General features: G+C 32.3%; 3 protein-coding genes and 1 long non-coding RNA gene across 7 annotated transcripts; 1 reads left to right on the top strand and 3 right to left on the bottom strand.

Moving 5' to 3' along the window:
- Positions 1–39317: 39317 nt before the first annotated feature.
- LOC142321298 (uncharacterized) lies at positions 39318–53281 on the bottom strand. Of its 2 annotated transcripts, XR_012755589.1 has the most exons (4): positions 50066–53281; positions 42022–42266; positions 41392–41552; positions 39318–39585 (listed from the first exon to the last, which is right to left on the bottom strand). It is a non-coding gene; the product is annotated as an uncharacterized LOC142321298 (long non-coding RNA). The 2 variants fall into 2 exon arrangements; XR_012755588.1 differs by lacking the exon at positions 42022–42266.
- Positions 53282–66182: 12901 nt separating this feature from the next.
- Positions 66183–181813, bottom strand: fwd (phosphatidylinositol 4-kinase beta fwd). The gene is made up of 17 exons (XM_075359288.1): positions 181554–181813; positions 171469–171624; positions 167260–167400; positions 165896–166108; positions 156076–156287; positions 140428–140545; positions 130595–130729; positions 124025–124200; positions 119411–119550; positions 116010–116240; positions 114396–114587; positions 111725–111910; positions 109356–109549; positions 108195–108413; positions 99515–99768; positions 85973–86160; positions 66183–74687 (listed from the first exon to the last, which is right to left on the bottom strand). The coding sequence occupies exons 3-16, from the start codon at positions 167385–167387 to the stop codon at positions 85976–85978; spliced, it is 2583 nt and encodes an 860-aa protein (XP_075215403.1). The 5' UTR covers positions 167388–167400; positions 171469–171624; positions 181554–181813; the 3' UTR covers positions 66183–74687; positions 85973–85975.
- Positions 181814–182180: 367 nt separating this feature from the next.
- On the top strand, positions 182181–204557 carry EloB (transcription elongation factor elongin B). The gene is made up of 4 exons (XM_075354707.1): positions 182181–182341; positions 198110–198203; positions 201649–201793; positions 204100–204557. Exons 1-4 carry the CDS (start codon positions 182339–182341, stop codon positions 204209–204211), a joined length of 354 nt encoding a protein of 117 aa, XP_075210822.1. The 5' UTR covers positions 182181–182338; the 3' UTR covers positions 204212–204557.
- Positions 204558–246910: 42353 nt separating this feature from the next.
- On the bottom strand, positions 246911–266348 carry LOC142321272 (esterase OVCA2). 3 transcript variants are annotated; one of them, XM_075359271.1, is made up of 5 exons: positions 266113–266348; positions 259350–259512; positions 255306–255503; positions 250431–250568; positions 246911–247218 (listed from the first exon to the last, which is right to left on the bottom strand). In XM_075359271.1, exons 1-5 carry the CDS (start codon positions 266215–266217, stop codon positions 247076–247078), a joined length of 747 nt encoding a protein of 248 aa, XP_075215386.1. In that variant the 5' UTR covers positions 266218–266348; the 3' UTR covers positions 246911–247075. The 3 variants fall into 3 exon arrangements, with proteins under 3 accessions (XP_075215386.1, XP_075215391.1, XP_075215396.1); XM_075359276.1 differs by lacking the exon at positions 266113–266348 and adding an exon at positions 265320–265593; XM_075359281.1 differs by lacking the exon at positions 250431–250568.
- Positions 266349–269038: the final 2690 nt, after the last annotated feature.

Below are 269038 nucleotides of genomic sequence, written 5' to 3'. Positions count from 1 at the left end.
AACTGTCCATCAATTTTAAAAAATTTCTCAAGTGAAAGTATCAAATCATGATTGTCATAAAAGACTATGATAAGATAAGACAATTGGACTTTGTATATACTGATACCATCAACAATTTAAGATAAAGATACCCAATGTTCCAAAAGAGCATTACTAAACATGTTATCTTGTCAGATATCTCTTGACTATTTGATCCATTTGAAATTCTTTCACCAACAGAATCACTGCTAAAAATTCAAGAAATCTGACTCATAAAAGACTTAGTATGTGATCAACAAGATATTTTGCCACTGATATTAAATAACTGCAGACTATCATTACAAATACTGAATCAACTGACCATCAATAGACAAATCTATCAAGTAGAATCTCTAATCAGACATTTTAAATACATGGATTTTTCACAACACTTTGGAGAGAGCTTACAGACCCAGCCTATGTATGAGAACCATAAAAGAAGATTGTGTAGTCACAGTGAAATTACTGAGTTCTAAATCAGGTGTAGCTCTGCTAAATTGACATCATTACTTCTCCTGAACTCTATGATGCAGTAATATTATCTTAGTTTCTCTGTAAAACATTCAGAGCCCTGGATTTTCTCAGTACTGAAAGTATTATTAAGTGAACTGATGCTACAAGAGTACTTCATTGACTGAATTCTCTTGTTAAAACACAACAAACTTTTAAAAAAGGATATCTCACAAATTCAAGAGTAGATGCAAAATTTTAACTGGCAGTATGTGTGTTCACAGAGAATCCAGCTGATCTAACTTCTATATCTGTATTGTCTGATATTTTGTGAACTTTAAACTTTGCTAGAATAAACATCAGTGGTTATCAGAACATTTAGATGATTGTTCTTAGCTGATTCAAATTACTTGAATCAGAACTCAAAGAAAAATGAAAAGATAACATAGTTCAGCTATCTGCTTTAGTACATTTGAATTAATCAAAAAATTTTCTAGTTGAACTAAACTGCTGTGGAACACAGCTCTCTGATAGTTATTAAAATTTGTTAAAACCCTACCAATAAAATTGTTCTTATTGTTCAATATTTAACTTCTAAAGATTTGTCTAATTCTCAATCTTCTAAAGATTTGGTTGAAACTGCATGGATTAACAACACAGCAAACATTCAATGAAGATCTTGACAGACTTAAAAGCAATGAATATGTAAGCAATAGGCTCAAGTAATTTGCTCATTTCATAGATGAGAAAGGTGTTATTCTGAGTTGAAGGTAGGTAAAAATACCCACTTGTTTCACCTGATTACAAGCATTCTATATTACTCTCACCAGACCATTCCATTACCAGACTGATAGTGCTTCAAACTCACATTAATATGTTATATTCTAGTCCTCAAGCACTCCTTTCAAATATAAGGATTAAATTTTAGCTGATAAGCAGGAAAGTGTTAATCAAAAGTCATCACGTTCTGTTTTCAGAAATTATTTCAAATCTAGTAGAAATGCACCAAAAACATATAATGGGAGATTTACCTTTTCACAGACTACAACCTTTTGAAAACAATAGTAGATTTCTGTGCTCCCTTTATTTATAGGAGTCTATCAAAGAAAATTTTCACCTACAAGATGTACATACCTCTTTTTATTTGCATGACAAGCAAAGCCATACAATTGGAGCTGGTTCCAGATCTAACCACAAGGAAATTTATTGAAATCATTGAGAGAATGATATTTAGGTGAGAGGTAATGAAAAATCTTGTTACAGACTTGTTATTGGATAACTGAGCATTGCTATTCTTTCTCTTTGAGAATATTGATAATCTTGTTATGAATATTTTCAATCATTTTTATAGTTGTTCACCCCCATGCAGTAATTCCATAAGAGATGTTTAGCAATAGGTAAGTTACTAAGCCTGTATAAAATTTTAATTCATATATTTGGTTTTTTGCACAATACTAGCCATATGATAATTCCAATGCAAGTGTTGATCACTGATAATTCCTAAATACTTAGTTTGCTCAACTTTTTTTAATAACCTTCCCTTCAGTATACAAAATAAATTCATTAGGTAATAAGTCAATGTGATGTGAAAATGTCATGCAAACTGTTTTGTTAATATGAAATTAATTACATTTAGATAGTTTTTTATATACTTTAATAAATGTTCCTCCTCTATGAATCATGAGACCTTGCCGTTGGTGAGGGGGCTTGAGTGCTCAGGGATACAGAGTAGCTGGACCGAAGGTGCAACCATATCGGAGAGGTATCTGTTGAGAGCCAGACTAAGGAATGATTCCTGAAAGAGGGCAGCAGCTCTTTCAGTAGTTGTTAGGGGCGTGAGTCACAATGACTTAAACGGCCGTATCAACATCACTCAGTCCTCTGAGTACTGCGCAGCTGAAAGCAATGGAAAACTACAGCTGCTTTTTCTCCAAGAAAATGTGGCTCTCTACATTTTCACATAGCAATAATGGAGGCGCCTTCCTTGGTAAAATATTCCGGAGGTAAAATAGTCCCCCGTTCGGATCTCCGGGTGGGGACTACTAAGGAAGGGGTCACCAGAAAATTAAAAAATAACATTCTACGAGTCGGAGCGTGGAATGTTAGAAGCTTAAAAAAGGTTGGTAGGCTAGAAAATTTAAAAAGGGAAATGGATAGGGTGAATGTGGATATAGTAGGAATTAGTGAGGTTCGGTGGGAAGAGGAAGGCGACTTTTGGTCAGGTGATTCTAGAGTAATTAACTCGCGTCAAATAATGGGCAGGCAGGAGTAGGCCTCGTGATGAACAAGAAGATAGGGAGGAGAATGGAGTATTTCAAAACGCATAGCGATAGAATCATTGTAATAAGGATAAAATCTAAACCTAAACCGACAACGATTGTTAACGTTTATATGCCTACAAGCGCCCATGATGATGATGAGGTAGAGTGTGTATACGAAGAGATTGATGAAGCAATTAAACACGTAAAAGGAGATGAAAATTTAATAATAGTTGAAGATTGGAATGCAAGCATTGGAAAAGGCAAGGAAGGAAATATAGTGGGTGAATACGGGCTGGGCAGAAGGAATGAAAGAGGGGACCGACTTATAGAGTTTTGCACGAAGTATAATTTAGTAATTGCCAACACCCAATTTAAAAATCATAATAGAAGAATATACACTTGGAAAAAGCCAGGCGATACTGCAAGGTATCAGATAGATTATATCATGGTTAAGCAAAGATTTAGAAATCAACTCGTTGACTGCAAAATTTACCCTAGAGCAGACATTGATAGCGACCATAATTTGGTGATAATGAAATGTAGATTGGGGTTTAAAAACCTGAAGAAAAGTTGTCAGATGAATCGGTGGAATTTAGAGAAGCTTGAGGAAGAGGAGGTAAAGAAGATTTTTGAGGAGGACATCGCAAGAGGTCTGAGTAAAAAAGATAAGGTAGAAAATGTAGAAGAAGAATGGGAGAATGTTAAAAAGGAAATTCTTAAATCAGCAGAAGCAAACTTAGGCGGAATAAAGAGAACTGGTAGAAAATCTTGGGTTTCAGACGATATATTGCAGCTGATGGATGAACGTAGAAAATATAAGAATGCTAATGATGAAGAAAGTAAAAGGAACTATCGGCAATTAAGAAATGCTATAAATAGGAAGTGCAAACTGGCGAAAGAAGAGTGGATTAAAGAAAAGTGTTCAGAAGTGGAAAGAGAAATGAACATTGGTAAAATAGAGGGGAGCATACAGGAAAGTTAAGGAAAATTTTGGGGTACATAAATTAAAATCTAATAATGTGTTAAACAAAGATGGTACACCAATATATAATACGAACGGTAAAGTCAATAGATGGGTGGAATATATTGAAGAGTTATACGGAGGAAATGAATTAGAAAATGGTTTTATAGAGGAAGAAGAGGAAGTTGAGGAGGAAGAAATGGGAGAAACAATACTGAGATCTGAATTTAAGAGAGCATTAAAAGATTTAAATGGCAGAAAGGCTCCTGGAATAGACGGAATACCTGTAGAATTACTGCGCAGAGCAGGTGAGGAAGCGATTGATAGATTATACAAACTGGTGTGTAATATTTATGAAAAAGGGGAATTTCCGTCAGACTTCAAAAAAAGTGTTATAGTTATGATACCAAAGAAAGCAGGGGCAGATAAATGTGAAGAATATAGAACAATTAGTTTAACTAGTCATGCATCAAAAATCTTAACTAGAATTTTATACAGAAGAATTGAGAGGAGAGTGGAAGAAGTGTTAGGAGAAGACCAATTTGGTTTCAGGAAAAGTATAGAGACAAGGGAAGCAATTTTAGGCCTCAGATTAATAGTAGAAGGAAGATTAAAGAAAAACAAACCAACATACTTGGCGTTTATAGACCTAGAAAAGGCATTCGATAACGTAGATTGGAATAAAATGTTCAGCATTTAAAAAAAACTAGGGTTCAAATACAGAGATAGAAGAACAATTGCTAACACGTACAGGAACCAAACAGCAACAATAACAATTGAAGAACATAAGAAAGAAGCCCTAATAAGAAAGGGAGTCCGACAAGGATATTCCCTATCTCCGTTACTCTTTAATCTTTACATGGAACTAGCAGTTAATGATGTTAAAGAACAATTTAGATTCGGAGTAACAGTACAAGGTGAAAAGATAAAGATGCTACGATTTGCTGATGATATAGTAATTCTAGCCGAGAGTAAAAAGGATTTAGAAGAAACAATGAACGGCATAGATGAAGTCCTACGCAAGAACTATCGCATGAAAATAAACAAGAACAAAACAAAAGTAATGAAATGTAGTAGAAATAACAAAGATGGACCACTGAATATGAAAATAGGAGGAGAAAAGATTATGGAGGTAGAAGAATTTTGTTATTTGGGAAGTAAAATTACTAAAGATGGACGAAGCAGGAGCGATATAAAATGCCGAATAGCACATGCTAAACGAGCCTTCAGTAAGAAATATAATTTGTTTACATCAAAAATTAATTTAAATCTCAGGAAAAGATTTTTGAAAGTGTATGTTTGGAGTGTCGCTTTATATGGAAGTGAAACTTGGACAATCGGAGTATCTGAGAAGAAAAGATTAGAAGCTTTTGAAATGTGGTGCTATAGGAGAATGTTAAAAATCAGATGGGTGGATAAAGTGACAAATGAAGAGGTATTGCAGCAAATAGATGAAGAAAGAAGCATTTGGAAAAATATAGTTAAAAGAAGAGACAGACTTATAGGCCACATATTAAGGCATCCTGGAATAGTCGCTTTAATATTGGATGGACAGGTAGAAGGGAAAAATTGTGTAGGCAGGCCACGTTTGGAGTATGTAAAACAAATTGTTGGGGATGTAGGATGTAGAGGGTATACTGAAATGAAACGACTAGCACTAGATAGGGAATCTTGGAGAGCTGCATCAAACCAGTCAAATGACTGAAGACAAAAAAAAAAAAAAAAAAAAAAAAATGTTATGCCTTCCATTTAGTTTCATACCAGTTGGGTTGTCATTACAAATTTTTGAATTATATAATCTACTAACTACCAACAACACACTTTCACCTCTTCTACATTCCTCTCAATTTTTTCTAAATATCTGATAGTTAGACCAAATAATTCAGCAACACAAAAACTGTTATTCAAGCATGATTTAGTCAACCAATAATATTATAAGAGCTATCCAAAACAGAAGCTTATTCTTTCTAAGATCCCTGATATTTTGATAATACACTAAAACAGTCTCTTTAAATTTAGATATGAAGAAAATGTAAAAAAGAAATGAAAAAGTCAAATTAAAAACCGTATTGCATTGGCAAATAACTACAATGGAAACTTATTTAACTATTTGCTATGGCAAATTCATGATATACTCTTTATAAATACCCTATATATAACTAGTCAGACATCAGTGAATTAAAAAGCCATACGCACACACAAAAAAAAAATTATTTTTTGTCCATATCTTTGTCTGTACCAATTAACACCAAAAGCATAAACAAAATTCTGCCAAGCCACAAAAGTACAGAATCATTAAGAGTTCTTACCTTATCGATTATTTTTATTTATTTTTTTTTTATAAATCTTTAGCACTTTTCCTCTTCATCAGTTGACTAAAATTGAAATTTGATTACACATTAAAACATTAATAAAATATTTAACTAAGAGAGCATTAAAAGATTTGATTGGCAGAAAGGCTCCTGGAGTAGACGGAATACCTGTAGAATTACTGCGCAGTGCAGGTGAGGAAGTGATTGATATATTATACAAACTGGTGTGTAATATTTACGAAAAAGGGGAAGTTCCATCAGACTTTAAGAAGGGGTGTTGGAGTCATGATACCAAAGAAAGCAGGAGCAGATAAATGTGAAGAATACAGAACAATTAGCTTAACTAGTCATGCATCAAAACTCTTAGCTAGAATTCTGTACAGAAGAATTGAGAGGAGAGTGGAAGAAGTGTTAGGAGAAGACCAATTTGGTTTCAGGAAAAGTGTAGGAACAAGGGAAGCAACATACAACATACTTGGCATTTATAGACTTAGAAAAGGCATTTGATAACTTAGACTGGAATAAAATGTCCAGAATTTAAAAAAAATTAGGGTTCAAATACTGAGATAGAAGGATTGCTAACATTTACAGGAACCAAACAGCAACAGTAATAATGGAAGAACATAAGAAAGAAGCCGTAATAAGAAAAGGAGTTTGACAAGGATGTTCCCTATCCCTGTTACCTTTTAATCTTTACATAGAACTAGCAGTTAATGATGTTAAAGAACAATTTAGATCTGGAGTAACAGTACAAGGTGAAAAGATAAAGATGCTACGATATGCTGATGATATAGTAATTCTAGCTGAGAGTAAAAGAGATAAAAGATAAAGTAAAAAAGAGTAAAAAGTCCTACACAAGAACTACCGCATGAAAATAAACAAGAACAAAACGAAAGTAATGAAATGTAGAATAAAAAACAAAGATGAACCACTGAATGTAAACATAGGAAGAGAAAAGATTATGGATGTAGAAGAATTTTGTTATTTGGGAAGTAGAATTACTAAAGATGGACGAAGCAGGAGCTATATAAAATGCCGAATAGTACAGGCTGAATGAGCCTTCAGTTAGAAATATAATTTGTTTACATCAAAAATTAATTTAAACATCAGGAAAAGATTTTTGAAAGTATATGTGTGGAGCATATCTTTGTATGGAAGTGAAACTTGGACAATCAGAATTCCTGAGAAGAAAAGATTAGAAGCTTTTGAAATGTGGGGCTGTAGGAGAATGTTAAAAATCAGATGGGTGGATAAAACGATAAATGAAGAGGTATTGCGGTGAATCAATGAAGAAAGAAGCATTTGGAAAAAAATAGTTAAAAGAAGAGATATTAAGGCATCCTGGAATAGTTGCTTTAATATTGGAGGGACAGGTAGAAGGAAAATATTTTGCAGGCAGGCAACGTTTGGAATATGTAAAACAAATTGTTAGGGATGTAAGATGTAGGGGGTATACCGAATCAATAGGTTGCAATGTTTTGTAAATTAGAACCAAACAAAATTGTGGCCAGAAATAATATTTAGGAGCTATTAGCCATTAAATATGACTTGTTTAACTGGGACTTAAACTAACCCATACAGGATGGCAACCCATGACCATTGTTGGTGTTAAACAAGTTATTCAACTTTAAAATATTTGAAAAACACGTGTAGTAGATGTTAATGAAATCACATGTGACTCATTAAAGTTACTAATACTTTATTATAAAGCCATTGAGCTACCTTGTAAGGGAATTATTTATTCAAAAAATTATTTATTCAAAAACACTATTTTTCATATAGCAAAAAGTAACTGATATAAAATAATGATTAGAATAATAATCAAACAAAAAGAAGCGGAACTAAAAAACAATGAACAGTAAAGAAACCTATAAATGGGAGGAGTAGATTAACATTTATGGGAAAAGAAGTTTAACCAATCAAACAATATTTCAATAAGTATAATATAAAAATACCTGTAAGTACAAAAAATACACTTAAGAATATTTTTAATAACAACATAGAAGAGAAGGATATTTATAACAGTAATGTTATATATAGAATAAAATGTAAATGCAACACAATATACATTGGGCAAATGGGAAGAAAGTTAAAATTAAGATTTAACAAACATATGAAATCTTTTAAGCATGGAAGACAAGATTCTAACTATGCGACATATTTAATAAAAGCACATAACCCATTGAAAGTTGAGGACTCAAAACTGATTCAGAGTTGTGTAAAACAAAGAAGATTAATTTAATTTTCTAATCATTTGGCACCATTGGTATTAATATAATATTATTTTATACAAAGAAGATTGAATATTTTAGAAAATATAGAAATTTTTAAATTAAAAAAATAGTGGAAAAATAATCATAAATGAACGATTAATAATCAAGCAGATATTTTATTTAGGAATCTTAATTTGCTTAGGACAGGAAATAGATAACTATAAAATAAATAGACAAAGTTTAGATAGATAAAAGAACAGGATGAAAGACTAGCCAGATAATGTATATAATTTGAGTGGGGAAAGAGGTGTTACCTAACACTATATAAAGTCTTACAAAGTGAAAGAAGTGCCAGTACAGTGAGTTTTGAAAATGGAGTGTACTCAAAATGCATCAACGTATGATTTAACTGTGATGAAACTAAGAAAGATTGATAATTGTACCCAGTACAAAAATATGAATGATTCTAACTAAATATGAAAAAAAATTATTATTATGAAAGCATAGAGATTTATAAACAAACACATATTTTAACCCCATAAGAACTTGAATTCAGATTAAATTTCTCAACAATTTTAGCATTTTTTGAAATTATCATTAGTTTCAGATGGCAGGTTGGATTATGGATCAATTCATCCCTCACAAAGAGGAGACAGGTTGTGGAATTACCATGACCATGTCAATACATTATGCAATACTAAATCTGAACATCTTCCTTTGAGACTTGAAATCACACATATAAGCTTAATTAAATCTCTCTTCTTTACTTGTCATATTTAATTATTTTTCCCATTTCATTTCTTAGAACAACTTTCAATTTCTATTTCAATAAAACAAAACTGGCTTGCCAATTGGATTACTGTGCTACCAGCTGGTATAAGGCAGCCCACAGCAAGGAAAATATTGATTCATGGCAACCAGTCAGGGTGATCATTGTTCCGAGAATTCCATGTGTTAACAAGAATCTAATTCACTCCATGTGTCAACTCAACCTATTCAGGAATTTCCTATCACTGTAGAATGGCAGCTACAAAAAAGTGTACTTGCATGGCCTGACTAGAATGCTATCAAGAGAGACTTAGATGTTATTGTACAAAGAAGAAGAAGACAATGAAGACTCTGAAAACACAGCAGATCAACTGCTCAAAACATGTTATAAATTTTATCAACAAAGTTTAGTAAAGAAAAGTACAAAATTAATGTGGGTCTAGGAAAACTGGCAATGTTCTCTTTTGAGAAATACAAGTTAACAGTCTTCACTGACTGATGTGATATTTCTCATAAAAAATATGTTCTTTCTTTTAAGCTTGATGATAAATTACTAGCTTATTAATGTTATGTTCTAAGTTTTTTGAATAAAACACATTCTGTTTTATACATATATATACATACATACACACACAAACACACACACTAGCATTTCCTATTGTAGCTTCACTCGTGAAAATCAGGATTTGAACATGAATAAAAAAATTAATTCCTTAATACCAAGCTTATTTTATTTTGTTAATAAAAAATATGAGTAATTATTAAAAAATACAGTGTCCTAACAAAATTAATACAAATAGTAAGAAATATGCACAATTTGAAAAAAAGATAGAAAGATAGCTAGTCAGGGGGCTCTGCCCCCTGGACCCCCACCCTGTGTTCAATTTCATATTTGTGAGGACAATAATGATAAATAACAATTAAAGCCTGTTCAATTTATAAAAACTATCAGTGTATTGTAATTTCTTCAGAGCAACAGTTTGGTCAGTATAGGACCTAAAACTTTGAGTGATCTGAGGAAAGCAGATTTCAAAATACCGGTAGTCTACCTCCATCTTATTAGTAGTAATTTCAGCTGGTTACCTGTCATTTGTACAGATGAAAATGTATTTCACTCATTTCTTAGCATTACCCGACAAACATCACAAGTAGTTGACCTTACTTTGTCTCATTTTTTAATATTACTTCTATTTTATGTTTTTTAATCAAGTAAGTAACTGGAAGCTGGTGCAGCCAGTTGCGTTGCATATACGGTAACAGTGGCTGTGTTGTACACCATCGCACCCCTTAAAATATTGAAATTCAAAGATCCCAAAAATGATTAGATATTTATCTGAAGATTATTTTCAAACCCCAATATACTAATTATCTTGTTATATAATTGGAAATGGGGAAAATTTGCAGTCATTGATCAATCAAATTTTTTTTTACCTTACTTCACTCCTTTCAAGGTCAAATTGTGAAAGATATAAAAATTGGTTTTTAGATATTTACATGAAAATTACATACACCAAAATTCAAGTTGATATCTTCATTTGTTACCAAGAAATAAAATAAAAAATTGTAAATTTCATTGTTACTCCATTTTAACGTTTTAAACTCGGAATTTCAAAAAATCCTTTCATAGTGTGCACTTAAACCATAAGAACATTATACAAATTTTCATCAATTATTTTCTGTAGTTTTTTCTGGGCGTTGATGAATCAGTCAGTTAGGACAAGTTGCTTTATAGGTACATTTATTATATATATATACACACAAGGAAATGTTATAATCACCTTTTTTGGTAAATAAGTTATAATTACTTGGAGTTACAAAAATAATTTTGTAATTTTTAGAAACTACAATTTAATTATTAATTAATTATTAATCTTTTCATATTGTTATTATTCTTTTCCAATCCATTTTAAACTGTAAGGTTCTCCTTTTTATTTGAGTCTATTATTAGTCTTATATAAATAACAATTATTTAAATAATTTATATAATTTATTATTTACACATTAATACAAAATTGGTGATTAAATGTATCTTATAAATGTAATTTTATAAATTGACTCTTGCAGTCTGAAATCTGGCATTCTGTAAAAAAAAAGCCAAAAATTATCTTTAGAAAAATTAGTAAAAATAAACTTATGGTACAAGTGGTGTAGTTCATCCACTGGGTTGGTCTAGTGGTGAACATGTCATCACAAATCAGCTGATTTTGAAGTCGAGAGTTCCAGCATTCAAGTCATAGTAAAGGTAACTTTTATACGGATTTGAACACTAGATCATGGAAAAAACTGGTGTTCTTTGGTGATTGGATTTCAATTAACCACACATCTCATAAATGGTCGACTTGAGACTGTAAAAGACTACACTTCACTGACCCTCATACATATCATCCTCATTCATCCTCTGAAGTAATACCTAATGGTATTATTGGTGATTTCTGGAGGCTGAACAGGAAAAAAGGAAGGAAGTAGTGTAGTTCAAGTTAATCGACTGAGGATGTTAGTCCCTCACTGTTAACTCAAACTGAATTGCTGACTTATTCATCACAAGATTTGGTTATTATTTATATATTTGTCTAGATATTTGCCAGCTTATGAATTTTAGTATTACAAATAAAGCTCATACATAAAATCAGTAATTTATGTTAAATTAAATTTAAATTTTATTTCTTCACTTTCATTTCTCATATTTAGATGGGAAATGGCATTACATCATTAATGCTTTTTGAGCAGAAGCATACTGAACCTAATGTTTGAAAAGAAACTATTATTATTTTGACTGGGTACACCAGGTATGTTAAAAACAATTATTTTATTTTTAGGGAATTACAATTCATAATCTGACTTTTTTTATTTACAATAATGATATTAACTTCAGTTAAATTTTAATCGTGGAAGGTCAGTAAAGAAGTTAAAGGGGAAAAGTCTTCCTCAGGTTTTACAATGACAGGGTCTGCTCAGAATGGCTTTACCATAGGAATTTAGATCCAATATACAATCAATTGTTAGATTAGAGACATTCAGATCACTAATGAAACAGCAAGATGTTGCTCCAATATATTTCCTTTACAGTTTACTGTCTTCTGGGTTGTTTCAAAGTCCTGGGCGTCAAAGAGTGTTGAACCTGTAACGCAATGTCATGAAAACAACAGCCAGAACAGTTGATTAGCTCATTAATGGAAAATAATAAAGAAATCATAGAATACCAGAAATGAGATTAAATGAAAAACAAAAGAAAATAAAGAGCAAGATATTGAAAATGAAAAGGAGATCTACAGAAAACCAAATAATGAATTAGGAATAGGAACAGTAATATAAAAGTTAAAGTAGCATGGCTTGCAGAAAAATGTGTTGCTGTATTTATGGAACAAAGGATGGTATAAGTTATGTACAAAAATGGTAATGTAGGATGACTATATGGAAAAGTATAGATATTAAAGAAACTGCTAGTAGAGATGTTAAAGTGTTGTAGTGAAGGAATAGAAACTTAAAAGGTATGATAAAAAAAAGAAAGGGAAAAGAAAACTTAAAAGGATTAAATATAAAGGATTAAACTATAATAATCCAATAGACAATTAAATGATATTCCCATGGAAGATAATGAGATGTAGCAATCCTAAATTCAGTTAAACAAGCAGTTAATGATGGATGGAGAAGGATGGAAAATAGATGAGCTGCCAATTGAAGTGATTAATTTTTAAAGAAGATATATGACAAAAAATGATGAAATTAAGTAATGTAATCTATATCAGAAATTTACAACTGGAAGAATTTAAAACAATTATGATTTCAATCCCCAAAAACACGGTGTAGTAAGTATCAGAATCTTAGAATGATTAGTTTTATTTCACATTCAGAAAAACATTTTTATGTGAATGCTGAACCAAACATTAAGAAAAAAAAGGAGCAAGTGGTTGGAGAAAAATAATATATATTTAAGAAGGGAAATATGAAAAGAAGGTAATGTGTGATTAGGCTAATATGAACCAATATAAAGAGAAGAACCAATATATTTTTAAAGAAGAAGGAGGTGCCTATCCTCAATCTTATTTAATATATTTGTTGAAGACATCAAAAAATGCTGTAGAAGAAGATGAAGGTAACATTGTAGAAAAGGAATGCAGTAAATTGTAAAACATTTGTAGATGATATGATGTTGAAGGAGTTTAAGCATAAAATATTCAGAGATTACATAAAAATTAGAAGACACATTGGCAGAATATGATATTAAAAAGAATCATTAACAGAGTTAAAGTGATGAGAATAGGAGAGAAGTCAATGAATATAGAAACAAAATAAGCAAAAATTGAATATATAAAACAGTACAGATACTATGTTAACATAAGGTTGTGAAAGTAAAATCAAGATGAGCAATAGGACTCTTTAGAAAGCAACAGTTATTATTAAGAAAGATGGTATTATGTTGGAATAAGTTTTATGTTTGGAGTGTGCGTTTGTATCTTAGTAAAATGTGGACACTAGGAAAATAGGAAAAAGAAGTTATGGATGTATTTGAAATGTGGGCAAGGAAGAAATTGGGGAAGATAAAATGAACAGACAGAGAATAAAAAACTGAGGGTTAGGAGAGTAAAGAGAATAAAATCTTATTCAGAACAATGCAGAATATGAAAACTAACAGTCTGGACATATACTTGAGAAGAAGGATTGATTAAAATAGAGCTAGAAGGATCTGCAGAAGATGCAAAGAGGTAGGTGACAATATTACAAATGGTCGAAAAGAAAATGGGAACTATCAGCAAGTCAAATGTTTAGCTGAAGGCAGTGAAGTATGGAGATAGACATGGTAACAGGGACCTACCTCAGGGCAGGTAGTCATAACCATAAGATGATAATCACTTACATGGCTGTCCTCATGCTGAACACTTGATGCTTAGTAGCTCTCTACTTCAGCAGTAAAGAAGCTGTTGTCAAGGCATACTTCTCCTGAATTGAAACCAGAAAAGAGTAAACATAGGAGAGTCTAGTCACTTAAATTAGCTTGAGTTTGACAACCGATGGAGATTCCACACAAATGAACCTTAAATGTTGAACACTTCAGCAGAACCCCATTTGCACTGTTAATCACCACAGCTCTCTTATAAAAATATCAGTTGTTTAGAAGCAAGAGAATTGGTGCACAGTAGCAATGCACCCGACTGGCCATTTGGTAGGGCAGTGTTGGCTGATACAATGACTGAAAAGTAGTAGTGATTTTATGCTGCTTTGCGGGAGAAACTGCTTTATTGTAGATTTGAATGTTCTCTGGCCTTTGTGACTGGCAACTCTCTTGGTTATGGATTTGAATACTAGATTACAGATACTGGAGTTCTTTGGTGGTTCAATTAACCACACACTCAATTAACCACACACTGAGACTGTAGAAGACTACACTTCATTTACATTCATACATATCATCCTCATTCATCTTCTGAAGTAATACCTTATGATGATTCTGGAGGCTAAACAGAAAAAAAAGAAAAGGTGTATGACTAGCACTGAAGCCACTGCTGAAAAAAAAGCATGAGTTAATTGTTATACAATGGTGAATAACATTGATGCCTGCCTATTTCCTTATATCGAATTTCTCAACATAAAGATAAGTTTAATAGCACCAGAAACATAATTGTTATTCATTTGTAGGGCATCAATAAAGTGGTTATCTTTTCATCTGGAACAGAGAATATTGTATTGAAGCGAAAGCTGATAGTATGCTCACTGCTTTTTATTTCATTTTTTTATATTCTGTTACAGGAGTTGATAAAACCACAGCATTTATGGACATTAAGAGAAGAGTATAGTTTAATACTACGCGGATTCTTATCTGCTCTTTAGTTGGACCAGTGTTAAAATAACAACAGTGTTTTTTTTCTCCCATCACTAGTATAGAAAAGTCGGACAATTTTCTAATTGGTAGGAACTTAAAGATAAATACTTCATTTTTACAGACACTTCAAATGAAGATCAAATAAAATAAATTAATTGATGATCAATCATTTATTAATTAAAATTAGAATGAACAAGCAGAAAATAAGGTTTCTAACAGTGAAAAACCACGCTAAAAAATAAAAACGAAAACTTCTGAATAAAATTACAATCTTAGCTATAAACAAAAACAATACTAATAAATATAAACAAGAAAATAATAAAAACAAAAAACAAATTATCTTTGGATATGTTAGTATATATACATAACCTTTTTCTTTTGCTTATATATATATAAAAACCTGAAATGTATTATGCATTCGTTAATAAATTAAATAAATAAATTGCGCAAATTAATAAGTAAAATAAAAATTCAAAACGATTAATTAATGCAGAAATAAATTTACTGCTATAGGTAAGATTTTACAATCATTCTTGCATTAACGGAAATCAACATTACACGAACTACTGTAACTCAATCCGCACATAAGCGCATTTTTGTATTCGGATATGCAGTCTACTGACTGCTTTATCTATAATCTGAGCGCTGTTCTGTTATTGCTTGAGACGTCCCAAATCTAAGTATTGTCTGTATTTTGTAAATTTTAATGCTGTAACGTACGTTAAGCATTTGTAAGTAATTTCGATATGTTCGGGTGCACGTTTATGCAAACTGTTTTTACTGAATACGTATTGGCTAGTAGTATACAAACCATTTCAAGTTAGGATAAGTGGAATTAACCGCTACGGGACTAACAATTAATGCCCTTTATTTATTAAGTTTAAGGGACTGAAAAAGTTGACATCCCATACAAAACTTACAGTTTAATGAAGTTAAACCTGTAATTTAGTACGCCGAAGGAGGAGATGAAAATATTACTTTCATGTTTGGTTAGACCGTTTGTGCTGATAATGAAATATGTTACTATCTAAGGTAATATTCTGTGTTTTAATTAATGTGCAAATTGTATAAATGCATTTTATCAATATGTAAACCTAATAGTTTTAGCAATATACCAGCTGATGGGATTAAATAGTTTTATTTTTAATAATGCCACTGCAACACATTGAACCCTTTACTTTACAAGAAATAAATAAAATAATGTAATATTACTTTATACATTGAATATTTACAATATTTAATTGTTTTTTATATTATATTTTATTATATATACCCGCTCTCTTTTCTATTTAGCCTTCAGAACCACTGTAAGTATTACTTAAGAGGATGATATGTATGAATGTAAATGAAGTGCAGTCTTGTACAGCCTCAGGTTGATCATTTCTGAAATGTGTGGTTAATTGAAACTCAACCACCAAAGAACACCAGTATCCACGTTCTAGTATTCAAATTGTATAAAAGGAACTGCCTTTACTAGAATTTGAACCTTAGAATTCTTGACTTCAAAATCAGCTGATTTGTGATGATCAGTTGACCACTAGATCAACCTGGGTTTATTATACTCAAGTGAATGGCTAGTCACTTAAAAATTTCATTTCAGTTTCAATTGTATATGATGGCTTAACAACATTTTCAGGCATTTTCTTGCATAGTTTATTGTGAAGAATAGAAGTAAATGAAAATACTTGTTACCTTAATGTTAGTACATTACCTGGACCTGCACAAAAGGTTTTTTGTTAATTACTGTTTCCTAATGTTTAGTTTATTTTTGTTAAGTATTTCCTAATGCTATACAATTCTACATAAAATTTTTTGGTATTTAGGCATTTATTTCAAGTGAAAGCAATTATTAAACAAACAAAAAAAATTGTTTTGTCAAATAATTTATTAAATAAAAATATTTGACTAAATAATGCTAGTCAAATATTTTTATTAATTAGGTATAAATTCATTTTGAAGGTAACCTGTTAATAAATTCATATTCAAGTCAGTTTGTTCTTTAAATTGTTCATCTCTGGGGAATGTTTACTGAATTAATATTGAAATTACCATGCTTCATTTCATTTCAAATAGAGAGTTAAACAAAAAAATACAAAAATTTAGAAAGAGGGAGAGAGACTATATTGGTGTCTCAATCACAATCTAACTATTTTTCACTAAATTTATTTGATAATAAAGAACTAATTTTAATAGACTAAGAACATTTTAAAATGTTAATCAAGTGAATCAGATTTTTTGATTTTATATCATTTAAAATTTTATATATATGTATAAAATAGTTATTTTTATGCAGTTATGGATCTTGTATTTTTTAACCACTTTAAAATTAGTCTCTTTATATTATTTTATTTATTAAAAATGCATTACACAAAACCACCTTATGTTGATGACGGTTACCATGGAAACAGACAACTTTATTGTAGATCGTAAAGTAATTAATTTTTATAATTTATGTTTCCTTTTAGTTAATAAATTAAGGTAAGATATTACAAGTTTTGTATATTATTGGGAGGAATTGTCTTGTTTTGTTTGCTTACAATTATCTTGGAAGATACATAATTTGAAAAAGTTTGTTCACTACAGTAGAAAGGTAAACTAAATAAGTTTTTAAGCAAGTCATAGAAGGAAGTATCTGAAAATGCTTAAATCCATCAATTGTTTCATGGTACATATTTGTGACAGAAATAGAAAATGTTATAAAGGATTATAGTATCTAATTAGTTCCTAAGTTATAGTACTTAATTAGAACTAAAATGAATTTGGTTTTAGCTCTTATTCAGTCCTTTGCCATTCTATAATTTAGATGATCTAGCTTATTCAATAGATGTTATAGTTCAATTGTTATCCAATTAAACTGATCTTATAACACTTTCCATGTCTCCAAATAGGCTGTAAAATCTATAGCTATGGCAACATTTCTTCTTCCACCTTCTACATACAATGTTTCTAGTGCAACTTAATATCTCATTATCATTTCCATTAATGACTTATTCCAAGATTCTGTTGTATAACTTCACTGTTGGGGATTATTCGTTAAAGTACAGTTAGTAATTTCTAAGCTCAAATTGCATTCAGCTGTACCTTTTTCATTTCACTAAAGTTTTAAATAAATCTTGAAAAACCATTTAACAATATAAAAAAACTGACACATTAGAGAAGTGTATATCTTGGTAAATAGTACAAACATATCACATCATATCAACCTCCTGATATTGATGTAGACCAAACCACGTCAATGTTTGAAATCCTGCATTGAACAAGTACTTGATGGAATCTTCCAACACCATTTCTAAGCATCAGTGAATATTATTTACACCGAGCATTCCAAGAAACAAAAGTGAATTTTATTTTTATTTACTGGTGGAAAGATGTAGTAAAATTATCTTGCCATGTTTTAAAAAGGATCTTAAGTTGAAAATACAAAAATGGAAAGCAAACAGATTAGGGTATTTTCATTTGAAGAATTGAAGTGTTGACCAGTTGAATGGAATAATTAGAAAAAGAGGAAGAAAGTGAAATAGAGGTAGAATTATGTTAATTTATAAGGAAATATTAGAAAGTATACAGGACAAAGAAACAGGTATGTGATGGATGAAGCCAGCTGTATATTGTCGTAAGTTACATGACGCATGAAATTTATAAAAGAGTTCTTTATGATTATCATGCTATGATAAAGCAAATAAAAAATAAATGAAAGTTAGTATTAAATTATTAATACTTTTAAAAAATTTTTTGCACTTATCTGGTTTGATTGTGATCAGAATTTCACATCCAATAAGTACCCGGTGAGTATGTCGAATGTATAACAGAGATATTTTTTGATTGGAGATGAATGGAAAAAATTAACTTTTTGTCACTTAATGCTGTTGATTTGCAATACAGCAATATGATTATATACCTACTAATCATCACTTTTAATGCCTTATTTCTGTCATACCATCGACTGTTCGTTCTCGTTAAATCATATGTAACTACACTGAACACTAAACTGTTCGATTTTTACTATTTTAGAAATGTTAGATAGGAAAGTATTTTTAAACGATTTTAAATAATTATTGTAATATTTTAATAATTCATTAAATTTAAATAATTTTTTTTTTTCTGGGTTTACTTTTTATATTCGTTTTTTTATAATGTAAGGTACAAATGTATAGAATATTTACAGTGGAATTATATAACTGAAGAAAATTGTTTCTTCTGTTCAGGCCTAGCACCTAGTTAATATGTTTCCCAATGTTAAAAATAGTTGAAGATAATCGGTTAGTATTTGTTTAGTTGTACTCAGGATTTTTAGGACGGTCTTGCTTGGGACTACTCCTTGAAGTTCTAGTAAAAACATGGTGGTGAGCATTGACGTTTCCTAAGGGACGTAAGGCATACAATTGAGAATGAATTTAACACGTTTATAACTTATATTTTCATTTAATTTAAAAACCAAGGTGTGGTATTACTAGTTATATTTATTGTTGGGAAATAAAGGTTTGTTTTGTTTTTGGGTAAACAAGTGACAGTATGAAGAACACCGTTCCTTTTCACCCTCATTGAATAGTTAGTCGTTAGGCAGATGTTAGGTACTGCATAGCTGTTATGGCTGTGTAAAATGGTGATGAGCACTTGGTTCTTTAAGGGGTATTCAAGGAATATATTTGTGTATGCGCTAGTTATCCTATTTTTCAATGAATTATGTTGCTTTGCGTTGCGAACAATGCTAATAATAATAATAATCATCACATTTTGTGTTGAATTTCTGTGTTGACATTTGCTTTCCTTTCCCTATTGTATCCTTTACAACTAACCCCAGAACGGTTAAATATTTAAATCGTACTATTTTATAAATGTATGTAATAGCGTAGGATATTCTTCTGTTAATATTTAGGGGATTTTTTAGATGATTCCTGTCTAATGAACAATGAAATCAAACTCATAATAACATTTGAATGGTTTCTAGTAATAATTTGTAATTTACGAATTCTAATCGATGATGTATTTTGAAAAACATTTGCCTATGATATGTGTACTTTCCTTTTCAGTTAACAATAGACTGGCAATACCAAACAGTATTGTTTGGTATCAAGATGGAATCCAATGGTGAAATTCAGCATAAACCTGCTGCCATTGAAAAAGTGATGTTGGACCTAGTCAATTTTGAAAATCCTACACTGAACGAGTTGTTGATAATTCAATCTTCGAACACGTGTTTCTATGCATCAGTACAGCCTATTAATGCTGAGCATTCCATGAAACTGTAAGTGAATTTTTATTTTTTTTTCTGTTTGAAGATATAGTAAAATTATCATGCCGTGTTTATAAAAGGTCTTATGCTGAAAATAGAAAAATTGAAAGAAAACCGATTAGAAATTTTTGTTTGAAGAATTGATATGTCGATCAGTTGAATGGAACGGTTAGAAAAATATGAAGAAAGGGACATGCAGGAAGGATTATGCAAATTTATAAGTCGACAGCATGAAGATACATGTATGTGACGGGGATGAATAGAGACAGCTTCTTATTGTCATAAGTTACATGTCGCATGCAATTCATAAAAACTGGATGTTTATGGTCATCATGCTATGGTTATTCAGCAACGAAAGTAATAAATGAAAGTTAGTATTAAATAAATTCTTTCCACTTTTTTGAGAATTCTAGCACACATCTGATTTGATTGTTGAAAATTTCACATTAAATAAATATCCGGTGAGTATATAGATTGAACGAGGTGATGTTAGTCCTGCACAATACCTGAGTCTTGGAAAGTTAGAGAGATTATAAATTTTTTTAAGAAAGGCAGCAGAACAGAATATGAAAATTACAAAGGAATAAGCTTATTTAACTCTGTTTATAGAGTGTACACTAAGATCTTAAATGTGCGTCTTCAATAGATTTCAGAGGCTTTGTTGGGAGAGGAACAAGCGTTTGCGAGGGGGCTTAAGGTATATAATTGTGTTGCGTTTAAGACGCTTTTTCATCACTTAATGCTGTGGATTTGCAAATGTGATTATATATACCTTACTAATCATCACCTTTAATACCCGATTTTTGTCGACTTTCGGTTCGCCTTAAATCATATCCAACTACACTGAACACTAAATTGTTAGATATTTACATATGTTAGATGGAATAGTACTTTGTATATATAAATAAAATAAATAAATATTAAACCTTGACTGACAATTGGTTTGTGCTTATCGAAAAAAAAATTATTAATATTAAAATTCAGAAAATTTTTTTTATAAAGTTATAAAATATTTATTTTCGTTTCACTAAAATGTCTGATTGTAGAGGTAGGATTTTAAATAATTAATCATAATATTTTAATAATTCATTGAATTTAAATAGTTTTTTTAATGATGTGTTTACTTTTTATTTTCGTTTTAGGTTTTGTTTTTATAATGTAAGGTTAGCGGAGAATTATATAACCGAAGAAAATTGTTTTTTCTGTTCACGTCTTGCACGTAGTTTATATGTTCCCAAATGTTATAGATGATCGGTTAGTATGTGTTCAGTTGTAGTTGTAATTTTTAGGACGGTCTCTGTTGGCATAAACCCCTCAAGTTCTATTTAGAACAAGGTGATGAGCATTGGCGTTTGTGAAGGGGCTTAAGGTATATAATTGTGTATGCGTTCTATACCCCACTAATCATCACTTTTAATACCCAATTTCTTATGTTCTGTCGACCTTCGGTTCTCCATAAATCATATCTAACTATACTGAACACTAAACTGTTCGTTAGATAGGATGTTATAGATGATCGGTTAATATGTGTTCAGTTGTAGTTACCATTTTTAGGTTGGTCCCGCTTGGGACTACCCCCTCAAGTTCTATTTAGAACAAGGTGGTGAGCATTGGCGTTTGCGAGGGGGCTTAAGGTATACAATTGAGAATGAGTTTAACAGGCTTTTGGTCTTTGAATTGTTTTACATTCAATTTAATTGTATACTGTACCAATCACCACCTTTCACCTCTGATTTGTGTCATTCCTTTTTTTGTCGGTACTCTATTAATCACTTATGAGTTCTCTTTTCCCAGTAAACTATTAGATCGTACTATTTAATAATCTGTGATTGTAGCATTGAATATTTTTTTAAAACAGTTTTTTAAAATTTAGGTGAGTTTTATAGTGAAAGTTTCATGGTATCCACTGGTAATCGATTCTGTTTGAAAGTAGCATATGATTATTTTGTTGTTAGGTTTGTAACCTGGCTGATTTGCTAGAACGATTTAACCACTTCGCTGGCCGGGTGGGCGGTCTCTTTAGATTTTTTTTTTAATCGAAAATTTATTATTATGTATCATGTTATGTTGGTAACTATTACTGTAGAAACAAATTTTATTTTTATATACATTTGGTTAGGTATCTATATAAACATATATTATGTTAAAATATTAATTACATGTATTTAATTACATGGATTTTACTAGTTTTCTTTATTGCTGGTAGATAAAGGTATGATTTGTTTTATTAAAGTTATCTTTCAAGTTGAGAAAATTTGTTCACCACAGTGGAAATGTTAAACAATATATTACAATTTGTAAAGCTAGCCGGGTAACGACGCTTGTGGATGTTTCTAAGCCATCAGTTATCAGCTACATAAATGTTACGGAAGGATTGTGTTTTTTAAAGAATTGAATTGTTGAAATAGTATTATGTTGTGATATTTAATTAGAACTTAAACTCAGATGTTATACGGACACTAACGCGAAATGAATTTCGCCTTCTATTCCTATTGGAGGTAATGAAACACCAAAGAGCATAATAGTTGATGGCATTGTATAGATTAGGGATTCAAATTCATTAACAAGTAATAAAGCTTGAAATTAATACGAATTAGGATATTTGAATATTACAGTTCTGTTTAAAATTATATCAAATTAAGTAAACTTGTGACAGCATGAAGAACACCGTTTTTTTTCATCCTGATTGAATAGTTCGTCGTAAGGCAGATGTTAGGTACTGAATAGCTGTTACGGCTGTTTAACATGGTGATGAGCACTCATTAAGGGGTATTGAAGGAATATATTTGTGTATGCGCTAGTTATCCTATTTTTCAATGAATTATGTTGCTTTTCGTTGCGAACATTACTAATCATAATCATCATCACATTTTGTGTTGAATTTCTGTGTTGACATTTGCTTTCATTTCCCTGGTTAAATATTTGAATTGTACTATTTTATAAATGTATGTAATAGCGTAGGATATTATTCTGTTAATATTTAGGAGATTTATTAGATGATACCTGTCACATGAACAATGAAATCAAACTCATAATAACATTTCAATCATTTCTAGTAGTAATTTTAAATTGATGAATTCTAATCGGTGATGTATTTTGAAAAACATTTGCCTATGATATGTGTACTTTCATTTTCAGTTAACAATAGACTGTTAATAGATAGTTACCAAACAGTATTGTTTGGTATCAAGACTGAAACCAACGGTGGACTTTAGCATCAACTTGCTGCCATTGAAAAAGGTGATGATGGACCTAGTCAATGTTTGAAAATCCTTCACTGAACGAGCTGTTGATAATTCAATCTTCGAACACCTGTTTCTATGCATCAGTGCAGCCTATTAATGCTGAGCGTTCCATGAAACTGTAAGTGAATTTTTGTTTATTTTCTGATTGAAGATGTAGTAAACTTATCATGCCGTGTTTATAAAAGGTCTTATGCTGAAAATAGAAAAATGGAAAGAAAACTGATAATGAAATTTTGTTTGACGAATTGTTATGTCGACCAGTTGATGAAACGGTTAGAAAAATATGAAGAAAGGGACATGCAGGAAGGATCATGTAAATTTATAAGTGGACAGCATGATGATACAGGTATGTGACCGGGATGAATAGAGACAGCTTTTTATTGTCATAAGTTACATGTCGTATGCAATACATAAAAACTGGATGTTTATGGTCATCATAATATGGTTATTCAGCAAATAAAGTAATAAATGAAAGTTAGTATTAAATAAATTCTTTCCACTTTTTTGAGAATTCTAGCACACATCTGATTTGATTGTTGTAAATTTCACATGCAATAAATATCTCGTGAGTATATAGATTGTAAACCAGAGATATTTTTTGAATAGCGATAGGAGTGTTAGTCGAAATGTAGAATCATGTTTTATCTTGCACTATATTTTCGGTTTTCAGGACGGGCCCTCTTGGGTCTACCCCCTCAAGTTCTATTTAGAACGAGGTGATGAGCATTGGCGTTTGCGAGGGGGCTTAAGGTATATAATTGTGTTGCGTTTAAGACGCTTTTTCATCACTTAATGCTGTGGATTTGCAAATGTGATTATATATACCTTACTAATCATCACCTTTAATACCCGATTTTTGTCGACTTTCGGTTCGCCTTAAATCATATCCAACTACACTGAACACTAAATTGTTAGATATTTACATATGTTAGATGGAATAGTACTTTGTATATATAAATAAAATAAATAAATATTAAACCTTGACTGACAATTGGTTTGTGCTTATCGAAAAAAAAATTATTAATATTAAAATTCAGAAAATTTTTTTTATAAAGTTATAAAATATTTATTTTCGTTTCACTAAAATGTCTGATTGTAGAGGTAGGATTTTAAATAATTAATCATAATATTTTAATAATTCATTGAATTTAAATAGTTTTTTTAATGATGTGTTTACTTTTTATTTTCGTTTTAGGTTTTGTTTTTATAATGTAAGGTTAGCGGAGAATTATATAACCGAAGAAAATTGTTTTTTCTGTTCACGTCTTGCACGTAGTTTATATGTTCCCAAATGTTATAGATGATCGGTTAGTATGTGTTCAGTTGTAGTTGTAATTTTTAGGACGGTCTCTGTTGGCATAAACCCCTCAAGTTCTATTTAGAACAAGGTGATGAGCATTGGCGTTTGTGAAGGGGCTTAAGGTATATAATTGTGTATGCGTTCTATACCCCACTAATCATCACTTTTAATACCCAATTTCTTATGTTCTGTCGACCTTCGGTTCTCCATAAATCATATCTAACTATACTGAACACTAAACTGTTCGTTAGATAGGATGTTATAGATGATCGGTTAATATGTGTTCAGTTGTAGTTACCATTTTTAGGTTGGTCCCGCTTGGGACTACCCCCTCAAGTTCTATTTAGAACAAGGTGGTGAGCATTGGCGTTTGCGAGGGGGCTTAAGGTATACAATTGAGAATGATTTTAACAGGCTTTTGGTCTTTGAATTGTTTTACATTCAATTTAATTGTATACTGTACAAATCACCACCTTTCACCTCTGATTTGTGTCATTCCTTTTTTTGTCGGTAATCTATTAATCACTTATGAGTTCTCTTTTCCCAGTAAACTATTAGATCGTACTATTTAATAATCTGTGATTGTAGCATTGAATATTTTTTTAAAACAGTTTTTTAAAATTTAGGTGAGTTTTATTGTGAAAGTTGCATGTTATCCACTTTCTAGTAATCGATTCTGTTTGAAAGTAGCATTGATTGTTTTTTTGTTAGGTTTTTAACCTGGCTGATTTGCTAGAACGATTTAACCACTTCGCAGGCCGGGTGGGCGGTTTCTGTAGATTTTTTTTTTAATCAAAAATATATTATGTATCATGTTATGTTGGTAACTATTACCATAGAAACAAATTTTATTTTTATATACATTTGGTTAGGATTCTATATAAACATATATTATGTTAAAATATTAATTACATGTATTTTCCTTTAATTTAAAATACCAAGGTGGATTTTACTAGTTTTCTTTATTGCTGGTAGATAAAGGTATGATTTGTTTTTTTAAAGTTATCTTTCAAGTTGAGAAAATTTGTTCACCACAGTGGAAATGTTAAACAATATATTACAATTTGTAAAGCTAGCCGGGTAACGACGCTTGTGGATGTTTCTAAGCCATCAGTTATCAGCTACATAAATGTTACGGAAGGATTGTGTTTTTTAAAGAATTGAATTGTTGAAATAGTATTATGTTGTGATATTTAATTAGAACTTAAACTCAGATGTTATACGGACACTAACGCGAAATGAATTTCGCCTTCTATTCCTATTGGAGGTAATGAAACACCAAAGAGCATAATAGTTGATGGCATTGTATAGATTAGGGATTCAAATTCATTAACAAGTAATAAAGCTTGAAATTAATACGAATTAGGATATTTGAATATTACAGTTCTTTTTAAAATTATATCAAATTAAGTAAACATGTGACAGCATGAAGAACACCGTTTTTGTTTTCACCCTCATTGAATAGTTCGTCGTAAGGCAGATGTTAGGTACTGAATAGCTGTTACGGCTGTTTAAGATGGTGATGAGCACTCTTTAAGGGGTATTGAAGGAATACATTTGTGTATGCGCTAGTTATTATATTTTTCAATGAATTATGTTGCTTTTCGTTGCGAACATTACTAATCATAATCATCATCACATTTTGTGTTGAATTTCTGTGTTGACATTTGCTTTCATTTCCCTGGTTAAATATTTGAATTGTACTATTTTATAAATGTATGAAATAGCGTAGGATATTATTCTGTTAATATTTAGGAGAGTTATTAGATGATACCTGTCACATGAACAATGAAATCAAACTCATAATAACATTTGAATGATTTCTAGTAGTAATTTTAAATTTATGAATTCTAATCGGTGATGTATTTTGAAAAACATTTGCCTGTGATATGTGTACTTAAACGACTGTTAATAGATAGTTACCAAACAGTATTGTTTGGTATCAAGACTGAAACCAATGGTGGACTTTAGCATCAACTTGCTGCCATTGAAAAAGGTGATGATGGACCTAGTCAATGTTTGAAAATCCTTCACTGAACGAGCTGTTGATAATTCAATCTTCGAACACATGTTTCTATGCATCAGTGCAGTCTATTAATGCTGAGCGTTCCATGAAACTGTAAGTAAATTTTTGTTTATTTTCTGATTGAAGATGTAGTAAACTTTTCATGCCGTGTTTATAAAAGATCTTATGCTGAAAATAGAAAAATGGAAAGAAAACCGATTAGGAAATTTTGTTTGACGAATTGTTATGTCGACCAGTTGATGAAACGGTTAGAAAAATATGAAGAAAGGGACATACAGGAAGGATTATGTAAATTTATAAGTGGACAGCATGATGATACAGGTATGTGACCGGGATGAATAGACAGCTTTTTATATTCATAAGTTACATGTCGTATGCAATAGATAAAAACTGGATGTTTATGGTCATCATAATATGGTTATTCAGCAACTAAAGTAATAAATGAAAGTTAGTATTAAATAAATTCTTTCCACTTTTTTGAGAATTCTAGCACACATCTGATTTGATTGTTGAGAATTTCACATTAAATAAATATCCAATGAGTATATAGATTGTAAAACAGAGATATTTTTTGAATAGCGATGGGAGTATAAATAAGTGCAAAAAATATTTTTATTTACATAGTGGTTTGATGTAAAGGCCTAATCTCACGGTAGTAGATTAATAAGATAAGTATTGAAAGTTATCCTATTTAAGTGTTGTACAGGGTTGATTATGTTTTAATGTAAAAAATATTATAGATGATCTGTTAGAATGTGTAGAGTGTTAGTCGAAATGTAGAATCATGTTTTATCATGCACTATATTTTCGGTTTTCAGGACGGGCCCTCTTGGGTCTACCCCCTCAAGTTCTATTTAGAACGAGGTGATGAGCATTGGCGTTTGCGAGGGGGCTTAAGGTATATAATTGTGTTGCGTTTAAGACGCTTTTTCATCACTTAATGCTGTGGATTTGCAAATGTGATTATATATACCTTACTAATCATCACCTTTAATACCCGAATTTTGTCGACTTTCGGTTCTCCTTAAATCATATCTAACTACACTGAACACTAAATTGTTAGATATTTAGGTATGTTAGATAGAATAGTACTTTGTATATATAAATAAAATAAATAAATATTAAACCTTCACCGACAATTGGTTTGTGTTTATCGAGAAAAAAAAATATTAATATTAAAATTCAGAAAATTTGTTTTATAAAGTTATAAAATATTTCTTTTCGTTTCACTAAAATGTCTGATTGTAGAGGTAGGATTTTAAATAATTAATCATAATATTTTAATAATTCATTGAATTTAAATAGTTTTTTTAATGATGTGTTTACTTTTTATTTTCGTTTTAGGTTTTGTTTTTATAATGTAAGGCTAGCGGAGAGTTATATAACTGAAGAAAATTGTTTTTTCTGTTCACGTCTTGCACGTAGTTTATATGTTCCCAAATGTTATAGATGATCGGTTAGTATGTGTTCAGTTGTAGTTGTAATTTTTAGGACGGTCTCTGTTGGCATAAACCCCTCAAGTTCTATTTAGAACAAGGTGATGAGCATTGGCGTTTGTGAGGGGGTTTAAGGTATATAATTGTGTATGCGTTATATACCCTACTAATCATCACTTTTAATATCCAATTTCTGATGTTCTGTCGACCTTTGGTTCTCCATAAATCATATCTAACTATACTGAACACTAAACTGTTCAACTTTTACTATTTTACGAATTTTAGATAGGATGTTTTAGATGATCGGTTAATATGTGTTCAGTTGTAGTTACCATTTTTACGTTGGTCCCGCTTGGGACTACCCCCTCAAGTTCTATTTAGAACATGGTGGTGAGCATTGGCGTTCACGAGGGGGCTTAAGGTATACAATTGAGAATGAGTTTAACAGGCTTTTGGTCTTTGAATTGTTTTACATTCAATTTAATTGTATACCGTACTAATCACCACCTTTCACCTCTGATTTGTGTCATTCCTTTTTTTGTCGGTACTCTATTTATCACTTATGAGTTTTCTTTTCCCAGTAAACTATTAGATCGTACTGTTTAATAATGTGTGATATAGCGTTGAATATTTTTTTAAAACAGTTTTTCAAAATTTAGGTGAGTTTTATAGTGAAAGTTGCATGGTATCCACTTTCTAGTAATCAATTCTGTTTGAAAGTAGGATTTGATTGTTTTGTAACCTGGCTGATTTGCTAGAACGATTTAACCACTTTGCAGGCCGGGTGGGCGGTCTCTTTAGATTTATTTTTTAATCGAAAATTTATTATTATGTATCATGTTATGTTGGTAACTATTACCATAGAAACAAATTTTATTTTTATATACATTTGGTTAGGATTCTATATAAACATATATTATGTTAAAATATTAATTACATGTATTTTCCTTTAATTTAAAATACCAAGGTGGATTTTACTAGTTTTCTTTATTGCTGGTAGATAAAGGTATGATTTGTTTTTTTATAGTTATTTTTCAAGTTGAGAAAATTTGTTCACCACAGTGGAAATGTTAAACAATATATTACAATTTGTAAAGCTAGCTGGGTAACGACGCTTGTGGATGTTTCTAAGCCATCAGTTATCAGCTACATAAATGTGATGGAATGATTGTGTTTCTTAAAGAATTTAATTGTGAAATAGTATTATGTTGTGATATTTAATTAGAACTTAAAAACAGATGTTAGACGGACACTAATGCGAAATGAATTTGGCAGTCTTCTGCCTTCCATTCCTATTGGTGGTAATGAAACACCAAAGAGCATAATAGTTGTTTGCATTGTATAGATTAATGATTTAGTTTTAAGCAGCAATATTTAATCAACAATAAAAATGCTATGCCTTTACAAGTGAAGGTTAATCATATTTATTTTCCTAACTACCCAGCAGCATAGTATCTTTATTTTCATATTCATTCAGAATTGTATTAAATGTCTAATATTGTAATATTAGTCTTTTGTTTTAATGCACGTAATTTTTACAATGAGAATTGTACAAGATGAATTAGCTAATCAACAACCTAAATAATAATGAGGTTAGGAACATTACGAGCTTAATACAGTTTAGTTTTATTTCCAATGAATTAAATATTATGAATAAATTCAACTTTTAATAAAATAAATAATTTAATTTATTTTCAAGAAATTATTAACACATGGCCGAGGTTGCAAATACCATTTCATTATTCTGTTTACAGATCATAAAATATGGCTCTATAAATAAGGTACAATGTACTCTTCCTGCAGTAGTAATAAGGTATTCCAACACATCATCTGAAATGATGAATGACCATACCTAATATTTATCAGGTCCTCAGAGTGTAAAGTGTTTTATGTTTTAATATGCACAAAATGTTTTTCAACTCTCCCTTCCCCAAGCAGAATTAATTAAAATAATTTGTTCTTTAAAAAGGTAATAAATATTAATAATTATGCAGGAAACATTTTTATATAAAATGAAGTTTTCAATGAAATACAGTATTATACATGCTCAATACATTCCATACACAACTTATTAATTTACCATTTCACAATTCTAATATTTTTTATTTGCTTGTTAGATGGTTTTTTAATATTGTTTTTAAGTTTATTAACCATTAATATTTTATTATGCACAAGTATAGTATAATATTAATGAATCTAATGAATAGTCTATATTTATGTCTGCAATCTGCTGAGTAAAACTGTCATAATTCAGTGAGTGATAGGGGCTAATGTTTTCAAATAAAAATAAATATTTATCAAAATGTAAACTTTCAGCCCACTTATGTTAAAGTAAAAATTATAATCTTAAAGTCCTAATTTTCAGGACTAAGGAGAAGTAAATCATAAAATCAATTGATTTTTAAAAATCACATATCACTATGAATAATGATCCTTCCAGTTTAAAATCATGTACTGTAGCATCTATGTACACAACTCTGTTGAGAATGAACAATGATCTGTATTTAAAGTAATGATAACTGCTGCTACATTGCATCAGTGGTCTTTGCATTTGCATCAAGGTTTCATGTCAATAGCTAACAGTCATAAAAAAGCTATTTATATTCATTTTCCAGTTAACAAAGTAAGTTGGTCAGAATGTAAGTAATCAGTTTTGAAGGGTAGATATCATTTTGTGTATATTTTGTAATAAATATTGCTGCTTTTTTAAATTAGATAAGTATATTTATTTTCAATATATTTCAGACTGGTCAGGTTTTTTCTTAAAACAAATCATTAAATAAAAGTTCAGAACATATTTTTTAAAATGAACAGAGTAACACCTACAGTTGGGTTTAGGAATTTAAATTTACAAAGATACGTTTCATACAATCAAATATAACTAAAAGCTCTACTGAAAAAGTTGTTGTATACTTTTTTAAATGTAATATTTATTAAAAAATAATATACAAGGAAATTTTTTCTTATTTGTATGAATTAAAAGATATTGTCACGTGTTCACGGCTTGATCAGGATATTGAGAGACTGACAATTGAAAATGTTTATATAAATTAGTTTAAGTACTCAGTAAAATAGGAGAAATCAATAACAATGACAATAAGAATAATTAACAATAAATAACTCACAATAATAATAATAAAATAATAATGACCACAGCAAACAATAATAATAATAGTCAGTAATAAATAATAATCGTCGTATCACAACCATAACAATGATGATGACAATAATAATAATAATAATAATAAACAGTGATTACATACAAAACAGAATTTAGAGTAATTGTCAGGATTTATTTACAGGTGGTTAAATATTGAAAAGCAGAATTCTGTCCCATTGACAAAAGACCACTAGCATGACCACTAGACTTAACACTTTTAACCACTAGTCTTGTATTATTATAAAACTAATAATAGTACAATAGATAGTATAAAGTAGTATAAAGTTCTTTCACTGCAAAAACCTTTGCTATTCACAAATAGAACTACCCTAAAATTTATGAATGAAATTTAGTACATTCTCTTTCACTTATAATCTAACAGTAACTCACCGAACCACTTCTTGTTTTCATGTACTAGAATTACTTGTGCAATCACATTAATCGCATCGAACTTAATTTACTAGAAATTCACTCCTTCAGTGACCTCCTCTTTAGAATACTCTCTTGTAGAATCTCCTCACAGACCAACCTCTCGCAGACTTACATCTCGCAAAACTCTCTCACAGAACTCATCATAGCACTCTCTCACAGAACTCATCATAGCACTCTCTCACAGACTGATATCTCACAGAACTGATTTCAACTGGTCCTCCCCAGAGGACCAGAGTATTTATACTCCAGGGCGGAGTATTTATACTCCAGAGTGGAGTATTTATACTCCGCTCCTCTGCAGTATCAGACTCCAGTTAAGCATGAGAACGATCAACCGAGCCTTTTTATTGCCATGCATTTCTAACAAGGGTCCAGTAACTCCTCTTGCAGAACATCTATTTAGGATCACCTAAACAGTGGACAATATTACAAAGGATCATTGCTAAACAGACCTGTTACCTTTACTAAAAGGGTTTCTTTTAGCCCCTTTCTGGATTCCTCCCATCATTGTATTTTCTACTACTTTCTTCTTAACTGACAGGAATCTGCTACTCAGGTCCGTTATACCGGTCTTGTTATATTTCTTAAAAAAGAATAAAACTTTTCACAAAAATTACACATGAATTTTTTCTCACTGCCACGAATGGAAAGACATTGTTTAAAGTTATTTAGCCTGATTAAAAGATTTTTGACTGTTGACAAAAAATACACGAATTTCTCTCACAAATATGAAATATTGCTTTTGTCGACAAGTGAAAATTATCCTTATAATTTTGTGTGTTCCCTTATGACTCACTATTACTAGTCTTATTACTGCTACAAAATTATAATTCAAACAGTGATTCATTATTGAATCTTTGATAACTTACAATATTATTTTTCTTATCTAAGTGACAACATTGCACATCTTCACTAAATGATGCCATATTGACTGAATTGGTGATTGTTTCTTCTCCAAAATCTTGTTAAGTAAAATCAATTATAAAATTGTACATAATGGCTTTAGATAAAAAATTTATAATTATACTATTAATGACTATTATAAAATGTAATGATTCAAAATCATTTATGAAAACATGTCGAGGTGAGCAAGTCAGCTGGGTGAGCAGAGCATAGGACTGTATACAACAAAAGTCAGAAGATTGTAGGTAGAAAAATGTAACATATAAACTTAGCATAAGTTATCACTTATTTCAGATGTAGAGAATCTGTTTCATAATTTCATATGCCTAAAATCTAAGTCACATAATTTGTGTGAATCTAGGTTTCATTTGTGTAGGAAAGTTTCATATGATTACGTTATCAGTAAAAATTTGCAAACAATTTTACATGCAATACAAAATCACAATGTGATGTGTAATAATCAATGGTTACATTTAAAGTATGTTGTAGCAAAGAATACTTACACAAGATGTGTACACGTAACATAGGATGCTATAACCACAAGTTAGTTTTTTTACATCACTTGCTACTTCTCACAAGAAACGTTTAATTATTTCTCTCTTTTTAAATACCTTTCCTATATTTTCTGTCTAATATTAACAAATTTTATCTGTTAACTCCTATCTTCTCGAAGTTGTTACATTCTAATTTCTATTGTGATTTCTTGACCTTATTCTATCAGATTCTACTTTCCATCCGATTTTTTTCTTACCCCTCTCTCTCTCTCTCTCTCATCCATTTTACCCATGGTTCTTTCTACATTATGTATACAAATTTATTTTGTATATGTCTCAAAATTATTCATTCTCTTTTTCATATTCACGCAACTAAAATTTTCTATAAATTTCAGGAGGTGGTAACTGACTGCACATAGGCTACAAGTTTTCCCAAACCAGACCATTTAAATATCCAATGGTATCACTGGTGACAAAAAAAGAATCTCATATGTCAATCCTGAGATGAAACAACAATCCATGCAGCCAAAACCAAAAAATTCAAACAAGCCCAGCCTCAAAGAAAAATCATGGCAACTGTATTCTGTAAACAAAAGGGTGTGTTTTTGACTGATTTCATGGAACCTGGAACATTACAAGTATTTTCTAAACTGATGACAGAGAATGCTGAAATCAGGACTTATTCTTCATGGTAACACATGTCGACATGGCTGCATGTACAACAGAAACAATTAAAAAATTCAGATGGGAGATTTTTGATCATCCATCTTACAGTCATGATCTCGCACACAGTGAATAACATCTCTTCCTACACTTTAAAAACTGGCTTGTGTCTCAATGAAGGAAAGTGAAGAGTTGAAAATCTTGGTGTAAAAGTTAGCTACAGTCCCAGATGGTAGAATTTTATGTAGTGGGTTTGAAGAAGCTTGATTCAACATATCAAAAGTGTTTGAAAGGGAATGGTGATTACGTAGAAAAATAAAGTAAATATGTACGTATTTGAAACCATTAATACAATTTTCATTTTTTCAACTGTTCTAATTTTACTACTGATTGGCTCTTACTTTTGAACTGTGCTTTGTAATAAAAGTATCTTTCAATTTAAATCAAACATTTGATTGAATTCTTCTTTGAGGCAATAATATTCTGAATTTTTCAAATTGAAAATAAAATGACAATAAATGCAGGAAACAGATTAGAATGAACAAATATCTTACCAATTCATGTTTAACATAAACTTGCTCCAATTTATCCACAGATCTTTCAGCATTAGCAGCATCCGATTTAATGTTACATTCTCCTATTCTGAGTGGATCTTTTTCTAGCTGTAATGAATGCAATATATCATCAGCCTGCATACAAAAAAAAAATTCCATTCACCCTAAGCTGATTCAATAAAATGATTAGAATAGATATTTTTTTTTTTTTTGTTTTTTTTTGGAGGACAAAAAATCACTTTGTATAATCATTGCCCGAAATAAAATAAAAGTACAATTAAAATTAATATCACAGCCATAAACAGATAATTAAAATAAGCATAAACATAAAAAAATGTAAAATTTAACCAAAAATAAATAAAATTTAACAATATCTGAGAGAGGTGTAAAGGGCCCTTTCCCAGATAACAGAATGACTAAAACTAAAAGATATAACTAAAAGAGAAAAGACTAAATCTAAAAGATAAAAGTTAGAATTAGGTTAAAAATGAAAATATTAAAAAGGAAATAAAACTTAAAACTAATATCACTAGCACAGTTGGTATCTTAACAATACGATAAATTTATTTTTTTAAAAACATAAAAATAAAAACAAAAACTACATAAAATTCAAATAAACATAAAGTTTAACAAATTCCAAGAGGGGTATAAAGGGCCTCTTCTCAAATAACAGAAAAACCATAAAAATGAAAAGAAAAACAACCAGATTAAAAAATCTTCCCAGTACAAAACATATATGCAATATCAAATTTTATGCATAAAACCAAGATGACACAAAAATAGAATGTAGTCTAAAACTTCATTATCATTGCTAAAGATTCAACAAATGTTTCTGGGCATTTTAAATTTAGGCCACGTAACATATGAAGTCCACAAGGATGTGGCACACAGTTAAGTGTCAGTTGTATCTTACATATAATGTGATTTCTGCTGGCATGAGGTACCCATGAGTGACTCTGGTATGTCCTAACCGCAATCAGCAGAGAACCATTAACTCTCAACAAATTTTTCTACATGAGGAGTTCCATAGCAACAACTATCTTTGATGTGCCGGAGTTTATTGTCCACTATAGCAGTCCAGTCAACTTGCCACTTTGCCTGAAGAGTGAGTATTGCACAATTAATAAAATCATACGTTTTAACATGAGTGGTAAAGGACAGTTGGCTATATGCATCTTTAGCAGCAGAATCTGCACATTCATTTCCTGGATTCCCACGTGGCTAGGGATCCAGCAGAAACTCACTTGTGTGTTGCAACTACTGAAGCTTAGAGTGCACTACATGAGTCGCTACAAATAAGGATAAGATGGTACTTTGGAATGATATTATTCAAAGCCTTATTGATAGCATATAGTTTAGCAGAAAAGACACTTGTAATACTGGTAGGTCAAACCCCGTAGAAGGTTCATTCATTAACAACAAATCTGCATCCAACAGTATCATTCTGTTTTGATCTATCTGTGTATACTACTGCGTCTGGGTTTATCTGGAGAGAATATGGTGAAACATTTGCTAAAAAACGATAGTGTTGATTGTTTGTTATATACGGTAAGGCCAAAAATAAAATTTATAAGGTTGATTCTCGAAGGAGAATATGAACAGGGATACATTGGAAAAATAGGTGTCAACATTTATAAGATGTAGTAAACACTAGGTATGAATACTCCTAGGTGCTGTATAACGAGGATGGTCCTCATACCTATGTAAATAAGTATTAGCAAGGACAGCAATAAAATGGATATTCTTTAAGACAAGCAATGTAAAATGCTAGAAGCTGGTCCCATCTAAAAGTGGTGGCTCACTGCAGTCAACGTGTTTACAACAGGGCTTCCAAATCCATCTGTACCAAGACTGAATGCATGATGTACAGCATCCTGCATTTTAAGCATGGTGTGATGTGCTGAAGAGCAGGTAACACAACCATAATCTAAACAGGAACGAACTAAGGAATAATATAAACACAACATACATGACCAATCAGCTCCCCAATTGGTACTGCTAAGGACTTGTAGCACATGTAAAAGTTTGGAACATTTTGTTTTTAATTGTTTGATGTGTGTAACCACATAAGGCAGCTATCAAAAAATAAAACTTAAAAACTTTGCCTCAGGAGAGATAGCAATTAGCTCTCCATTGAGACTTGCAGAATAAAACAGTCTTGGCAAGAAAACACTTGGAAATATAGTGTTCTGTAGTAGTCTCTTTGAAGCAAGCATATTGCCCTTGGCTCCCCATTCTTTGAGGGTGTTTAGAATACCACTTCACCAAACCGTGTCATATACCTTCCTGATATCAAAGAAGATAGCAACGAGGTGCTGGAGGAGTAGGAAGGCGTTTTGAATAGGTGCTTCCAATGACACTAAATGGTCAATGGAAGATGGTTCTTGGTAGAAACCACACTGTTCTGGAGATGAAAGGCCATGTTTCTCTAAGTACCATGTAAGCCTGTGGTTCACATTCTCTCCATTATTTTGCAAAAAACACTTGTCAAGAAGATAGGGCGGTAGCTTGAGGGGCGTGCTTTGCCTTATCCAGGTTTAGGTACTGGTACAAAAATGGCTTCTGCCCAGGTGGGTCGTAAAACTTGTGTGGAGAATAAACCACTATAAATACTAAATAGGTGTTGTAGTATCGATTTAGGAGGGTGTGACAGCATACTGAGATGAATGTTGTCAGGTCCAGGGAAGGTGTTGAGTTTTTAAGCGCGTCTAACAATTTGTTGAATGTAGATGCCATGATAATATTTCCATCTGAATCTTGTATCTCTGAAATTCATTAGTGTATGATGAAATGAGAGACACTAAGCAAAAAGAATCTGCTAAGATATCTGCCACTGCAGAAGATGATGAAAGGAGTGTTCTCCTTCATGAATGAGTCTGAGAATTGACTGTTTCGGTGATCTGCAAATTCCACAAAGCTTCTTCCACACAGTAGATGTAGGAGTAGTATGTGAGATGGTGTCCACACATAAATTCAAAATAAAAAAATTAACATTATTTTAAAGAAATTCAATAAATACATTTTCCTTACATTATAATAGCTATTATTATCAAGTATTAATATTTTTGTTAGAAGTAGACCATTGTAATATTTTAATAAATGTTTGTACATCTAAGAATTTAACACATGTCAAGTAAGTTAAAGTGTTGCCTATGGATATTATGAAAAAGCCTGAGATCAGCAATTTATTAACCAGGAGTCTATAAAATATCTTAATAAATTGTAATTATAACCAATGGGTTTTATTATTTAAAATAAGTATTTATTAATTTTGTAATGGTGTTTTTATTCATGTGTGATAAGTGAAGCCATATGATGGCAAAAAAGAAGTCAGCTTACTTCAAGAAGCTGTGAATCAATTTCTATTTTGCAGAAATGGAAATTGAAATGAAAAACTAACTATCCTTGGCTTCAAAAATTATCTAATTATCTAAACGAAGGCTGTACCATCAACTGTACTTTAATGGTACGAAAATTTTTGAATCGTGGTGGTTCATCCTACTAGTACTTGGACGTAAACATTTTTTAGTCATGAGTAGCATTTTTTCCTATATTAATAATACTGTTACAATTTTATTTTGTTGAGAGGGGAAGTTGAAATGTAATGCACACTAGATGTAACAGAACAAAATATTGCACAAACCATGAGATGCTGCTACCTTATAGTTTCATTTCCCTACTGCTAAACTCTAAATCTCATTAACCTTTACACATTCATTTTCAGTCAGTGATCAATATTATGGAGTCAAGAAAGCCTACAAGATGACTGTATTTTTAACAGCAAAAAAAGTGAATGCTGTTCACTTTTGAATGAAAATCATTTAACCAACTTCTGTTCGTTAAATGAATATTAAGTATATACTCATAGGGGTTTATCAGTTTCTATGACTGATGAAAAACACCAAAAGGAGGCAGACCAATTGATTCAAAATGACTACTGCTTCACACAACACATCGCCACCCCAATAGCATATCAAAAGAATGACTAAGACACATTACTGCAGAAGTGGGTTAGTGTAAAATTTGTTCACAGTGGGTACCATCTAAACTCACAGAAAAGAATACACAAAACAAAAGTACAATGTGAACAGCTTCTAAATTATGATCAGGGAGATGACTTCCTTTTTAGTACTGTGACAAAAGACAAAAAAACTGGGTGCACCATCAAGAAAACTGGCTGCGCATGGAATATTATATAGCATAATAAAAATATATAGCTAAATTATTTTAAATTATCTTAAATTTTAACTTAATTTTAAATTATCTTCTATTTTTAACAAAATATAAGTATATATATATATATATAGTATAATTTTTATTTTATGGATAACACACTAAACATATAAATCAACTTACATGTTGACTCTGTTTTCAACTTATAAAAACCCGCGGTAAAATCGGATGAACCTTTGCGCAGCGCCTCTAGTATGGCCTTCAATCACGCAGCGTCACTTCGTTTAGTTCTGAACACGCAGCTAGCACGTAAACATGTCTACAACAATAGCATTTCCCGCCAAGTGAGAAGTGCGTGCAGTAATTCAATTTCTTCAGGCTGAGGGGTGTAATGCAGCTGAAATTCATCGACGAATAAGTAATGTGTACGGTGAAACTTCAATGAGTGACAGCAAAGTGCGAAAATGGTGCAGGATGTACAGATGTTCATGATGCAGGCGGTCAGGGAAGGAAGCGAGTGTCAACCGATGAGCGAGTGGATGAGGCAATTCGAGAAAATCGTCGGTCAATTTTGAAACTGAAGAAACAAAAGAACAATCCAAACAGTGATGCATTCTCATTTTCCCAGTAAACCAAAGAAGGTCAAGGGACCTGCAACATCAAGCTGCAGACCAGCGTAGAAACATGGCTGAAAACACAGGCGGCTCTGTTCTATGACGAGGGTATTGGAAAGTTGGTACCACGCTAGGACAAATGTCTAAATAGGAGTGGCGACTATGTGGAGAAATAGCATAACTATGTAAGTATTTGTTACAAATAAAATATTTTTTATTTTTACTGTGGTTTTAATTTCGTAACCAATTGGACCTTGAAAAAAATAACCTTCGTATATTGGATTCTAAAACCTCTATTTATAGACTGAAATTTACAATATACAGTTGTGATATCATTTAATTTTAAAAAAAAGCAACGTCTTTGTCATTTAACATATAAATATTTATAAAAATGTAATGTATTCACACATCACATTATCATTTTCTATCTTAAAAACTGGCAGAAACAAACATTCTGTTTCCTCAATTTTACTATGCTTAATTTCAGCTTTGTCTTCTACACACGTAGGATATTTTTCAGCTAATGGCTTATGAATTTGATTACCCATAATCTGTAAATAAAAAAAAAATAAAACATTGAATTATTATACAATATTAACAACTATGATAACCAAACAGTAAACATATTAAATCAACATTTATCATAAAAACTTAACTTTTATTATCCCATTATAAGTTAAAAATGCAGAATACTGCACACACAGGAGACTCATCTGTATCAGTATATATATATATGTGTACACTTACATGATCTCACATTCAAACATGCTTGGTGCATGCACCAAAAAGAAAAATATATTTAAGAAATATTATTTTTTTTTTTATGAACGACATAGATTATCACCAGAAAAACATTAGAAACAAAATTTCTGAACTACTGCTAATTTTCCAAGTATGACAAACAGCAAACTGAAAACACAGTAAGTACTATTAGAATGAACTATTAACACGTTGACTACAAACATCATGTTGTGTGGTGGCAATGTTATATAATGATGTTGAGTATCCAAATGTTGTTTAATACATAATAAGTGTTTTAGTACCACTTGTAACAACTGTCTATTCAGCTTAACAGCATACCGCAGTTTACAACACCTAACAGAAGAATTTCTGAATGTTTTTGACCTTTATATCACCTCAAGGGATCTTTAGTCCTTTTCTAATGACAGAAAGGAAAATAAGTTTAGGGTTGGTTTCTCTTTGAAACAAGCAAACTGTTGAGTTGCTTCCTTTCATATTTGGATCTTTCTACTCTCTAAGATACTTTAGTCCCTTCTTAAAGACAAACATAATAGAAATTGGTACTTACATATTAACACCACCGCAGCTACAGCTTTATTTAAAAACAAGTAGTTAATCGGATTTCGGTGGAAAATGGGCCGATATAGAGTTAAAATAAATAAATATAAATAACCATTTATTAAAATTAATAAAGAGACTGTTAATTTTCCACTGAAACTCGATTGACTACTTTGTTTTTAAATAAAGCTGTAGCTGCGGTGGCGTTAATACGTAAGTACCTAGAAATCTAATAAGCATATTTAAAATATATATATTATTTAAAATATAATAAAGCCAACTACTTTATATGGTATTTTATTCATTAATACATAAAAATAACATATATACATGAATATGACAGCTATTAATGAATAGCTGTCATATTTTGCAATTGATAATTTGATTTACTTCAATCATTACGGACAAATGATTCAAGGCTTACCCATGGAGTAAGTACTTGTTTCCTTCTGCTACAGCTGCATCACTGTGATTTCCGCTCTAAGCATGCACACCACATTCATAACTGTTGGCTTTAAATGGATGTCTACCAAGCAGAACAACATTTATTTACAGTTGATTAACCATCAATTAAAATTTTCAATTAACCCACGATTGTGAAATTTGGGCATTTTCCTATTTTTAAGTACAAGAAATGTCAAACCAGCTGATATTCATCTGAAAATTAATGAAGTTTATGGTGAAAAATTTATGACTGATGGCATGGTTAGAAAGTGGACATAGCAGTTCAATAAAGGATGCAGTAATGTGCATAATGGAACAGAGTATAACTGCTCAAAGTTAAGAAAGCGTAGACACAAGGATATGCAGATAGTTTGTTATAGATAGATAGTTGAACTCAATTGGGAGTGGCATGTGAAGTGGTGTAGGTAATGCTAGTTTGGTAAGGGGGATAGTTAGATGCGTTCAAGTACTGAGTAGATGCAGGAATTCATTTGCCTTCTTGCATTCGTGTAGTTGACCAGTATGTTGTTACCAGCATTTATAATACTATTTTTTTATAAACAGTTTTTTGTGAACAAATTTTGTTTCAATAACGGAATTTTTTAATACTTAACCTTCCTAATGCCTCATCCAAGATCCAATCGTAGACTGGGAATTCCTTTTTTTTAACCTCTGGTTTGCAGTCAAGCAATTCTTTCCACAGAGGATGAGATGAGTGTTTTGTAGCGTGTATGAAAAATGCTATGCCTGACCAGGATTCGAACCCAGGATATACCTATAAAAACCGAAACCAACTCACTGTTCAATTAACTTTTAATAATGCTTCTTAATAGAATATTTACTGTACACCTGGGTAAACTGCAAGGTAAAAGTGGAACATTAATTTGTAAAATTGTAAGGTAAAGTACATAAACTATAAATATGACATTCCTTTTACCACATTTACAGAATGTGAAAGTTTTGGACAAATGCTCTAAATGCTTGGTCTGTACTTTAATAATTGGAGTTACAAACCCATCTATTCAAATGCAGTGGTAAGCTGCTTCCATTTGAATATTGAGCATTATTTCCACTATTAAGAAAAGACTAGTTTCATAATTATACAATGAAATCTGATGTAATGTTACATGAAGACTGACATACAAACAGCATTTAACAAACACTACTGCTAAAATAAAAATGCACACAATAGTGTGCAATAGAACCATACTCCAAAGCAGACAAAAATGTGTTTTACACTTCACCTGTTACCAGTTTACCTAATCTGTAGGCACATCAATAAAATGGATTGTAGAGTTAAACGACAGTAGTTGGTATATTTCTTCCAGAATTCCTTTCACTTTGTACTACTCTCGCAATTCAAATAAAGAATAAGCAATTCACTAAAAGAAAAACACATTTCCAGTGGGTAGTAGTTACCAAACATTGTGTTCTCGGTTTTAACGTATTAACAGTTATTTGGTGCAAGTGAAAAACTAGCCATGGAAATCTATAACAGAACAGAAAAATAACAATTTCATTCACCATAACAAGGGATTAATCTCGTATTTAGTCTGGGTTAATTAGATGCTTTTTGAATTTATAAGACCTAAAAGAATAAAAACTTAACTCAACAAAGAAAGATACCTACACCAAATAAATATAAAACCGTGAGTGAAACAATATATATATGACTTACAAGTTCAAAATGGATTAAAAAAATGACTTATTAGAAATTCAGATACAATAAATAACAGGATGATCATCAGCTCAATCTTACAATGACTGGGAGGTTATAAAGTAAAATAATCTTAACGGAGTTATCAATAACAAATTAGCAATAGATTTGCACAATTCAAAACTAATAAAAGGAAGACATGATAATTGATGATCCGAATGCAACTAAAACAATATTAATTATAAGCAAACTCACAACAAAACATGGATGAGATGCAATCAATAACAACAATAAATTAGCTGTAAATAAACAAATTCACAACGAAAACAAGGCATAACTACAAAGATTTAAATATCCTTTTGTGATAGCCGTTATCATGAAAGAAGTCTTGGAGCGGAGAGACCAAGTTGCAGAGTCTGTGAAGTCGCGGAATAGTACTACACAGCTCGTATCCAGTTGAACTGGTGAAATTTTGAAGTTCATTAAGATTGGTACGAACACAATTGACATTCTGGAAGTACATTTGTAGATTGTAGTATCCAACAGTCAATCATTTTTTGAACTCATCTTGACAATTTTAGGCACACCATTCACGAATTTGATGGAGAGATCACTCTCTGCATTATCAGATCTCAACTTCAATGAAGATCGTAAATCATTCAGGCACTTCCTCTTAGTAGGTGTACTATCTCTTGAAAATTTAACATTGCTGAGCTTCAGAATAGTTGGATCATAATTCATAGAAAATTTCATGACAACACTTGGATTTTGAAAGACAACTTTAAGAGGTCTATGTTTATTGGCCGAGGATACCAATGCAGAGACATCTGAGAGTAGTGTCTAAACCAGAAATTCAGAAGGACTGACCAGCAAGGAGACTAGATTGTTGTCATGATAAAAGTCTAGTAGCAAGTGTTCTGCTGTTGCAATCAGGTAAGTTATAAATAATAACGTTATGGGAGCAACGCTGATGACTTCAACAATGGACTCAACACTAGCAGTATCATCCTTACGTCCTTTCAAGACCTTCTCATCTTCCAAGGAACTTACATACCCTTGTGATTTGGGGTTCAAGATTAGATAACTTGCCATTTGCAGAGATTAACCCAGTTTTTATGTTAGCTACATTGGAAGAACTACACATCCTGCGCTCTTAATTTATTAATAAATGAACACTTCCTGAAAATTATACTTTATATCGAATACTACTTTAATAAAAATAAACTACTTTAATAAAATATACTTTATAAAAATAATACTGTATTTTTTATAATCAAAAACCAACTTGAATAACCCAAGTACAGAATTACAAAGTAAATGAAATGATACTTACCTTATTTTTTTTTTTTTTTATTACAATAGCACTTTCGCGGGATGCCGCATCATCAGTTTTATATAAAATTATCTATTAAAACTTTTTTTTTAATAGAAAACATATAGTCAATTAAAATAATTCCATATATTTAAATATGATGTCAATTAACAATTAAAAATTAAAATTAATTTTAAAAATAAAATAATTAGAAGATTTATACCATGTAACCAGGCTAGCTAATGTTACATTGCTGAGTGGATTTGAAATTTTTATACATTATGCTGCCATCTGTTGCTGTTTTTATGATAGTGTTATCTTCATATTCTGTCTGAAAGTTGATTAAGTTGGAAATTTTTTTGTACTATTATTTAAATTAAATTTCTTGATTTCCACTATTAATTACACGCAATATATTAAAAATTAAAGTAAATTAAACAAAGAAATAGATATTATAAAACAAATTCCTCAACATAATGGTTATAATATTTCTTTAATTTATAATATATACAAAAACAAATCTCAAAAATTAATACCACAATTCTCATACCTATAAATAATGCACAAAAAATTGACAATGTATATTTAAAATATTTATTACACTGATAATGTAGTTGAAAATATAACTAATATTGATGATAAAAGTAAATTTGAACTGGCTTACAAGACAAAAATATCATATAATAAAATATTTAAAAAATAACAATCAAACTGACATACAATTCATGCGGAATTTATAAAATAAAATGCAGTGATTGTGACTATGGTCACAATATATATATATATATATATATATATATATATATATAGGTAAACTTAATAGGTCTTTTAAAACTACATTTTTACAACACATTAGAAATTATAAAAATGGTAAACTGGGTTTTTATCATGTTGCTGACCACCTTACTAATAACAAACAATCTGTGTCTGATATTCGAACAAATTTGGAAATAGTGGAAATCAAGAAATTTAATTTAAATAATAACTGTAAAAGTTTGGACATTTTGAAGAGATTTTATGTATATATAAGTACAAGAGAATTTCCAATTTGATCAGCTTTCAGACAGTATATGAAAATTACACTTATAAAAGATAGATAAAAATAGATATCAGAATGTATGTAAATAATTTGTTACGTTTTCATCCCCTCTTACCATTGGGTGCTGAAACCTAGCGGTGGCTAGGGTGCCCACAGCAAACTATGGTTGTCAGACCATCACGCCACAAGCTGCTCCCTCAAGCACTGTACGTAGTGTCATATACCAGTCTGCACTCACACCTGACTCAAGGCGGTCATGTCCGGATGGACTAAGTTTATGCCGAGGCGGCATACAATTAAACATCCTTCAGTAAAAAACAAGGTGCTGTCTTCATTCATCACCTATGAACACATACAGTCCACCCTCGCTCTAAAATCTACTGCAATGCTGTTGACCAAGGGCGTCCCAACGACGTCACAATAATTTAAAATCCATTTTGTAATGTAACATTGGCTGGCCAGGTACGTGGTATAAATCTTAAATTATTTTATTTTTAAAGTTAATTTTAATTCTTAATTGATGTCATATTTAAATATATGTAATTATTTTATTTAATTGACTTAATGTTTTCTATATATGACTTTAATTTTAATATTTTTATTTTTTTCTAAAAAAAAGAAAAACCAAAAATTGTAATGTTTTGATACATAATTTTATATAATATATACAATTGACGATGTGGGATCCCACAAAAGTGCTATTGGAATAAAGAAAAGAAAAATAAGGTAAGTGTCATTTCATTTACTTTGTAATTCTGTACTTGAGTTGTTCAACATTGTTTTTAATTATAAATAATGCAATATGGGTATTATAAGTACTGACTTTAGAAAAAAATAATATTATGTTTACAAATAATGTTTTTAATTAATTAATATGTATTTTGACTGCACAGTACAACATCAAAAAATATAATAGTTAAATTAACATCAGATGTCAGCTGGCCAACATATCACAGAGCAGATTACAGCTATGATTGTGGATACCGGTGTTCTTTGGTGGTTGGGTTTCAATAAACTACACATCCCAGGACAGATCAACCTGAGATTGTACAAGGCTACACTTCATTTACATTCATATATACCATCCTGTTATGGAACAGAAAATAAAATATTAGAGCTATGATGGTCACAAGTTAGATTTGTCATGCAATTCCTATATTTACATGTATTCATCTATTTATGTGTGTGTTCTTTGACAAGACAAAAATTGTGATACATGTGATAGTGTTCTTGCCTAAACACGATAGGACTTACTTCAAAAGGTCTCATATAGTTGAAAAATTTAACTATATTTATCAATATAGAATAAATAAATTCTATAAAAGCAAGAAGCACCCTTATGGGCTTCTTTAATCTAATGAAATCAAGCTTTAAATTTGTTAAATACATTAATTATATCTTCACATTTATTGCTAGTATAATGTTCTAACTTTTAGAGATTTATAAATTTCATTTTTAAAAAAGATTAAATACAAAAAACAATTTGTACTTTAAGCTGATGGAAATCAGTGATTTCTTCAATCTGGGCATAGTAGCCCAGCAAAGCATGATATGGTAAATCCCAGCAAGGTCAGGTATGAATTACTTTTCTTCTGGATGAAACACGATAGGACTTACTTCAAAAGGTCTCATATAGTTGAAAAATTTAACTATATTTATCAATATAGAATAAATAAATTCTATAAAAGCAAGAAGCACCCTTATGGGCTTCTGACAAGATGACAGTGTCATCCAGAAGAAAAGTAATTCATACCTGACCTTGCTGGGATTTACCATATCATGCTTTGCTGGGCTACTATGCCCAGATTGAAGAAATCACTGATTTCCATCAGCTTAAAGTACAAATTGTTTTTTGTATTTAATCTTTTTTAAAAATGAAATTTATAAATCTCTAAAAGTTAGTTAACATTATACTAGCAATAAATGTGAAGATATAATTAATGTATTTAAACAAATTTAAAGCTTGATTTCATTAGATTAAAATGATTTTCTATAAAATTTAAAGCACCTGTTATGAGTTCCCCAGCACAATACATAGTATTGTGAGCAATATGCCTATTTTGTTAAGATTTACCAACTTGTTTGAGTATGATAACTAAGCTCCAATTACAATACAGCAATCAATCCTATATCCTGGGTTACAAACCTGTCATATTCAGTGTCAGCAGAAACTTTCGTAGACCACAAGTTATCTTTCTGTTAATCATGTTGCTATAATAACAAGACTTATCTTTGTCAACCAATTGCGCAATTGAAAATAAAAATTCACTACACATTCAGTATGTCTCTACCTGAAAGATGAGCAAATTTCACCTTTCCTGTTTTCAATATAGCTTTGCCAAAAGTAGAGGATTTTTATCTGAGATAAAATTGTTTGGGCACACCATAAGTTTTGGAAATGACTAACTAACCTTACCATGATACAGTTACCTGACTCACCGCACAAGAAAATACTGCTTTGCTAATAACAAACTATTGAGATCTGGCCCATCCTGAAGTCACCTGTCACTTAGGGTAGCATTTCAGATCTGTTTTAATGGTGGTATACAGCCACTTTCAAAAAGTCAGCTTGATACATGAGACAACTAGGTGTAGTTGTCGCTAGTAGTGGTGCTCATTCCAGATTTAAACCACCAATTTCCTGACTGTCTTATATGGTAGTAGGTATTACTACGATGAAAGTGTGACCTTTAGTTAGCTGACAGAGAAGATGAATTTGATGGTACCACCATGTCACTAGGGGCTAACACCTTGCTGAAGTACCAGAATCCCGGGTAAATTTTCCAATTTGGGTCAATAGCTGGTCATGTACAAGCTACGTGGATTATGAATTAAGGCCCCTTCTTCCTGCACTTCTACAAGTTTGTTTTTATATGGTAGCAAGATACAACTTAAAAAAAACATGTAATGGTTACAGGACTCTAAACTTTCACACCAGCACCCCTATAACACCACCAGAAAACATCAACCCTCCCAAACATGGGTGAGATGAAGAATTACAACGCGGTGGGAGATCAGACCTTTGTAGAGATTTGACAACATGCAGAAGACCAGCAAAATCTCCCTTCATCAACATCTGGATCAAAGAACTACCAGAACACTACATGATAGCCCTCATCCACCTACTACACAAAAAAGTGGATAAAACCAGGTCCTAACAACTACAGGGGAATCTCACTCCTAGACACAACATACAAAATTCTTTTTAGTATCATCCTCAACAGGATTAGTTCAAAACTCGAGAAAAGACTTAGGAGCATACCAGGGAGGTTTCAGACCCTGGAGCACCAGACCAGATAATGAGTCTCAAGCTAATAATAGATACAACAGAAAAAAAGCAGAGACATGGTGGTAATGTTTGTAGACTTCAAGAAAGTATATGATTGCATCCACAGAGAATCCCTACTAAAAATTAAAAAGTCACCTTAGACTATATCCCAAATTAATAAACATGATAAAACTGACCCTCACAAACAAGTCAAAAGTGAAATTCAGAAGTGAACTATTAGAACCATTTGAGATCAAAACAGGATTCCACCAAGGCAATGGACTCTCACCACTACTATTCAACTGCGCTCTGTTAATGGTAATGAGGGAATGGTTCAAGAAATGCCCCAAAAATAAAAATTGGCCAAAAAATCAAAACAAATTGCCTTGGTTTTGCCAATGACTTGGCAATGCTAGCAAATGACATCGATGAAGCTAAAACAGAGACATTAGAACTTCAAACAATGCAAATAAAATTGGTCTCAAAATATCATAATAAAAACCCAGAAATTATGCCCCAAAAACCAACACAATTAAAAGAAATAAAGATAAATAGTAATAAAGTCATAATAGTAACCCAATTTAAATACCTCGGATAAATAACAACCTAAACGAAAAAACCTCAATCAATATAAGAAAAACTTGCTAAAGCATAAAAATTAACTTGATTCACCTACAATAAAAAATGTTTATCCATAAATGCAAAAGTAAAACACTACAACAGAGTTATAAAACCAAAAGCCACATAAGCAGCAGAAACACTCTTCTACCTGAATGAACAACTTAAGACAAACTCTAGAAAATCAAAAGAAGAATTGAAAGAACCTACATCAACAAATAGTACCAAAAAGATAGGTAGTGGTGGATTGTGCCCAGTCATGTAAAAAGAGCTAGAACCCATCACTGATACCATGCGTAAGAGGAAACTAGGAATCTTTGGACACGGCATGACGTTGCAAGATTTGATACTTCTGAAACAGTTGGTACAATACAATGTCGACTCGAAAAACACCAATACAGGATGCAGATGGATCAGAGAAATAAAAGAGGATCTGAAGGAAATTGGCCCTATACCACAAACATGATACAATTAAATTGAAAAATCAAGGACAAAAATACTTGCTTCACATTCACAAGAAAGAAATTCACAACATGAACATTTTCAACACTACAAAGGACACAGAAATCGGAATGTATGAAAAAGTACTGGGAGGACCACAAGGCCGAAACAGTTCCTTCAAAGATACTTGTATAATTGACTAAAGTGATCCTATGCGGTCATAAAAGATGAAAAAAAAAGTGCTTACAATAATACTTTTATAAATAGTGCATGATTTGTCAACTTTTTGATATAGTATGCTGCAATCATCTGAAAATTTTTAATTTTATTTTATTTTTATATAGAGATTCTGATAAAAATGGTTTTTTGTGATTACCATAAAATCAATTTTTGACAATCATTAAGAACGAAAAGTCATCCTTTTATTATGTCGCCTGGTGTGCCAGCATATTGTTGGAGATTAATATATGGTGACAAATTACTTATATTTTACCAAGTTATATGAGTATAATATAATAACAAATTTATTTAATTTGTCTAAATAAATGTTCAAAAAGGAATTAAAAAATAAGTAAATAAATGTAATTTAGTTATAGGTAATTCTCAGTATGTTTATTGGAGAAAAAATTAAAACATATTTTTAAAATTTTTTATTTATTCATTTAATACATAATTAATTAATGATAAAGAAATAAAAGTAGTGTTGAAAGATAAATTTTTTTTTTAACAAAAACATGCATCTGTAACTAGATATATTATACAATTTATTAATAGTATACAAATGACAAATCATGGCCCATATAACATCAGTCTTAAAAATGCATGTTTTTTTATACAATAATAATAATTAATATTATTATTAATACTAAACTTTACTGTACAAGATGAAAAAGACGGATTATTTATTTTTTGAATAATAATAATAAAATAAAAATAATAATTTATACACTTACTATTACATTATTACCATATTGTACTGACAATATAAAGTAAAAAATATTAACATATTACAGGTGACAAATAGAAAATGTTAAAAACTGCAAAGCATACACTAATATTTATTTCACTAATACATAATGATTTTAACACAACTGTTTTTTATTTATATAAGCAAAAAAGGCTTTTAAGAACAGCAGCAATATGATGAGCAATTTAAAAAGACACAATGCACATATAAATTGAGCTATAGACATTAATTTAATTATTCTACTTTATATTAAAATAGAGGGCACAAATGAGCGCTTACACTATAATAATAACATTATTGATGATACTTTCTGATTAAAAAAATATCATTTTGAATTTCTTTTTACTTAAAAAAATCAAATACTTCTGTATCTTCATACCTTTCAATGCACATTTTTATTTTGTTATATTTCCTAACTGAATTATCTGTTGATAATAATAGACGACACTTTTTTGACTATAGATTATATTCAGAATTGATCAAGGCAATTATTTTTTTAAGAATAACAGTCAATTCAAATTTTGACTTCAACTACAATTATTAATTAAAAAAATTCCTTTTAGCAGTGATATAAGACTAAATCCAATTCCAATAATATTCTTTTAAAAAGTCATTTTGACTGTAATAATATATTTTTGACTGTAATAACAAAAATTTCAAAATATTCTAATAAACTGATATGATTCTGGAGTCACACCCAATTCAAAAAAATAACTGAAATACATAAAACTAGACTGATTACCAACAATGAAAAAGGTTGTATTATGAATATGGGTATTTTCTCTGAAGCCCACACTTCTTAAAAAAAACAAAAAACAGTAAAACAAGTTTTTAGTTGTTATAAAATTACACATACTACTTAATTTCTAATTATATTTTGGAGTTAATTTGAATAGTGTTACAATACAATAATAGTGTTACATTGTCTAGATATCATGCAATTAACATTTGTCACATATTAAGTTGACCAATGTTTCCTATCTATAGATAGTAAAACCATTTATAGTTACACACAAGTAGTGTTACTTATAATTGTAATATGACTTGTATGTAATATTACTTGTATGTAATATGACTCAAAAGTGAAGGATTTTTCTTTAGAATTCGTATAAAAAAAGGAAAGTGTAGTCTTGTACAGTCTCAGGTCGACCATTTCTGAGATGTGTGATTAGTTGAAACCCAACCACCAAATAACACCAGTATCCATGATCTAGTATTCACATCTGTACCTGACAGTGATTCCTGAAGGCTAAACAGTAAAAAAAAGTAAAAAGACTGCAAGATAGTAATAAGTGTGAATAAAGATTGTAAATTGTCTTTAGAGATAATAATTTTGGTTATGCATTCTAAGTAAAGGAGTTCTTGAATACAAAATGTTCAGATCAAAAAATCTATGTAAGTCATTAAATGCTATAATCAATTTGAAAGTTATTTAGTAGTCTAGGAGATCCTGTGATGGTAGGTAATATGAGTAGTCATAAAAATAGATGAATCTTGTTTTAAGAGAGAAAAATATGGGTTGGATATATCCATAATAGATGGTGTATCCTAAAATACATCATTTGTATTCATAAATGATGATGTATTCTATGGATAAGAGTTTTATATATGGAGTATCAAATTGGACAGCTACAGTTTTAATTTAAATGAATATAAAATAACATTCAGCCTGTGACCATAGCTATATAAGAATTATCATATACAGACATTCCTGATGTGTATAACACTATACTGCCAATCACTGTAAATTTTCTGGACCAACTGACAGGAACACATAGGTGCAGAATTTTTATGCGTGTCTGCATAGTAAAGTAATAAACATGAATGCAGGAAACAAAGTGTAATATTTGATTTCTACCTGTGTTAGTTTGTGAGATACTATATTATTAACTTATCTGGCCACTAAAAAAAAGTACAAATAACATTAGAACTATAACATTTTAAAAAGTGAGAACTGGCTTTTTTGTTTATTTACAATGTTTAAGAAATGTGGGTCATATGAGAAAAGATCTAAGATTTTTTAATGAACTTCTCATGAATTTATGGTAAAATTTATGCTTTCAATAGTTGTCGGTTAGGGGATAGACTTACCTGTTTGGTATTTGGCAGATTGTTATCCAATTCTAGCATGATATTAGTCTTTGAATACGAGCTAACCTGAAGGTGTATTAGTAATAATGCAAATAAGATAACTGCCTTAAGCAGTAACAGATTTATACTAATTCAAGTTCCTTAACAGTTATTAAACTACTTGATAATACTTGGAATTTTTGTTTCATTTAAGTATCTTGATCATGCTATACGTAGATTTTTATAAGAAAAATGAGATATGGATGAAATGAAAGTATAAGAAATGACAGATCCTTACCAGTAATCAAGTCTGATTAAAGGCAGTAGATTAAGTTTTGTTTGTATCTTGAATCTTGTATGGAAACATTTTGATGATGTGATGGATTTTTTGTTTGAGTAGTAATATTTGCAAGAAAGTTTCAAGAACCTGTAGGAAGAGAAATATAGTAAGTCTCTTATTATAAAGCTGTGTACTTTTTGTCAGAAATTTTAAAGTTAGATGCAAGCAATTCAATCCCGTGAGCTCAAACAACAAATCACCAATGCTAATTTTGATCAAACGATTTGTATTACTGATATCTTGACTAACCAGAATTAGAAAAAAACTGTTAATGATAAGGATTTCTATTTTAATGATGACAGATACAACTTTCAAGAAGTACTTTAATGAGGAAAATTAAGTGGATGAAATAGTAGTTAAAAAAATTCCTGATCCTTGCTGGGAATTGAACTCAGGATGAGTTGTACTACAAGCCAGCTTAGTAACTGTTACACTACTGGACAGCCTCCTTACAGACAAAGGCTTTGTAATGAGGGTAGCTTATGTCAACTGCAATTCCCATAGGGTAGGTTTTTCATTCTGTACAAGAAGAATACACAATAATGAACTGTACAAAAGTATAGAGAAAATATCGCATGTAATCAGAAAAAGAAGAATTGCCTTCTACTGTCAACTACTAAGAATGAATCCTAACAGGCTATTTACAAACTTTAAAAATCTAAAAGCTAATAGCAAGTGATCAGAGAAAATGAAACATTATAGAACTAAAAATAACACAAAATATCAAAGAATGTTATCACTGAGAGAAATGTTGCAAATCATTACAAATTTCTATGAAAAACAAAATCAATGAAAGAAATATACCTGGACAGAAGGAAGAAAAGAAAAATACCAGGAAGTAATGAAGGAGATAAGCAAGAAAAAGTGAATTAGTTGAAATAATGTAATCCATAGTGGCTAAAAAAAGGATAAAAATCTAATATTAAAATATTTATTTTTAAAATAAATCTAGTTTAATGTCTGTAACTTTTCACAAGAAAGATTAACAATTGTTTTTGCATTGGATTATAACTGTAGGTTTTCTTTTAATATTAAAAATTATTTTTTTGTAAGGAAATGAATGTTATCAAATTATGAACAGTAAAAATTAATACCGGCTAGTGGTATGAAAATACAAAGATAATTAATTGCATTGAAGGATCTCAATTTCAAGTAAAGGTGTAGATGTCTCATTAATCAGAAAATATTTTACTTTCACAGATATTTCATGCTATAAAATAATAATTTACATTGTTTAAATACATAATTAATAGGATATATTAATATTTACAATTTATTTATATATTTAAACTAATATTACACATTTATTTATAACAATAATTATGCACAAAAAAAATAGATAATATACTATAAAATACAATGTTATAATTATCAAATAATATTTTGCATTCAAGCTTTCCATTTATAAAGCAATAATTATTATTCACTATTTACAAATAATATTGTAATTTACTTATTGTACTTGTGTAATTTACAATATAAGTAATTTAAGTTTGCAGTTTGATCGAAAGAATGCAATGCTGCATATAAAAAATGTATTAATTGGTTTTCATTGCTTTTTGTATACTACAAAAACAAATCCCTTAAATAATAAAAAAATTCATCTATAATATTGAGGTGCATCTATAATGTAGTAACAAACACAAATTTCTGTGCAGAAACAAAAATGTAAATTTTAAATGAACAAAACATATTAGTAATTAACTGGTAAATAACAAAGAGAGCTCAGTGACCTTTTAAAATAATTACTTAAATATACATATTTTTAGCCCTGCTAAATGTGACATTTTAGCATAAATGTACCAGTAAAATTTGAAAGAGTGAATAAAGAAATTTATGATAATCATAGAACCATAAGGACAATGAGAATGAATGCTTTTGATTTAAGTACATAGAAATATGGAATGTTGAGGAGTTGAGTAAGATGAAGAACAAATGGATACTGAAAATGAGCGGAAAATGCTATTGGAAACAATGAAGAAGAGTAGAATGAAATGGATTTATGTAAACTTATACATTTAACAAAAAAAATTATTCTGAATTCTTGCATCAGCAAAAAAAAAGCTAATGCTCATTAGACCTAAGAAAATATAGTATTTCATAAGTTTAAGAGAATAAATCTATTACGAGTAGTTTGTATATCAGTTTAACATTATCAAGGTCAAATACTGTAAAAAAATAAAATGAAAAAGTATGATGGAGTAAATAATAGATAATTAAGCCGAAAATATAAGGGAAAATTAATTCAGATATAAGGTTAGGTAGCTATCCAATAGCCTTTACAGTACAAAAGAAGAAACAAGTTTATTTTTATATATTTTATATGTATGAGAACAAAGAACTTATTTTACAAGTTACAAAGAAGATAATAACAAGCAAAACAATAAGAAAAAATGGCAAATACATAAACAGAGATCAATATATGAGGATCCAATTATAAATTACATTATAAGCTACAAAAATTAGAGTATTTTTTATATTCAGATGCACATTGTACGAATACTTTAAAAAATTTATCAACTGTAGTAATGGCAAATCTTAGTCTCCATTAATTGTAAACATTATGTACACAGACCAACATTAAGAAAAAAAAAAATAATTGAATATACTAATTTAAGAGAAAGGAGGTGTGAATCTATTACATCAAATTAGAGTAGAAAAGTACAGCATAAAACTTGAGACACTTTCAAACTACAGAATCTATAAAAGATAATTCACCAGACAATGATTTAAGTAATGATAAAAAATTAAACTAACTTTAATTTATTTGTTACGGCTTAAGTAAGTTAATTTTTTTATTTTTAAATAAGTGGTCAATTTGAAAAAAAAAATAATCGTGTATTACATAATAGATATAAAAAAAAACTAAACTAAATGGCAAGAAATAAATTTTTTACAGCTGAGATTCTAACAAAACCCTAATGAATTTTGATGTGTGGTATTACTTTTTTTATTAAGCTCACAGATTTTATGGAGTTATATCTCTCAAATGCATACAAATTTTGTTACTTTGTGACATAATGTAAAAGAACAGACATACTGATTTAACCTGAAATATGGGTAGTCTTTTTTCACACCTTTCCTAATTTTTAAACTCTTCTCCTATATTATTGATTCTAAGTGCAGATATGTTTATCGGCTAAAACTGAGTGCGCTGAAATGTTTATCGGCTAAAACTGAGTCTTCTAATAAAAAAAAAACTAAGTAATTATTTTTAAAGCCCCTTGTTTTATCAAAAAAGAGCACAGGTTGGTTTTTTAACATATTTATGTACAGAGGTGTATGCTATGTTGCTAGAACATCACATTATTTTTATGCCCTTTTTACTTGAAGTGAATAGTATTCACTTTAGTAATTAATACAAGAAAAAGATGAAACACTTAATGAGAAAAGAAACCAGACATTTAAAAAAGTGTTAATTTCAATAATGCTACTTCAACTATTTCAAAAGATTGTAAAATATATTGAAGAACCATTGTATAAGAGGTTTGGTGTAAAATATAACAGTGCTTTTTATGAAGACAAAGTTATAAGTCTCGGTAAGAATTTAACAGTATGGCAATTAAACAATTAAAATTCAGATGAAATAAAAAATAAATTAAAAAAGAAAGTACAGTTCCATATTTTTAATAAATTCTTTAAATATAGCATGTTTTATCTTTTAATTCTATAATAGTGTAATCATTAACAAGAAAGTAAAATACATCTGTACATATTGTATGGTAATGTATACAGAAAATACTTCACAAAGTTTCTTCTCTTCACAGGTCTGGTATTTCAGCAGGTATCCAGTTTTTTCTTTACAAAAATTGAAATTTGATAAAAGTTGGCATATTATTAAAAAAAAAGTGTAAATATATTCCACATGAAATTAAAGCTAATAAAGGCTGAAAGAAGTTTTTAGATATATTTGCTTTTGCAGACTTAGCCTTCAATCAGCACTCCAGTAAAATTAGTGTTGCATGTTCTTAGAGAAAAGCCAAAGAAGTTTGTGCTTCTAATACTAACCATTCGGCATGGACAAATAAAAGTTTCAAAAGATGAAAAATATTTAAATACTACAATGCAATGCAATGATAGGAATTGTCCATATAATGCATATATTTGTATTGATTAGATAGCTAAGACATACTCCACCAAATATGCCATGTGATGTGTTGGCCATTGTCAGCATTCTTCAGATTAATAGACATAATATATACATCAGACAAACTCCAACTTCATTCTAAACAAACCAAAATGGCATTGAATAAAGATTTTTTAACAGTTTGCTGCTGTATTTTGACAAGGTTCTAACTAATAAAAATGAGACTAAGTTTCCTGCAATCGATGAAACTGTAGATTTATCATTTGTCATCTGGTAGTAAATAACAAAATTAATAAAATGTTAAAGTACTAATTAAAATTCATTTTAATCATGTTTGTGCAAAACTTTAATTACAGTTAGAATTTTGTCAATTTAAAAAAAAAGGGCGTAAGGTATCTGTTACCACTTATTGTCAGCAGAGCTGCTCACTGTAGGTAGTGCGTAACTGTTCAATGTACCTTTAAAAAAAAAAATTAATAACATTAAATGTGTTTAAATTATAAGGTTAAATTGAGTTCATGTTTCAATTTAACATAAAATATAGATTCAGATTATAATGTTTCCAAAAATGTGTTTGAAAATCATTTGGATTAGATGCAAGGGACAGTTCAGATAGTGGCACTGGAATTTCAACATTTTGTACTAGGTAAGACATTTATAAATAATTAAATTTCTTAAAATCTTTATTTTAGATTGTTTTGTTTTATATTTATTTTAGGAATGCTTACAAATAAAATCTATGGAGAAGAAATTATTTATTTTAAAAGAACCTTACTAAAGTCAATGACACTGTTTTTAATATTAAAAAAAAAACTATATCAGTTTGATCACCTTTAGCTAAATAATTATTTGTTATTTAACTTTGCACTCAGCAATATTACAACAAACAATATAGTAAAACAGTAAGATCTAAGATTCAGAATAATAGATGCTTAAAGGCATAAATATGTTATTTAAAATAAAAAATGGCTGCCTTTTACTCTTTCACACATGAAATTTAAATCGGTAGAGCACATATTTGACACACAAGTTATGTGGAGTACACTCCATAAAATTAAAATGGTTAAATATGACTATATAGACCAGTTTATTAACTCATTTCTTGGCATTGAATGTTATCATATTATGCATTTTGTTTTCAGAAATAATAACAGAATGAAAGCATTACGGACATTTAAAAAAAATAAATATAGGAAATTCTTACAAAACCATCTCCAATGAAATCAAATGCATTTAAAAGTAACTATTAAGCTGGAAAATTTTGTTAGTGCAAAATATTAATAACAAGGAATCAGCTGTTTTAAATATAATTAATATGTACAATTTGTACTTGTAAAAAATAATCAAGATGATTTTGTAACTGTTACAAAATCTATGTACAGTAAAATATTTCAGTCATTTAATTTAGGAGTAATTCCACATACTATGATTTAAATGAAAATTATTAAGTTGTTAAATAAGTATGGTTACAGAAATGTTGAAGAATACACCTTTCATATAAAAGAAAAAACTACAATGCAGGAACAGTATCATGAAAAAGAAAAAAATCACTACACTTCTTTTTGATTTGCAAATTGTTCTTATCAGCCCATATGCCAATTTAAGTATTATTTTACTCACAGAAGTTGATTGTTTATAATTTGACAGTATACTACACAGTATATTGAGCTATTTGGTCAGAAGTAGTGGTTGAAAGAGCTGGCAATGATACAAATAGCACTCTGAGAAATCCTTTAAGGAGTTGTGGACAAAAATGAAATCACTAATTTAATAACAACATTGAACTAATGAATCCCTCAGAACAGCAACTCCTTATCTCATACGCAATATTGGATTTCGTAAGAAATAATGACTACAATATTCACACCAATGAAATACTCAATTCCAGGACACTCATCTGTGCGTAAGACTGATAATACACATATCACTACTGAAAAGCACTTGTCCTTATACACAATTACTCATCTGTTGACTTGTGTAATTTTTAAAACAGATTAACTGAAACAATTTTATATAATTTAAATGAATTAAACTGAATTCAAAGATTTTCATTAGTTAGCTTCAAAGTTATTAAATTATAAAAACAATATTCCATTTGCAAGAATAAGTAATTACATTTAGTCACAAATGCCTTCTTGTAAAACAATACAAAATATCACATCTTAAGGTTAAATTAGAAATTACACTTATATTGTAGTTTAATGAAAAACCTGGATATGCTTTTAAAGTCCTATTAGAAAAACTAAAGATTCAAAATCTTGTAATACAACCAAGGATTATATTCAAGGATTTGAATATAGTGGTTATATTCAAATCCTTGAATATAACCACTATTTTTCCTTTAATGCCAATGTAATAGTATTACAGTTACTTTATATAAAAATCTAAATTTATTCACTTCATGGCATTTTTGTTTGGTAAAAATAACTTTTATGTAATACTTTTCTTTACCATTTTGTTTTTCACTTTTCTTTGTAAAATATACTTTAAACTGTATAAAACTTTTTCTTGGCATTTAAAAGCATTTATTCTTAATTAACTCATCATGTTCTTATTATGGACATTATAAACCTGACAGAGTTCTTGTACTGTAATACAGTATTCACATCCCTATAAATAATGAACTGAGAAAAACATATTCATTCTGAACACAGTATATTTTATCATTACATAGCAGTAATAAAGATTCATCCTTACATGATTGCAAATGTTCCTATGATAAGAAATCATAACTTTCAACTACCTATATCTAAAAACAAATGAAAATGCAATTAGAATATTGCCAAAGTAAAGCAGCAAATTATTTAAAATTTTAGCCTTTGACCTCTCAATAAACTAAATATACAAGATTAAAAATCTTAAAAAAGTCTTTTACATACATTAAACGTTCACCTTATGAAAAAAAGGAACTTAAAGGGGAAAGGGATGTTAAGTCATTACACTTAACAGAATGCAAAATTAGTTAAGATTACAATAATTTGTATAATGTGTAAACATGGGGAGATCTGTAACGTTTACTAAATATATATATACAAAGAAAGTAACTGAAGAATTTTATTTCTATATTGTTATAAGTCTATTTTCTTTACAATAAAATGTCCCTGCCTGGGTGGGAAATCTTTATATAAACTTACTGTAATTTGGCTAACTTTTAGGCTTAGCAGAAGTTTGTGTTTTTAGATGAATTTTTAGCCTCTTATAGGTACAAAATATTAAAATTGTAGCATATATTTCAGCAAGTCAATGAAAAATCATTGATCAGTAATGTGTTGTTCATATTATCTTGCATTCCATTTGTGGGTAGACTGTCCTCTTTGACCATCCAATCCTTACCCTTACCTTAGATTGCTTCATCCCTGGTGATGATTTCTTGGTTTTAGCTAAATTCTCATTATATCTTTGTTAAGGATATGAATATCTTAAACAGTATGGCATCTTTGATGGTTTGGTGGAAAAAAGGAAAAGTTCTACCAATGGTACTATTCAGGCAATATGAACGATATGATCTCCATCTTATATGATAATTTTAAAAAAGGCTTATCCTGAAGGCTGAAGGCCGGAAGGCTGAGGTTATGCATCAAGTAAAACCAGACTTCCTAATACAATAAAATTACAGTATAAGAAAGTACTTACCATTATCCCTACAGATTTTACTTTAACAGAAAGCACATTAAATAGTATACATTTAAAAGATTAAAAAATATTATTAATATTAATTAATAGTGGTTTATCTTGTAATGAACTTTCCATACATTAATACTGAACTTTGTTTCTAAAGTTTGACTGGAAAATTTTCACTTTATTAACCCATTCACTGTCATGGACATATGTTGACTCTCAATAAAAAGTATTTTCAATATATAATTTAAAATTTGTCCCCAATTAATTTGGGAATAATTGTATCAATCCCTTTCATTTAAATATCAAACTGTTCAGAATAAAATACGGAAATTATTTTCCCTTCTTTAAACATATGCAATAACCAGCATTGTTTTTAAATTCACCCTCAGCATGGTAAACAGAGTTAATTGTGTTGTAAATATAATTAATTGTAACCATTGAAATAGTGTGTACTGCAAGTTGTACTAACTCCTCTTTCTTGGACATGTCATGAAAAAATGTAAAGATTACTGAAGCAAAACAAAAAATTCATGAATTCATGAGAGAGAGAGAGAGAGAGAGCTACTAAAAAGTTATTTTGAAGTAAATGAGCAGGGAATACTGATAATTAAAAAAAGCCTATTCAGATTTTTGACTGGTGCGGAGTGAAATTAGTCATATTTTAGATTTTCAATGAATAAGTTAATAATTGTATTTAAGGACTTCACTTTATTCAATTCATCAATAAAGTTTTTTTACTCATTGATTTTTCAATGGATAGTAAAGCTAATACAATGAATACTATTATCCTTTATATATTAAAACTAGTATATAAAATTAAGGATATAATTATAGTTTTAATATATAATTTCTGATAAAATAACAAATAATACTAAAATATATAAGAACAACAAAAATAAAAAAAGTAATTTAAATAACTCTGAAACTAGTCTGGCAGCAATATGATGTAGTATCAAGTGGAAAATAGACAATAACATGTTATATTATGAATTTTTATTAATAATAATGTACATAAATACAAATTAAATACAAAAATCTCTTAATAAAACCTTGTTATTGAAATTATAATTTATAACATATAGATCCTACAAACACAGAAAATCAGAAGTTAGTCAATGATTACCTAAATTGGTTCATTGATTACTCAAAACATTATTTAAAATAGTATATATTTCAATGATAGAAAAAAAAAATTAACTAAATAAAAACCAAAAAAACATACTTTTATACATTCCTATAGAATATATCTGATCAAAAGATGCAGGAAGTTTTTAATTTCTAAACTAATTTTTTATTTCATGGGTACCAACTTGATTTTTTTTCATAAAATAAGCATCTAATAGATTCTAATTTCAATAAAACTATATTATTTCTATCAAGTCAAATTTAAATTAACTAGGGTCAATAAACTTTCACTAATCCAAACATGGAAATGAAATTGTTGTATTTGACTCAGTTAGTTACTGTTTAATAAATTAAATTAAAATGAATAGTTTCACTATTACGTAACTAGCTAACAGTTTTTATCATGCTATTTACATACGCAGAAATATGAAGAAAGGTGAATTCCATTACAGAAAGGAATGAAGAATTTGAATTAAACTATCTAACTTGACAGAGCAATACAAGAAGAAAAAATCTGTGAGCTGTAATTAATAAAGTTCTTTTAACGAAATTAAAACAAGTTATTCTATGAACGCATTACACATATCTTCTATAAGAATCCTACAGACCTCGATGGATCATTCTCTCATTTTTGTATGATTTTAATACATTGATTTCTTCTACTCTATAAGTTTTATTAAATAATTTTTTAATTTATTAGTTCTGAAGCAAGAACTTTAATTTCACACAACATTGTTGTGTGACAACAATGTCAATGTGATGTGCTTTCACAACACAATTTAAACCCAAGTTGTATTTGTTTTTGATATGCTTGCATGTAATTTACCTGAAATCCTTTTCTTTATTGTTAGTTCATTTTCATTATTATATTATATTTAATGAAAAACACATTAAATTTAGAAGACTTAAAATCTATCCCAAATAATTCTGGCCCAGAAATTGAATGAGATTATGAATTCAACGGTAAATGTTTGGCTGCATTCTACACAAAATTAAATAACAAACACATAATTTAAACAGGAATTACATGTAAGGTATGTCAAATAGTTCTTTGGATAAGTCTTTTTAAATATTACTAAAATAAGAATTCTATGTAAAAAGAGCTGTCACCATCATTATATTCGCTTCAAACAGTATTGCCTAACTAATAGGAGACAAATTAATGATTATGAAAACAACAAAAAAAACCTAAGAAATAACATAAATAAATGCAATTAAAATATTTTTAAAGATATCTTTAAATCTTCATAAAGAAATCTTTATATTTAAAGATCTTATAAATAAAATTATAAAGGAAGGTGACAACATAAGGAAGACATCAAAAACTTAGGCTAACATAAACAAAAAATGCTCAATTAATATTTAAAAAAATCTGTATAGATTACTGAAAAGAAAAAGAAACCTTACAAATTACTGTATTATACATAATACTATATGATAACACAAAGAAGCTAGAAAAAAGAGGCTTTAGAAATGCTGAGTTAAAAAATTGTGAAAATCAGTTAAGTTAGAAGATTTTAAAAACTGGAGAAATAAAAGAATAAAAAATTAGCAAACAAAAACAGATAGGTTGATGAGTTATGTAATAAGTCATTTAAGATTACTTAATCTGCTGTAATAGTAACTGCAATAAACAGAAACTGGAAGGAAGAAAATATTTCAAAATAAAACAAATTACATTGTTAACTGATTAGTAGTGGAGTTACAACATAAAATATGTTATTTCAGAAATCGGGATAGTCATTCTCGAGGAAAACATCCCATACCAGGCACACTAAGAAAAATGAGAAGTGTTTCCTACTACTGGGTTCTTTAGAGAGCAAAATGAAGTTCATCAGTGATCCTTCTCATGTCTGAGCTGGTGAATCCATTCAAATCAATGTGTCTAATGTTACTCCAGTCGTTTCTTCAATTTGATCCAGCCTTCTTTTTGGTGGTCTTCCACATGACCTGCTGCCCTCGAATTTTCTCAGCATGACTAGTTTCTCAAGATTTTTGCTGGGCCTATGAACTATATGGCTAAAAAAGCAAGGGATATACTGGAAGCATATTGTGGGCAACCTCGTCTGTACACCCAGCTCATTTTCAGTTGAGTTGTTTTCCGTCCATGTGATGTGAAGCATTCTTCTGTAGACCCAAATTTCAAATGCATCAACTCTCATCTGGTCTTCAACATTGACAGTCCAGGTCTCAAAGCTGTACATGACTATTGGGAAGACTAGTACCTGAAGCAGTTTCAGCTTTGTATTCCTTGTGATTGTGGTGAATGAGGCACTTTGTAAGTGCCTCATTAAGATAATTTTATATGAAATGGTCCATCTTTTCAAAATCACACAGTTCATCACTGATTGGAAGATTGTTGGGTCTATGCACTTAACTTTTGTTTTGATGAACAGAAATGGAAGTAACATTCAGTCTTACAATTGTTGGTGACACATTCAATGTGTCCACTGTGAGGAAATGTGTCCTCAAACGATGTCCACCCATTCACCAAGGATGGGGGTTGGGATGGCGATTGCACACTGAGGGCATGGATTCCCATGCAGCTGTGAGGTGTAGTGGTAGTAAGTGAAAGTAAATGTCACACGGGACTATGCAGTGGAACTGATTTGGAGTAGGAGGTCTGTCCGCCTCTCCCTGGTAGACCAGACCAGAGTTCATAAATGAAACCAAGTCAGAGATATGAACTGAAAGTTTGAGTTCACTAACGGAACTAGGAATAAATTCTGTTGCTGTGAACAACATTTTTGGTGGTATGTTATTTATTCAATTGCTTCGAGAATGATATGAGACATTTTATGCACAAATTGGCTCTGTAAGTGTAGAACTAGGTGCAGGGTTCGTGCTTCTGTGAACTTGATTAGCTAGTTCAGAGGGCAACGATGTAGGACATTCAAGATGTCCGGATGAGGCCTGCGGCGAACATAAAAGCTGAGTTTATAAATTACTGATGTAAATGTCTATTGAGGCATTTACATTGGTGGCATCCCAACGAGGTCTGGCTTATTACTATGAGATGTAAAAAGTTAGAGGGTGAAAGACGACTTCCGTTAAAGCCTATCAGGACTACAAACAGGGGGATGTGGTGTGGTGACCAGAAGCGTTACAAGGTGGGTGTCTTCTATGGTTTGGGATGTGAGGAAATAGCTGTGTGTTATACATTTCTCATGACTGATGTTTCTGATATTTCATCTACTTTATACACAATCTATAAAAATAAACTATGAAATAAGCTGTGACGCACAGCAATAAAAGTTTTTTTTTTATGCTAAACCTTTTTTAATGTAAACATTATTTTTTATTATTATGAACTCCATTATGCCAAAAAATAATAGATTATATCATTTCTTCTACATCTTAGAGAAGAATTGACAAGTGAATTGAATTGACATCAAATTATTTCTGTCTAGGAAAATTATCTCTAGCTCCCTCAAATGTTCCCTTTAAGTGGGATGAACTGGTTCCAAATCTTCATTTCATAAAAAAAGTAAAAAATTAATAACTATTATCAGAAAAATATTCAGTAATGAGATACTCTAGTCCTGAGCCAACTTAGCAATAACTCTGAGCTTGTTAGCTATACTGTATTCAGTTAGCTTGCAGAGTGAAGAGTAAACAAATATTACATTTGTTAGTGATTTCATCATGTTTCTGCTGAGTCATGTCCCTTGAATCAGTGCCGATTCACAATGTGGCTGTATAGATGATTACTCAACACAATAATCATTACTCTTATTAGCCATATAATTAATTAGTCATGCAGTACTCATGTAATCAAACATTTATAAATTTATAATATTATGTCTTTCAGTTCTATTAAAACCCTTTACCTTTTAAGATCACTTTTTTGTTCTCATGTTTAATTTTGAGATGCTTGTGGATTCGCCGCCTGAACACTCATACGTGCAGTTTGATTACTTCAACTCTATAAGCTAACTGAATCTGGTATAGGAACTCCTGGAAGTATGCCAAAGTTTGAGTAAAGAATCTAATTTGAAGAAGAAAATAAAAACTTGTTGAGTGGTATTATATTATAAGTACTACTGGACAAAAAAAAGGAAGGATAATAAGACAAAACTAAATTTCTCTTAACTTCGTATTTTGAAGTTAGAATATAAAATATTGGTAAACAAGGAGTGCAAGATTCATTTTCCAAAATCATATTCATATCAGTTATATTCCCTACAAGTTCTAGTGTAGTTCTTCCCTAATTATATTCTTCCTAGACAGGATTCCTTATTACTTCCTGTATTTCTACTTTTTTTATTTCTTATAATTTGTAATTTTAAAATCATAAAAACATCAGTAAATCACAAGACAACATTTTTGAGACAGAACTAAGAGCGATTCTAAACTTGGCAAACTTCAAATTACTTTTTAAGCAAACTAATGTGGAAGCCCAAATGCCTTCCAGCTAGCAACTTAAGCATTCAGAATTAGTAGCTTTAATTATTTCAAACAAAATAAAAATTCAAATTGGTGCCCATACATATTATATAAACACAGAATTTACCTATATTTTAATTTTATTTTATTGCATTAATGAACTTTTACTGTAACTCGTTTAATAATTTTAAATAATTAACAGATAATAATTCACTATTTAATATTCTTAATTTTTAAGTACCACATTTTTACATAATTTTAGGTATATAAAAAAAATTAACTAACAAATAAGTAAACATTGAAAATATTTATATTTATATAGATAATAAAACTGGAAAAATTTCAATAACTACAGCATGCTAAGAATTATAAGCTAATTAACTTTATAGACAGAAAAGTTCTTATTATTTTTAACATTGTTAACACTTATTTAGTATAAAATGTGATGTAAAATATAAAATAAAATAATATTTTATATATATCAGTCATAATAAAATTAATTTATTAAACAATAAATATTATTAATTCCTTATTATTTAAATGTCTGATGAAAACTTTAATACAATTATTAATAAATAAAATCAATCTAATGAAGACATTAAACTATTTCATAATCATGACCTGATTTTTATTATTTGTTTTTAATTTTTTTTTTATGAGGGAAGTTTTAAGTGCAAGGTATTAAAATAATAGGAATGATTTTGTTTTAAAATGATTATCCATACGTGGATAAAAAGTCTGCATTACAGTCAATTAGTTTTTACTGTAGTCGTTTTTTGATGCTGCAAAATAAATCAAAAATCATACAAACATTTTACTAATGAACTTTAACCAATGGAGTTAATTTAACAGCAGTATCAGGGTATGACTAACCTGAGACTCGATAACAAACGAATGGAATTATCTTCTGTGACGCAGCAGAAAAAGTTAACATAACTCTCAATCTTAATTCTGTATTATTAATATTAATTCTGTTTTAGCATTAGATAAGAAATATTTACCTTCATCAAAATTCATATCAACTACACCTTTTTTTATTTACCTTATTGTTTGTTTATTTACATTCTACTAAAAAAACATTCTTGCTCATCTTATAGACTTTTTTAATAAAAACTGATTTCCACCAACAGAACCTGATTGTAAGAATGCTGACAATAATAAAAACAATATACTAGTAATAACTGAATTATTTGATTTCCAAGTAATCAGTTTACTGAATGAAAAGATAATGTGCTCTTTGCTAATACATCATTTTTAAGATGTGTATATTTAAGTTATTGCTGCATTAAAATATTGAATTTCATATTTGCATAAAAAAACTCAAAATAGGATTATAAGAATACTTTTTTAAATCAATTATTATGCTAAATTATTTAAGATTGGTGTAGCAAGAATTAGAGTTTCAATTTAATACATATAACAAAAGTAACTTAAAAAATACACATGAATAATAATCATCTAGCTGTAAAAATCTGTAAATTAAATAAATAAAATATAAATGCTATTAGAACAGTATTTTTTCCATTCTGAGGAGGAGGCATTCTTTCCTACTATTGTTGGGAGAACCCGTAGTACAAGAAGAACTGCAGTCAGTCTGATATATAACTCTATATAGGTCTGCCATATATTAGTTATGTTCTTTTGTATTGAATATTCCATTATGATAGTCAACATTATTGATACATTGAAAATAGTGAATAATTCTAAGTAAAACAATAACTGGTTGATAAAAAATGTATTTTTAAGGTCTTAACATGTTGTAGATGGGGTGGTTTGATAAAATTATATAAGCTTTATATTTAATCAATCTCTGGTTAAGTGAACAGTAAACAGTAAGCATAGTCAGTATTCAGCTTTAACTGTGTATTGCTGACCTACATTCAAATTCAAGTTTTCAACAGCATGGAACAATATGTCTATTATCTTTGAACAATTACTTTTAATTAAATAATTTTTACCTAATACCAGTAGAGTTTTCTGAGGATGAGGTTTAATTAATGGGATTGTCTCAGGACTAGTTGTGCTGGCTTGGAGTAAGACATTACATTTATTAGATGAATTGTAATGGGGCTATACTTTTTGTGGTAATTAATCAAATATAACTTTAATTTATCAACCATTTATATATATATATATATATATATATATAACATTCTAGAGCGTGTGTTTTAAATGATTTTAAATAGACAATGAAATTTTTATTTGAAAATGCTGCTTATTAAGCAATTTGATGATGTTTTTCTTTTAATACCTTATTCTTGAAACTTCCCTCTTATTTTTTAAGCTACTATCTACCTCTATGTAAACGATAAATATCCTGCATAATTAATTTTACTATCTGAATGATAATAGAAGTATAAAAGAAAAACAGAATGCATACCATAAAACTGAAAATACCTATATTTAAACAAATTAAGTGTTATATTTACCAACTTTTCAAAACAATGATGATTTTTTCCTAATAACATCAACACTTACATCATACAAACATAGAAAATAAAACTCATAACACCAAAACTCAGTATTTTATATCATATTGTAGATTAAGAAATTTTTTTGAAAATTCATGTTTAGACTGTAACAAATCATATAAGCATATGATGAAAGAATGACTACATACCGAGGAAGTGCAACATGAGACAAACAATTCTATCAAGAATTCAAGCGACTAAAGATAATGGACCTGATGAATTCTGGAACATGTAAAAATATAGTCTTACTAGATTCAAACCCAGAAACTTCTGTTTAAAAGGCTGAGATGCTGACTGCTCCAGCACGGATATAGGCCCCTTTTAGGTACTAGACACCAATCTTACACACAACCCTGAAATAAGGACCCTTATCCAAGACTGATACAGTACGATTAACAATTTTGTGTTGGTAAAAATAATACAATGCAACAAAATTATCTTTTTTCTAGAAATTGTAAAGCCATCAAAGAATAGGTTTAAGTTTCCTAAAAGAACAATCTTGCCCATCTGTGGAATTTGAAATCATTCAACTAAATTATTACTGAAGAGTATGGCGAATGTGAAAAGTAAAACAATCTATGTTCATTTTTAGCAGAATTCAATACTGTGGATTCCAAACGGAAACTGATTGCGTCGGCGCGGTGTCTGCGGCGTTATACGCGGTGCCGGTTTGGGCTGATGCAATCAGGATACAAAAAAACAAGGATAAACTGCGAAGAATGCACAGAACGGCATAGATGAGAGTGGTGGCAGGGTATCGTACTCTGTCATATGAAGCTATATGTGTGCTTGCGTCGGTCCCGCCGATAGAACTTCAGATCAAGAGCAGCGAGAGCGGAAGGGTGTAGTAGAGCTGAGACCGAGGCGATGACCCGACAGTGGTGGAAGGAAGTATGGGCAGAGACTAACGCTGCGGCCTGGACCAGAAGGTTAATAAGTGATTTGGACGCATGGCTGGATCGCCAACATGGCGAGGTGAACTTTTACATAACACAGATGATGTCGGGTCATGGATGTTTTGGTTACTATTTAAAAAGATTCGGCAAGAGAGACACATCCAACTGCGACTACTGCCAGGAGGTGGACGACGCAGAGCATACGATGTTCGAATGCCGAAGATGGGTACAATACAGACAATTCATAGCAGTCAATAACCTGAACGCGAATAACATAGTAGAGTGGTCGCTAAGGAGGGAGCAGAACTGGAACGTGTTTAACAATTTCGCCGGTACGGTTCTTCGCACTAAGGAAGAGGAGGCGCGACGAAGGAATCGTTAGGTTCAATCGTTAATAGGGATAGGTGGACAGCCCCGTCTCTGAGAGCCTGTATGCCCTGGCGTGCAGGTTTCGGTGAGGGGACGGGGACTCCGGGGAGATTTCACGGGGATAAAATTAAAAGACCTAGACCCGGCCGGCGTGGCTGGTTTTGGGGGTGCGCGCGCTCCTACTGGTCGCGCTGGTTTGAGGCAAATGGCATAAAGACCAAGACCCGGTTTCTGTCGACGGGGGTGGGGAACGGCATAGCCGGGCTTTGCCCTCGTCGGCGGGAATTAGAGGCAGGCAAGAAAAGATCTAGTACTGGGGCGGTTGACCTGCCGTGCCGGGTGTAAAACCGGTGGGCGGGAAGACCGCCTTAGAGTCAAAAGACACGTCTCAGATGATGTGGATCATCTTAGATCCACATCATCTGTGGATCTAAGATGATGACTGAATTGCCTTACAAAACTTAATTAAACACAGTAGTTATAAAATTTATAACCATAAAAGAAGTCAGAATCCTTCCTTAATACAACATGATCCAGGAATCTAAAAACATGAATATAAAGATGTAATAAAAAGAATAACTCCGTTTTGTGTCACTGGAGAGGGGGATTTTTAAATATGATACCATAACTATAGATGCGATAATGTCATTAATGTGATAATGTCAATATAATGTCATTTTGACATTATTTTTTTATGAAATAATTTCAGCAAATATAAATACAAAATTATGCAAATTGTTTTTCTATGAAAGTAACGAATAATACCTTTCAAAAACTTCTGGAAAAGTTGGCAAATAATATAGTACAATACTATAGTAGAGCTAAAAGGACCATTAAAACATTATCATTAAATTATTGCTTAATCACAAATTCAATCTTTTCAAAATAAATACATAAATGTATAAAAATATGGTAAAATAAAATAAGACAAAAAATTATATACATAATATGAATGAGAATGTGAATGAGCCTTAACTACATAATAATGTAAAGGCACTTTTCACTCATCAAACAATGGTGATGGTGAGTTATAATTTCTGTTCTAATTATGTACTATTAAGTTATAGCAATTCCCTGATATAAAACTTTATTCTCGCTATGATTACTGATTTTTAAAACAGAACATTCCTTTAATATCAGATATTATTATACAACTTAAAATCTACAATAGATAAAATATATTTAAGAATATTAATTATAACAATAAATATGAATCCTACCTAACAAAAAAAAAAGAAAAAAGTTGTAACAAAAATAATAATTACATTAAGATATTACGAAGAATCTGATGAACTTAACCTTGAGCAGAGACTGAAATTATCTTACATGATAAAATAACAATACTTACTATAATCTGTTAAAGGTCAGTATGAAAATAATCTTGCAAATGAAACAAGAATTTTTAGTAATACAGAATGTTGAATTAAGTTTAGCTACCACATGTACTTTTTAATAAATAAAATTACTATTATATTTAAACAGTTTTATTTTATATAATATTGATTTTTAATTATGATAAATGATACCCTAAATTACCTATAAAATGTGTGAAACAGATATTTTATTTTTTATAGAATAGTTTACCTGAATTTTCTAAATTTCATCAATGTAAATAGTAGCTATCCCAAAATTTAGTCAGAGAATCAAAATGTAAAACTAAATGAAAAATTGTGCTGTGAAATATTCAACATGTTCTTGGCTTGAGTTGTATTGCTCATACAATTATGTAATTATTTAATTAAATTTATATTAAGTCTTCCTTAAGTTTCACACAAATAAAATTAATATAATACCAAAAAATATCATTCAATTCAGCTCTGCAAAACTTTAAATGATTGTTGATATAAACAAACATACAAATATTGATTTATAATGAATATTATTTTACTTCATTTATTTTGGATGAATATTGAATTAATTTCTACTGAAAAAATGGTTAATTTCCAAGAATGTTCACCACTTTCTAAACTGGTTTTGCAAAAATTTTAATTTCATTCCTACTTACCATAGTTTGATGTAGAAACTATAATAATGTTGTAGTTCAAGTGTAATTTAATAAACATAATTATTTCTTTAAAAAAAAGTAACTATAAATAACAATGTATAGTCAATGATCAAAACCATCATCATGTTTTCGAAACCAGTATCAGTACTGATGCCTTCAAAAAATGTTTTTCTTCTCACAGTCACAAATATGTAGGAAAGGAAGTGAATTTTAAAAGATAACATTATGAGACTAATAAAGGAAATACAAATATATGACATAATATTACAATGAAAGCATATGAAACAAAAGTACATTCCATACAGGTGGCATTGATTGTTTAGTATCACATTAAAAATGTTTTTGACAATCAATTAATCCCAAACAATGATGTTTCCCAGTATTTTAAATACTGGGTTTGTCTGAAAGTAACCGGATTGGCTCTTGCGTGTCATGGAGATGCAGTGGGATATCTTAGCAACACATCACAGTTGGTTCCAAGCAATGGGGTACAAGTAATTGTCTATCCTGTGATCTTTGATAGGTTGACTTCTACTGTGTCAATGTGTCAAGCTGCACTGCGTCGATGATCAATGCAGTTTCTGATCAACAAGAAAATACTGACACTGCCACAGATGCCCTACAGCTCCGACCTGTTTCTCTATGACTTCTGTTAGTTCCCTGGCTGAAAAAGAGACATGAACGGACACTGATCCGAGACCACTAAAGCTATTCAAGAGGCCATGACGAGGAATCTCTGCAACAGGAGTTTGTAAAGGTGTATCAACAATGGAAACATCGCTGGGAGCGCTGTGGCTGCACAAGGAGCCTATTTCAGAGATTATTAAATGTAATTGCTCATATCTTCAATAAATTCGGTTTGCCAGTATCAATCTGGTTACTTTCAGGTCAAATCCAGTATTTAAAATGATTCCTTCAAGTCCACTTACCAAATCAAATAAAATAACTACTTGGCTAATTATTTTCTATCTTTGATTGCCATATCAACTCATCAAAATAACTTGAAAACTGCTGTATACTGATATAGTAAGGGTGAAATTTCAAAGTCAGTTTTTTTTTTTCAGTGTTACAACTACTTCAGCTGTAGGTGATGGCAGCATGAAACAAAATTTCAAGTTGCACATGAAAATGGCATAGCTGTACTAGTAAAAGTTATGCGTATATAAAGAGATAAAAAATGATCTATAGCTTCTTCACTTGAATAAATATGTTACTGTACATCCGCATATCAAACCCCCACAAATGTGTAGTCAATATTCAATCTTATAAGTGACATCAGTTTGATTACTAATTTAGATTACCAGCTGACTATAGAATTATAACATGAGTATTATGACATGTGGCCTTCGTAGTGTAGTCATGATAACAAAATAACAATTCCATGGGGTTGTGATGATAAACAATAATCTTATCTATTTTTTTTGTTATATATATATATATATATATATATACTTTTTACAGCATTAATAATTTGTGACAAAAGCATTGAGTAACTGTCAGAAACCCATTGCTTGAGCAACTAGCAATAAAAGGGTTAATATGAGTATTTATGTATGATGTTCCATTTTTTTTTCATTGCACAGCAGTAAATTCCCAGAAAATGTGTCCTATTTTTTACTTAAAATAAATAATAACTGATAATAACTTATTATCTTTTTCTAAATGTATATAGTTTTTATAGTTAACAAAGATAATTTCTATGTGATATTTTAATATTAATTTTTTTTCTTTTATAGTTTTTATTACACATGAAATATTTCATGTTACAAAAATAAAATAGGAAAATTATTTACAAAAAATAAAAATTTCAATGAAGTACTGTATATAAATATTAAAATGGAAATATTTCATTACAATGCAATTAATAATACATAAATGGCAACTAAGGAGTATAATTACAAACAATTATTAAGTAATTACAATGCAATAATTTCTAAGATCATGGAATGGCAGTTACAAGAGTGTGTTATATTTACAAAACGAGGGGGGTTAACTATACACAATGAAGACAAAACAGCATGTTCATTTTAGTTAATTACCAATTTAATAGATGAAGTGAAGACATATGTTCATTTTCTCTATTGCATAATCAAGCTTGTTGTATATTGAAGATATTTGAATGGTTCCTTTGGAAATTCCTTGATATGAAATTTGAATGTCTAATTTTGCTACCATCAGTAATGATTGTTTTTTCCTCACTTTAAGACTTAAGAAGAATGAAGAGAACTACAGTACAACATGCATGTGGTTATGACAAATTAAGTTTAAACACTAATGGAAGACTACTTTAGTGAGGAAGTATAACAAAATGTTACAAAGGTAGCTTAGCTTATATTTATGAATCTGAACATTCAAATTTAGCTTTACAGTATGATTTGATCCACTTATTCATCAGATCAAATAATATCCTAAATAGAACAAAAATTCAGTAATTATTAATGAAAGGACCAGTAAATTATCTTTCTAACATCTTTACCAATTTTAACTTAATCATTCTGTGATTTCTGCATCAAATTATTTATAACCTTTTTCTATTTAAAAATTTGGATTTTATGAAACTCAATTATGCAAATCATCTACATTCATTTCATTTGCTATATCAGGGCTCCTTCTATATAGCACTAAATGAATTGCCAATAAAAAATATATAAATCACAACATACTTTCTCTTTTATTTTCTTAGTCTGTATATTTAAACCACTTTGTTTATTATGCTAATGGGATCTGAATTTTTAAATACAATCGCATACATAAATTTTATCCTTTCTAAGGAAAAAATTAATATATTTTTAAATTATTACAGCAATCAGATTATTTTTAAAACAAATTTATAGAAAACATTTTAAATCATAACAAAACAATAACTGTATTGAACAACCTATTCCAAAACTTTGGTTATGATCTAAAGAATATACTTTAAGAGTTTATTCAAAAATATGGCAGACATTATCGGAATCATATAAATTTTATCATGTAAACATACATTTAAATATTTATTAATAATAGTAATTAATTTACAAAAAAAAAAAATTTTTATACTGACCCTTAAACTGTTTTATAACTATAGAATAGTAGACTAAACTTTCAAAAATCCTACCAATATATTTATTTTATTAATATATAGGTATTTATATAAATATAATCCTGTAATAATCATTAATTATAACTTATACTTACTCTTTTAAATTAAATTATATACAGGCAGGAATCACTTACAATCTATTACACAGATGTACACCTGTTAAAATAAAAAAAAAAAAAAAAAACATTAACCAATTTTGTTATCAATAAGGCTATATACAGACAGGTTTCTTTCCTGGTGAAAGTTCATATAAAAAAAAAAAAAAATACAGGAAAAAATTACTTTATGATTTTAAAGTCTAGAAATTTTAAAATAATGGTTTTCTATCTTGCACGATCTCCAGCCTTTACTCCTTATTTGATTATTTATTTCTTTATTAATAATGTTCTTGTGAATTCCTCTTGAATACAGCATAATGAAAGGCACATTGGCCTACAGAATTAAAACACATTATGATTCATAAATTGCTTTTTTAATTTTATACCTTTGAAGATCTTTTCTAGGAATTAAAGTAGGTGTTTGAGAAAATCAGCACTATTCTTATCATACCTGTAATTATTTAAAAAAACATTTTAATATAAAATTTGCATCAGTTTGTTGTTTCTCAGTCTGCAGATGAGCAAACTACTGAAAATGGTTTAAACTTTATCAGGCAATAGCTATATGGCAGCAGTATAAGCTACATGCAGCAACAGCCATATGAGAAAGTATGGTGATGGGTCAAAACTTTGGGTATGGAGTTTTTTCAAATATCAACATTTCATAACTGTCCCACAACCAAAACGCACACAAAAACTCGTGGAAAATTCAGAAGGAACTATGTACATTGGCTTGTATTTTGATTAATATTAGTCAACTGAAAATTAAAACTTGAAATTTGATTTAAATATCTCTGTATACAGAGTAATGATGTAATTAGATTTTGTACTTAATCAGATAAAGGTGTGGTAGTAAAGGGTGGTCTTTACTACAATTAAAAAATTTCAACTTTTTGTGGAGCCACTGGAAAAACTTGAAATTTGGTACAATGGTAGTAATGTGTAAGTTATTGATCTTTTAAATGTAGTACTGATCTTTTAAACTTATTGGACTTGAATGAGATATTAGGAGCTTTATTCTTTCAGTTTTTGTTGGATATTTCCAAAATGGATAATTAAAACTCATGAAAATTACTTCTGCTAAAGTCTGGCCCCAATCCAACAAGGGCTGTACCTAAATAACTGTTTTTTTTTTTTTTAAGTTTTTGCTTAATGTTTCTAAAGTAGCTTAAACATTAAATATAAAATTAAGTAAAGTATTTCTGTGCATGAGATTTTAATTATATTAAGTTTTAGGCACTACAGAAAATTAAAATTCAAAATTTAACTAATTCTTCATAAGGAAATCATACAACAGGCTTCACAAACCTCGCCTGGCAAAAAGGGTAAAACAGTAGGTCCTGTCTTATCCCTTTTAAAATAGTAATCTATTTCAACATGCTATTTCTAAATGTTCCGCCCAATTACTCAAGGAATTTAAATTTAATATATCTCATTTATTTAGAATTATTTTTGGTATATAATACACACTGTTTGTATATAAGAACCAGAAAAACCTTTTTTTAATTTTGAAGAAATTCGTATAATAGCTTTTGTTCTACTTGAGCATTACTATTAAAATTTGCAATAAAAAATATTCACAAGCAAATCTCTCTGAGATCAAAATTTAAAAATTCAAAAAAATTACACGAGTAAAAGTCTGTGAAACTTGCTTTTTCATATAATTTTGCAAATTTTCAAAATCGTGTCATTATTTTTATAGAAATTATGATGCTTAAGTAGATATCAAATGACTAGGTCATTTTATTTTATAATTGTGGCTGGGGCTTCACATAAAAACATATGCTCAAGGAAGTCACATCTATCCCTAAAAAGCATTTAAATTCTTTTATATTATGACAGCAAAAAACTAATTCAATTTCATGTTGTTATTCCTGAGAGTACTTAAACCTTCTGCATATTTTGAAGTCAAGGTTGAAACAAAAAATTACATGAGGTAAATATAGCCAGCTGCATTTAGTTCTTATCATTTATGAAATACGCCAAAACATTTAAAATACACTCAGTGGAAATTGATTTCTAACAAAGTTATTTTTCTAAATCAATTTCTAGTTTATATAAAAGATTTGATAATTTTAAGTAAAGATGAATGATTGAATGACTGATTGATTGGTTGATTGATGGATGGATGCAACCATTGGATTTTTATAGATGCCCCCACGATGGCAAGCATGTAGTTAAGGTGTCCATGTATGTTGGTGCATGAGAGCTCTGAAAACCTTGATGTGTAGGGGCCTGGAGTCAGTGCAGAGACTGCGCATCCGCTCTCTGCCAAGACATATGCAAGTTCCACTGGCGTATTGGACCAGACTTCCATGGTTGGTAGCCCTGGAGTGGGGGTGTACCCTGGTGGCTAGCCTTACCACAGAAGGGATTACATACCATACAAATTGAACAATCACCAAATGTGGCTGAGGTTCATGTAAACTCCCTCGTTTAGAACCAGCTGTTTCATCTGAGGCGGAATGAAGAAAGAGTGCTGAGTTAAGACGGCTAGAAATTGAAGCTAAGAGCTTTTTACAAGAGTAACATACCAAAACCAAAGTATTTGGTAATTACGAAAGAAGATGGAAATTTCTTGAGGGTGAACCCTTTTCTCATTGCTTGAGAAATAACTAAATGTGCTGGAAGCCCAATTAAGGAAATCAGGAAAACTTATAATGGACTTCATGTGGAGACTACGAATGATGCACAGTCACAGAAGATCCTAAGGCTCAAGAATATTGGAGACCTTGCAGTACGTGTTGATCTGCACTGCATACTCAACACCTCAAAAAGTACTGTGGTCTGTTAGGATCTTCTGAACTGTATGGAGCAGGAAATAGTTGTGGAATTGACACCACAAGGAGTGATAGAGTGCCATAGGTTGAAAATGAGAAGAAATGGCGAGGTTCTATCTTCTGCTTCTCATGTTCTCACTTTTAACCAACCAACCCTGCTGGAGAAAGTTTGTGCAGGAATTTACTGTTTGGATGTGTGGGTATTTGTCCCACAATTTATGAGATACTTCAAGTGCCAACATTTTAACCACACTACTGCTAGATGCAAGAGACTGCGTACGAGAATATGTGTGTACGGTGAAGAGGTTCATGAAGGGGAACCATGTAAGGAGCTTCCTATATGTGTCAACTGTAAAGAACAGCATTTGTTCAGATCCCAAAACTGTCCAGTCTACAAAGATGAAGTAGCTGTGCAGTAGCTGCATAAAAACCCATCAGAAAATCAGCTACCTTGAAGCTAAGAAAATTGTAAACGCCCACACGCCTAGAGCAACAACTTATGCTCAGGCTGTGGTGGCTGTTCCTGTTTCTGCTCCAGTTGCTGTTGATGAAAATCAGCTTATTAGTAAACTTGCATCCACTTTGGCTAGCATGATTGAAAGGATAATAGAAAACAAAATGAAATCTTTCAGTTGTAAAGAAACTGTAAAGCCAAAGATAACAATACTGATGACATGTCTTTGAAAAACAAAAGTGCTCTTGACCAGAAGAAAATAGACGTCAATACAGAAGGCCACATCCAATTGCATGAAATATTGGATGATGACCGGAAGAAAGTGATTGCTTTGCAGTCTGTTATGGAGGCTCCCAAGCCTCCTGCAACTGAGGTGGCCTCTAAACCACAGAGGCTACCAAAAACCTCACAGGGGGGTCTTGTGTCCACCCCCTTGCCTGGGGCGGTAATTGGTGCGACTCCCATGTCAGGGGTCTTCCAGGTTCCTGCCTCTCAATCAGCGCCTGAGCCAGGTGTAAATCATGTCCATCGTCGTCCGCAGCTTCAAGGGTCTCCGATTCAGAGACTGAACATTTTTAACAAACACGAAGCTGTTCGTAACATGAAAAGAAAAGAAAAAAAGGATGGCCGAAAGGCAAACCAAGGCCATAAATTAATTTACAATTAGAGAGTTGATTTTTCAGTGGAACATTAATGGATGTTTGTCAAACATCCATGATCTCCAACGCTTGGTACATGTTGTGGACCAAATTTGTATATGCCTGCAAGAAACACATTCTGCTAAAATGAAAATTTCCAGTTAAGAGGAGGATATGATACATTTTGGCGAGATCATCTGCCAAATATAAGAGGTAGAGGTGGAGTAGCCATATTAACAGCAAATAGAGCTACCGCCAAAGCTGTTGATCTAAACACAAATCTACAAGCGGTTATCATCACAATGAAGAGTCCGCTTCAGATCACTGTCTGCAGCATATACTTGCTGAATTTTGATTGGAAGGAGGATGACATAGCATGATTAATTTCTCAGCTTTCTCCACCCGTACCACTGGTAGGTGATTTAAATGCTCATAATTCTCTTTCGGGGTTGGATCGAGTAGATCCCCGCAGAAGAGAATTGGAAAAGTTCTTGCTGAATTCTGATCTTATTCTCTTAAAATTATGGTTCAGAAACTTTTTTAGTGCCAGAGATGGATCGATGTCCTGTATAGATCTAGTACTTATAAGTGGATCAATAGCACCAAGGTACTCCTTCCTTCCATGTTTTAGAGGATCTACATGGAAACAATCATTTTCTGGTGCAAATTGTAACTCTCGTTACGAAGAAAATACATCCCATCTCCAAAAGATGGCTGTTTGATAAGGCAGATTGGATGAGCTTCACAGCTAGAACGATACTACCTGAAACAACTGAAATTATCAAAGCCGATGTCGATGCTATAACTAATGTCGTACTTGAGTTGGTATCAAAATATATTCCCAAAACATCTGGGAAACTTAGAAGTGACCCGTTCTGCGGTGGAATGATGAAATAAGTGAAGCTATTAAAAGAAAGAAAAACACGTATAACGCCTTTAAGAAACATCCAAAGAAGAAAATCTAATTGCTTTTAAAAAAGACTTATGTTAGAATCTAAAAAATGATCCTGGAAGCAATACGTGTCATCCATTGATAGAAACACAACTGCATCAGATGTTTGGAAGAAAGTGAAGGCGATTTGTGGGCATACAAACTTTAAACCCATAACTAGCCTTCAATAGAGATATTAGAGACAATTCCAAGAGATATTCCAAACAAAATTGCAGAGTTATTAGCCAATCACTTTAAAAAAGCCAGCAAAACAGCTAACTACGATGAAGATTTTAGGATGTAAAAAGCAGAACTAGAGGTCTACTAAATTTCAAAACTGAAATAAATTTGTATAATGTACCTTTTAAAATAGAATAATTTGTGAAAGCACTGGAGAAAGCCAACAACACAGCTGCTGGTCTGGATGAAATTCATTATAACATGATCAGGCAGCTGAATACCACTGCACAACGTAGATTGTTAGAACTATATAATCAGATATGGTGGAATGGAATGCACCCGCATCAGTGGAAAAAAGCATATATTGTTCCAGTACCAAAGAAAGATAAAAATTTGACAGATCCCAACAGTTACCGTTCTATTTCTTTGAATTGCGGTATGGAAAAATATTTGAAAAAAAAAAAATAAATGTGTTTGGATTTTGGAAAAAGATAACCTCATATCCTCACATCATACAGGTTTTCGGCAATACCAGTCTACTACTTACTGATCATATGATCAACTTAGAAAACATCATATATAACAACTTTATCACAAGAAAACATTGTGTTGGAATCTTCTTTGATCTGCAGAAGGCATTCGATATGGAATAATGCGACAAGGAATAATGCTCCAATTACATGAATGGGGCATTCATAGCAATCTGCCAGTTTTACTCAGCTACTATGTGAATGACCGTAGTTTCCAAGTACGTGTCAACAACAAATGTTTATCAGAAAGAATGTTTGGAAATGGCATTCCACAAGGTTCACCACTGAGCAGTACCTTGTTTATGGTCGCCATCTATAAACTAATATTAGCTAATCCAGTAGAAATCAACAAAAGTGTCTATGTTCATAATCTGGCAATTGTGTATGCCAGCAACAAGACAGCTATGGTGAAGTACAAATTACAACGAGCAATTAACGCCCTTAATGAAGTTGCGAGGATTAACGGATTCCAATTTTCACCAGAAAAAACGTGCTGTGTACATTTCTGTAGGAAGAGAATTCCTCACCAAAGTCCTAATTTGACCATCGATAGCAATCCAATAGAATATAAGGATAGTGAGAGATTTTTGGGTCTGTTACTGGATAAATCCCTTTATCACTTGGTGATAGATGTAAAAAAGTCCTAAACATTATTAAATGTTTATCCAACATCAATTGGGGCTCAGATAAAGAAATTACTTACTAAGGCTGTATAAAGCATTGATTCAATCAAAAATCTACTACGGATGTATATTCATCTGCTAGGAAGTCGCAATTAAGAAAGTTGATGCAATACATAATAGCAGAATAAGGCACATTCCGTACAAGTCTGGTTATTAGTCTAATGTCTGAAGCCGGAATAATGCCACTACATTATAGAAGTGAGATCCTACTAGTACAATATGCAGTAAATATATGGGCCTTTCCTATCCACGTAAATAACAAATTTTTTAACAATCATCCTTTGGCTGCATTATATGAACATCATGCTACCTATTCCACACCAGCTGGAATAAGGTATCATGAATTGACAAGAAAATATGAAATTGCTCTACCAGAGACATTAGCAATTTCTACAAGAAATACCACCGCCATGGTGGTATTTCTTGTACCACCATTCTTGCCTCCACTGGCAAAAGCCATTTTTGCCAGTGGTAAGCACAAGGCTGAATCTCTCTCTGCAAGAAATAAAAAAGAAGCCTGCAGTAATCATCCAACAGGAATTTTTATCAACCGTCAGTAGTTACAAAGAACACATTAAAATTTATACTGATGGTTCTAAAACCGAACATGGTGTTGGATGCTCCACATATGTAAATGGAGAAGCCCAGTTTTGGAAACTGTCTGATATGGTCAAACTTACGGCCACTGAGCAAGCTCTTCGCTACACAGAACACTACTGCGAAGAGAGTGCTAATATGTTCCGACTCTCTGAGTGCACTTGTTGCAATTCAGAACAAGAACATTATTAAGAACATTCTAATTGCAAACATCTTGTCCATTTTGTATGTTTTAAATCAATGAGGACAACAATGCGTATTTGTATGAACTCCAGGGCATGCTGGTATTGCAGGAAATGAAAACGCAAGTGAAGCTGCCAGAAAGGCGACAGTCTGTGATAACTTGGATGTAATTCCTGTATGGGTGGCAGATGTTAAACATTGTTTTACTAATACAGTAAGAAACAAATGGACTGATTGGAGAAGATTAAATAAATACAAAACTAAACTCAGTTAAAACTTCTCCGTATAAATGGAAGAGCGACGTCAAGTTGACTCGCTGACAACAAGTGGCTGTGACCAGACTTAGAATCGGTCACACGTGAATAACAAATTCATATTTGTTAACTGGCGAAGAAAGACCAATGTACAGTATTTGTAATAAAACACAGTCAAGCATCTGATAGAAAAGTGTACCATATATGAGGACCTCAGAAAGAGGTTCCGACTAAGAAATAATATTGCTGCTGATTTGGAAAATGGAAATGAAGAAAAAATAGAGTTACTTATTTACTCATCAGTGGACTTCTTAAAAGTCTGTAAAAAAAAAGGAAATTTCAACCTGTGTTAAAGAATCTCTAACAAGGGTCGACTGAGGGTGAAGGGCCAAGGGCATGCGCAATGCATGCCTGGAGCGAAGTAGGTCAGGACTGGGAAGGGCAGCCTCCCCAAGGAGTTCTTTGGCTGCCCTAAACAGGTGGTTAAATTGCTTTTATGATGCTGGTAGGACCCTGATGGTTACATCCTATGGGACTATTTATAGGGGGAAGTCAACTGCCACGGCATCCTAGGATGACTGATGTGCTGCTGAATGGCGATTCTGGTCACCCTGAGGATGCTTAAATAAAATAAGGGAAACAGGAAAAAAGGAGATATTGGTATTGTAGACACTATCCTTACCATACTTATGTTTTAATTTCTCTTTAATTTTATGATCGGGGCCCTTTACACCTCGTAAGTGTTTTTCAGTGTTTTGTTGTTAAATGTTCTATAAATTTTGGTGTTTTTAAATAAAATGTAAGGGCCCTTTACACCCTTACATATGACGACCCTGATGTTGATATAAATCGCTTTTAAGAATGTGACGAGGGCTAATGACCTTAGAAGTCGATGCCCGTATTAAAAGAAAAAAAAAAAACAATATTTAAAAACCCAATGGTGTATTTGAAATCAAAATCTCTTAAGGATGAAGTCAGAAAAGTTAAGCAGCCCTTTCCCTTTAAATGTTTTTTAAACATTTTTTTATTACAAAATTTGGTTGACTTGTTACAAAGTTTTAGATTAATTAAAAAACTAAATTAATATCAATGATGCTGATCATCATTAACAATACAGTAGCAAAAAAAAACAAAAAAAAGACTGAAGTTTTTAGTTTTGTTTATGGACTGTTATCAGACGAAAGGGAAGATAGCTAGCTAGCTTTGTTGTAGATGATACTGACAGTGATCCAGATTATGATCCGGTGTTTGAAATTCAACCAATCAACTCCAGGTATATTAAATCTAACTTTTAGTAGTAGTACAAGAAAAAGGCCAAGGTTATTTAGTTCCTCAAGTGATAGTAATGATAACAAATGCATAACACCAAAAGTTGAACAAACTCCCAAAGATAATTTCAGTAGTATCAAGGTAGACCTTTCAGATTCAGGGAAAATTGATAACATTCGGTGGAATGAGGTAAATTATAAAAATGACTCTGGTATGGAAGATAATTTTGGTTACCATGAATCATAGGTAGGTGAATTTTAGTATTTCTAGATAGACAATGTGAGACACACACGTGACAATGAGTCACACACATTGTCTACCTAGAAATTCTTGCCCTATTGCTTATTTTTAATCTTGCAACAAGTATGCTGTGAGATTTGTGGAGGAAAATAATGATAGATAGTAAGTAAATAGTCTATTGGGGAACTGGAAGAAAATTACTGCAGACGAAATGTTTGCATTTATTTCAATGCTACTGAAAATGGGTATAAATACAAAACCTAGGATGTCCCATTACTGGAATACAATATTAACTCAAGGCATGCCGTGGTTCAGATAAATGTTTAGCCGAAGTCATTTTCAGTCCATTTTAACATTTTTCCTTATTACAGACACTAAAGTTATCCCAAAACCTGGTAACCAGAATATGATCCTTACACAAGAGTTCAGCCATTAGTTAGTTGATCACTTCAATAGAACATCTAAACATTACTTTACTCCTAATAAATTTATTTCAATTGACGATAGCATGATCGCAAAAAAACTCAGCTGCTTCAATATTACCAAAAAAAAAACACCATCAATGAGGAGTTAAGTTGTGGTCAATATGCAAGGGTCCATTACTCACTATTGCCTAAGTCTTATTTGTGTATAAGGGAGCTTCTAAGGAAGAAGAAAAACATTATAAAAGCTAATGGGTTAGGGTTTTACGTTGTAACAAAATTATTAGGTGTGGGGATTGTTCAGCAAAGGTTTTAATTTATTTATTAATCATTTTTTCCATTCTATTCCTTTGGCTAAACATTTGTATGAAAATGGTCTTTTTGTGACTGGAACTTAGAAAACAAAATGCAACTTAGAAAAATGTAATATTGGCCAGAAAAAATATCTGAGGAGTAATGAGTAGTTACTGATGCTTGGATTTAAAGAAAATAAAATCTTAGAAACACCAAGTGTTAGTTTTGTCTTCTGATGCTAAGCCAGGCAGTGAGCGAAGAACAAAAACATTTGGAACTTACATAGAAATAATAAACAAACTGACTATGATAAGAAATTACAATGACTACATGGGGAGGGATTGATATATCTGATCAAATGTTGTATCAATATTTAGAAGAAAGGTATTCCACAAAGGCTTGGAAAAAAATCAATTTCAATATCATTGGTAGAATGATGCTGAATTGTTCATCCTGCATAAAGAAAATACACAAACCCTTTGAAAAATTAGATTTTATTATTTCAATTATTGAAGAATTATCTTTTGAATGGCTGACACATAGAAGTGAATAAAATTTTCCAACTAGTATTGGCAGGGCTGTTGCAATGTCTAATATGTTAGCAGATGGAGATGGTGGAGGAAATTAAAAAATTTTTTTTGGAAAACATACTGTCACAGATAGAAAAGAACCGTTCAGTTTGCAGTGCAACTAGCACCAAAGCTGGAGTAAAAACAAAAAATCAAATTTTCAATGTATAAAATGTAATAAACGTGTACTTCCATTATTTGCCACATCATACGTGTTAAATTTTTGTGTAGGTTTATAAGTGAAATAATTTAGGCTAAAATTGCTTTTTCAATTTTTGTTAACTTATTAGTTTGAAATATGTGTTTCCCCTGTAATGTTATACAAATAAATGCAGCTTCTAATGCTAATACAGATAAAACACATTCGAAGATCTGAAAACTCTAAAACCTGTTTTTTTTTAACGTAACATGACGTTTTTATTTTTCAACAGATTTCTTTAAAGTTTTTTGATTGTATACAGTTTTAGTTATAGTATTTAGTGAAATAAAATGTTTTGTGCCCAGAAATTTTTCAGTGTGTTTCAAGTTAGACAAAAATATTTTTGAAAACATATTTGGTGAGTAATATTTTATATTTTTTATTTGCTTTTTTCTTTTCTTTTGTGTTAATAAATTATTGTAATAGAATATTTATTTAAGAACAATTTAAAAAAAAAAATCAAAGTTTCGCCAAAAATAATGGTTCTTACAAGAAAAAAATGTAAAATAGTGACAAACAACCAAAAATGGGTCTGGTATGTCTCACTAGTCCAATCAAAAATATCACTGGTATTTTTGGGATAATTTTTTTTTTTGCTCTGGTAACAGAAGGGTTAAATTACTTATGAATTGTTAGTTTAGAACCTTATGAATAAAGATTAATAAATTAATTATGGAAAAATAAAAAAAGATGTCAGTATGTCAGTATGTCAGTATGTCTTATGTAAAAAATATTAATTTATGTGTAAACATCTAAAACTAAATCCAAGTTTAGCAGATGTGTGCGGTCAACCACTTTTTTTACATTTATCTTATAAAATAAACTAAACGAGAAAAAATTATTAATTATCTTCTCTAAACTTCTGTAAAGAATTAATAACACCAAGCACTAGGTTTTTTCTACAAATTATAATATCCATACAGAACAATGAAAGAAACATAGTCACTACAATGAGTTGATTAATTAGTGAAGATGTTGTTATAGGAAGGAAATCACTAAAACTGGTTAATACTATAACACTAAAAACAAAATTTGTATTGAGGTGCAAAAACAGAACCTAGAAAAATGTTACAACATAAAACAAAATTGAAAACAGTAAAATTTTATTAAAACAAATTACCTTTCAGAGAATTCCGTTAGTAAGATACTGGAAACCGTCATAAAGTTTCGTACTTAAAGAATGAATACTAGATTCCACAAGTCCATCCACCAAAAGCTGCAACTGTTCTTCGGTTAGGTTGAGGTGGAAACGATTTTTTAGACCTTGCACTGTAGCAGCACCTGACTTGAAACAAGGGAGCTGTGAGCCTGAAATAATAATTTTATGTGAATGTTATAATGTGTTTAAATATTACAAGGAATTGATAATAATGGAACAATTTCTTAAAGAAATCATAAGAGAATTGTTATTTAATGATTGATTCACAATCATTTCAGTTTTTCTTGTTTATGGTTTTATAAACCATAAATTTATATATACTTCCAAAGCTACAAGGTTAAACCAAAAAAGAGGCTGAAAGTGCTCGAACATATGTAATCAATCTTTTATGATGGTTTATGGAAGAAATGTGTTATAAATACGGAAGTTTGACATAAAGATCAATAAGATATTATTTTTTATATACATTAACTTCCAAACTGTGGTCTGTCAACATCTGTTTTAAGAGATATAATTATTCTCAAAGATGCAGTCAACCATGCATATTCAACAGGATTCTTTGTCACATTATCAACATCTCCATTTTTCATACTAAAATTATAAAATAAAAATGGTTAACATCTCTATAAAATATGCTTTTAAAGTAATGTACGAGGCTAAGTCAATTATTATCCGCAATGTAGTTATAAATTTTACTGCAATACAAATAGGAAACTTACATGTACATCATTTTTCAGCATAGTCCCCTTGCATTTCAACGCACTTGGTCCATTGTTGCACAAGCTTCCTGATGCCCTCATAAAAAAAGGTTTTCGGTTGAGCTGTGAGCCAGGAATGCACCGCTTCTTTCACTCTTTCGTCTGAGGTAAATCGATGGCCCCTTAATGACTCTTTGAGTGGACCAAACAAGTGGTAGTCAGAAGGTGCACGATCAGGACTATACGGAGGATGAGCCAATACTTCAAAGCTGAGTTTCTGGAGCGTTTTAGCAGTATGTGGACAGGTATTGTCGTGCAACAACACAATACCTTTCGACAGCAGTCCTCGGCGTTTGCTTCGAATTGCAGGCTTCAGCTTGGCAGTAAGCATCTCACTGTAATGCGCACTGTTTATTGTCGTGCCCCTTTCCACATAATGTTCCAGTACTGGGCCTTGTAAGTCACAAAAAACCGTAAACATCAGTTTTCCTGCGGATGGTTGGGTCTTGAACTTTTTTTGCAGGGCGAATTTGGATGTTTCCATTCCATACTCTGCCGTTTACTCTCTGGCTCGTAGTGATAGATCCATGTTTAGTCACCAGTGATGATTCTATCTAAGAAAATGTACCGTTTGTTACTGTAGCGATCCAAATGTTTTTGGCAGATGTCCAAGCGCGTTTGTTTATGCAACTGTGTGAGTTGTTTTGGGACCCATCTTGCATAGACTATGAAACCCAAGTCTGTTGTGGATGATTTCGTAGGCAGAACTGTGACCAATTTTCAGACGATGTACCACTTCATTAATAGTTACTTGTCGATCTAAACCACATCACGTGCACGCTCAATGTTTTCCTCATTTGTGGCGGTAAATGGTTGTCCAGCCCCTTCGTCGTGCGTAACACTTGTGTGACCATTTTTGAATTTTTCAATCCATTCGTACACACTCTGCTGCGGTAACACACTGTTCCTGTACTGTACCGAAAGTCTTTGATAAATTTCAGCCCTTGATACATCTTCCGACCACAAAAAAACAGATCACTGAACATTGCTCTTCTTTAGTGCAAACAGAAAGCAGAGCAGCCATAGTTAATGGCAGAGCAGTGATAATGGAACTAACCTAGCAGCATCAAACCTGCACAGACACAACAACAATTAAACTACGCATGCGTCATCTATGCAACACAACAGTACTACCAACATAAACAAAAATATAACTAAATTGCAGATAATAATTGACTTACCCTTGTACAAAAATAAAAATAATAAATTCAAGTATCCAAGATGAATGTTTGACTACTACAGAGCTTGCTTATGCAGCTACATATATTCACTTGATATTTTAAGACTCCCAGTATGAAGGAGTTAAATATCTTAATTTGACAAAAGTTATAAAATCAGATGCATCTCTTTTTGTTCACTTCTTGTACATTATTGGATAACTGCTTTTAAATCAAACTGTCTCCACACAACAGTAATTATTATACAGAGTGATTATTATAAGTCTTTCCATGATTACAAAAAACTATTAGAGTTACAGCTGTGCAAAATCACCAATTACTGTGCAGCAAAAATTTAGAAGGGAATACAGACAACCAGCACCTATCATTGAGTGGCAAGCGTATCATTGCGTGGTATGCAAAGTTTAAGGAGAATGGAAGTGTAGTCGACCTTCTGCAAATAGGGCGGCCATCCATTAGTGAAGAGAAGGTTGAGGTTGAATGCAGCAAGCATTTCCACATAGCCCTTCCAAATCTACCCATCGTGCATCTCATGAATTTGGGATTCCCTGGTCAACAGTGCACAAAATTTTACTAAAGAAAGTAAGGTTGCATGCATATAAAGTTCAGATATTCCAATATATACAGCCAGATGACGACCCTCGTCAAGATACCTTTGTGACCAAGAATTTGCAACAGATTGACAACGACAATGAGTAACTGCAGCGTGTGTTTTTCAGACAAGGCCACTTTCCACACCTCAAGAAAAATAAACAGGAATAATGTGAGAATATGGAGCTCAGAAAATCCATACTTTACCAGGGAAAAAATAAGAGATTTCTCTAAAGTAAATGTGTGGTGTGGTTTGATGCACAACAGAATCCTTGGTGTCCCTTCTTTTTCATTGAGCAATCAATAACAGCTAACATTTACCTGGATATGCTGCAACACTTCGCTATACCTCAACTGGATGACTTGCAACCTACGGTCGTTTTCCAGCAGGATGGCGCACCACCACAATGGGGATTACTAATTCGAGATTTTCTGAATGAATCATTTCATGGCAGATGGATTGGGTGCGACGGTCCCAATCTGTGGCCATCATGATCATCACATATAACTCCCTTACATTTTTTCCTCTGGGGTTATGTTAAGGACAAAGTCTATGGAACACCCGTACTTGATCTGAAAACATTCTACGAGCAACAAAAGGTGCACATGTTGAAGTTTTTGACATGATAAAAAACTTGATAATTCTTTCTTTCTTTTGCTATAAACTGCTGTAACTGTACATGTAATTACTGTTCAACAGAAATTATTATTCATGTGATAAATTCGTAATTACAATAGAAATTAAAATATTTTAAATATTGATTTTTTTTTTAAATAAGCGGACAGTCCAAACTATTTCATCTTATTTACATTGTAATTGTTATAGAACTACTAGAGCTTAACCCTTTACCAGTTTCTTTTTTTTTTTTTTCAAAAATTGATGTTATTTTGATCCATTTTTTTATTCTCTTAAATAATTATTTTATCACTTATTATTGCTAAATATGTAATAAAAAATTAATATTAAGCATGCAAAACGTAGTTTATTTGAAATATAGAAAAAACAAAAAATTAATTTTACCTATACACAAACTCCAGACTAACTGTCTTTATGAATGTTTTTGTTATGTAATATTTATTATTTATTAACTTACACTTAAAATGTTTTTAAATAAAAAATATCTTTAGAATTAAAACTTTTTAACGGAATGGAAAATTTTAAAACATGGTGCTGCACACTGCCCAACATCAGACTTAGCGCACTGGAACCTTGTATCCCTTCGTTTCTTGTGATGAGAACAAACACATCTTCTTGAAGCATTTTATTTTTTTTGATGTGGCTGGTACATATTCTGGAAAATGTGGTTCCTTCAGCCAAAGGGGATCTTCTTCGAGTGATGCCTACCCCTTTTAGGTTTATCAATATAGTGTTTGTCAACAATTGTCTCAACTAATGCTTCCCTAAACTGTAATGATGTCATTAGCTCTCCACACTTTTCATGCAAAACATGTGCTTTGAATATACACATGTTTTTTGATAAATGTTAGAAATTTTTTTTATACCATTTTTATGGCGCTTTTGCTCAAGTGGGTAAGCACTTAGCATTTGATCGACTTTATTGACCTCTCTCATATAAATGTTATAATCATTTATTACTAGGGAATTATTACTTTTTTACCTTTTCTTACAACATCCACCACTTCAAGTTTATGAGTGTTAGAGAAACACAAAACTTCACACTTGTCACACCACTTCAATATCATAATTTTCCCAGACTTTTCACAAAAGCTATTATTTCAGTTTTCTGTAACTTCTTTATGGATACATTTTCTATTTTTCCTCACTCGGTTCACTAGATCAGTTTTACTACTTTTTAGTGCTGAAGGGGTATTCAATTTTAATTCAACAAATTTTCAAACATTTTATTGCATCACTATTTTTGATTTTGATGATATTTCAAATATGATAGCTTCCCACCTTTAGTGACCAAAAAAATATTTTTTTTATATTTAAAAAAAAAAATTTTTTTGTTAAGTAACAGACTATTTTCTAACTTACCAAAACCGCTATTGTATTGTTGCAAAAACAGCTATTTTCGTTACTTTTTCCATGAGCTGTATCATTCTTATTTTACATCATTCAAAGGTCAAAAAGGGCTTTTTGGAAAGAGTAAAGAGATGGAACTTTTCTTTGTGAATTCAATATTCAATTTGTTACATAATCAAATCTTATAATGTTTACTGAAATTATGTTCACAAATTGCAGTTTTTTTTTTTCAAATTTTAGGCCCAAAATAAATATTAAGGGCTTAGGATATCAGGCCTGTTTTTTACCTTTTAACTCTTAGGTAGTAGTAATACTTATAAAAAAAAAAATGGATTGTTACATTGTTTCTTCATTAAAAAATGGCCACCAAATCGCAAGATTTTGAAAATGTCTCATTTTTGGGGGAAATTTTTATAGCAGTAAGTACTTTTTATGTACTTTAAAACCATATAAAATTTATTTTGTTACTCAAAGGGGTTGACGGGTAATGAAACCATCCAAACCGCTAAAAACACTGTTCCTTCTAACAGTGAACAATGTATCCAAAAAATTCACAGCATGCATTTTTTCAGATAATAATGTAGGCCTACTACACAAAATATTTTGTTATATCAATAATGAGATAGCTTATATTCTAGACAGTTTGTTACCTAATGTATGACTCATACACACAAACTCATGTTTAAACATGAAAGTGAATAGACATGAATGTTTGCATAATCCTGAATGTAAATATTGTAAAAGGCTCAGATACTGTTTTGATTTCAGTGTGATATGTTGTATTGTTGCTAGTGTAAATGCTGTAGTTAGGTAATATACAATAGTTTATAAATTAATGAACTTCTTTTGTTTTTAATTTTATTAATTAGAGAAATTTTTATTTTAACTGTAGAGAAAATGGAATAAGACAAAGTGAGGTGCAATTGATAGTTTTATAATTTATACTAACTGTATTGTTATTGTAAGAACCCTTACATTTTATAAAAACGGATTATGGAGTGTTCAATTGGCATTCACACTGTAACAGTTTGTCACAATTAACTTACAAGAGATCTTCAATATTGCACGATATTTTGGAGTTTACTGAACAGCAAATAACATTGATATCTTTAAGAAGTGGATGTACTGAAACAAAAAATATCTGTACTTTTCATAAAACCCAATATTTACATAAATATTTTCATACTAATGGGAAAAGTTGCTCTGACCCATTTAACTGTCACACTAAACCAGTTAAGCAATCTCTTCGAGAAATATCTTTGACACTTTCAACAAGTAATCCAAATTTAAAATTAATTCCAGGCAGAGCACTCTGTAAAATGCTTAAACAAAATACAAAAACCACAAGATGATACAGAAAGCGAACCAGAATGTCAAGATATTTTGAGCCTCAATGTGTTATAGTTGAGTCGGTGAATAAAGCTTGTTCAGCAGTTGGCATTTTCCCTGTTAAGGTTCAAAAATCATTGAGCAGCATAAAAAAATCAATTTTAAAAAATAAAGTTACAAAAATAGCCGAGTCAGTTACCAGTAAATTAAACGATTCCTTTGATTTAAATATTTCTACAGAAGAAACCAGTTTAGTACCACAAAATTATGCTGATTTTGGTAGTGAATATGAAGAATTAATCATTAAACTAAAGGATAAAATGAAAGCAGTTACATTAACCCTAGAAAAAATTAATATTTTAAGTTTATTACCAAGCAGCTGGAGCATTCAAAAAATTCAAAATGAGTTTTGTGTTAGTCAGTATTTAGCCCGTCAATCCAAACAATTAGTTAAAACATGTGGAATTTTGCCACAAATTGGCAAAAAGAAACCCAGTCACATAATTGATGAAAATATTATTAAATGTGTTCAAGATTTTTACCAGAATGATGAGCACAGCCAAATGATGTCAGACAAGAAGGATTGTGTTTCTGTAAGACAAACTTACAGAAAGAAAATTAATATTCAAAAAAGGCTTACCTTACGTAACTTAAAAGAATTGTACACAGCCTTCAAAGAAAAACATAATTTAAAAATTGGTTTTTCAAAATTTGCTGATTTAAGACCTAAATTTTGTGTTCTGGCTGGTGGATCAGGTACTCACTCTGTGTGTGTCACCCACCAAAATATAAAACTCATGTTATCTGCTCTAAAAATTAAATCTTAAAAATTTTCCTTTCAACCATTCTATGTATGTGATACAGAAAATGAAACGTGCCTGCTATCACAGTATGAAAAATGTCCAGGCACTAATGAAGCGTTCAGATTACTGCAGGAGAGCTGGGATGATTTTGATTCTGAAATTATCTTCAAACAGTGGGTTTCTGTTGACCGTTGTGAACTAACTACTCAAATTTTCCATTTCAAGAGTACTTAGATAAACTTACTGAAAATTTAAATAATCTAAAAGGCATCATTTTGTTGCAAAGAAACAAGCTAATTTCCTCAACACTAAAGAAAAAAACTTGTTGGAGGGTGAATGTATTGTAATGGGACACCTATCTCAAAATTTTCCTTTTGTAATATTGGATGAAGTTCAGTCATATCACTGATCATAAACTTATGCCACAGTACATACATTTTTCACATATTTTAAAAAAGAAGGAAAATTACAAAGCCAAAGCTACTGTATGATTAGTAAGTACTTGAAGCACAATACTACATCATTCTTCTGCTTCCAAAAGCAAGTTATAAATAAAGTAAAACCACTGTTACCACAAGTTAAACATTTTTTTATTTTTCTTATGGCTCCTCAGCCCAATATAAAAACAAAAAAAATTCCTAAATTTGTGCTACCATCAAAATGTTGAAATTGCAGCTGAATGGCATTTTTTGCCTCATACCATGGAAAAGGACCATGTGATGGTATTGGTGGAACTGTAAAAAGGACTGTGACTAAAGCAAGCCTTCAAAGGACAGTCAACAATCAAATTGTTAAACATTCTGAAATATACAATTATTGCAAAGACAATATTAAAAATATAACATTTTTTTTTCTGCTCTAATAAAGATGCTCCAGAGACCGAAGAAAACGAGGTGCGACAATAAAGTAATGAGACTGATGTGAAAAAAATGTTGCTTACCGTTTTAGTCATGTTTAGTGTTGTCTCCTTCAAAGTAGTTCCCCTCTGATGGCACACACTTATTCCAGCGCTTCTGCCATTGATGGTAACATTTCTGGAACTCATCTTCTGCAATATCCTCCAAGACCCTCGTCACAGCTTTTTGGACATCTTGTGTTGTTTGAAAATGGTGTCCCTTGACCGCCATTTTGACTCTTGGAAATAAAAAAAGTCGCACGGAACGATATCTGGTGAATAAGGTGGCTGTGGTAATACTGAAATTTGTTTTGAGGTTAAAAATTGCTGTACTGACAGAGCAGTATGGGATGGCGCATTATCGTAATGCAGAATCCAATTATCAGCAATGTTGGCATGGACACAAAGAACTCGTTTACGAAGTCTTTCTAAAAATTTCTTTGTAGAAATATTGGTTAACTGTTTGTCCAGGAGGCACCCACTCTTTATGAACAATTCCCTTGGAATCGAAGAAGCACACAAGCATGCATTTCACTTTTGACTTTGACATGCGAGCTTTTTTTGGTCTGGGTGATCCCTTTGAGGACCATTGCGAACTTGGGTGTTTTGTCTCTGGATCGTATTGAAAAAACCAACCTTCATCACCAGTGATAACACGGCTCAACAAATCTGGATTGATTTCTGTTTGCTCTAACAGATCGGCTGCCACATTTTTCCGTGTTTCTTGCTGTTGTTGTGTGAGATTTTTGGGGACCATTTTTGCACAAATCTTTCTCATACCAAGATCTTCAGTTAATATTAGACAAACCGTTTCTCGATTGATGTTGAGTTCTTCTGCAATCATTTTCACGGATAATCTTCGATCAGATCGTACGATTTCACGCACCCTGGTCAAGTTGACATCTGTCTGTGAGGTTGATGGTCGTCCACTGCGGTCTTCATCTTCAACATTCGTTCTCCCTTCACTAAAAATTTTATGCCACCGAAAAACTTGAGCTCTTAACATAACCTCCTCTCCAAAAGCCTTCTGAAGCTTACCATAAGTTGTCGTCGCGTTTCCACCCGATTTAACACAAAAAGAAATGGCATACCGTTGCGCAATATTTTGCGGTTTCATTTCTGTGACGAGAGACACAAACACGTGTTCACTTATTACAGCACAACTCACGACTGAGCAGTTGCATCAATGTGCCGCTTGGACTAGAAGTAGCTTACAGACCAAGGTCAAAGATGTTGTGCCTACGCAAGCTGCAGGGTTGCCACATCTTGCAAAGAAAAATCAGTCTCATTACTTTATTGTCGCACCTCGTACCTCAGTTCTTGTTATCAGGTAATCACAACAGTCCCACAAAAAAGAACCTTTCACAGTTATGTTCCAACAAGTCAGAAATGTATTCTGAAAGTGGGCAACCTCTGAATCAGAAACATTTACTTTAGTATCGGCACACAAGGACATTAGTGTTTCTGATTGCTTTATAGGTTTACCAAAGCAAAAATTCAAAAATTATGTCTGCTGTATATATGATGGCAAGTGGTGGTTAGGCGAAGTCATTGAAGTCAAAATGCATGAAAGTGTAGAGAAATATCGAAGACACTTTTTCCATTCACAGGTCCTGGTACTTCATTCAAGAAATCATTGAGGGATAATCAAACATGGCTTCAACTGGAAATTATTTTAAAGATTCTAATGCCTTCATGTTTTTCTATTGACTACTGGAAGAGTACACAACATTACACCAAAGATAAATGAGGACTAATCAGTTCTACTCAATAAAAAAATTGCAGAAGCACTAAGTTATGCTAGTTAAGTTTGTTACCAAAAAGTGCAAGATTTATTCATAACTTACATTAGTAGTTGTAAAATAAGGTAAAATTGAATTGAACAACTTGTTAATGTATTTGAATTGTTTATTTTGTTATTATTGTTTATCATTCTGTAATTGACTATTTATTAATTATAAATTTATTCTTTCTAATGAGTTTGTCGTAATTTTTATAATCTGAAAAAAATAAATATCAGTATTTTTGGATACATTGTTTATGGGGTTAGAAGGAACAGTTTTTTTAGCGGTTTTGTTGGCTTCATTACTCATCAACCCCTATGAGTAAAAAACTACATTTTATATGGTTTTAAAGTACATAAAAAGTACTTACTTCTGTAAAAATTTCAGATTTTTGTCACCTGACTCCCACATGTGGTTTTTGGGCTCCAAAAATGAGACATTTTCAAAATCTTATAATTTGATGGCCATTTTTTTTTAATGAAGGACACTCGGTAACAGTCCAATTTTTTTTATAAGTATTACTATTACCTAAGAGTTAAAAGGTAAAGAACAGGCCTGTTACCCTTAGCCCTTCAATATTTATTTTGGGCCCAAAATTTGAAAAAACAATTTGTAAACATAACTTCGTAAAAATTACATGATTTGGTTATGTAACAAAATGAATTCTGTATACTAAGATGAAGTTCCATCTTTACTCTTTCCAAAAAGCCCCTTTTGACCCTCTGTATGATGAAAAATAAGAATGCTATAGCTCATGGAAAAAGTGACAAAAATGGCTGTTTTTACCTGTTGGCAAGTTAGAAAATAGTCTGTTATTCAAGAAAAAATTTTTTTTAACATATAAAAAAATATTTTTTGGCAAGGTGAGTAGTTATCATATACCAAATATCATCTAAATCCAAAATAGTGATGCACCGATCATTTGTTTAATTAAAATGGAATATCCCTGAAGCTAATTCAGGGCTACAATAAAAGTTATCAGTAAAAACACAGTAGCCCTTATAAAGTAAATTATTATTATTCATTAGAGTGAGTATAACATTAGGTGCATGGCCATAATTTGGATTCAGAATCAGTTCTGTTTCTTTATCTACATACACCATTAATTTATAAATATATCTAAATTATAAATCTAATTTAATAGATCTTAATAGAATTTAATCTTTAATAGATTTAATAGATAATAATAAATCTAATTTATAAATAAATATATATATTATATATTACAAAAGCTTATACAGAGGATTTTTGTGTCAATCAACAACGGCAGATTTTATGAGATTAAAAATACAGTTGCTAATGGATAGCAACAGTCCATGCACAAATGCCTGGCTTTAGTCTATCAAGACAGTTGTGGTGCAAACTTAACGTGTAAGAACTGTACATAGTAGATGAAATTACTTTAACTTGCTGGGTTGGTCTAGTGATAAACATGCCTTTCCCAAATCAGCTGATCTGGAAGTCGAGGGTTCCAGCATTCAAGTCCTAGTAAAGTCTAGGACTTTTGTATATATTACCTATATACAAAAAACAGAGTCGCACTGTGTACTAGAGCTAAAATAACAGGCAACTGTATTGTTATGAAATGGAAGGGATGGGATATGCTGTACTGTTAAATGATTTACAATTTTGGCACTGATAGCAAAAAAAGGAATTAAAGAAAAACTGGACAAAATTTTAATGCATTCAAAGAGACTGTTCCATAAATAAGTGAAAGAAGTTGAAAAGCACAAAACAGTTCTGTTACCTAATAGCTAATATAGTGTGGAGGATATAACCATAACAATAACTTTGTTATTTTTATGGATTTGAAAGCTAGACCGTGGATACCGGTTTTCTTTGGTGGTTGGGTTTCAATTACCCACACATCTCAGGAATGGTCAAACTGAGACTGTACAAGATTACATTTCATTTACACTCATATATATCAAACTCATTCATCCTCTTAAGTAATACCTGAACAGTAATTCCCAGAGGCTAAACAGGAAAAGAAAGAAAAAAAGGTGTAATTACTTTATGAAGAAATGGAGTATGCCACCTACAGCTGATTGTGAGTGTGGTAATTCACTCCACACTGGTGAACACCTAATTAAGTACTGTTCACAGTAAGCATACAAGGGAGATCCACAGGATGTTTATCATGCTACCTCACCTGGAGTCAAGTGGCTGCAAAAACTAGATGTCAATTTGTAGATATACTGAAATCTGTAATTATACCTATATAAATGTTATATACGCTTTACTTCTATAATTGCTTGAATGCTTAGTTTTTGATATTTTGGACACAGCAATAAATAAATAAATAATTTCTAATAATTGACAAGAAAATTAGAATATGACAAAGAAATGTTGAGAAAAATGTTTTGAGAGATATGATAAAATAAAACAAAAAACTAGAAACCATTACAAACTATATACAAAAAACAGTCGCACTGTGTACCAGAGCTAAAATAACAAGCAACTGTATTGTTATGAAATGGAAGGGATGGGATATGCAGCTGGTGTACTGGTAAATGATTTACAATTCTGGCACCGATGGCAAAAAAAGGAATAAAAGCAAAGCTGGACAAAATTTTAATGCATTCAAAGACTGTTCTATAAATAAGTGAAAGAAGTTGAAAAGCACAAAACAGTTCTGTTATCTAATAGCTAATATAGTGTGGAGGATATAACCATAAAGTACAGTCAGGTTTGAAGACGTCATTGCTTCATTAATAGGACATGAATTGTGTAATGTTACAATAGTAAGCCTTTTAAACTTAAAAACATGAATCCACATGTCATAATATAATTTGGAATTAATAACTTTGGAATTTGAATTAATAACTTAACAAAAATTACTTTCCTGAGATTTTATAATAACTTATTATTATTTTATAATTTATAAGTGATTGAGATTTTATAATAATAAGTTATTATAAAATCTCAATCACTTAGGAAGGAGAATATTATGACCTTTATGGACCTGTTCTTTATAATAATAAAGAAGTCTTAAGGTATAGAAAATCTGACAAGTATCCTACATGACAACTTGACACTAAAATTCTTTTGACAAAATTCTAGATCAGTTTTTTACATAACTGAAGATTAATTCCATTGATAACTCTTCAAATTTCTGCTTTCAATTCAGAGATCACCTTTATTTTTGCAGCATGGACTTAATGAATCTACTGAGTAAAAAAAATATGGTGAGTGGTTGCTTCACTGTAGTTGAAGATGAATTGCCATTAAACTTCTGCTGCAACAATTAGGCTGTTTTACTCCATTTGGCAGGTTGTACCATCCTACTGGAGCCAACTATCATCCAAAATCATAATGTTCAAATGAAGCCAACAAAATTCCAATATCATCTCACAATAATGTTCATCATGGGCAGTCGCTGCACTTATGGCCTTATTTAAAAAAATGAACGGCTCAATTATTTCACAGTATGAAATCTACAACAAACTGTCATAGACTATGCTTAGATGGTTCTTGGGCAATTCAAAAATTTTTTATACCCTAAATGATATAATTTGTTTGTTAACATACCCCCCTACAATGGAAATGCACCTTGTGGCTAAAGATCATTTTCTTAGCAGAATTGCTGTCACTTCTTGATTTTCCAGAACCCAGTTGACAAAAGCTCATTGTTTCAAATAGTTATGCCTTCAGTTACTCAATCTTGAATGAATGAAGATGCAAATCTTTCATTAAAATCTATTGCACTGTACTTTTTGAAATGTACAATTAAAATGACGGACAATGCACTGAGGTTTAGGGCATTTTGCCATGCTACCACTCACAATGTCAATGTTTTCAACTGAAAAGTTGATATGAGATAGGCCTGCCTTTTGTTCTCTCCAAACCTGTTTGTTTAGATTTTTAGCAAGTCTTTTCACAGTTGTTTCATTTGGGGCAATTCTCTTGCCTAATATATCATGTAATTTTTACAGTCTCGGTGAAACAACCTATATACTTGTAAAGAACTTTAATAATCATCACTTGCTTCTCCATTGTATAGCATTTTACATTGATTAACCACAATGTCTTTCTTTACTACAATAGTGTTTAGTGTAATGTCACAGAATACTGCCAACTCTGCGGTTAAAAATGGTGTACAATCTAAATTCTGCATTAATTTTGGCACCTGTTACAGTGTAAATTTGATTACATTAAATAAAAAAAATACAACTCACCTGAACGCATGATTTCCACCAAACTTAAAATACGATCCATATGCTTCCTTGCAGCTACCATACCTTGCAGTATAAGAATTTTGAAATATTCAAACATATCTGATCCTAATCCACCCATAACCTCAACAAACTCAGGAGTCAGTTTGAATGGTGAAGTTTCAAAACCAAGATTTCTTGGTGATGTGGATAATATGAACCCAAAGTCAATATGTATCAAATGTCCTTCATTATCTAAAAGTATGTTACCATTATGCCTAGAAAAAATATACACATAAATGTATTTAGTAATAAGGAATAGACACATCAAAGATATTTCTTACATTTAAAAAAAATAACAGAAAAACATATTTATTTTATCTATGATAAGTCTTTATGTTTTTAATCCCGGATAAATCCTGAATAATTACCAAAAAATTCAAGAGCTCAAATTTGAAAAACTGAACTATTTAACCAATTACAGACTATTTTCAATATATATGAACAGATCCTTAGAATCCAATTAAATTGTCAAAAATTACTAAATAAACAACATATTATGTTAACTAAAATTCATACATAATACTAGAAAATATTACCTTAACTCCTAAATTACTACTTCCCCTTATTGAAACTAAGTCATGTAAGAAACTTTATTTATACAATGTATAAAGACAGTTATGCCTGAAGACTATGCATAAAGACCGTTAACTTTTTTTTATCCTTTTTTAAACACCCCCAACATCCCCGGCCTCTGCCATTAGGCTATGCGCAGGAATGTCAGGGTGTCGTGGCAGTCGACTGCCCCCTGTCTTGCCTTTCAATGGCTTCCCATCGGGGTCCTCTCAGTTTCCTCGAGATGCAGTAGCTCTCCTTTCTGGACGACCACTACATCCCTCCGCTAAGAGGCTATCCTTCCCGTTCCTATACTAGGTTGCCGACTATGCCTTGCGCGCAGCCGGCAAACCGCCGCGTCCCTCCCTCTCATACCTGAGGATCCCAGATGCATCATCGGAGCAAAGACAGTTAACTTAGCTTTACTGAAGTCATCGACTATTATATTTTATCAATAATACTTTAATATTTTTCATTTGCAAACCACATTCATCAATTCATAATCCGATTTATACTTGTAATCACTCAAAAGAAAATACTCTCACTGTAAACTACAACTTGCCACTGTTTATAAACAAAAGTACTGATAGGAATTAGACAAGAATAAATTTAACAGCCTAACAGGAAAATTCTACAGAAATATTTTCAAATATTGTACAAGCAAAATGTAAATACTTTAAAGTGAAATAAATTTATAATTTTTATAAAAGAGAGGATAAACAAATTACATAGGTGTGGAACATTCTGTAATAGAATGTTTTGTACCTGTAGCAACATTAACTGCTTTATAGTACAGAGTTAATTCAGATATAAACCAAACTGCATGTACTAGTACCAGTATTAGCCAGAAAGTGTTGCTAAGTCTCACACAGGATCAGAGGGTTGCATTATTGGAAGTTTTTTAAGTTTACAGTTGCCTGCTACCTCCAAGCATAGTTACTTCATTGCCAGTTTCAGCAGGATGGATCATTTTATTCAATTTACAACAGGCCAACTATATCAGAAGCTGCATCTGTACACAGATCAAGCAGTTTAACTGTGCACTTTGAATTTAGAAATGTGTATTGTGTGAATTTTTTTTGACACTCATAATAATGTGATTAATCAACAAATTTTTTTTTTCTATGCAGTGGACTATCAGGTAATTTGTTTTTTTTTATTCAATTGTTACTTCAGTTTGATGCTGACATTGTTTATCAGTTTTAGACGTGAACTTAACAAAAAATATTGATAGTTTGGTCAAGACAGTGTTATGTATCATACTTCCAATAGAACAATAACAATGTTTTGTGAGTTCTTCAATAATCATCTTAAAAACCTATCAGGCCCAAAGCTCACTAGGATTTTCTTTCTGAGATTTCTTTTAGTAGGGCTATCTTAAAGAAAAGGTACATCACAATGCTTCTGGAATGCAGCAGAATTTACAACAGGAAATTATACAACTTAAGTTGTAAGCAACATTCTAGTTAATGTACTGAAAAAGTAACTAGAAATATATGTTGTTGAGTGAATTTGTATGTATCCATACAGAACAAAAACTGCAATTTCGATATCTTCTGAAATATAAATTTAAAACTTATTTCTATTTATAAAATGCATTAAATTAATTAACATTATAAAGTGAAGTTTATTATCGACTTGAATTTGGCAATACTGAATATCGCTCACCCAGATGAGACGTATCTTAATGATTTTTTAAGATTTTAAATATTTTTCTGGTTAATTTTCTGTTTAAAAAACAATAAACTTCACTCATGAACTGTCACCATGTAGGTTGTGAAATAATTACATCAGCCATAATGTTCATTTTGAATGTTAATGTAGTTGGTAAATAGTGAAAAAGCTATTCCAAAAAGCTTATCATTCTCAAAATATGCTTTTTGAAGTAATGATCATTAAGAAAAAGAAAATGTTTAAAAGAAAAAATTAAAAAGATACATCTTCTCTTTCAAAGTCATAACTCAGTTATTCTGGGTGCTTGTACACCTAGCTATTTCAATAAATATTATTTGCAAGAAAAATCCAAAAACTCCACACCCATTTTTTTTTTTTTTTTTTAATGTACTGCATTACTTTGATGGCTCAACTGATGCAGCTGACTGGTAACTCCAGGTCCTGAATTTGATCTCTAAATTAAATTCTTTACTGATTAATATATTATTACAATCGTGGTATAGTTTTTACTGTTATGATTTGTAAAACAAAAATCAAATTTCCATATTTTAATTACTACCTTCATTGTTTTAATCTGTATTTTCTTTTTTGGTTAAAATTATCATGAATTAGAATGCTTGTTCTTTGTTTAATTAATAAACATCTAAAAAATGTAATTTGATCTCTTTGACTTATCAAAGTTTCTGGCAGAGATAGGTTAAAAATATTTTTCTACTTATTTCAGCTTATAATCTCAAAGAACAAGTTATACAATATTTATAAAAACCATTTCAGGAATTCATGAGATGGTCCCACACATCAAAATAAAGAAAAACTTTATATCAATATACGTACAGTAATGCTAAGTTTATCAGTTATCCGCCATTTTGTACTTTTAACATAAAACTTCATTTCTCAGGAATGGTTAATTGTATTGAGCTGAAATTTTGTATACTGCTAGGGTACTGACAGGCTTATTTGTACAAAAATAATGAATCTGATCTCTCAATTCATTTCAAAATGGTGATCATGTAAACTTTTTATTGTTATTATATTTACAAGCAATGGTTTATTTAAATATTATGTTTTACAAAGGAAAGGAAAAAATAATAATATTGGGGGAAATTATAAAAGAACTTGCCTGCAATGGGGCATTTAAGCCAGAGCGGGCAGATACAAAATGAATGGGAACAACAGGTCATCCTAATCGGTTTGTTTATGACATAAACACATGTGTGTGTGTGTGTGTGTGCTGTCTGTTTTTTGCTGCAAGTTGGGCATGGTACCTATTTAATATTCACTGTACAAAATATCGTACGGCCAAGCTGCCGATACAATATTTTTGTGCCGGTTGATGAATGGCAGTTTCCTGATTCTTGACTGGCTACAAACAACCGGCCAAACAGCTGGTGGTAATACTTTCTTTAGGTATTAATAATTATTATGGTACCAGTATGCTAATTTTGTTAGCCTCATACAAATGATATTATTCAAGCGATAACAACTAAATCACATTAAACCATATTATGCAAAAGTACTTATTGTTTTTCATTTCTTAACTTAAACTACTTACCAAAATTCAAAATCGCCCTTTATCAGCAAAATAAGTATGATGTCATAACTTATTTGTTTGTTTCCACTTTCATTGTGTAAATGGGGATGGAGGAGTGAGATTATATGGTTGAGTTTAACCTGTCATCTCATACCTCTTGCTTCGACCCTGTCACTTTATGAGTAGCAAGTGGACTAGGCAACTTATTCTTGTTTTTTTTCTGTCACGGTTGTTTAATACTGTGATGTTTAACTTCATATAGTATATTGTTTTGTAATATTTTCAGTAATGACTGAAGTAGGTAATTGGAACTAAAACTAATTAAACACAACATTTAACTTTATATTTACCACTTAAGTAATAGTTTAGGTAACACTTCTGAACATTATAAAAATAGTAATAATGAAGTTGTATTTTTTTTTTTTAATTAAGTGATAAAATACTATGTTGTAAATATTTAGTTTAATTAGGTACCTACCTACCTACCTACCTATATATTTTCAATTTTCACTTCATTGACAGTGTGTGCAATTATTATCATTAGTATTTACTTGTAATTCAGTGTAATTACCTATACCATAATACTGTAAAATATAGTCTATTTCTTTAAGTGCACAATGTCAACTTTCAAAAGTAAATAACATGTCAGTTTTTTCAGTGGTGAGGAAGAAGAGACAAACATATCTCATTGAAACATCCCGGTAAAAACCCAGAACAAATGAACAAGAAAGCACTTCTGGATTTTTCAAACCATTAAATGTGACAAGTAGTATTGAACCTGAACCTGTACCAACAGGTCCTGAAAAATCAGAGGAAAATTTTAAATCTTGCGGATCTGATGATGAACAATCTAAAATAAAATAAAATAAAGGTTGATGAACAACCAGTCAACCATCCTATAGAACTATCAAAACCTTGCTCAAAATCTTTTGATGCAGCTTTTTTTAAAAGAAGTGAAAGCAATTATGAAGGGCAGTTATCTGACAAAGTATCAGCTTTAAAAAATCTAAATGAAAATTTTGATACTGTACTCCTTGTAATTAAGCAGGAAAAATTTAAAAAAAAACCTACAATGAAAGCGACACAAGAATTATCTGAAGAGTTTGATACTAAAATAAAACTTATCAGGGTAAGTAAATCTCTTAATGAAATCTATCAATTAATGCCATGTTTAACAGAAGAAAATGACAAAGTTTTATGTAAGCAATGTATATCAAACTACAAACATATCCCCAAAAATGTTATAGACCTAAAAATCAGTAAGTTTGGGGGATATTCACATTGTTAAACGAATATCACATGATACAGAGTAATCAGAGTATACAATTTAGTAATTTAAAAACTCATTTAATTGACCATTTATAAATTCTGATATCCACAAATGGAGCTTTGAATTTCAAATTTTTCTGAACAAAAGAGTGTTGTTAGAAATGAAGAAAGATCATGAAAAAATTTGACAAGTGTCGCAAGAACCGCATATAATATTATAAAAGAAGGCAAGGGGGGTAATTATTTTGAAAGAACATTGAGTTTAGAACTATTAAATAAAGCAGATGTTGGTGAACTTAATCATTCAAGAGAATTTTTCAGAGAATTCAGGCAAAACATATTAACTATGAATAAAAAAATATCTGAATTTTTGAGTGCTAAAAACCCCATCACTAACCAGTTACCCTTGATATCTATCACAGTAGACAGATATTAATTACTAGCTTCACCGAACATATCAAATAACATGTCTTATTACTCTGGTCAATGGAGTGCAGACTTGGATTATTATTATCTCCTCTTGTAGCACTTCACATAAAGGGACTACTCTTACAGAAAAAAATAAATTTGCTTAGATAAGTTTAAAATAAATGTTGACAAACAACTGAATGGCATGGCATTTGATGGCCAGTATTTTGTATTGGGAGTCCCTAAGAGAATTGCTGAATTATGTCAAACCATTGATTTAGATTTTTTAATACCTATTTGGGACATAGCTCACACATTAATGTGTGTAATAAATGATGTCAGGAAATAAAAAGGGTGTAATTGGCTGAGCAATCAGGTACAGGTAACCTGATGAAAAATTACAATTGGGGGATCGGGTTTGAAGAACTAATTAGCATAGCCGAAGAATTAGGCATTGAATTCATGAACCCAAAATCATTTCAGCAAACTAAATTTGTCCAAAGCGAATTAAGAGTGTACAAGACCTATGAAAGGATTTTGTCTTATTTTTTACGATCAAGAAAACAGAGAGTAAAAAAAATGGTAATAACACTGAAGCAAAAGAATATTCAAGGAATTTAAAGCAATCTTCAAATCCTGACTTTAATTATCAACTTTTTGAAACAACTGATGTTCTTGAAGAACTGACCAAGTTCAGTTGTACAGCTCAAAGTGTCAAGATCTGTATTTGGACTGTTTTTGATTATTATGGTTTGCTAAAAATCAGACTTAAAACATGAAAACTGAACTGAAAAGTGGAAATCTAATGGAAAATTTTCCATTTCTATTAAAAGCATTGAACTGTTTACAAAACAATGTTTAAAAACTGTCTAATAATGGAAAAAAGCTATAATACATCCAGTTAAACCCAAACAAAAAGAGACCAAGAGTTACAGGATGAAGAAACAAATGAAGCGAATGATTGTCAACAAACAGGGTTTCAAAAAACCAAGAAGAGATCTAGAAAACCTGTGTGCGCTGATTCTAGGGAATCTGGAAAATAGAATCGAAGAACCAAGTATCGTGAAAGATATGTGGCTGTGTTTTAGTAGCACTCGTTTAGAAGAAAATGGATATGAAATTGATCAGTGTATTATCAAACTAATAGAGTGGATCAATAAAAATGGAGGATGAACTTTCAATCATGAAGTTCTATTAAGACAGCTGAAAACATTAAAAAGCAAATTTTTACAATTTGATTTCTTTAAAGACTCATGAAAAGGTCAACTTAAGAAGCCATCTCTGCTTGTCCAGGACAACAGATTTATTCTGGAGGCATTTTCAGTGAGGTATACAATTAAATTACTGAAATAATTTTCTTGTTAGAAAACTGTTTAAAAGTTTGTAATGAAGCAGTGGGTGTCAGTTGGGTCTGTAATAGAAAACCACCTTCATAACAGGAATATTAAATTTATACACAATGCCTCTAATTTACTGAAAGATGCTTTAGACAGACACTTTAAAGGAGGAAAATACCATTTTACCAGATATTCAGCTGCCTCTTGGCTTAAGATTTAGAAAAACCTCTATGGTTATTGACCATATAATATAATGGTTATATTCAGATAAGAGAAGACTTCCATTTCTGAATGATAGTTTTCCAAAAAAACCTGTAGACAGAGGACTGGATAGAACACATGTAAAAAGAATAATAGCTTATACATATATACGTACCTATCAGTTCTTGATATTTTATAAAATATATGAGATCTTCATAGATAATTTTAAGTTTTATTTTTGCTGTAAAATCAAATTTAAGTACTTAAACAAGGTTGTTTCCAAAATCAAATTGTCATTACTTACATAAAAATAAATTACACATTACAGTGTATAGTAATCAGTATTAACAGAAGGAAGCTGGAAGTATGTCTAACAATCATTATTACCAACACATATGTGTTAGTCACACATATTACCAACACAACATAGGCAAAGCTAACAGAATTTGTACAAATATCAAGTTTTTTCTTTCAAATCAATATCTAGTATCTTAGTACATATTGAACAGGAAGTTACAATATTAGCTATATGAATGCAGATAATATCGCAAAGTGCGATTGGGGAAATGTGAAAAAAGTGTTCTGGGGAGATTTGGTGAGCTAAAACATTTTCTGAGCCCCTGCTGATAGGTACCATAACAGTATAAGAAATTTCAGCTCGATATGATTAACCATTTCTGAGAAATAAATTCTTATGTTAAAGATACAAAATGTTAGACAGCTAAAATGGTAAACAAAGCATTTCTGAACGTATCTTGATATAAGATCTTTTCTTTTGTTGTAGGCAACATCCCCTGAATTGTTAAAATTGTTTATATAAACCTCCTGCATATCTCATGATCAGTCATTAACTTTTTTGTTTTATTGTTTTTGTTACATTGATATTCAGTCCTGCTGATCTGTTATGTTTTTAAAGTTAGTTTATTTCCTATTCATAGAAATCATTTGATGAAATTACAGTCGCATCTGCAAAACAAGGATGAGCAAGTTTCTAATTAAGAGTTTTTATTTCCTTATCTTCCCAATCCAACTCTTTAATATGTTCTGACATCAAGGAAAATAGCATGGAGAAACAGGATTTCTTTGTTTCATAACTCAGAGCGATATTACTTTGTCTACTACTCCATTCTATATTTTGTAATATCTGTATGTAGTGTTAATTCCTTCTTTCTCTAAATCATGAAATACTATTTTGTGGAGTTAAAAACTTGGTTAATTTGATTGATTTTGCAGATTGTTAGTTAAGAAAATATTACCTACTACTCTACTGGTTATCCTGCATTTCAAAGAACATGACATTTTTATATGAATTACTTTCACTGATATATTGTTCATATGTGTCTGATCTAGTTATTAGTTTTGTACATTCAGCAGATAACATTTGTATGCAATAAAATTAACTAGACTTTAATCAATAATTAGGAATTTATTTTCTCTTGCAAATTCTATTATATATTCTTTCAATTCATCCAGTATTCCTTTTTATCTGTCTTCAATATATCCGATGTTATATCTGGTCTAGGAGTTTTATAATGCTTCATTTCCTTCAGATACTTCTATTTCCCTAGTAATTTCAGGAATACCTTTAAAAAACAAGCTTTTAAATATTTTTTTAAACTGAGGATATGAAAGAAATTTATTTTTTATTTTTTTTATTTTAGATACTTACCTATCCTTAACTTGAACTAAATAACATATCAAACAGTAAGCTGCACAAGACTGGACAAAATTCTTCTGTGCAGTAAGGAATGCTTCAGAATTACTTGGACCATACTCTTGGTTAAAATATTCAAGCAGTGATAACTGACAATGCTTCTTTATTTGGTGAAGAGAGACTGTATTTAATATGGGTTCAATCAATCCTGAATCAGATGAAAGCACTAAAATCCTAAAAAAAAAAAATTATTTACATTATATATATTTCTCTCAAGTATTTGTAACATAGTTATGATTTAGTACTCCGTAATCCACTTCAAATCTACAAAACCTATACAAATCACATAATCAATATATATTATGCATTATATAATATGTTCTATGCAAAATTTATAAAAGCATGTGTTATTTTACTGCAAAATTTGTAGAATAGGTGGTTGCATCAAAACATACTATTTAATAGATAACCTTAATACAACTATTGTTGTACTTTATGTACAAGTATATTAGTTTTCTTTAAATATTTTATGCTGATAATAGAACTCAAATGAAAATTCCTGTCTGTGGGACTCATCGCTAAACGAGCAGACCAATGGGATACTAAATTAAGCTTGTATAAACTGAAATAATATCTCCAATAACAGCAAAAACAAAACAAAGTGTGCCAATTTTGTAAGGCTAATTGCACTACAAATATTCAGATTAAGATGTTTCACAAATTAAAAAAAAACTATTTCTTCTATTTTTATTGACAATAGATTACAAAAATACTACAATGAAATACAAAGACTTGGTGAGGTCAATGAAGTTATGATGAATATACATCGTGTATATTGGAGGGTATATTTGTTCTACAAGGTGTGCTAAAGTATATGAAAATAGGTCACAGAATTATTTTTCACGGAGGAGTTAATTATAAAAACTGCTTCACTTCCTTAAAACTAGTTGGTTCCAAAATAATGGAAATGTTGGGAAGTTCATCCTGGAAAATATGAACTGAAGATAAAGTTCCAACAGTTGAATCACGTTACATTAAACATCAAATTTCAAACAATTTTTTTATTAATACATGCTTGTTAATATTTAGGTCAATGAAAAAAAAGAAATTACCATCTTCAAAATTTAGAAGCACTTTAAATTAAAGATTCATAAAAACTAAGACATAAATATACACCTGTAAGGATGAACCCATAGAGGCACTCTCTCCTGTTGCCATATCCGTTGTAACATAGTAAGCAACTGTGAAGCAAGTAATTCTTGTCGTAGGTCATCTTCACATTTGACTATCACAGACATTAACCGCCAAGAAGATAAATGACCATAAGGAGAAGCTTCTCTTATCCTTCTCTCTTTTTCTTCCCAAGGTTCCTTTAAGAAAAAAAATGATTTAAAAAGATATACAAATATCATTTTTTTTAAAATTCCATTATTAAAACAACAAGAAAGATATTTTTTTTATTCTATATACCTTATTGAAAGAGTAGCAATTCATCAACACTAAAGAATGCAACTTGCACGACTAAGCTTAATAGTGGGATTCCTGATTCCTTCTATATAACTATCGCTATCTCAAACCGCTATCTAAACTGTAATCCTACTAAAAAATATATCTAAATGTCTCATTTCAAGAGCCTAATCTACTCTTCTTTGCTGTGGAGCATGGTACCTCTTCTAAGATGGTACTGTTTTATCTACCTGTATTATTTACTGATTTTTACCTACAATCCTAAGACACATTTTCCTTCTTTTTGAAGCCCAGATGCTTTAAGAGGATCTGAGGTCTACAGCATTCCTTTTTCCTTCCTTTTCCTTTTTTAACTTAATACTCTTTTTTCTAGAGGGAAAATAAAAACATTAACAATCCTGAAAAACAGAGTTCATATTGTAAACCTAATCCTCGTATGTAAAAAATATCAATTTGGAAAACCCAACTATGCGTTGGATATGGATGTAATGAATGGAGAAAAGTATAAACAGAAAAGAAGTAAAACATGATTTGAGACATAGGACACAACCAAACTGATGGCAAAGTGGAGATAGAAAAATGAAACTGTACTTTTTGTGCATTTAGAAGGAAAAGAAAAGCAAGGAGAGATGATAACATAGAGATTATATTCATTTTCTTTACAATTGAATTGACATTCAAAATTGGGGCACGATAGAGGAATATTCAAGAAGTTGGCCATATAATGACAAGAGGATAGGGGGAAAAATAAACTTGCTAAAATGTGGGAAAGGAGATACAAAATGTGAATTAGTGAATGAGACATAATATGGGAGAAAAGTACGGACAGATAAATGAGAAAACACAAGGCAGAAAAGCATACTAAGTTGATTTATAAAAATTGGTTTAAGTAGTAGGAAGCTACAAGATGAGTAGCTAATACAAAGTGGTACTTGGGTAATTTATAATAAAAATTGAATAGACACAACCTAATTATTCAAACAGAAAAGAACAACAAAAATAATTTTTTCAACACAGTAAGCAATGAGTTAATTTCTTATAACGAAATTAGAATTTAACAACTTAAAACTTATAAAAATATAAAATGATTAAATTTGATTCAATATTACTTGCTAATATATGTTAAAACTGTTAAACATTCATAAAAAGGCTGTACAAAAGATATTAAATAAAAAAATACCGAAATTATTTTCTAGGGTATATTGAGGTTTTAAATGACACTGAAACAGATAATGTAATGAATGAAAAATGAAAAAAAAAAATTTCTATGTTAATTCTTGTTTGGAGAAGCAATCCCCCCCCCCCACCTACAACTTCCAACAACTAACCTATAATACATAAAATTTTATAATGTATAAAAAAACTATCATTTGTTCATAAAACGTAATTCATATACATACGTACATAATCAATATGTGTGTAGGAAGATGTTTGGCTTGAATCCTAGTCAGGCTTAAGAAATCATACTACAAAATTTATTTCTCATCACAAAAATTATTTTTACAAAACCAGCAGAGACTGTATTGGAAATAAAAGTTTAGTTAGTAGAGTGAAATAAATATAACATATTTCTGTATAATATAAAAATAAGTTTACAACATGAGGAAAAATTTAGATAACAGGTTTACACTTAACTCAAAAATGAAATAAAACAAAACTCACTTTTACAGTATATCGTTGTAGTAGAACACTACTACAATGATTTTCCTACAAAACAGACAGTACATGATGAAATGTTTCAAAATAAAATATTGGCTTTCTGAATAACATTATGCAATGAAACAGTCAAAAGAGTTAAAATAACACTAATTTAAAATCAGCAAATGTAAACCATGACAATCTTTTGTGCAGGGCCACATCTAACTCATTTATTTCTCATTCCTTATGAACAAAGGTATTGTAAACTTAAAATCAGGTTTGATGGAAAAATGACTGATCTTCCAATATGATACTCAACAAACTCAAGATCACAAGACATATTCAAAAAAGTTCATGTAGCTAGCCTTCAAAACTTCATATTGAAACTATAATAGTGACCAGCATCACCATACTCTATTTCACATAATAAAGCATATTACCTTAAGAGCTGCAGCAGAAGGATCATCTGGATCATGAGTGAAAGGCCGAGGATCATGAAGTGATTCAGAAAGTCGTCTTCTAATATCACCAGCAGCAAAAACAGGAGGTTCACGCGAGTCTGATGATTCTTGTGATAACTGTGATATTGTATCTCTATCCACAACAGGTTTATGTAGTCGAAGATACTGCAAATTACAAAACACACTTCATATATAGAAGAAACTTAATCCATTGACACATACTTCAGTTATTGATATTTGTTCAACCAGATTTTACAAATAAAACTCATTGTTTTAAAACTTTTATTATCTTTCTGCTTCACAGAAAAAAATAGGTGATTTAAGTGATGTTTATAATTATCATAGGATATCATTCAGAAATATGGTTGGAAAATAATTTTCAAGATAATTTTGATAAACTGATGATATGGTGTCCAAGTAACAATATTTTGAATGAGTTCCAAGCTAGTTTTAGGCCTGGATAATCCATAGTAGATGATATTTCCATCCAAAGGGTGGTAACTAAATTGAAATCAAGTACAAGGTGTCAAAATCTATGTGTTCTTCATTGGATTTTTTTTAAATATTTCATCATATAGACTCTATTTTATAAATTACTAGCTCCCCGTTGTAGCTTTACCTGTACTATATGGTTACTTGTGTTTTCTGAAGCAGTTAATCTTTTCATTTTATATTTTTTTAGTCAAGTAACTGGACACAGGTACAGCCAGTCACAATACAATAACGATGGCAGTGAGTGTGTTTGTTGAGCCACAGATCCATATACCTTCGCACCTCTTAAAAAAACCTGAAAAAAGATTTTAAATATTTATCTGAAGAGTATTTGCAAGCCCAAATCTACTGACTACCTCGTTTACTACATTTGGGATTCGGAAAACTTACAATCATTGTTCAACATTTGCTTTACTTTCCTCATTCCCTTTAAAGATTGACTTCAAAAATCTAGAAATTGGTTTATTGACATGAAGATTACACTCAACAAAAATCAGTTTGATTTCCTCATTTGTTACCGAGAAATAAAAAAAAATAGGGTTTCAAAAAAATTCAAAAATTAATTTTAACCCTTGGAACTTGGAATTTCAAACAATAGTAATTGGTTTTTAGATATTCATAATCATTCAGTTAAAACCCAGCTCACACAGTAAAAAACACACTCACAGTTCAAAATTTATTAAAATTTGTGCTTCAACCAGCAAATCTCCACTACTACATATATATATTGTTACCACATATATGTTTAACTTAATATCGGCGAATGGCAATGGTAGCAGCTCAGATGTCAGTGGGAGTATAGTACACATATGTGCTGATACAACTCTCACTCCCACCGCGCAGTTTTCCTACCATAGCAGCGTTGCAGCCCCACCACTCTTAGGCTCCAATAAAAGTGTGCACAAGTGAATTTTTAATTCATCGTCGACCACCACCTGGAGAAGATCAAGAAGAAGAAGATGAAAGAAGACAGAAGTTCCCTGGCCGCCTCAACATGGGACCTTCCAATAGATGCCAACATCCCTACTGGAGCAGCAGGCCTGGCCGACCCGCTGAACGTGAATTCTACCTTCCCGTTCCAGCTTGCTGGGCTTCAATTGTCCTGGCTGCAGAAGCAGGCCCAGCACGGGATCGCTTAGGAAGAACCGCATTGACTGCGCCAGCAAAAGACAACCAATGCCGACCTGACACTGCAGGGCTCTGAGGGCCACCACTGCCACGCTGTAGTGGGGGCCCAACTGCCACTGAGGGGAAGCTTGCTCTGATTTCAATAGACAAGCTGCAACTCCCCATAAATATAATAAATCAATGAATATTGATTTATAGAATTGGTATCCTTCTTAACAGTTCCTCAATTAGATTATAAGACCTTTAATATGTTTGACTTCATTGATTCTGATTCTGAAAACTTCTGGAAGTCCCTGGATACCTTGTACAGTTGTACTGATTCAAAACCTGTTAGACAGCTGCATCTTTTTTTTATTCAATGAGTGAACTTACAACTAGTTTTCATTTCTGTATTCCATTTGGGATTGTTATATTAATTGGATACAAGAAAATAACATGACCTAAAAGTGTATCAAACAGCTGATGGTATTAAAATTCTAGCTGGTATTGAACTGATAACCTTTTTAACAGGAAGGAAAGTTCTAATTCTATATTATCCAAACACACTTCATTAAGTTAAGTACAGCAATTTGTCCATATTTTTACAATTAATGTCTTATTTATAATCTTAATGTCTGAAGTGTAATGATAAACAACTAAAATCTCTTTATTTCAATAAATATATAAGACTAGTCTAAAACATTCAAACATAACAATGTTGCATAGGTGTAACTATCAGTTTTTCACCATATTAATGATTGTTTTTGGGTCCAACTATATGCGATAGAAACAATACCTTAGGAAACTCTTTTATAAAAATGTTGTTCTTCAACACATTATATACAGACTGTTTTTATTACTGGATTAAAACTTCCCATTAAGTAATAAAACCTTAAATTATCAGACATTTTTTACGTTGAAAACAATAGGAATTCGAGGGATGAAAAACTAGATTCAGATTGATAACCCATTGCAAATTCACACTATTTCAAGGACAATATTAGAAAAATATAGACACTGAACAATGAATAACAAAAACGTAACAGTTTACCTGTTGTGAAATATCATCATCTTCTTGTGACCAACTGTCAGGAGGAGGATTGTCATCTGATTCAGTATGGCATACAGCAGCAAGATTTTCTTCACTTCTTGTAGGTCTCAATGAATTTATTGCTCGGGATACAATTGGTGAAGTCTCCATATCTTCAACTTCAATAACTTCAACATATACGATATATGGAGCCTATCAATAAAAAAATGAATAAATTAAAAAATATAAAATTTCATAATTATTTAGATTGTTTTACTAATTATAATAAAATTTTGTTTTTTATGAGAAAATGTGGGCTAAACTATTGGTTTAAATAATAATGAAAAATTAATAAAATAAAAGTTAATTTAAAATTATAAACATAAGACATATTAATAAATGTAATTTTAACTATTTCACAAATAAAATAAATAGTTAAATGGTTATTTGAATAAATTCATAAATAAAAACTGTTCTAAAATCATTAAAAATAATTTTTTCAGCGATTTATGACTTTTTTTCATACTCACATGCAACTGGAATACATCTTATTCGTCACTGAGGATTTAATTATCTATACTGTTTTAGATGCTTTGCCTTGCCTTTGAAGGGGCAACCGACTAACTGGGTTAATCTTACACCCATAATGAACCATTATATAATTAGAAAACGAAATGCATATAGTATTATTCAGTTTCATTAACTTCACTTTTATGTACTTACTTTAATTAAATAAAAATCTGATTTGATAATTATTAAAATAAAGAAAAACCAATTTATAGTTAATAGTTCACTTGGTAATTACTTACTTCAGACTGCATTAAAGTATAATTTAAGTTTTTAAATTTTGTTTAATTTAAGTAGCAAAAAGAAAGTTATTAAGTTAAACAAATTTAAGAAGTTTGGCTTTTATTTTAAAATGACTAAAACATAACAAAAAATATTATAATTTTGGAGATAACCAAAAATTTTGTAATATTGGGGGAGGGGAAACCGTAAAAATACAATTAATTATTCACAATACATGAAAAATAAAAATTAAACATGTTACTAACATATGATTATATAAATTGCCAAAATGTGGTTTGTCACTATTTATACAATGTTCACTGCTTGATCTAAAATTCCTTGGGTGGTTCTGTGATTATATCAGGATTATTTCATATAACTTCAGTGGCACTGCAAAATTCTGATCACTATCTTTTTTCTTGCACAACAGAAATCTACTTAGAAAATATTTAATTAAACTGAAGCACGCATTAAATTAAACTGGTTTTTTATTTAATCTTTCATTCTTTTTCACCAATACTTAATAATATTGTTTCTATAAGTTTTCTGCAAAAATTAAAAAAAAATAATTTTGGTTTGTTTTCTTTGAAATAAAAGTCAAATTGCTTTAATTTTTATTTGTTCTCATATTAATTTACATACATCAAGTTTCTCAGAATCAAAACCTCATGTCTACAAATTTAAAGACAAATTATTATTTGTTTATTGCTAATTTAACAAAATATATTTAAGCCAAACCTCAAAAATGTATCGCTCAAACTCCAGCTTTTTGGGGTTTCTAATAATTGATAAAAATATAACTGAAAATCAAAAAGAAAAGATATTAATCAAATTTCACAAACTTACCTTATCTTTAGAATTAAGAACAGCAGCAGCTTGTGGAGGTATTCTAACAATATGATGAGGATGATGGCTGTGAACTGGTAACCAAACTCTAGCCGGAAGGTTTAGATTTAAAGTGCTTAATTCAGCTATTAATCGTGTTGTCTTGGCCTCTTTACTACACAGTGTACTTAATACTTTACTAATGTTAATTAAACACTTAATAAATTCTAATTCTGAAGCAAGTCTAGGAGCCTAAAAAAAAGCAAAGAATTTAAAATAATTTTCTCCCCCCAAATTTTAAGTACAAATAAGAAAATGTTTATTTATCAACAAATATCTTGAAATAGAGGAAGTTCATATATTCTGTATAAAAGTAAGGCATTGGAACATAGCAGTTTAGATATTGGCTAATTATTTTAATGTTCTTATATATTTGGGATTTAGTAAATGAAATGGTAAAGTAGACTATTTCATATTTTGTGTTTGCAGTAAAAAATTAGTACAAATTCAGAGATTTCTACAATACTTTGGTGTCCAAAGCAGAGGAACAGAATAAGATTATTCTGTCACAGTTAAGGTAGCTGAATGATACTGGTTCAATGTATTATGTGAAGAGGGCTGGGCAAATGAAAACTGCTTGTGTCCTGAGAAAAAAGAATGTGTAAAACTTGCCATATCACAAAATCCAATTCATTCAGCAAAACACTAGAACATGCTATATTTTTCTATAATTGCAAATCACATTTTAATGTCTACATCTACATTTTAATGTCTAAATCACTGGTTAGGTCCTGCTTATCACCCAACAAAATCCTAACTGTACAACTGATTGGCCACAATAGATTTAACCATTTACATTGTTACTAAAACTGCTATAAATATCTATCCTTTACTACCAATCGTGATATTGAAATCTAAGAAAAATTAGACACCGAAGAAGTATCTAGGTTTCTTAGATTAGAAACCTAAGCAATACGAGGTCTGTAAATAAAGTAATGAGACTAGCTTTTTTTGGCAGCCAAAGTGGCAAATTTACTAATAAACATATGAACGGCTACTGATTTGTATTAGGTATTAATTTTTAGTCTGTTGTTGCCATGTGAGATATAAACAAACTTTTTGTGAACTGAGTTTTTATTGTGCATTATAAAAATGAGTGATACTAATTATGACCAACAATGTGCAATGAAGTTTTGTGTTACTCGGTGCTACTGAAACTTTTTCAAAATTGAAAAGGGCATACGGAGATGACACTCTGTCACAAGCCCAAGTTTTTAGGTGGTTTAAAGCATTTTCAGATGATCAGGAATCAGTTGCAGACGATCCATGCTCTGGAAGACCATTAACATCAAAACATTACGACAATGTTGAGGGAATCAGAGACTTGATATGTGGTACGACTGGCAATTAACTGTCAGAATGATTGCAGAACAATTGAATTTGAACCATACCACAGTACATCAAATTTTGACAAATGAATTGGACATGAAAAAAGTTTGTGCAAAATTGGTCCCAAAAACCTCACTGTTGAACAGAAAAACAACAGGGTGGAAGTGTGCTGTGATCTTCTAGGGCGAATTGAAACTGATCCTGATTTTCTAAAAAAAATTTATTTGGTAATGAATCTTGGATATTTGAGTATGGCCCAGAAACAAAACACCAGAGCAAGGAGTGGCACACTTTAAACTCACCACATCCCAAAAAAGCAAAAATGAGTAAATCAAAACTAAGCTAATTTGTTTCTTCGTTAGTCACATTACTAATGATTGGCATTATGGTCTATGCCACTGCATTATCTATAAAGAGTTTTTGGCTACAGAACAGATTGTAAATCAATATGTTTACCGAGAAATTCTTGAAAGACTGCGGAAAAGAGTTGCTCACGTGAGACCAGCCATCAAGACAACTGGATGCTACATCATGACAATACACCTTGTCACACTGCACTTTCAATTAATGAGTTTTTGACAAAGAAAAACATTCCTGTAGTTCCTCAACCACCTTATTCACCTGACTTGAGTCCCTGCGACTTTTTCCTGTTCCAAACTCTAAAAAAACACCTCAACGGACATTTTGGACAGTAGAAAACATTAAAAAAAAAGTTTAGACTGAAGGATATTCTGGTTTCTGAATTCCAACACTGCTATGAAGAGTGGGAAAACCGTTTGAAGCTTTGCATAGCTTCCCTAGAGAACTATTTCAGAGGTGAGTCCATGTATAATTGGACTGCAAATAAAAGGTTTTTCTGAAGCAGTCTCATATTACCTTATTTACAGACCTCGTATGAATGAATGATATTATATGTGTACAAAGTTTTTATTTATTCTGCTATTAATGCAGGTGCCATTATCAATGACTTGGGGATGAGCAATAACCTATAACATCCCTTGATTTGATTTTTTCTTGTACAGATCTCTTAAAGAATGACTGAATTTCTAAAGAACCATAATGATTAAATAGCTGAAGGTCAGAGAGGTTTCTAATTGTTTTTTATTAGCCAATCTGTCATAATGGTAAATGTTCTGTTACTGTGAAAAATGATTAACCAAATGTCTGTCAATTATAAAGCAAACAAACTTAAATAAAAAATAAAAAATCTTGAGTGGCTGTCATAATAATATATAATATATATTTAATATATATTTAACATAATAATATATATTTTAAGTTACATTAGGTTCTTTAATAATGCTAAGATGCAAAAACTAGTAAATATTGTACACACTTCTCTGCAATCTCTTGTAAAACCTGCTTTTTAGAAGAAAGAAAATGCTTTTTAGTGAAATGATAAATAAACACATTTCTAGAGCAGAATAAATAAACCACAAAACAATATTCAAGCTAACTGTGTTACATGAACATACACAATCAACAATATTTGTAGCCTGCACAGATCGGATGCAGAAATTGTTTTATAAAAATATCCTTTGAAAACGTTGATTAAATTTGATGTTCAAAATTGTAACTTAAAAAAATTATGTAAATGTTATTATCTTTAATTATATTATATGAGATTCCATAAAAAAAAAAAAAAAAACAGAGACAAACTACCATAGACTGTGTGTTGCTGGACTGCGACTTTTATAACTATTTAAAATTTGAGCTATTTATAAGAAAACCCATTTATTTTATATTTTTATTTTGTTTTAAGGAGCTAAAGTTTTGGATAAATATATATATATATATATATATATATATCAAGAATCATCCCCTGATATCACATCAAGGTTAAAAAAACATCAACTCAATAGTTAAACATTTTTTTTTTCAACTTTTTGGACTACCAGAATAAAAAATTTAAATGAAATTAAACATATGCTATATCACAATACTGTTTCTTTAATATATGTTAGACATGACAAAGAAAAAATAGGTGAAAACATTTTGGAAGATAAAAATAATAATTGATAGACAATACATACACCGCAGGTACAGTCTGTACGTTTTCCTCTTAAGTCATTGACCACACCTTGGCAGGATTCAAAACACGTACAACCACTTTCAAAAGCTCGACCTGAGCTCAAATCTCCTAATGTGGTATGTAGTTGGCTGATTTCAGACACTATAAATAAGAATTAATTACCATTAGACAAATTAAAGGAGTAAAAGCATAGGAAAAGTAATGCTTTAATAATTTTACTTACAATTTATTTATTTTTAACAAGAAAAAAATAATAAATTAATAAAAATAATAAAATAAAAAAAAAAACATTGATAAAAATAGGGTCAATATAAAAATACAATGGTGTTTATGACATGAGTTAAATGCTTACAGTTATATTGTATTATATATCAAATTCTTATAATAATTATATCAAATTATACACATATTACAATATAAATAGCAAATATAAAAACAGTATTCATAATAGGCATAAAGGAAGTGTGATAATAAAATATTTAAAATTATTATTTTTAACAAAAAGAATTTACTTATTCTTCTTGAAGAATAAATAAATTGATATTGTCCCCTTCACAGTTTTCCTCCAGAGATGTAACACACTTACAAAAGCATTTCTTCTAATCCTCAAAACATTTGTGGAAAGCAATTTTTGGTATAGCCTTAATTTTACTTTGTAATCTTTCTTATTTCATCTATTGCACCAAATCATTTTCGTTTTAATGTAATCAATGGGAATCAGATGTTGCAGGATACTGTATCTAGATAATATGAAGGCTGCAGTGTTAGTGTATGGTGTTATTTTTGACTAAATAATCAATTAATAATGAAGTGTGAAAGCTGGAGCATTATTGTGGTGAAAAATTGTTTCAATATTATAATCGTATATCTATATTTCTTCACCAATGATACATCTGAGCATAGTGAGTCATCAGTGATGTCCTTTCATTAAAATTTCAGAGCAAACCCCATAAACCCTTAGTTTGATGTAGCCTCCTCCCAAAACATCTTCACCACTTCACTACAGTGTATTTCATTTTTAATGAAAATTCTTTGTTTCATCAAAACTTTTGTATTCTTATACAAAATATATCACTACTTGTAATAAAATATATCCTAATTACTCTGCTGCCAAATTTGAACTATGCATCTTTTTTTTTTTTTTGTCTTCAGTCATTTGACTGGTTTGATGCAGCTCTCCAAGATTCCCTATCTAGTGATAGTCGTTTCATTTCAGTATACCCTCTACATCCTACATCCCTAACAATTTGTTTTACATATTCCAAACGTGGCCTGCCTACACAATTTTTTCCTTCTACCTGTCCTTCCAATATTAAAGCGACTATTCCAGGATGCCTTAGTATGTGGCCTATAAGTCTGTCTCTTCTCTTAACTATATCTTTCCAAATGCTTCTTTCTTCATCCATCTATTTGCCGCAATACCTCTTCATTTGTCACTTTATCCACCCATCTGATTTTTAACATTCTCCTATAGCACCACATTTCAAAAGCTAATAATCTATCTAGTATCTAGTATCTTTTCTTCTCAGATACTCCGATTGTCCAAGTTTCACTTCCATATAAAGCGACACTCCAAACATATACTTTCAACAATCTTTTCCTGATATTTAAATTAATTTTTGATGTAAACAAATTATATTTCTTACTGAAGGCTCGTTTCGCTTGTGCTATTCGGCATTTTATATCGCTCCTGCTTCGTCCATCTTTAGTAATTCTACTTCCTAAATAACAAAATTCTTCTACCTCCATAATCTTTTCTCCTCCTATTTTCACATTCAGTGGTCCATCATTGTTATTTCTACTACATTTCATTACTTTTGTTTTGTTCTTGTTTATTTTCATGCAATAGTTCTTGCGTAGGACTTCATCTATGCCGTTCATTGTTTCTTCTAAATCCTTTTTACTCTCAGCTAGAATTACTATATCATCAGCAAATCGTAGCAACTTTATCTTTTCACCTTGTACTGTTACTCCGAATCTAAATTGTTCTTTAACATCATTAACTGCTAGTTCCATGTAAAGATTAAAAAGTAATGGAGATAGGGAACATCATTGTCGACTCCCTTTCTTATTACGGCTTCTTTCTTATGTTCTTCAATTGTTACTGTTGCTGTTTGGTTCCTGTACATGTTAGCAATTGTTCTTCTATCTCTGTATTTGAACCCTAATTTTTTTAAAATGCTGAACATTTTATTCCAGTCTACGTTATCGAATGCCTTTTCTAGGTCTATAAACGCCAAGTATGTTGGTTTGTTTTTCTTTAATCTTCCTTCTACTATTAATCTGAGGCCTAAAATTGCTTCCCTTGTCCCTATACCTTTCCTGAAACCAAATTGGTCTTCTCCTAACACTTCCTCCACTCTCCTCTCAATTCTTCTGTATAGAATTCTAGTTAAGATTTTTGATGCAAGACTAGTTAAACTAATTGTTCTCTATTCTTCACATTTATCTGCCCCTGCTTTCTTTGGTATAATTACTATAACACTTTTTTTGAAGTCTGATGGAAATTCCCCTTTTTCATAAATATTACACACCAGTTTGTATAATCTATCAATCGCTTCCTCACCTGCACTGCGCAGTAATTCTACAGGTATTCCGTCTATTCCAGGAGCCTTTCTGCCATTTAAATCTTTTAATGCTCTCTTAAATTCAGATCTCAGTATTGTTTCTCCCATTTCATCCTCCTCAACTTCCTCTTCTTCCTCTATAACACCATTTTCTAAATCATTTCCTCCGTATAACTCTTCAATATATTCCACCCATCTATCGACTTTACCTTTCGTATTATATATTAGTGTACCATCTTTGTTTAACACATTATTAGATTTTAATTTATGTACGCCAAAATTTTCCTTGACTTTCCTGTATGCTCTCTCTATTTTACCAATGTTCATTTCTCTTTCCACTTCTGAACACTTTTCTTTAATCCACTCTTCTTTCGCCAGTTTGCACTTCCTGTTTATAGCATTTCTTAATTGCCGATAGTTCCTTTTACTTTCTTCATCACTAGCATTCTTATATTTTCTACGTTCATCCATCAGCTGCAATATATCGTCTGAAACCCAAGGTTTTCTACCAGTTCTCTTTATTCCGCCTAAGTTTGCTTCTGCTGATTTAAGAATTTCCTTTTTAACATTCTCCCATTCTTCTTCTACATTTTCTACCTTATCTTTTAATACTCAGACCTCTTGCGATGTCCTCCTCAAAAATCTTCTTTACCTCCTCTTCCTCAAGCTTCTCTAAATTCCACCGATTCATCTGACACCTTTTCTTCAGGTTTTTAAACCCCAATCTACATTTCATTATCACCAAATTATGGTCGCTATCAATGTCTGCTCCAGGGTAAGTTTTGCAGTCAACGAGTTGATTTCTAAATCTTTGCTTAACCATGATATAATCTATCTGATACCTTGCAGTATCGCCTGGCTTTTTCCAAGAGTATATTCTATCATGATTTTTAAATTGGGTGTTGGCAATTACTAAATTATACTTCGTGCAAAACTCTATAAGTCGGTCCCCTCTTTCATTCCTTTTGCCCAGCCCGTATTCACCCACTATATTTCCTTCCTTGCCTTTTCCAATGCTTGTATTCCAATCTCCAACTATTATTAAATTTTCATCTCCTTTTACGTGTTTAATTGCTTCATCAATCTCTTCGTATACACATTCTACCTCATCATCATCATGGGCACTTGTAGGCATATAGACGTTAACAATCGTTGTCGGTTTAGGTTTTGATTTTATCCTTATTACAATGACTCTATCGCTATACATCTTGAAATACTCCACTCTCCTCCCTATCTTCTTGTTCATCACGAAACCTACTCCTGCCTGCCCATTATTTGCGCTGAGTTAATTACTCTAAAGTCACCCGACCAAAAGTCGCCTTCCTCTTCCCACCGAACCTCACTAATTCCTACTATATCCACGTTTACCCTATCCATTTCCCTTTTTAAATTTTCTACCCTACCAACCTTTTTTAAGCTTCTAACATTCTACGCTCCGACTCGTAGAATGTTATTTTTTACTTTTCTGGTGACCCCTTCCTTAGTAGTCCCCACCCGGAGATCCGAACGGGGGACTATTTTACCTCCGGAATATTTTACCAAGGAAGGCGCCTCCATTATTGCTTTTGAAAATGCAGAGAGCCACATTTTCTTGTAAAAAAAAAACAGCTGTAGTTTTCCATTGCTTTCAGCTGCGCAGTACTCAGAGGACTGAGTGATGTTGATATGGCCGTTTAAGTCATTGTGACTCACGCCCCTAACAACTACTGAAAGAGCTGCTGCCCTCTTTCAGGAATCATTCCTTAGTCTGGCTCTCAACAGATACCTCTCCGATATGGTTGCACCTTCGGTCCAGCTACTCTGTATCACTGAGCACTCAAGCCCCCTCACCAACGGCAAGGTCTCATGATTCATAGAGGAGGCTATGCATCTAATATGGCTGAAAATATTGATATACACTGCAGACAGTGTAGCATGTAGAATTAAAAATTCTCGCTGTACAAAAGTATTTAAATTCCTGTAATGCTACAAGGTAAAAATACAAATAGCTTAATTTGAAAAATTATGATAAACAAAAAAAAAATATTTTAAAAGTACAGTATAATAACCTTGTCCATTTACAGGACGGTGTCCCTGGAGGGCAGATGCATCTGAACGTGATCTCTGATGTGTTTTCTTAACAGGAGATGGTGGTGGAGGAGCCAAAGAAGCACCAGGAATGGATGACAAATTTAAATCTTTCAGCTTGTTTACAGTTCTTCGCAGGTTTTCACTCTCTTTCGGTCTGTAATTTAAAAAACCAACATTCAAAAGCAGGCAAAACAATAAAATAATAAATGTGTGAGACAAAACAATACTAAATATATATTAATCATATAGTAATTCAACATTCTCCAAAAAACAAAGGCCTATTTTATTTTTATTTTTACTTCACTATACAATGAAATTAATACTTTGAATACTGATAATTCTTCAATGGTGAATGGAATCTGTAGAAAACTCTTTTGTGCTGTAGTGCTACAGGTTATATTAATAGTTGCACAGATTTGCTGAAGTACAGAAAAGATGAAGTTTCAACTATCTGTTTAAGTCAGTAAAGTACTGCTTACCAATTGCAAGTAATTTCTTCGATATAAGTTTCTTCATTTGTAAGAAGTACAAAATAATAATAATCTCTATTCCAAAAAATATAAACAGATTAAAAGTGAAAATAAAATTATTTACAGTTAAAAATTCTTACAACATAAGCTTAATAGACATATAACCAAATAATAACATAAAATAGAAGTAAAATAATAAGAGTAAACATTTATTACATAATCTTGTGGAACTAGATACCCCCTACAGTAATAACTATATTGGAGGCTACCATCCATTATTTTTCAATGATAAAATTGAAAATTAAATTAATCCTAGATAAAATTTAAAGAAAAATAATGATAATAAAAATAAGAAACTTTCAATCTCTTCTTCAAAATATCCATTCAAAAACATGCTTTTACTTATCAATAGTAAATTAATAAGTTAGTTACTTTACTAAATAATATAATTATTTTTAAAAAATCCCTTTTTTGGAATTTGAGTAAACATTTAAAACAGGGATGTGACTTGTGTCAGCAAACAAACCAAGCTGAAGTTTGTCAGTAATGTTTTCAAGAAAATGTAAGTAGTCTTTTTTTCCATAAAACTTAGGATACAGCATCAGTTATAATATAAAAATAAAATAAAAATCAACCTTACCAACAATTTATATTATGTCTCAAGTACTTTCGGTCATTCGACCATCCTCAGGAGAGACATTTTTTTCAATTTAAAAAATTAAAAGTAAAAATGTAAATTAAAAAAATTGTTATGATTTTAATAATTTATATTTTTTTAATTTTAATGTTTTAAATTGAAAAAAAATTTCTCTCCTGAGGATGGTTGAATGACCAAAAGTATTTGGGATATAATATAGGTAAGGTTACTTTTTATAACTAATTTCATATATCAATGGTGCAGTGTTTGAAAAATTTAATACAGTACCCCTCAACCAATCTGTAAAAAGGATAATACTATATATAATTTTTAAAATACACATAGTTTCTAAAATAATAACTGAATATTTACTTTTTAAAGACAAGCTTTAATTTTTTTTTGGTTTTCAAACAGATTAAAGTAATGATTTAACAACAAAATTAATCAAGATGAATTGCTTTTTTTGAAATGTATCAATATTTTTGATGTAATAATCAAATTGAAGTTTTTTGTATTCTTTGGGTTTTTTACCTACTGTAAATATTCTACTTCTCCTTTTAATAATAAGCCTCAAACTCTACTTTTATTGTTAACGAAAATCTTTTCACAAAAGGTGGCATCTATGCCACACCTTTCAATTGCAAGACCCACTCATTGGTTTCTTTAACTCAGTCTGTCTCTTCAAAACATCAATTCAAAAAGATGCTTTGCTGACTTATATCCTCTGCCATTCACTTTTCTAAAAATTAATCTAAAATAATCAGAGATAAATATTAAATTATAATTATAAAATTTTTTTGTATTACAAAAAAAATTTTACGTGGATACGTTTGTAATTTTCTGATTATTTAGTTAACAAAATTACATTTTGATACTTCAAGTGATTCCGTAGCACAATTACACATTTTATGCAATTTTTTTTGTCTATACACTTTTATCTGAATGAACTGTTTCTTTTTCATAACAGTACAAGCTAAAATGAAGGTGAAAATAATTAAAGTAAAAACTTAGAAATTTCATAACTATTATACTATATTCTCAATCTGTATTCACAAATATTTTTTTAATCTATTTTAATTGAGTATTTACTGGCATTAAGGTGTAAAAAACAAGGATATTAAATCAGGGGCCTCATCGATATGAGCCTAAAATGAAGGTTGATAAAGTAGATAGGAAAAGGCTAGGGTATTCCCCACAGGTGATGCACGATCTTGGATGTACCAGCAAAAGCGTGAAAAGTAAGCTACTGAGTACAGAAAAATGAGAAAAAAAATTATATGTGGAAAGGGACAGCAAATATTATGTCCCTTAATGGGTGCACAGAAGAACTGGTAGATTGTATGAAAGAAAAAAGAATGATGATTTTTGGGTTTAAGTAAAACTAAATGGAAGGGAAAAGGTAAAAAGGACTTTAGGGAAGGATATGTTCTGTATTGGAGTGGTGGGCAAAAGGCAAAAGATAGAGTTGGCTTTATTGTGGGTAAGGAGATAAAGGAGTGCTTGAGGATGGAGGCAGTAGATGATAGAATCTTAAGATTAAGACTATGGGTTGGAAGTAAGACCCGGGATATCATACAAGTGTATGCACCATAGGTGGGATGTGTTGAAGAAAATATAGGACAGTTCTTAGAGAAACTGGAAAGCTGTATAGAGGATAAGAAGACTATAGAATAATAGATAAGAAGAGTATAGAGGATATGAATGTGCAGGTGGGAAAAGAAAGAGATGGAATACAGGAAGTACTGGGACCATATGGAGAAAGAAATGGGAAAGATGAAATAATGTTACACTTTTGTGAATAGAATAACTTTCTAGTGAACCAAGAGTAGTCTTATCAAACTCTTAGTTTGATAAGAATAGAAAAGGCTACGAGATAAGGATGGGGAGAGAGAACAAAATCGGTATTTGACTATGTTTCAGAGAAGTGATTATCCATCATAGAACTGATGGGATGTAAAGGTGATGAGAGAAGAAATAGTGGTTCGAAGAGACCACAGGCTGGAATGGCTAAGTTTAGATTTGGGAAATTTCCCAGTGTGAAGATTATGAGGGAAAGAAAAATTAAAGGGTGGAAGTTGAAAGAAAACAAGATAAGGAATGATGGATAAAGGAATGTTTATGTAAAGAAGAATAAAAGAAGTGGAAGATTAGGGATGCTTCAAGAGTGCCATGCTGGGTATAGTAAAGCAGGTAGAACCAGTGGGAAAAGAAAATGAAAGGAAACTAAGTGGTGGAATGGTGACATAAGGATGGAAGCTGAAAAGAAGACAGCATGAAAGACATGAAAAAAAGCCACAAGAATGAAAACAGGAATTACCACAGGGAAGCAAAAAGAGAATGTAAGAAAGTTGTTAGCAGAGAAAAGAGCAAATATTGGAAAGAGTTCACAAAAGAGCTGGAAAGGGACTCACAAGGGAATAAGAAAATGCTGTTTAGTGTCATTAAAAGTAAAAGAAAAGGGGGAGAAGACAAAAAGTTTATTAAGAACAGTCTTTGAAGTAAGTAACAAAAAAATACTTTGTTGATGGAAAGAATATTTGAGTGAACTCCTAAACCCAAATAAATTGGGAGAAAGAAGGGAGGAAAAGGACAGGACAGTAGCAGGAGGAGTGGGGACAGAAGAGGGATGTTACATAACGATGAAGGAGATAGAGTATAGTTAAAGAAAAATGAAAGGAGGTAAAGCACCAGGAATTGATGAGGTACGCACCGAGATGGTGAAGGCTGCGAAGTTTGTTGTTTACGGTGACTGAACATACTGTTCAAAAGAATATGGGAAATGAAGATTCCAGAAGACTAGAAAAAGGGAATAATAATCCCCATAATTAAAAATGGGGACAAGAAGTAATTACAGAGGTATTAAACTACTTCCACATATAGCGAAGCTGTTTGAAAGGATATTGAAAAACTGCATCAGAAGGAAGCGTGAGGGAAATCAGATAAGGAACAAATGTGATTCAGGCATCCACTACAGTTGCTAAATCTTTGCTGAGATGAGCGAGAAGAAATGGAATTATAATAAGAAATTAGTAATGGCGTTTCTGGACAGAGTAAAGGGACATGATAGCATGGATAGGGAAGTTGTGTGGCAGGTACTAGAAGAAAGAAATGTGGATAAAGCAGGCATCCAGATGGTTAAAATTATGTGTGAGGGGAGCCAGAGTAGCGTCAGGACAAGGCTGGGGAGGTCAGGTTGATTTGAGATAGAGAATGGGTTGAGACAAGGAAGTGTGATATTTACACTTTTGTTTATAATAAATATGGTTGGAATCTTCAATAAAGTTAAAAAGGAAATAGCACAAGGAATGAGCAACTTTTTATTTGCAGATGACCTGATTAAATTGGTGGGGGGGGGGGGTGAAATGGATACAGAGTATACAATGTGTGGAGAGTGAGGAAAGAGTGATGTATAAATCATACTTTATGCCAATTCTTACTAACGTGGACAGGTGGCAGAAAGATGGAGGGTTGAGTACAGGCAGCAGAAATGAAATTTAAGCAAAGCATGCTAGGGAAGACAAGAAGGGATCGGGTAAGGAGTAGTATGATTAGAGGGGAACTGAAATTGGGAAGCCTTGTGAGTCAATTGGAAGATCAAAGCTCAGGTGGTTTGGGCATATTGAAAGGATGGATGAGGAAAAATTACCAGACAGGATGATGCACGCAGAGAAGACAGGTAGAAGACCAAGAATGAAATGGATAAATACGGTGATACACAAGAGAGGGGATGTGGTGAGAGTAGTGGAAGAGTAGGTTCATGGATCAAGGCAGATGGAGAAATTTTGTAGAAGGCCCAATCGGAGAAAATTTGGATTAAAGGGAACTGAAAATGATGAAGGTGTAAAAGAAATAATTATCCCACCATATATTTTATTTAATAAATGACACTCTTCTGCTATTTAGTAGCTATACAATGAAAGTCACTAATTTGTGTAAATGTTTGAAAATTATCTTATGTAAACTAGTAAAAAATTACTGATACAACATGCAGAAATATGTGTCTTTTGCAATCATTACTGCAAAAGACACATTAACAACAGTCTTCCTCAAAATACTCTCCTTAGCTTTGAACACATATATTTTAGCATACATGCCACTTTCTGAAGCAGTTTTGGAAATCCTCTCTAGTGAGTGTCTTTAGTTATGCTTTAGTGGCTGTCTCAATGTCCTTAAACAATTCAAAAAAATGTACCTTTCATGTTAGTGATTTCTATTGAGAACTGAACCTTGGTCTACCATAACTATAAACTCAAGTTTCATCTCTTGTGATGTCAATTCTTAATATGCAGAAATCTGAAGTCGCACGATTGCACCACTCCAATGAAACTGAGAAACGCTGCTCCTTTTGTTTAACCATCAAAATACTTGGAGCAAGTTCACACTTGCTCATCTCATTGACCACTCAAATGATTGAATCATTTTACTTACTCTTTCAATATTCTCTGGGTTTTTTTTGTCAAAGGATCCCCTGATTTCTCCTAGCTTCAACTGATTCATAACCAATATGAAATTGCTTGTAAAACTACTTATAAACCATGATTTATTAGATATGTCACACATACTATCCATGACTGAAGAAACACTTAACAACATGCCTAGCTAACCACCTCACTTAATACACCAAGCAAATTGAAATCTGTCACACATATTACTACAATTTGATGAATCACTTCTCATACTGAAGTTATCTGCCTTACAGTTGGATGACACTTGGCAGCTGCATCACTGTAATATTTTTTAATTATTCATTATAAATTTAATTTCTGCTTGCTGGTTGACAAAAATATTTAGCTCAGCAAAACTGCTACATATTATCAAATTATTAGAAATCTTAAGAAGAGCCTAAAAAGAAGTACTTGCATACTACACTGATACTTTCAGAAGAACCACAAATTTATAAATAATCATCAAAGTCAAGTTATCACATTTGGATAACATTTATTCTCTGAATACATGGGATTTTTCAACTTCATAAAAAAAAAAAAAAACACAAAGTGACTCCAATATTTTTATATTCATTTTGCAAATCTTTTAATAGAACAATAAAAAATTCTTGAAGCTTGAAATTTTCATATCTAATGCAAAGTATCTAATGGTTAGCAACATCTGCTGACTTACTGAGATATAATTCCAACTTTTGCAGTTTTATCACTAAGGCAGTAAATCTTAAAATTAGCACAATTATTTTTTTTTTGTATGCAACTAATCATGGGCAAATTCAATATTTCAGTGGTAACTAAACTTCAGTTAAAAAAATAATCCACAGACAAAAAATAAAAACTGATAACTATTATAACAATAATTCAATTTATGATGATCCATAATATGAAATTAATAATCCACTATGAAAAAGAATTGGTTTTTCCATCAATATAATATTTTTTTTTTTAGAAATAAAAAGGACTGCTGCTAATAAATAAAGCATAGTTGTTATCAATTACCTGAGCTCTTCAGAAAGAATGAGATTCTTAAACTTAGTTCCATGAGATTTCTTTTTTGATGGTAATGCAGCATCAGAACTGTAAGCATCAAGCAGCCAGGAACATTTCAAAGAGAAATCTGCTGACTGTCTACACCTAAACATTTATATATAATTAGAATACAAATCAATAAATAAATTCATATATGAACATATTTTAACTTTTCTTCAAATGTAACATCCAAAGACCTATGAAGACATGATTTAAATAAAATTTCATTAAAACCCTCTCTATACTCTCATCTATAAATTCTATTATTTTCATTTCAGAGTTGAACCTTTTTCACAGATAGAGAGACAACTGCATATCATGTTAAAGAATACTATCCTGTATAAAAATATTAAAAAATTTATTTTTAAATCACCAAAACTGTATTTCAAACCAGAACACTATTTGTATATGAAAGCTCTACTTTTGTGATTTAATTTACTTTTGATATCTTCTTGTCTAGTCAAACCTTAGTGCTAAATATTCTTGTTACCTAAATAACAAAATGTTATATGCCTCAATATTTTATTATCCTCAAATCATTAGTATCTTCATTTTCCTAAATTTTTATTGACTTGGTGTCCATATCAAGTTCCAGGCTATGGCAAAAATGGTTGCCCATGTTGACTGAATTATTGTGATGATCAACAATCATCATCTTAGTTCATATGAATTTAATATTTATCTCTGATCAGATAGAACCCTAACTAGTTCCTTTATTGCTCACAAGCATTTGGTAAAATTACATAAACAACATTTTCACAGATCCAATAATTTTTATATAACTATTTTGCAGTTTTTTTTTTTCATTTTCATGGTGGAAGTATAGCTGCCACAATGAATCTTGAAGCTTGGACTACGACAGCTGGTATGATGCCTATTATCCAAACTGAAAATATTCAGTTTAGTTTTCACATGCAGAAGCAAATTACTTTCTTGTAAATACAAATTATTATCTTATGCTACTGGATGGTATTACGGATTACTTTTAAATATTTTTTAATTCTGTTGTTTATACTTCATAAATTATTAAAAATTCATGAGAAGAAATGTTATATCTTTAAATGTTTTAAAGATGCAAGCCTATTCTCAACAAGTATTATAATTACATCAGCAGAGAAATACTAAATGATACATTTACTAACATTATAATTGTCTGACCTATATACACATAAGATTATAATCTTTCATATTTTATTTATTGTAAAAATAAACATGGAAAGCCAAGTATTATAAACTCAGGAAAAGAGTCACTTTTCTTAGAATCCTATCAAAAAAAAATATAGCTAATTGTTTGTTATGTGCCTGTTGTTTTCAAATACAGCCAGGCAAATGTAAAAATAAATAATAATTACCCATAAGCCTACGTTATTGAACGCTTAAGTATAATACAGTTAACTAGTTCTGCTGCATTTGTTGATCCTGTAAGAGCATTTGTGCAAATTCCATTTCTTTTTATTCGAGTTTTGATTGAGAAAAATAATCACATTTTATAATTGGTTGTTATTTCTGGTGTTTTATAGTTATGAGTAATTTTAAGTTTACCGTAAAAGACACAAAACTAAAATGGCAGGCCTAGAGTTTATGAAACAAGAAAGTGATCGATTTCCGAAGTCAGAAAAAGACGATAAACAACTGATTCACATTAAAAATTGTGAAGAAAGAATAGTAGCTGTGTATGGGGGGTGTTGTGATTCCAATTCCAGAGTGAGAAAAGAAAAAAAGCAGTTGCTAGAAAAATTAGCCAAAAATCCGATGGAGACTTCTTTCTCTACTTCAGTAAAATACAAACCCTATGAAATGCCTGCAACAGAACTAGATGACTTTGATAAGTGTGTGGTGAGACGGACTATAAACAAATTTCATGAAATTCATAAACAACTCCTGATGGCAAAAAAAGATGTTAGAGCTTTAAGATGCCATTGCAAATTCAGAAAATGGGATGAGTTTGAGAAAAATAATAAAAGAATTTGGCTTTAGGTGGAGAAAAACTGAAAATAATAGGAGGGTTCTCACTGAGTGACATGATGTGTAAGCATATTCAGTATCTGACTGCTGTAAAAAAATTTAGAACTGAAAACAGGCCGACAGTATCTTGACAAGTCATATATAATATCTTCTCACACTACAAATAAATCATAGTGTAATGATTTAGGTGGCAGGCCGAAAGTTCCTATTTCAAAGAGTAGCAAACTTATTACAGTGCATGCTGGAAGAGAAATTGATTTATACCAAATGCTTTACTAACTTGGCAAAGAAGTTTAAAAAGTACGAATTGCAGAGGTCAAATGAAAGCAGAAAATTACTTAAAATTAACAGAAGAGATGTTAAATCCAAAATTTCCTGATAGCTCTGTGGTAATTTTCAGACAACACACCCTATTACAATGCCAATAGAAAAATCACAAATTCCAATTCAAGAAACAAAAATATGATAAAGTGGTTGTAGAAACATTCTGTTCCTCATTCTTCCTTGATGCTGAGATCATACTTGTATGAATTTGTAAAAGCAAACTGAGAAAAGTTTACTATCTATGTGTTTGATGTTTTACAAAACAAAAAAAAGGAAATGATGTTCTCAGACTACTTCCATACCACCCAGATTTAAATTCTATCAAGAAAGTTTGATTAGAAGTTAAAGGAGATATGTAGCAAGTCATAACATAACTTTTAATATCACAGATGTTTAAAGGCTATGTGAAAATTTAAATGACTGACATGAATGAAAAAATCTGAAGGTGTATTGGGATAAAGTTAAGTAAACAGAAACGGAATATAACAGGCAAGAACACATTATTGACAATACTATTGAATCCTTTATTATTTCTTTATAAGAATATACTGAAAATGACAGAGGTGATTAAGATGATGATTCTGATATCAGTAACGTTGGAAATTCTAATACTCCTTGCACAGTGGATAGTGTTCACCTTCAACAAAACATTATTTAATAATTTACTAGTAAATTAATCTACATAATTTACTTCTCTTCCTGTTAGTTACTTATATAATTAGACAAATATGCTAGAGTCCATCTATATACGAAAAAAGCTTTATTTAATGCAATTCTCAAGAGTATTTACTTTTCAAAAATATTTAAAAAACTGCCACTAAGTTAAGTTTGTAATTCAAAAACTGGATAAATGTGCATGTAAAATTGATCTACAAATCTGTGAAAAACATTCTATTTTCAGAGAGAATAAAATTCAAACCATAAAAATTTCTGAAAACAAAGAAATAAATAGTCAAAAACCTAAATATCAGGTAGAAACCATTATACCAAATGCAGATTAAAAAAAATGAAAAGCAGAATACAAAAAAACGGTTATATAATCTTATATAGTGGAAAATAAAGGTACACAAAAAAAGTTGAAAAAATATTCAAAAAATTGATGTTTTTACTTTTTTCTCCTCCCCAACCCTCAAAATCACTTCCCAAAAATTTTTTAGATTTGTCTACATTTATTATGTTAAATGGAAAAAAATTCTAAAAATTACAATGAAAAATTTACAACCAATTAAAACTTATCTAGAATTTATTTTTTGGAGGAGTGGGTGCATTATGATGAAATTTTATTGTAATATTATTGTTCTATTTCTTGTCGAGCTGTCCAGTGCTGCGATCTAGTGGGTGCTAGCGCTCACTGGAGAGTTCCGCTCATACTAGCATTCGGCGCTTGAATCTGATCTAAGGCAGTCACATCATACTCTTAGTCCAGATGGACTCCATTCTTTGCTCAGATGAACGTTAGCTTTAATGTTTTATTTAATTTTATATGTCAAGTTATATGTTATGTTACAATTCATTTCATTAACTGTCAAGACAACAATTCATTAAACCATTATTCAACAAGCAATAAGGGGCTGTCTTCATTCATTACCTATGAACATACAGTCCAATCTCACTCTAAAATCTACCAATTATTCTTAAAAATTTAAATAAACTAAAAAAGTTTTAAAAAATACAAAAAAAAATTTAATCTCTGATTGGCTCCCCCACCCAAAATATTACCCCCAAAGAATTTTTTTAGGTCACCTGCTCTACTATTATGCCAAAGAAGCAAAACAATGGTTAAAATATATGCAATAAATAAAAGATAGCCTTTTTAAATTTTGGGGGAAAAAGAAGAATTTTGGAATATTTTTTTTTTTAAATGTTAAGAAGTATGCATGCATGTGAGCTTAATATAAAATTGACTATGTTGGCAAAATTTTGAGAAAATTGTCTCCAAAAAACTATGTACACCACTCCCTGAAGATATTGACTCCAAAATTTTACCAACAAATTATCCCATATATATATATATATATATATATATGTGAGTCTGTACAAAATTTCATCAAAATCAGTTCTACAGTTGAAAGTTATTAAGCTTCACTCTTCGACACGCACACACATAAACACAAACATTAACCGCAATTTTTTTTTGTATTTTGAGGTTCCTGAATCATGAACATTGAGAAATGAAAAAACACCCATATCCATTTTTTGACTGATTATCACACTTTCTTGCATCATAGAACAAGATTCCAGGAAAGTAAAAATTCCTGTCATATAACTCAAAATACAAGGGTAGGTCAATTATTATATCCCCAATGTAGTTATAAATTTTATTGCAATACAAGTAGGAAACTTACATGTACATCATTTTTCAACATAGTCCGCTTGCATTTCAATGCACTTGGTCCATTGTTGCACAAGCTTCCTGATGCCCTCATAAAAGAAGGTTTTCGGTTGAGTTGAGAACCAGGAATGCACCTCTTCTTTCACTGTTTCGCCGAGGTAAATCAAAGGCCCCTTAATGACTCTTTGAGAGGACCAATCAAGTGCAAGGTAGTCAGAAGGTGCAAGATCAGGACTATATAGAGGACGAACCAGTACTTCAAAGTTGAGTTTCTGGAGCGTTTCAGCAGTATGTGGATGGGCACTGTTGTGCAACAACACAATACCTTTCGACAGCAGTCCTCAGCGTTTGCTTCGAATTGCAAAAAAAAATGGAATTGCAGGCTTTAGGTTGGCAGTAAGCATCTCACTGTAACGTGCTCTGTTTATTGTCATCCCCTTTCCTCATAATGTAACAGTACTGAGCCTTGTGAGATCCAACAACCCGTTAAGCATCAGTTTTCCTGTGGATCGTTGGGTCCACTTTTTTTGCAGGGCGATTTTGGGTGTTTCCACTCCATAGTCTGCAATTTACTCCCCAGCTCGTAATAAAGGATCCATGTTTCATCACCAGTGATGATTCTGTCTTAAGAAGATGTCCCGTTTGTTACTGTAGCGATCCAAATGTTTTTGGCAGATGTCCAAGCGCGTTTGTTTATGCAACTGTGTGAGTTGTTTTGGGACCCATCTAGCACAGACTTTATGAAACCCACGTCTGCTGTGGATGATTTCGTAAACAGAACCAGTACTTCAAAGTTGAGTTTCTGGAGCGTTTCAGCAGTATGTGGATGGGCACTGTTGTGCAACAACACAATACCTTTCGACAGCAGTCCTCAGCATTTGTTTCGAATTGCAGGCTTCAGGTTGGCCGTAAGCATCTCACTGAAACGCGCTCTGTGTATTGTCATCCCCTTTCCTCATAATGTAACAGTACTGGGCCTTGTGAGATCCAAAAACCCGTTAAGCATCAGTTTTCCTGTGGATGGTTGGGTCCACTTTTTTTGCAGGGCGATTTTGGGTGTTTCCACTCCATAGTCTGCAATTTACTCCCCAGCTCGTAATAAAGGATCCATGTTTCGTCACCAGTGATGATTCTGTCTTAAGAAGATGTCCCGTTTGTTACTGTAGCGATCCAAATGTTTTTGGCAGATGTCCAAGCGCGTTTGTTTATGCAACTGTGTGAGTTGTTTTGGGACCCATCTAGCACAGACTTTATGAAACCCACGTCTGCTGTGGATGATTTCGTAAACAGAACCGCGACTAATTTGCAGACAATGTGCCGCTTCATCAATAGTTACTTGTCTGTCTAAGAAAACGTGCACGGTCAATGTTTTCCTCATTTGCGGCGGTAAATGGTCGTCCGGCTCCTTCGTCGTGCGTAACACTTGTGCGACCATTTTTGAATTTTTCAATCCATTCGTAGACACTCTGTTGCGGCAACACACTGTTCCCGTACTGTACTGAAAGTCTTCGATGAATTTCGGCCCCTGATACACCTTCTGACCACAAAAAACGGATCACTGAACGTTGCTCTTCTTTAGTGCAAACAGAAAGCAGAGCAGCCATGGTTAACGACAGGGCAGCGATAATGGAACTAATCTAGCAGCATCAAACCTGCATACATAACAATTAAACCACGCATGCGTCATCTACGCAACACAACAGTACTATCAACATAAACAAAAATATAACTAAATTGCAGATAATAATTGACTTACCCTTGTAAAAGCAATATAAAACTGTGGTCTTACCAGAATTTGCATATGGTGCAGAATGTTAACAAGAATTAACAAAAATAGAGAAAAGAATTCAAAGAAAAATATATGGATAAAAATATGAAGATGGAATTTACAAATTGAAAAGTAAAAAAGAAATTTACAACAGAAAAGATTGAGACTTTAGTCTGAAAAAGATGATCATGATTTTATAAACATTTATATAGAATTAACAACAGATTGAAAAAAAAACAAAACCACAAAGACCACATTGCTTAAAAGAAACAGAAAAAGATTTTAAAAATGCTGAACATCTCTAAAGATTTGATTGAAGACAGAAACGAATTTAGAAAACTGACACAAAAACCTAAGTTTCCAGAAAGAAAAAAGAAGGGTACACACCTGAACAGATGGATGGAAGAAAAGAAAACAACTGACAAAAAGAATGAAGACTTGTTGAGAAAAGAAGAAGTCCAAACTATGTAAAAGTGATCCTTAATGATCAGAATGAAAAACAAGTTTGTAATTTTTCAGCAGTATTGAGTGTTAATCCTGTGATTAAATCGATTTTGTGGCAAAGTGCTACCACTTTTATTCTGTTCTCAAGTTGCAATCTAATTGTGTTTTATTAAAATTTAAATTAAATTCATGCAGGAGTTAATGTAATTTTTAAAAATGCTAAACACTTCTACCCCAGAATTGTGTTATATGGCTTTTCTAATTAGCAATCAATTCAAGTGAATGTATCAATATCAAAAGTGAATGTTTTAAATTTTTTAAAGAAAAACTTGAAAACAATGCTCAAAATATGCAAAAATTACCTAATATATATGGCATATCACTAAATAGTTGTTAACATCATTAGACACTAAGTGTGTCATAACACCTTTTTGAGGCTCATGTTAAAGAATTATGGCATCAGAATACCATCCAATAATTAACCCCATCCATTAAGCTCTTCACTGATCACAATGTGAAACAATAGTCTGCCATACTCTCGTTAGTGCAGAAATGGTCTCTGCTGAGTGACTACCATTACTCTTGGTGGTAACAATGTCCAGGCTACAGGAATTAATAAAAATTCTCCTTCTTGAACTGCTCAAAAAAAGCAGATTATTCTAGTAAATTTTGAAGGAGTCCATATACCATAACAGTAAATCTTCTGTATGACAATGTACAACTCATGTGATTTGTCATATAGAACTAAATTCTTTATGAGTATTCTATGCCATCTGCTTCAGAGTTACTTTTGAAGTTCCTTTAGCATTTCTGATGTTACAATAAAACTTCTAACGTTACTGTTATCCTAGGTTCAATGAATTCTATTAGAAAAATATCCTTGTGATCTGAAAACACTGCAGTCTATTAGTTTTTTGGCTTACTAAATGAACTATCTTTCACAGCAATATAGTTTGTAATATTATCACCATAATTAAATAACAATCATTAATAGATCTTTGGTGATGCTGTCTTCTATTACATCTCATATTTGGCAGAAGTAATAACAGGTTCCATTCATTAAATGGTGCTTTACCAACACTAAAGTGAATGGACAGAAGTGAAAGTATGAGATAATATTGGACAAAAGATGAGATAACAATGTATGACATTATTGGTGGCTACTGTGAATTATTGGTGGCTCTGTCTTGCTATGGTAACTAGTTTATTTTCAACAGCCAACTGGGAGAAAATTTGGAATTACTCTCATATAAGAAGTTTAAAGAATATAACATAAGTTTAAAAAATTTGTTATTCAATTACTTTAAGTTTGTTATTAACTTACTTTAAGTTAATTCTAGAAAAGGAGAATTAACTTAGAATTACTTACTAGAATTTTACTAGAATTAACTTATATCACTTAAAGTCTATAGTAACTAACGAATAAGTTAAGTAACTAATTTTGAAATTTGATAAACTACTTCTGTAGTGATTATTTTGTTTACAACAGATGACATTTTGCAATAAAACTAAAGTCTCAATATAAAAACGACAACTTAAGAGTAATTTTTATAATTTCAAGAATAGATATAATTATTGTAATTTTTCATCTACAGTAGTGTGTAAATTAATCTGAACACAAAAGTTATTTAATAAAACATAACTTTATTTAGAAAAAAAATCATACCTGTACAATCTGTGAATATCTAGTACTTAATATCTCCTCTTTCATTCTTATTCACTTTACGTACATGATTTAGCATCAATTCAAGTGTACACTTTTTTTTACTTTATCATGAAACCATATACATATATTATATCTTTAATGAGGTACAATTAATCTTTCAGAATAGTTTTTTAACCAAAGATTTTTAATTGCGTTTAAGTCTGGGGAGTTGCCTGGCCACGGGATCACTTTAATGTTTCATTCTTTGAAAAATTTTTCAACTTTTTTGGTATTACGGTATGGCGTCAAATCTTATTGGAACACTACTTTACCTTGTGTGAATTGGTTTTGAAGTTGTGTTACAACCCTTTCTTTCAGAATCTTGATATATCTATCACTTTTCAACATATCATCTATTGGAAGTAGAGAACAAGGGCCTTCAAATGTGAAAAACCCCAAAATACCTTTTTTCTAGGGACTAACTGATTGTTAGATATGAGCTGGTGCTGTATTTTCATCTGATACCTTTCTAACATATGGAACCCTTTGCCCCTGAACATAAAAGTGTGACTCATTGGAAAACATTTTCCAATATTCTTTGGTCCAGTTAGCATGTGCGTTGGCCCACGAGCTATTTTATGCACATTGCTGGTGTTAAAAGCTACATTTTGCTGACTAATGAGTTTTCCGTCCAGCTGTAAGATGTTGGTGTCTAATAGCTATCACGTGTAAATCTGTTCCACTAGCTGCTAATTTCAGATTAGTCAGTAGAAGAAAATTTTGGATAACGTTTACTTTTTTCTCTAATAACTGATTCTGTGTTAGAGTATCTTTTCTTTTACGGCCACATTTGTCTTTCCTTTGAAATGAAAAGGAACCAGTTTCTTTCAATTGCTTTAAAGTAGTGTTCAGTGTCCCTATTCCAACATCACACTCAGAAACTATTTGTTGTTGTGTCAAACTGGTATGCTGTGAAAGAAAAACAATTTTCAAACACTTCCTTGGAGATAAATCCATTGTTTTATACATATATACATATATATATATATATATACACACATATATATTCAACTCACACAGAACAAAAAATACAAAAATATGATTTTGTAATAAAAAAAAAGAAATAAAATTTTCATGAAACACTATTGATAATATGAAAATTGCTAAATAACCTCACATTACGTAGACAACTTAAAGAATAGGTAGGTTCAAGAAGTATAGTCACAACATAGAAATAAACTAAAAATTTCTTGTGTTCGGATTAATTTGCATGCTAGTGTAAATAAACCAACCAACTTTCCTGTATGTGTTCTAATAGTACATACCTATTAACTAGGTAAGGATGGATGACTTCTGCAACATCATGCATTTGTATATACATGTTAATTAACTGAGGCAAATAATAATCTACCTCAGAATCAGCAAAACTGAATACCTTATTACCTGAAAAAACATGTAAATTTTAATATAAATATAATAAAATTCTTTCAAAAAATAAAATAATCAATCAATTACGTGATTATATTTTTTTCCTGGATCATGTTTAGGGCAATCAATTAGTTAAAAATGGAGAAGGTATAGTAGTTTAATCATTTAAACTTATTTGTTACTAAATAAAATGTTATAAAGAAAAACCTCTAAGCAACACAAACTATTGGGACAGAAAATATGTCCACTGTGTGGAGGTATCTGTAATTCAGAAGGAAGACTTAAGAAAAACATTATAGTTCGTGAGAAATTTTGTGTTTCACTACCTTTTATCATAAAAGCTTCAATATATTCTGCAAATAGATTAATATTATGAACTAGCTAGCAGCCAAGACAGTATTTACAACTTTTGTAAAGTACAACATAATGCAGCAAAGCTATTCCTTTATCATTGTTTCACACAAATATTAGCTCCAACTACATTATTTTATTTTGAATAACAAAATCTGTTTATAAGAGATGTACTCTTATTAATACTGTATTTACTAATCTGTATACTAATCTGTTTACTAATCTGTATACTGTATTTATTAATCTGACATGAAATTGAACAGATCTCTATCAATGTTAACAAACGTTTTGCCTCTACAATGCAATCTAGGCTGCTAACGACTAATACATTGCACTTACCATTGATATTATTTACTGCACCAGAAATCGTTTCCTTTAAAACAACAGCTTTATAAAAATATTTTAATATTAAACGAGATCAAAATATTTTGGCTTGTATTGCACATAAAACCAGTTGTTTTAATGGGTGTACATCTGGTTGAATAAGCTAATAACTAAGATAAGTGCATGTGTCTCATGCAGTAAATGCAGTTTCATTCTGGGTCTTCTTCAGATAAAAAAATGACAGTTCCCCAAAATATGCTCAGTAACTTAATACATGAACAAGAAATGTAGTCAGTTGATTTCAGTACAATATATATATATATAACATGCATAAGATTAAACATACAAATAACTTTTATTAACATGTTTCTCCTCTTTTGTTTGGAGTATTTTATTAAGAAATACTATTTCAATAAGTAAAACTCTGTTGTTTAGAATTGTCTATAATTGGGAGGCTCATTAATGGAAGTTTTACTGTTACCTTCTTCGTGACTGAGATTACCCTTTTCTTTTCCTGTCCATTACTTCTTCCTAAAATGGGCATCAAGGGAATTATATCAACTGCCACCCAAGGTTATATTAACTGCCACTTAAACTATGGTGCCACATTGCACCTTGTAATGTTGTTCCTATCCAAGGATTGAAAGTAAGCAAATTAAAAGCTGAGGAGCCTATCAAATACAAAGCCAATTTTCTACTTCTCCTGAAATCCCATATAGTCTCTCAGATGATACCATTAGGTCCATGTTCTAAAATAATGACCAAAATGGATCAGAAAAATCAGAATAGGAATGCAAAAATCATTCAGTGGATGTATAAAAAAAATTGAAATGCGTTTCTCAGCTAGACATAACATTGCTAATCAGTATAGAATTCCCAATAGCAATTATAATATTCCCAATAATAGTTGCCACTCTGCAGATCCCTGCAATGGAGTGGTTAGCACCTCGCCTTTCAACCCAAAGGTTCTAGATTTGAATCCCAATCAGACTTGCCACTTTTCAAACAATCCAAAATTCATTATAAGGTAACTGCAATTGGGCAAAAGCTTGTGATTGCTTTGAAAATTAATAAATAAATAATATTTCTACTATCTCCACTGTAAGATGTTCAGGTAATTTATATGATGCTAATTTCACTTGGGATGGTCAGATTAATTTTTCTGCAGTAAGATGACAACATATTTTGAGTCTTTAGTTTTGCTTTGAAACATTTCAATGCTATGTTTGTCTCATTATTAAAAACTTATATATTCCCACCAAAACATTCTAATAACCACTGCCTTTATGGTATTAATAGAAAGTACAAATCAATAAAGAAAAGAACATTCAGTTAAACTTCAGGGAAAAACTTGATTAATTTATTTCAGATAAATAATGTAAATAAGGCCAAACAGTTCTGGAGTTACAAAGGTTACTTAAGTTAATCAGGAATTCAAAAGAATCTATTAAGTCCCACACATTAAGAAGTTCTTACGTTCCTGCTAGTTTCTTACAAGCAGGAGATAACATTCTCCAATTCTGAGAATGCTAGAATCTAAAGAACCAGCTGATTTGTAGTATCTGGTACAGGGGCTTCCTACATGACCACCTCACAGATTCTATTTTTAGTCTAGTGACTGCATAACATTCCTAATATCTGAAGTGCTTAATCAAGTAAGCACTGGGCCTCTACATACCTTCTAAGAAAAAGATACTGAGATGTTCTGTAATTATTGTTTAGGAAAGTTATACAACACAATTTGGAGGAGTTTTGAAACATTACTTTGATTAGATTTGTTTTGAACCATGATCCTTCTTAAGAAAAATCATCTATTTCTCGTATTAGTAAGCAACTTCTTTCCTTTATCATTTGTAAGCATTACATGAATTTTAGCAAGAAGCTGTGGGAATAATGAGACAAGCAAGCAGTATGTCCTTATATCTGTGTGGTTTGTAGGAGGGAACTCTACTTATGGACCCATCTGAAGTCTCTGTTTACTAGTTGATAGCTGTTCAAAAAGTTACAACTGATATGCTAATCAGGTAAAGCTGAGACTCCTAATTCATTCAAACTACATATATACAGAACTATTTAGCAATGCTATTGTTAAATATAAAGACAATAATATACTTAACTAGGTGAAATGACATAAATTCTCTTAAGAAGCATATTTTCAGAACACTTATTTCTTTAAAATTGTTGATAAAAATTAATCCAAAAGTTGAAACTCCACTAACAACTCAGATATACTCAATTTGAATTCTACAACACAACATACCAAGTTGTGAAAAGTAAAAGCAAAAATAAGAGTAAAAGCTAAATTTTATTTAATAAGTATTTTTAGGCAATGTAGATAATCTTATTCACTCATTCATGCTTTATTTTTCAAAATTCTTATATGTAAAATTAAGTTCAATAATGTTGGAATAAAATAAAATTTTTTTTTTTTAAAACCAAGTTTTGTTTACATTTTTACTACAGTTCAGTGACTCCAAATTACATGGCAATCTCTTGGGAAACAATTCTATAGTCAAAAATAAGAAAAACACTTCATATAAACATATGTGAGAAAATGATTCGTTACCAAGTTTCAACTCGCTAAGGTTTAGCCCTGCTTTCTACTCCCAGTGAAATTAAACTGTACTAAAATTCTTGGAATACAAATTCAGGCATAAATTTGATGCTTCCTTATGGCTTTTGATCTAAGAAATTGAATAAAAATGGTCCCAGACCTCTATCTCAATTAATTTTTATGAAAAACCTGGTAAAACATGAAAAAGTTTTGTCGGAAAGTACACTTTAATTTACCAACAACCCAACAAAAATTTCTGTTAACTTTGTGGATAATTTAATTCTGAGAAACTTGATGTAAATAACGTCTAATAATATTAAACACAAATTTGAGAAGTTCAACTTTATCAAAAAACAAAACACACAAATAGGATCGAAAAAATGATAGGATTTTATGGAGAAAAAATTTTCATCAATGTTTGAATAACAAAGTAAATATAAACAAACAGAAAACTAATCAATAACAGAAAAAAATTAATAAAAAATAGATTAATAAAGAATAAAATTACATACTTTTTGGTTTTTTCTAAAAATTATTAACTATCAAAAGGTTACTTGATACAAGCTGCAAACAATTCTTCAAAGCAGTTGCTTAATGTGGCCGTCATTCTGTTCAATGCATAGTTCAGCTTGGTGAATCTACACTATCTGGACACATTTAATAGTATCATTATTATTCCAAATAGTAGCTCCAGCTTCTATTATACAATTCTTCTTCTTATGTGCCAATAGGAGTGGAACAGACTAACGACTTCATCCAACCTTAACGGAAAACGTCTGCTGATGTGAGATAGGGAGACTTGAGGTGGGCATTATACTGGTTCATTTCAACCAATCCATTGCTTACTAAATGTGTTATTTAAATGATTCATCACATTATGACAGTAGTGAGCAGGAGTACCATCATTATTGAAAAATCACATCTGCACTCTACTTTTTTTTTGGGTGAAAAAAACTTTTTGTGTTATCATCGCCCGGAAAAAAAAAGTGAAATATAAAAATAAAATCTAGCAAGACAACAAAATAAAAATGTAATTTAAAAACAAAATTAAAACTCAAACTAAAATACTAAAAACAAAGACAAAATAAAAGACTTAACTAAAATGTTAAATACAAAAATATACAACTACCATACAAAAAAACAAAAATTTCAAGAACACTATTAAAAAGTATGTAAAACACAAATACTTTGGAGAAGTCAAAAACTTCTTTATTATTGCCCAGGATGTGACGAAAATTCCTGGGCAATTTAAATTTACGACGCAAGACTGCCTAATGTATGCAATCCATAAGGATTTGGCATCCAATCAAGCAGCACTTGCATCGCATGTATACCGGTACATTTTCTGCTGACATCAAGTACCCGTGAGTAGCTCTTGTATGTCCTATCCGCAATCAGCAGAGACCACTTCCCTTTGGCGAAGAATCCCATAGCAACATAGTATCTTTGATATAGCGACGTATTTTGTTGACTGTGGCAATTCAGTTGTTTTGCCACTTTGCATGAAGTGCGTCCTTGATATGGTTAATAAAGTCGATATAGTAACACAGGTTGCACTCTACCTACTGCAGAAAATCTTCCAAGAGCTCCATCAAATTTCTTTGCGAAAAATGCAATTACCGCTTCCATTGAGTCTTGGCAGTAAGAAAAAAGAGCCTATGAGATTATCACAAAGACTACAACACACATTAAATGAAAAGGTGCATTGGAAATGACTTGTAGCAGTCTCATGGGGATTTTCCTCTGCCCAAGTGTTAGTGTTTTGATAATGCCATTTCTTGAAAAACAGGATTCATCAGTAATCAGTAATTCATCAGTAAGTCACTTGGGAAATTGGACTGATATTCACATTTTCTAATTAGCTAGCAACAGAATTTTATCCTTTTATCAAGAATCAGGTAGTAATAACTCTTTTACATGTGTTGTATGGAATGGGTATAATTGCAACTTCTGTAATGTTCGCCATACACTTTATTGCAAAACGTGTGTGTGATGCGACAACCTATGTTAGAGGTGGTAGATACTTATACCACATTCAATCGCTTCTAGACCTCTGGCCCCGTGCTGTATAATTTGTGTTTACTGCTACCAGTAGCGATTTGCTTCAAGTGCAATGTTCCTACGTTCACATCATCAGGGTTGACAACAATCAGTGGCTGTCAGACAACCTGCGTTGCTGTGGAGTTTAGGCTACACAGCTGCATAGTGTGTTGCAGGAGTGCCACTGTTGGGTAAGTATGGACATTTCCTTTGTGTTGCATCGTGCCCCTGTTCTTAGGTTTGTGAGGCCAACAATCTTTTTGATCCTCTGGCAGGTTCAGGATGCGATTTTTGCTCCAAACTTGCCAGTGGTCTGATCTAGGGGCTTTTAGCTTTTGATATTTTGAGTGAGGCTACGTGAGAACAGGTGGCCTTGCTCAGGATAGTTCACTGCTAGATGCTCACCTTGCCTTGTGTTAGGTGATAGGTACGTTCAGACTTACTGTAGTGTGAGGGGTCAATGTTTGTTAAAGCTGTTGGCAGAACGGTGACTGCACTGCTGATGGGTATGGGATGCATGCAGCAGTGAGGTGTAGCGGCATCTCGGCGATAGTTTTAGTGGTGAATGTCACATGGGACTCTGCGATGGAGCCGAGTGGGAGTGGGAGTCTTCCTCTCCGTAGTGAAACAGATCAGAGTTCATAATATAACCAAAGTCTGGGATTTATTAAAGTTTATGTTGAGTTTACTAAAGGAACTAGGACCGAATTTTGTTGTTGCGATCAACACATTTGGTGGTATATTGTTATTTTGCCTTGAATTATGAGACATTCACAGAATTGGCTCATAATAAGTAGGTTAAGTAGAACTAGGCACAGGGTTCACACCCACCGGGTTGGTCTAGTGGTGAACGCGTCTTCCCAAATCAGCTGATTTGGAAGTAGAGAGTACCAGCGTTCAAGTCCTAGTAAAGCCAGTTATTTTTACACGGATTTGAATACTAGATCGTGGATACCAGTGTTCTTTGGTGGTTGGGTTTCAATTAACCACACATCTCAGGAATGGTCGAACTGAGAATGTACAAGACTACACTTCATTTAACTCATACATATCAACCCTCATTCAGCCTCTGAAGAATTATCTAAACGGTAGTTACCGAAGGCTCAACAGGAAAAAGAGAGAGAGAGAGACACAGGGTTCACGCTTCCGCAAGCTCGGTTAGCTAGTTCGGAGGGAACGATGTAGAACACTCAATATGTCCGGATGAGGCCTACAGGGAAGGCAATACGCTGAGTTATTAAATTATCTAAACGGTAGTTACCGAAGGCTCAACAGGAAAAAGAGAGAGAGAGAGACAAAGGGTTCACGCTTCCGCAAGCTCGGTTAGCTAGTTCGGAGGGAACGATGTAGAACACTCAATATGTCCGGATGAGGCCTACAGGGAAGGCAATACGCTGAGTTATTAAATCACCGATGCAAATGTCTACCAAGGCATTTACATCGGTGCAAACCAACGAGGCCAGGCTTATTACTATGACATGTAAAAAGTCAGAGGGCGATAGACGACTCCCGTTAAAGCCCAACAGGGCAAGGAATGGGGGTGGTGTGGCGACCGGAATGTCACTAGGCCGGTGTCTTCCCCATCAGGGTTGGGATGTTACTGTAGTACCTGGCACTACAGTCGGTGTTTTTGTTTTTCAGACGCTATGGAGCAATCCGGTGGAGATTGCTAAGAGGATCTTGTTGGCATAGCTAAGGACCTGGTTGCCAGCGACCCCTTCCTGCCGAGAAGGTCACTTGGTAGGTCTCCACCGAGACCATGACCCTCTGATCAGGAGGTCTCCACAAAGGCAGTACTGCACCCAAGTGCACCGGTGGATTGCACTAAAAATCCTGCTGAAACCTCCGCTACGAGCTCTGCGGGGAAGGCTGCGGCTAGAACCGTGCAGGGAGTGTGCACTAGTGGTGGGAGAGCCAAGGCCGAAGGGTGGCTCCCCATGAAGTCAGTGAAAGTAGGATTCGACGATGTGATCGGCTTGGTGTGGGAGGTCCCCGGGGTAAAGCCTGCTATGAGGCACGCGAACTCTGGATTCAACTGCATCGGACGGATCGTGGAGATGCGGTCCAAATGATCCAAAGTCTCCTCTAAGAAAGAGTCTCTGTGGCACTGGAGTTTCGGCAGATGGTAGACTCCTTTTTAAGCGAGAGTAATTTCATGGTTGCAGGTCTGGCATTAAAACTCACTGGGTTGGTCTAGTGGTGAACGCGTCTTCTCAATTTAGCTGATTTGAAAGTCGAAAGTTCCAGCATTGAAGTCCTAGTTGTTTTGAAGTCAGTTGTTTTTACATGGATTTGAATACTAGATTGTGGATGCCGGTGTTCTTTGGTGGTTGGGTTTCAAATAACCACACATCTCACGAATGGTCGAACTGAAACTGTACAAGAATACACACTTCATTTACACTAACACATACGAGGGTAAGTCAATTATTATCTGCAATGTAGTTATAAATTTTATTGCAATACAAATAGGAAACTTACATTAACATCAATTTTCAACATAGTCCTCTTGCACTTCACTGCATTTGGTCCATCATTCCACAAGCTTCCTGATGCCCTCATAAAAGAAGGTTTTTGGTTGAGCTGTGAGCCAGGAATTCACCGCTTCTTTCACTGTTTCGTACAAGGTAAAGCGAAGGCCCCTTAATGACTCTTTGAGAGGACCAATCAAGTGGTAATCAGAAGGTGCAAGATCAGGACTATATGGAGGATGAACCAGTACTTCAAAGTTGAGTTTCTGGAGTGTTTCAGCATTATGTGGACAGGCATTGTCGTGCAACAACACAATACCTTTCGACAGCAGTCCTCGGCATTTGCTACAAATTGCAGGCTTCAGCTTGGCAGTAAGCATCTCACTGTAACGCGCACTGTTTATTGTCGCGCCCCTTTCCTCATAATGTTTCAGTACTGGACCTTGTAAGTGCCAAAAAACCGTAAACATCAGTTTTCCTGCGGATGGTTGGGCCTTGAACATTTTTTGCAGGACAAATTTGGATGTTTCCACTCCATACTCTGCCATTTATTCTCTGGCTCGTAATGATGGATCCATATTTAGTCATCAGTGATGATTCTGTCTAAGAAGATGTCCCGTTTGTTACTGTAGCGATCCAAATATTTTTGGCAGATGTCCAAGCGCGTTTGTTTATGCAACTGTGTGAGTTGTTTTGGGACCCATCTAGCACAGACTTTATGAAACCCAAGTCTGTTGTGGATGATTTCGTAAACAGAACCGTGACTAATTTGCAGACGATGTGCCACTTCATTAATAATTACTCGTCTGTCTAAGAAAACAACGTCACGTGCACGGTCAATGTTTTCCTCTTTTGTGGCGGTAAACGGTCTTCCGGCTCCTTCGTCGTGCGTAACACTTGTGCGATCATTTTTGAATTTTTCAATCCATTCGTAGACACTCCGTTGCGGCAACACAATGTCACCGAAAGTCTTCGATAAATTTCGGCCCCTGATACACCTTCCGATCACAAAAAACGGATCATTGAACATTGCTCTTCTTTAGTGCAAACAGAAAGCGGAGCAGCCATGGTAACGTCAGGGCAGCGATAATGGAACTAGCCTAGCAGCATCAAATCTGCAGACATAACAATTAAGCAACGCATGCGTTATCTACGCAACACAGCAATACTACCAACATAAACAAAAATATAACTTAATTGTGGATGTTGTGGATAATAACTGACTTACCCTCGTATCATCCTCATTCATCCACTTAACTATTATCTGAATGGTAATTTCCGGAGACTAAACAGGAAAAAAAAGCGTCTGGCATTAAAATGCGAGCGACTCCAAGGCGTCCACCTTGTAATAGATTCAGTAGTTTCGCGACCGTCAAGGAAGGTCTCGCGGGGTTCGCGCTTCCGCGAGCTCGGTTAGCTAGTTCAGAGGGAGACGATGTAGGGCATTCATTCAAGATGTCCGGACGAGGCCTACAGCGAAGGCAATAAGCTGAGTTATAAAATCACCGATGCAAATGTCTACCGAGGCATCCCGACGACGCCAGGATTATTACTATGGGATGTAAAAAGTCAGAGGGCGATAGACGACTCCCGTTAAAGCCCAACGGGGCATAGAACGGCGGGGGGTGGTGTAGCGACCGGAACGTCACTAGGCTGGTGTCTTCCTCTTCGGGGTTGGGATGTCAGGGAAGGTCGACCACGTTGTGGAGTGAGTTCGTGGTTTCAAACGGGTGAGGCTCTGGGCGAACTCCAGAAATCTATTCAACGGGTGGAAGAGAAAATTAGGAAGCCTGTCTCTTTCGCCTCAGTTGCTGCCATGCCTGCGCCTAAGCGGGTTGGTCCACTGCCGCCAGTTCAGGCATCGGCGGCCTAATTAAGCGGGCTACTGTTAAGGTAGTTCCGCTTAAACCTGGTCCGGGTACTTCGTCGGTAGCGACAAAGCTAACCCTTAAAAAGGTTCTGAACTCGCGGAGAGAAAGGATCCAAGTCTTCCAGGTCACAAAAACAAGGGACCATGGAGTGATCTTGGAAGTTGTTAGTGAGCGGCAGGCGAAGCAGCTGCTGGAGGCCGACGTTCTGCAGAAGAACGGGCTAAAGGCTCAGTTGCTGGCCGAGATATTTGTATATATGCCAAGGGTGATAAGGGTAGAAGAGCCCGAAATCCTCAGGGCCGTGCACGGTCAAAAATCCTACTTTGGATATGGCCGTCGAGGACTTCCTTAGGGAAACCAAGGTGGTTCGGCAGCTGGGGAAGAAGAAAGCCCTAAAAAGTCACTGGGTTTTAGAGACCTCGCCTAAGATCCGGCAGGTCTTAATGGCCGGTGAACGTCTGTTTTTCGGGTGAACCTCATGTAGGTTGTCGATCATATAGAATTCGCCCGATGCATCAAGTGTCAGGGCTTTGGTCAAACCTCTCTCCGCTGCAGAGCGCAGTCGGAGATGTATGGTTACTGTGCTCTTCTGGGCACAGGACAGTCAAGTCTGCGCCTGTACCTTGGTGAAAGGCAGCGATGCTGGACACCGGGTCAAGGGTATGCAGTGTAGGGCATATTAGATTGCTCGGGCGAAAGTTGTAAAGAAGCAGCTTATGGCGACGCCTGAATTGGGGGAAGCCTTTGAGGACGGACTCCACCATGTCGAACGCTTGAGCCTGGGGCAGTTAAATCTGCATCATTCCCGGGCGGCCACCAGTGATACCATGAGGCTCTTTGAGGAGTACAACCTCGAGGTCCTCTTGGTCCAGGAGCCGTACGCGGTCGGGGATAGGGTGGTCGGGTTCCACGGAGTGGACGTTATTCATTCACGAAGGGGACGGCCGCTTCGTGATAGTGGTTGGCTCAGATTCGTGGGTGTTCTGGATGCCTCATTGGTCTGATGAACAATTCACCATCGTGCGAATCACGAGGGGTACGCTCGATGTCGTACTGGTGTCGGGATACTTCCAGCTTGGATGGAGTATCGATGACTTGCTGGCGAATTTGGGTAGGATTCTAGACGGTCTCCCGGGCATCAAAGTGCTGGTTGCTCTGGACGCTAACGCCAAGCCTCCCGCCTGGGCTTCACCACTCACTGACCCCAGAGGCGCTGGTCTAGAACAGCTCGTTGAAGCCCGGAACTTCTACTTGATTAACGACACAGAACAACCGCCAACTTTCTCTGCCGAACTGGGGGAAAGATATATGACGTCACTTTGGAGACGGGCGACTTGCTATGAAGTACAAGTTGTTGGACTGTCTGGCCGAGGACAGCGTGAGCGATCATAGCCTTATAATTTATGAGATCGTTTACGGAGACGATCTAAGAGCTCCAAATTCGGGTCGCTATAACCTAAGGGGCCTGGATCAGGACTGGTTGCGGCGCGAGTGCGCAGCTGCCTTGCAGGGGTTGAAATGGCGTATGGAGTAAAGGGAGGAGGTGGAATTCATGGTTAAACAATTCGGCCGGTCTATTAGGACTGTCTGCGATAGGGTCCTACCGTGGCCTCGGCCAATGAACGACCCTTAGGTAGTGGCCAGTCCGCTGATCGAAGAGTGCAGCTATCATGACCGCTGCTTCCGGGAAGCCGTTTGTTAAACGCAGGTGGAAACTCGGGAAAAAGTGGTGGTACTCTGACCTTAGTGTGCTGCGCGCAAGAGTTAGTTAGGTCCGCTAGAAGATACCAGCATCGCCCCCTAACGGGAATAATCGTTGATGACGTGCGCGCTGAGGGTCTGCGGATCTACTGGCGCCCCCATAATGAGTATGTTCATGCCATCAAGGAAGCCAGACTCAAGATATTGCAATATTCCATGCGCGAGTTGCAGCGCAACCCCTAGCAGCTTGCAAAATCATGTTGCTAGCCAAAGCCATTGCATGTGCTGTTCAGTGTTCGATGTGGGTTTGGTGGACATAACCACATTTTAACATCTGCAGCGACTTACCAAGTGTTTCTGGATACTTCCAGATGCTCCGAAGGGTGAAGCACCAAGGATTGCACCTTAAATGCTCTTGCCGAGGTGGAAAGCGCCGACTGTAAATATGTTTTGGCAATCTTTATAGACATAGAGGCAGCATTTCCTTCCTTGTGTTGTCTTCTATGAGTTGGAATGCAGCAATGTTCCTGTAGCCCTGCAGACTGTGGTACATGACTATTTGTCTAACTGTACAACTCTGTTTAAGGATGCACACCTATTTGTGGAAAAATCCATTACCAGGGGATGCCCATATGGTTCCGTTTTCGGTCTCCTGCTGTGGAACCTGGTATTTGACGGATTTCTGGAAACCTGGTATTCTATAGATTTCTGGGATTAACATTTCCAGAAGGAGTCATGGCCCAGGCTTTCGCCAATGACTGTCTCCTTTTAGTTCATCGTAATTCACGACCACAGCTAGAAGACTGGGCACAGGCGGCCTTGTCAACCGCAGAGGGCTGGATGATGGACATTCAAAATTTAAAGATTTCTGTGCCCAAGACGAAGTTTATGCTTCTCAAGAGTGCAGACAAATTATCGTACAGTTAAAACCCCCATATTAAATATAAAGGCTGTGTAATCAGCCGGGTTAAAGCTCATAATTACCTAGGTGTTTTGTTTGATGAAAAGTTGCTGAAAGCAACCTCATTAGGCAAGTAGCGGCAGATGCCGTCTCAGTGATGCACAAACTTAGGAGGATTGCTCGGAAAGACTATGGGTTGTTGGGCTGTCAAATGTACATGGTGTACTGAGGTGCCTTCAAAAGCATGATCTCATACGTGGCGCCTGTTTGGGCGCATAAGTTGGATATCAATAGATAGAGCACTTCTTCAAAATTTAAGGAGTGCCCAGCCCAGAGCGTTAAATGTATGCACTGGTTTGTTTTAAAACAACCTCCTATGAGGCAACCACTGTATTGGGAAAGGCTCTCCCAATCGATTTAGTGGTGAAAGTTCAGGCAGTCATGTGGAGATTGCGAAGAGGTTGTGAGGCTGAGGTATTTGGGATGCGGTTTCGAGCCGGGCCAGTACCGAAGCGGAACAGTGATCACAATCCCTAGATCTAAATTTCACTTAGTTGCCCATCTCCCGCTTGTGGAAGAGGCTGCAGAGCCTCACGATGGAAGGATGGCAGCTGGAATGGGACACCACAACTAAGGGAAGATCCTTGTATAACTTTATACAGGATTTGAGGGGATGGTATGCCTCGAGCTCATTTTTAAGAGCAACAGGTGCCTGGGTGCTCACCAACCACATTAGTTTGAACCCCTGGCGAGGTTTGCATCTGCGAGGAGGTCCAGTCAAATGAAAACCTGATGTTTGACTGCCCTGCGGGGAGGGGGAGGCAACCCTGGAACTTAGAGGTCAAGGGGAAAATTGGCCACTCACAAGCGGAGAGAGCCGCATTGTCAAACAATGTGGTTGTTGCTATATGCAGTTGCTTTGTTCAATCTGCATCCATAGTTTGCTTAAGGGAAAGACTCTTGCCACATTGCCATGGGAAGCTAACCCTGAGTATGGCTGACCATTAGCCAATTATTATCACTCCAAGTATAATAAAATGGTGAACAGGTACTTGCTGGCATTCAGCGACCTAGGCGTGGCAGCAAATTGCTGCCTAGATGAAATAAATTTTATTATGGATGTCATATATATTTTTAGTAGTTGATGGGGTGTGCCTAACCATTTTAGCAAATATATGAAAAGTGAGTGGTTGGGGCACATAAGCCGATGGTGTATGGCACCATCCTTAGTTTGCTCACACTATTAGGTAAGTTCTAGGAGCTACATTAGAAGACTGGTCGCTAAACTGTTCGCGGCTCAGTAGCCATTTGTGGCACAGACATTTGGTCTTATGCTTTAGGGTGACCGAATGGGGCAGAGGCAGGAGAACTGCCAAGCAAACCAATACCACATTCAATATTGCTTCTTCGATGTTGGCATTTTTCACAAAATATTCATGACCAACATTGAATTGCTGTGGTTAAACATACCTGTTTCTCAAACTCACCTCTCCAAAGCTTCAATGTTTTACGATCCAGTACTCTTCGATCTGGATTGGCTACTATGCACCAATCTATGATTATTATTTTTTTTCTTTTTCTTTTTCTCCCCTGGACTGAATCCTGCAGTTAAGTATTACACAGCCCAGGGGAGTATCCTCTACTCTAACGGGCCACGACTCAGCTTACTGGTCAGATCTCACTTTGTGCCCACCTCAAACCCCCAGAGTATGATCCACCAGGCCCGGCTATGCCGTCCCTGGGTCCCCACTCCAGGAGCTGGGACTCAGTCTTTATTCCAATGCCTCTAATGGGGACACCCTGAGTGGGGCATCTCTGGCGGGACTCGGTCTTTTTTGCTCGGCGGTGCGACAGTCCCTATTTCTCATCGCTACCGCCCACTCGTATAAGCACATGCAAATGGCAGCTCTGCAGAGGGCTGTCCCTCATTACTGAGCCCCTGATCCTTCTCTTGAAGAACCCTTGCCACAAACCCTGCAATAGTATCAAAACTCTTGGGGCGCCGCAACATGGTAACAATGACGTTCTCCACGCTGAGTGGTCCAGGATTAATCCAAATCCTGGTAGAATTAAGATATATACTTCTGGGTGTCCGAAGAATCAAAATAAGTGTTGATATAGAATAGGGTCTCCTCCTCCTTTGGGGTTAAAAATGATGTATTGAAGTTTCGGTTGGTTAAAAGTATTGTAATTGCTCGTGCCAGAGCAGGTAATAGTAATTGCTGAGCAAGCTAGGCAGTATTCATCCCACTGCGAGCACCAGAACACCATGTGTTCTGGGGTATCTGGGCACTGCAGTAAGGGCAGTAGGGGTCATCCGCCCTCCTCGTACCATACAGGTAGGCGTGGAAGACCCCATGGCCAGTCAGGAATTGCTTAAGCCAGTAGTTCAGCTCACCAAACCTCCGACTGGCCCACGGCTTTATATCTGCGATAAGGCGGTACATCTACCTGCCCATGGTGGACGCATACCACCTAGCTTGCCAATCTTGGAACAGATGTTTATTTACATTTACTTATTTACAAATCCATATTTATTTACATTACCATAAATTAGCAATATACTCATCAACTATCCAATTGAAAACAAATCTGTAGTCACCCATTGTATCTGATATTGCCAACCTATGAAACTTAAAAAACATTTAATATGTATTAGAAGATGTCTTTCAAATTTATCTTTACAATTTTTAGTATTTGTTCAAATTGTTGTGTTTAAAATTGCATCACTTTTCTAATACAGTTTGTGTGTTTTGTTTTTTATTAAAGTTGAACTTCTCAAATTTGTGTTTAATATAAACAGATGTTATTTACATCAATTTTCTCAGGATTAAATTAGAAATTTAATTTTAAGTTATTTAGAAATTTTTATTTGGTTATTGGAAAATTAACAAAGTTATTTTTTTCCAAAACTAAAAAAGTGTTTTTTTCCAACGAAACGTTTTCATGTTTTACCCTATTTTTCTTAAAACCTAAGTGAGACAGACGTCTGGGACCACTTAACTTCTTAGATAAAAAACCAGAAGGAAGTATCAAATTTACCTCTTGATTTGTACCCCAAGAATTTTATTACGGTTTAATTTCAAAGAAAGGGAGCAGAAAGCAGGCCTAAATGTTTCACAAGCCAAAACTTGCTAACGTACTATTTTGTGACTTATATTTATATGAACATTTTTCTTATTTTTGGCTATAGAATCATCTTCTAAGAGATTGCTGGCAATTTGGAATCACTCTGTATTTTTACAATAACAATGAATAAATATCTTTTAAACAGTATATTCTTTTAAAGAAACTATTTATAAAAAAAGAAACTTAAAAAGAAAAATTATTACCTATATAGCTTTGGACTCCTGGTTCTTTTGAATTAAAAAGATATGTAATGGCCATGGACATATCAAAAAGTTTGCACTCAAACAAACGAAGCAGGAAGCCTTTGGCAGTTTCACTATGATTGCAGCTAATAGGAGGGGAAGGTTCAGGAAGAGGCTGATCTGAGTCTAAACTTTCATCACTATGATGGGCAGACGATCCAGTATGTTCTGACCTGTAAGATATTAATTTTTTAACAACAATTGAAATTAACAATCGGTTAAGATAAGTATTAAAATAATTCATCTAACATATATAATTTTAATATGATTACAAATATAAGAAGGATATTACAGAATATTACATCTTTTAATAGTCATATATTTAAACAGAACAAATCGGTAGCAATTCATCTATTAGAATAACCAATCAATGTCAGTTTTGGTGGGAGGAAAAAAGAACATTTTGTATTTTTATGAAAAATATTTTTCAGTAGTTACACAACACCTTAAATTTTTAAGTTACAGTTGGCAACAAATACAGTAGAAAACTGTCATACACAACTTCACCAAACATCTTCCCATCCTTCATACACAGTTAATATAAGAGCATTAGACATCGATTTTGGAAAAATTCTTACCATTCTGTAACTGATTAAAACTAATGTTTCTAACAAAAATGTAAGAAGAGTCAGGTTTTTGAAGAGGGCTGAAGGAGGGGAAAATTGAAAGAGAATGGCCCAAGTGATCGGTGAAAATCATATATAGCTAGGCCAGAATCACTTTGGAGAAAAATATCAAGAGGAAATAAATTAAGTAATCACTTATATAATTTGAGATATAACAGATAAAAATTCCATAATTAGGTCACGTGCAATATGTAAAAAAGTGCAAAAAAATGAACCTGATGTTTGAGACTTAATAGCATTTTTTTTCTCAAAAAAATTCTAATTTTGGGAAAAAATAATTCTAATATTTTCAAAAAAGTACCATTGAGCTGGATGCTGTAAGTTAATTTTTTTATTGCCAAATACATCCATTTTGCAAAAAAACACTAAGTGCCCATAACTTTTGAGCATACACAGTAGATCTGAAAATTTCCCAAACTAAATTTCAGTGGTCGATATAAGTAGCACAATCTCTCAGTAAACCAAGGAACTCTGTAGTAAAGTGTGTGTACAAAATTTCATCATGTTTTATCACTCCAGTCTTGAGTTATATTCAGTCATGTACATTGTGTTCATGTGACCTTGTGTGAGCTCGCAACATGGAACAAAGAACCATGATTACAATTTTGTCTTCGATTTCAAAAAACTTTCTTTTAAAGTTATTCTATGATACAGCAAGCATTCAGTGGTGAAGCTGCATCTTGTAGTACAACATACATGTGGTGGAAATTGATTAAAGATGGTAGATAGTCGGATGACAATGAATGAAGTTGGAGGCTGTCAACAGTTGTTCATGATGAAAACATTGTGAAGATGAGCGCGATTCTTCTTGAACAAACTTATCTTACCCTCCGGGATGTAGCAGAAGAGCTAAACATTGGTAAGACATGGTACAAACAATTCTAACAGAAAAACTGAACTGCCAAAAGGAGTGCTCTTATTTCGTTCCAACTTCTTGACCAAAGAACAAAAACTGGTGTCTTTCTTGCGCTTAAGCTTCGATGAAACTGCTTATAGTGACCTGAATTTTTCGGAAATCATTGTAACTGAAGATGAAAGCTGGTGTGTATCGTGTACGATCTGCAAACAAACTGTCAATCCACTGCTTGGTTGAGTCTTGGAGCACAGACTGGTTAAAGTCAGGCAGCAAAAATCAAAGGGCCTAATTCATCATGAATGTGCCCCAACTGGTCAAACTGTGAATTCTAGATTCTATTTATTTGGAAGTAATGAAACACCTGATGCATCGCATTCATCAAATACGGCCCAAGTACTGGGATCCAGGCAGTTGGATTCTCTTGCACAACAATGACCTGACACACATGGCAACAGTTTTAACATATTATTACGCCACAAATCAAATCACCATCTTATCCCACCCGCCCTACTCACCAGACTATTTTCTGTTCCCGAAACTCAAGTTGAAGCTGAAAAGCCACTTTTTCAAAAATATTCCGACCATCCAAAGAGCTTGCATTGAGCAGTTGAAGGTGATCCCACAAAGTCATTTCTCCAGAGCATTTGAAGGGCTCTACCGGGGCTGCAACAAGTGTACAACTGGAGAAAGGTTCTATGTAAAGGACTGGTGTGAGTAAATTAGATTATCTTTAAATCTCTATTTTTATTTAATTTAGTTCGGGAACTTTTCAGACATACTGTGTACAAGGATTTCTGGGTTTATTTGGTCTAGATTGAAAGAAGAGAAAATGTGACTTTTTCTTATCAAAACCATTATTTTTCAGCTCATTTTTCTATTTTTTATAATTTTTATAAAATTTTGCAATATTCTAACATATCTCAGCAAAAAATTCTGTATTCAAATGAAACCAAATGTATCAGAGAGTACTTTTTTTACCTTTAAGCTTCAAAAAACTTTAATCAGTTTAGTAGTTACCAAGATATTTGTAATAACGTGTAGTTATTGTAAAATTCATATCTTCAAAGCTAATTAACATTAAGGGCTGAAATTTGGAAGGGTGTTAAAAAGTTGTAAACATTGATTTGATGTGTATTACAAATTTAGTGCAAAAATTGTCCAAGAAACAAAGATGACAAAACAGCAAGCAAACCACCACACAATTGAGTTCACACTAGTACCATAGCATGGTGTCATCTGCTTCACAGCTCTCACGCGCTCAAAAATAAGGGGCTTTAAAACGCGGTAACTGTTATTTCTAGTTCTAATCATTGAAAATTGACTATTCTTTTTTTGAAGTGAGGTAGCATGTTAATACAAAAACATTAAAAAACAAGCAATTACAACATTTTTTTCATGAAATAAGCCATTTTTGTGGTATGCACTCGTATTATTTGCAATCATTGTGTTATATACTGGCTGCAAAATATAAAGTTTTGTTGGATTGGTTTTAAGACTGATTAATAGATATATCAGAATGTGTATTATTCTTTATAAAGCAATGAATTATGGATTAATGAATCTTACAATCAAATTGCAGCAAGTATTGCACGCATGTACTCTGTTTCATATGATTTAATCCAATGTTACTAATAATATAAATTTTATATATAATAAAAAAAGGATGATTTTAAAGAATGTGTCGACACTGGAAGCAATATGAAATGAAAACATCATTACAACTGGTTGAAATTTTTTTAAATTTTAATTACACATTATTATGCAACACTCATCTATATAGTATTGTGCCTTACTCAAATGGGGTGTAATAATTAAATACACAAAATGGAAGTAAAAGAAATTTGAAATAACTTTAATACACATATTTAGTAACAATTTATAAATACAAAATCAACATGCGTGTTTTTACTTCTTACTTGCATTATTTCTAAAAGCGAACTTGTTGCTTGACACTTTCTCTCATGTCCTTGAGTATTAGTGGGAATGCCATGCTGTACTACTAGTGCGAACTTGATCATACAGTCGGTTTGCTGTTTTGTCATCTTTGTTTCTTGAACAATTTCAACTAAATAATTTGAAATCACCTTTCTAAATTTTTGTCCTTAATGGATCAAAATTAGCCAATTAGCCACATTTCCAAATTAGCTTTGAAGATATGGATTTTGCAATAAAAACACATTATTGTAAATGCGTTGGGAACTACTAAACTAACTGAAATTTTTTGAAGCTTAAATTAAAGGTAAAAATATTTTCAGATGCATTTGGTTTCATTTGAATACATGCATGTTTTGCTGAGATATTCAATTTTAGAATATTGTAAAATTTTATAAACATTAATAAAAAATAGAAAAATGAGCTGAAAAATAATGTTTTTGATAAGAAAAAGTCACATTAAATGCTTTTTTCAATCTAGACCAAGTAGATCCAGAAATCCTTGTATGCTCAAAAGTTATGCGCGCTTTGGGTTTTTTGAAAAATATTTATTTTCAATAAAAAATTAACTTTCAACATCCAGCTTGATGGTACTTTTTTTAAAACATTACTTATTTTTTCCCAAAATTTTAAGTGTTTTGAGAAAAAATAAAAAAGCTACCGTCTCAAACATCAGGTTCACTTTTTTGTGTATTGCACGTGTCCTAATAATAGAATCATTACCTGCAATTTCTCAATTTATACATTAAGCAATTACCTAAAACTATTTCTGTTGACTTTTTTTTTTTTTCAAGTAACCACTAGCTCAGCTGAACGTGATTTTCGCTGGTCACTTGAGCCATTTTTTCAATTTTCTCCCTTTCACCCCCCTCCTATACCTAATTAATGTTAATTTTTTGTTGGAAACATTAGTTTACATCATCATGCCAAGTTATAGAGTGGTACAAATTTTTCTGAAAAATCACCTGTTTTATATCTAATGCTCGTGGCCCAATATAGCTTTTATATGTATCATGTAGGAAACATCCATTCCAATGACGTAAAAAATTTGTGATTGGAAGGAGGAGACATCCATAATGATGAACTGTCTTTCATTATGGATAGTTTGCTGTCATATTGATAAATTCATCAGGCCAGATTGACATCACACATCCAATCATATCTATGAAGTATTTCCTCACATTTCTACTACCAGAATTCATGAAATTGTCTCAATCTACCAGGGCAACATAAAACTTTATGTCAGGTGGATTCCACTTATTCTTCAACCCAAAACAAAGCATATGGTTGCCATGCTTCATTGACTAAAATATATAAAAAGGAAGAAAATAAAGTAGGAGCAGCAATTCTAAAATCAAAAATTTCAAGTAAAAATAAAAATGAATAATGGAAAAAGATGAACTGTCAACAGAAGTGGCTAATTGATGAAGAAAGATTGATAGAGAGTTTATTTGGTGAATAATGTCACTAATTTGTTTAAGTGTGTGTTCTCATTAATGGTTTTTCTGGCTTTACAAGCCTTTCTATACTGGCCTCAGCAAAATTTAAAATATATAACTGGTCATATGATAGGTGTTGATTTGATTCTAGAAATAAGGAGCTGATAAGCTGGTGTACATCACCTATATTTTAAAAGAACATGAGCTGTAACTTGTAGGTAACTGAATGTTGCTACCAAATGAAACAAAAATAATAGCTTTTTTTTACTGATCTGCCAAGTATGTTGTCTGAAACTATTTGCTATTCTATTATTTCATACAAAGAAACATTTTATTTTTACTGTTATTATTGTTTCAACAAGTGTGACTTTACCACTTTGACAACATAAATTAAAACTTTGTTCTCATATATATTCTAATTGTGGATACCTGTGATTATGATACTTTCATACCTCTATAAAAATACATTGAACAATGGGAGCATTTTAATAAAAGTGTATAAATACAAAGATTATGGGCATATTTAACACTGGATGAAACTGCACATAGTTTTACAATCTTAAATTCAGTGGCAGAGATAGATTTTCTAGAATCAAATTCCAATTCAGTAAATTTTTAAATATTAGAATTCTACATAATTTACAAATTTTGTCATGATTGACAAGATTTGTTTGTATGATTCCCAGTAAGAGAATTCTTTTTTCCTTTTTTTATAATTATTGAAACCCATCAAAACCACTAAAACAGAAGTTAAGATTTATTCAAATTATAGTTTATAAGAACAATTCCATTCAGAATTAGCAGATCATAATGACCAGAATAAATTTTGGAAATTCTTATTCTGTGACAATCTCAGAAAGGTAACAAAACAATTTATATCTTGAAAATTTTCAATTTCAATGTTTGGCAATAAGTACACCACCTCCACAGATGTCATTTAAATGGAAACTGTCCATCCATACACTCATTTCCAATGTCCCAATACTGAAACATATTCCAGTATAGTATCAACAATTCATTTACTCAATTTCTTTGTGGATGTCTTGTACTCTGTAGGCAGAGAAAGATACTGTTATAGATAACTATCATTTCTGATAATTTTCTTGACTTGGAAAGATTCCATCAAAAATAAATAATGAAATTACAAAAAACGATCATGATGTAATGAAATAAAAAAACTTTATGTGAACACCACATGACTTCCTTGTAGGCCTATTAAATTACATATTCACATTTTTTGCTGCACTTCATTTAAACTTATTTCACTTGAAAGTGAGATACAATCCTCCAATTCTTTAATAAAGTGGACAGTTACACATTTTTTGTGGTGTCCGTATCAGCATTTAAAATTAGTTCATATATTAATTTTGTTTCACATCATTGAAGTAGTTATGTGCTGTAAGTGAGAACATGTTGGATCCATAACCATGAAGACATTAAACTGAAAAGAACATTTTTGAATTAAAATGAAAAGAAAATTTTTTTCACTAATTACGTCTGATTTTTTTTCATTCTTTTTTATTATTATTGAATTATTATTTATTGTAACATTTTTTTTATAATAAGAGGTTAATAATTATTAATAAATCAATATATTTAAATTTAAAATATATATATATATATATATATATATATATATATACACGTATATGAAGTCGGACTTGAACTGATGTGCCTTCCCCTTGTAAGATCCAAATATTTCATTAAATAAAATTCATTTGGCTAGAACTCAGGAACCAATAAAAATAAGTACCACTTATGATATATCATTGAAAAGCTTTCAATGAGGGCTTATTACTGCAGTTAAGGAAAAGGTCAAAATCCAAAATTTTCGATTTTGGGCGTTTTTGAACTTTTGGTTCAATAGATTGCAATCAAACGGGGAGGTGCATAACTAGATGTTATAACAGTTCTAAATCCAAAATTTCAACATTCTATGGCTAATCGTTTTGAGTTATGTGATGTACATATGTATATATGTCATGCCAAAACTATTCAAAATGATTCAGGGATGGTCAAAATGGATATTTCCATTGAAATCTGAAACCCAAAATTTTTCACGATTACAGTACTTCCTCTACTTTGTACTTTCTACAGATCAGAAAGTCTATCAGGACCCTTAGATACAAAATGCAGAACAAAATAAAATATCCAGAAATATGGAAAGGGGACTCTAAAAAATAACACAGAGTTAAAAATGAGAATTTAAGGGAATTCTCCCTTAAATTTCAATCCTTTTTAGTTTTAGCATTTTTTTTAAATCTCAATATAATCTTAAAATATCTTATAAATCATAAAACATAAATGGTTTTTTTAACCTGAAAATTACTTTTTCTACAACATTTTTTTTCATTTTACAACACATTAAAATTAAATTTTCAAGGCTCTAATTTCTTTATTAATTGAGGAATAGTAATTATCGTATATTTCCGCAGATAAGACAATAGTTGGATCATAAAAAAAGGCCCCAAAATCTGCAGTTGTCTTATAGAACAGATATAAAAAAAAATTAGATTGAAATTTATATACATTGAAACCATTATAAAATAAAGCAAATCACTCACCACTGTATTTAAGATCCTGCAAAATCCTCACATTCATCATCTAAGGAAAATAGCTCCTCAAGTACATCCTCACTTTTGTTGTTGAGAAGCTCGTCATAGGGGTCCCATTCTGAACCTAGCGAGTTGATTTCCGCTTTGTCATCAGTATCCCATAACAAATCATCCTCAGTATCATCCACAGCATTAGAAAGCCCACACATTTTGAAGGATTTGATCACTGTTTTCACTTTCACTTTTTTCCCCGATTTGATCACGAAATCATACAGCACATCAAGTGATGCAGCCTGCATAGCTCCAGCTTTCGTATATGACTTTTCGCCACTCATCATCCAGTTATTCCATTGTTCACGCATGTGATCTTTGAATATTTTACTGCCGGTATAACAGCAATCTTAGTATTGTTCTGTGCTAAGCAATTTTTAGCGTTCTACGTTACGTGCCTGCAAAATATATCTCACACCAACAAACTGTGTTGATTTCGTAGAGCATTTGATCGCCTTTGTCGTACATTTTCCATTCACAATTTTACACCATTCTTGTCCATATCATCCCTTTTTATGAAAATTTACAAAAATGCCTGGTGGGAATTTTATTTTAGGAGTAGTTTTCCTCTTGAAAATGACCATGGATTTTAACTTTGTTCCATCTGCCATGCATGTTAATAATACTGTAAACCTGGTCATAACAGTTTTTATGTCTTTTTTCCCACAGTTCTATTGTTTATCATGTCAAAATCAATCGGTGTTTCATCCATACTTCCAATATTAGATAATGAAAAGTTGTATTTCTGCCTCATACCAATAACAAAATTGAGAAAACTCGTGATTTTATGGTCAAGATCTTGTGGTAATTTCTGCGCAATTTTTGTTTTCTGTCGTATTACCAGGTTTTTTTATTCATGAAACAGTTGCACCAACCTATTGTTGCTTTAAATTCTTTGCTTGTTCTGGATTGGCCCGTGCCCACTTCAATCATATTTCTTGTAACAACATTTAATAATTCTGCCTCTGTTCTTGTATCCATTCTGCAATGTTATTTTCTAAATCTGGCCAGCAAACTATTACTCTCCTCATAGAACATTTTTTCATTGACATTTTTTTAATAGCATCTTCATTCTTTCTCCAACGTCTTACCCTTCTCTGTTATATTGAAAGCTCTTGCTGCAGTAAAGTTGTTCAATTCTTTAGCCTGTTTTACGACTTTTAACTTGAAGCTTGGTTCATACTTCCTTCTTTTCATTGGTTCCATGATTAAACCTATACTTATAAATTTTATGGAGATTACACTTATAGTACAAATTGTTTGAACACAAGACACAAGCTACAACGAAACTATAACGTAACAATGCTAAAGAAGGCTTTTCCTTTATGCGTGCAACCATCGACTGCGACTGATCTTGAAAATTATTACAACTTATTGAAAAATCTATCATATTATTTAAATACGCTATATCATAATGCATTACACAGTAATAGTAAAACAATACTAAAACAAAGCAAATATTAAAAGTTATATTTATTGAGCTACTGAGGAAAAAATGGATAAATCGTAATTATTTACTAGTACAGAGTAGGGTATGTCCATAAAAATAGAATAGCCCATATAATGCTTTTGTGAATAGTCAAGGTCATTATCCGAATCAGTGTGAATAGGACATAATTCCATACACGCTACACAGAATTATTATCCAAATTATGATCGTCGATTTAAACTAAATTCACAGGCCGTTGATAGCTTGGAGGTCGTCTTATAGGACAGATATATGCTAAAACTATAAAACTTTGATGAAAATTTATACCTCGTCTTATCTGCGGAAATATTCGGTAGTTTTTTTTACAAAGTTAATATGTGTGAATAATCTACAGTTAGATGTAAATTTAAAAAAATACAAAGAAATTTGTCTGATAGTTGAGAGAATTTAATGGTATAAGTTTGTATGTAGTGTTTTAATAATATAGATTTATAAATAAATATATAACTTATTATTTTTATTGTAGTATTTTACTTCTGCTCATAATTCCCCCATAAAAAATACAACTGCTCAAGATTTACCAAGTAGAATTTTCAGGATCATCCTTAGTTTCATAGTGTTAAGATCAACTTGAAATATGTTGCCGAGTACAAAAATAATGTTAATAAACTTCACACAATAATAGAACTTTATGTGCTTAACTTGGAATGTGTTAAGCTGTTATAAAATTGATCTACAGGAATAAAAAAAAATGATGATGTTGAAATTATATAAATTAAAATTAAAATACAAAACAACAAATTTTATATAAGCAGATAAAATACATGTTTCAAATCATGCTGAAACATAATTAGGTTTAATGAATTCAAAATAAGATGTAGTGCAGAACTAACCCACAGTTGATACCGGAGTCATCAGAACCCAATTCACTGGGATTTGGATGTGGAAGAGGAGGAGGTGCAGGTGTTATATCACATTCTGGGCTTGGAGTAACATCTACTTCTGGAATACGCTGTAGAGCAGAATCCAAACTGCGATTACGATGATGGAGTGTTGAACTGCTAACACCAACCTGATTCACTGGAGGAAGCACTATTCCCATTGATCTTAAAAAGAGGCCAAGAAATACTCTTTTAATTTAGTAAGATAATAAAATTTTATTATAAATCAAAAAACTAACAGGTCTTCAAACCTTGCAGGTGCAAGCGTGCACATGCACACATATGATATTTATAGGATATTCACTCAGAACACAAACCTGATTTTGTTTTGAAGTTTTTGTTCCAAAATTTCAAAGTTGTCTTTGATGTCATAGTAGTTTGCAGTTTCAATTCATTTGATAAATTTATTAATTCATAGGGCATGAGTGTTTGAGACTTTTAAGTGATCAAAAGACCAGACTTTATAGAATTATATTATGGGCCCTACTTTTTTTTGAAAATGCTATTAATAATGATTGTCTTTCTGTAATTCTATAATCAAATTCATCTATCAACTTACAAATACCAATTCTCTGAAGCAGAGATCAATTATTTCTGGTTCCTACAAAATGGTGCCATACCACTTTAACTGACAGAGTTACCTAGACACCAGATCCCTACTAAAAAAGCAAAAATTAATAGTTTCCTTCTTTTATCTAGTAATACATCCAGAAAATCAACCAATTACTGCTTAAGCTTTAAGGAAACAAAATAAAAAAAACTGAAACGCTTATCTAGGGCATTAGAAAATGCTATAAAAACCAAAAAAATATGAATTTTTTCAGAGAAGTTTTCTTGTTCAAAGAGGTTTCATGAGCACTTTGTTCATAACATTACTATTTTACTAAATTTAAAATGAAAGAATGTCGCTATCTTATAACAAGTTTGCTTATTTGCAGAATATGTCCTGTCAACACTACTTTATGAGAATTTTTATTGCAATTGTATTACCTGTAAGAGAGAATACTTTGATCAAATATAACTTTAATTTATTGCATACATGGCCAATGGTCAATTTTTATTTTAAAAAAATAGTATAATTTATAACAGTGACGGTCATTCATTATTCTCCTACTTGTAGATATAAAACAATAAACCTTTTGTTATGTAAAAACAGTATGCAGGCTTAGAAAATAATAATTATTAGAAGATTTTAAAAGTAAAATATTTAGATTTTCAAACTGTCTTTTTTAGAAAGTTCAAATTAGAAAATTTTATTAATCACTATTTGATAACGGAAAGTTTTAATCACAAGAGGTTTAATTGTTACAACTGACCTGAAATCAAGGCTAAGATTTCGCTGATGATTGCTCAAACGAGTACGAGGCGATGGAGGTGTGGGACGCCCATGAACAGGAGGGACAGACACCGCCAGGTTCTGGCATAGTGGTGGTGAACTTGTCATCTGTAGACCATCACTGAAACAATATTTACTGTTATAAATCAATTACAATATTATTACTTCAAACAAAATGCAATTATAAGTAATTGAATAGAATAATAATAAAGCAAACAATAGGATTATTATTAAAAAATGCAAAAAGGAAAAAAATATATATATTTATAAAATATATAATTTATATATGGAATATATTATAATCCATTATATTATTTATATTTTAATATTATATATATATATATAAACCTAAAATCCAAATATTTGAAAAAGAGTAAAGTGGATAAATCAAGAGAAAGTGCTAGCAGCAGAGAGGATAGCACATCACTTACTACTATAGAAGTAACTTTTTAAAGCATTTAACTACAAAGTTTTAAAATAATATTTTACTGAAGTTGCTGATCCTCAACTTGTTACAATACATGACTGATAATAATCGTAACAATAGTCCTTCAGCTTATTCATCTAGAATAATAATAATAAACTTAAAAATGCTAAATAAATAAAAAATTAAAGTGCCTGGGTAGGATAGTAAAGACATTAGCTTACAGTCTCCTGGTTTTCCATAAAATCTCTAATGTCTCAGAAATTTGGAAGATCTAAAGTCACATAAAATGCCAATAGCTGGTCATAAAAAAAACTACACCATCACTTTACTTAAACAACAGTGATACAGTTTTCTTTCACGCTAATTAGTATCTGTTAGCCATAAATGACCACAACAGTTGATTTTACTGTAAAAAATAAAATCTGGAATGAACAAAAAATCATAACTATAAAACAGGGAATTGGAGATTTCTTACTCCAACATATCAGAGAAAACAATTCAAGGTAGGTAGGGCTGAGATTATGTAACATAACTGATAAAAAAATAAACAAAAAGTTCAACTGTATTTAAAGTAAAAAAATTGCTGTCACAATAACAATTGTGAAACATTTCCTATGGCAGCAAAGGAAAGTATACATGTACTAGCTGCTAATAACTATTAAATATATGCAATATTCAATCTTGAACTACTTAAAATACCAAATAAGGTTCATTTTAAAAAATTATGGGTAAAAAACCATCCATTCATTTAACTTTTATTTGAAAGATGTTTACAAACTTAAATAAAGAAAAATTACTTAAAATGACTGTGCCAATAATTTGTAAAAGAATGATGCTGCATTATTCAATGATTCCCTAGTAATATATAGCGCTGGTTCTCAAATTCTACATTGTAAATCATCGATATCTTGGGGCTTATTATGATAAACAATACTTTTTACATAGCCCCATAGAAAGTAATCCAATGGTGACAAGTTGGATGATCTTGCTGGCCATTCTATTTGACCCCTTTGGCCAGTCCATCTTCCAAGAAAATATTTCATGTACCTGAAGACTGAGATGAAGAGGGGCATCATTGTGCTGAAACTAAATGTTTTGGAAGTTGGGGGCAACATTTTGAATGCTTAGAATGATAAGTTCAAGAAGCAAACTTCATATTTCACTGCGTTTAAGTATTCATCAATAAATATAAGCCCTATCAAAGGTCCACCAACAATACATTGTCTCACGATAACAGTGTGGATTAACATCAGTCAATTATGGAAATTTACTTTGCCATTTAAAAACAAAATGTAGCCTCATCACTAAAAACTATGCTGTTTAATAAATTAAGATCTACACAAATATTTTTCATCATAATTTCGCAGAACTCAAGTCTTTGATCATAGTCATCTTCATTAAATTCTTGTATCAAACGAATTTTGAAGGGTTTGAAATTTTCACTTTTTACTGTTCGAATCACTGAACTTTGGCTAATGTTATATTCTCATGCTGCTGTTCAAGTCAGGGATGAGGATTATCTATAAATTCTTGTACAATCTCTAATGATTTATTATTTGTTGCAGATTTAGGCCTCCCTGATTTTTCCCTATTAATGCTCTTGTTTCTTCAAATCATTGAATGGTTTTTGACAATGTAACTTTTGAAATAGGGTTATGCTTATTAAATGTTATATTGAACAATTCACAAAATTCAAGATACAACCTAATTTTATCACCAAGCCACTCATTTTAAAAGTGTGACTCTCTCCTGTTCACTAAGTGACAAGTTGATAGCAATGTTAGCAGGTAGCACAGAAAAAATTAATTCAGTAAAGAACAATTACAAAAAAAGGTAAAAAAGGTGTAAATAACAAAAGTGGCTTTCAAACACAGTTAAGGTAAACAAAATCAATTAGCCAACCAATCACAAAAAGTTCTCATAAGAAACTAACAGTGTAATAATGAAACACTCTAAAATGTAATATTACACAATGAAGTAAGCTTCATTTTTACAAAAATGGTAAAAGACCATCAATGATCAGTATGATTAGGTGACAATATTTTTATTTATTTCTCATTAAAATGGAACAGAAACAATTTTTTGGTTAAAAAATAAAATCTTTTTAACTGTTTAAAATTTAAATTTAACTTTTAAAATAAATTTTAATTTAATTCAGTTTAATCTCTTTTTAATTAATTTTATTATCCGAGCTTTCTAAATTTAGTAATTTTCAAAATTCAAACTTTACCTCACCGCCATTATGGGTACAGACTTTGCACCAACTTTTTATTTATACCACTTTTCTTGCCTTAAAGAAACCTTTAAAACGATTTACCAAACAATGAATGTTACCATTTAAAATATTTGAGTTACAACTCCTGGGCCACCCCCAAGGAGTTGAAATTCTATTTCTTGTCAAATGGTAAAGTAGTTAACGAATACCTTATCCTGAACGTTACAGTAGTCTATCTGGAATGGTTTTAAAGTTGTTGAGGGGTTTCCATACTTTGACTCACTCTGTATCATATTAAAGTGTTATAAATGAAGTGTGGCTAAAAAAAAGTTAACACTGATCAATCTACAGACAAACAGCGTGTATGTGATGGTCGTTGAGGGGTTTCCATACTTTGACTCACTCTGTATCATATTAAAGTGTTATAAATGAAGTGTGGCTAAAAAAAAGTTAACACTTTTTTTTTGATCAATCTACAGACAAACAGCGTGTATGTGATGGTCAAATGGCACATGGCCAAGTCACATGACATCTCCTCTCTCCATTCCTGCTGCCAAGTTGACTTCAGACCCCTTAGTCAAGCCATGGCATTCATTCGTATCAGACCTTGCATCTGCAGCCTGTCAGAAAATTTTTAAGTGTTTTAAAAGAGCAACTCAATGTGAAATTCAGAAAATTCACTATAGAAACTGATTCTTTATTAAAGGAAGTATATGGTGGTGAATGTTTATCACACACTCAGGTTTTTCAGTGGTTTAAACAGTTTAAAGAGGAACGAGAAGAGTTTGAAGATGACCCATGTCCAGGACAACTATGCTTTTCAACATTCATGGGGTTGTGTGAGTAAATTGGGTATATGAAGGTCAAACCAGCAATACTACCTTAAAGTCCTAACTATTCGCCATGAACGAATAAGAAAAAAGTGACTTGAACTGAGGAAAAACAAGTCATGGATTCTTCACCAGGACAACATCCCAGCCCAAACTGCATTGTCTGTCAAGACATTTTTGACCAAGTATAAGATCCCTGTATTGCAACATCCACTTTATTCACCAGACCTTACCCAGTGTGACTTTTTTCTGTTCCCCAAGGTGAAATCAGCACTGAAAAGAATGAGATCTGAGACAGCTGAAACTGTGAAAGACAAAGTGATGGAAACCATGAACATGCTTTCTGAAAATGACTTCCAACACAGCTCTGACTAATGAAAAATTCATGTGGAGCGGTATAGGAATCGTGGAGGAATAAAACAATACTTTACTCAAGTCACTGATCCCGAACTTATATTAGCAATGAATATTAAATTGGGTACCTGATGTTAATAATATGAATACTAAAAATGAATGATTCATAATATTTATAACAATATTTCTTCTTCAGCTGTATTATTCTTAAAAACCTTCACAATTCATACCAGTCCCTAAATTAGTACTGCATTTATAATTAAAATTATATTTGGAAAACAGATGATAGTATCAAAAATAAAAATTGATATTAAAAACATGAAAATAAAACATTAAAATAATTCAGTGACACAAAATCCTTACATTTTAATATAGTTCTTGTGAAATGCAATTCAAGCAAAAGTTATCTTTCCATTTTACTCCAAATTCAAAGCCAGCAGTATCCAAGAAACAGTCTATAAAAAGGCAGCTCCGTTATCACTAGCTACTAGCTACGATTCTTTATCACATAGAAATGATCTGTAAAAAAATAAAATAGAATTTATTCAATTTAGAGTATAATTTGTTATTTTTAAAGGAAAATCTGTATTCTGACATTATATAGAAACAATAAACCAAGCTTCCATTAAGAAAGTTCCAATAGCTTTTGCTTCCTCAGTCTTTTAGACAGAGTCAGTAAAGAGACTAACAAGACCCATCATGCTTAACAAGTTAACAGAAATTAAGGAAAAGAAAAGGAGGGTGGAAGGAGAGGCTAGTCAACTCACAGAGAGCAAGTCTTTTACAATGCCACATTGCAGATGTTGAAGATTGATATCCATTATTTTAATTTTCTTTTCATAAACTCATATTTATGATAAATTTTAAAGACTACATGGAAATATTAGAAAATAAATACTTGAAAGATGAGTAATATGCTTCAGAAATATTTACAAAAATAAAACTTATTCATGTGTACGATTTGAATTTTAATTAATAGAGTATTTATGTTTGTCACAGTTAGGGTCCAAAGGATCATGCTTCATTGCTAGTGTCTAAAAGATTAAGGACTAAATAATTTTGAAGTTATATAAAAAGGTTCTTATATAGATTTTATTTATTCATTTATTTCATATTTTTTTGCATATCTATATTAGCGCAAGGTTTCAATATTTTTCAAGAACTGTAGCAAACTCTCTGAAGTAATGGCAGCTAAAATTGAGTTTTGAAATTTCTGAAAGATAAAAAACAAATAATTGCTGTTCCCACAGCTGGATAAAATATTGGTCTTAAGATGAACTTACTTGCAAATATAAAAAAAAAATTGGTAACAACATTGAATGTCAAGAATCATAAGGAATTTAAAGAGACTCCTACCAGAAAACATAAACAAAAACAGGTGAAAAACTTCCACCATCCATAATCTGAAATAAAATAACAAAAAAAAACCAAATGTAATAAAACAAAAAATGATGAAACACTCAAACTACTTTATAAACTCACAGAATTTTGACCAAAAAATGTGTTTTTCCTAACAGTTCATGAATTAATAGAAAAATTAGTCATAATGAGAAAATACAATTTTATGACAAAATTCATCAGCATTTTACAGAGTAAAATGTTCAGTTTTAATGCAAGCTTACAAACATAATCAAATTACAAAATATGGTAAGTAGATTTTGACAGTTCAAGACAATTTGAATTTTTGTACAACAAAATATAATAAGAATATCATTTAAATTAATAAAAATAGTAGACAGAGCTAAAGAAAATATTTTCTAGAAAAAAAAGAAAAAAATACATCAAAAATCAGTTACAACCCTTCATAGAAGAAATTATTACCCACTCATTCCAACCGAACAATTCATAATGAAAGTACTTTAATAAGAATTCCATACTTCAGGGTCAGAAAATTATACAAAAGTAATAACTCCAAAAGATGATTCTACATTTAGTGCAGGTGTTAAATTAACTGCTCATTGTTTATGTGATCAAAAAAGTTGTATAGTTAAATAAATATTTACAATTACTGAAAATGTTCTCATTCATTTCTTTCTTCCACGTGGTCTCAGCATTTCTTTTATATTATCAAATGATGATAAAGCATAGGTACCAAATGATAATACCATGGGTGAAATTTCACCATTAGATTTCAGCAGAGCTATGCAAGGATTTGTCTCATATGAAATGCCTAACTCCTTTTCCATATCTTTGGGACAATTCAACAAATTAATTACTATTCAGCACATAAATATTACAATACAGTTCTTTTGGTTTTTGGATTACTATTTTGAAGTCATTTCAGAATGAAGCCAGATTTTGACCCATTTTTAACTTTTACTGTTTTTTGTCAAACACTCTAGAATCTATGTAACACATGAAATGACAGTGTATATTTCTCTTTTAATATTAACTTATTCTTAATTCTTAAATCTATTCCCTCTAAAACGTATTCTTTATGTTAAAGTTTGTGTTCTTAAAAAAAATTATTCAATAATTATTAAAAAAATATAATACTCTCAATGTAGTATTTAAACATTTTTAATATAAATGTTAAAATGCCTTTAATGTAACTTCAGTACAATGTTGTACGCTGGTTGTAATTACGAAGAAGGTATGAAATAGATTTTTATTTAAGATCATATTTAATGAATTGTATTATATAATACAAATAAGGTGACTCTACCAATGATATTTTCAGTATTAAACAGTGCATTATTAAAACACCAAGAACTATGTTTTCTAGTTGGGATGTTTCTAACGTCATACAGTGGCATATGTACCATCCATATCCTAAACACAAAAATGATATTTTCACCAAACGTTCATATAGAAGAGCATTTTATATAATTTAACAATTTTTGTGTTCAACCCATTTCTAAATACAAGCTGTTAAAATGAGAATGTTTTGAAAAAGCATTTTTTGAGTCCTGCAATTTATACAAAGCACGAAAATAAAAGACTTCTTATTTTTTGTCTATCTTATCACATATATTAAACAAACTGATTATATCAACTGAATATCAGTTATATATATTTGTCGTAATGAATTATTTAACTATAAATTAAAAATATAATTTAAAATAAGCATTAAAAACAGAAATTAATTTAAAATTTAAAAACTTTATTTTTAATTTTTAAAAACTTGAAACTACATATATATAAATATGACGTCACGATTAAAAAATTTTAATTAAATTTAAAAAATAAAACAAATTTATACTATGTAACCTGGCCAGCCAATGTTACATTACGCTTATACTCCAATAGAGTAATGTAACATTGGTTGGCCAGGTTACATAGTATAAATTTGTTCTATTTATTTTATTTTTTTAAATTAATTTTGACATTGTATATATTTATAAGTAGTTTCAAGTTTTTAATTTTTTTTTAAATAAAAATTTACAAATTTGGAATTTTAAATTAATTAATGTTTATTTTAAATTATATTTTATATTTTTAACCAACATTTTGATTGTACTGAGTGTGTTATATGATTTGATAAAGAACTTAAAAACCGAATAAAAAAGAAAAATTACAACTCAGGTTGCCACAAAGTGCTTTTGGAATAATTATGAAAAAATAAGGTGTGTCATCTCATTTACTTTGTAATTCTGTACTTGGGTGGATCAAATTCGTTTCTGATAATTTTTTTTTTTATGGGCGAATAACGCTTTCGTGTTATCTTTGCCTGGAGTTTTTGATTATAAAAAATACAATATATAAAGAACTAATACATAACATATAATGAAGTGGTAATACAAATTCATTAAAAAATTCACAACACTTATATAATACATCAAAACAAACACTTCTGCAAATGCAGATTAAAAAAAAAAATACAATTGTTAAAAAAAAAAGAACTAACATCTTTTTCAGTTAATCCCAATTGAAAGATAATTAAAATAAATAATTCTAAACAACTCCTACCTCCAACTCAGATTGCTCATTATAATATGCATGCCACTTGTGTAGAGATGGATTTGATAAAATCAATCTTAATAAGTTAAAAATGGCATGAACCAATCAGAAATACATAATCTCCTTCCATGAACTAGTTTAGGAGACTGGGTAACATTTTTATAGATTTTTAATAGATTAAAAGTGTTTAACTTTTTTAAAATTAAATTCTTTTAGATACTGGTTTCCACTATTATTCAACAATGAAGATTCTGCTTCATTCTTGATAAAGTAAGTGATCTAACTACCCAATTACACTTTACATCCATTAAAACTTCCAAATCAAATATAACAACTTTGAAATCATGTTTCATGCAATACTGTCTTCATCTATAATGTTTAAAACAGATGCTCCCCTAATCTAGCTTCAGTCCTTCTTTTAGCCTACCTAGACAAGATTACTACAATTAATTATTCTGTCTTTACAAATTATTGCCTTTTTTATAGGCTTAGATTTATCTTCAGCAATACTAAGAGGCAATTTTTTCCTAAATATAACATTAAAGTTGTAATTTTTAAAAAACATAATCTTGCTGCTATAAGAGAGCTACTTTTGAGCATCTTTTATTTAATTCCAGCATTCCTGGAAATCAGTCATGAGGTTGGTTTACTGCAAACAAATATTATGTTGATAATAAACAGAAAGTGGATTAGTTTAATAGTGGATCAGTATATAACAAGTTTTTTTTTTAATTTTTAATTTATTGAGAAACTTTTGGTAAACGTTTTCTGTCATATGAACATTTAACTGTTATCCCTCCTTAAATTGTGGTAATGGGAGGATATTATAGAATCCTCTTTTTGAGAATGAGTTTATCTAATTCAACAAAGAAGTACATTAGGTTGTGGTGGACAATCTGAGTTGCTAAAAGTAGCAACTGGATGAACTGCTTTTTGTGTGAACTTTGTACTTCAGAATGGGTTTGCTTGTAACAATCCTTGCTTTTTTATTTACAATTATTATCATAATCTGGAGGAAAATAATAATTTTGTTGTGTTTCATAATATATATTTATCCTTTAATTATTAACTTATTACTTCTTCATTATGATGCTTTTATTTATTATATGTGTTTTTATTTATTACATGTACAATTCTTCTTTATCAAATGTCTATTTAAAACTTAGTAGTAAAAAATGTAAGTAACTTTATTTGTAAATGGTTTATGAGCACTTACTGCTTTGTAATTACTAACTTACAATTAATCTTGGGTCCATTTTGGCAACAATTATTTTCCAAAATATAAATTGAAAAATCAGAAACATTTGATATTACATTACAATTGCAAAATTATAAAACTTTTTCCAATAAAAATTGAAAAGCTCTAATAAATGCAATGAAACTACACATAAACCATATATGTAAGATGCATTAAAAAAAGTAGAGGGACTAAAACATAGAAGGAGGAATACCAACAATTTTTAAAGTAAAATTTCATAGAAAGATTTTCAACTAATTGCAATACATCTATTTTCAGGTAGATCAATGTAAAAAAATTGTTTTTTTTTTACTAAACAAAATCTTCATTTGTTTCTGTTTCAGATAATGTATATATTTCTATATTTGTGTTACATTATTTGCTAAAACCAGACAATTTTTAAAAAATCTATTACTTAGTAATAAACAAAAACTAATAAAAATAGACAGATTGTTTTATTTTTTAACAATGCTACATTAAGTTCATAATTTTAAATATTTTGGTGATCTAATTCCAAAGTATTACAGAATATAATTGAAAATAAGCATTATAAAGATGAAACAATGCCTCAAATACTGGAATACATACGCCATGTGCAAAAGTGATAAGGAAGTAGGCCACTGCGTTTAAAAAATAAAATAAAAAAAGTGTAACAGTGTCAGAAGAGGATGGAATCTCAGTAAATGGCCAAGTAACTTAGTCTAATAAATTTATTGCAGACTTACTTTGGGTTAGCCATTAGATGTCATCAAAATTAAACAGCCTATTTGGAGCCATCAATTGTCACAAACTGGACAATGATGAGACTCATTTACACTACTTTTGCCCAAAGTATAGTAAAACAATAGTGTAAATGAAATACATCTTTAATTAATGGTGATCAGTATTAACATATTAAAACTTCCTAAATCAGTTATAGAACAATCAAACCAGTTTTTAAAAATTTGAACTATAATGAATGTTTTTTTGATGTTATAAGATGGAAAGACCGAAAACAAAAAATTAACTGAAATTCAGCCAAATGAAATTTTAATTAATGAAATATTTCGATCTTAGAAGGGGAAGGAGCACATCAGTTCGAATCAGACTTCATCTCTTTTTTTTTTTAAATTGAAATATATCGATTTTTTATTAACAATTATTAACCTCTGATTGTAAAAAAATTTACAATAAATAATAATTCAATAATAATAATAAAAAGAAAAAAATTTCATATGTTATTAATGAAATAAAATTTTATGTACTTTTCATTTAAAAAATATGTATATATGCAATTTAATAGGCATACAAGGAAGTCATATAGTACCCACAACAGTTTTTTTTATTATGTACAACTGAATGTACTGATAAGCACATGAGACAAGCAGTTTTTTTTATCACCACATAAGCTTGAAGCTTGTGCATGGGATATGAAAATGGGATTTTGTAGTGTATGAAAATGCCATGCCTGACCAAGATTTGAACCCAGGGCTTCTGATGAAAGCCCAACATGCTATCACTCCGCCATGTAGATCTGTTACTTAAAAAATAACTGACACTACAAAGTAAGCTAAAATCAAATCAAACCCAAAATAAAAAAGGAATTACAAGAATGATAGGATGGATTTAGGAAATTCCAATCTTGTGCAGAACAAGTTATTTCTGTTTTTTGAACTGTTTTTCTGCAAAGCAATGCAATATCTAAAACCTATGTAGCATACTTTGTTGATTTAAAAAGCATACTATTCTGCAGACTGATAATCCCCTTTTTAATATATCAAAAGAATTTAACATGAAAAACTAACAAACAAAACTTCTGAAGTTAAGTTTTTAAGTGATGTTCCTAATCCTTTCCTCCCTGTTTGTTTAAAAACAGGAATAAGGTTGGGTGATGGACTCACTACTGCTTTTCATTGTATCTTAGAAAAAGTTATCAATGAGTGGAGAAACAAATAAGAACAGCAAAACCTTTCAAAATTGGCAAAGGAAGACGCTGCATGGTTGTTGACTCTCACCTTCGCAGATCATTTAGTTAACATGTTAGATAATCCCAAAATAGTAACAGAACAAATAAATATATTGCAAAATACTGCATAAAAAACAGGTCTACAATATATGACAAATATCAAGAATGCCCCAACTTTTTTAAAAATATAGAAAAAGTAAAACAGTTTAAATACCTTGGAGAAACTGTAGAGCAGATGGCCAAGAGAAAATTCCCTCAAGATAATGGGTGAAAAAATGGAATCAGTCACTTGTGTACAACACAAAAAATGTAGGTCTATACAAAAAAATCTATATAATGCAAAATAAGGCATTTGAATATAGTGATTTGCTTAGAATCATTGTACGGTGCAGAATATTTGATAATGATCAACACGGGTTCTTTAAAAGAAATCCAAAAGAAAGAAAAGGGATTTTTAAGGAAAACATGTGATCTTATAAATATTTAGACACACATTTAACAAAATATATATAGAGAGGGGTCTAAAAAATATACTCCCTGTTTGCCAGTTCATATCTCATGACAAATTTGACTTGACAAGACAATTTTTGGCACTGAGAGAGGGGGTTATGGTAAGTGTTCAAAATAACCACCTGCAGCTTTTACACAACACCTATGGTGCCCAACTGCATACCAAACTATGGCTGTTAGTGTATCTGGTAATGGCAGCACATGACTACCATTTTTTCATGTAGTTTGTCGACTGTTGCTAGTTTTTGTCGACACATGTCATTCTTGACGGTCTCCCAGAGATGTCAAATCAGGAGACCAAGTTGGGTACTCAACAGCACGTCTTTGATCCACCCACTGTCTGGGTAGAGTTTTATCAAGGTACAAACTGACATCTCAATTGAGATGGAGTTCAGTCTTGTTGCATGCAAAAAAGTTCATCACCATACAGGTTTTGGATGGCAGGCAAAAACCTTGTTTGAAGCATACCAAGATACATCTCACCAGTTACAGTACTCTTGAAGCCAATCAAACCATGCACTGATAGACCACACCACACAGCAACCCCTGGTAGATTCACTGCCCTTTCCACATGAGCGTGAGGATTTTCAGGAGCCCAGTAGACACAATTATGTTGGTTCACAGTACCATTAAGTTAGAATTGTGCCTAATCAGTTCACACAAACTTCCCAGCAAATTCCTCATCCTCGCCAACCATGTGCTGAAACCATTCACAGTACTCCTTCGATCTCGGTTATCCTTATTCATCATGTGTAGCAGTCTTGGAATGTGCACTTTCCACTCTTCGGAATGCTTCTTACACTTGATCGGTTCACCCCACTTTCATGCGTTCCCTAGTTCACTGAATTTTGCAGTGATCAGTTGAAATGTTGCAACACCACAGCACTGGATGCAGGACTTTTAGCTGTTTATGGTCAGCCAGATCTTTCCTGTGCACATCTTTAAACTCTGTCTGCCACTGCTGTTGTACCTTGTGAATGTTCTTGTACTTCCAGTACCACTTCAGTACAGCCTTGTGTTCAACAAACAATAAGTGATCCTCAGCCATTGTTGCTATTCGACTGTCTTCTGCTGCACTGGCTAATATGACTGGTTTATTCCATTACCAACCACCTACGCATACACAGCATAAATTGCCAGCTCCGTCTACCACAACAAATTTAATACCTTACATTAGATTAGCGAGTGTAAGTCTTTTTGTTTAGATATTATTTAATTACAAACAGAAATTAGATTTTTTTGGACTGCTCTGTATATATATATATAAATATATATATATATAGAGAAGAGACTGGCTCCATAAAATTTTAAAGATGTGATAATAAACTCCAAGAAAATCCTCCTTTTTCTCTGGAAAGTAAAACTCAAACTGTATACTGTGATGTTAGGACAGAATTAAATTAATCAGCTGCAGAAATTCCTGACTTACAAAGTAGGGGATTAACAAAAAATTCAGGAAAAAGGCCAGTGGGAGACTTAAAAAGTACTGGTAGGAAAAGAAGGAGAAGGACGCTAGGATTGCAGTCCATAACTGACTGAAACAAAGAAATAAAATTGACTAAAAATTGCATAGAAAATTAAAATCTTCTCTCCAAATTTTAAATATGTTGTTTTGATTCTAGTACATAATGCACAACTATGTGTTCAGTAATAATGGAATCAAACCACATAAAAATGTCATCAAAGTAATACAATCCTAGCCTAAAGAAATAGTACCTACAGTTGAGCAAAATTTACATGTAAATGACTGAGAAAAGCCCAACACATCACAGTATATCATTAAAAGCTAATTCCAAAACAAAGCAATGGCTGAATCATCTTTTCCAATAATATTACGTTTTTTATAAAATTTTAAACTACTATTAATAAATGAGGAATACAACAAGAGAAGGATACAGTATTTATAATAAGCACTCATATAATAATCCAGCACTCATTATAATAAAATTAATAATTAAAATAAGAATTCAGCATTTATTTTTATTTTATTCAGCAATTCTATTATACGTTGCAGTTAGTAACAAAATCCCTATACTTAAAGTAACAAAATTAGTACCAAAAATTTTATATTTTGAACCATTTCCATAAAATATTTACAAGTGTTTCAAAATGAAAATAAGTAAAATTAACTGTTAGATTTCACCAAAATAAGAAAATTAATTAAAATTTGAGTAAATTCTAAGGTCAATCAATGATTTAATAATACTGTTAACTAAAACATTCAGTATGTTTGTATGGTGTCTGTTGTGACATGAGGTTTCTTTAATCACATCTGTTTATAAACATAAATATACATGTTTGTATGCATAATGTATGGTAAATATTAATTAAAGTATTGTGGCAGGTAACAGTCTATTTCTTAACATTAAAAAATGATTAGATTAAGCCTTTTCTAGGGAAAAAGGAGATTTATCCATTTCTGACAATCTATGTAATGTATTATTATGTACCAAACAGAATAAAAGATTTATTTACATATAATTAAGTCTTAATAAATCCCTTGTTACATCATTTTATTTAGCATAAAACTGTAAACAACTAAGCATACACAGATTAATTAATGGCTTAAGGTAATCATCTACATAACTTGTTGCTTAGCTTTCATGAATGTCAACATGAACACATATTACTGCTTTTGTTGAAGTAGAATTAAACAAAAAATGACTACATTTTACAACAGAACGGGAATCAAGTAAGGAGACGAATCCAATAAAGCAATAATTTTAAAAGCACTCATAAGGTTTTAATTATGCACACATTAAGTACAAAGTATAGTTCAGACATGAGTAAAACGAGGAAACAATAGCATAACTGTGATATTAAATTACACTTAGTTTTTTACTTACTACAACTTACCACATTAATGAAAATATTCCTTCACTTACAGATAACGAGTTTTACTTTTTGACGGGGCAAGGCCCCAATTCGAAGGTTAACTTATGTTAAAGCACCAATTCACTCATACGCCAAGTAAACAGCAACATTCACGTAATTTATTTTACAAACAGTCAAAACCTTAAAAAATATAAAAACCATAATTTTCCCACAATAAGTAAACTATATCCATACTAAATTCCATTCTAAAAATCAAGAACACACTACCACGGCACTCATAATTTTTGACAGTTGGCTGACAGAGCCGAGCTGTCATCAAACGCCTTGGAAGGATGTATTTTTAATTACAAAATAAAAGCTGAAATTGAATATTCAAGTTTACATTTCTAAAAATAATCATAAATAAAAAGGTTACTACTAATAATGATAAAATTGATCTAGTAGATTGGGTAATCGTATTTTGATTAAATCACTTTGAATTATTCGATAATCTTTTCAACAATTAAGGAATATTTTAGAATATAAAACATCAGACACAGAAAAATATCTCATAACTTTTTTTAAGGAGACTCTTTCTGAATTAACCTTTAATTTAAAAGTTATGTTAATTATTACAAGTATCCTCGCGATCATGATTTCAAAGGCATTTGAATATAGGTGGCAATGAATAAACAGAAATGAAAATTTTGTGACTCGCTTGTGAATTCATGTTCTTGGAGGAAATAATCTCTTCTACTTGCAAAATATTTAAAAAAGAAATACACTGGACCAAATCATAATCAGTGTATCAGTTTATTATTGTGAATATGGTAAGTAATGTAAAACAACATGCTTTAATGTTTGCGATTTTTTTTTTAGGTTGTATTCGAGTTATAATTACATTTTTATGTTCTGCCCTCAATAACTCTTGTTAAAGTTTATTTTGACACATAATTTTTTTTATTTTTATGAATATGATCTTGTACTTTCTTTCTCAATTTGTTGTGTCGTCCAAATTTTCATTTAACTCTTACATAATTTTAGATACGATTTAAAAATCGCCATGGGTTTTTCATTTGTATGCTTAATTTTATTTCAAAAGAATTAAGTTCTTAATTCAAACTGGCCGTCATACCTTATAATGCATTATACGAATGCTATTGTCAGGTTAGTTTTAACCTCTAGTAAAAGTTTCAGCTTAAAACTTTTATAACCTCATCATGAAGTCTGAAAGTAATGTGGTTATAGCAAAGTAAATTTACCAGGAACTAACTGTTATAGTGTTAATATAAACACTGTACTTTAGTGGGATATCTAAATAAAGAAATTCATCATAATTATATATATCTTCTGTTGTCATGGTTATCTTATGTGTATCTTGATTATTATGATGTTATTTAATGTGCTTTCAACAAATTTTATAAGTTTACCATGATAACTCATTCTACTCTGTATCTGTGATTTTAAATCAAAGAAATGTAAATAATTATTTTTAAATGTTAATTACCTTAGTCCCAATTATTTGTTTATGTAACTACTACTACTCAAAACTCTCAGAAATAAGAATAAAAATGACAGTTGAGTTTGCATCCTTTAGTATTTTTTTTTTTTTTTTTTTTATGTGATGTTTCCCTATAATTTCTCAACATTATTTCTAAAAATATAAAACATATAACAGTTACTTTGGAATAACTATGGAAATAAACATGTGAAGATTTTTAGTTAACTTAAATAACATTAAAATCTGATGATATCTAATGGGTTAATAACAGGATTATATAGATATTTATTATTTTCTGTTGTAAAAGGAACTTGACTAAAAAAGTGATACAATTTTATCACATTATGTTAATTTTACTATGTTTTTGGGAAAATGTGGAAGATTATTGTGTTTGTGACAACTATCTATGATGCTTCTATTTCCAGTTTGCTAGCAAGATTTTTCTGCAATGCATACACCATACATATCTATAAATAACAAATATGTCCAAAAAATAATAACATGTAATTATTATTACCAGGGCTACAAAAGATAATGTTATTATTTTCCAATATATGCAAACAAAGAAACCACGAGTTAAATTTCACAAGTGAATATAACCATAATTTCTTTGATCTTAACATCACATAAAATAACCAGTGAAGCCATACTTTAAATTTATACAAAAAATCAATAATTAATATGTAATATTCGTAAAATCTGTGCCTTTTAAACCACACATGAGTATTTATTTATGTTAAGGAGTGATTAGAAGGCCTGCATTACCCAACAAACCTCATTGTCAGGGTGAACTGTTTGTAGAGCCACTTAATAGGAAATGAAGTCTTGTACAGGAACCCAACTGCCCATACCATACATAACTTCTACATAAGAGTATATGCAAATTAAACCGCAGTGCGCAGTGACTGCAAAAAGTAGTAATTTCAGTATACTGAATATGCATTTCAAAGAATGTATACAGGTACTGCACACAAAAAACTTTAAAAATCAGTTCATAAAAATGGGGCATGTAGAAAAATAATGATTATCACAACATACAAATTTTATACACAGAGTTTAAGTTGTATTTTCTGGATAGTGTTGGCCAAAAACTAGAAAGTAACTTGAATTTTAAGCATATTGCATGAAGAGAGGAAGTAAGCTATGTCATTTAAGTAGAATGGTATAATGGAATAATGTATACACCTAACAGTGGTAGAGATTTGAATTGCTGTTACTCATTTAATAAAAATCATTTAAAATGCATGTTATAATTGAAAATTCTACCAGATGCAAAGTATGCTCAAAATAAAATTCCTGTAACCCAGAAATTATAACGTAGTTGAAATTTGTCAACTTTGTGAAATTTGTAGAACATAATAAGTGTGGGTTATGGTAAGTGTCTTTGATTAAGAATTAAGTGCCTAATTTACTGATGAATTGGTTAGAAAGATTGATGAAATGATTCAAAAAAGCTGGTGACACTTTCTGATTTGTTTCCTTAAAGCTTCATAATGTTAGCTTGTATAACGTATATGCCTAGTTGGTTCTTTTATTGCACAAGACATAACAGATGGGGTTGGTGTTAATATTTCTAGAGGGTTACAACAATAAAGATGGTGCTTTGTTTTGAATAAAATTAGTTGGTGATAAGACTTGAAAATAATTTTTAAAATATTTTCTGCCAGGAAAATCAAGGCAAAACTGTATGCGACCGTATTGCCGTGTCTAGTGTGTAGAAGGACACAGTACTGCAGACAGAAATACTTTGACCACCTTGCACTCTGTAAGTCAGATCACCCTGCCAACTATAACAATTGCAGAGCGTACAGAGAAATACTGAAGAGGAAATAGAGGCAATGGGTTCACCACATTTCAAGGATTAGTACTACTCTGCCTGAATCTGGAGGCCAAGGGTTGGCATGTTTTGACTCAGGCAATGCAAATTTTTCCATACTGGGAGAAAGGGCAAATAGGAACCTTACTGATTTTAATAACCTCCCACAAACCTATGTTGTGGAGTGTAGCATGTCTGCTGAGATGCTGAGGGTAAAATAGAGAAACTAACCTTCAAGTTGGAGTTCCTCATTCAGCAAATGGGAACCTATAGGCTTACTGATGAAGCTAATCACCAAACTTTGCTGAGGCCAAGTTTTTCAAGCTTGCCATGTATTGTTGGTTGAAGGGAGGAATTAGAGGCTTTGATTTTTACTGAATTGTTAGGTGTGAGGATCACACCTAGGTTTCAGAGATCAGGAGATCTCTGAAACCTATTTAAGTAATTTAGTTACTTTCAGTTTAGAGGTTTTTCTGTATATACAATGAACCTTCAAGGAACTGTGGTGTTAGTTAAAAGTTCACTAAGATATCACCACTCTAGGAATTCAGTAGAAAACAATTTCAAGCAACTCAGTTAAACTTCTGGACTAGTTGGAGCCTGTCAGGTTTTCAGCATTCTGTTGTTCCCCATATCATGTTATCATGAAAAAATTATTTACAGAGTTCTTTGAGGCGCTGGGCTCCCATTTCGTGAGGGTGGTGACTGGAACACGAATCATGTTCATTGGGTTCGAGACTTACAACCACTTGTGGGAGAATATTAAAGAGCTGCTTCTTAATGCAATCTCTGTTGCAAATCACATTCTGGCCATCAGAGCCAAGATAGTTGTTGGACTTACTTGATTTTTATGTGACCTTGGATGTGTCATCATACTACACTTAAGTTAGGGACAACTATGACCAGACATCAGACCACCCCCCTATCATACCATCAGCACGACTCTGATAAAGAAGAAAAATTCTAGGACTGATTGGGGCTCATACCATACATAACTGGATCGAGGAGGGGTTGGTTCTACCTGTGCTGTTGAACTGTTCAAGGTATATTGGATATACAGTATTGAATATTGTTGACACTTGATATCGGAAGAGAGGTAGAAGGAAAGAAAAATAAGGTATGGACTATCCAAAGGAGGTGATGGATCTCATTAATACTAAGAGATGTCTTAGGAGAAGTTGACAGTGCTACAGGAGGTCTGAAGATAGGATAGGACTATTTTCAACAGAGCGGCACATAGATTAATAGTAGTGCTGAGTAAAGTCTTTTCATCACTGGTCATACAGTGTCCTGATGAAAATGAAATAATTGAATTTCTAGGCTGTCTGATTCCTCTGTCTACCATCTTAGCCTTTTTCAACATCGGAGGTGCTAGGAGTAATCAAGGAAGGAAAGATATTAAAAAGGCTCTAAGCTTTGATTTTATCATTCATAAGATGTTAGTAGTGCATCCAAAAAGGCCATTCAGAACATAACAGATCTTTTCAATAGGATCCTTCAAACAGTGTGTTTCCCATCTGAGTGGAAGGTCTCCCATGTAGTAATGGTTCCAAAGCTAGATAAACCTCCTCATGATGTTACTTTCTACAGATCTTCTACTGATACTATCCAAGTTTAGAAAGCTGTTTCTTTGGAGGCTGTGGCTTATCTTGGAGTGAGAGGAGATTATACCAGTTTATCAATTTGGCTTCAGGAGTGGGCACTACTATTGAATAGACCCTTAGACCTGTTGTTACCATCGTAACTAGATACTTAGAGGAGAAGAAGTACTGCTCAGCAGCGTTTTTGGGTGTTCAGCAGGCCTTTGATAAGGTCTGCTGTATAAGCTAAAACAGGGCCTCCCTCAGCCATTTGACTAGTCCTGTGGAGTTACTGTGGTGAACGCTTTTCCCAGCTTAAGTTCAATCAGGAATTATCTGGGTTCTTTGATACGAAGTTGGGAATTCCTCAGGGCTCTGTTCTGGATCCAGATCAGATCTTCCTGCTCCGGATTTTATCACTGTAGCATTATTAACAAACAATACAGCAATCCTAGCTGATAATGAAGATCTGAAACAAAGCTCTGCTAAACTACAGTCCGTTAGATGCTTGATAGTTTGGCACATGGCTGATGAAATGGAAAATGAGGGTGAATTAGAAGAAATTGAATCATGTAACACTAGCAGAGAGAAGGGATGATTTTCCACAGTCTACATCCCTCACACAGAATGGGTACCTTGGCCTACACTATATTGTCGCCTGATGTGAAAAGGCCACGTGGTAGAAAGGAGAAAACAGTTCAACATCAAGTACCGGGAACAACTGGTAGCTGGGTAGGAATTCACAGTTATTGTTATCTAATTACGGTTGCTATCTTGATATACAGAATTCTTCAACCTTTCTGGACGTATAGGATATGACAAATAACAGTAATATTGAGATAATTTAAAGATTCCAAAATAAATTGGTGATGACCATAACAGAGGCACTGTGGTTTATTAAGAGTAGAAAAATTCATGACTATCTAGGATTACCTTCAGTTTACGAAGAGATCTAAAAAATTACCTTGTAGTACAAACAGAGGTTAGGAAAACATGTAAATTATTGACAGTAAATGTATTGGCCAACAGCAATGACATCAGGTGACTAAAATGTTCCTGCGTGCTGGACCTGGTTGATGGAACCAGAACAGTGACCTGGAGAAGGAACCTACAACTGGGAACACAGAGTGACTCTAGTCACAGTGTAGTGATCATCACTTTGATAATCTATAAATTATAGCTATTTCTGTTTCCCAATGAATATTTGTTTTATCTTTAGTGTTGTTTTCATATATTGGTATTGATGTACTTATTTTTGCAATTTATTTCTATTACTAATATAAATATTGAACTTTGCATGGACCACTTATAGAAGTTTTATTTTCTACATATGAGGTGTTGAACCTTTGTATGTTTAATGAGGGGTTTCGTGGGGGACCTCTCTTCACGTGGTTATCATGAATAAAATTTACATATGGTCTCTACAAGGTTCTGATTGTAAATTTTAACAGATAGACAAAAAAAAATGTATATATGAAGGTTATAACTTTATGATTTAATGGAAAAAAATTCATAATTGGGTATTGGACAAGTGGAAATTTACTATGTATAAGTGCTATTTTATTCTAATTTTGTTCATTTTAATGCTCATTTCAATGTTCATTTTAATTATTATCTTAATTTATTGAGAAAATATACTTTGTATTTTGTTTTTAAGTAATTTAGTATACTTGTAGTTTATTAACTTTGGAATTGGGGAGTTCTTATTGTTGGAATTTTTTTTGGGAGAAGTTTATACTGTTGTATTAAAGAGGAATACAAAAATAAATGAAAAAGCGCAGAACTTATACAGAAATTGAACACAAGATCTATTAATTTTTAAAATGAAAGGTTTTTTTAAGAAAGTAAAAATGTATAAAACTTCAAAAATTAAATATACAGTTTATTTTCTTCTTTTTCAGCTCATATGGGTTCTGCTTGTGGGTTCGGGGTTCACTGAAATGAGTGGTGGAAAGAATCCAGCCCCACAGTGTTTACTACTGGTCGTAAAAGCGACTAAAGGGCAGCTACCCGTTGACCTTACCTCTCTTTCCTTCTCACTCCTGCCCCTCCTACCCTTATATACCTTCATATTGCTCTCCTATCACGGCCATTTCGATGTGTTATGAACCGCAACCGTAACCCAAGGTGGAAACTATTGTACCATTGGGTGGATGACTCTACTTAGTGATTCTCAAACGATGTCATCTAGGCGAACCCAACTGTACTTATCTTTGACCTGTGTATGCATGGGCTCTACAGGGGCAGTTCTATCTGACTCCAGTACTTGTGGGACCAAAATTAGCAATCTTGAAATAGTACCAATGATGGTTGGTTGTCCATCTGAAAAAACCACCGATGTAGTCTTGTGAAAAGGCCTCATTCAGCGTCGTCTGACAAGGATAACCGTTCCAAACAAAATAGCAATTAAAATGTTGGCACATCCCATCTACAATATAAAAAAAAAAAATAGACTTCAAAATAATCAGGAAGGTGGCTCGTTTCATTAGGTTTCATCTTTCCTGATCAATAAAGTAGTAAAGGGTTCAAGTGGTTCACTGAAGAACATCAGGAAATTAAGAGACGTATCGATATTGATGGAGACATTTAATGATTAGCAAAGCCAATCTCTCTTATGTCTCATCAGTATGAGTGGTATTAAACACATAAATACGGTATGCCACAAAACCTTGAATACCAGCTGAGGAGTAATTTTTGTCAGGATCTGTTGGAAATTGATGTTACTGAAATTACCGATGAGCTTCGTCCCCAAGTTGTTATAGAGGTGAAGAAAATAATGAAACGTCAGAGTGGAATGGAGGATCCTACATACTCCTTCCCTCAAATTAACGCCCAACCTCCTCGTACCACTGGAGAAAGTAAAAGAAGATTACCTGTCAGCAGAGTATGACCACTCATCCCCAACCCACTGCCATGTTTCCAATGTCTAAGGTATAACCCAGGTGTGGCCAACAGTTTTTGCCTCTGAGCTGAATTGGAAAGAAAACTATTTTCTAAAAAAATATAAAATTAAAAATAGTAAAACGATTCATTAAAGAAAAAGTTCACAAATATAAGTAGAGCTGAAGATTACTAAATATTTCTTGGCAAGTTTTTAAATTTTTGTATTTTCCATTATTCAATTGCTTATAAAAAAAAATAATGTTGAAAAAATTTTCATGGGCTGCATAAATTCATTACACAGGTCATATCCGGTCAGCGGGCCATATATTGGCCATGCCTGGTATAGCCACACTACAACAACTTGCTTGAAAACTGCAATATATTCTCAATGTGCTGAAGAAGATCATAACAACACTAACTGCCAACAGGAAGAAAAATGTACTAACCGTGGTGGATAACATTTAGCTCGCTCACAAGATTGCCCAACTTTCAAAAAAGAGAAGGCAATTCTCAAAATTTGTACCGAGCAGAAACTATCTTTTTTGGTTGCACAAAGAGAATATAAAAATATGCTGAACTCTCAGAATCTTCTTAAATCGATGTTTCTTTTGCCGCCGCTACATCAAATTTGTCAAAGCCCCTACATTGTCCCAAATGTTGATTACATCTGCCTGCAAACGTAATCTGCAGTGAGTTCCGCCATGTTAGTTAGGACTGGTGCTATTTTGGAGATTATGTCCTTTGAAGCTATAGGGGCTGCAGAAACCTGCGATCCCCGACAGGGAGTCTTATTCTTTAAGACTGGGGGTTGGCATCGCCAAGGGCCTAGCCTCTGCAGCTTTTCTTCCCACTACCCACCGAGCTGCAGAACATTTTACACTATATACATACACTACACCACTATACAATTTACAACATATACCCATACACAACTACATTACAACATTCTACACTATTTCTTCTTACACGTACACTCAATGATGTTGCAACACCGTACGAAGTGCAACCGTAACCCAAGGTGGAAACTATCATGCTGATGGGTGAATGGCTCTGCGTAGTGAGCCTCAAATGATGTCCTCTGGTCCAATTGTATTTAGCTTTAGTTCCAGTACACACGCGCTCTGCTGAATTGGTCCATTATATCACCAGTACTCGTGTGACCAAAATTTCAGTTGCAAAAATAAATCCTGTGATGGTTCATGGTCTATCTAAAAAATCCATCAATTTTAGTCTTGTGAAGAGACCTCGTTCAACCTTGTCTGATGAGGATAATAACCTGGTAGAAGAGAGTGCATTAAATCTTAAATACAAAAACATACGATTTGTTGTTCTCTGCAATAATCAGGAAGGTGACTCCCTCCAAAAGATCTCGCCTTTCTTGATAAACAAGGTTATAAGAACTTCAAGTGGTTCTCCAAAGAACATTAGAAAATTGAGAGACGGATCGATTATGATTGAAACTTTTAATGATGAACAGAGTCAATCTATCTTACGTTTCTGTAATATGAGTGGTATAAATATCAGTACAGAATGCCACAAAACTCTAAATATGAGCCCGTAAGAAATTTTTAGCCGAGACCTTTTGGATATGGTTATCACAGAAATAGTTGATGAGCTTCGTCTCCAAGATGTTGTACAAGTAAAGCGTATAATGAAATGGCAGAGCGGAACAGAAGAACCAACACTCTCTTATATTCACATTCAATCTACCAGTATCATCAGAGAAGATTAAAGTGGGTTACCTTTCAATTTGGCTATGACCATTCATACCCAACCCACGGCAATATTTCAGATGCCAAGGATATGGTCACACTATAACATCTTGCTCGAAAACAAGATCTATGCTCAATGTGCTAAGGAAGGCCACAAGGACACTAACTACCAAGAAGATGAAAAATGTGTGAAGATAACAGTATGTGATCAGTGGTTCACATGCAGCTTGCTCCCGAGATTGCTCAACTTTTAAAGAAGAAGAGGCAATTCTCAAAATTTGTGCTGAGCAGAAACTGTCTTTTACAGCTGCACGCAAAGAATATAAAGACTATTAACTCATGGAACCTAGTTAAACCAGATGTGTCTTTTGCCACCACTAAATCAAAGCAAGCTCCTACAAATGTAGATAATCAACAGTGTGGCTCCTGTAATGAGCTGAAAAAACTTAAGATGCTTTCTGACCAAGTTGCTTCACTTACAGCCATTATTTCAGAGCTTCTTTCTTTTTCCTTTTTAGCCTCCGGAAATTACCGTTCAGGTATTACTTCAGAGGATGAATGAGAATGATATATATGAGTGCAAATGAAATGTAGTCTTGTTCAGTCTTGGTTTGACCATTCTTGAGATGTGTGGTTAATTGAAACCCACACCCACCAAAGAACATCGGTATCCACTATTTCAGAGCTGACAAAAACGAACAGAAAGTTTTAGTTGCAGTTAGTGAAACGAATGTGGGATCCCTTTGAAAGTCCCTGTCCCCAAAGTTTTACCTGTACGGGCAGGAGTAAACACAATTAGCAGTAAGCCATCTATAAGCTCCCTGTTAAGGAAGTCCACACAACCACCCCCTCTAGGATGTCATCTACGACTCCCCATCCTTCAAAATCAAAAATACAAAAAATAAAACCAGATCACCTATAACTAATTTTGTCGTATATTTATGTGCACTGTTGCATCTACCTACCTTTATTTATGAGGATTATTCAGTGGAACGTTAGAGGTCTTCGGTCCCACATTAAAGATGTTACAGTGTTGATGAGCACACCAACCATTAATAATGTACTTTCAAGAAATGCATCTACTACAGCAAGCTGCGATAACAGTCAGAGGCTATATATGTGAGAGATACGACTGTCTTGTAGATAGTAGAGAGAGTTGCGGTGTTGCTATTTTCATACAGAATGAGGTGTTGGTTACAAGGCTACAACTTGCTACCCTTATTCCTGCTGTTGCTGTAAAAATCTCAGTCCCATTTAAATTGCATATCTGCAATTTGTATCTCTCACCAAACCCTAGTTCAGTGCTCTAGAAATATAAATCTCCTCACACAAATCCCATTGTTGTCATTAATAGTAGGAGACTTCAGTGCCCACCATATTTCCTGGGGCTCATCTTTCTGCTCCTCTTGAGGAAATATGCTTAATGGTGGGTCATACACATTTATATCCTCATCTTCTGGTACACTGCCAAACATCAACCTCTCCATATGCTCATCGAGTTTACTCCCTCGCCTTAATTGGTCTGTTTGTGAGACTTTCATGGCAGTGATTACATACCAATTATTATTGCTTTTGGTGTTAACCGCAAGGTGGAAAAAAGGCCATGAAGATGTATTGTTAAAAAAGGCAGACTGGAATGGTTATCATAAAGCCTTCCTGTCACAGTATGATGATGGTGCAGACATCCTTGATCAACTTTTCTTTTTTACATCCATGATACTTGAAAATGGTAATAGTTATATCCCACAAACATCGAGTAAACCAAGACGTCCTTCCATTCCTTGGTGGAATGATGATTGCAAAAATGCTGTTAGCAGTCGATGGTAGGCACTATGCAAATTTAACCATAGGGTTAGAGTGATATGTCGTTGAGTATTCTTGGATGCTAAGAGGAATTCTTGGATGAAGTACTCCCACGTCTACTGTGTGGAAAAAGATCCGTGCAGTTTGCAGATCATCAAAACAATCCATTCTTGGACTCATTCATAAAGGAGAACTTACATCACCTACTACAGTGGCAAGTATTTTGGCAAATTATTTTTGTACAAGGTCCGTCACTTCATCATATAGTAATGAAGTACAAATTGCAGATGGAAGTACTATCATTAAACGTGATTTGGTCGGTGAATTAAACACTCCATTTTCATTCAAAGAATTGTCACATGCACTTAAAAACTCAAGTGACACCTCCCCTAGACTTGACAACATTCGTCTCAGTATGCTCTCACACCTTCCTAATTTGATGTCACAACACCTGTTGTATATTTATAATAGACTATTCTCCTCACAAGAATTTCCCTTTGGTCGGTCAGAAGCCATTGTCGTACCGATTCTTAAACCTGGTAAAGACAAAGAAAACCCCTCAAGCTACTGCCCTATCTCTTTGACAAGCCTTTCATGTAAAGTGATGGAAAGAATGATGAATCGCAGGCTCACATGGTACTTAGAGAGGGATGGCCTCGTATATCTAGAACAATGTGGTTTCTGCCTAGGACGTTCTTCCATTGACCATATAGTGTCACTGGAAGCAGCTATCCAAAATGCTTTCCTATTCCACAAGTGTCTCATCGCCATCATCTTTGATATCAAGAAGGCTTACAACATGGTATTCTTAACACCCTTAAAGAATTGGGAGTAAAGGGCTGTTTACTTGCAGTTATTAGGGGTTTCCTAAATGACCAAACTTTCCATGTTCATGTTGGAGATTCCTTATCGGGTAGCATCACTTAGGAGAACGGAGTCCGTCAAGGAAGTGTATTGAATACCACCTTTTTCACTATAGCCATTAACAGTATTACTGATTGTGTGCACCCACCTGTTTCATGTTTGTTATTTGTTGATGATTTTGACATACATATTACATCCTGTTCAGCAACCACAGCAGAGAGACTACTACAGAACACAATATCTCACCTTGAAGCTTGGTCCAAGGTGACTGGCTCCACATTTTCCCCTGAGAAAATAAAATGTGTAGTCTTTTCTTGCTTGCAGGACTGTTTTATACCACAAATCTTTCAGAATGAAGAGCAAATTGCTATCTTTTGTGATATTAAGTTTTTAGGTTTGTTTTTGACAGTCATCTTTTGTAGGTCAATCACATCAACAATTAAAAACAAAATGTTCCAAACTGCTAGATATGCTACAAATTCTTAGCAACACTAATTGGAGAGTTGACAGGTCATGTATGTTATTATTCCATAGTTTGTTCTTGCTTAGATTATGGTTGTATTGCCTGTTCTTCAGTGCGTAATATGTTGAAGATATTAGATGCTGTACATCATGCTTTTCTCAGTCTTGGTACAGGTGCTTTAGATCAAGACGTATCACTAGCATACTTGTTGAATGTGGTAAACCATTATTTTGGGATAGATGTGACCAACTTCTAGCATCGTATTTTGCCGGTCTTAAAGGGCAACCGAATCACCCGGCTTTTACCACAGTTCTTGCAAATCCTAGATTACAAAGATATGAAGACCATCCACGTGATACTGCACCTTTGGGTGTACATATCCGGTGGTTACTACAGCTTTTAAACGTCAACATACCTTCTATTTTTCCAATGTATCACTGTTCATATCCTCCATGGAGAATCAACTTTTTAAATTTTATTTTTGATTTTACCATATACAAGAAACAGTCAACACCACCCTATCGTCTTTCAGCAAAGTTTTTGCAATATTCTCTCCAAAATAAATCCAGATGCAATATTATACACAGATGGATCAAAACAGAATGATACCGTTGTAAGCGCATTTATTCTTAATAGCAGAATCTGCATGTTTGGTCTACCTATTTACGGTTAAACTTTACACTATTAATAAGGCATTAAATATCGATAACCCAAAATACCGCCATATCCTTATTTGTAGTGACGTGTAATGCACTTCAAGCTGTAGAAGATTTTTACTCTATACATCCTTTTGTCATTGAAATCAATAATGCAATTGCTGAGTTGAATCATCGCAATACACAAGTGAATTTCTGTTGGATTCCTTGCCACATGGGAATTCCAGGTAATGAAAGTACAGATTCCGCTGCTAAAGAGCCATGTAATCAACCTCCCTTCACCACTTGTGTTGTTACTTCTGACTTTATTAATTATTTAAAACAGTCTCTTCGAGCAAAGTGGCAAGGTGACTGGACGGCCACTGTTGATAACAAACTCTGGCACATTAAAGATTCTGTGTTGACATGGGACTCCTCATACAGAAATATTTGTCATGAGAAAGTGGTCCTCTGTTGATTGCAATAAGGACATATCAGAGTGACGCACGAGTATCTGATGTCAGCAGGACATACACCACTATGCGCACAATGCAACTACCACATGACTGTGCAATACATACTTGTGGATTGCATATGTTATGCAGTGTTGTGTCATAAATTTAAATTGCCCAGAAATATCCGTCAATTTTTGGGCAATATTAATAAATTTTTAGACCGGATGTTTCTGTTTTTGCATCGTATTGGTCTTTATTAAAATTTGATATTGTGGTGTATAGTTTTTGTTTTAGAAAAGTTTTTAATGTCTCTGTTTTTCCTTTAACTTTTTTGTTTATGTGTTGGTTTTTTTATTCTGTTATCTAAGAAAGGGCTCTTTACACTCCTTTCGGGTATTGTGAAATTCTATGTTTTTGTAAATTTTATATTGTTTTTATTTTTATGTTTGTTTTAAATAAATTTTATCGTATTTTAAGATGCTGATTGTGATATTAGTAATATTTTAATTTAAGTTATGTTTAGTTTTTGTGTTAGTTATAGTTTTTAGTTTAAATATCTTAGTTTTTCTTTTATCCAAAAAGGGGCCCTTTACAACCCCCTCCCTCCAGGAGTTTGTAAAGTTTTATTTTTAGTTGAATTTTATTTCTTTTATTTTTTTTTTTATTATATTGTGCTTATTTTTATTTTTTATGAGACCTTTTTATTCTAGGCGATGATAATATGAAAGCGTTTTTTGCGTTTAAAAAAAAAAAACCTGCAATATGACGAAACTTTGGCACTACTGGCCACAATTTTCTAAGTAGCTAACCTTTTGTATTGTCTTCACTTCCTGAATAGTTACTTCTTCCTTGTAAGTCGAACAGTAATGGGATCTCACAGTATAGTATCCATGACAATTGACATTACAGGTGGGTCCCTGCATGGGTCATGAGGATGTAATGGCTCATCACAATCGCAGATTTTTTCCTGGTACATTAGTTCCTTGTCGCTGTATCTCCAAATTGTTGACATCCAAAGCATGACAGTGGAGTCTGGATAAAAGAATGTACATCCAATCTATGAAATCCTGCTTTATTTTCTTCTCAGACCTCAAATCATTAATAACATATAATTTTATTATTTTCTATATAGCACAAATTCCTTCAGTCTATCATAGTGTCTTCAACTGATTATTTAAGGGAGAAATTATATTAATGAAAAAATGTTAACCATAGCAGCATAAGCTGAATGTCAGCCTAATTATGTTTGGCCAAGATCTTAGCCAGCTGCTGTAAAAAGCAGTAAATAATGATCCCTGCTCATCCATTTTCTTACATGTGCAGCAGACAGCATTATCTGAAGCGGTGTTCAACTATTAGTTGATGCTCTCATACTCCTCTTAATTCCAGCATGTGCACATAGTATTTTTAGTAAAACAGTTTGTTGTAGATTTGTATTATATCATTTTGTCTCTCTTATCCCAGTTTTAGAATAAGTTTTCAGGAAGAATGTTGACCTTTTGTTTTTATTGATGGGTTGATGGTAAAGCCTGTGATAAAGAAATATCTTATTAATAATTAAAATTGATCACTTCAGGAATGGCTAGGTGTGTTACTCTTCCCAAATCAGCTGATTTGGAAATCGAGAGTTCCAATGTTCAAGTCCTAGTAAGGTCATTTATTTTTATACAGATTTAAATACTAGATCATGGATACCGGTGTTCTTTGGTGGTTGGGTTTCAGTTAACCACACATCTCCTGAGATGTGTGGTTGAACTGAGACTGTACAAGACTACACTTCATTTACACTCATTTGTATCCTCACTCATCCTCTGAAGTAATACTTGAATGATAATTTCCAGAGGCTAAACAGGAAAAAGAAAGAAAGGTGTTACTCCATTGGTAAAAAAAAAGGAACTGCCTCAACAGCTATCTAGATGGATTTAGGGAAACTGTGGTAAAATTAAAAACATAATCACAGCAGTGTAGCAAGATTTACAAAAAAAAAAAAAAAATAGGAGTGGTAAAAGTCGGTATTAATAATTAAAAATAATAAATTCATGTAAATTGATTGTGTTAAGATTTTAAATAAATAGGAATTACAAGTTAATGAGAATTATTTGAGCATATATTTTTGTAAGTTAAATGGAAATGCAGAAAATTGATAGTTTTTAAACATTTTTTTAAAATTAGTATTATTTAAAACTTATCAGCAGAGTAATATTGTGTATATAAAAGAATTTTTTTTTTTGATATTATTTTGAATAAATTGGTGGGAATATTTTTTAAATGTTTCAGTAATTTAACAAAAAAAGGCAATAGACACAATAAAAACCCTTTCTTCATTGTTGAAGTATTGTCTAGTTACACAAAAAATAATATTTTTAACTGGTTAAATAGAGGTATATATTATTGCTATTATTATTATTATTTTTTTTCAACTATAAGAATCTATTCTTTTTTAAGAATAAGTTATTCTTTTTTTTAGCAAAGAATTCATATTCCTAGATATGAACAAATGAATAAGTTAGCATTTTAAATCTATTAATTAATGGTATACACGATTTATATTTATAACCTCCACACAATAAACTAACAGTTATTTTGTTTCCTGTAAACTTGTTCTGACTTTCTGAATACTAAGATATGGATATTTCTTTCTGGTCTGCCAATATGTAATACAAAGATCTAATATTACAGTTCATCTTGAAAAATATTGTATTTGGTTTATTCAACCCTGGATAACAAATTACTAAAAGAAAAAAATAAATTTTTTGTTGTAAATTATAAAAAAAATATATATTTTTCAAATAAATTAAGACAGTCTTAATATTTTATTGCACTGATCTTATTTTTGTGATGTGTGAATTGTTTCACTATTTATAATCTGACTTTCTATTATTACAGGATGTCTTCCTTATGATCAGGAGGAAAAAGCTGACAATATTTACGGATGCTAAGGACACAACTTCTGTTTTAGAACTTAAAAAAATTATAGAAGGTAAATTTTAAATAAATTAATTTAATTTAAATAATTTTAAATTAAATTAATTTTATTTGTTATAAATGTAGTTATTGTAGCATTAATTTCAAATTAATGAAGATTTTATATTACTCAAGTTTTTTATCTTTATGTTTTTCGGTTGTATGGCAATGTTACTTTAATATGAACAGTGGCTTTAGTATCATTATTATTGAACAATATTAGAGGAACTAAAATTGCCTATTTATCTATGCAGATAAATTGGCAGTCTTATTATTCAAACAGAAAACATCATTTACACAGTGTTTATGTGTTAAATAATTGTTATATTTTAATTTGCTTACATTTCTGGGTGTTTTGGTTTGACTTAGTTCATGCAGCCATTTATCCTTCACCTTTATATATGTAAGATGTTAAAAGTCAATTTTATATGTCAAAGGAAACATATGACACTAAGTTATAATTGAATACATATTTGTTCTTGAGTTAATTGACTAAATAAAATAAAAAAAAATTACTAAAAAGTGCTTACTGTTAAGCAATGTTAGAGGTTTTTACATGAGGGTAAAAAAATGAAAAGATTTGCTTGTTCACCAGTTCAAGAGTATGAAATATAAAGTTGACTGCTAAAAAAAAATTTATTTTTAGACTGATGTATCCTTGAAAAAGCCCTAATGTTTGATCATGTAATAGCAAAGCAAGAGTTAATGATAAATTGCACTCTTAGATTAGAGTAGTTAGTCTGAAGTGGTTAGTTCCCCAGTTACAGGTGGTTACCTCAATCTTAAAACCTGTTAAAATTGTTCCTTCTGTAACTTAATTCCAGATATCCTTTATCTATAAACACTTTTCACTGTACAGTTTTAGGGGGTTTAGATTGCTCATTGAAATTAAAATGTATGAATCATGAAATTTTTCATAATTTTAAAGAATTTAAAGTTTTGACTGGATTATGATGTGCTTCATCATGAGATAGATTCTATATCAGAATCTATATATCTGTAGCGATGGGATAGTACCCAATCATAGGTGTCTGATGATAATAAATAGAAATTAGATTCCAAACACTTCTTTTCAAGGTAATTATTTATATTATGGAAAATACTCTTCTGAGATACTGTAGAGCTTACTGTATAATTTTTATAAGTAAATTATGAAGCAGACGCATCTAAATGAAAATTTATAAAACTTACATGAGATCAGTTGTACATATTACTCCATGATTTGTGCAGTGATTTTGCTGATGAGATATTTTTGAAAGAAGAATCTTAAGAAGAATTCATAGTCCTGTTAAGGTAATGGAAGTAAAGTATGTGTTTACGAGGGTGGGATGAAAAGTTCCAGATCTCACACATAGATGGCATTAGTATGCTTAATTTCCCAGCAGCGTCGCTTGATTCCATTCTTCATTACTTTACTATAAGAGGCAAGTCGTTGCATCATATAGTTTAGTATTTGCAGTTTGTCAAAGTGGAGAATTAGGGATTTTTTTTTGGAAAATACGAATTTTGTGCAGTGATTAAATACTTTCTTCTGAAAGGCTTAATTGCAAAACAAATTAAGGAAGAACTTGATACAACATTAAGAGATTCTTTGCCATCAAATACAACAGTTAAATAAATGCTGGGTCGCAGAATTTAAAATGAGTCTAACATGCACTAGCAATGAACCATAGAGTGGATGACCTGAAGTCACTACACCACAAATTATAGAAAAAGTGCATAAAATCTGTTTTGCAGATCGATGAATGTCAGTGAACAAATTAGCATAGTCTGTAGGCATGTCAAGAGAATTCATGCACAATATTTTGCACAAAATTTGGGCATGAACACGCTGTGTACTAGATGGTGCCACGTTTACTCAGGCTCGACCAAAAACATTTCAAGCAATTGTTTTGAGCTCTTTCACGCAATCCAGAGAAGTTTTTTCATTGATTTGTGACTTGGATCCATCACTACACTCCTGAGATAAAACAGCAGTCAGAAGAATGGGTTAAAACCTGCTCCAAAAAAAGCGAAAACGACTTTTCTTGTGAAAAAGGTATGGCAATTTTTTCACGCAAAAACATTTTTTGGAATACACATGGAGTAATTTTCATTGATTAAAAAAGGAAATTGAAAGGGTGAAACAAAAAATGATGAATATTACACTACTCTATTGCAGCATCTCAGCGATGGAATTAAGGAAAAATGACCTCATTTGGCAAAAACTTATTTTTCCAATAACACAGTGCTCCAGCTCACATTTCAGTCATTGCAGTGACAAAAATCAATGAATTATGGTTTTAATTGTTCCCATATTCACTTGATCTGACTCCCAGAGACTATCACTTGTTTCCTAACCTTAAACAATGGCTTCGAGGGAAGACCAATAATGGAAGTTATTGCCATTGTAGAGAGTTGTTTTAAGGAGTTGGATAAATTGACATACTGAAATGCCATAATTGTTCTTGTGGAATGCTGGGCTAAGTGTGTAGACTTCAGTGGTGATTATGCTGAAAAATAAATCAAAATGTACCCAGAAGAATGTTGTTTTCTTACCAGGTTTAGAACATTTCACCCCGCCCTCATAAATAAGGAACTAAAAAAATTAGTAAATGAGATACAGTAAAATTTATATTGAAGTACAAAGAAAAAGTTGGAATTACAGAGGACACAAGAATGAACAAACAAGTAATAATGAATTGCAGTTTATCTAACAAGAGGAAATGGCAGCCTAGAAATAGATGGATGGATGATGTTTTGACTTGCAAAGGCTCAAGGATATTTTAAGATGACAGAGGAGTTTAGTGGGAGTTTAATGTGAAATCCTGTTGGATTATTGTTGAGGAAGCCAAGGCTTTAGAGCTACATATGAAAAATTTTCTATATTAATTTTTACATAAGCAGTCATTCATAAACTACTGTACATATTCAAAGAATATTATATTAATTTTGTTTGTAATAAACTTCCTCTCCCCAACATAAAAATAAATGTTAGTAATTAAGTTTCATTAAGTTTTAAATTTAAAGTCATATTATCTACAATCATCTTTCTGAGTTTAATTTTTTAATTGAAATGATGAACTGTGATACAAAATAAGAAAATGTAGTAAATTACTGTCTTCGTAAATGCATGTACATCATGTACTCAGCAAAGTCCTCTGAAACACTTTATTTTTTTATTGTTATTATTATTGGGCTATGTACTATCATTATCTACCATATCTTTAAAGGATTTACACTGTGTATTATCACAAAAAGATTTGGAAGTTGTGTTTAAAAATCTTTGAAGTAATTCTTCTGCCTTAAAATCTTAACTGACATATCAGTTCAACCCTATATTAAGATAGGTTTGCTACAAAAAAATTACATCAATTGTTTATCTATAACAAATTTAAGTAAAAGTGTTTTCTATAAAATTCCTGATAATGTCCAACAAGAAAAGTCATAGAATTTCATTTATAAAAGTTATTTGATTTTAGGCATACTGAAGGTTCCTCCTGTCAATCAACAGTTGTATTATAAAGACAACCAGTTAATGGAAGACGATAAAGCATTGCAAGATTATGGTTTGAATTCAGGCATAGCAAAAGCCCAGAGTCCTGCTTCTGTAGGCTTAGCAATTAGGTATGTTTATTATCATTGAAATTTTTCTGATTTAACGTTGTTAGTGATTTCATAATTATTTTGAAATTTTTGTATTCTCTATGTTTTTTAATTTAAACTGTTTACTACTTCTTGTTTATAGAGATGCCTAAATTTTAGAAATTCTTTTGCTGTTTTAAAACTCACATTGAATTAAATTTTTGTTCAAAAATAAAACTTTCATGAAGAGGATTTTTAACAATGTTTAAAAAACCATTTAAACAATTGGTTTTTTATTGTATACTTTTTATTTATGTTTTTTCTGACACCATATTTGCAAGTAATAAGACTTGTACTGAATAATTCAGTGTAACGTTTCTAAATTTTGTACAACTTGTAAAAAACTCTTTAATGAAGAAAAAAAGTGCTGATATTGGATATAAAATATTCTGTGATGGTTATACCCTGTGTATATATATTTTAATTAATTTTTCAATAAATTGCTATATACAGTGTGGCCAGGAAGTCACTGTACCCCTAAAGTTAAAAAAAAATATGAGTTAGGATATGTGTTTAGAACGTATAGTATTTTCATTGGGTTGGTTGGCAACAGTTTTTTTACAGTGTCACACACTCTGAGTAAGAGGTAGTTGTGCTAAAATGGCTGACACAAGTAGTTACAGCGTCGAGAAGCATTAGTGACAAGTGTATGGGTTCATGAACAACAACGTATGAATAAACAATGAAGCTAATGCTTCATTGTTGCATAAAATGCAACAATGTTGGCTCCAGAAAAATGTGCTTTTGAATTAAGCAGTGCTAAAGGTAGATCGCAGAGTGGATGAAAGTTAACACGGTTAGAAACATGTGCTGCTGTTGCAGTTTCCATTAAACAATCCCCAGTGAAATCAACTCTTAAATGGTCAGCTGAACTTTGTATACTGTAGATGACAATGCAAGACCATATGAAAAAGGGCTTGAAAATTAGGCCATTTTGTCTGATGTTTGTCAATGAACTGTCAGATACAGACATGGAACATCATGCTGCATCCTGTAGGGCTTTGTTAGAAAATTCCCTGCTTTAGTGCACCATGGAAAGATGCTTTTTACTGAAGGATGTGCAATCTATTGCAGTTCGCGTGCCAGAAATGTGTTATTTTGTGTGAAAGAAAATCCTTATTACCTAACAGAGTTGGAAAGAAATCTACTGCACGTCATGATATGGGTTGGAATAACAGCTTGTCATTTGTTTGAACCTTATTTTTTTGATGGCCATTGAATGCACAAACTTATTTAGAGATGTTAGAGGCATGGTTAATATCACAGCTTCAAGTGAAGGATCTCATGGAACAAGTATGGATGCAGCAGGATGGAGCACCTACATATTTTGCTCGTATCAGTCCGTGCATTTCTGAATGAAAAATTTCAAGATGTTGGATTGGCTGCAGTACTCCAGCGTCACCAGTTCCATTATCATGGCCATTATGAAGTCTTGATCTCATCACACCAGATAATTCATTATGGGGAATTATCAAGGCACAGGCATCTGCACCTCGCTACACCACAAGTGATGCTGTGAGAGATGTCTTCCATAATGTAACACCAGAAATACCCTGTTGCATGTCAGAGAGGACATGGCAACATATTGAAGTTTGCATGCAACATGAGGGCAAACACAGACCCCAATGTGTACCGTTAAAATTAATACTATATATCAAGTTAGTAAATAATTCATTATTATATCGCATTTTTTATTTATAACTCATTACAAATTTTTAGTTCTAATTTTAGGGAGTTCAGTGACTTCCTGGCCACTCTACTTAGAAAGCTTTGATGATTTTTTTTTTTAGGTATCAAAATGATTGATTGATTTTGAGTTGATTTTATGGGGAATATATATGTTTTTTTTTATTAATATGTTTTTCAAATATTATAACATAGAATTATTATTGTTACATAAAAGAAATTAAAAGAATCTTCATTATTGACAGTAATAAATGCAGTAGTTTTTCTTAATTAAAAAGTTTTTCTAATATAGTTATAGTGATAAAATCTACTCATACCGAAAGATTTTATGTATTAATATAAGGTGAACTCTTCTTAACTGGCCCAGTTTGAAATCAACAAAAAATATCAGTTTCATTTCTGTTAATAAATAAAAGACATTTTGTTGGTGTAATTCAATAAGCTAGTATTCTTCTATATTTTAAAATATTAAATCTAAAAGCTTCTAAAACAGTATCAAAATTGCCAATACTATTTTTATATGAAATTGAAAACATTTTTATGCTTGCTCAGTACTTGTATCATATTAACAACTAATGTATATTTTTAAAATTTTTTCACAGGCTAGATAATGGTGATTTTGAACCTTTAGAACTAACACCTTACTCGTCACCTCCAGACTTGCCATATGTAATGAAAGCTCCTGAAAGCAACGGGCAAGAGCCTTCAACTTAAAAGTCATTTCTTATCATCTACTCTCTTAACAATAATTTCTAATTATTTTAATTTTTTTTTTTTTTTAGTACATTAAATTTTACCATATTATTAACAGTTAAAAGTGTAATATCACCTATAGGAAAACATCATTAAAAGCTTGTATAATATTCGGTTTGCTAAATTTAACCATGAATGAAACTACACATATGTTCACATAGAATAAACTATTTATTTAAAATGACAATTTTTTTTAATGTGAAGGAGGGTTAAGTTATTTTATTCTCTTATTTTGTAATAAATTTTAGTTATTACAAATAGTTACTGTTTACATTTTAAGTGTTGTAATTAAAATGCTCAACATGTATTCTGAAAACTTTATTGTTTAGTAACATATTTATGCATTTAAATTTTTTTTTAATTTATGAACATTTTAATGTTTTGGTTGTGCATATATTTCTAAGTAATATATATTATTTATACATACATATATATATTATATATACATATATATATATATATATATATATATATATATATATACATATATATATATATATATATATATATATATATATATATATATATATATATATATATATATTTCTATTTAGAAATATATATACGTATTTACTTATTATATGCATGTATACATATGTGCTTAATAATACACTATATTTTTTATTAACAGTTCACTCGTGTGTCTCCAGTTGAGTAAAAGTTAAAATTAATTCTTAATTAAAACCTTTTTACATTAATGGTATAAATTACATGTTTATGTTATACGATAATCTTTGCCGGTAATAAGATATTTCTTATTCTGGGCTTAGTGTAAATGATATTTCAGTTTTATAAAAGTTGTTTTTTTTTTATTATATCGTATCACTTTCTGTTATAAGATACAATTTTTTTTATAGATTTCTCACTGATATGATGATTCGTAGTGATATTCGCTTAACTTGTTTTAAATGGCCATTCCATACATAAAAAATATTAAATAAGATGGAGGATTTGTATATCAGTAGAGAGACAGTTTTACTGTTAGTCATAGTTAATAACGATTGAAAAATATGAACATCCTAAGTTTTTTGTAAGTATACATTGGAAGGAAATAATTTGCAGCTAGTAGTTTTACAGTATTAATTAAGTGCAGAACTTCTTAATCCGGCATTGTGGCAATTAAAAAGAACACAACCATTATGGCCAGATATGTAATACCCATGTATAATTTGTGCCACATGAGTTTCAGTTTACTTATTCTTAATAGAAATAAAATAGTCGGGTAAGTAGAAACAATAGTATATAAAAGAAGACACTCATGTGTTATAAAACATCATTTTAATCATAAAATAAAAAATGATAGAATCTTCCTCACAATAAACAACTTCTTAAAAACATAAATTATAACTTAAAATAAAATTTAATTTAACAAATACTACTACTTGTACTACAAACGCTACTTTAAAAAAATATGTAGTTTAGTAAATTATAATAACAAAAAGTTATTCAAAAATTAAATAAGTAGTTGGTTTTTATTATTAAATTAATTGCTATTGAGATAAACACAATTTTGGCGTATGCAGACAAAGAGACTTTTTACACACATATAGCTTAGCAGCTATGTCTTTTCTATATTTGATAGAAAGTCAAGTTTAGAACAGTTTAGTCCAGCTATACACATAAAGTCAAGCAAAGCCAATAATTTGTCTACGGTACTTTATTTCAACAAGTAAGCTTATGAATCATCACTGTTAGCTACTTGCTTTGATGTTATTTTAGGGTTGGTGTGGTAAAGTATTTGTTTCATTATGTCATTGTCGATAAAAAGTTTCTAGTTTTTTGTTAGCATTATGAGCAACCAGGTTTGTCAGTTTTTAAGTTTTCTGATCTTGTCAAACATGGATTCAGTGAAGGATTTAAGATTTCTTAGTATACAGCCTTTTCCATATAAAAAATTGTCTGCCAGTTATTGTTTGGTTGTAAATTCTCATTTCTTCTTCATTAATAGTTAATCTTGTTCCATCCATGTCATTGTTGGCATTCTGCTGTGAAACATGCTCAACCTTTTCCTAGTCATCAAAACTCCACTCTCTCCCACTTGAAGCTTCCTCAAATAAGAATTAAAGTCTGCTCTTTTTGTACGACATTTTGATGTTGACTGTAAAAAAATACTAAAAAAACTGCCAACAAGAACTACACTACATCCAAAAATTATAATGTGGCCGAGTGTAACCTGTCCACACACTCTTTTGTATACATTCTTTTCCCTTTGTGTGCACTGCAACCGCTGGTTTGAATGACTAATATGGTAGTAAGTGACTCATTCTACTGTGAGCCCAAGTGATAGTTCCAAGCTGTTTTAAATTATCAAAAATTGTAAAACTCTGAGGTCTCATATACCCAGCCACAGTACAGCTGGGTTAAAGGAGGTTATACATGGTTTCAGGAATCAGAATTATAGTCAGCAGTCAAATTTTACATCAAATCCTGGCAATTCCTTAGGTTAGCTGAATGAATTGTGTATGTTTAATAGCTGTTTTTTCTTCTTCTGGAATATGATTGTGGTGGTATATAACTGCTATCATTTTGGCACTAATAAATGCTAGGTTCATAATGAAATTCCACTTGTCATTGTTAACTTAAATGTTATATGGAAATAATTTATTTTGAATGCAGTTTTTATTACTGGCATTTTTCAGTATTTGGACCCGCTTCATTTTACAGGATATTCCTGATCTGCGGAATGTGGAACCGTATGGTTTTTAAGTTATGAAGTTAACCTTTTACCCATAAGTACTTATTTAAAGTCTGTCCTTATTTTTTTTACTTTTTACAGTTTTTTTTTTTATTTAATATTTTCAATAACCTTAAAATAGCTTTTGCAGATAATGTGAAAAAACACAAGATTTGTTGGCTTTATCTGATTATTAGGAGCTGACTGTAATTTTGTACTATATTGACTGGTGAATCTTTGCAGCATTTGTAATTTGTGTAGTACTATATTTACTATTTGCTTTTTATACTAATCTGATAACTTTGGTGTTTTCTTATTATATTTCTTGCACGACACAAATATATTCTTAATATAAGTCTTGAAAATTATTACTATCCATGCCACATAACCTACACAGTGGCAGCATTGTTTCAAATCATTACTACTATATGTGTTGTGGTAACACTCATACACACACATATATATATATTATATATGGTAATGTATATTGAAGATGGTAATTCCTTAACGATTCATAATAATTCTTAATATAATAATAAATAATAATTTATGTTAATGTAATGTTTCGTGTGCTAACTTCAAGATCAGCTGATCTCAGGTCTAACTCCTGTCAATGCTATTTCCATCTCATCTTCTTCACTGAAAAAATATGTTAAATCATGTCTGAAGTTATAATAATAATAATAATAATAATTTTAAATGTAATTTATATCTGCCAGTCTCTGCAGCAGAATGGTAGTTTCTCTTTAATGTAGAAGATTCTGGGTTCAAGCATGACATTCTTCACTGACTACAAAATTCATCTTGCATCATCAGTAATTGCAATTGGTTTTACTGCCCGTGACTATTTGAAATAATTTACAAGTAAATAGATATATTAGGTTTTTTCTATTTAACATTGTATTCTATGTTAAAATGTATCCCCCAAAAATAAGAAAGGAACAGTTGTTTAATAAGACAGTAGTTCTTTTCAGTTTCAGATTTTATAATTCAAGAGTGGTTTAGTTTACTTAATTACTAATACTATTAATGTGAGGTAGTTTTTATGTCATGATTAAAAATTTTACAGTTTCTGCAAATGATTTGATGCTTCCTGTTAAATAAAAGCCCTGTTTGGGGTAAAAACCTATTCTTATTTATTATTTTTTTTAATTGGTTATCCATATAAAAACTCTAGGATAAGATGTCAACGAAATTTTAAATTATATTTACTCATGTTATTAGGGCAAGCCTGTTTTGGCTTTCTTGATATTAATTTGTTATACATATACATGTAAAGTGTAAATTATTTGATTGATTCCATGAAGTGTGGTTTGTTTATTTTTTGTTTTTATTGTAGATATCTGTAAAGTAGTTGTTTAATCTTATTGGAAAATTAAGTGCTTTTACATTCTGATTTTTGAAATGAGAAATTGGTATTCTATTAGCTGATATTTTATTGAATTATTTTATGGTAGTTTCTGTTTAATGTGGAAGATTCTGGGTTCAAGCATGGCATTGATTCAACCAGGATTGACCCCATATTGGGATTGGTTATATGGATTTTTATATGAATCCTCATTACATTAAAGGTTGTCTGGGTAATTATTTAGGCAGTAGGTATTTAAAAAGAAATGTTTTCCCTGTCTTCAGTAATCATATTGAAATAATTTTATAAACTAGTAAAAAGCAGTATTATAACAGATAAAAAAAGATCACGTCTAATAAGTTTTTTCTCACATCAGCAAAATGTTATTCAAGCAGTAATTTTTTTTTTTTTTGAAATTGCATCTATTATAATAAATGTAGACTTAATAAATTTAAGCAAGTAGTATACTGTTAGTAATTCAAACAAGTTTTATTTAAAAAATTTTTTTTAATTAAAGCATATCTAAGAATTTGTTTTTTCATTACATTCACAGTCTTCAGTTGAGTCCTTCGTTAATATATTCATTTGATTTAAGTGTTATTCGGTATATAATTTATTTAATTTTAACTGAATAAATAATTATGTTGTAACATGTAACATTTTGTAATTAATTAATTTATTAATAAAAATTTGTAACTTTATTATTAACACTTTTAAATTTATGATGTATATTATTTTTTATTATTAAAACAACTGCATTTCAAATAATACATTAATTAATTAAATTTATTATAATTTTATATGTCATTTTAGATAATTTTATCAACTGTTATTTCAAGAATTTAATAATTGGATATTTTATTCAGTCTTGAATAATTTGGTACGAAAAATGATATTAAGTATACAGAAAAATATATTAAATGAAATTATTAATCATTTATTAACGTTTGAGACGTTAAAGTATGATTTAAAAACTAGTTAAATGTTAAATTCATATTTTCAATTTCAGCTCATCTTGTTACTGTATCATTCAAGTTATACATGTGACAACAGTGAACACTGCAATCCAGAATATGTAATACATGGAATCGTAAAAATACATTTTTTAAAGATATACCTGTAGTAATTGTAATAAAAGAATGTACACCTGAGTTTGAGAGTTATAACTTCGTAACTAGGAATTGGAAATAACAAAAGAATACCCCATACCCCATTTAGATATGTTAATTTCATTTGCAGAAACCAATGGAAAACATTTTTGTTTTTCACTGTATATAAGTTCAGTTATGTAAAATATGTAGAAGCAGTAAAAATTTTGTAAAATATGTAATTAACATTATAAAATATGGATTTTAATATGAATTCTCATTAAATTATAGGTTTTCTGGGTAATTATTTAGGCAAATGCATTAAAAAAAAAAATTCCCAGTCTACAGTAATCATATTGAAATAATTTTATATTTTAGTAAAAAGTAATAGTATTATAACAGAAAATTAAAAAGATCACTACTTATAGACTTGGCTGGTGTTTGAAAAAAGAGTGAAATTTAAAATTTTTATAAACTTAAATTTTTGATTATTAAAATCTAAAAACTCAGTTTATTTTCTTTAATAACAAAGAATCTTGTGAAGAAAATAATCAAGTCTAAAATGGTAATTACTAACATTTTTTTCTTCTTTACTTTCCCATCTAGATAGCGTTTTAGCTCTTTAACAAAGCTATACTATTAGAAGGGAAAGTATTGTAATCAGGCCAGTTCGGGTGCATATGCAGTTTTTACCAGATTTTGACAGTTAAGGACTCTAGACATCTTTGACAGTTAAGGACTCTAGACATCTTTGACAGTTAAGGATTTAGACACCTAAGGAACTCAAAAAACCGGATGAAGATTTTTCGGGTTAATATTCAAGTATATGTGTTAGTTGTTGGCCTCTAAATCACCTTATATCTTCAGATCTACAGGACTGATTTTGACCAAACTTGGTGAGATTACTTCTATGTATGGGGCATTGATGCCATTAAACTTTCAATTTAAAAGGTCAAGGGGGTGAGGCTGTAGAGCAAGGTCATCCTCAGTATCTCGAGATTTCACCTAATTAAGGTCATATTTTTCATATAAGATCAGATTTGTTAACAAAAAAACAACAATATTTGCAAAATCACACCCCCACTCCAAAAAATGTTGTTGTAGTCATCTGTATGTTGTGATGTCATAGGTGAGTGGTAGAATTAAATAGATGAATAATATTTAAAGTGTAAAAAAGTAATTCAGACTGGCTGGGTCTCGAACTCAATTACCCAGTTTGCTCGGTATCTGGTGCATTAAGCCTCCCAGCTACACCTATCTGCTGACCATACAAGCAAAATGTTTTGTATGTAAGTTGTGAAATTACATTAGTTAGTGCTGACTGGAACACTAGTACTGCCATACTCAAGCAAATTAAATGTGGTATGTGTGCACGCTTTGGTTAGAATTATTTAATTAAATAAACGAAAAGTTGTTATATTTAAATAAAATGATAAATATTTTTAAAAAGTTGTGTGTGTAAGCCATGTATCAGAAATAACCCACAGTTGTAGGACTTTCCTGGAACGCGACTTTAGCCGCATGATGGGAAAGTCCTACAGCTGTTGTCAGCCTTTTTTTTATAACATAAAGTTTACTTCATTTGTAAATTAATAATTTATATATTTACCATAAATATTTATATTTTTGATTGTTGATCATGGTCAACTGTAGTTATCATTCATTAACTAACGATGAATCCATAGATTCAAAAAGTATTTTATATTAGTAAATTTATATTGAGGTTATTTATTTTGGTGTGTTTATAGATGACTCTTGTTAATAATCATTGTAACTTTTCTATTAAATATGTTGTTCAGTGTGGGTGTCTGTTGGAGTTACTATTACCATCTAAAACCACTATAATCACACCAGATTAATAGCAGGCTTATCAATTTACATAAAATAATTTTCAAATCCATTGATTTAAGAAGCTCTATTCAGTAAGTTGGCATATCATTCATTATTCCTTCAAGGAATATTTTTCTCCAACTAATTAAAACTTTTTGAGAATTAATTCAGGTTGGTTTAGTAATAGCGTAGAAGATATTTTTTGTTTAACACACACACACACACCACTGGACAGTTCCCCACACTTTTTTTACATGTTTTAAGATTATATTTTTGTAAGTTGAATTTATTAGTGTAGTGTGTAAATTAATATATTCTGAAAAATTTTTATATTTTAAATTAGAAAGTACACTCCATTCTTTTAATTTTGCAGCTTTTTATTTTTTAAATATTATAGTAACTTGCCAGGTTAGTCTAGTGGTTAAACTTGTCTTTAAAAAATCAGCAGATTTTCAAAGTGGAAAGTCTAAGGTTTGAGTCCTTGAAAAGTCAGTTGCTTTTATATGGATTTGAATACTAGACTGTGGATAGCAGTGTTCTTTGGTGGTTGGGTTTCAATTAACCACACTTCTCAGGGGTGGATGACCTGAGTCTGTTCAGGACTACATGTTTACCAGTACATATACACTTACATTTGCAGCTGCAGGCCTGGCAAGCCAGTAGCAGTAATTACATTTACCTGTGTATACACACACACACACACTGATCTGGCAGCAGCTGGATAACTGGTCGAATAAGAACAAATATTACATTAAAGTCTATTTTTTGTGGTTTTATTTTACATTAAAATGAATTTTTTACTTTTAGGCATTGCTTCAAAAGGATTGTACTTTGTTGTACAGATAAAGTTGACCTTTGCTTCAAGCATGAAAGTTTTCATACGCTATAAAATGTTTTCATGCCCATGAATTTTGGATTTATGTGGTGAATTACCTTCAACCAGAAAAAATGAATTGAAGACTCAATTCTTTATAAAATAACTTAATCTCTTCAATTTTGCTTATACATTAATTCAAATTTCACAGAATACAGGACAAAAATAATGAATGAAAAAATTCTATCTAGATTAAACAAAAGTTACTTTCAGAGCTATGATTATTTCTGTAATAATGTGGCCATGCAGGGAAAAAACACCAGTCTCTTAACATCACACGTTATAAGGTTTGAGATCAATTGGGACTATGTTACACATAAGAAAAATTTATTTAAATTTTTGCAGTAGCATCTGACATCATAAAATGGCAGCTTCAAGCAGACTACAGCTGATGTAGTACTACTAACCTCTTAATTATTAAAAAAAAAATTGTATAAATTATGACTTAGATTAGATTGCAACCTGCATGAGCCTTGAGCATGGGCAGATTGTGGAGCATAGAGTGGATAGAAAATCCTGCAATCCTATTTGCTTGTGACATGAAACCCCTATTTTTGTGCTACAAAAATTTGTTTTAAATATTTTACACTTAATAAAACCTTATGGAGTGTATTATTTTGGTGTAAAGTTTATACTCTACAACATAGACTCATCTCAACATGCTATAAAATCCAATAATCTTGTTTTGTTACAAGTCATTGAAGAGATAACAATCTTAATTTAAAGAACAAAATTCTATACAGAAAATCATATAAACATTTTATCCATAAGAAGTTATGGTTAATGAACTTTTGCTAAAACGAAAACTACAATTAACTTAAGTTTTGGCATTAAAAGCATATATTATGTTTTAGGCAAATTTGGTCATGAACTACTGAATGAAATATTAAATCATTTTCTAAAATCAAAGTATTTATTATTCTAAATGATACGTGATTATTGCTTTAAGACTGTTAATGTTTATAATATTACACTGCAGTTATTACAATAAAAAATAATTGTAATATGATTACTGAAGATTGAAATAACATTTTTTTCTAACTTCTCACTACTGCTGAAATTTCTCCAAATTTCAACAGTACTGAAATTTCAACAGTACTGAAATTTCATGTTTACTGACACAACTTGAAGAAATTTGATTAGGGTATAGGTAAAAGTCCATATTCTAACATGTTAAATAATATACAGTTTACAGAATTGTTTTGTCAATGTTTTAAAGTTTGAAATTGCATTTACAAAAGAAAGAAGTTAAAAAGTGCATTTTCCCTTGGTTTTCTGCTATGTAAATGACATGCTTTTGGCTATTCAACGAAATAATGTAAAACAAGACAACCTGGAATATATTAGTTTCTTTTACTGTTTGTTACAAAGTTATAATGGATCAAACAAAGGGTATACGTTCATTAAACAAACAAAGATATTTTACACATGCTTTATAATTACAGAAGAAAAAGTGTTTGTAATACAAAAATTTATTATTAAAATACAAGAAAGATTGCAACCTAACATCATTCAGTGATACATCAATGTAAAATGTAGTTTATTATGGCAGCAACATGTACAAAAAACTTATTTTTATGAAATTTGCCAAGATCTGCATTAGTGAACTTGCTACAGAAATGTATAGAGAAAGAAATAATCAGAAAGCATTTTCAAAATATTTATTATCCTGGATAATTGGGTATATTGGTTGAAAATTTTGTCACATTCATTGAGTTGATACTTCATATCTACTATGACATTATTAGAATTGCCTTTACACATGTCAGTTTGATTATTCGTATTTCAGCTGACGAGCCCCTCTATCTATTGTGGAAACTAAATATACAAAATAGTCCACCTATTGGATATCATTGACTCTCTGTACATCAAAACCTTTGTTTATCCGATATTTAATTTCAGCCCTACTACCACACTTTCTTGCTGAACTCTGTTGATGTCCTTCATTTCACCTTCAGACCCTGTGAGTAGGATCATATTGTCAGCAAACCTTACCTTGGTTACACGCCAGCCTCCTATTCTCACACACCGTCATGCCAGTTTTTCAAATTCTTCCACAAGATATATTCACCGCAAATGTTCAATAAGATGGGAAACAAATACACCCATGTTGTACTCCACTAGATATGTAAAAGGGCTTAGTTGTGTCATTTGCTAGTCTAACCACCATGCTGTTCTTTACAGATAGGTTCCGGATGAGGGTAACAAGATGATCAGGAATGCCTATCTCCAATATTCACCACAGATCGTTTCAACCTGACAGAGTTGAAGGCTTTTGTGTAATCTAGGAAGCATATTACAAGATAAGTGTTGAAGTTTGCTTTCTCTATCAGCTGCCTAATATCCAGATTTCTCAGCATACTCTTTTGAGGAATCCGGCTTGCTCTGCCTGCAGGAATTTCTCTGACCAGATAGTATTGTGGACATTCATGGAGTATATTCAGCAAACTTTTAATCGCATGTTAGATCAGAGAAATAGTTCTATCATTTTCACAGTGCTGTGTAGGACTATGAACATCAAGGTTATCTACTCGTCTCTATTTGCCAGTTAACTATACATATTTTCAGATCTGGGTGTTATTAGTCAAAATACTTAATTCATTCATTCGTTTGATCATCTCCACTGTGACTTGTCTCTCAATTTCTTTCTGCACTCCTCTTTGAGAATTTGTGGTTCTATGTTGGGTGCTAAAGCTACCTCTGTAAGCTCTGCATAGTTGTCACGATTTAGGCTGCTGCAGTACTTCCATTTTCCACCAATCTCCCAATAGTTGGTAAGAAGTTTAACATCTGCGTCACTTTTTTTTTTAGCCTTCAGAACCATACTAAGGTGTTACTTCAGAGGGTGACATGTATGAATCAGTGACGACCTGCTTGTAGGCACTGTGGAACTGCAGCACCCTTTATTTCCACTTGATATTATCAATAACATTTATGAGTCCTTTTTTCTTTAATTCTTTTTTTATTTTTGTGCAACATATAATCCTTAAACTTAGTCAGTAGCCATCCCCCAGTTTATGAAAAATGTACAAAAATCTTTGTGTGGAACTATGCGCTTCACAGTTCCAGTGGTGTGGTGTTTGGCCATTGTGCACATGCACACATATGAGGCTGCGAGGGAAAGAGAGAGCACTGTTGCTCTCACAGTGCCGATCCTGGCGTGCTGGTGGAAAGAAGTTTTTTTTTTACTCCATGTGTATATGGAACCTTCCTTGTTCGTTCCCTTTTCTAGTTTAGTCAGTGGAAGGAATAGAGTGGTTTAGTTGTTTTAAGTGATCAGAAGGTGGCAGAGTTCTTTGATTGTCAAATCTGTCCAAAAACACGCTGGAAGGGCAAAAGAGAAGGTAATCAGTAAAAACTAATTGTGTATTAGTTTCCGACATGGAAATTTATATTAAGCACCACTGGACTATAGTGTTTTTAAGCGAACATTTTATTAAGTTTTATAATAATACTAAAAAATATTTGAATTGACATTTTATTATTTATTCAGTTAAACGAATACGACTTTTAAGCACAATGTACTTAAAAACTGTGTACCATATTCTTGTATGTGATAAAGTGTAGAATTAGATTACTATCTTGCTTCCAGCCATTCCATTTCATTTTTTTCGGTTCTTTTGTTTTACAGAAAACTTTAACCATGGCTTGAAAAGGCCCAGAAAAAAATTTTCTGGAGCAGTACCCTCACTAATTTTAGCTACAAGCTGCCATTGCTGGACATTAATTGTCAATCAGTTGGGACATCTTGTTTTATATTTATTAAGAAAAGAGTAAGTGAGCATGGATCAAATAAATGTTTATCATACTTTCAAAATTAATGACATTATTTCATTTAATCATAACGTAGTACAAACTGCTGGTTGAAGTCTTACTCAAAATATGCAGTAAAACTTATTTAAATATATTTTGGATAAATGTGTGAAAGATCAACAATAATCAGTATTATAAGTGATGTCTGCTTAATTTCATTGAAACTTTAACAGCAAGTTTTTAAGGAAGAAGGAAAATTGTTGGGAATAAATGGACAAGTGTTTCAAATTCAATTTTTTATGGAGTTAAAGACATGGTAACTTCAGTTAATTCAAGTTGCATACCGCTAACCTTAAAATTCCCGAGGCCCCGAAGGGCTGAACGGGGGAAAGTGCAGGTTTCTTTGTTCTTCCGTGCTGGGCAGGTGACTGCAGGGCTGACGGCTGCTGGGCTCGTTCCCTCTTTCTTCTTTCTTGAAAGGAAAGGAAATAGGGAACTTACAAAATGGTGATCCTATTCGCGATCGCGGTTTTGGGGCGGCGATTTTTCTTAGAAGAAGTAAACAGAAATTATTCGCTGCACATAATTATTAATCTCCAGACACACGTGTGTCCGGGAAGGGGTTGGGGGGACCGCGTGGCCGCAGTGAAGAAACCATTTGTTTTTGTGGTGGCTGTTGGTATCTGCAACAAAAGAAGCAGAACACACACACGAAAAAAAAAAATATTTGACTTTTATTTTATTTTAGAATGGCAGGATGAGAGGAAGGAAGGCCGTTTCCCAAGACGGCACGACGAGTCGATCCACATCCACGTTTCTCCCGTTTCTGAAACAAGAGAAACAAAACACACGCTGGGAGAGAAAACAAAAAAAAAGATGACCGCGTTTTTGTTTTATGCACGACTTACCGTATTTGACCTCTAGGATCAGTTCACTGTCAAATTGTTACAAACGGTGAGGTGTGTTTATCACATATAAAACATTTTACATTACTTTTATGTTATCAATACACTTATTTAAAATGAAACTTAACAAAAAAATTATGTGGATTTTCACTGTATTACTTTTTTAAATAAAAATAACACCATATAAATATACACATCAAGAATTTATAGGTCATCGCATATACATGAAAACAAAATCTGTGTTTAGGAAAAAATAAAGTGAGTCTTTAGTACTTGTCTTCCGTTATAAACAAGAAATTTTGTCCGTTTAAAATAGGTTACTATATTTTATTTGTATTAATATGTCTACAAATTACATAATGCTTAAAACTGCACACCTATTTTAAACTTTTAACCCATAATTCTGTGACTCACGCGTCTCTGTTCGTCATAATATCATACTTAAACCAAAGCAATTGATGTAAGAAATTATATTTTATTTACTTGTATATACTTTTTTTAGTGCGATATATTTTCATCATGCTTGTGTTTTAAAATAGATTGACTAAGAAAACAATCATTGCTCTTATTACAAAATAACAGGGAATAATATAAAGTTCATTATTTATTAAAAAAAATTGCCAAAATAAAACAGAAAAAACTGATGTTTTATTATTAAACACTGAAATTAAAATAACATCAATTAATTCATTAATATAAATAAAGCCTAATATATATATAATACTATGTAACCCAATCATGATGTGCGTCTGCGTCCATACACCCAGACGCAAATGTCTAAAGCAGCAATCTAATCTCACGGCAGAAGTCGCAATTACTTTACTAGTACCACTGAAGTGTGACTGTACACAGCAGTAGTTCTTAAACTAAGCGAAGTTCACTTCAGTGAACTTCGCTAGTCATCTCGTATTTAAATACTTCAAAATAAAAAGAAAGAAAAATTTTGAATAATTTAAATAAAAAGTCGATTTTAGAAAATGTAAATCGATACGACATATTAGCTTCAAAGAGTCTCTATCTCTGTTTTTCTGCTTAGCCTCCGGAACCACCGTAAGTTACTAATTCAGAGAATGAATGAAGATGATATGTATGAATGTGAATGATGTGTAGTCTTGTACAGTCTCAGGTCGACCACTCCTGAGAAGCGTTGTTAATTGAAACCCAACCACCAAAGAGCACCATTATCCACGATCTAGTATTCAAATCCGTATAAAAGTTTACCTTTACCAGGATTTGAACCTTAGAACTCTCGACTTCGAAATCAGCTGATTTGCGATGACGAGTTAACCAGACCAGCCCGATGGACTACCTTCTAACAGTCTAAACACTTAAATCTCCATTCGCACTGACCGTCATACCATGCTCCTTATAAAGGTTGGATAACATAGAAATTAATTTCAAGAAAGGCAGTTCAGTCGAGGAAATATGAACCCATCAGTTGTTAAAGAAATACAGAATGATTTTTTAGTCCTGTTGCCCAATTTTAAATGTAATTTAAGAAAGGGAAATTTAGGTGGAATAAAAAAATGTATTTGTTACTTACAAAAGAGATTTAATAAAAAGCTATTACTTACATAATTGTTAAAGAATATGCTCTAAATGCCCACCCCTTCGGTTATACACGCATGGACTCTTCAGCATATTAGCAGAAACCTTTTTAGGAGTTGCATTGGAAATATTCGTGATTAAGTCTGTAATATTGACTTTAAGTTCATCAATAGTGTAAGGATTGTTTTTTTTGAAGACCTCGTACTTAATATAGCCCCACAAAAAGTAGTCAGGAGGTCTGGGGACCTTGAGGCCATGAGCCCTTGCTTATTATTCGATCATCAAAGAACTCTTGCAGAAAATCCATGGTTTCTCGAGACGTGCGGCACGTAGCGCCGTCTTGCTGAAACGATCAATACCGTTCTTGAGGTTCCAGGAGGGACAAATTGGCGCACAATATTCCTGTATACTTCACCATTTACTGTCTGCTCAAAGAATATTTTTTTTGTCTTCAAAACCCCATTTTTTCCACCCCCTGGGCCAATGGTTGGTGATATCAAAAGACTTTACTAAGATACATTTTAGGCCCTTATCCAAGGAATAGTAGGAAATTTAAACGAGTTTAATATTTTATTTAATAAGAAAGTTATAGCGATATTTTGTTTTTTTTCTAAAAAGCTATCCCAACGGTCCCATTTTGGCCGTTAACAAACGACCGAGATTTTTGGTCGTTATTTTTAGGAAACAATTTGAAAGTGATTGGCGCAAAATTACAGCAGTTACCGTGTCCACAAGAAAGTATTAAGATATATATATTGTCACCGAATGGCTTCGACGGTTCGTATTTCATAAGCTTGTGGTGGCCCTGAAAAGGGCCGTCTTTTGCGTCAGCTCTGAGGAGAGCTGTTGGGTCCGGAAGCTGGTCTCCGGCGAGGTCGGGAAGTTACGGCTCGTCCACTGCGGCGAGGTCGGGAAGTTGCGGCTCGTCCACTGAAGTCCGACCGGGCTTTCCCTCAGCGGCAGTTGGGTCCCCACTACAGCGTGGCAATGGTGGCCCTCAGAGTCGGGTCGGTCGTCCTTCGTTTGCGCGGCCGAGGCGGTTCTCCCCGAGTGATCTCACGCTGGGCCGGCGCTTATGGTTGAGTCCGCCGGCCAGGGCGTTTGAAGCTGGAGCGGGAAGGTAGCGCCCACATCCAGCGACTCCCTCGGCGGGCCGGCTGGGCCTGCTGCTCCGGCGGGGATATTGGCATCCGCCGGGAGGTCCCACGTTGAGCCAGCTAGGAAACTTCTAATGCCTTCTTCCATCTTCTTGATCTTCTCCAGGTGGTGTTCGACGATGAATTGCAAATTCACTCTAGTCATGCTCTTTTAATGAAGGCTGAGAGTGGTGGGGCTGCAGCGCTACTATGGTGGGAGACCTGCGCGGTGGGAGTGATGTTTTTATCAGCGCGTCCGTATCTGTGCACCCCGCTCACATCGTTGCTACCGTTATCGCCCGCCGATATTAAATTAGGCATATATGTGGTAACAATATATATATATAAACTTTTGAAGTGGCAGTGGTTTTAGGGTCTGGGGGATGTGAAACGCGAAGATATGTCGAAATTTTCCGGAAGTCGAATCATGGTTACCCATTACAATAGATAGTTTTCTTATGAAATTTACCTAATAACGAACTTAACTAAATTCCGCAAGTACGTTTTTTTCTAATTCTTCCCTATAACTTATAAAATAGTTTTCGGCTAATTTTATACGAAAAAAAAACGTGATTTTTAATATTGATAAATACATTTTATTTACTCGGTTAACATTTTTGGTAACTCAAATTAATCGGGTGAATTTCAAATAAATTATACGTTAAAACATTAATTGCCCTTTCCATACAAAGTTATGTGTAAGAGCAATATATATAAAACAGTCAACAATTGTAGTGAATAGACTGAATATACAGAATGTTTGAAAAATCGTTGTCAATGGCGGCTCGTGTATAGGCACTGTGGTACTGCAGCAACCCACTATTTCCACTTTATATTATCGATAACATTTAGTATAATGAGTTCTTTTTTTCTTTAATTCTTTCTTTATACTTGTACAATATATAATATTTACGGTTAATGTCAGTAGCCATCCCCTAGTTTATGAAAAATATACAAAATCTTTGTATAGAACTGTGCGCTTAACAGTTCCAGCGGCGTGGTGCGCACATAGGAAGCTGCGAGGTAGAGAGCACTGTCGCTCTCGCAGTGCCGACCCTGGCGTGCTGGTGGAGGGTAGTTTGTTTTTTACTCCGCGTGTGTATGGAGCATTCCTTGTTTGTTCCCTTTTCTAGTTTAGTCGGTGAAAGCAATATGAAAGTGGTTTAGTTGATTTTTCGTAGTGATCAGAAGATAAGGAAAACAACGGCTCTTTGATTGCCAAATCTGTCCAAAAACACGCTGGAAGGGCGTAAAAGAACGTAATTACCAAAAACTAATTATGTATTTGTTTCTGTACATAGAAATTTAAATGAGAACCATTTGACTATAGTGTTTTTAAGTGGTCATTTTATTAAGTTATTATCTAATAATACTAAAAATATTATCTGTATTGATATTTTATTATTTATTCGGTTACACCGAATACGTCTTTTAAGTACAATGTGCTTAAAAACCGTCTACCATATTCTTGAATATGATAAAATGTAGAATTAGAATATTATCCTGCTTCCAGCAATTCTATTTAATTTTTTCTGGTTCTTTTATTTTACAGAAAACTTTAACCATGGCCTTGAAAAGGTCCAGAAAAAATTTTCTGAAACTGTACCCTCACTAATTTTAACTACGAGCCGCCACTGGTATGAATGTAAATGAAGTATAGTATAAGTAAGTATAGTATAAGTCTTGTACAGTCTCAAGTGGACCATTCATGAAATGTGTAGTTAATTGAAACGCAGCCACCAAAGTACACCGGTATCTACGATATAGTATTTAAATCCATATAGAAATAACTGCCTTTACTAGAATTTGAACCTTAGAATTCTCAACTTTGAAATCAGCTGATTTGCAATGATAAGTTCATCACTAGACCAACCCGGTTGATTTCACATCTGCGTCTCTATAACCTGAAATTTTGGTTTAAAGGTGTTCATAAGTTTCCTTATTTCCTTGAACACGGACTGAGTTTCATTTCTCTCATGCTCAATTTTATTATTACAAATTTCTTGGATGTACGTATTTTTACCACAATCCTTTGGATTTTAGCTGACAATCTCCGGTAATGTACTGATGACTGATCGGTGTTGCCTTTCACTCTTCGTTCCTCTGCAAGTTGAACAGTTTCATTTAACAACCAGTTTCGTTTACTTCTACAATGCCGTACTTCTTTAGCTATCTCCTCTGTGGCTTCCAAGAGCGATTTTTTATTTCTTCACATTTTTAAAGGTGCTTGTTCGTTCTCGACATATTTTTCATTGAACTTGACTTTTAGTTTCTGAAGATGATCCGTCTTTTGAATTCTAAAAAGACTAGTCTTCTATTTTACTCAATTGACGTGCAACTAGACTCTAAGAAACTGACGTAGCAGCTGAAACTAAGTCGCAGTCTGGACACGTTTTTATGTTCTTGACTGATATTTTCCATCTTTCTGAAATCAATGCATACTCGATTTGCTTGCGATAACTGGTGCACAGTGAGACCCACGTATACAGCCTACGAGGATGTTGTCAAAAGTTTGTATTGGTTATTTGAAGTCTCCTCTCCTGACAGAATTGGAGTAATCATTCTCGCGATCATTTCTTTCAAGACCATAGCCACCTGCGCTGTTTTTGCCGTTTCTTCACCTTCACGTTAAAGTTGCCTTGCATAATTGTGATTTCTTTTGACGGTAACAAGTCATAGGCAAGTTGATTATAAAACTCTTCTATTTCTTCATCTTCAATTGCTGATGTTGAAGCATATACTTGAATTACATTGAGTTTCACCAAAGAATCCTTCACCAGAAGGATTTGTGTTTAATCTTACCAGAAGGCTTCTGTTGTTAATTGGTCTACATTCATGTACTGCATCTTCCCATTCTCTTGATACATAAGTGGAACACCACTGCTTGATTGTTCTGAATTTTCTGAGAAATATACCATATTTCCTTTTGATGTACTGAAGTGGCTGTTGTCTCTCAAATGTGTCTGCTAGCCTCAGTACTAGAATCTGGATTCCTTCTCATCAACTGTAAGCGTACCAAATTTCATTAAGCTTCTTATGTTCCTTCTTGCTATCTTGTCTACTCTTCCATTGATGTTAGATGAGGTCTCAGCTGCAATTTCCCCCTTCACAATGGAGATCTGATTGGGGAAATTGAAACTCTTGAACATTTAGCTGCGTGGAAGATCATGATGGATTTTCTGGAAAGAGTTACTCATGGTAGTTTTTCATTGCCTTCCACAAGGAGTTTCTATCAAGGTTTATCCCCTTAATCGAAAGGCTCAGTTTTAAGGTGCTGAATACTCATCTCACTCCAAAATGTATGTAACTAAGCCTTACCTGCTTGTAGTTTTGAGTAGGGTGTCAGCTGTCTGCTAATCTTGATGTGGTCTGTGGTTGTTATTATTCAGCAACTATTTACCAGGATGCCTCCTTTGACGTGAGGCACTTCACCGTCTTATATCCACCAGCTGGAGAATTCTGTTCTAGTCCTTTCATCTGTTCCAGTTCTACCAAAGAGAGGTTTCCACACCGCTTGACATGGAAGTGCAGAGATAACCCTGGTTGTCATCATTTGTTTCATTCATCGATGAAACTGGCGCTTATGACAAATGGCTGACTACAACCTAGAGATTACACTTAAACTCAAGTTAACTTAGAGCCAATTTACTGCAGCAACAAAACAACTTGTACCCTGCAGGGGGGCACAGGGAATTTATAATACATCATATATATTTTATGTATAAACACTGTAATTATAAATTTAAAAAGGGATCACAATCATTGTTTATTGCTAATCAACAGCTCATCAAAAACTCTTTTGGTTTTAAATCAGTCATTACCACAATGAAAAAAGAAACTTCATTCCAATTAAAAAATTTTGAGTAATAGTCTATAGAAAAATTTTATGTAATGGAAAGAAACTTTCCCTATATATGAGGGAAATGGAAGAGCTACATCAAACATAGTGTGCTAAAATTTAATGACAAAAAAAGATTACATGAAATGTTAAAAGCAACATAAAATATTTAGAATTTCAATGTTCAAAATTGGAATTCACTTAAGATATGATTTTAGGACTTATTTCTTTAAAATTTGAAGATATTAAAAATATCAAAGGATAAAAATTAAAGAAAATAATATTTTAATCTATTCAAAAAAAATCAGAACTCCCATTCCACTGATTGTTTCTTTGTTTACAATTCATTTTCACAATATTTATTTATTAATATTTTTAAGTTCTGATTCTTTAAATATGATGTTATTTATAAAAATTCTCCCAAATTGTTTTTGTTTTTAGATTTCTAATTTATTGCTTCTAGCTCTTTCTGTTTAGGTTTCATTTATGCATTACGATTTGTTACTTTCTAAACAATTATTTTAGTAGTAACAAAGAAGTAATTGTTAAACTAGAAGCGCTTTTTCATATTAAAAGATCCATGAGCTTAACCTACCACTCATAAACTTACAACAAACCTCAAGTCATTTGATGTAGAGGCAACATAAAAGCTAGTGCCTGAAAATGAAATAACATTTACTAAGAAAATACCTAATATCCCTATTACCTATATGAAGAAAACACCTAAAATTCCCATTATTACCATTATTATTTTCCCCCTAGACACTTCAAAGAAGTTTGGATAGTTAAAGAAACTTTTCTTTCTTTCTTTTTCCTGTTTAGCCTCCGGTAACTACCGTTTAGATAATACTTCAGAGGAAGAATGAGGATGATATGTATGAGTGTGAATGAAGTGTAGTCTTGTACATTCTCAGTTTGACTATACCCGATATGTGTGGTTAATTGAAACCCAACCACCAAAGAACACCGGTATCCACGATCTAGTATTCAAGTCCGTGTAAAAATAGCTGGCTTTACTAGGACTTGAACGCTGGAACTCTCGACTTCCAAATCAGCTGATTTGGGAAGACGCGTTCACCACTAGACCAACCCGGTAGGTTAGTTAAAGAAACTTAACAGCTGACATGCATAACTACTACCAGAGTATAACAAGGGCAATTCTAAATGATGGACTCAATTTAGTGACTTTATATTTCCTGAACTGTACATTGTATCTGACTAATATACCTAGTATTTGAGAGAATAGGTTTCAAAATTTTTAATAACATCACTAGAGCGCAATTAGTTGTAAAAATGACCACTAGAGTACTTGTGCTACCATTATGTGTCAGTTGTAAGTAACATGGTTACAGTGCAACACAAAGTTTTCTGTGCTCTTGAGTATGACAAATCTTAGCAGCTGCAGTGCAACATGTGTGTTTCATCTCCGATTTAACATTAACCCTCCAACAAGGAGGAGCATGTCATTGGTCTCACCAGTTTAACAGACAGGGTGTTTGGCAGAGAAGAACTTGAGATGAATTGAAAAATGTTTTGTATGAAGCCCAAGAGAGTCAACCCATAGAGCAAGCAAAGAACTTGTAATACCTCAGCTAACTCATTTACTTTTCAAGCCACACCACCTACAAACTTTTACAGACTCTTCGCAGAGATAAGAAACCAAAGCATGTTGAATTTTGTGATCAAATGCTTGAAAATATGGAGGATGACTTTTTTTCTGCATTTAATTTTCAGCAATGAAGCGATGTTTCACCTCAGTGGAAAAGTGATGTGTCTACAAAATCCCCATGATATACTGCTACATGGGAGAGACTCCCCCAAGGTAGCAGCAAGGTAACAGCACACATTGTATTTTGTGTCCTATCGCAGACTAATATTTATGGAACATTCTTTTTTGCAGAACATATGGTTACTGGGATAACATACCAGGACATGCTGGAAAACTGGCTAAAATGAAGATTTACAAGACTTCATTTTCCAACAGGATGAAGCTTCACCTCATTGGCACCTAGATGTTTGACACTATCTGAATGAATCTCCACCTCAACAATGGATGGGATGCTTTGGGAATGAAGACCTTGCTGTTCAGTTCTGTTGTCCTTCTTTTTTCCTGTTTATCCTCCAGGATTAATGAGGATGATATGTATAAGTTAAGTGAAGTGTAGTCTTGTACAGTCTCAGGTCGACCATTTTTGAGATGCGTAGTTAATTGAAATCCAACCTCCAAAGAACACCAGGATGCACGATCTAGTATTCAAATCAGTATAAAAGTAACTGCCTTTATTAGGATTTAAATTCTGGAACTCTCAACTTCCAAATCAGCTGATTTGGGAAGACACGTTCACCACTGGACCGGGTTGGTCCAGTGGGGTTAGTTCTGGTGTCCAAGATCACCTGATCATGCTATGTGGCTTTTTCTTGTGGAGGTTTGTGAAAGATGCAGTTTACGTACTACCTCTACCAACAAATCTGGCCGACCTGTGGAACCATATCACAGCTGCAGCGAACTCAGTATATGCTTCCTTGCGTATAGGACGAATTCAACTACCACTTAAATATGTGCTGTGCAGCTGTGTACTGTGGAAATCTATGAATTGTATCAGTAAACTTTATTGTGAGAATTATCAGATGTAATTCACTTCTCAATTGTCATTAGTTCTTAATTTGGAGTACAGAGTTACGAAATTGAGTCTATCACTTTGAATTACTCTCTTTAATTATGTAGTTAAAAAGTTAATAACATCACTGCCATAATAAAGTGTATAACACATAGGCTAAAAGTCAGTTTTCCTGCATGTAGATTAAAATAAAGTTACAGATGGGGAAATTTGTTAACAGTTTTTCATTTGTTAATAGAAATATTACTATAACTATTCAGGTAATTTTTTTATCTGTATTAACAGTAATGGTACTTCAGTTTATAAAGAAGTTTCTGTGCTTTAGTGTTGGTAAAGAAATAAAGATATTGGTGTCTTTCATGAAGAAATTTACATTAGATTTACTAATTCTTTATTACCTATACATCATTATTTGCTAGTCATGAAAATAATGGAAAAAGTTCATATAAACATAAGTCCTAAAATGCTTCGTTTGCGAGTTACAGTTAGTGAAGGATTTCGCCCAGACTTTAGCTACTTTGGTGAAATTAGGTCATACTGAAATTTTTAGGATGTTAATTAAGGAACAGAATTAGTGATTTCTTTTGGTTTTTAACATAAAAAATTGAATAAAACAGGTCCCAGAACCGTATCTCAGTAATTTTTTCAGAAATATGGGGTGAAAACTGATAAATTGGGGTAAAAAACTGTTTTTTTATGTTTGACATACAATAACTTTGTTGATTGAGTAATAAAGACACAAAATATTTAAACAAAACTTGTAGAGAATTTAATTCTGAACAAAATGGTGCAAGATACATTGAATAAGACAGAAAAGTTAGAAAAATTTTAATTTTATTTTGAAATAGTACACTATACCAAAGTGCATTATACAAACCAGTTTGTAATAAATGTTAAAAAATGAGCTCTCCATTTTCAACATTTCTTAGCATGCTTTTGTCGTTTTTTTTTTGGTTCTTCAAGGCTGTCCTTGAGTTGCTCATCCATAATGCAGACAATTAATTCCTCACAAGAATGTGTCTTTGTTTTGTACATGTTCTTCATTCATCTCCAGATGCAAAAATTTAAAGGTGTTAGATCAAGTGATTTTAGTGGCCAGGAAAATGGACCTCAATGACCAATCCATTTCTCAGGTTAATGATGATTATGTGTGTGGAAATGGCAAGAGAAGTGGGAAGGCACACCATTGCGCTAGAAGTATACTTTGTGTCTCAGCGCTAGAGGAACATCTTCAAGCAGCCACAGCAATTTTTTTTGAAGAAAGTGCAAGTAGACGTCAACATTTAAATGGCCAGGTAATATGAATGGTCCAAACAGCTGATTATGAAGAAGGCAGCACTATACATTGATACTAAATCGATGTTGAAGATTGCCTTCCACCGTTTTATGAGAATTTACTTCTGCGGATATATACTCATTGCGTAAGTTGTTGACACCATCTAAAGTGAAATTTGCCACGTTGGTAAAGAAAACATACTTTTACAGTTGTCGATTTGTATTCAACCAGTTGCAGAACTTTCTTGGGGGGCGGTCGCCACCTTAGCAGAAAGCATTCTGAGGGTAAAGATGGCTGAAGAATATCAATAAGGATAATCATCAGCAGTGTGAATAGTGAGAGAGCAGCCTCGGTAGGGAGGCAGTTGGACGCCTCTCAGGGTCGTCACTGCTGCTGACATACTCAGGACTCCCCAACCCAATCCGAGAAGATCTGCAGGCAGTATGGCAGCCTGTGAGTTATGCCGTAAGGTCGTTATCAGGGCTCAAATCCTAGTGAAGGATTGTTTTGTACAGATTTGAATACTAGATCGTGGATACTGTGGTTGGGTTTCAATTAACCACACTTCTCAGGAGTGGTCGACCTGAGACTGTACAAAACTACACTTCATTCACATTTATACATGTCATCCTCTGAAGTAATACCTTACGGTGGTTCCAGAGGCTAAACAGAAAAAAAAGAAAGGAAAAGTATCCAGGCTGTTGTACAAAAGGGGGTGATGTTTTTAGTGACTCCCTGCACTATGCGGGAAATGCCATACACCCAGTAGCAGCGGGCTGCTGGAAATTTGGTTGCAGATTTTTCCTCCTCCTACCGAAAAAAAAGTTACAGAACTCCAAGCGAAGCAGACCCCCTCCTGAGTGTAGATGTAAAACTTCAATCCACTTCAAAAGATGTCGTGTACTGATACCTGTACCGCATCGATAATAATTTTATCGATAACAGTGTCGTATTAGACAGATCATTCGTAGCTGGTTACGAATACTTTGTAGTGAACCCTTATCCTGAAGATTGCGAAAAGTCACGTTAATTGTTTTGGGATCTGGAACCTGCGATCGGGAAAACGTATTTCATATTGTACTGCAGAAGGTGTAGAATTACCTTACACACACCCAAAATGGATACTAAACAGTGTATTCCTGTGTTGTAAATAAGTACGGCGACACTTCAATGGCAAACCGATCACGTTCAAACTAAAATTTAGAGAAAACCTTCCGTAATGACAGTACAGTTCACAATACCTTATAAACATGATGTACATTGCAAAATGAGTTAAACAATAATACAGTACTGCCCATTGCTGATGAGCTGTTGTTATTTTATTGCCAACTTTGAAATAATAATTTTTCATTATAAAACTTTTTTACATTAACAAAATAATTATGTAAGTAATTTCTATTTATTTATTTTTAATTTTATTTGTGTAATTACTATTATTTATTTATTTTTTTAATTTTTAACAGTAAATTTTGTTATTTTATACAAATTTTTCATATCACCAAAAAAGAATTTGCTTTTTGTTAACATTAGGTACTTTTCTGACAAATGTAGTAATGTGTTGTTTTTTAACTTTTATTTAGCTTATCTTACATTTTGTTCAGAATTAAATTCTGTAAAAGTTAATTGTGTTTATTACCCTTTTAAAAAATGTATTGTATGTCTACCATAAAGAAACAGTCTTTTTACTCCATTTAATTGATTTTCACTCCAGGTTTCTCAAAAACTATTGTAGATACCGTTCAGGGATCTATTTTATTCTATTTTTCAGCTTATAAACCATAAATCACTAATTCTGCCCTTTAATTAAAATCCTAAAAATATCAGTACGACCTCATTTCACCGGGGTAGCTGAAATCACAGCGAAATCTTTCACTAGCTGTAACACACAAACGAAAGCATTTTAGGAAATATGTTTATAAGAATTTCTTCCCTTATTTTTACGAGTAGAATAGGTTACGTAAGTCCCGGTAGAACTTCGTGATACACTATGTACAAACCAGAAAGGTTTAGAAAAATTAATAAACTCCAATAGAAATTGAAATTTATTTCCTATGGGCCAAGATTCATCTTGTTATGATGATTTTGACAAGAGGGTGAATTTCGTGAGAAAAAGTGATCTAAAGAAAAAAAAATTGTTTTGTGTAACATCAATGAGATTATATATTTCTAATTGATTTTGTTGGGTAAAGTAAAAAAAAAAAAATAATAATTGAAAAAACCTGTAACATGTATTGATATTTTGTTAACAGTAATATTGTACATGTCATAAAAATGAAAAAAAAAGAAGATAATTGGAACAGTTATTATTATGAAATAACAGTTTATTTAACCACATACAAATTTGTTAGGCTGTGTGAAATGAAAATAAAATAATGTTAACAAATCCTAAATATAACATTTTGTTTTTGTGAAATCTTTTTACAAACTAGTAGTAGTTGCTCATTATTGTTAAACCTCAGCAACCTTGATATTATATCACCATGGTCCTAATGTCCTGGTGGAATATCATTCCTTGTTCATCGCTAAGTACACTAAGATTACCTGGAAAGAAATTTATACAGGAATATAGAAAATCTATTTTAAGCAGTATTTGACATCCCATGGCTTGGTAAAATTTAAGAAGCTTTTGTACTAGGGTTTTGTAGTTTTCTTCTTTATTGTTGTCTAAATATCCTTTTATCACCTTTACAAAACAATTTTCATGCTACTAATTCTTTTAGGTTGTTATGCTTCAAGAATAGGATTGAAAATCACTTTTTATTCGTCAGGTCCGCTAAAAATATACCCTCTCTAAGTTCTCAGAAATATCTTTTCATTAGTTTGTGCATCATCATGGTCATTCAAGCTTCTGATGCCTTTTGTCCATTGAACTAATCGCATTACAGATTACATAACAAACATTAAGATGCCTAATATTTATCTAGGTCCCAAATTTCACAACCCAAAAACAAAAAATAGGCTTTTCACTTCTTAATACAAAATATTCACAAACATAACAAAACTTATCTGGTGAATTTTTACAAGCTCTGTGGTGAAAACTTGACATTATAAAAGTAAACTGCTTTCAAAAAAACACACAACCACCCTGATTTAAAGGCTGTCTCTTTCTACTGGGAGTAGACGTAAACAGCATTCACTATCTCCACCAATAACCAGCAGAGTTGCCAACTGTGACATATTGAAACTACTACAAAATTATGGGAGAGGGTGGCAATTAATGATTGGGAACATAAAAATGTATGATGTGCTGAGACATTTTTAATGATTGATATTTAAATACAAGTTAAATGGATAATAAGATTATAATTTGATCCTTGTTAACAGTGTTATTTGTTGTAAGCAGATTGTAATTTCTGTAGCTCAGTGATATGATGGTTAGAGGAAGCATTTCAAATTGAATGGCCTAATAAACTATCAAAATTTGTTTATTTATCTGATCAAAATTCTTGCATAATTACAGTAAAGAAGCTTTTAATATACTGAAATTCATATTTGGTGTAATATCACAAAAAAGTAATATTTAGACCTTACTTCTTAAACAGAAGTCAACAGTGTCTTACAACTTGCTATTCCCAAACAATTAAAAAATTCTGTGTTTAAATACCATCCCTATGTTTGGCAGCAAGATGGGCTACCTCCTCACTATGCTCTTAAACTTAAGAGACTGTTTTAAAAATAGAACATAAAGAAATAAGTTAATGGCACAGATTTGTGAGTTCTTATTCTTCAGAATTGTTAAATAATAACATTTCTTTTCATCCAAATGACCTTAACAGCATTAAGCTACAGAGTGGTTATAAAAACTCAATTGAGTTAATCAATCAAGACAAAGTTCTGTTTGAAAAGTTGCATAATACAGTGGTTAAATGCTACCATCCATATATATTTATATTAAATGAAATCTAAATCACCAAAACATAATAAATTCCAGTACTGGACAGCAGAATTTCCATATTCATCCATAATAAATTTCAAAAAAGAAAACATTTTCAACAAATTAACAAAATCATTAAAAAAAAATGTTTTTAATGTAATGATAGAATTTAATAACAACTGAAGATGTAGGATCCTGCAGTGAAAATTGATTCTTGGAATTAAAGTTAAGTTTAACTTATTAATACTAAGAATCTATTTTGGAATTAATATGTGTTTTGGTGATTTATATTTCATTTAATATTAAATTATATTATCATAGTAGTCAATATGTTAATGAATTATTTGAATTTTCAAGAAAAAAAAAAAATATATATATAGTGTGGCAGGACCAGTATAACATATTTCTACCAATGAAGAAGAAAGAAAGAGAAAATAATAATGAAAAGAAGAAGAATCTAGAAGAAACTAAAAGGGATTATTTTCTTACAGTAACAATTTGGTTTGTTAAACAATTTGTTCTTTGAAATACAGATAATGGCACCCCAAAAACTCTTCTTGTTAGATCAGAAGGGTTACTGGACCGGAATATGAACTTATAGAAAAACGTAAAGGTGTGGAGGACAGTGAAAATTATTACACCTCAACAATTAAAGAGACGACTCGGGAATCGGTTCTGCTGGCCATGGAACATAAATACTGCCAGGGACCAGTGAGGAGAGTCAGTAGTTTGGTGAGGCCTGTTCAACGCATTTGTGGTAACAATGATATCAGTATGTGGTAACAAAGAATGAAGAGTATATCACGAGTACTTCAGTGTGGGCAGTGGGTGAATACAATTGGTTGCTCGATGAGTTATTGGTAAACAGTATTATATTCATTCATAAAGTGTAGGGTAGTTCTTTTATAAACAACAAAAGTAATATACAGCAAAAATTTAATTATATGAACTTCAGACTTTTGTCGTATTATCTTGTTGTTAAATCATTATTAATTTCAACAGTGTAAATTGGACTGTATTTTGTTATTTATTAATTAACAGTCATTAAATAAATGTTAGGCTTTTTATTTAAATTAATATTCTGTATGTTACTTTTTCAGATTCTACTTGTAAAACTAAACAAAAAATATCCTTATGAAAAATGGCAATTTATCCTTCATTCCACCCCTGCTCGCCATTTTGTTTATATAAAAATTTATATCTCAAGTTCAGATACAGGAATCACATTAATATTTGGTAAGCATTTTTGTAATAAAGTTTTAAAATTAGAAAAAATCAGGACTTAAATACCTTCGAAAATTACATAATGGTGGCCATGTTTATTTTTCAATCCGTTATATATCTTCATAAATATAATTTTATCAAAATGTATGTTATTTGCTAAGATATTAAACATTTTTATTTTGAATAAAATGACATTCTATTTTTTACAATTTATTAACAAATAGCAGAGTTATGGCAAAAAATTTATGTAATTTTGTGTTTGTTTTCATGTTCTCCACTCTTCAATTCAATTAAATATTATTTTTATTTATTAATTTTAGTATTGTAAATTAATATCATATTAAGTAATAATTTTCTCACAATAAAATTGAATATTACATAATAATAAGACAATTGATATTAATTTTTCACTTTTGAATAATTTTACACAGTGACTATTACTGTTAATCATGTTAAAATGAAGCTTCTTTCAAAAGGAATGGTGTTCAAAACTATCACAACCAGTGTATCTGGAGCAACAAGAATTCTCAAGAAAGTAGTCATCAACAAAGATTTTTCCTGAACGTATGGGCAGGTACTTTTAAGACTATCTTTTGGGTCCTGTTATTCTACCACATTGTTTAAATGGAGAAAATTATCTTGCTCATTCAATCAAAAATGTTCAACATTTTTTGGAAGTCCTACCTCTACACATAAGAGGAAATATGTGGTTTCAGCACGATGGAGTTCCAGCACATTTTAATCAGTTGGTATCAGATTTCCTGCATGGAACTTTCCATGAAAAATGGATAGACCGCTGAAGGCTAGTGCCCTGGCGTGCCTGATCACTTGACTTAAACCCTCTTAACTTCTACCTGTGGGGCCCTTTGAAATATATTATTGTTCATTCAACTCAACACTGAGAATTTTCAACAAAGGATCCAAAATGAATTTCAAGAAATTAAGAATATTTCCGGAATTTTTGAAAGGTTAATACAATCTCTCAGAAAAATACTGGAGACTTGTGTAATTTCTAATGGAGGACACTTTGAACATCTCTTATAACTTTTAACTGTTAACTGTTTATTTAGAAAAAAAAGTGTACCTAATGTTCTACAACAATTAACATAAGATTATCTCACCAGTAGTTGATTTATTTTTTAATTATTTGGTCTATTATTGAGAGAAAATTATTACATACTTTGATACTAATTTACAATACTAGAATTAACAATAAATAAAAACAATATTTAATCTAATTGAACTTATAGTGGGGGACATAAAAAATTGCATCAATATTCTGCCATAACTTGGTTATTTGTCCGATTTAAAAAAATAAAATGTCATTTTGATCAAAATAAAAGGGTTAATAATATATTAGCAAATAAAATACATTTTGATGAAACTTATATTTGTGGATATATAATGGGCTGAATTATAAAAATGGCCACCAACTTGTAACTTGCAAAGGTATTTAAGTCCTGAGTTTTTGCTAACCTTAAAACTTTATTACAAAGATGCTTACCAAATATTAATGTGATTCCTTCATCCAAACTTCAGATATAAATTTTTATATAAAAACAACAAAATGGTGGACGGGGAAAATAAAGGAGAAATAGCCATTTTTCCTAAGGATACTTTTTGTTTAGTTTTACAAGTAGAATCTGAAAAAGTATAGCCAGCCAACCTTTTTAGAAACAGTCTGTATATATTATTATTTATTTTATTTTCTATAATTTTAGAGTAATAAATTGTATTTATAAGAAATTTTTGTTTGTTAGTCTTTCAATCTCCTGGTCGAACCGCAAACACTGACACTGCTTTCAGAAGTGGGATATTGAAAGCGCTGGAGTGTCATTGGTAGTTTATGTTTTGTTCAAGGTTTATATTTGTCACATTTTATTTTAATTAGTTGTTGGTACTGCTTGCTTTAATTTTTATGTTATGTATTTTTAAATTTGGTTTACTGTTAATTTTTTTTTTAAATAGCAGAGTATTTAACCCTTTTGATAGTAATAAGATTTTTTTTTTTGTTTCTGCATTTATAATTGTATTTTATTAGTTAAAAAAATGACCAATACTAATAAAGACATTACTGCGTTAACCCAAATGAATGAAAGTATCAATTGAAGTATGAATAAAAATATGAATAGAAGGGAAGGGAATATAAATGATAATATGAATAAAATCACTGACAAGATAGATGTTCCTATATCTTATGTAGAAAATAAATTTTGTAGTCTTAGTACCAAACATAGAGATGAAGTTGGTTAAGTCAAAGGATAGGTTAAGTAAAGTCAAACAATTAGTTAATAGAGCTTAGGGACTAATGTAAATCAGGTTAAAGAAGTTAACCATAAGGATATCACATGGGCAACAGAAGTAGCCCATAGTGCCAGGGAATCTTGTGTTAGGAGTTCACAGGACCAAGGACTAGGTGCATTGGGGTGTTCTATAGGGATGAAGCCACCAAAGTTTGGCACAAGTACTTCGTGACCTGTCTTCAAGTTGCAGTTTGAGGTGGTACCCAGTCATAATGGTTGGACAGCACTGGAGAAGATCACGTTCCTGATCACCACACTTAAGAGCCAAGCAGTGGAAATTCTTCAGTATGTACTATTTACAGCCAGCTATGATGATATCATCGCAGCATTAGAAGGTTGCTTGACACAGCACAATTTGGTGGCTAACTACAGGTGTGAGCTATGGGGAAGAGTCCAGACCAACGAGATGCTGCAGGAATTCACCATAGTTATTGAAGAGCTAGGTCAACGGGCTTCAGTTCAGCTGCTGCTAGCAAATATCCAGGAAGAGACAGCAAACACTTTCATTGATGGACTATGGGGCCCTGAGATCAAGATGCACCTTCTTCTTGGATCAGCAAAGTCAGTCAATGATGCCTTTATCAGGATCTGCGATTGGAGGCAGCCGACGCACTGTCTTGCCTTTAAAGAATGGGAATCATCTATGAGGGACCAGTGAACAAGACATCTATGAGGGTACCAGTAACCAGCATGATTACAGTGACAGACTGAAGAACAACGGTTGACCAGTCTGTTGGACGTGCAACATTTGAAAATTGATTGCAGGAAGACAGCAAGAAGATTAAGAAGCACTAATCAGTGGAGGAGAATGCCAGCAAGATCATCGGCCTCATCTTGCAAAGTTTTGCTGAACATTTCTACAATAAGAAGAGGATTTGACAGCCTGATCGTTGACTGTGTAGTTGAAGGTCGTCCATGTTAGATAACAGAAATCATGGAAGTATTGATATCTGTTCCTAGACCAGACATCAGCATCTGAGAAAAGAAAAAATTAGATAGGTCTTATGTCATCATCAGTACTGCATCTGGAGATATTCTATCTGTTATCAAAAAAGTCTGTGTAGATGTACAGCTTGGTCGCTGATGTCTTATGTGAATGGGTATTCGTAGTTGATATTAAGCGATTTCATACTTTGACTGGACATCCTGCAAGCTTACAACTGTATATGTCGGATGACATCTCCTGCAACTGGACAACAAAGAAGTAGCATCTGTGGAGTGCGGGAAGTGAAGTGAACATTTAGCAAGAGTGATACTATTAAATATGAGACGATTCCAGCACAGAGCAAAAATATGGATGGCTGATTTGTCATCTTCTCTCAGGGCAGTGGCAGGAGTTATAGAACCTCACAGTATAACAGTATGGCATCCAGCAATGAAGTTCAAATTGGTCATTAATTAGTTATGAATACAAGGATAATTGTTCCCATCCAGATGATAATTCTCGGAACAACTGAACAAACTATGTCTAGAGAAACTGCTCTGTGAAAGTGTGAACTTTCACTCTAGTTAACTACTAGAAATTTGGAAGAGAAAGTGCTGAAGAAGAAGGGGAGAATGGATGGGCACAAAGATTAACATTGGATGCAGGCTTAGATGTTGGAGACCAGAAGCAACTATGGCAGTTTATCATCAAATAACAGATCTCTTTGCAACATAATTAGATTCCTACGGCCATATAAATAAAATGTATCACCGCATTGATAAGGGAGAGGACCAACCAATTTGTCAACCACCACGCCGCTTGTGCCTAGCAAAACAAAATGAAGTTGAAAATATGGTGAAGGTTATAAGGTCATAAAAGAAAAAGAAGTCATTGAAGATTTAGACAGTCCTTAGTCCTCTCTTATTATTTGGTGAAGAATGGTGAACTACATTTTTGTGTGGATTACAGAAGATTGAACATTTCATAGAAAGAACTGCTTTCCTCTACCATGAATCACAGACACTAGACACGCTTCAAGGTGCAAAATGGTTCTGTATGCTAGATTTGAAGAGTGGATACTGGCAAGTTGCTATGTACCCTGAAGACGGCTTTTTCTACTGGACAAGGTCTGTGGCAATTCACAGTGATACCTTTTGGTCTATGCAATGCACCAGCAATCTTGCGTGGTTTAATCTATGAATCCTGCCTAGACTACCTGGATGATGTGATTGTTGTCAGTTGTACTGTAGAACATCTTCAAAACTTACCTTTCAACAAGCTGCAAATCTGAAGCTGAATCTGAAGAAGTGTAATCTCTTTCATGAAGTCAAATACTTGGGTTATGGTGTCTAAGCGAAAGAAGTGTCTATATAGATCCAGAAAAATGAAAAGCTATATGTGATTGGTCACCACTAAAGAACAAACATGAAGTGAGAAGTTTTCTCGGACTATCAATGTTTTATAAAAGGTTTCTCTAATACTGCTAAGTCACTGTCAGAAAACAACAAATTCAAATGGGGATCAAGAAAATGGTTAGTCACCTAACAGAAGTATATTATTATGCCTGACAACATTTGAAGATGGCCAGTGATCATGTGAAAGCAAGATATGACTTTCAGGCCAATCTATCTGGGGTTCAAGATCAAATTTGGCTCTACTGTCCAAGAAAGACATTGGAAAATGTCTCAAACTGTAGACCAACTGGGAGGGACCTTACACTGAACTGAACAGAATCAGTGACAATGTACAAAATTCAGTGCAATCCAAGAACAAAAAAGATAATGGTTCATCTGGATCACCTGGAGTCTTATCAGGAGGGCTAAACAGCTTTAAGGAGGCAGTGTAACAGGACCAGGATAACGGATTCCTTCCAATCAAGAAGAAGGACAGAGAAAATAATAATGAAAAGAAAAATTTAGAAGGAACTAAAAGGAATTCTTTAGTTAGAATAACTGGTTTGTTTATAAATTTGTTCTTTGTAATACAGACAATGGTAACTCCAAAACCTCTTGTTCATCAGAAGAGTTACCAGACTGGAATAAGAACTTGTAGAAAAACATAAAGATGCAGATAATGAAAGTTATTATGCTCCAACAATTAAAGAGACAATTCAGGAACTGGTTCTGCAGGCCATGGAACATAAATACTGCAAGGGACCAATGAGCAGAGTTAGTTGTTTGGCAAGGACTGTTCAGTGCAGTTGTGGTAACAATGATATCAATAAGCATGTGGTAACAAAGAATGAAGAGTACGTCATGGGTATTTCAGTGTGGGCAGTGAGTGGGTGAATACAAGAAGATGTTCGGTGAGTAATTGGTAAACAGTAGTGAAAAAGACAGTATTATATTCATTCATAAAGTGTAGGGTTGTTCTTTTATAAACAGTAAAAATTAATAATACTTGTAAAAATTGAATTGCATGTTCTAGTGGTCATTGTAACATTTTTCACTAAATTGGACTGTACTTTGGTATTTATTTATTTAACTGTTATTAAATAAATCTTTTCTTTTTATTTGAATTAATATTACGTATGTTATATTTATTTATTGTCATTAATATTATTGTTTTTACTTATTATCCTATATTTTTAGAGTAATAAATTGTATTTATAAGAAATTTTTAATTTGTCAGTCCCTCAATATTCTGGTTGAACCACAAACACATAACAATATACTCATTACATAAATAATAAAAAAAAATTAAATTAATTTATTAAATTTTATTTTATTAACCATTTTCTGAATACTAATTTTGATGACTTTCCACTCATAGTTGTATTGTATCAAATATACTAAATATAATCTAATACAGTAAACCTAGCTGTATGAAGAAAAGAACTCAATTGAATATAATGTTTCTCAATAAAAAAATACCTTAAATGATTTTTCATCTCTATAATTTTTTATTTTAAAAGGTTGTAATAGTTTAAATGTTTTTATTATTCACATCTATGACTGATGTTTTTTAAAACAATTTTAAATTATCTTCAATTTTTAATTAGCCTTATGTTGTATTACCATCATAGATAGCTTTATTATTTTGTACAGGTAAAAGATTTTATGAACACAGTGAACAGTTTTACAAACTCAGGAATGTTAGTAAACCTATTTGTACAAAAGCCTGCTTACAATTTTTTTTTTATTGTATTTCATAGTGGTCTTATAATATTATTTTGAACTTTAAAAACTGATAGTAAATATGATCATGATAAGCACTCCATAAAATACGAGAGACATTCAATAATTAATAAGACAAACTGATGTAGAGAAAAACAATTTATTCAATGACAATGAAACTTATTATACTACTTTTCAACATATCTCCAGCAATTTTTAGACACTTGTACCAACATTCTGTAAGCTTTATGATTTCCACAGTGTAGAAGTCTTTACCTTGCTGTTTGAAACATTCGTGTACTGCTTTTTTGACTGTCGTTGTCCAACTTCTTGCTGTGTAAAAAGTCTTTGACCAGGCCGAAAAAACGAAAATCAGATGGGGCGAAGTCTGGACTGTAAGGAGGATGTGACAACAAATACTTCTCAAGTGGTTCTCCCATTCTCTGACCTGGGGTGCGTGTTATCATGCAAGAGTATCATACCTTTCGAGAGAGCACCCTGATGTTTTTGCCTTATTGTGGGCTCACATTCTGTTGTAGCATGAATCTATAGTACTCACTGTTCACAGTATGATGTTCTAAATAGTCATTAAGGATTGGGCCTTGTTAGATGCAGAAGACTGTCAACATCATTTTACCGGATGATGTGTGAGTTTTGAATATTTGTTTGGTGGGCAAATCCAGATATTTCCACTCAAGACTTTGCTGTTTGGATTCAAGCTCGAAATTGGTGTACCCATCACACGTTATTATACGATTTAGAAAGTTTAGAAAGACCTTCTGCTTCAAACCATTCTTTGAGTTCAGAACACATGCAAATTCGCATGTCTTTATGGGATTAATTCAACTGTTTGTGACCCATCTTGAACACATTTTGCAATAATTCAGAAAGTCATAAATGACTGAATGTGCGGTTCTAACAATAATATTACACAAACTAGCAATTTGAGAAATTTTGACTTGCCTGTCTTCGTGAATAATATCATCTATGAGATTTCACAGCGTGGTAGTCAAAACTTTAACTGATCTTCCAGAGCGATGGAAATCAGTCACACTTGTTCTGTCTGGATTAAACTGTTCTACCCACTTACTGCAGTTTAAGCACATTTCACCATACTGTTTCGAGTAAATTTCTACCAGTTTCACACCTTCTGATAGCAAAAATCAGCACTGAAGGTTGCTCTTCCGGCATATATGTTTCAAGCAGAGCTGACATTCTGAAATCAATAAAAGAAGTTATGTTTAGATTAATTAGGTTCAAAAAACTGATTAAATGTATCCCCAAGGTAGCCAACTAGACCCTCAAGATGTTTCATTGTCATTGAATGAACCGTTTTTCTCTACATCAATCTGTCTTGTTAATTATTGAACATCCCTTGTAATTCCACATCTAGATTAAACAGAAAAAGGAGTTTGATACTCACATTAAATCTAAATTCCTTTTATTAATTTGTAAAGTACCGAGGCAAAATTATTAGAAAAAGTAATAATTTGTTTAAAAAATAATGAAATAGGCTAATTATAATTCAAATAAAAATATTCTTCTATTTAAGAATTTAAAAAGTGTTTGAACTGGTGACAGTTTACAGACTTAGTGATAAAAAAAAATGAAATGTTAAAAAATATACAAAAATATTACGCTAAATAAAACTTTGAACCTAAGATGATTATGTACTATTACAGTAAGTAACTTTGATTAAACATTTGTCCCAACATGTTACACAATTAAAAAAAAATATATATTTACTTTTTAATTAATAGTTTAAAGCATAAATTAATAAAGAAAATCATGAATATGATTTTCTAGTTACTAGTTACTATTCCTAGTTACATCATATGTAATAAATAAATAATTAATTTTATAATTTTCCTGTTTCAACTTTTCTCTATTAAATTACTTCATTACTACAATATTTTTAAGAGCATAGAGAATGTTTCGTGATTTCCCATAGTATTGCATAAGTTAAAAATTTAATAGGAACAATTTAAATAGGAAGTATGTCCTCTGATGAAGACAAGGGGTTTTATAAATTCTTCAATGGGGAATCAGGATAAGAATTAAATTAATTAACAAAGCATTTTTTTTAGAAAATTATGAAAACAGTTTTCTCTTACTTGCTAGGTAATAGCTAAAATCTACTTCACAAAGGAAATAATAAAAACTAAATAGTTTTAATAAAACGCATTTCTTATTTTTGTTCTTGTAAGCAAAGTAACACCCAACAACTTAATTTATATAATTTATTTATAAAATTCATAAAACTAGTATCTGTCTTTTGGATACCCATATATCCCCAAAGTAGATGCAATGTATTTAAAATGCATCGTTTGAGAATAGAAAGTTATGTTATACTTGCTGCTTTACATTATCTGCCCATTATTTCTCACATCTCGATTCCCCCCGAGGGGAGAAGATCCCACCTCGTAGCGTGTCCGGTCGCTACACCACCCCCTCCGTTCCTAGCCAGTAGTGGCTTTAACGGAGGACTCTTCTCGCCCTCAAACTGATTGCGCACCACAGCTTTCAGTCCAGGCCCTGCAGAGATGCCCCGAGGGACATCTGCATTGGTAAAGTTCACCCCGAGATAGTTTTACGTGTTTATGCCTTCAGAATGAAGACAACGGACACCTGCAGCTCCCACGTCACCCTCAGGAACTAAGCTAGAAGCCTAACCGCGGAATGAAGACCCCGCGCCTAGTCCTAACTATTAAAGAGCCAATTACTGAATGTCTCAGATCCGTACTAACAGCCTCAATAACAAACTTTCCCACTAAAGTTTCACACAGAGAAATTTAGACCTAGTTCCCTTAAGAACCCCGCTTATTACTCAAAATGAGTTTCTATCTGACTCCGCTCCGGTCCACCCGGGAGAGGAGAATAAACGCCTACTCCCGCACAGCGCCATCACGGAGTCCCGCGTGACATTCACCATCTTTCCCAAACCGCCGTCAAGACTCCCCTGCAAACCACCAAAGCAGTACCCAGAGACGCCCCACCGACAGTGTCGTTAGCTCATAAATGCCCTCGTCGGAGCGCGACCGCACCCCCCGGGCAAGGATAACCATGCCCGTTGGCAGCGGCCGCAACTCCGCCGATAGCGTAATTCAGTACAAGACACCAAATACATCTAACCGAGGCACGCTGCCTTAAGCGCCTACCTCGGCCAGTCAACTGCCCAGGCGGTCCGTAGCCACCCAGGTTCCTATCAGCTACTAAATCCCTTCGGCAGCCCAGCTCAGGGCGACGAAGCGAAGGAAGCCAGCAACTATTGTCCACTCTCTACGAGTCCTCCAGTTGACTCGTAGATCCAAAACAGAGTTTACTCTCTCGAGTTCCCTAGTAACTCTGGTGCGCTCAGCTTCGTACCGGGGACATATGTGAAGGACATGGTCCACGGTGTCATCGACCCTGCAGTCCGGACAGAAGCCGGACTCAACCAACCTAAACCTAGCCAATTTGTCCCTAAAGGCACCATGTCCAGAGAGGAACTGTGTAGTGTGCCGATTGGGGGATACCCAGCTAACCGCTCGCAACTCTCTAACATTGGGAAATATACCATGCGTATAACGACGACCTGTCAAAGAATTATTCCACCTATCTTGCCAAGAGTCGAAACCTTGGTCTTCGATCTCACGCATACGCCCAGAAGTAAGAAGGCCTCCCTCCTTTGCAACATACCGCTGGCTACGTTCCGTAGCCGAAATATCAACAGGTTTGATGCCCGCGATCACAGTTACTGCCTCTCGCGAGACAGTCCTGTAACCACCGACAACCGCTAACAAAAGAAGACGCTGGGCTCGTAATAGAATGTCCCTATAGCATTGGTACCGCAAACGATGAGCCCAGACGGGCGCAGCGTACAACATAATGGCTTCGCAAACACCTTTGTAAAGAATCCGCATGGTACGGAAATTCAACCCCCAATCGGGATGGACCACTCTACGGACGCCGAAGAAAGCATCAACTGCCTTCTTCGCCACATACTGCAGGTGCTCCTTGAAGAGAAGCCTCTCATCAAGGATAACACCCAGATATTTTTGAAGGGTGACATACCTAATTGAACGACCGTCCATCACAACCCGCAGATGGCGAGTTGCAGCTAGACGGCCCTTCAAAAACATCATAGTGGTTTTCTCCGCACTGAAAACCATCTTATGCTGAAGACTCCACAACCGCAAAACCCTACATGCCTGTGCCGCTCTGAGCTCAATCTCAGCACGCGAGCCACCCTCAACCAGCAGCAGTCCATCGTCGGCATAAGCCACAACGCGACAGCCACCGGGCAATCGTAGCCGCATGAGAGAATCAAACTCGATGGTCCAGACGAGTGGACCTAATACACTGCCCTGTGGACATCCTTTTGACAGGGTCTTTCCTACTTGCGAACTGCCTTCACGAAGGACAACAGTTCTTTCGCTGAAATAACTCGAGAGAGTCCTAATTTCATCCTGCGTGCAACCACGCTTCTGCAATTGAAACAAGGCAGAGGGCCACCACAAGTTATTAAATGCCCCGGATATGTCCAAAAAGACACCGAGTACATATTTGCACTCACTGCCTGAAGCCAGATCCAAGACCCTAAGAATCGCATCCTCTGTACTCTTACCGGGTCTAAAGTCATACTGGTCGTCCATCAGCACGTGATTCGAAGTCAGCCTACTATTAATGCGGAGGTAAAGTACCTTCTCGAAAATTTTTCCAACAACTGGTAACAGCGTCAGAGGACGGTAAGAAGAACTAACGGTGGGGTCCTTGTCGCCACCTTTGAATAACAACTTCAAAATTCCACGCTTCCAGGAAGCCGGGAAATACCCGGCAAATAAACACCTATTGAACACCCTAGTCAACGGGCCAAGAATTACAGGCAGGGTGCGAACAAGGAGCTCCACCGTAATACCATCATATCCGGGGGCTTTGTTCCTAGCCAGGCTACAGATTACTTGGCGGACTTCCGCCTCAGCAATCCCCGAAGACACAGAGTCTGTAGTGAAATCCATAACCACCGCTCGAACTCTCCGGTGATACGAGGTCTCGGTATCATCGGGGAGCAGATCGTCCATTAGAAGAGATAGAACACGATCTTTCTCAACTACAACGCCGTCTTGGGTCGAGAGAGCCGACAGAAGACTGTCCTTTTTCCGCTTGTGACCAAGTACACGATAAACAACACCCCAAGGGTCCTTATTCCCCTGCTCTTGAACAAAAGAGCGCCAGGAATCTCGCTTAGAAGTCCTAATTCTATGAAAATACTCGTTCCTTTTCTGACGATACTCCGCAAACAAGGCCTCGCGCCGGTCAGGATCACGCGCACGCTGTGCGGCTCTCCTGAGTCGTCCCACGGCCTGCTTTATCGCAGTCAAGTCCCGAGACCACCAACCAGCTACTCTCTCTCGACCCGTACTCCGAGGGATTGAGAGTTCTGCGGCTTCAACCACCGCAGAAGAGAAATTCTCTGCCAGGTTATCTAGAGGGACCTCGTCCAGGGTATGAGTGAACACCCGCAACCTGGCTGCAAGAATGTTAGAGAACTTGGGACAATCCGCCCGCCTGTGCAAGAAGCGCCCCTGCTGAACAGGGGCGTCCGCCCTAAAGACATCGCGCAGCCCACCTATCCAATCAAAAACTATGAGCCGTTGGTCGCTTTCGCAATCATCGACTACAGACCAGTTCAGAATCCTACCAGGCATATCCCTGCCTAAGGTAACATCAATGTTGGTACCAAGGAAGGTCCTCCGCAATCCCACCGCGCCGGCGAAGGTAGCCAACTCGCCGGCGATATTGAACACCTCAAAACGGTGCTGCGCGATGAAGCCTTCTAGCAGTTCATCGCCGTCATCCGTGATCCCACTGTGCCAAAGAAGCGATTTGGCGTTCGCATCAACTTCTATAAGAATAGGACGACCCGCTATCAGCCTGATAATTCTATCCCATCTTTCCAAATGTAAATCAGTGGGATCTCTGTACTGAAAGTACGAACTAGCCACAAATAGGTCGAAACCATCCACAGCAAGCTTAACAACGACATGATGCGTGTCAGAGGCTTGCCGTACAAAGACACTATCTATAGACTTCCTGCACAGAATGGCGGATTTACTTTCACCAACATGGAACTTATTCCAGCCTGAAAAACCTGGCAGGTCACCCTTGACAACGTACGGGTGTTGCAGAAGTAAAACATCGAGGCTCCGCTTTTCAACGACGTTACCTAACTCCACTTGGACCGCATAGGCACCCTGGGCATTGAGTTGACCGAACCTAACCATCGAGCGAGTTGAAGTAGACCTCAACCGCTCTCAAGTAGCTACCACACTCCCTACTATTGATGGAGTGCCTATGGTTTTTGCGTAACTGCTTGCAGTTAACGCAAACCGGAGACTGCTTCTTTTGCGGACAGTCGTCGCGCTTGTGGCCCTCTTCACCACAATGCGCGCAGACCGACGCATACTTACAAAACTTGTCCCTATGGCCGAACCTACAACACTTGAAACACCTCTGCACGTCAAGGTATTCCTTGACGCGACAAGAGGCAAAATCAACAAAGACCCTACCCTCGGACAAAAACTTCTGGTGGAGACCAGCACCTAACTCAAAAACTCCGTGATACCGAGAGGCATCACGCTTTCCAGTCTTGAAGACTAGCCTACACTGCTCTTTGAACGAGGCCTCGTCCAAATCCGTGTTCTGCTACCGAATGAGAGACAGAACCTCTTCATCAGAGAGACTCCGCTCGATGTCATATATTATGACCCGGGGCTTCCTCAACCGCTTGGGGTCCACCTTGACCTCAAGCTTCTGTACCGCAGGAGAGTCCTTGATGACTTGGACCGTCTCCTTATTGTCCGCAACAACTACTAACCCTTTGCTGGTCTCCTTAATATCACGAATCCTAAGCCGATTCCGATCACCACGAAGGGCTTCACGGAAATCGCGCTTCAAGTCTTAACTCGTGGTCTTCGAGCCCTCCGCCTTGTTCACGAAGATTACCTCCGGCTTCTTCGCTGCCTTGCTGGCCTCGCGTTTGGTTTTCAGGACCTCAGCGTAGCGCCTGGGCTGCACTGGGACCTGAACAACCACCTTGGGAGCCTTGAACTCGTGGGGCTTGGAGGCCAAGGCCTCGAAACCCTCACTAACCGCCTTGAAAGCTTCCCTCAACTTGCCAAGTCGAGGGAGAATCGTCTTCCTCGCCCCCAAACTGACTCCGCCGGGAAGCGCAAGAAAATCTACTAAGTAGTCCAGGTCCTCCTGGACTACTTTCAACAACAGGGCAGAACTGCCAGGTCTGCCCTTAGAATTTTTGAAAGCCTCTACTTTTGAAATCCTCAGGGGAGGACCGCACCTGGGTGGGTGCCCCTGTATCCATTGCCTCGCTGACCTCGTACTCGGAGGAGCTGGTTGATGGAACTGGCGCAGGTTTCCTCTTCCGCCTGGATTTCTTCACCTCTTGGATTTCCGACATGGCTGAAGATTCCCTAAGTCCTACTGAATTTACTAAAATCTCGCTGTCTACCTACTGTCAAATTTGGGCAAGCCCACAAAGTGACAACTACCCGCAGCCGGAGACCCTTGCGTTCTCCTGTCACACTTCCATTATTTCTCACAACTATAACATCTGAGGTATATGAGGCAACATTTAGAGTTGCTTGCTCTGAGAATAATAATGTTCACTAAACAGCCATTATAATTATGATACAGAAAGTTTCACTTATGCATTTCATCAATCTTATGAAACAGTATATTTGTATCACTGAAGAAGGCTATAAGAAGAAGCAAATCCTAATAATGGAATGTATCCTTGAGAATGGCTACTGCATTTTTCCAACTGATTTGTGTCTTATATCAGCTATATCACCTAAAACCATTTCAATTATGGCAAATAAAATATAGGTATATTTATATTTTAAGAGAAGTGAGAAACATCTCCTAATTTTAACCGAAAGGCAACTTATACATTTATTTTTCTGGTTTATTGTGCAACTGTTGGAAAATAAGCAAATTTCTTAAACTGTATTCTCAACTAAAGTGAATTCAAATACACAATCATACAACAGATAGTACTGGCATTTCTTAAAGTGAACAGAAGCTGATATGGAATGATTTGAAAACAGAAGGGTACAGAAAAAATGCATTTATATTGTTTTGAATAGGTATTTATAAATTAATGGAAACCCATCTGTTGGTTTCAGAAAAATTTTTAAATATTCAAAAATTCACTGATTTTACCTATACAATTTCATAATCTACTAACATTAAACTTTTTTTCTTTTTTTGTAAATATATTATGAAATAAAAGCAATTAGAGCTATAATTTTTAGAGTAAAAGAATTACAACATTTTAAGATTTCAAGTTAATTTAATATCAACACATATTAACATTATCACAGTATGTAACTTAATTACAGGAATGAACATTCCAAACAGAATTATATTACAGGAAAATACTTAATTTTTAAAATATTGTTCTATAAAGGTAACCACAAGTCATTTATTTTAATGTTTCAACTAGGAATACTATTCCTAATAGTACTCAAAAAGTCGATGTATTTCTCTTTTAAGTCCTTTGATGCTGGTACATAATGACCACCAGGATGAATCAAAACCTTGCTATCTTCAAATACTGAAAGAAGCTCTCTGCTACGATCTACCAACAAAAAATTTTTTTTTTTTTTTTAATTGTCTTAGAGCTAAAATTTCACAATTAGATCACAACTATTTTACTTGTGACATAATAATTATACAAGTAAAATAATTATAGCACTAACTTCATCTCTCTTTAAAAGTTTTAAGGACAATGTTTTTTGATCCTTTCAATCTTTGACATTTAGTACTTAGGAATAAACACCTTCAAATAATGTTTAAAACTACCTCTCAACATTTTTTAATATTTAATAAATTATCTAAAATCACACACATTTTGGAAAAGGGAGATGAGGAGATGTGAATTATTAATGACAGTTCAATCAGTAGATAAATATTAAAATATTTGGAAGAGGTCTTACATAATAATAAATTAATTATTTTTATGGCATAGTTGCATACAGATATTCAGGTTTATGTAATTTTTATTAAAACAGAGAAAGCATTTTATGAGATGGATCATATTTTCTAATTATTTCACTACTGTATGATTTGTATGATGATTTGATAAAATTCTTTTATAACATTTTTAAACAAATGGATATGTCTATTTTGATTAGTATGAATTTCTTGTTAAGCCCTCAGGATTCAAATTTTGGACCTTTAATATTTGAAGTAACAGTAAATAATGTAGAAAAATGTATCTGTCGTTCACAAATTTTGATGTATAAAAATAATAAAGTATTGATAATGTTAAGATTAACATTAATAATCATAACTATTGTACAATATGATCTTGATTCACTTATTGAGTGGAATTAAAAAAACTAGTTTACTTTTAATATTAAAAGAAAAAATACAATGTTATTCCTTAACCAGGAGTTTGCCCCAATAGTAATATTATACATGATGACCAGTTTAAAAGTACAACATTATTCTATACACAAATTTTTTTATAATAATTTTAGTGTTTGGTGAATTCTGAACTCGGATGAGGTAAATCTGTGAATGTGTAGGTATTTGGTGAATGTGGGAGACATCATCAGGCCTGACCTTATCTTATTTATTGGCTCAAAAAATTTTCAGTGTGTAGTGTTGCACTTCATCAGTTTGGTATAGTATTGAGACATATTAAACAATTGAAGATTGTTCATTGTCAAACCTATTTTGTACAACCTCTTATGTTCAGTTCATGAATGAACTTACTTTTAATCAATTTTAACAAATTAATGAATACAATTCAGTAGAAAATCAATACATCTTCACAAAATCTCTTAGAAAGTTTGGGGAATTAAATATTTCATATGATTTACATCATACAGTTGTTAGAAATATTTTAAAACCGTATCCTATCATATTCAATTTTTTCATGAAGTGAGTGAAGATGATTATCAAAAAAGAATTAATTATTGTTACGGTTAAAAAACATTCTCTACTGTAACACATATTTTTTACTCAGTTTTTTTGGATGAAAATTGGTTTCACCTTACAGACAAACAAACAACTAAAACTATCATATGTGTGTGATGAGCAAACAAAACAGATGTCTTTGCAGTCTTCCTTTTACATGCAAAAAAAGTTGGCATATGGTAGTAAGCTGTGCCAAGAAACAGAGTAACTGGGTTCAGTATTTTTTGATTTAATTGTAAATTCTAAGCCATGATATACAGTTCACCACTGTCAAAAGATGCGAGGAGACTGTAGAATATAAGATAATCCTATACTGTTCATTTCATGATAAAATTCTTTTATGAGTTTTCAAAGAATGTGTATTTCTAAGGTCTGGTCCCCTGACCTATCAAATCTGGATGACAACTTTCAAGCTGTGAATAAGTGAACAGAAATAAACAAACCTACGTTTAAGAAGATTACAGAATAAATATTTATTTAAATAATTCTGAAGCTACTTGGAAGGAAGATATCTACTTTTACTATAATCCAAATTATTCACATTCTGTATAATATAAATAACTGAGCCAAATAAAGTATGTAATTATCTCAAAACCCCACTACACTGATTGAAAATAGATGCATCACATAACTAAGATGAAACTACAATGTGCTCACATTCATTATTAAAACTGCTATAAAAATTAGTAATTTGTAGCATGATGTATTGAAATTTTTTTAATTTACTTTGTTACAGGTGTATGAATATACAGGTAAAAATATCGGTACTGCAGTTTTAAAAATCTATAACATCTAGGAAAATACAACCAATATGTTCTATGTGAACTAACTGCAATAACAACACAATTTGAGAAGAGTACGGGTGACCACCACCTGACTACAAAAGAAAAATAATGGATTAGTCAGATTGACTATTAATGAATACATTGTAAAGGCTGTTCTGGAAGTCCATCCAAATCCATGTGAATTGGGGATCTGTTCCACAGAGTACAAACTTAAAGTAAGCAATTTAAACTGAATGTGTGAAAATAACAGATTGCGCAACCCTTGAAGCTGGATGACTTCTCATTGTACTGCTTCTGCAGCTGAGGTTTTGAATCACATAGACAATTATATTCAATTTGTATGTCTCTTAAGTAAGGATATTACATATATTTGGTTCAATAGCCATACTCTGTACAATTACAGAAATAACAAAATTCAATTCAATTTCTTTTAACTGCACAGCACTTCGAGAGGTGAGTTCTCACACTGTCCAGTAGATTGCCACAGACTTTGCTAGATCCTTGCAGTCGGCTGCTGATAACAGTGATTTTATTTTGTGAAATCAATCAGCTGGAGTTGAGTAACTGCATGAAGGTAGGGTTGAGTTGGTTGTGTCTGAAACTATACTCATCATAAACAAAAATTCACTGCACTTGGACAAGTTACATGCTAAGTGGTTTTGGAAGTTAATCTTGTTCTCAATTCTCAATAATATATGAAATTGCAGCAAAATTGTCTGTAGCTCATCAAGATAACATTGATGTTGCTTATATCAAATTTTGTACAAGGCGTTGCAGGTAAACATCTTCAATAGATAATTTATTTAGGGATTGTAATTATCAGGCTTTAGAGAGTGAATATGATTGATAATTGAATTCCACTTCTAATAGATAAGTGTCACTAGTCATTCTGTATGGCATACTGTTGCAACATATTTATCAATGGATAGTACAAAGACAATTATACCTATCAGAAGTGTCTGAAAACCTTAAGGCCTAATAAAATCTTCTAATCTCATAACCATGTAGAAATGTAAAACAATTTAATAATACAGTAATCTTACAATAAAATATTCTAATTTCATTTCTAAAAAAGTACTACCTTGGTGTATAACTTCATCATTTTCTCCTATAACATGAAGTGATGGTATATTTATCTTTGTATATAAATCTGTATGACCATCATAAAGAGATTTAAATCCAGCCACAATTATCACAAACCTTATCTTAAATGGCAATGCTAAAACAAAAACAAAAATTCCACATTAAGAATTTCATACCATATTTCTTCTCCATGATTAAATGATTCATGATCATTCTCATTTGGAAAGACACATTTAAGAATAGGTTCTGTTTCCTAAACTCTTTCACTGATAGGCTAATGGACAGTAACTTATAAAGTTATTTGTAAACTTCCATGCCTCAGGATGTTTCCTAAACGTTACTCTTGCTAAAGCCTTGACAGCCACCTGATCTAAATAGATATAAGCTAATAATCACTTACTTCCTGAAATCTTTTCACAAATGTATCTTAAAAATGTGATGATTATAAAAATGCATCTTCCAGTAGGGGAGTGGGTTAACAGTTTTAAGTCAGTCCTAATTTACAAAATTCTGGGAAAGGTTTTCCTAAGGAAAGAGACTATTCTTTGTTGATGTATGCACATTCCTGATTAATGATTTTGATCAGGAAACTTATATCATTCTAAGGTATAGATCCACAATTTCCTTGGGAATTGTGGATAGGATACCCAATGCCTGGAAAGGGCTTTGAAGCATCCTTTTGGGAAAGGTTTTTTATTTCATCTTACAATCTGTGGATAGATTATTCCTTTGTCACCTTCTACACTTTTTGCTTATTCTGAAGTCTTTCTTCCCAAGTTTTGGGTAATTGCCTAATGGATCCGTACTTATTGTTGTAGGGACTGCTCGAGTTACTCCATGTACAATAATTACAAAATTTGGTGGGACTGATATCTTTGTCTTGATATCTACTCAGGAACTTTGTTTTCTATCTGATAGCTGTGCAAAAAGACCAATTCAGGGCTTATATGCTTATAGTAAAGTCAGGCTTCCTACTCTTGATACACACATAAAATACCTTACTACAACTAATCTTCTCACAGTGATTTTGTGTAAGAATTTCATATGTATCTCTTCAAAAATTTCACTTTGTTTTATGTAATTTTCTGCTAATTTTCAAGTGTGCGGTGAAGTGACAATATTATATACGATTAATAAATAGAAAAGTGAAGATAATTTATTATTATATAGAGAGTATCACAAAATTCTGCTGGGAATTTCATAACCTATTCTAGTCATGAAATTAATGGAAAAAATTCATACAAACATATGTCCTAAAATGCTTCATTTGCGACTTACAGCTAGTGAAAAATTTTTTTGCTCATATTTCAGCTAGCCTGGTGAAATAATTTTGTACTGAGATTTTTAGGACATTAAGAGACAGAATTATTAACTTCTTATAGTGTTTTACCTGAAAAATTGAATAAAATAGGTCACAGAACTGTATCTGCATTAGTTCTTGAAAAATCTGGAGTGAAAACCAATAAATTGGGGTAAAAACCCCTGTTTTTCATGTTTTATGTATAATAACATTGTTAAATGGGTAATAAACACATAACACTTTCAAACAATACTTGTAGGGAATTTAATTCTGAACAAAATGGTGTAAGATATGTTAGAATAAAACACAGAGAAATTAGGATATTTATAATTTTATTTAGAAACAGTGCACTAGACCAAAGTGCAATATATGTACAAGTTTATAATAAATGTTAAAAAATGAGCCTGCCATTTTCAACATATTTCTTGACAAACTTCTGTACTACTTTTGTTACTCTTTTTAGTTCTTCAGTGTTGTCCTTATATTGCTCAGCCACATCCATAATGTGGACATCCCAACCCCGTAGGGGGAAGACAGCCACCTTGTGACGTTACTGGTCGCCTCACCACCCCCTCCATTCCAAGTCCTGAAGGGCTTTACCAAAGGCCATAATGTGGACACTCAATTCCTCACAATTTATTTTTGTTTTGCACACAATATTTTTCATCCATCCCCAGACATAAAAATCTAAAGTGTTAGATTAGGCAATCTTGGTGACCAGGCTAGAATAGGTTATGAAAATCACAGGAGAACTTTAACAGAAGTTAGCTGTTGCTCAATACTGCCTTGGGTAGTTTTCCAGTAAATACTGTCAAGTGAGTGAACTGCAGTTGAAGGGAGCTTGGAATAAGATTTCAAGAAGGTTGAAACAGTGGCACCGACAATAATCTATATGCTGGATTATTCCAGCATATGGATTAATCCATATGATTTGTTACTTCTTTCCTTTAAATATTTTGCTCCAGCAGCAAAATGTTTAAAGGAAAGAAGTAGCAAATGGTGCTTAACATTATGGTAATTAATCACTTATAAATTACAACAGGTGAAAGGAAAAAGCATCCAGTACTATTCAATTTTATTCACTTACAGAAATCAATTTATTAAATGAATATTTAGTAAAGTACTTTACTTTAAAAGGTTTAACCATGATGGATATTCAAAAAGAGTTAAGAGTCCACTTTAAAGGATTCTTCCCTTTTGTTTTTGATGATAAAAAAAAGGGCTGCTGAATTTAAAGATGGTCATACACCCATTCAAAATTATGAACACTTGAGATGCCCAAAAACCTGTATGACCGATGAAATCATCACAAAAATCCATAATGCCATATTAGATGATCACCAAATGGTGGTAAGTAAGCTTGCTGACATTACAAACATCTCAACAGACTGTGTTCACTTATTTGATGTTGGGTATGAACATGCTTGAAATGGTTTCTGTATTTCTTAAAAGTTGACCAAAAATGTATTTATCTGAACATTCCTCAAAGCGATTCTGCTAAATTTCTTTAACGTTTTATAATTGTAGATGAAACATGGATTCATTATTACACACCAGTGATTAAACACTGGATGGTAGCAGGTAAAAGGGCACCAGAGAAAATGAAAACTGTCATGACTATTTTGGGATTCACTGGTTATGGTGCTCACAGATTACCTGGAAAAAGGCAGGACCAATAATGGGGAGTATTGCACTTCACTACTGGACCAAACACAGCTATTTAATCTAAATGGCCACATCTGATTAAAAAGAAAGTGCTCCTTCACCAAACTAATGCATCTACATATATGTTTTGGGTTGTTCCTGCAAAACTTCAAAACCTACAGTTCAAAAAGTGGTTTCATATGTGCATATTTACCACCTTTGGTTCCTAATGATTACTCCCTTTTCCCAAATCTGAAGAAATCCCTCACTGGATGAAGATTCACTTCAGATAAAGTCAAAGCTGAGACAACAGCTTTACATAGTTGGATAAATAGCATTATAATAAGGGCATTAGAAAGTTGGAAAGTCATTGATCTAAATAATCAAACTTCCAAGGTACATTAAGATATAAAAAAAAAACTCTTGTAAAATCTTGTACTGGGTGACCCAAGATAAACTGAACCAGATATGGAAGAGAAGAAACCAATAAGCTTTAATACAATCAATGTAGCAACAAGTAATAACATTTCGAAAGCTACACAGCAAGCTGTGATGCCCATTGACTTTGAATGGCGAAGGGGAAACGCACAGGAGGGAGGGGAACATCCTTCCTGTGCGTGGAATGTGGATGTGTGAGGGAACATCTGTAGCTGTGAAGGAAATGCAGTTGACATAAAGCTAACCACTAGTGCACGCACACAAATATGCCACAGATGTGTAGGATGCCAGAATATCCATCGTCAAGGATTCATTATGCTCAGGACAGATCGATCAAAGGAGTGCAATTCCATGCACAGTTCAACAGTGAACCACCCACACATTCATCCATATGGGAGCTCATAAAGAAGTTTGAATGAAATGGATCTATGCTCCTGTGAAAAGAATTGAGACACAGAAGGAAGATTTTTCTAGCAAACATGGCAGAGCATCCTAAAGGACCTAAACCTGAAGCCATACACGATTATGGCTTTAGTTAAAGCCTACAGTCCATGATAAACGTGTATAGTACTGTATAAGATTACTGACGATATCGAAAGTGGTTTACTCAAACCAAACTTCTACTTCATGATCGACAAGGTATGGTTCCACCTCGGAGACTATGTTAATTCACAATATTGAGCTTTTAAAAACCCATGACAAATATTCCAGCTACTACTGCATGATATAAAGATAGGAGTGTTGTGCACTATGTTGGGGACAAGAATCATTGGAATCATTTTCTCCAGACATGATGAATTCATTGGATTACATTGCTGACATCTTTCAGCACTTCATAGAGCAACTGACGCCAGACAAATGACATTTTGCACATTACCAGCAAGACAGCATGACAGCACATGTTCTTTGGAAGCAGTGCACTCAATTTACACATGTGACAGGACTGTCTTGAAGGATCTACGGCTTCTACAGTCACCTGATTTATCCAGTTGTGATATTTATTTATGGGGCAACCTGAAGGTCAAGGTTTACCAGAACAATCCACTTACTCTCGACTCACTGTAACAGAACATATGCAACCCATCACTAACATCCAACGGGACAAGTTACAGCAAGTCACACTGAACGTGATGGACCAGGCTCAAACCTGGTCCATGGCAGTCAACATTTCCAATAGTACCTAAGACAGGGGAACCCATGTAAGTAGGTTTTTGTCTTTCATTTATCTGTATAATATTACCTTATAGATCATGTATTCTTCACTTGATTTTGGTTCGATTTATCTTGGGCCACCCCATATTTTCTTTATCAGGCCAAGAACTAGGTCAGTCCATGTACTTTCCAGATAATTCTTGCAGGTAAAAAATTAAGATTCCATAAATGTAACATAATTAGCGAGGGAAATTAAAAAAAAATACAAATATGGATGCGCAAACTTATATGATTTTTCATACCACAGTTCTAAAGTTAAAAAATAGAATGCTATCTCACCATTTTTCCCAATAAGACCACAAATAATAGCAGTGAGGGCAGCACCCTGTGAAAATCCTAAAATTCCATCAAATGGTCCTTCTTCTGATACAATTTTCTTTAAAGCAATTAAACTATCTTCTAAGCCGATACAAAAATTTGTTTTAAGCTTTGACTGATAAGTGTTATCTTCACTTGTGAACCACCAGCTCCTTTCATCTATAAAAATAATCATATTAACTTAACCAAAGAAACTTATAAAAACCTAATATACAAAAGTTCCTAAGTAAATTTCTTCTCATGATGAGAGTTATCAATATACATCAAGATATTTATCTTTTTACTAATATTTGTGGATATATCTTTTTACTGTATTTGTGGGATTTCAATCTATAAAAATGGCCAGTTAAACTCCAATGGTTATTAAGAAAGTGGTAGCTTGTGGCTGGCATGAAAACATCACCTTTTAGTTACTTTCTACACTTTTATATTCATATTTAGGAAAGATTTGTAGGAGGCCTGGTTTTTCATAATGGGCACTTCACCTATTATCCTTTATATAGTACACATACAAGGTTTGATAAAAAAATACACGTAACTTTAGTTTTTCTCAAAAATCTTTATTCAGTAATATTTATTTTGTCACCTTTCAAAGTACTCCCCTTCAAATATAAAACATTTGTACCAGTGCTTTTTTTCAATCTTTGAAGCAGTTCTGGAACGCAATTTTCAATGTGGCATTTAACTCCTTCACAAATTCTGTCTTTATCCCTTCAATGTTAGCAAAATGTCGTTCTTTTCAGCTTGGCGAATAGAAAGAAGTCACAGGGAGCCATATTCCGTGAATATGGAAGCTGAGGCATCATAACAGCATTATTTTTGGCCAAAACTTCACAAACAAGCAGTGAAGTGTAAGCAGGTGAATTATCATAGTGCAACTGCCATAAATTGTTTCGCCACAAATCTGGGTGTTTTTTTGGATTGCTTCAAGCAAATGGCGTAGAACTTCCAGGTAGTACTACTTATTGACATATCATCTGGTGGCAAGAACTCACGACACACTAAATCACTGAAACAAAACCTTCACACTCAATCGAACTTGATGGGTTTTTTCAGTCTTCAGGACGGTTCCATTGGAACAACTGACCCTTGGTTTTGATGCCATACTCATACACCCATCCATGGTGATGAAACATGGGTGTATGGGTATGACATCAAAACTAAAAGACCCAGTTGTCCCAATGGAACCTTCCTGAAGAGCCAAGACCGAAATCACCAGTTATGATCCATTTGAGCAGTTCTGGATCGTCATTCACTTCATTCAGCAACTCCTGAGCGATGTTCATTCAGCACTGCTTTTGGTTGAAATTCAACAATTCTGGAACAAATTTTGCAGCCAAATTTTTCATGTCTAAACCATCCAAAAAAAATTATTTGGCATGAGCCAAATGAAATGCCAACATTATCAGCAACCTCTCCGATAGTGATTCAATGATTGTCCATAATCATTTTCTTCTCTTTTTTGATGTTGTCATCAGTTGTTGATGTGCTAGAATGTCCAGCCACTCGTCATCTTCAACTGTCTTTATAGGTCTCTTGGAAAAATTTATACCACTTATAAATACTGTTTCACTCATAGAAAAATCACAAAAAGTAACAATCCATATTTTCAATAGGGTACTGCACTTTATTCCATTCTTAAAGCAAAATTTAATGCAAATTTTTTGTTCTACTTTTTCCACAAGTTAAAAATCGGCGTCCATACAAAAACACATGCAGCCTTTTCGAAAGCCAACAGTAAACTTATCATCCAATATGGCTATCTATGTAAATATACATTAGGGATATGTGTACCAACACAACAAAAAAAGAATGTGACAATTGGACTTATACAGAACAGAAAATTTAAAACTTTTTTTGATCAAACCTTGTATTGCAACCCTGATGATCTCTAAGTGCTGCCTATGAGGAACTCTTTCAGACATCCAGGTTGATCTACGTCCAACATAAAAAACTTGTATCTTACATGGTACCTTACTTGACTTTTATATTTTCTCTTCAACAAGCTCAACTGTTATTTTAATTTATGAACTTGCATTACGGTTAATCAAAAAATAACTATATTTAAACGTATGGGTTGGATAAATTACTTACAAAAATAACTGCACTGCATTAACCAAACAAAAAACCAAAATGACATACTAATGTAATGGAATTATTTAATTAGTACAAAAATCTGATTTGTAATTTTTTTCAGTTTCATTTTTACATTCTGTTATATAGTTACACTGAATTACTATATAGTATAATGTATATGAGAAACTACATTAATCAGGTCAAATTTTGCATGTTGGGGTTTTTGTAGATCTTGATGTTTCAAATGACAACTTGATGTTTGAGATCTTGATGTTTCATGACAAATGACAAGTAAAAAGCCCCCACCCCTAAATATGGCAGTTTGAATAAGACCATATAGCATTAAAAAGTACTGTAGGTACCCAAGAAGCATTAAATTATATGAAAAGACGTATCTACCCTTTAACAAACATTTTGAGATACAGGATGTATGAAGTCCACCATGATGTTTCTCTGCCCCCTTGATCAGTTGTGATCAAAATTAAATGGCAACAATACAGAACGTCAAATGTTCAGAAACCAATGTGCCAAACTGGTTCATCTAATCTGGAAATATCAAGTAGAAATCTGGCCGACATGTACTTACTTGCTTACTTATATGTATGTACATACATCCTTCTGGACGTTTTCAATGCTAAAGCTGTGTCTTTTGGTTAGAGGGGAGTCATGAAATATCAAGATCTGCAAAAACCCTAACATGCAAAATTTGACCTGATTAATGTAGTTTCTCATATACATTATACTATATAGTAATTCAGTGTAATAATGTAACAGGAAAGTAAAACTGAAACTGAAAAAAATTACATGAATTACATTACAAAATGTGTCTATAAGCATTATTAAAAGGGCAAGTTTAGAGTTGGTGGACCAGTTTCAGCAATCATAAAATTAAAAAAATTATTCAAAATTTTAAAAATACATATTTTTGAATTAAATAAGATAAATTCTGTTAAATGAGATGCATGTTTTATAATTTGTTAGTCTTTTCTTTTGTTTGAATGACTTTTCAACTGTTTCATTCTACACTCAGTCTGCAAGGCAAATGCCTTATATAAAGTCAGGTAGAAAACCTGTTATGAAAAAAAAAGTTTTTAAAGAAAAAACAATTGCTTTTTTAACCTACTTGTTTTAAAATATCATACATATGCTGATCTACATTACTTATTCAAATTTGCAATCTCAGCCTGAAGTTTCTCATTATTGTATGTTAATTTCCAGTGATATCAGTTTTTAGATCATCAATTTTCCTTGGTTTAAGTTTGAAGACTTCAAACATGAAGAAGTTTTCAAACATGTGCAGACCACAAAAATGTCAAATCTGAAGAATAGTCTGGCAAGATATAATGCAATTCACTTATTCTTGTTAACTTAATAGTTGCATGACTATTACCTTACATGGATGAAACTTCAGATCCACATGTAAAATTTTTCTTTACCTACCGGACTGTCAAATCGGACTTTGACAGTCCGATTTGACTATTCAAAGAGGCAGCATGTTTACAAGTTGATGTGGGGATTGTGTAAAAGCCAGTCTCATTCGTCTGATATTTTCAGCCACTCAAATGGTTACCAAATAGTTGTAAATGAATGGTGTATAGCCTACCAAATGGTTTATTTTTCAAATGTGTAAGACCCGTAATGGTCTTGCAGACAGGAACCACAGAATTTTGACAACCTAAAATAAGAGAGAATAAATAATTCCTGTGTTGTGGTGACAGAATCACCAATATTTAATTTCAATGGGGAATGTATGCTGCTGCTCACTATCCCATACCATGATACAACTGAAATGATAAGTCATTCGTTACAATATAGCATAGCACTGCATGCACCTCTCTGCAAGTGATTTTACAACATTGGTGAGAATTCTAGCAGTTAATTTTGCCAGACCTTATTCAATTATTTATTAAATATTTCAGTGTGAAATACCTGCATTAACACCTGTAACAGCTGTTGGGGCATTCTGAATGGAAACTACATGTGGTGCGTCGGTGAAGTAAAATTCAGCATGTTGCTTTAAATTCTTTCTGAACTGTCCTAATTTTTCTCTAAATACATCTTTATTTTGTCTATATCCATGAAGACATAATATCTGAAAATAAATATTTATAAAATAAGAGAAATTATCACGAGATTTATCAACACAAATAATTTTTGACTAGTTAATGTAATTATTATCCTTTTTCATACATCACTGATATTTTACCATTGATAGACCTCCTATATCTTTATTACATGCTTTAATTAAACTTATTATTTTACAATCATCCTTTCTACTTTTAAATTATGTACATTTACATGCTTGATATTGTTTTGAATTAGTATAAATTAAGTTATAATAAAAATATACAAATAGAATTAAATTATTAAGAATAAAATTGAGAATATCATTAATGAACTGTAATTAAAAAAAGTCTAATTCATATAAAATGTATATGTGCAAGTAAAAGTGTGTTAAACTAAACATCTTACACAATATTAAAAAACAAATTACTTTATCAACAGTATCTGTAATTAATTTGAGTGGTGAAATGTAATAACCAGTATTCGATTGTATTAAACAAATTTTAAAAATTTTATTGCATCATTATTTTTTATTTTGATGATATTTGGTATATAACTAGCCACCTTGCAGTGGTAATAAAATATTTTTTTATATTTTTAGAAAATTTTTCCTTGAGTAATAGACAATTTTCTAACATGCCACTAGGTAAAAACAGTAATTTTCGACACTTTTTCAATGAGCTGTAGAAATTTTATTTTACATCATACAGAGGTCAAAAAGGGGTCATTTTGTTACATAAGCAAATCTTGTAATGTTTACTTAAGTTATGTTTACAAATTGTTTTTTTTTTCAAATTTTAGGCCCAAAATAAAAAATGAAGGGCTTAAAAAAATAACAGACCTGTTTTTTACCTTTTAATTCTTAGGTACTAGTAGTACTTATAAAAAAAATTAAACTATTACAGAGTGTCCTTCATTAAAAAAAGATGGACGCCAAATCGCAGGATTTTGAAAGTGTCTCATTTTTGGGACCCAAAAACCATATGTGGGACAGGTGGCAAAAATCTGAAATGTATACAGCAGTAAGTACCTTTTATGTACTTTAAAACCATATAAAATTTATTTTGTTACTCAAAGGGGTTGATGAGTAATGAAGCCATCAAAACCACTCAAAACACTGTTCCTTCTAACAGTGAAAAATATATCCAAACATTCACAGCATGTATTTTTTCAGATAATAATGCAGACTTACTATACAAAATAGCTTGATAGGTCTATAATGAGATAACTTATATTCTAGATAGTTTGTTACTTAAAGTATGACTCATACACACAAAACATGTTTAAACACAAAAGTGAATAGACATGCATGAACATGAATGTTTGCGTAATCCCGAATATAAACATTGTAGAAGGCTCAGTTACTGTTTTGATTTCAATGTGATATATGTTGTATTGTTTAATACTGTGGTTAGGTAATGTATACTTGTTTATGAAGAAATTTTATTAGCAGTGAACTTCTATTCGATATCTTTTATTTTTAATTTTATTAGAGAAATTTATATTTTAGCTGTAGAGAAATTGGAATAAGACAAAGTGAGGTGCAACTGGTAGTTTTATAATTCATACTAACTGTATTGTTATTGTAAGAACCCTTGAATTTTATAAAAACAGATTATGGAGTTTTCATTTGGCATTCACACTCACACTGAAACAGTATGTTGCAAATTGATTTCAGTATTGCACCATATTTTAGTTTACTGAACAGCAAATAACATTGATATCTTTAAGAAGTGGATGTACTAAAACAAAAAATATCTGTACTTTTCATAAAACTGAATATTTAGATAAATATTTTCGTAATAATGGGAAAACTTGCTCTGACCCATTTAGCTATCACACTAAACCGGTTAAGAAATTTCTTCGAGAAATATCTTTGACACTTTCAACAAGCAATCCAAATTCAAAATTAATTCCAGGAAGAACAGTGTGTACAAAATGCTTTAAAAAAATATAAAAATCACAAGATAATACAGAAAGCGAATCAGAATTTCAAGATATATTTGAGCATCTGTGTGTTATAGTTGAGTCTGTGAATAAAGCTTATTCAACACTTGGCATTTTCCCTGTTAAGGTTCAAAAATGATTGAGCAGCGCAAAGGAACCAATTTTAAAAAATAAATAGCATTGTCAGTTACCAGTAAATTAAATGATTTCTTCAATTTAAATATTTCTACAGAAGAAACCGGTTTAATACCACAAAATTATGCTGACTTAGGTAGGGAATATGAAGAATTAATCATTAAAATAAAGAATAAAATAAAACAGTTACATCAATCCAGCAAAAATCAATATTTTAAGTTTACTACCAAGCAGCTAAAGCATTCAAAAAATTCAAAATGAGTTTAGTGTTTTAGCCCTTCAATCCAATTAGTTAAAACAAGTGGAAAATTGCCACAAATCGGCAAACAGAAACCCAGTCACATAGTTGATGAAAATGTTATTAAATGTGTTGCAAGATTTTTACCAGAATGAGTACAGCCGAATGATGTCAGGCAAGAAGGATTGTGTCTGTAAGACATGCTGACGGGAACAAGGAAAAAACTGTTTTGTAAAGCAATTTAAATACAATAATTAATAACTACACAAGTCTGAATTTAACTAAGGTAATAAAAAAAGATAGTAAACAACAAGAAAAATAAAAGAAAACATCATTTATTAAATATTCTATATTCTTCATTAATTCATATTGTACAACTAGTTCGAATAAAAACAGCAGCTACACAAGTAAAAAAAAAAACAAAACACAAAACAAAACAACTATTATTAATTAAATGCATTGTCATAAACGGTATTAAAATAAAATACCACAGACAAGCGCTCAAGAGTGTTAATCACCGGAATAAATTTGGGCTATACTGTTATATTGTAAGCTGAGTTTTTTTTCTTTTGAGTAGGACTAATTCACAGTTAAGTAGTATTATAGTTTTTGTTTTCAGTTTTTTTTGTGTGTCAGATAATTGTCTTTTTTAATTATTTCGTAATTATAAAGTATGTTCTTTGCATCTATTTCCATTTTAAATTACTTTCCTCATTTCTTCTGATTATGACTAAAAAAATCAGTTATGATTTAATAATCAAAATAAATGTGTTTGTATTTTTTTTTTTGTCTTCAGTCATTTGACTGGTTTGATGCAGCTCTCCAAGATTCCCTATCTAGTGCTAGTCGTTTCATTTCAGTATACCCTCTACATCCTACATCCCTAAAACAGATGAAAATGGTGTACTTAGAGTAATTCAGCTTAGTGTAGATCATGATCTTTCTAATGAAGATGAACTTTTACGTTTATATAATCTTGGTCTTCGATTTGATAATGTATTTAAAGGTAATGTTTTTATAAAAATATTTAATTACTAATATATATAAAATACATAATTACTTTTGTTATAATTACAGACTTATTTTTACAATGTTGGTAATTGATTAAAAAATAATAACAGAATAGTAGTTATCTAGCCAGTTATTGTGTACTGAATGTTTTTCAACATTTTAAATCAAGACATTCATTGTTAATCATACTGTGTTTGATAATCACTGAACTAGAATTCTGTAATTTCCTTTATTTATTTTGTATTGTATTGTATGAGTTGTATTTTTTTTTTGTCTTCAGTCATTTGACTGGTTTGATGCAGCTCTCCAAGATTCCCTATCTAGTGCTAGTCGTTTCATTTCAGTATACCCTCTACATCCTACATCCCTAACAATTTGTTTTACATATTTCAAACGTGGCCTGCCTACACAATTTTTTCCTTCTACCTGTCCTTCCAATATTAAAGCGACTATTCCAGGATGCCTTAGTATGTGGCCTATAAGTCTGTCTCTTCTTTTAACTATATTTTTTCCAAATGCTTCTTTCTTCATCTATTTGCAGCAATACCTCTTCATTTGTCACTTTATCCACCCATCTGATTTTTAACATTCTCCTATAGCACCACATTTCAAAAGCTTCTAATCTTTTCTTCTCAGATACTCTGATTGTCCAAGTTTCACTTCCATATAAAGCGACACTCCAAACATACACTTTCAAAAATCTTTTCCTGACATTTAAATTAATTTTTGATGTAAACAAATTATATTTCTTACTGAAGGCTCGTTTCGCTTGTGCTATTCAGCATTTTATATCGCTCCTGCTTCGTCCATCTTTAGTAATTCTACTTCCCAAATAACAAAATTCTTCTACCTCCATAATCTTTTCTCCTCCTACTTTCACATTCAGTGGTCCATCTTTGTTATTTCTACTACATTTCATTACTTTTGTTTTGTTCTTGTTTATTTTCATGCAATAGTTCTTGCGTAGGACTTCATCTATGCCGTTCATTGTTTCTTCTAAATCCTTTTTACTCTCGGCTAAAACTTGGAGAGTAACTTTTTACTTACTTTCAACTTTGTTGAAATTATGATACACAATTGTAAATTTGTTTACTACACACTGAAAATCAGTATTTAAAAAAATAAAATACTGAATTACATTTACATAAACATGTTCATAAAAACAAATTTCAATCTGTTAAACCTTCAATTTTTAAACCTGTTAATATCAATTTCTGAATTGATATTAAATTTTTCAACACAAAACTTAAATGACATATGATCAAAAGGAAAATAAATTCTAATTAAACACAAAATTTCAATCATTTCATTTTTTCAAAAATGTGTACAAGCATAGATATAAAATTCCATAAGTATTATAACCACATATTTTTTCTTTTTTTTTTTAATGATTATATAAAGAGAAGATATTGATAATTTGCTATTATAACATGTTGAAAATGATTACTCCTTATACAAAGGATTAAAACAATTCACAACTAATGAAATTCACTTTATTAAAATGTTAAGGGCTACATCACCCACTCATATTAACAAATCATCCTACATTAACACTAACAAAAATCAATAGAATTTTTATTGACAACAAAATATTTGCAATTTCAACAGTGCCATATTTACATTACAGAATTTTAATAATTTCTCAGCCACTTGCTAAGTAAACTTACAATCTGCCATTTAACTAGTTCAATGCAATTCCTGATTTCTTCCTATTCTGTGCACTCAACAAATTACATCCACAATCTTCTATGTACATTCCTATTTTTTGATTACTTATTTTACTACCTGTACTTCCTTTTTATTTGTCCTTATCTTAGAAATTTTCTTGCACCAAACTGCTCTTTTACAAATTTTCTTAAAACCTTTTGATTTTGCATACTATCATTGCCTAATTTTTAATATTCTTTTTTTATAATTTTCATAAATTTCTAAAGCACCTCTGCTATTTTCTTATTTCTCCATATTGTTCAAGATTTCTAGCTATAAATAATACATCTATAAAAATATTACCAAATTTCTAAAACAGTGTTTTATAGAGATACATTTCTATTGTTTATAAACGTTTTCCTGGCTCAAGCCAATTGGCTTTTGATAATTTTTTTTATTTTGTCTACGCTTATTAAGTTTACTTACGAAATAACAAAATTTGGCAACTTCAGCTATGTGTATATGTATGCATATATTTTTTTCTTTTACATAACAGGGTAATTCTGAGCAATTACTTGATCATTTTCAGTTTTTTTCATATTTAATATACCAAAGTACAAATGCTTCAAATCAGGGAAACACATGAACTAAATGTCAGAAAGAGGTGATCCATACAAAGTTAAAGTCTGTGCAGCATTATTGATACTCTAGTCAGTTAGCAATCAGTTTTATGAATTATGAAAACCTGTTCGGATGCTAATTCTAATGCAGAAAGAGGTTAAAGTCCTTTGAAAGGAAGTTAGGATTAAAATTAATGTTAGAGTTTTGTGAAAACAGATCAAAAATCATAAACTAACCTTAATAGCTGTCAGGGTCAGCCGTATATGACTGAAAGTGCTCATCATAAGATATTATCCATTGTACACATAACTATTAGCACAGCACATGCAGGGTAAATATCATATAAGATGGTGTAGTATTGGAATACCTTGGTAATTTATCCCTAATCTCTATCCACAAAGTCTAACATTAATCCTCATCTCTTTCCAAAGAATGGATTAGCATCTAAATTACTCACAAAACTGATAGCTAATTGACTAGAGTACTGATAACACGTCGCGGACTTTGACCTTGTACGGATCACCCGCTGTCCAAATCTGCTTACCGACGTTTAGATCTTCTGTTTTCTTGACCCTAAGCTGTCTACTATGAAATATTTAAGTATGAAAAAATTTGCAGTTGACTAAGTAATTGTTCAGAATTACTAACAGAATTTAAATAAAAAGAAACGCATCGCAGAAATATAAAAAAAATGTTTGCGATTGAATAAAGATTGATGTAAGGTTGTAGGCAATAAAGATTGATTTAATTAACAAAACACCACTTTAAAGTATATGAAGACTCAAAATTACTTTAATAATGTTCAAAATAACATTACACTCACTTTCATAATTTAAAGAGCAATTGTACGGGGCTGAACTACCACGTAATTTTAAGTTGGCTACAAATCTTCAACACACATAAACATCAATCTATTACTCTAATGGTTAATATTTAACTACCTGTGACCTATTAATACGACTATTCACATAAGTTGAAACAAGAAGTTATAACAAACTGAAATAAAATGCATAATTAAAATCTGCTTACTTTCATCTTTTTATTTTCCATCTCCAAAGATTTAATAATTCGGTGGTGGTTGTTGAAAAAAGTCAGGAAAGTACAAAAAAAATATGACGCTAATCGCTGCCGCATATATTACTATCAAGGTAAAGTATTAAGAAAAAATAAACCATAATTACATAAGGCCTGTTAAAGTAAATGCGGTTATTTTTCATTTAACACGTTCATCGTACGGCTTCACAATTGTCTGCTGTACCTCTAAGCAACTTATACAAACGATACATCGAATGAATGTTCGATAGTTGCTATTGCTATTCTCTACGGTATGGTAAATTAACCGTAATACGTATTTTTTAAAAGCGTCAATAGTGTACGTATTTTCCTTTATACCAAAGGCTTAGATCTAAGGAAATTTTAATGACTGGAAAGTTGTTAATCTTCCTACCCAAATTAATAAGTTTGATTGACCCGATTGAGAAAGCCAGCTACTGTAAGTATCGTTAAACTACGCCAAATATAGGTGTTTGGCGTAGTATCCCGGAGGTCCCGGGTTCGAATCGCCATCAGGCATGGCATTTTCACACGCTACAAATCATTCATCTCATCCTCTGAAGCAATACCTCACGGTGGTCCCGATGGTTAAAAAAGAAGATAGGTATTAAGACCACGCATTTTGGAATTAAGTCAACATTGAGCACTCTTCTCAATAAAATCTTAATAAGGTCGAACTTGGTATATCCTTGCCAGTGTTCTTTTTATATCATTAAATATTCTTATAAATAAATTTTAATTTACATAAATACAAGGATCACTCACTAATGGATGAAAACAAAAACAGAATTTATAGAAACATCAGAAAAAACAAAATTAATAAATTAAAAGGAGTAAGGAATATTACACTGGTGGAAAGCTTTTCAATCAGATTATTAATTTGTTAAAAATTGTAACAGAATTATAATGTCATTTCTTGAAGAACTAATTATTGTACTGTTACACAAATTACATATTGGTTATATTTGTTTAATAAAAGCAAACATTTGCTACTCACAGCATTACTAATTTTTTTTTACAAATATTACCAGTAATTAATTTATGCAATAATACAAAAAAGTATCTGAAATCATAATTCATCTTAAAATCACCTTACAAATCGAAACATTGATTAGATTCACATTCAGAATAGAACAGTGCATCCTACAATCATCCCCTGATTGTTAAATAATGTGAAAGTAGAATGCGCATACAAAAATTAGCAAATTCAATGTTAAACATTATGAGAAATGCAGTGAATTTATTAATTATTTACAGTAATACAGTGAAGTTTTTAAGAATATTAAAAAGCTGAATATAAATAATAATGAATAATGGAAAACTTTGAAGCCCCAACACTTCTTTGCTTAAAGAGATTTTCAGTATTTTATAATCATTTTCAGTGATTTGTGCTAATATTCTTATCTTACCCTTGCATTAGCTGATATTTGCGCTGACTGTTAGACATACTATTTCAAAATATTCAAGTGTATAATGGTGTTGTTATCTGTGTATGTCTGTGTACAGACATCAAGATTGTTGTCAATATTAATAGACTAAGTAAGTGAGATGGCTGGCAAATGTTTATTATCAAAAATATTGAGCGGTTTTAAGGTTCATTGTATTTCTGAAGCAGCATCCTGATTGACCAGTGTAGAACATTGAGCCCTCTGAGCAGTACAATATATCTATAACAGGGGCATTATTGTATCTGGTGATTGTATTGTATTTGTAATGATTGATCTTGATTTTTCAGAACAATATTATTTTTTAATTTTTTAGAAGAAGCTGAATCTTAGTATTTTAATTCTTTTTAATACAGTATATAAATTTAGTTTAATATCAGATTGGTTTTTACTCACAGTAACCATAATGAAGAAAAAATTACATTCTAATTAGTAGTACCATTCTGTTGTAGAATTACTTATCTGAATTGCATGGTAAAAGCTTTCTTTAATCATTCTTAATGCAACATGAAAAAATAAAAAAAAAATACCCATTGCAAATGCATAGCTTGTTATTGTATTTAGAAATGATTTTGGAATTATAGCATGAAAAAAACTTGCATTAGATATTAGGTGAAACTGGGAGGACTTTGCTGATCTCTATAATTACCTGGAATTGTAGTGTTCACCCTTGGTCCAGAAGGTCCCACGTTTGAATACTAATCAAGCATGGTATTTTTCATATGCTACATGTTTTCATTCCATATTACAGTTGATGACTTGGTGATAAAGGGAAAAAGATGCCCCTCGTCTGTTCCAGAAAAAAAATTGTGACATAGCTTGGCTAAGTTGCTACAGAACCAAAGTGGGTAATTTGTAGTTCCACATAATGGGAATATCGAAATGAAATAAATAAAAATAAGTTTGTTCAAACTATAAAAGTGATTTTAAAAGTTAATAAATGCATTGTGAGTAGGTATACACACTCACATAGAGGTAGCGAGACCTTGTGTCCAGGACACATACTCTGGCTACCTGTATTAGTATAAATTAATTACTTTGATATTTCACGAACAGAAATTATTCCTGGTGTGCAACACTTTGTCCATATGAAGCTCGTCTGTAATTTTTTCTTGGTAAATTGTTTGCTGCCCAAATGCTGTTTTAGAAGCTTTTATGTGATACTTAAAAACATGCATTCACTTATCAAAATAGGATTATATAGCAACACTGAACTTTACCCAACTGACACCAGAGGGTATATAACAGATTCTTTCCATGGGTGTTGTGTTCATATACATTCTGGCTCTCTTTGTAGCTTACATCAGACCAACCATTTCAGGAAGTATCCTGAATCATTTAAAAATGAATTTACAGTGATGTACTTTACTTGTTGAAGTCATTATTCTTATAATCATTATATGCTTCTTAAAAAACATCCTTACCATCAACCGTTAACCCCAAATTCCAACATGAAG

Source organism: Lycorma delicatula, chromosome 1 (assembly GCF_047948215.1).
Source record: "Lycorma delicatula isolate Av1 chromosome 1, ASM4794821v1, whole genome shotgun sequence".
Lineage (NCBI taxonomy): Eukaryota > Metazoa > Arthropoda > Insecta > Hemiptera > Fulgoridae > Lycorma > Lycorma delicatula.
The sequence above is the reverse complement of the archived record's forward strand: the minus strand, read 5'-3'. Positions and strand labels throughout refer to the sequence as shown.

What these genes read in the sequence shown, in the direction of transcription:
- fwd (XM_075359288.1), bottom strand. Translation starts at nt 167,387, where the DNA reads ATGACAAGTTCACCACCACTATGCCAGAACCTGGCGGTGTCTGTCCCT. An exon ending in AATCTTAGCCTTGATTTCAG is followed by an intron (nt 166,109 to 167,259) that starts GTCAGTTGTAAC and finishes CCTCTTTTTAAG; the next exon opens with ATCAATGGGAATAGTGCTTC. An exon ending in AGGAGTCCAAAGCTATATAG is followed by an intron (nt 140,546 to 156,075) that starts GTAATAATTTTT and finishes ATGTTTTTTCAG; the next exon opens with GTAATAAGGTATTCAGTTTT.
- EloB (XM_075354707.1), top strand. An exon ending in ACTTAAAAAAATTATAGAAG is followed by an intron (nt 198,204 to 201,648) that starts GTAAATTTTAAA and finishes ATTTGATTTTAG; the next exon opens with GCATACTGAAGGTTCCTCCT. An exon ending in TCTGTAGGCTTAGCAATTAG is followed by an intron (nt 201,794 to 204,099) that starts GTATGTTTATTA and finishes ATTTTTTCACAG; the next exon opens with GCTAGATAATGGTGATTTTG.
- LOC142321272 (XM_075359271.1), bottom strand. Translation starts at nt 266,217, where the DNA reads ATGCGGCAGCGATTAGCGTCATATTTTTTTTGTACTTTCCTGACTTTT. An exon ending in TGGAAAATAAAAAGATGAAA is followed by an intron (nt 259,513 to 266,112) that starts GTAAGCAGATTT and finishes ATTTATTTTCAG; the next exon opens with ATATTATGTCTTCATGGATA. An exon ending in TGGTCTTATTGGGAAAAATG is followed by an intron (nt 250,569 to 255,305) that starts GTGAGATAGCAT and finishes TTTTTGTTTTAG; the next exon opens with CATTGCCATTTAAGATAAGG.